Raw genomic sequence first — 288,358 nt, 5'->3', positions numbered from 1 at the left:
CCTCTTCAATAAGTGGTGCTGGGAAAAGTGGACAGCTACATGTAAAAGTATGAGATTAGATCACTCCCTAACACCATATACAAAAATAAGCTCAAAATGGATTAAAGACCTTAATGTAAGGCCAGAAACTATAAAACTCTTAGAGGAAAACATACGCAGGACACTCTATGACATAAATCACAGCAAGGTCCTTTTTGACCCACTTCCTAGAGAAATGGAAATTAAAAAAAAGTAAACAAATGGGACCTAATGAAACTTCAAAGCTTTTGCACAGCAAAGAAAACCATAAACAAGACCAAAAGACAACCCTCAGGATGGGAGAAAATATTTGCAAATGAAGCAACTGACAAAGGATTAATCTCCAAAATTTATAAGCAGCTCATGCAGCTTAATAACAAAAAAGCAAACAACCCAATCCAAAAATGGGCAGAAGACCTAAATAGACATTTCTCCAAAGAAGATATACAGATGGCCAAGAAGCAGATGAAAGGATGCTCAACATCACTAATCATTAGAGAAATGCAAATCAAAACTACAATGAGATATCATCTCACACCAGTCAGAATGGCCATCATCAAAAAATCTAGAAACAATAAATGCTGGAGAAGGTGTGGAGAAAAAGGAACCCTCTTGCACTGTTGGTGGGAATGTACATTGATACAGCCACTGTGGAGAACAGTATGGAGGTTCCTTAAAAAACTAAAAATAGAACTCCCATATGACCCAGCAATCCCACTACTGGGCATATACCCTGAGAAAACCATAATTCAAAAAGAGTCATGTACCAAAACGTTCATTGCAGCTCTATTTACAATAGCCAGGAGATGGAAACAACCTAAGTGTCCATCATCGGATGAATGGATAAAGAAGATGTGGCACATATATACAATGGAATATTACTCAGCCATAAAAAGAAACGAAATTGAGCTATTTGTAATGAGGTGGATAGACCTAGAGTCTGTCATACAGAGTGAAGTAAGTCAGAAAGAGAGAGACAAATACCGTATGCTAACACATATATATGGAATTTAAGGGAAAAAAATGTCATGAAGAACCTTGGAGTAGAACAGGAATAAAGACACAGACCTACTAGAGAATGGACTTGAGGATATGGGGAGGGGGAAGGGTAAGCTGTGACAAAGCGAGAGAGAGTCATGGACATATATACACTACCAAACGTAAGGTAGATAGCTAGTTGGAAGCAGCCGCATAGCACAGGGAGATCAGCTCGGTGCTTTGTGACCGCCTGAAGGGGTGGCATAGGGAGGGTGGGAGGGAGGGAGACGCAAGAGGGAAGAGATATGGGAACATATGTATATGTATAACTGATTCATTTTGTTGTAAAGCACAAGCTAGCACAGCATTGTAAAGCAATTATACTGCAATAAAGGTGTTAAAAGAAAACAGACTTCAAGAAATAGGAAGAACTCACTAACTAGATGGGGGGATCCTTTCACAGTGTACACGTACATCAAATCCTCATGTACATTTTAAATATCTTACAATTGTATTTCTCAATCATACCTCAATAAAAACGAGAGAAATGGCAAGAACGGATTTTCAAGCAAGGGGAATGTAACTACTGACAGAATAGCCCTGTAATTTGCACATAATTCCACTTAAAACATGAAAAGCCAACAGCGGTAGCAACAGGTGTATTCAGTTAATTCAGTGAAATATAAAGAGAAAAACATTCAACCCAGGCATTTGGCACTGTGAAAACGTCGACTATATGTAGTTGACTGATGTATCCATTTTCAATAGCTTGTGTGGCACATCCTGTAGGCACAGACTTAGCCTGTGACTATTGCCTTAAAAGAGGCAAAAATCCGATCAGATATAGTAAAGTGGAGATGGTCACAGTGATCCAGCAACCCCTGTTCTAACTTTACCCATATTAGGACACTCTTACACCGGGTTTTGAATGAGACCCAAATCTATTTACATATTTTCCTAGTCTTCTTTATCACCTCCTTGTGTACCATTGAGCAGTTTTTGAGGAGACAAGCCACTAATACAACGTTGTCAAGGCCCTTCTCGTTTTCTAGTTCAAATCCTTGTTCATGCTGTTTGCTAAGTACTTGTTCCCTGTGACAGCTTTCAGCCAAACAGAACACACTGAATGCTGCATTCCAAACCACTCTGTCCTGCTGGGCTCCAAGTGAAACAAGCTCTTCAAACTCCATCATGTGAACTTTTCACAAGGAACAATCTCCCTCAGACAATTCCATTCAGAGATACTATCCGTGAAACTGGGACTCGGGGAAGGGGTGACATCACAGGCTTCCCCCTCTGGCCAGGGTCATGACCACCAAAGTTGTACTTAAGAGGCTCCCACGTGGTTTGGCACATGGTTTTCTTAATGATCTAACATTTCTCCCAACTTTCCCATAATCTTCCAATTTAAGATCTTCACACTTAGACACAAAATTGGGTACTAGTGTCCAGAAAGCCTGGGATTTCAAGATGTAAAGAACGAGAAACTTGCATCCAAGGTCTCTATTAGGGATAGGAGCGGGAATGTAAGACACACTATATAATATGTGCTGTATGTTGGTTTGGGGCAGTGCATTAGGAATCATAGAAACGCAAAGTATTATATGCAACCAAGAGGCTGGAGAAACAAAAAAAAGGGAAGAAAGGAAGAAAAAAGACAAGAAAAAGGTGAGAAAAGTTAATTTAAACGTCCAAAGCCCAGGTTGGGAGATGAGAGCTTTGACAAAGGCAGGAGGCTTATTGCACTGAGGCGGTTAGCCAGCTTGTCAGAAGTTAGGCGGGAGGGCAAGTACACTGAATCCGGGGTTGAAAGACCTGCTTGGCAGCTCCTGAGGAAGGCTTTGGACTCTCCTAGAAGATCTTTAAGATTAGGAGAGCAGCTCATGGATCCAGGATGGCTTGTATGCCAGGTCTCGCCAGAGTTGGGCCATGTGGAGTCATGGCCTTCCAGGTCCCCCTTTAGTCCAGTGAGTCTATGAACTCATCTCTCTGTTTAACAACCTCCTGATCAACTTATTATATTTGAGAAAGGCAAGTGCCCAAATAAGGAGACATTTGACTGTAATATACGCCTTAAGTATTCAAAAAAAATTTTTTTTAACTTCTTGACCTCCTAAGGAAGACGGAACCAAAAGAGAGAAAGGTAAGCTGCTCTGTGCATATACATTCCCATCTTACAAGTGGCCATGCCACTACCACCAAGTGAGTCTCCTGGTTTGGAATTGTTTCAGGATGGCAGTCCTGATTTCAAGGGGCTCACAGAACTCAGCTGGTCAGACACTAGATAATCTAAATGAGAATATCACAGAAAGAAGGTTATCACTACCGCTGCTTATTGAATTAAATCACAGATCAGAAAGTGCCAGAGCTTGTGCAGACCTTAAAGATCATCTAATACAACTAACTCCTTTATTTCCTATATCAAACAGAAAAAGGGCTGACTTGTTCAAGGTCAGTTATTGGGAAAGTCAAGGCTTAAGCCAGGATCCTGTATGCTTTTGCCACTGAAGCCTGAGACAGTACAATTATATCTACAAATGAGAAAGAACATTAATAACATTTTATATGCTACACTTCTTTGGGGAAGCACATTTAATACCTGATAGAATAAAACCGCCCCTTCGAAGTTTTGTTTTGAGCTTTTCTTCCCACAATATAATTTTATGACAATAATTCTTTCATTTAAAAAAAAAGTATAGTGTAATGTTGAATATTCCTTTTCGACCTACACACGCAGTAATAGAGATTCTTACACACCTCCTAGGAAAGAGACCCTCTTGGGATGAAACTTGGTGGTTTACAATCTAGTGGGGCAAAGACACAAGCTGACAAACACAATGGTAAGTCCGAAGTGGGAACTCTGGGGAGGGCCATTTAATCCCAACTTGGAAGGGCAAGGAAGGTATCCAAAAAATAAAGGTAAAGTCTGAGGTGAGCTTTGAAGGCTGAGTTGGAGTGAAGTAGACAAAAAGGAGTTTAGGGCAGGGCATCAGAGCCCAAGGAAGCAATAAGGTAAAAGGGCCCAGAGGCCAGCGATGATCAAAAGTTCAGGAAACTTTAAGTGGCCCAGTTTTGCTGGTAGCTGGAGTGCGGTGGTGGTGGGAAGGGGTGACATGTTCCCTGAATGCACAACTCTAACAGCTTCCCCCAAACACACACAACAGAGTAAAGAGAGGCTTCATAACAGGACAAGTTTCCTAGCTCCACTTGATCATCAGCATGTTAATTAAACAGCCATACACAGTATGACTAAGGGAGGTCCAGGGAAGTGAACAACGGACTGGAACCTGGTAGGGGCAGCAGTCTTACCAATAAGTCACTGTGGCCCTCCCTAGTGAGGTCAGTTGCCCCATTTGTCAACTGAATAGTTAACCCTGCCCTAGATGATCTTTAAGGTCCCTCTTGGTTCTAAATTTGGGAAGGATCCCACCAAGCACATGCTACTGGAAGAGGTCAGTAAACCTCCTCAAAGCCCCAGGCTGATTAACAACCAATCCTCCCCTGACCTCTACTCCATCATCATTTCACAGAAGGCAAAGTGATCTAAGTGCAATGTTTCCTGACTCTCAGTTCGTAATTTTGATTAGGAAGCAATGGTCTAATGGATAAAATACTCAGCTAGTGGTGAGGAAGTCAGAGCCTTCTCTCGGCCTCCTATGAAAGGACCAAAATAAGTAACTTAATATTGTTTTTCCTCAGTCTTCTCAACTGTGCTCCTAGAAGAAAAATGTATGAAATATGCAAAGTCATGATAAAGATAATATGTACAAATGGGGAGATTCACTTTAAGCCTGCACAGAAAGTTCACCAGCAACGATCAATTTAAAATGAGCCCCTTAGTGCTCGCTTTGGCAGCACATATACTAAAATGAGCCCCTTGAATCAATCATGAATCTCACAATGGGGTCACTGGAGTTTCAGACTTCACTGTGCACCATGATCACCGAGGCCTCCTCCAGATAGGAGGTCACTTCTAGGACCCTTCCACTGAGATTGTAATTCACCTGGAAGGCGCTTCTGAGGCTGCCAGCTTCATAAGCAACTCAGGGGATTCTCAAGGGAGGTGGTCATGGGATTGGCCACACTTTGCAAAATGCTAAACCTAATAGTTAGGAAAACGCACACAGGGGAGAATCATCTAGAAATTAGAGCATGGGCTTCAGGTGCCTTTCCTGGGCAGTAGGTAAACAGAGAAAGGGAGAATAGCTATAACTGGGTCTGGATGAGGGCTTACTCATCCACTCATTAAATAAATATTTATTGTGTGCCCGTGGATCAGGCACTGCTAGGCTCTGGGGATTACAGAAAGAAACAAGACAAATGAGGTCCCTGCCCTCATACTGACATGCCCTCTTACAACTCTCTATACCTACCTGTTAAAATTGCTGCGGTGGCTCAGCCAGTCTTGCAGCCCGAATGCCCCAGTGATTCCCTGGAGGAGGGCTCTCAAAGACAAGCAGCAGAAGAATGATAAGAGGCATGGCTACTTTGTTACTTCAAGACTAGCCCCCAAGAGATTCTGCAGCTGGAACTGAAGGCTTTCTCAGCCTAGAAGCAGTGCAGAACACACACTGAAGGTGCTTCCTACCTGGTATGGTTTGAAGTATGGGAGGGTATAAGTGAGCAAAGGCTTCCCAGAGAAAGCCCCGTCAAGTTAAATATCGCCACAATCCTGGTTAACCAAATGGCAACATCCCCAGTAAAGAGCGTCCAACAGGGATACCCTGGTTATACCCTGCTCCAGTGTGTCAGCGCTGGACAACCAGGCATCCTGCCAGACCAATTTTCCTACAGCACAGATTGGGTGGTGTCACCCCCCTGCCCCAGGACAGAATCTAAAGTACTGAGCCGGGCATTTGAGACCCCCTCTACTTTGGCCCCTGCCTCCCCCTACCCAGCACCTGTGACCCCCTGAACCCAGTTTACTGTTTTCCTCCTTCTCAAACTTTGTTAGATATCCTTCCCCTGCTAGTATCCCCTGTGCCCTCCCTTCCTATTTTTCTGGGCACCGGTTCAAATGCCACCTCCTCCAGAAGCTGTGACCCTCTTGGTAAGGAAGGCCTCTGGCCTCTGAATTCCTCTGCATAGCCTTTCGGTGCTTTGCATACTATCAGAAGTGCTTTCTGGACTACATTAATTTATCTTCCAAGCCAGGATGTGCTCTGTGAGCATAAGGATTGTTTTTGTTTTTTTAACATCCCTTCTTGGGGCCTAGCATGGTGCCTCAGTATGTACTTGTGGAGTGTCTCAATAGCAAGTTTTTATTCTGTTAGGGAATTCACTTTGTTGTATTATTTCAATGCACTTATTCAATTACAAATCTATTGCAAAGGTCACACCAATAAAAACAGAAACAACTCTTTGATGTGAACCTAAGGGCAAGGTATTACTCATCTATTTATACTATTGCTATTTTATGCACTGGTTTAGGGAGAGCCTGGGGAGATTTGCACGTTCTAACTTCCCCCTATCCCTTCCATAACCTCACTTCCACCTCCTCCACCCCCCACCCCACCCAGTCTACCCCTTTCATCACCTCTACTCCACCTCACCCCTATTCAGAAGCACTTTTGCCTTTTAGGTGTCCCTAGGACTTGCACTTCCACACCCTTTCCGTCCTTACCCGGCTTCTCATATTCTTTCAGGCCAGAGGAGGTAGATCTTTCACTACTCCAGCTGCAAGGTGCATCCCTCAGGCAATTTTAGGAACTACAAGTCTGCCCTAACATCCAGAGGGATGATCCTGAGAACTCATGAGCTAAACACACTTATAATTAATACAAGATCTGGGATATTTAGGCAAGTTTCAACTATATAACAATAGTTTCCAACTCAAATCCAGAGATTCTACTGATTAAGTTGATCTATTTTTCTGCTTTTTCTAAAATGTAGTGGATTTTAATGTTTTACTGATTTTTATTTATTGAGAAGGGAGAACATTAATGCTTTAGGTGCCAAGCATTGTGCTAGGTACTTGAAATATGGACTTCATCTTACCCTCACAACGACCTCAGGAGACACACAGTTCCATTTTACAGATGGAAAACTGAGGTCAATAGACATTAAGTGATTTGCCCAAAATCATGCAGTGAATCTGTGGGGCTAGGATTCTACTGTTGATCCTTTTAATATCAAAGCTCATGCTCTTTTAATTATATCATGCTATACCCTTAAGTAAAACCCAGAAATTCATTCTACTTCGGCTTCCACTTCAAAACAGAAATCACCAAAAAGATTTAACTTCAGAAAAAGGAACTTTTTATATCCCTAAGAAAAAGGACCACCACCAGGAATGCCATCTTTGATCTCAGGCTCTCAATTGTTGGCTTAATATTCCTAAAAAGAGCATTAAATTGACTCAATAGCAAGTATTACCTGCCCAACCATCATAGCACTTTACCCCATCACATAATCACCAAAATGACTATTTTAAAAAAGAAAACTCACAGGCTAATATGTACACCTTGCAGTTTCTTTCTAGAAATTAGATGCATGGTACAGTGGAGCAAAAATGGAAAACTCCAGATTTCACAAAAATATCAAGTTTTTCATTTTGATAACATGTAATTGAACTGGCAAACAAAACAAAAACGGTTAAAGCAAACAACCAACCAAACAATAAAGGATAAAAGTATCCTATAACCAAGCAAACACCTGTTAGTCCTTCCCCTTTAAGACTTTTAAATAAGGTCACATTTATTCAGTCAACAAACATTTATTAAGCACCAGCAACTGAGCCAGATGCTAAGAAATATAACTGTGAACAAGATAAACCAAGCTCCCGCTTGACCGGATACTTCTGCATTAAACGGTCTTGCTAACTACTACATTATACTTGTTCTCTGCTAGTATTATATTTTTGGGAAAGTCAGAATCATAACGATGCCTGTCCTGGTATACTTTTAAAGTTTCTTTGTGGCAAACTGATAGAACTCTTTGTTTAACTTAGAGAAGGAAGAGACAGTCTCAAGAACCCTTTTGACGAGCAAGTTGATGGCCGAGCAATATGGTGGCTGGCGACCCACGAGGTGGTTTAGATCAGTTTAGATCATTCGGTTGCGCTTGTGGGTTGGGGAGTCTGTGTCGCCATCACCACACTGGGCCGAGGTGCGCTTGCGGGTCCCCCCACTGTCCAGGTGGAGGGCCACTTCTTCGGAGTCGATGGGGTTCGAGTTGTCCTCGAGGAAGCTACTTCTTCGGTGGCCGTCGCCGGCCACACCGCTGCCTTGAGGCGGGGAGCCGGGCGCTCCAGATTGCACGCTGATGCTGGCCATGGCACCGCTGAGGCCGTGCAGGGCGATGGCCTCGTGGAACGGCTGCAGGTCAACGTCCACCGACGAGCCGGATTCGGTGGCCGCGGCCTGGCTGGGGGCCCCGGCGGGTGGCTTCGGGGGCGCCCTCGGGGTGCGCGGCGGCAGAGTCGCGGGGGGCACCTTGCCACACAGGAAGCTAATCAGATCTTCTCGAAGGATGGTGCTCCGGCCCTTTTTCACCCATTCCAGCACATCTTTGACGCGACGATGGTTGCCAACCTGGACGCCCAGGTCAAAACTTCGTTGGTGGGCATCCCCGCTCTCTTTGTAGAGGCTGGTCACGGCCATGGCCGCACTCTGGAAGGGGTCCCACAAGGAGAGTCCTGGCTGTTGGCACCCCGTATCCTTGTAGAGCTGGGCCACAGCGGTAGCTGAGTTCTGGAAGAGGTGCCACAGCTTCTGCTTCTCGCTCTTGAGCCCCGCCGCCTCAGGGGTCGCCTCCTCCTGCATATCGGGGTGCAACTCCTCTTCCTGCTCTGCCTCGGCCAGGCACTGGCGCTCCCACTTAGAGAACCAGTGCTCCTCGCCCTCGGCCTCGCCCTCCTTCGGCTGCTCCTCCATCCTCCTTCTTCTGGCCGCTCCTCTCCGCTACAGCCGCCTCCTCCTCCGCCTACTCTTGCTCCTCCACCTCCACCTCACCTCCTGCTCCGAGCTCCCCTCCTCCTTCTGCAGCCGCCGCCGGCGCCTCAGCAGCCTCAGCCACCGCCACCTCCTCCGCGTGCGCCGGCGGGCGGGAGAGCGGGCGGCGGGGCTCGGAGGCCAACTGTTCCGGCGCGCGCCGCCCGCGGCCCTGGTGCACGCCCCGCCCCGCCCCGCCCCGCCCCGCCCGGCCCGGCCCGGCCCGGCCCCCGGCTACGGCGCGGAGATAACTCCGCAGCCGCGGGCGCCGCCTCACTGCCCCCTTCCGGCCCTGCGGTCCGCTCCTACGGCCCCCCAACGGCGCCGCGGCCTCCCCGCAGCTGCCGCGGCCGCTCGGTCGCCGCCGCCGCGGCCCCGCAGCTCGGTCCCAACCCCCGCTCCGCCGCGGCTGCCGCTCTGGGAACTCGGAGGGGGGCCGGCTGGAGCGCTGCCTCAACGCGGCGCCTGCCTACCGCTTGGCCCCCTTTTCACACATTTTTGAGACTTGTCGGCTTCATCCAATGAGCTGATCAAATTTTACATCCTATGTTGCCAGAGAGGATTATGGGGCAACTTCATGGTGTCGATCACATCCAGGGCGCCGATCCGGGAAGGCCGGGGGTTAGAGTGGAAAGAGCACGGCCCTCGTGAATAGGCAGGCAGTCTGAATCTCAGCAATGCCCCCCACACAGTAGGTGCCCAGGAAAAGTGTTTTCCGTGGATCGTAGCAGTAATTTTGTAAAGGAAAAAAAAATCACATCAGTCATTTCCCCCCCGGCCCCCCCTCCCCCGCTTTTCGGGCCTCAGTTTCCCCAAGTGCCCAACAAGGTTGTTGGATTAGGTCTCCGGAAAGCACTTCCAGTCGTGATCTAGAACTTTACTGCTGTCCCTGTAAAGCGCCTCTTCCAGGCTAGTTGCATACTTATCAAATTCTAAGAGTTACGGTCAGAAATGGCATTGATTTTTTTCCCCTCATATTCTTTCAAGGTTTTTTGTCATAAAAAAGATATGGGTTGGGGGGTTTTATTTGTGGTTTACTTTCAATTACTGAAAATTCCAGGATGAAGAAGTAAGAGGAAAGAAAACAGGAAAATGAAATCCCAAACGCGGGATTTTCTGCTCCAGTGTAAAATTCAGTGCCTTTTAGGAAAGAAAAAAAAAAAGTTTACCTAATTTACAACACTCCAAAAATTCTAGCTACTTAAAACACCATAAGAATACCAAAATTGAGCTAAAACTGTATGTGATACTGAAGTCTTTTCCTTGGGTTCAGTTACAACCCCTTGTAATGATGCAGTCCTTTTTTCATTGCAGACAATTCCAGATCAAACTGTGTTAAGAAAAATCACTAAGCTAAGAATAACAGCAAAAATAGGAGGAACCAAAGTAATTTTTTTAATTTTAGAAAAAAAGTTTTGCAATTTTTGTTGTAGAATATTTGCTAAGTCTCCAGAAAGCCTTCCAAAGATAAAGGAAGCTAAATCTTCTAGCAAAATATGCTTAATAATTCCCAAATATGAAAATTAGTATATAAAAATGATATAAACATTAAGCTTCATCTTTCTTGAAAGATATACATGTTTCTAAGTTAAATATAAAAGAGAAGAAGAAGAAGAAGAAGAAGAAGAAGAAGAAGAAGAAGAAGAAGAAGAAGAAGAAGAAGAAGGAGAAGAAGAAGGGATTGTGCCCTTTCTCTGCAAACCGGGCTTTTTCACGATTCATTAAACCCTTTTTCCATACGTGTAATTGGACTCTTCTCATTTACATAAACGAGGGATGAGGCAAAAGACCTAAGATCAGCCCAAAAAGGAGGAATACGTTTCTCATTCTCCTATGTTAAAAAAAAAAAAATTGTAGAAGAAAACTCCCAAGAAGGCAGAGCCTTCTCCCCCAACTGCCCTACACACACCCACATATACCAGCCCTGAAACAGTTCATGGTCAAGGAGATAGCAGGTTTGCTAGAGCTTTAAGATTGCCCTGTACATGGTGCCTCACAGTTATTATAAGAGGCACATGCTTTTATTTTATCTTCTCTAAGTAAAAAACTTGGACCGAAATGACCGACAGTAGGACACCATATCTTATTTTCTCCCCTCATTTGTGATTGGGTTAAAAACCAAGAAGAAAGACTGCACTGTCTGAAAGAGAACAACCCTCTGCTTGGGCTTGAGTTGCCTGGCTGGTATCCTCCATTCATTTGGTTTCAGCACCTGATTAATTAGTTAATTAGTACTTAGAGCTGACTAGCCCCGGTCGGCAATTTTCCTGCCCTGCATGGTGAAATGTTGAATCCAGCATTGAAATTTCTGTGTCGCACACCCTAATTATTATCACCCCACTACTTTTTAAACCATTGCACCAAAGTATTATAATAGACAGAGCCAGACAACTGTGTGGGAATATGTTCTTTCTGAGAAATAATGGTAGACTTAATCAATATTTTTCACTGTTGCCCTTAACACATTTAAATAAAACAACTGAACGGGAAAAATTCTAATTCAATTAGCCTCCAACTCCTTCCATAGAGAAAATGATTTTATACGAGAGAGAATTCAGAAAAATCACACCAAAATTTTTTAATGTTTTATCAGTGCCTCGGATTGCAAAGAGTGTGTTTACAAGATAACCTATCTGAGGTTTTTCTCCTATAAACGTCTAAAATGTGAGGAATTTAAAAAAAGAATAGAAAATGGAAACAAAACCAAACCAAAAAAAAGATCATCTTAACTAGCTGTAAGGAAATGATGCTATCTGTGTGTGTTTCGATGGAAGTACTTTTGATGTTTAAAATACTGACACAGTTTAGGAATGAGTTTTCTATAGGAAAAAAATATTCCTTGGCCACTGCCCCATTCTTCCATGAATCTGATGTCATAGCTAAGGTTAAATATCAAGTAGGGAAAATTAGTTTTAGGAAATAAGTTAGGACACAAACCTAGGAGTCTAATTTTTGGCAGTTCTCAATGTACCATTACTAAAAAGGGACCCAGTGTGTCAATGATTTTCAATATTACTGGTAGCTATTTTCACCTGAAGCAATCCTTACATATCAGTATTTGGTTGCCTGTAATTGTAAGAGCTGAATGGCACACAAAACTGGATACACAACGACACAGATCAGTACATGGGTCGGGCTGAAAGCAAAAGTAAACACCAACCTTAGGAAATGAAAGAAGTTAAAAGATAAGTGTTAAGGACCTTATTCTTTTTGGAGAATAAAACAAGATTTAGTAGCTTTCCACTTAATTTAAATGAAAAGAATCACTACCTTACATATTGCAGTGATAATGTAATGGGGAAAGAAAACAAAAAAGTCTTTGTACAAATGACACCTCCTATAGTTGTTGTGAAGAAACTTTTCCCCTTGGTATCTGCTAACAAATTCTAATTAATGCTGCACATTCCTTTACTGAAATCATTTAATGCGTAACAAGGGGGGTAAAAAGAAATGCTGAATACTCGTGATTGCCCTGTTAGAATTATGGGAGTGAAAGCCTGGGGCCCCAAACTTACTGTCTATTAAAGCCAAGCTTTGAAAAAGAAATGCAACCTACAAAAGCTGTCAATCTCCCTTGCCCCTAAAGCCTGGGTTCACATGGATTCAAGTGACAGCCCTCCTCCCCCATGCACAATACATCAATCTGTCTCTCCCACAAGCACCCACAGCCCATTGTGCTGGCCGCAGGTGCCTATTATGGCACCCATGGCTGCCTCCCACAGCTCCGCCCCTGAGAAACAGGAACTGCAGACAATGGAGCCCTGTGGGAAGACAGAGGTGGGTGTTGTTGGGAGGGATAACAGACAGATGGTAAAGGGTGTAGGGTAGTAAGGTAGTTTCAAAACAAATGCCAAACATTCAAAATTATTGCTTTCGTGTGTCTCCCCTTCTGAATTGCCTTTGCTTCAATCACCATCTGCCATAATTGTAAAAACACTTACCTGTTATAATGAATATTTGTCCCCTTTTTGGGTAGCTGTGGAGGGGACAACCTTCAATATTCTACTCCTCCTGTTTAGCTCTCTAGGTTTCTCAAGGTCACAGACTGGGGAGTTTCAGTTAAGCGACACCACAAGACAATATAGGGGAGAGAAATAATATTTATAATTTTTTGCAAGGTTTGTCATTTCCCTCTGAGATTAGTTTTGGGCTCCTTAAAGGGCAAGGGTTATAAAAACCTGTTACTTTGGGTAATATATTTGTGAAATCAAAGTACTATAAGACTTCTTACAAATGTCAAATCAGGCACGTGGAAATTCTTAGGCCATTTCTTTTCTGGCAAGGAGTCACATAAAAGGAGACGAGATGGATTTATAACTTTCTTTTCTTTTAGATGTTGGGGGTAGGAGTTTATTAATTTATTTATTTATTTTTGCTGTGTTGGATCTTCATTTCTGTGCGTAGGGCTTTCTCTAGTTGTAGCAAGCGGGGGCCACTCTTCATCACGGTGCGCGGGCCTCTCACTATCGCGGCCTCTCTTGTTGCGGAGCACAGGCTCCAGACGCGCAGGCTCAGTAGTTGTGGCTCACGGGCCCAGTTGCTCCGCGGCATGTGGGACCCTCCCAGACCAGGGCTCGAACCCGTGTCCCCTGCATTAGCAGGCAGATTCTCAACCACTGCGCCACCAGGGAAGCCCCAAGGTGGATTTAATAATAAAAGTACTGGGGCTTCCCTGGTGGCAAAGTTAAGAATCCGCCTGCCGATGCAGGGGACACGGGGTGGAGCCCTGGTGCAGGAAGATCCCACATGTCGCGGAGCAGCTATGCCTGTGCGCCACAACTACTGAGCCTGCACGCCTCGAGGCCGCGAGCCACAACAAGAGAAGCCACCGCAATGAGAAGCCCGCGCACCACAACTAAGAGTAGCCCCCGCTCACCACAACTAGAGAAAAGCCCGCGGGCAGCAACAAAGACACAAAGCAGCCAAAAATAAAAATAAATTAAATAAATTTATTTTTTAAAAAATGTACTGCACTTTTCTGATGCAGCCTCTTTTCCTATTTCCAAGCATGTTAACAATAAATAAATAAAATTTTTTAAAAAATTACTGAATACCATCACATCGAGCGCCACTATCAGAAAAAGCACATTTTAAAGATTTTATTTCATAAAATGTCACTTGTCTATGGTGTTTTTAACCTTCTGAGTTATGGACTAATTAAGAAGCAATAAATGGAAGAATTAAAATATATTCCCCCAGCACATATGTTCATTCAAGTAATTTGATTTAGTTGCTTTTGCCCTTAATTTATCATCCCAATATACCACCTTATTCCTGTTTACAAGATGATTTGTCATAAATCAAAACCAAGCTAACAATAATTTCATCACTACTACTACTACCTGTCTCAAACAAAAAGCAACCAAGAAAAATCTGGCACAATTGTAAGTCATGGTCAAGAGGATTGGTGACTTGTTGGGATGAGGGTACTGCCAAAATAATGCCAGGGACTAAAACCAGCCAGTTTTCCTGAAGCCAACAAGAGGGTCTTAGTTTGCTGTCAAAAACTACAAACTAGGCTTTAACTAGGGACTGTCAGGGATCCAAGTGAGCTCCTGGCCAGGGAGAGCTTAATTAGCAGAGTTGGTTTGGGTTTTTAAATTACACAAGAAAAACAACCAATACGGTATGAAAGCATACAGTGGTCTAATGTAGCACAAAATTCACTATTCCATTGTGTGTGTGTGTGTAGTGATTTTGCATATTTCATTAACAATTTAAACTTAGATTTTAAACATTATTTTTACGCCCATTACTAGGACATGTTTCTTTTGTTTTCTTCTTATACATCCTTTTAGAGATTTTAATGTATTTATCTCCAAATACAAATATGCATGCTCCCTTTTTTATATAAACAGCAACATACTACATATACTTTTTTTTTAACCTGAGATATCTTGGGATCAGTCCATATCAGAACATTAAGAGCTACTAGGGCATACTTCTTAAATGTGAATAGTTTTGAGTCATATTTGGTATTTGTAAAAGTTAAGACTCTAGTTCAACAATGAAAAAGTATGCCATTTCAATATGAACAAAGCCATTTGGAGGCTACTCTTATTTTTCCTAACAATGATTGAACTAGGCATTCCATTTCAAATGCTCAGAAATTAGTACAGCTCACTCCAATTATCCATCTAAATGGGAGCCAGAGAAAATGTGGAGGAGACAGCCACAGGTAACCATAGATACAACCTTTGTTTGAGATGCTTACACGGAAAAACTTTTAAGATATTTATTGGTAGGGTTTGTGAATTGTTTCTATAGCATCCAAAATGCTCAGAGTTCAAAAGAAATTGTTAAGGTTTCCCACTAGACCCACAGTCCATTAGTCATACTTCTAGTATCTCACAAAAAATGACCTTGCTTAATTGATCTAACTGATTAAAAGATGCCAGGTTTTAGCTGTAAAATTAGTTGACAACACAGTCCCTTTACCTGTGCTCCAACACCAACTTCTTTTACTTCTAGATATCTTCCATGAGGCTCTTGAGTCTATCCATTTAAAAATTAACAGTTTGTTTGTTAAATCCAAGATTTTATTGTCAGACAAACCTCAATTCTAATCCTGTTTCTGGAGCTTGAAAGTGGTGTGATTTAACTTTTCTGATACTAAGTGTTCTCTAAAATAGGGATAATAACAGTACCTACCTCACAGGTTTGTTGTAAAGATTAAATGAGACCATGCATTCACTCTTAAAACAATGCCTAGAAACAACCCAATCCAAAAATGGGCAGAAGACCTAAATAGACATTTCTCCAAAGAAGATATACAGATTGCCAACAAACACATGAAAGGATTCTCAACATCACTAATCATTAGAGAAATGCAAATCAAAACTGCAATGAGGTATCACCTCACACCGGTCAGAATGGCCATCATCAAAAAATCTAGAAACAATAAATGCTGGAGAGGGTGTGGAGAAAAAGAAACCCTCTGGCACTGTTGGTGGGAATGTAAATTGATACAGCCACTATGGAGAACAGTATGGAGGTTCCTTAAAAAACTGAAAATAGAACTACCATACGACCCAGCAATCCCACTACTGGGCATATACCCTGAGAAAACCATAATTCAAAAAGAGTCATGTACCACAATGTTCATTGCAGCTCTGTTTACAGTAGCCAGGACATGGAAGCAACCTAAGTGTCCATCAACAGATGAATGGATAAAGAAGATGTGGCACATATATATGATGGAATATTACTCAGCCATAAAAAGAAATGAAATTGAGTTATTTGTAGTGAGGTGGATGGACCTAGAGTCTGTCATACAGAGTGAAGTAAGTCAGAAAGAGAAAAACAAATACCGTATGCTAAGACATATATATGGAAACTAAAAAAAAGAAGGTTCTGAAGAACCTAGGGGCAGGACAGGAAGAAAGACGCAGATGTAGAGAATGGACTTGAGGACTTGAGGACACGAGGAGGGGGAAGGGTAAGCTGGGACAAAGTGAGAGAGTGGCATGGACATATATACACTACCAAATGTCAAATAGATAGCTAGTGGGAAGCAGCCGCATAGCACAGGGAGATCAGCTCGGTGCTTTGTGAGCACCTAGAGGCATGGGATAGGGAGAGTGGGAGGGAGACGCAAGAGGGAAGAGATATGGGAACATATGTATATGTATAACTGATTCACTTTGTTATAAAGCAGAAACTAACACACCATTGTAAAGCAATTATACACCAATAAAGATGTTAAAAAATAATAAAAAATAAAAATATAGTAATAAAACTGTCCATAAATGGGAGACTGGTTAAATAAACATAGTATACCCCTACAAGGGGATATCGTGCTGTTGTGAAAAAGAATGAAGTAGATCTGTATGTGAAATTTGGAACAATCTCCCAAAAATATTAATATGTGGAAGAAAAGAAGTAGTAAGGAACAAGATAACGTAAAGGGTATACTACTAGTTGTGTGTGTGTGTGTGTGTGTGTGTGTGCATAATCTGAATGGAAACATCCAGAATAATGTTTGACCAAATATCTGGGCACCATGGTCCAGCCAAGTTGACACACATAAAATTAACCATCACAGTGTGCATGTATGCGCAGAGAAGCATATTTAAGGTCAGTGATTACTTAATAATTTAGAAATCAGACGAATATACACTGGATAATATCCACGGTATTTGAAAATGTACCAAATTTACCATCACTTTTGAAAACTAAACTCTAATACCTTTTCCTAATCTGTCTTCTATTCCCTTAGAAAAATTAAAGCACCAATAAACTATCTTTTATCTGTTCCCTCAAAGTAACTTAAATCCCAAATTATACATAAAGCTTTTTTCCTGTTCTGCTCCATCCAGCTAGAGGGGCCTCACTAAAGTGCATGCCTGCAGTCTGGGACCTCGTTCCCTGGAACTGGTATAGATTCTTCAACATCTTCCAAATTCTATTGCTTTAACCCCCAATTTTTCCATCTTTCCAAAGTTCCAACGAGCTAGCAAACCACAGAGAATGTAGTAGCACAAGTTCCACATCCACAAAACTTTGACCAAATGCCATGGTCAAATATACTTGCTGATATTCCTTACAATTAGGCATCATTTCTCAACAACAGCAGAATTTCCACTTATAGTCTAGGTCCAGAGGGTTGTTAACAAATGGAGACGACAGAACGTTACCTCAGTAAAGTGCAAGTATAGCGAGAAAACAGAAGAATTACAAACAAACAAAAAGAAACGAAAAAAACAAGGACAGTTTTTGAAAGAAATGGAGCTGAACAACTCAATATCCACAGGAGAAAATTTGGGGACTTTGCAGTAGGCAAAGATTTCTTAGTACTTAAAAGAAAAAAATTGATTAATTGGACTTCATCAAAATTTACAACTTCTGCTATTGAAAAGTTATTATTAAGAAAATAAAGGGACTTCCCCTGGTGGTCCAGTGGCTAAGACTCCACACTCCCAATGCAGGGGGCCTGGGTTCAATCCCTGGTCAGGGAACTAGATCCCACATGCCGCAACTAAATATCCCGCATTCCGCAACTAAAAGATCCCACATGCCGCAACAAAGACCCCCAGCAGCCAAATAAATAAATAAATATTTAAAAAATAAATTAATTAATTTTAAAAAAAAAAGAAAAAGGCAAGCCACCGACAGGGAGAAAAATTATTTGCAATACATCTGACATGTATTCAGAATATATAAATATCTCCTATCATTCAATAAGAAGACAAACAACTCATTTAAGAAATTGGCAAAATGTGTTTACTATGGTGTTGATAAGTTGTATTCCTTGAATCTGTTTATGAAGTGTGTTAAAACATAAGGGTTATATTTTTATGGCCAACTCAAAAATAAATTTAAAGCTAGAAAATTTTTTAAAAATTGGCAAAATTTTGAACTGACATTTGACAAAAGAAAGTATATGAATGGCTAATGAGCACATGAAAAGATACTGAAGATCATTAGTCATAAAGAAAATGTGAATTAGAACCACAATGATATATCACTATATACCTACTCAAATGGCTAATGTTACAAAGATTGACATCATATGTCGGCAAAGATACGGAGCATAGGATCTCTCATAGAAATTACTGGTGGGAAACCAAAGTGGTTCCAACCACTCTGGAAAACAGTATGGCAGGACATTATATATACTATACATTATAAAATTAAACAGGCGCTAACATATAACCCAGCAATTCCACTTCTTGGTATCAATACCCAAAAGAACTGAAAATATATGTCCAGAAAAGACATATACTCCAAAGTTCTAGCAGCATTATTCATAATAGTCCCAAACTGGAAACAATTCAAATGTGTATCAACTGATAAACAGATAACAAACTATGCAGTTAAAAGGAGCAAACCACTGATAGACCCAACAACATGGATAAATCTCCAAAATATTGTGGTAAGTGAAAGAAGTCAAACACAAAAGAGTACAGTGGCAGAAAGCAAAGCAGTGGATGCTTGAGGTCAGGGGTCTTGGAAGAGCATAAAAGGGCAAAAGGAAATCTTTTAGGGTCACAGAACTGTCTTGTAACTTGATTATGGTGGTGGTTATATGACTTTATACAATTACTAAAATTCATCCAACTATACACTTAAAATGGGTGAATCTTATTGTATCTAAATTGCAGCTCAATAAAGTTGGAAATTCTCTAAAACGGAAAGATTGTATGGTTTCCTCTTCACCAAAGGGCCAACCAGTCCATGCTAGTTGTCCAGAGTCCACTTCGGAGAAATCTGCCAAGTGGGCAATCATATCAGAAAGCTACCACATTTGGGGTACTGGGAATCCATAACCCATGCAGACTACTTCCTTCTTAGAGGATGGCATGTGGAACTTTCCTTTCTTCTAAACTTTAGCCACCTGAGACAGTGCCACTTCCAGTCTCTAGGTCTTTTTTGAGGCTTCCTTCCTCCCATCAGAGTCTGAGCTATATATACTTAAGCTCCTAATTTCCCTTTCCATTTTTCCTTCCACCTCTGTGTTCCCCACATCTCAGTCACAAACCCTTTATAAGCTCTACCCAGGAATACAGCTCCCGTTTTCACTTGTTAGCATGATCCTCTACATTTATAACATTTATACATCTCCCCCCAACCTCATGCTTTTTAATTCCTTTGCCCTCTCCTATTCCTATCACAGTTCAAATCTTCCTCTCTACCACCTCTTTGAGGAGGTGGGAGGAGAGAGACAAAATCTCTTGAAGGATAGCGTGTGTGGCCTAAACCCCCCACAAGTTGTTCTCCCAGGTAACCTAATGGGCTTAAACATTAAACAGTCCTATGAGGCCACCATTACCCTGATACTAAAGCCAGACAAAGATACCACACAGGGCCTCCCTGGTGGCACAGTGGTTAAGAACCTGCCTGCCAATGCAAGGGACACAGATTCAAGCCCTGACCCGGGAAGATCCCACATACCGTGGAGCAACTAAGTCCATGCGCCACAACTACTGAGCCTGCGCTCAAGAGCCCGCAAGCCACAACTACTGAAGCCTGCACGCCTAGAGCCTGTTCTCCACAACAAGAGAAGCCACTGCAATGAGAAGCCCACGCACCACAACAAAGAGTAGCCCCCGCTCACCGCAACTAGAGAAAGCCTGTGCACAGCAACAAAGACCCAACATAGCCAAAAATAAAAATAAAGAAAGAAAGAAATAAGATACCACACAAAAAGAAATTTACAGGCCAATATAACTGATGAACATAGATGCAAAAGATAGCCAAAGCAATCTAGAGAAAGAAAAACGGAGCTGGGGGAATCACACTCTGTGACTTCAGACTATACTACAAAGCTACAGTAATCAAAACAGTGTCATACTGGCACAAAAACAGACACATAGATCAATGGAACAGGATAGAGAGCCCAGAAATAAACCCACACACTTATGGTCAATTAATCTACGACAAAGAAGGAAAGAATATACAATGGAGAAAAGACAGTCTCTTCAATAAGTGATGCTGGGAAAATTGGACAGCTACATGTAAAAGAATGAAATTAGAACACTCCCTAACACCATATACAAAAATAAACTCAAAATGGATTAAAGATCTAAATGTAAGACCGGATACTATAAAACCTCTAATGGAAAACATAGGCAGAACACTCTTTGACATAAATCACAGCAATATTTTTTTGGATCCATCTCCTAGAGTAATGGAAACAAAAGCAAAAATAAATAAATGGGACCTAATTAAACTTAAAAGCTATTGCACAACAAAGGAAACTATAAACAAAATGAAAAGACAACCTACGAAGTGGGAGAAAATATTTGCAAATGATACAACTGACAGTGGCTTCATTTCCAAAACATACAAATAGCTTATACAGCTCAATATCAAAAAAAAAAAGAATGACAAAAATGGGCAGAAGACTTAAATAGACATTTCTCCAAAGAAGACATACAGATGGCCAACAGGCACATGAAAAGATGCTCAACATCGCTAATTATTAGAGAAATGCAAATCAAAACTACAGTGAGGTATCACCTCACACCCATCATCGGAATGGCCATCATCAAATAGTCTACAAATAATAAATGCTGGAGAGGGTGTGGAGGAAAAGGAACCCTCCTACACTTTTGGTGGGCATATAAATTGGTGCAACCACTATGGAGAACAGTATGGAGGTTCCTTAAAAAAACTGAAAATAGAGTTACCATATGATCCAGCAATCCCGCTTCTGAGCATATACCTGGAAAAGATGAAAACTCTAATTTGCAAAGATACATGCACCCCAATGTTCATAGCAGCACTATTTACAATAGCCAAGAGAGGGAAGCAATACAAGTGCCCATCAACAGATGATTGGCTTAGTAAGATGTGGTGTATATAGACATAGATATAGATATTTAGATATATAGATATATTCAATGAAATATTACTCAGCCATAAAAAAGAATGAAATATTGCCATCTTCAATATTTGCAACGTGGACGGACCTACAGATTATCATATTTAGTGAAGTAAGTCAGACAGAGAAAGACAAATACTATATGATATCACTTATATGTGAAATTGAAAAAATAATATAAATGAATTTATTTACAAAACAGAAACAGACCCACAGAGTTAGAGAACGAACTTATGGTTACCAAAGGGGATAGCGGGGGTGGGATAAATTGGGAATCTGGGATTAACAGATACACACTACTATACATAAAATAAACAATAAGGACCTACTGTATAGCACAGGGAACTATACTCAATATCTTGTAATAACCTATAATGGAAAAGAATCTGAAAAAAATGTATGTATATAAGTATGTATAACTCAATCACTTTGCTGTACACCTGGATCATTGTAAATCAACTATACTTCAATTGAAAAGAAAAACATTAAACAATCCAGCCCCAAGAATGTAATTGCAACTTGGAGGAGGAAAATGTCATTGGAGGCTTAGAGAAGTCCAACAAGCTTCTTCACATAGTGACCTCTCCAATCCTGGTGTCCACTTGGGACCAATTAGATGGGACATTCATCCTCACAAGGCTTTACATATGTATCTTTGATGATGCCCCTGGAGGCTTCTGAAGTGCATCGGGAGTTTACTTCAATGAAGTTCACACTAAATGAAGAGAACCCCATTCAATTTTCTGTCTCAAATTACACTCAGCTGTGCTGTTCAACTGAGCACACTAGACAAGGTCAGAAGATGTGCACCCGAAAATAATATGAGGACTGCTTATCAGATTGGCACTGCCAAAGGGTGGGCTTTATTGAGTGACCTTTCATTCATTCCTCACATATTTACTGAGCGCCTATCTAGGTTCTGGAAAGACCCCTGAAAGTGATCATGGGCTGTTGCATCAGCCAGACCTGGGTTCAAACATCTGCTCTCCATGGACCAGCTCTGTGTACTTGGGCAACTTCACCTTGGTCTCTTTATCAGGAAAGGGGGGATGGAAATCCTACCAACTTCATGGGATGCTGGTGGGGATGAAATGTGAGGATGAGAGTGGCTCTCTAACACGGCTGAGCACAGTGTCTGGCACCTAGTAAACGCTCCATAGATATCAGCCCTTGTTAGCCAAGATTCCCGCCCTGCAGCACTGCCTGTGACCATAGGATGTTATAGGCAGAGGGAGCCCAGGATCCCTGCAGAGTCACACTTGGCCACTTTCTAACTGGCCAGCAATCCTGGGGCACAGGTAAGAGAAGCTTGAGGGGAAAGGATGCTCAGAGCCCAATCTCCAGGACCTCTCATCTGCTCTGGGAAGAACTAGGTATCAGCCAAGGATCCTGTGGGCAAGCAGAACACCGAACGGGCCAGGGTTGAGGCACCTGGGCACCAGAAAGCCTGGTTTTTGAACGTAAGTAACAGGGCTGCCGTGAGGATTAACTAAATTAATTTATGTAAAGCACTTAGCACAAGGCCTAGCCACTGGGACATGTTCAGTGAATATCAGCTACTGTTAGAAGAGCCATGGTTCTCATCCCTTAAGGAGCCAGCTAGTATACAAGCCTGCACACTAATGGGTCTCTGACTGGACTTGTAAGGAGTGGCTTACAATTTTGGGATTTGTAGAGCACTAACCAGGCCCCACTGCCTCAAAATCCTTTCCCTGACCCCCAGTGTCACAATGCCACACCATCATAGAATGGGTGGCAAACATGTAGCACTTCTTTTGAGGACTCCTCGTCCTGCATGCAGGACAGACATCACAGATGAGGCACACTGTCCCACCAGCCCAGACAGGACCTCAGATAAGGATTCTTTACACGGTACACTGGGCAGAAATTGCCAAAAGACCTGAGGTGGCCTGGGAGTTCTACTACTTCCCTCTCTGACTTAAAGGTTGTCTCTCATTTCCTTTTTACAAAAATTTATTTTCAGATTTGGTTTTATAATTAATCGTCTGTTTATAATATATTTTATTGAAATTTTTATTGAGAAATTGTAGATTTACATGCAGATGTAAGAGATTATTCAGAGAGATCTTATGTACCTGATACCCAGGCTCCCCCAAGGGTAACATCTTGGTAACTACAGTACAACCAACAGGTTGATATTAGCACGATCTGCTGATCTTATTCACATTTCCCCACTTTCACTTGTACTCATTTGTGTGTGTTGTGTGTGTGTGCGTGCACGCACACGAATGTGAGTGTATTTAGTTCTATATAATTTTACCACATATGTAGTTTCATGTATCTACCACCACAGTCAAGATACTGAGCTGTTCCTTCACCACAAGGATCCTTCCTATAGCCTTTTAATAATCACATGCACCCTCTTCCCAGAGCCTAATCCCTGATAACCACTAATCTCTTTGCCATTTCTATAATTTTATCATTATAAGAATGTTACATAAATGAAATCATAGAGTATGTAACCTTTTGAGATTGGTTCTTTTCACTCAGCATCGTTCCCTGGCAAGTCATACAGGTTGTTGCATGTACCAGTAGTTCATTCATTTTTATTGCTGGGTCGTATTCCATTAAGGGTATCTGAGCTGTTTCCAAGTTTTTTGCTGTTACAAATATAGGTGCTATGGACATTCATGTACAAGTTTTTACATGAACACAAGTCTTCATTTTCTGGAACCAATGGCCAGGAGTGAAATTGCTAGGTCATATGGTAGTTGCATGTTTATTTTTTAAAGAAACCGCCAAACTATTTTCCAGAATGGCTGTACCATTCCACATTTCCACCACATCCCCACCAGCAATGCATGAGTGATCCAGTTTCTCCATATCCTTGCCAGAATTTGATGTTTTCACTATTTTTTATTTTAGTCATTCTGAGAGGTGTGTAGTGATATCCCATTTTGGTTTTAATTTGCATTTTCCTGATAATGATGTTGACCTAATCACGTTGGACATCTTTTATGGGCTTATTTGCCACCTGTATATCCTCCTCGGTAAAATGATTATTCATGTCTTATGTCCAATTTCTGATTGAATTATTTGCTTTTACAGTTGAGTTTTGTGAGTTTCCAGTCCTTTGCCAGATATATGGTTTGAAGATATTTTCTCCCAGACTGTAGACTGTCTTTTCATCCTCTTTGTTTGGGCTTTTGCAGAACAAACGTTCTAATTTTAATGAGGTCCAATTTATGGACTTTTTCTTTTCTGGATGATGCTTTTGGCCCCTAGGATGTCAGATAAGGCAAAGTGATTCTGTCCTCTGTCCTGTATGTAGGACAGCTACCTAAGAGGTTTTGTGGGTTGAGGTCAGCGCCTAGTCGTTACATACCAAGCCTTTGCCAAACATTACTTCATTTAATCTTTCCAACCACCCTATGAGATAGATGCCACTACTGTCTGCATTTTACAGATGAGGAAGCTGAGACACAGAGAGACTTGGGGATTTGCCCAAAGTCCCACAGCTAGGAAGTGGAAAAGCTGGCACAAAATCCTGGTCTGTTTCTGCTTCCGAAGCACCTGATCTTGCGGTCATCCCAAGTTTCCAGCAGGCTACATAAAATTCAACTTCTGGCGTACAGTATGTTTATTTTTTAAAATTTATTTATTTATTTATTTATTTATTTTTGGCTGTGTTGGGTCTTTGTTTCTGTGCGAGGGCTTTCTCTAGTTGTGGCGAGCGGGGGCCGCTCTTCATCGCGGTGTGCAGGCCTCTCACTATCGCGGCCTCTCTTGTTGCGGAGCACAGGCTCCAGATGCGCAGGCTAAGTAGTTGTGGCTCACGGGCCTAGTTGCTCCGCAACATGTGGGATCTTCCCGGACCAGGGCTCGAACCCATGTCCCCTGCATCGGCAGGCAGATTCTCAACCACTGCACCACCAGGGAAGCCCCTACAGTGTGTTTATAAATCTGACTTCAGACATGAGAGTACAATTAGAAACTTTCTTGTTCCAAGTCAAAAAACAGTAAGGACAACAACTGATGCAAAGGCTGAAGCGTTCCCAGCCCCCCAGTCTTTGCTGTGCTTTCCTCCTAGTCCTTTGTCACAGTCCCAACACGACTGAATACCCAGTGTGTGGCCCCGTGCCCTCCAGCCAGCATAAGTCTGGTGGTTTTGGTGGTAGTGGACTTCTGGAGCCCCTGGTAAGTCCATGGACACCAGTCTCTAAGAAGCCCTCTAATCTGGCCCCAAGCTTTATTGAGGTTGTCATTCCTGGGTTCAAATTCCTGCTGCCTCCATGCAGGTAGAGGAGTCCAGGCCCACCAATGGCTCTATGACCTATGGTGCCCCCCCAATCAGTCCCTCCCCTGTGTGCCTCAAAAAGGCCCCTCACCAGCTCAGCTGATCACAGAGAAAGCTGCCTGCCCACATGTGTCTCCTCCCACTTTCTTTACTTCTGATCTGTGGGTTAAGAAGCTAATTTTAAAGTCAGGCTCCTGGGCAAAGGGTCTTCACATTTTTCTGTTTTTGATGCATATACTTTGAATATTTCCAAAGACCTAGTCTACTTCTATGACATTTAATCTTACATCTTTCTCTCCTTCAAAAGCTTCTCTGACACCATGGCCCAAATCTTCTTTTAAAATATTTTCTTGGGGATTTACTTGGTGGTCCAGTGGTTAAAACTCTGAGCTTCCAATGCAGGGGATGCAGGTTCGATCTCTGGTCAGGGAACTAAGATCCCACATGGCGTGCAGTGCAGCCAAAAAATTTTTTTTAATTTTTTAATTAAAAAAATTTTTTTAAATCTTTTCTTGAAACCTATTGGTTTCATTCATTCATTTATTCAACATTTTCTTCTTGAGACCCTACTTTTTTTTTTTTTTTTGCAGTACGCGGGCCTCTCACTGTTGCGGCCTCTCCCGTTGCGGAGCACAGGCTCCGGACGCGCAGGCTCAGCGGCCATGGCTCACGGGCCCAGGCGCTCCGCGGCATGTGGGATCTTCCCAGACCGGGGCACGAACCTGTGTCCCCTGCATCGGCAGGCGGACTCTCAACCACTGCGCCACCAGGGAAGCCCGAGACCCTACTTTTTGCTAAGTACCATGCTAGGCCCTGGGGATAAAACATAGAACAAGACAGAAACAGACCCTGATGTCTTAATGTTTGCATTCTATCTGGGAGAAATTAATATTAAAGAAATTCTTACAGAAATCATTATCAGCTCCAGTCTGTACCCTGGAATTTCCTCCTACGTTCATACTCAAACTTTATGCTTTAGTGAAACTGAATTAATCACCGTTTTATAAACACGCATTGGGCTTTCCCTCCTCACAGCCTTTTTACATGCTCTTCAGTGTGGCGATAATTTGCAACCCCATTTCTAGTAATTCCCACCTACCACAATGTCTGTGCTGTCCTCAAGACCCAAGTGAAATCTCACCTGTTTAGATGACGGTTTCTCCAACGGCCCTGCTATATGGGTCTGCACCCCTCTGTTTGGAAAGTACTGGGCACCACTCATGAAACTACCTACATGCACACTGCTTTATCTTCTAGCTATTTCCATATCCATATTGCCTCACATGAAAGACAGTAGAAGCCCTGAGGGCAGGGTTTACTTCTGACATGTCTTCATGCCCTTTGCACATGTCATGGTGCCTTGAACACAGCAGGCATGAAGTGTTTGCTCAATGGGGAATGGCTTACCTAGAGCTGTTTGTTTAATTTAACAAACACTTGGGTAGCAGTTACTATGCACCAGGCATTGTTCACTTGGGTGGTATTTACCAAGTGTCAGACACTGCTGCAACATCGTGACAGACATCAACGCCCCGGATTCTGACAAAAACCCTAGGCGGTAGGTACTATTAGGAGCCACATTTGACAGATAAGCAAAGTGAGACTCAGGAAGGCTCAACGTCTTGCCCAAGCCTAGGGTACCCCACCTGGTATATATCAGAGCCGGGATTCAGCCTGGCCTTCTAACAAGGCCTGGAATGGTTTGCCCAATGTGGAACCTGTAGCTGCAGAACAGCAAATATGGAATTTATTTATTTATTTTTTGGCCATACCACGCAGCATGTGGAATCTTAGTTCCCCGACCGGGGATCGAACCCGTGCCACCTGCACTGGAAGCACAGAGTCTTAACCACTGGACCACCAGGGAAGTCCCGCAAATATGGACTTTAGATCCAGTTCTTTTTGGCAGTCCATGGTGCCACTTCCACACTTGTTTTCTTCAGAGGAACTAGGCTTCAAAGGGATGCTGGGGCAAACTAAATTAAAGAAAGTGCTGAATTAAACTGAGTTCTTCTGAAGCCTTTCTGAAGGGCAGAACTCCTCCAGCCCTCTATGTCAGTGTCCAACCTTTATTCTCATTATTGCCCTCCCACCCCCAGGAGTCTTTTCAGACATTTTTTTCCAATTGCCCCCTCATGACATTTTAATATTGCAGATACACTGCATATCTGTTTATGGACTGATGTATATCTGTGCCTTATACATTAAAGTGAAAAATTTTTTCATCATCCAAGAACCAATATTCTCCTCTCTTTGGGGACAATGTCGCCTTGTGGTCAATGCATGCTCAATATCGACGAGCATTGAATGTGTGTCTAAGAGGAGAGGATAAGTGAGAATTCTCACCCCTATTTGACCCTGTGGAGCCAAAATTTTCAGGATCACTTCAGTGAAGTAATACACATTTGCGACACTGCTTAGAGCTAAAAACAACTATGACAACGTCCCCAAACAACAATCTCGTGATGGATGTTGGGGAGAATGGATGATTCAATCCCAGTCTCGGGAGCTTAAAAAATACGAATGCCCTGGGTCCCACTCCTGGAGATGCAGATTATATTGGTCTGGGCACTGGAATTTTTAAAAGCTCCTCAGGTATTCCAGTGTACAGGCAAAGTTAAGAACGACTAACTTCCAAGATTTTAATGTGAATAAAAATAACTTTAAAATATTTTTCTAGCTTTATTGAGATATAATTGACATATAACATTGTATAAGTTTAAGGTGTACAATGGGATGATTTGGTATACGCATATTTTGTGAAATGATTACCACAATAAGGTTAGTTAAGACATCCATCACCTCACAGAATTACCTTTTTTTTCCCTTGTCTTTCTCTGTCTGGCTTATTTCACTTAGCATAATGTCCTCAAGGTACATCTAACTTGTCACAAGTGGCAGGACTTCCTTCTTTTTTAATGGCTGAAACACACACACACACACACACACACACACACACACACACACACACACACATACACACTGGAAACAATCTATCAATGGACAATTGACACAAAGACCACAAAGGAACATCTAGAGAAATATGAGAAAATCAAGATTGTATGTTGTTGTGGAAGACAAGGGAAGAAAATTTTGAGGAGGACATGACCAGTAATGTTGAATGCCGCTGAAAAGACAGGTAATTGAAGGCTTGGAAGTTTCCATTAGCTTTAGAAACGAAGAGATCACTGGTGAGAGTGGTTTCTTGATGGTGGTTGGTGGTGTGGGCACAGACAAGACTGTGGTTGATGGAGGACCGGGTGTTAATGACAAAGTGTGGGCAATTTTCTATAAATATTTATTTATTTATTTATTTAATTTGTCTGTGCCAGGTCTTAGTTGCGGCATGAGGACCCTCAGTTGCAGTATGCGGGATCTAGTTCCCCCACCAGGGATGGAACCTGGGCCTCCTGCATGGGGAGCACAGAGTCTTACCCACTGGACCACCAGGGAAGTCCCAAAGTGTGGGAAATGTTTTAAAAGAAGTTTGGCAGTAAAGGTCAAGAGAGATGGGGCAGTGGTCTGGCAAAGAAACATGTGACCAAAGAAGGATATTTTTAAAAGATGGGTGCATGTTTAAATGCTGATCAGAAGAAGCTGATAGAGAGGAAGAGATTTTAGACAGAAGAAGAAAGAGAGGACAATCTGTTGGGCAAGATGCCAGAAAAAGCAGGAGAGAAAGATAGACCATAACAGGAAGATGACAATTCATCCTAACGTGGGAGAAGGATGCAGCCAAGAATATAAATGTGGTGGTGGAGATTCGAAGAGAGTTCTGTCTGATGGCTTCTACTTTCCCTGACAAGAGAGATACGAGTCATCATCTGAGAGTGGAGATGGAGGTGAGTAGTACAGTCAGAGGTTTGAGGAAAGTGTAAAACATCTGAAATAGTTATTGTTCAGAGTGGGCAATGAGTGAATTTCTAGGCTAGGTTTAAAGGACCACTTGAGGTGAGTAATTATGAATTTACAGTGCAATGAATTTACTTTGCTGTGTGACCTTTTCTGGTAGTGCTCAGCAAACCCGGGAAAAGTATTAAAAAAAAAAGTAGATAATTTAATTGAATCCATCCAGGTTTGGAAATTTCCTAGATAGTAGGGTAGGGAGAGTGAGCTTCTCCCCACCCTTCTTCGTCAGGCACAAAATTTAAGGAGGTACTCGTTCCCGGGGTCATGCAAGTGTAGGATTGGCAGCTGACACTGAGCGTCTCCTTACATTTTGGGAGAAAATGAGGTGGGGAAAAAGAGGTGGGGGCTTACTCACCTCACTGTAGGCCCAGCCCTGCGCAAATAAGTTTGGTATATTGGCAATAGGGTCCTGAGGAATACTGACGAGACAATAATTACAGTGATGAACCATATTATGTTAAGATGGATATCCACTAAGATGGATAGAGAGGGAACAAAATGGGAGACAGTAGAGGGACAAGGCCATGGGGGAAAACTGACTGAGTAAATGGAAAAACTACAGAGTTGTAGCCAGGGAGGAATGTCTGAAGTTGTTATCTTAGAGGTAGAGCAAATTTGGGGTCCCAAGACATTCCAATGTGAGATGGGAGACGTGGGTGGCTGAGGTGGAGGTCAGGGAGCTTCAAGATCAAGGTGTTGAACAGGCTGCTCATGCGGCTGTTGACTTCAGCCAGAATGTCTAAGACCTGGGATAGAGGGGAAGAATGGGCCTACGGCCGAAGTCCCTGGTCAATACAGAGCAGTATCTAGGAGACCAAGAGATGACAGCAACAGGAGTTAAAGAACAGTTAAACTAACTGACTGGTGTAAGTCTCAAAAGGAGCAGGGATTTCAGGGGTTTTGTTTGTTTTTCTTGTTTGTTGTTTCTGTTTACAAGAGAGTGGAGGGGCAGTAGGTCGAGACTGGCTTTGGAGAGTGAAGAAGAAACTGGCCTTGCTGTACCAAGAAATGTGGGGACATGCCTTACAGCCAGCTCAAGAAGCAGCTGGGGTTATGGTCTCTTCACTGAAGAACCAGGTCTCACTTAAGGCTGTCATGAAGTGAACTTGTTACACAGGCAATGTGAATTCCAGAGGGCTGGAAGGGGTGGATTGAAGCACGGCAGAAGTAGGTGACTCACAGTAAGTCACAATGAGTCCCATGGAGGATGGTGGGCACCCAGAACTCTTAAGAATTCTATTTTGGCCTGCACGTGACATCCTGAAGCTACCACATGGGACTCAAATTTTATTTTTGTTTTTTCCTTTCTCATGGTCCTCAGGGATAAAATAGCAATCAGTGGTGACAGGGGAAACCTGACTGTGACTTCCATTACCTTCATACCTTTCTTTCAGCCCAGTTGATAACAATAACAATAAAGATAGTAATAATAATTGTAAATTTAGAAAATACTTACTGAATGCCTGCTATTTGCCAGGCACTGTTTTAGGTGCCAGGAACATGACAGACGAAGTTCCCGAACTCACAGAACTTACATTCTATTAGATAGGCCATGAGCAAAGGACAAAAAAGAAGTAAGTATATAAGGCTGGGGAGCTATAAGTGTTAGGAAAAGAAGTTAAGTGGAGTAAGTGCAGAAGGCAGTGATGATGACGTGTGCGAGGAGATGTAGTAGTGAAGGTAGTCAAAGGAGGCTCTTCTGAGCAGAGATCTGAATGACAGTAAGGAGCCATCCACGTGAAGATGGAGGGAAAGAGCATTTCAGATCAAGGGAATAGCAAATGCCAAGGCCCCATGACGGGAAGGAGCCTGGGATGTCTGAAGGTCATCATAGCTGATAACTCCAAGACCCTGAAGCATGTCCTTTTAACTACCTGCTGCTAAGGATGAGACTGAAGGGTCTCTACGGTCTAATTGTGTAAGGACCTGAATCTGCCAGAACTGGTCCAACAGGTGGAGGCTCATGGAAGCAGCAGGCTACCCCCCGGGGGTAACTGAGGAATCCTTGCCACACGCTGGAGTGGGAATGAACTTGCTTGCTAAGTCCAAGGCCATGTTGGTCCCAGATCTATTGCATGATCACAAGTGCTGCTGCCTCTTTCATATCTGAAAACACCTCATCAGAAACTGGGGGTTTGCCTACGACCCTTGGCTTAAGGCTATTATATGAGGTAAGAGCTGGCAGAGGCACCAGCAATGCGGTTGGCAGAAAAGTGGCATGAGATAGAGGACTGAAGTTATTCACAAGAAGATCATATCATGGGATTCGAGCCAGGTGAGGCCAAAGAGCACTCTGGTAAGGCATAAAACATCACAAAAATGTGTTCTTGTCATCTAAACTCTACCGATAGGGGAGCAGATTCTTACAATCTGGCTCCTGCCACGTCTTCAAACCCAAGCTCTAGCCAGTCCCATCTCCTTCGGTGTCCAGCAAGCTCATCAAGGCACTTGGGGTGGTAGTTGGTTGGGAGAACCAGCTGGTTCTGAGAAGGAAATGTACTTCATAACCACCACAGCTATCTTCCTCCACCAACTGAATACAGACACTGCGAAGTTACAATAGAAACCAGAAGTAGGAAGAGCTCAGACCCCCACCACGACTCAGCCAGGGCGCCTACCACTCACATATCCTGCCTTCCTCCTCAGCAGGCTTTGACTTTGAACCAGCAAACAGGTATTCTGTTATGGGGCAGCCACCTTGTTATGCTCAAGGCATACACCAGCCATGCTTGCTTCCTGGTCTTTGCTCACACTGATCTCCCTCCTTGGAATAACCTCCTCTTGCCGTTTACCTTGTTAAATTCTGCCCATCTTTGAGAGTCCAGCTCCAGCTCCAGCTCCTTCAGGAAGACTTCCCAGAATGCTCCTCCATCATCAATCTTGTTCTCCCTCTGACCTCCTGCAGCAGTTAGAATCTGCTCCCAAACAACTCAGCATCTGCAGTTAGTCCCTTGTCATGTATCTCTCCTTAAACGTTTGGATTGGTTAGGCTTATCTCCTTGACTTCTTTATCTTTTGCTGTGATGTCTAGCAAAATACCATGTACATAGTAAATGCTCAACAAATTCTTATTGATGGAAACACATGTTTGAAGGCTAATCATAGGGGAGATCGGTGATGCCGAAGACGGACTTCATCCCCCTCACAATTTTGCCCCTGGCTGCCCTTTAACAAAAGGGCAATGCCACAGACAAAGCTCTCTGGTTACAATCAGATGGCATGCTATATAAGAGACTAGAGATTAAACTGATCTGGTATTGTATAAAGTTTGTAGTCTTAGTAATATCTGATCAATCTCAGAAAACATTTATAATAACCTGCCTACAGCTAAACATGATATGCAATTTTGCTATTAGATGGATAATTTATTTTTATTTTTTTGACTGCGCTACGCGGCATGAGGGATCTTAGTTCCCCGACCAGTGGAAGCGCGGAGTCTTAACCACTGGACCACCAGGGATGTCCCTGGATAGTTTATTTTTATCCTAAAGATCTGGAAACATTTTATGTCCTTACACCATGTACGCTTTCACTTTTACACTTTATGAGTGTCTGCTATATGCCAGGCTCATCTCTGGGCCCTAGGTACAAGAAGGTAAAAGAAACCCAGCTTCTGCCCTCAAGGATCTCAGCAGATCAGAAGCCAGGCATGTAAACAATCATTTAAATACAATGAAATAAGTGCTCTGATAGAGGCCTGGACAGAATTTCACAGAGGGGGTGACAAATGAAAACATATTAAAAGTCCTGTAAGCTCTTGGCCCATAGTGAACTTTAAAATACGATAGCCTCTGTCTGTGTGTGTGTGTGTGTGTGTGTGTCTATGTCTGTGTCTGTGTCTGTCTGTCTGTCTACATCTATCTAGTAGAACACATTTTAGTGATAAAAAAATCTAGGCAGTTTAAACTATTTAAAATAAGTTTTTCTCAACCTAAATGTCCATCGACAGATGAACAGATAAAGAAGATGTGGTATATATTTACAATGAAACACTACTCAGCCATAAAAAAGAATGAAATAATGCCATTTGCAGCAACATGGGTGGACTTGGAGGGCATTATGTTAAGTGAAATAAGTCAGGCACAGAAATACAAATACCATATAATATCACTTATATGTGGAATATAAATATGATACAAATGAACTTATTTACGAAACAGAAACAGATTCACAGACATAGCAAACAAACTTATGATTACCAAAGGAGAAAAGGCAGGGAGGGATAAATTAGGAGTTTGGAATTAGCAGATACACACCTCTATATATAAAATACATAAACAACAAGGTCCTACTGTATAGCACAGGAAACTATATTCAGTATCCTGTAATAAACCATAATGAAAAAGAATATATATATGTATACCTGCATCACTTTGCTGTACATCAGAAATAACACAACACTGTAAATCAACTATACTTCAATTTTTTTAAAAAGCAGCTTTTCTGACTATCCCATCCCATCTTTGGTGAAGTAAATAATAGTTTATTTATTGTCATGAAGCAATTGTAGTGCCCTAGTTGTCAGTCTGATAACTAGTACACTTCAAAGAATAAACTGCAATTGAATTTGCATCCCCAGGAACTGTTTGTTTTCCTGGAAAGAAAGTACTAGAACTTTCTAGTAGGAGTCCACACCTATCTTGGTTCTGCATATGCCCAACTCCTTAAAATGACCCAGAACTTTGTACTGACATGCTTGGAGGGAAAAAAATCCTAATAGTTCCTCAATCACGGACTCCAGGCACCCATGAGAGATTGTGCTCAGGAAGTTTTCCCCATTCAAAATCCCCAGTTGGTCCTCTTCAGAGCTTGTCCTCAAGGCCACTCTAATTCTAGACTGGCCGTTATTTTTATTCTTCTATCAAGGTTCTCCTTTAACATCTTACTCAAGCAGGGGTTACCATTCTTACTTTTTTAAACTTGGAAACATTGAACAGAAAGCTGTTGAACATGCATACAAAGTTCTGGATTTGGGCCAGCCCTGAAGAGAGCTAGTGGTCCAGCCACGTTCGCTTCAGTGATCCCAGCTTCCCTCTCTCATTTTTCCTTCCTACTTTCTATAACCCTCTCCTTCACCACTGTGTCCAAGGCCTCAACCCCGGTGGGTACTATTTTGATTGCATTATCTAATTCAGGAGTGTTTGCACTCTGAAAGGAGCTGGGGGTAGAGGACACCGGAAGAAAATCATCTCCAATGGGGTGCCTGAAAACTCAGGGACACCCCTGCTGTGATCTGATCTGAGGGGCTACTCCAAAGTATTTTCCCACCTCAGATCCCCACAAAGCCCATCCCCAGCCGATCACCCCCCTCAGAAGGCTGAGCCTATTTTCCAAACCACAAATTTTGATTCAAGGTTCAAAGGAGGAGTTCTTTTGCCAGTTCCAGGCATAAACGACAATCTGGGAGACAGTGTTTGGACATAGATATTTGGAACTATGTGAACATTTACATGTTTCTTGGTGATGATGGGGCAAATTTATCTTCAGACTTTAAAATGATCTGAAAAACATCAGGAATAGAGGCAACTTAGTAGTACGATTCTATTGCCCAAATGTGAGGTTCCAAAGGGGAGCAGAGAAAACCATTGGCTTTCCTATTCATAAGGTTCTAGCGAGTGGCTCCTTAAAGCCTCATTTCGTCAAGGGTTGTCTTTTGAAAAGCAACAAATAGTTATTGTTATTATTATATAATTTTAATTGTTCAGTATATGCCAGAATTGTTTTATTATAATGCTATGAGGTGAGTACTATTATTATTCCCCTTTTACACATGAGGAAACCAAGACTCAGAGATGTTACCCTGCCCAAGTCAGAGCCTCATTTCAATGCCAGTGTTTGTTTGGCTCCAACCAGGCTCATAGGCATTCCATCAACCTGGGTCCTCTCTGACTCTAGAGTTGGTGAATTTGCCCTCAGGAAGGTTCCTCCTCTGTCTTGTCTCCCCCTGGCCTGGCAACCCCATCAACAGGCCTCTTACTCTCTTAGCACCTCTTCTACCCATCTGACTGACAATCCCACACCCTTCAGCTCAGAGGTCTTCCTTGTACTCGCCCCAACCCTGGGCTCGCCTGGCTCATTGACAGGCCAACTCTCTGCTGTCCCCTCCTGGCCCAACATAGGACCTGTCCCAGTAGCAGCTGCACTGAAAGGCACCTCGTCCCTTATTTGCAGCCCCAATCCCAGCTTGCCCAGCTGACCCACACTAACCAGCAGGTTGAGAAATAAGAATGATTCATCTGACTATCTTACATTTGATCTTGTCAAAGATTTCCTAGACTCTGACACTGATGCCTGGTTCAGAAGTTACACATGTCTACAACCCATTTCAAGATCACCTGTTCTCTGCATTAATTGATAATTAAGTGTTAAGGTGACAAAGTGACTGGGTAAAGTATTTTGTTCCCATCGCACATTGGAAGCACTGAAAAATTCAAATTACTTTGTCATTAATCTTGAGACTCACTGGAAAACTGAATAGAATATCAAGGAAATTTGTCTTGTGTTTAGATGCCATGCTGAAAGCACTTTTTGACCAGCACACCTAGAAAACACACGGAGAATTGCTCTCACTCAGTCTCTTGTCCTAGGTACAACAGACGATGCTAGGACGACCACTGGATTGCAGGAATACTGACTAGGATGCACTAGGTCCTGCCTAGGAAGCGCTCTAAGGATTTCTTTTCTTTGTATTCAAAATGAAGTCCTCAGTGCAGTCAGTCTTCTTGACAAGGTCAGGGTGTACAACAAGATCTAAGACAGCCAACTTGGCTGAAAGAGATTTCTATTTAAAAGGAACTCTAAAGAGCACTGGACCAGGAGTCAGGGGATCTGGGTTCTAATTCTAGCTTTGCAACTAATTAGAAGTAAAGTTTTCCAAGCGAGAGGAGAAGAGTTAGGAGGATGACAGTGGTCTGCCTAACTATGGAAGTTACAGGGACACCGATTTCTAGTTCACTGTGAAAAAAGGAACATTTGAACAAATCAGAATTGTTCGACAAAGGAAAGGAATCATTCAGGAAGCGGCAAGGTCCCTGTTACTAGAAGAGTTAATGCTGAAGCTGAGTCACTTAGCACAGTGCCTGGCACTTAGTAGAGAGCCAGGAAAAGTTTGTGGTAGGAAGGAAAGAAGAGCGGGAGGGAGGGAGGAAGAGAGGAATGAATCTGTTTCACTTCTTTCTCAATAGGACGTGGTGGGCTATAACTAAGAAAAGCAAGCACACATAAATACTAAGTTTTAAAACTTTTACCACAAAGAAGCCATGATTCTAATGCTGGTACTGTGAAAAGAAGAGTAACAGATGTTAGGGGACAATTGTATTAGATGAGACTGTTTTAGTAGGATATGAACTAATAATGCTCGGCAACATTTATTGAGCACTTACCATATGCCAGGTGCCGTACTAAGACCTATTTATATCCTCCTGTCAAGCCCATGAGGCAGGTTCTCTTAGTTCAGAAGAGGTAAGCAACCTGCTCAAGGCTTGTTAACTAGAAAGAGGCAGGATTGGGAAATGAGCCCCTATGTGTACAGAGCGTAGGGTGTGTGTGTGTGTGTGTGTGTGTGTGTGTGTGACTGTAATGTAGCCTCTAATGTCACCTCTCCACGTTAACATATGGTAATGAATTGTTGTTATCATTATTTATAGTGAAATGATTTACAAATAGGTAGCGCATGCAAAAATTTAAAAATCATAGAGACAGTGAAAAGTAAGTCTAAAATAAATAATCTCCTCCACACTCCTATCCCCCAGCAACCCACCCAGGAGACAACCAATGTTAACAGTTGCTTTTCAAATTTAAAAAATTGTTTATTTTCACAAAACTGTGGTTTGCCGCTGCATCATTTCATAGCCCATGTAACCCTAAGCCATGTTATTATGGATTTCTACTCTAATTTTTAAATTTTTCTGTGTGAAACATCCTTCAAAATTGATCCCACAGTAAGCTGGGACAAAGCGAGAGAGTGGCATGGACATATATACACTACCAAATGTAAAATAGATAGCTAGTGGGAAGCAGCCGCATAGCACAGGGAGATCAGCTGGGTGCTTTGTGACCACCTAGGGGGGTGGGATAGGGAGGGTGGGAGGGAGACGCAAGAGGGAGGGGATATGGGGATATATGTATACATATAGCCGATTCACTTTGTTATAGAGCAGAAAGTAACACAACATTGTAAAGCAACTATACTCCAATAAAGATGTTAAATTTTAAAAAATTGATCCCATAAAAAAAAATTGATCCCACAGAAAACATGATAAAAACAGCTCATAGTGCATTGCAAATGCTAATGCTTTTCAGACATTAATTGTTCGATTTCGCTAATCAAGCTTAGTGATATGGTATATTCTAATTCTCTTACATTTTCTATTTCAATGACGTAACTTCTTTTTACAGTAAGATGGAACATCTGTCTGATGAAAAATGGGCCATTATTATTCATCTTAAGCCATGAAGCATCATTTAACAGCTCTGAACTAATGGTCATTACATCAAATAGGTTTTACTTTAGTCATTATTTCTAATACATGTGAAATTAATACACAGTGTTTGTCATTACTGAGCACTAGAATATAATTCTAGAAGAAGCAATTAATGTCTATCAGAAGTTTCTTGAGATATGATTATCAAATACTCGCCTAATGAATCATTTGCATATCTGAAATATCACCTAAACATCAAGCACCCCTGTGACAGGACAAATTACATTTAACAATGAAAATAAGAGAACAAGAGAGAGATTTCAGATATTAAGTCATACACACTGTCCACTTCCCTGCCAGCTCAGAATTTTTTCTGAGGAGAATTCTTTTTCAAAAGAACTGTTAAACAGCTTCAGGGGAAGGTACTTCTGGGGCTTTTCTAGGAATTCAAACTATCGTTTCTCTTATTTACATTGTTTTTTTAAAAAGGAAAGTAGTTTACAAGACCTGAACCTCTCAATAAAAAAAAATCATGGTTAATTGTGAAATTCAATCTCTATATAGAAAAATGCCATCCATTTCCAAATGTTGCTTGTAAACTCTCTCAGCAAAGGGGCAAAGAAGAATGCACCGTATTTCCCCTGCAGCGCTGTATTGCACGTTCACCTTTAGGAGCATATGCTGCTCTTTTGAAATATGCAGACTCCCCTCTCATTGTACAGGGCCTCTGTGAAAAGACTTGAGGGCTCTACAGAATTAACATATGAATAGGCGAACATACCTCCCAAGAAGCCTCTACACAAGGTGGGGGGGCACAAAAGGAGGAGATCCTTTTATTCATTTTGTAGTTAATGAAGAGTAAGAGGACCCTTTCTGACCAATTTTCTTGGGGACTCAGAATTTAAACTTAAAATGGTGAGTGTAGAAAATACCCATTTAACATTGGATGCTCTATTCTTTCCGCCTTCATAACCAACCCATCATGCTGAAAAAGGCAAATGTGTCATGTCTGAAAAGAGTAATCGCTGCTATCAGTATTAATAATTGAAAGCTGATAAAGTTAATCATCACCATTCTTGCCAACTGGCTGCTCAATTGTCATCACTTTAGCAAAAACGCTCCACCTGTAAGAGGCGGACCTTCAGGATTAGGTTAGGGTCAGTGTTCTAGATGTGGGGATGAGGCCAGGGGCCTGTTAAGACACTGTTTCTGGGGAAGCGAACCTAGGAAATAAGACTGAAACCAGGAGCTCATTTCAAAGGAATAAGGCTAGATTGGGCAGGACTACTGTTAGCAAAGGTCTAAGCGGAGCTCAGGATGCACCTGCTAAGGACATTAGGGTCCCTGATGCTGGGGTCGGCTCTAATATAGGGCTCCATATATCTTTCATACCCAGAAACAAGAGTTAGGTGTCAATTCCTCTGCGTGCCACCTCCCCTGACCTCCATGTCTCGGTTAGGTGCCCTCCTCTATCCTCCCACAAACACCCTGCACTTCTTGCAATATTACATAGAAATGCTTCCCTGTCTACCTCCCCCATTATGTTGTGTAAGCTCCGTGAAGGTCACAACCATGGCCATGCTGTGTTTTGCTGTGTCCAGAGTCTCTAGTACCATGCCAAGTACATAACTGATGCTCAGTAAGTATTTGCTGAATAATGAAAAGTTCAGTTCTAGATGGAAACTAAGTCCATGCCATGGTTAGAGACCTGGGCTCAGGAAACCTGGCAAGTTGTTTCATGGGATGGATGTGTTGATGAGTCCCTGTCTATGGAGCAGTCAATCTGTTGGCTACATTACCACCATTTTGGTTCAGGAGTGATGCTTTCTGCTGGAGCATCACCAGGGTGTCTCCAATTAGAGAGGTTTCACCAAATTCTCAAAACAAATTTTAAGCATAATCCTTTCTTTTTTTTAAAAGAACATATGCTTTACAGAACCTTTAGGAGGTTCTGTAAAGCATATGTTTTGTAAAGCACTGGTAGCCAGGGTGTGATTGGAATTAGAAGGAAGGAAATTAGATAGGAAGCAGGGAGGGTACAGAACCAGATGAGAGTAGAGGAGACTAGGGTGAGAAACAACCTGGGTGCTGAGTGCGGTGGGATGTGGTGGGAATGGAGAGATTCTATGAAACCAAACCAGTAGAGACAGGAGGCCGAAAATTCGATTTAAGATGAGGGTCAGTAAACTATGTCCTGCAGCCCAAATCTAATCCTCGGCCTATTTTTGTACACCCTGGGATTGAAGAATGGTCTTTATGTGATTAAATGGCCTCTCACTGTTGTGGCCTCTCCCGTTGCGGAGCACAGGCTCCGGACGCGCAGGCTCAGAGGCCATGGCTCACGGGCCCAGCCGCTCCGCGGCACGTGGTATCCTCCCAGACCGGGGCACGAACCCGTGTCCCCCGCATCGGCAGGCGGACTCTCAACCATTGCACCACGAGGGAAGCCCCTGCCTTTCTTTCTTGATGAGAAACTTAAAGATATTTAAATATTTTCATGATTTTTCTGGTAGAAAAGGAAAGACTAAAGAACAAAGGTGTAGTAAAGAGTAACGTCGCTGACAAGGTGAGAATCGAGCCCAGAGAACAGAGGAGGGCTGCCCTCAGGAGGACCCAGGAGGGATGAGAAGGGACAGTGCAGGCTTGGGTGGCTGGTGGACTTGAAGTGGGAGAACGCGAGTTCCTGTTGGATGGATGAGGTTTTACCCTGATGGAAGCATTGTGTCCTCTACTGAGTATAAGGAGTGAGGCAGGAATGGATTGGAGAGCAGCAACAGAGGTGGTATGTGGCCCACAACGCCTAAAATATTTGCTACCTGATCCTTTACAGAAACTTTGCCGATCGCTGATTTAAGTGAATACAATCAAGAAAGCAAAAGCAGGAATTCCCTGGAGGTCCAGTGGTTGGGACTCCGGGCTTCCACTGTGGTGGGAGTCAGGGGGAGGTGGCAGGTTCGATCCCTGGACAGGGAACTAAGATCCCACAAGCCACGTAGTGCAGCCAAAAAAAAAAAAGAGAGAGAGAGAGAGCAAAAGCAAACCCATCCCCAAGCACAGATATGCTTATATGCACAAATGCACCTACGCGCACATGCTGCACACACACACACACACACACACACACACACACACACACACGGTAATTTTCTTTATAACTTGACAATACCAAAGGCATTTTGATGCCCCATGAAATTTGTGAAAATGGAAATTAATCACTTGTATTCTCTGGCAATTAAACTAACCATGAATATAATGTTTTGCAAGGTACTATTTCCATATATTTTTTGAAGACTGATTTTTCTCTCTTCAACCTCTCACAGATGGGTATCTTATCCAGCTTCTGCTGTAATCATTCTGCTTGCCCTTGGACCTTTACCTAATTATGAGAATTTTGAATCTCCGGAGAAGAGACTACATAATGTGAATATATTTGAAAGATAATAACTTTGATTTGATCTCATTCAGTAATGTTCTTTGAAATGCAGTCATAGAACGTTTCAGACCTGGAAGGTATTTTAGAGATCATATGGTCCCCAACCCCTTGTTTTACCGAGAGGAAGATGGAGACTAAGTAATTTATCTGAGGTTTAAAATATATCAGGGTCACATAGAGACCCAGAAATCCTGGTTCCAAGCTCTCTCACACTGCTACTTACACACGGGATCCCTTCCCTAAACTCCTACAGGGCAGGACTGTGTCAGTTTCCTCTCTCTCACCAGTGCAGAGCCCCCTGCCTGGCACACAGTTAGTATGTGTTGAATAAATGAATGAATGATAATCACACTAACATTTACTTCGCGCTTACCATGTGCCAGGCACTATGCCAAACACTTCTACATGCATTATCTCACTTGACTCTCATAACAACCCTAGGAGTAGGTTATTTTACTATCTCTGTTTTACAAATGAGGAAAGTAAGGCACAGAGAGGTGAAGTGACTTGCCCAAAGTCACACAGCTAAGAAATGATGGAATTAGGCTTGGAAATTAGGTCTTTCTAACTTCAAAGCCAGTGTTTTTAATCACCGCCCAAATGTGCGGTGAGGACCAATGAAAACATCAATTCTGAAATTATGCTGAAATGCTAAGCCCATGCACTTACACATCAAAATACAATTTCCTAGGCTGCTTTTACTCAGCAAATGAAGCCCAGTGAACAGGTCCCTTGGCTTGTTTTTTCTGGCTCTGCCTTGACTCCCCACACAATCAGCTAATCTCTCAAGTTCCCTAGTTCCCCAAACCCATTACTAGTCCTGCTTCTTATGACACCCCAGGGTGTCTCCAATTATCTCAGAGGGGTTTCACAAAATTCTCAAAACAAATTTTAAACGTAATACTTTTTTTTAAGAACATATGCTTTACAAAACCTTAAGGAGGCTAGACGGGATTTTCTTCAAACAAAACGAAACAAATGAAAATGTGGCCGTAGTTTTTAATATTCCGAGTTTGCGCTGAATGTTAAGGGATGCAGCTCCATCTGCTGGACATCAAACACACTAATAATAATAGTGGTTAAATATTGATAACAGGGCATATTTATAGTAGGTAGCACTGGTCACGGTCTGTTCTAAACAGCTGTTTTTCGAAATAACAAAACATACATGGCTATTGTCAAAAATTTATAAAACGGAAAATTTACCATGGATAATATAAGCATAATCTTGCTTCTCTGGGATACCTACCGCATTAACAGTTTTTCCTTCTGTTTCTATTCATCTGCATCACTTTTTACACAGGTGAGAATGTATATATACAGTGATATATGATCTTTCTATTCCTAAACATTATAAGTGTTTCCTATGTCATTTGGGTACAATAGTTAATAGCTTACACAATATTCTGTTAAGGTTATACAATAATTTACTTCTCCACATGCCCATTGTTGGACATTTAGGTTGACTGACAATTTGGTTATTATAAATTTTGCATAAATTTTGTCCAGACTTCTGCTCTTTGCATACATTTTCTCCAGACTTCTGCTTACTTCCTGGGGAGTGATTGTTATTAACAGTGGAACTATGGGTCAAAGAGTAGGGCTATATTTTACCTCCTGAAACATGTTGCCAAATTGCTTTCCAAAAAGACTGCATCAGTTTCCCCTCCCATTATCAGCGGATGAATGCCCTTCTTAGGGCACCCTATCTAACACAGAGTATTGTCTTTTTTCATCTTTGCTAATTAATAGGTGAAAATTGGTCTCTTGTTGTACCATTAGCATTTTTTATTACTAGTGCAGGTGAACATTTATTCATATGTTTATTAGCCATTCACATGTTCTCTTTTGTGACTTGTTCGTTAATGTCACTTTCCCATTGAGAGCCTTTGTATTTTCTTATTATTTTGTATGTGCTCTTCAGATATTAAAGACATTATTTTTTCCTCTCATATCTATGGCAAATATTTCTCCAAGCATGTTCTTTTATTATACTTGACATGGCTTTTCATTTTATATTGTCAAATATTTTAAGTTTCTTTTATGATTTTTCTCCAACTGTTTTTAAGCTTAGCACATCCTTCTCTATAAAGAAGTGTGATATTCACATTTTTATGGTTTCAATTTTTGATCCACTTTTTATAGTTTCCTTTTTTTATTCACCTGCAAGTAATTTTGATGTGAAATATGAACTATGAGGATATATTTTTAAATATCACCATTTATTGACTTGCTCTTCCCTACTTTACTGAATTGTTAAATTATCACCAGCGGACTTCCCTGGTGGCGCAGTGGTTAAGAATCTGCCTGCCAATGCAGGGGACACAGGTTCAAGCCCTGGTCTGGGAAGGTCCCACGTGCAGCGGAGCAGCTAAGCACGTGCACCACAACTACTGAGCCTGCGCTCTAGAGCCCATGAGCCACAACTACTGAGCCCGCGTGCCACAACTACTGAAGCCCATGTGCCCTAGAGCCTGTACTCCGCAACAAGAGAAGCCACCGCAAAGAGAAGGCCGCACACTGCAACGAGGAGTACGAGCACAGCAACAAGGGCCCAATGCAGCCAAATAAGTAAAATAAAATAATAATTATCACCAGCATATGTTTCACACAGCATTATCCTTAGGCTCTACAGGGAGTTGCAAAGGTTCAAATTTGGCAGTAAACTTTGGAACGGTTTACTTCTGGCTGACAAAAAGATTCTGGAATGTTGAGAGATTGTAGGGAACCATTGAAGGCAGTGGTCCCCAACCTTTTCGGCACCAGGGACCAGTTTTGCAGAAGACAATTTTTCCACAGACTGGGGGTGGGGGGGGATGGTTCAGGAAGTAATGCTAGTGACGGGGAGCGATGGGGAGCGGCAGATGAAACTTCACTCGCTCACCCGCCGCTCACCTCCTGCTGTGCGGCCCGGTTGCTAACAGGACGCGGACTGGTAGCAGCCCACAGCCCGGGGGTTGGGGACCCCTGATTTAAGAGTTTTGAGTAGATAATTAACATGATCATATCTGTGTGATTAAAACAAGTTGACTATCATAAACTAGAGAGTGAGAAAAGAGCAGAGGAAGGGAGAGTTTGGAGACAGCCATGCCACACATTTGAAAGTTCTTTAAATGATTTGTGTTCTTACCTGAGTCTTACAGGGATCCTCCTCCTTGCCTTTTTCTAATATCACCTTTTTAATAACTTTGGTATATACCAGGCACTGAGTTAAGCCCTTTTTATACATTATCTCATTAACTGTCATCAAACCCCAGTTAGGTAGGTATCATCACCCCCTTTTCACAGATGAAGAAACTGAGGTCTAGAGATGCCATATAAGTTGCTCCAAGTCCCCCAGCTAGTGAATTGGAGGAGGCAGGACTCAAACCTAAGGATTTGGGGAAATGTAAATGAATATAAAACACCTAAAACAGTGCCTGGCTTGATAAATGGCAGCTTCTCATCCTCACACCCATCATCAGGTTTTATGAACTTGAAATTCCATATTTAAAAATATGCTGGCATCACATTAACAAAATATTCCAGCAATTATAGGAGGCTTATTCAAGCTTAGCTGGGAACTATTTTGTGCCTCTGACATTTGCGTAAAATGAGCCCCAGCATGGTAGGGAGCCTGGCTTTCTACTCCATCTTCTAGTGTTAGGTGTTTATGTGACCTTGGGCAAGTCACTTGACCACAAAATTTCCTTGTCTGCATAACAACAAGAGAAAGTAATCATTCCCCTCACTGGGTTTTCTGTATAAAATAAAAGCAAATCTGAAATGGTTGGAAAATTTCAAAATTCTGCATGATTTTATAGATTTCCCAATTAACCTATCAAAATTCTTAGGCCATGGAAACGCCTATGAAAACAAACTGCAACAAACCGTGAACGTAGTCTCTTTGTTTCGATTTGTTGTGTTCATATTTTTCATTACGTCAACTTTCAAACACACACAAAAATAGACAGAATGGTATAATAAACCTCCATGACTGGCTTCAATGATTATCATCTCTGACGTGCCTATTTCATAGAGCCTCCCCATATCTTATTTTTCTGTGTATTTTAAAGCAAAACCTAAGACATTATATGAACATGGTTCTTTTATGATGACAAAAATACTGAGGGAATTTTATTTAGTTTTCTCAAATCTTGAGGAGAAAGTTAATTTTAAAATCTGGCAAAATCCAAGCTGGTGGGACGAAGTGAGAGAGTGGCATGGACATATATACACTACCAAATGTAAAATAGATAGCTAGTGGGAAGCAGCCACATAGCACAGGGAGATCAGCTGGGTGCTTTGTGACCACCTAGAGGGGTGGGATAGGGAGGGTGGGAGGGAGGGAGATGCAAGAAGGAAGAGATATGGGAACATATGTATATGTATAACTGATTCACTTTGTTATAAAGCAGAAACTAACACACCATTGTAAAGCAATTATACTCCAATAAAGATGTTAAAATAAATAAATAAAAATAAAGTCTCCCAGAAAATGAATCTCCAATCTAAATAATACATTAATTTGGCAGTCCAGGCCAAGGGCTAGTGAATTCCAATTGTCTGCAGAAGACAAGCAAGTGGGGGGTCCAGCTAGTCTATGCAGAGGGCAGCATTTTCATTTCTATAATAACAGTATTCATAACAGCAAATGTAGAGCTGGTTTAGTACATTAAACCAGTTTGGCTTGCGGGGAATTCTGACCAGAGATTCAACTATTCTTGACAAAGTGAGTGAAGGCAAGAAGACTAATTAAAATTATCCTCTACGAGTTGAAATTTTTTAAAAAAGAAAGAAAAATGAGCTGCACTGCCCACTTGCTAAAAAAGGAAGGAACCAATTTCTCCCTAAACCTGAGTACTTGCAATTTTTCTGATGTGCCTAGTTTACAAAGCTCATTGACATCCACGATCCACAGCATAATGACATAGGTAGGGTAGGCATTTCTGTACCCATTTGTACAAATGAGAAAGTGAGGCCTCTAGGGGTCACACGAGCTGGAGAGTGATGTAGCTAGGGACTAGAGCCCAGTTCTGTTTCCTGTGTCAGGGCTGGCACCCTACATAAACAAGTTTACCAGAAAAAATAATAATTTCTTCACCTTCTATTTCCGATCTCCTTGAGACTTAACAAAGTACCTGTATTTTGATTTTATTTTGTATTTATTTATTCATTTAGGCTGCACTGCGCCGCATGTGGGATCTTAGTTCCCCGACCAGGGATCGAACTTGTGCCCCCTGCAATGGAAGCATGGAGTCTTAACCACTGGACCGCCAGGGAGGTCCCTAAAGTACCTATACTTTGTAGCAGCTCAATAAATATTTCTTGCCTGTCTGACTACTTGCCAAATAATGGGGGTGGGGAATAATTATAGGTAGAAAGAAAAAGGAGAAATTAGAGAATTGACTAAAGGAAGAGGAAATAGCATTAAATAAGTTTAGTCAATAAAGCATAATCTAGGAAAAAATGGAAATACGGAGAAAAACATGTTAAACTGCAATAAGGGTTCGTGAAATATATGTCAGCAAAAAAAAATTGAAGGCCATATACCAAAAAGCTGACAGTGGTGGTAATAACAACTGTAACTACTACCACTTAAATGTCCTAGGCTCCGTGGTAAGCCTACTAACCCTCTGAGGTAAGAAAGTAATATTATTATCCCCATTTAATGGGTGAAGAAAGTGCAGCTCAGAGAGGTTAAGCAACTTGCCCAAGGCTATAGAGCTAATAAGGATAGAGCTAGGATTCCAACCTAGACAGTCTGACTCAATTTTCATTTTTTTATACTTTCTATACTTTGCAAATTTCCTACAATGAGCACATATTACCTTTATTTTTTAATCCTGTAGCATTCATCGTGTATAGAAATAATTTTGTCATTACATCATTAACTATAGTTAATTACTATTTCTATTCATGATTTGTATGTCACCTCAATTAGACTGTTAAGAGCCTGTGTCTCAGGGAGTGTCATGTTTTAATGCATATAATAGCTGCTCGATGAATACTTCTTAAATGAATGGACAATGGAGAGAAAAATGTGGGAGTGTGAGGCAAAACAACCGTCACAGATAAAAGGATTTAGGGAGGTGATGAAAGAGACAGATGAGGAACAGAAAAAGAGGCACAGAAACATAATGATCACGAACAGGAGATATATGTGGGACATAGGTAGAAAGACAAACATATAACAATAAAGCAGGGTAAATAAGAAAGGAAGATTGCTATGAAGAACCCTGTTTTGGTGAACTTGTAAACTAAAATTGGAGCTAAAATGCATTAACAAAGAGAAGCCAGTCACAGGCAAGAAAGGAAATTTTTAAGATATGGTACTTTAAAAAAATTAAATAGAAAAATTGTTTCGAAGTACCCTATGAGAGGGAGAAGTGCTAAAATTGCTTTTCTGGCAAAGCCCGTCCCTTCATCCAACAATTATCCTAAGATACTTGAGATCTCATCTCCATAAATTCAATAGGCAATTGGGGCCACTTTCTCTTTTGAGGCCAGATGCAGAAACAGAAATTACAGTCATTTCCTATATTGCAGAAATTAGCTGGCCAGTTGAAAGCCACCTGCACGCATAATTCACATCATCAGAGGTTGGCATCTAGAAGGCTCACGGCCTTATCCTCTCTGCCACATACTTCACCCACGTAGAGGCCATGCTCAAATAACCAAAGGTGATGTTTAAGTTTGCAGTTGGCTCATGTTATGAGGTGGTGATCTCTTTGTGGTTCCTGTCTCTTGTGAATTAAAAAATAATAATTTTTTCTCATAGTAATACATACACATAGTTAAACATAAAGCAATACTGAGGCATGGCTAACAGCAAACAACAGCAGTTTTCTGCTCCACCATTCCCCATCATCCTCAGAAGAGGCAACACTTTTCTGTGGCTTTAGCTGTTTCTTCTGGTTTACCCATTATATAACTTAAATAATATGCCTAAACAGCTATTTATTTAACAGTTTTAGACGTTATCTATTGCCTTTCTTTTACAATAGTGAAGAACTTAGCTTTCTTATACTTCCCCCCACTCAACCTCATATCCTTAATGTCCCCCAATCCCTCTATCACAATTCTTAGTTAAATCAGTAGCCAAGTTTACATGATTATGACTATATAATTTGTTCACTGCTGAGCAAAGTAGTATATTATCGTTAGTTAGTGTTTAGTTAGCCTTAGCACATTATTGTTAGTCCTCTGATTTTTTTCTCAAGTTAACAACTGCTTCAGTATTTCATTTGAGATTTCTATATTTCCAATGCTATTTTTATCCAGGTGTTCTAACACTTCTGTAACATACCTATCAATACCCATTCCAAACACTCCAACCTGTCTAAAATCTGCTGGTTCCTTATTCCCCCTGAAGATGCCCTCTCACAGCTCCCTGTTCCCCTGCTACAAACTAGGCCAGTTATCTCATGGCCTGCAACATGACTGTCATCCTGGGACTCCTCCTCACAGTTCCCTGGAGTTGGATTCTTTGTTTCCTTGATCTTATATTGCGTATTCCTCTTTCTTGATTTACTCCCTCATTTTAGTAGAGTACAACTTCCAAGAGCTTCCAGAGAAAGAGTTGCTAGGAGGAATTTTTTGAGACCTTGCATACTCTAATATTTAACATGAGCTTGATTGGACTGCTATATGATTTTAAGATGAAAATCATTTTCCATTACAAAATTTGACATTTATGTTCAATTGATTTTCAAAAAGGGTGCCAAGACCCTTCAATGGGAAGGCATCTTTTCAACAAATAGTGCTGGGACGACTGGATATGCACAAGCAGAATAATGAAGTAGGACCCTTAACTCATACCATACACATAAACTCAAAATGGATCAAAGACCTAAATGCAAGGGATAAAACTATAAAACTATTAGAAGAAAACATAAGTATAAATCTTCACAACCTTGGATCAGGCAATGGTTTCATTTGCCCACATGACCAAAGAACAAATACATAAATGGGACTTCATCAAAATTAAGAACTTTTGTGCTTTTAAGGACACTATCAAGAAAGTGAACGACAACCCACAGAATGGGAAGCTATTTGCAAATACACCTCATACAGGACCTGTACCTGGAATACATAAAGAATGTTTATAATTCAATAATAAGAAGATAAATTACCCAATTTAAAAATGGGTAGATGATTTGAATAGACATTTCTCTGAAGAAGATATACAAATGGCCAATAAGCAGATGAAGAGAAGCTCAACATCATTAATTATCATGGAAATTAAGATCAAAACCACGAGACACTACTTCACACCCACTAGGATGGCAATAATCAAAAAAAGAAGAAGAAGAAGAAAAATAACAAGTGTTAGCAAAGATGTAAAGAAATTAGAACTCTCTTACACTGCTGATGGGAAAGTAAAATGGTGCAGCCGCTATGGAAAACATTTTGGCATTTTTTCGATAAGTTAAAGATACAATTATCATGTGACCCAGCAATTCCACTCCTAGGTATATACCCAAGAGAATTAAAAACACATGTCAACACAAAAACATGTACATGAATGTTCATAACAGCATTATTCGTAATAGCCAAAGAGTGGAGCAACCCAAATGTCCACTAACTGATGAAAGGATAAATAAAGTAAGGCATAGCCATACAATGGGATATTATTCAGCCATAAAAAGGAATGAAGCACTAATACATGCTACAATGTGGATTAACCTCAAAAACATTATGCTGAATGAAAGAAGCCAGACAAAAAAGGCCACATATTTTATGATGACATTTACAGGAAATGTTCAGAACAGGGAAACCAGGAGAGAAAAGAAAGCAGATGAGTATTTTCCAGGGGGGACGGGGAAAATGGGAGTAACTGCTAATGGGTATAGAGTTTCTTTTGGGGGTGATGAAAATGTTCTGGAATTAGATGGTGGTGATGGTTGCACAACTCTGTGAATATATGAAAAACCACTGAACTGTATAACTTTAAATGGGTGAACTTTATGGTATGTGAACTGAGTTCATTAAAACTGTCCTTAAAATGTAATATGATATAATATAGGAACATATGGTTAAATGTGATGAATCAACCGTACTTCTCCCATCCTCTCCCTCCCCAAAATCCCATGAACATGGCATTAAGAAGATAAAGAAGATATTAGGTATCTGCCCCTCAAAGAGAGATCTGGAAATCACTGGGACAGTTTGAGCTATCACCAAAGGCAGAGGAAAGGCTAACTGAACAAATGTAAAGGGATTGAATTCAAAAACTTTTTAAAAGTGACATTGCTTCTGTAACAAAAAATACACGTACATTCGCACACAAATGAATGAAACAGAAGAGGGAACAGCCAAAAAGGAGGTTTAACAAACATTGTGAGAACAAATTGCGGCTGGAGAAAAGGTGTTTGATCTGGGAGAGTAAAGGGGGCTACAGCTATAGCGTCTGCAGAGGGGGACAAAGCAAAAAGTAAACTCACCCTTTAGGATCTGAGAGGCTCAGAACATGAAGGCACAGGGTACAGTGGAAAACAGGGATGAAGCACGGGGCTCAAACTAAGAAAAGACACTTAAATGTCAGAATATAAATAGTGGGACCCTCACGCCCTTTTCCCCAACTTCACAGCCTGGCCACTATCCTTGACAAACCTCCACATCCAAGAGACCTGAAATTGATTTTCTGGTGACAAACAAGGAAAGCTACCGACTCGAACAACAGCCCAAGAGAAGGCTGGTATAAGTCCCAGGCTTTACAATGGAGGAAGGAGGGTGGGTGGACTAATTCGGACCTTCAGTCTCCTGCTCCCAGAATGTCAGCACCCAGGTATTTCTTCCACCCCGCCTTCTACTCCTAGGCAAGATATTAGAAGTCTTCTCTGGAAAAAAAGGAATGGGTCCAGAGAAAAGATCCCGAGATACTAACATTTGATGTTTACATAGGCTCACAGTCATCAGGCATTTGAGGAAAATTCACAATGCTAAAGAAAGAATACAAACAACAGAATCAAAGGGATTCTGAGGACACGGACAATGCAGGAAGCAGAAGAAAACTTTAAAACATTATAAGTGGTATGCTCATAGAGTTAAGAGAAGGTATCGTACTCATGCCACAAGTATAGCATCCTTACGACTGGCTTCTTTTACTTAGCATAATATTTTCAAGGTTCAGCCACATCATTCCCTTTTATGACTAATATTCTTCAGTTGATGGACATTGGGTTGTTTCCACTTTTTGGCTATTATAAATAACACTGCTATGAACATTTGTGCACCCTATATTACTTTTATGATCTGAAACATAAGTTTTTTAAAGGATGAATTATAGAGAAAAAATTACATTAGAAACATCACTTCCACTTCTACTCATGGCAAATAATGTGAAATATTACCATGGTTCTAAAAACCAGAGCTATATAAAGATGCACTCTGATTTGTGTCACTCCCCTCAGTCCTTACTAACCCATGCCCATTCCTCCATTCTTTCCACTCTGTTCCCACATACCCCTGTAGGTAACCAGTCTCCTTAGTTTCTCGTTTATCCTTCCTGTTTTTCTTTTTCATAAATGAGCACAAACATATATTGTCTTACATCCTCTTCTTTCTTATATAAGGGTAGCATATTATAGATACTCTTTTGAACTTACTTTTCATTTAACAGTACATCTTTTTTTAACTGAAGGACAATTGATTTACAATGTTTCAGGCGTACAGCAAAGTGATTCAGTTATACATATACATATATACATCTATTATTTTTCAGATTATTTTCCATTATAGGTTATTACAAGATATTACTATATTAGAATATAGTTCCCTGTGCTATACAGTACGTCCTTGTTGTTTATCTATTTTATATACAGTACTGTGTATCTGTTAATCCCAAGTTCCCAATTTATCCCTCCCCGCTCTTTCGCCTTTGGTAACCATAAGTTTGTTTTCTATGTCTATGAGTCTATTTCTGTCTTGTAAATAAATTCATTCGTATCATTTTTTTTAGATTCCACATATAAGTGATATCATGTGATATTTGTCTTTGTCTGACTCACTTCACTTAGTATGATCATCTCTAGGTCCATCCATGTTGCTACAAATGGCAACATTTCATTCTTTTTATGGCTGAGTAATATTCCATTATATATATATGTAATTATATATATTAATGTGTATATTATATATGTATAATATATACATATATGTAATGGAATATTATAATACATACATATCCATGTCCTAGCTATTGTAAACAGTACCACTATGAATACTGGGGTGCATGTATCTTTTCAAATTATGGTTTTCTCCAGATATGTGCCCAGGAGTGGAATTGCTGTATCATATAGTATCTCTATTTTTAGTTTTTAAAGGAACCTGCATACTGTTCTCCATAGTGGTTGCACTAATTTATATGCCCACTAACAGTGTAGGAGGGTTCCTTTTCCTCCACACCCTCTCCGTTTATTATTTTTAGACTTTTTGATGACGGCCATTCTGATGGGTGTGAGGTGATACCTCATTGTAGTTTGATTTGCATTTCTCTAATAGTTAGCAATGTTGAGCATCTTTTCATGTGCCTGTTGACCATCTGTATGTCTTCTTTGGAAAAATGTCTATTTAGGTCTTCTGCCCATTTTTTGATTGGGTTCTTTGTTTTTTTGATATTGAACTGTATAAGCTGTTTGTATATTCTGGAAATTAATCCTTTGTCGGTTGCACCATTTGCAAATGTTTTCTCCCATTCCATAGGTTGTCTTTTCGTTTTGTTTATGGTTTCCTTTGCTGTGCAAAAGCTTTTAAGTTTAATTAGGTCCTATTTGTTTATTTTTGTTTTGATTTCCATTACTCCAGGTTAACAGTACATCTTCAAAATCAACCCATATCAGTGCATACAGAACTTCATTGCTTTTTACAGCAGCATAGTATTCCATTGTGTGGATATAACATAGTGTATCCAACCACTCTCCTTTGAATGAACATCCTTTCATATGTTTATGAAACATATCTCTGTCACTTCTTTAGTAAAATATCTGTTCATGTCTTTTGCTCATCTTATAACTGAAATTTTTTTACTCCTGAGTTTTAAAAGTCCTCTGCATATTCTAGTTGTAAGACCTTTGCTAATATGTGCTTCGCAAATATTTTCTTGCAATCTGTAACTTCTCTTTTTTCTTCATAACAGGGTCTTTTGCAGTGCAAAAGGTTTTAGTTTTGATGAAGTCCAAATTATTAATGTTTTATTTTATAGATTACTCTTTTGGTGTTATGTCTAAGACTCTTCACGTAACCCTATTTTCCAAAGATACTCTCCTATGTTTTCCGTAAAAATGTTTCTAGTTTTATGTTTACACTTAAATCTATAATCCATTTTGAATTAATTTTTTATATGGTGTGAGCTTTAGGTGGAGGTTCATTTTTTTTTATTCACTATGGTTGTCTAATTGTTCAAGAACCAATTGTTGAAATGAATATCCTTCCTTCATTGAATTGCTTTAGATCCTTTGTCAAAAATCAATTACACTAGGTAATGATTTCTTTGATATGGCACCAAAAGTGCAAGCAACAAAGAAAAATAGATAAATTTGGGAGTTCCCTGGTGGCCTAGTGGTTAGGATTCCTGGCTTTCACTGCCAAGGCCTGGGCTCAATCCCTGGTCAGGGAACTAAGATCCCATAAGCCGTGCAGTGTGGCCAAAAAAAAAGAGAGAAAAGACATGGAAAGAAAGGAATGGAAGAAAATATTTGAAAATCATACATCTGATGAGGAACTTATATCCAAAATATATAAAGAACCCTTACAACTCAATAATAAAAAGACAACCTGATTGAAAAATGAGCAAAAGATTTGAGCAGACATTTCTCCAAGGAAGATATACAAATGGCTAATAAACACATGAAAAGATACTCAATATCATTAGTTACTAGGAAAATGGAAGTCAAGACTCCAGTGAGATAACAGTTAATATCCACTAGAATGCTTATAATCCAAAAGATAAACAATAATAAGTGTTGGTGAGGATGTGGAGAAATTGAAACACTCACACATTGCTGGTAGGAAGGTAAAATCGTGCAGCCGCTTCAGAAAACAACTGGCAGTTCCCCAAAAAGTTAGAGTTACCATATGACCCAGAAATTCCACTCCTAAATAAATACCCAAGAGAATTCAAAACATATATCCACACAAAAACTTGTACACAAATATTCCTAGCAGCATTATTCATAATAGCTAAAAGTGGAAACAACACAAATGTCCATCAACTGATAAAGAGGTAAACAAAATGGAATACTATGCAATATTATTCAGCCATAAAAAGGAATGAAGTACTGATACATGCTACAACATGGGTGAACCTTGAAAACATTGTTCTAAGTGAAAGAAGCTAGACACAAAAGACCACATGTGATAAGATTCCATTTAAATGAAATGTCCAGAATAAGCAAATCCATAGAGATAGAATGTAGATTAATCATTACCAGAGTCTGGCGAAAGGGGGAATAAGGATATGGAGAATGACTGCTTATGAGTTCAAGATTTCTTTTTAGGGTGATGAAAATGGTCTAGAATTAGATAATGGTGATGGTTGCACAACTGTACAAATATACTAAAAACCACTGAAGTTTACACTAAAATTTTTAAAACTAAACTTAAAAAATCTACTGGGGGTATTCACATTAGACTATTTCTGGGATTTTGTATTCTGTTCCATTGACTTGTGTCTATTTGTCAACTAATACCACATTGTCTTGCGTATTGTACCTATATAGTAAGTCTTAAAAATAGGAGTAGTGATTCCTCCCACTTTACTCTTTTTTAGCCATTCTAATTCCTTCTCCTTTTCTTACAGTTTTTAGAATAAGCTTGATTATATCTATAAAAATATTGTTGGGATTTTGGTAGGAACTGCATTATACCTATGGATCAATTTGAGAAGAATTGATATTTTTACTATATTGAATCATCCAATCCATGAGCACATTATGTCTCTCCATTTATTTAGTTCTTTGATTTCTTTCACTTGTGTTCTGAAATTTTCAGCATATAGAGCCTGTAATTATTTTATTAGATATATCTAAGTATTCCAATTTTTTGGAGTGATTGTAAATGATATGTATTTTTAATTTTTGTTTCCATGTGCTCTTTGCTAGCATATAGCAATACAATTGACTTTGTGTTGATTGGTATACTGTGACCTTGCTGAACTCACTTATTAATTCTATGAACTTTTTAAAGATTCCTTTCTACATAATCATGTAATCTGAAAACAGAGACAGATTTATTTCTTCCTTTCCAATATGTATGCCTTTTATTTCCTTTTCTTGCCTTATGGAGTTGGCTAGGACTCCCATTACTGTGATGAATAGAGTATGATAAGCAGACATCTTTGCCTTGTTCTGATCTTAGGGGGAAAGTACTCAATTTTTTTGCTGTTAAGTATCATGATAGCTGCAGGATTTTTATAGATGCTCTTTATCAAGTTGAGAAAATTCCTCTCTATATCTAATTTCCTTGGAGTTTTTTTTAAATCATAAATGGGTGTTGAATTTTGTCAAGAGCATTTTCTGCATCAATTGATAAAATCATGCAATTTTTCTCCTTTAACTTGTTGATGATATGCTTGCTTTGACTTTCTAATATTGACTCGGCCTTGTACTCCTGGAATAAACCCCCACTTCATCATGATGTATAATCCTTTTTTATACAAGAATTGCAAGGATTTTTGTCCTGAACTTTTGCATCTAAGATCATGAGATATACTGGTCTGTGGTCTTCCCTTTTTTGTACTTCTTTTGTCTGGTTTTGTTATTAGGGTAATATTGGCTTTGTATAATGAGTTGGCAAGTGTACTGTCCTCTTCCATTTTCTGGAAAAGATTGTAGAGAATTGATGCTAATTTTTCTCAAATGTTTGATAGAATTCTCCAGTTAAATGACTGGGGTCAGGATATTTCCTTATGAATGCTTTTAAATTCTGGATTGAATTTCTTTAATAGTTATGAGACTATTCATATTATCTATATTGTATTGCATGAGTTTGTGTTTTTCAAGGAATTGGTCCAGTTTATCTGTGCTTTTGAATTTATGTCAGTAGAGTTGTTCATAGTATTGCCTTACTATTCTTTAATGGCTGAAGGATCTGTAGTAATATCCCATTTCATTCCTGCTATTGGTAATTTATATCGCCTCTCTTTTTATCTTTTTCAGTCTTTCTAGAGGTTTATCAATTTTATTGATAAATTCAAAGAATTGATTTTTTTTAGTTTGTTTTGTTTTTGTTTCATTGATTTTCTCTATTTTTATCCTATTTTCAATTTCATTAATTTCTACTCTTTATTATTTTCTTTCCTCTACTTGCTTTGGGTGATCTTACTCTTCTTTCTCTAGTGTTTTTTAATGTGGCCACTAACATTATTGATTTGAGGTCCTTCCTCTTTCCAATTTTAAGTATTTAATGCTATAAATTTCTCTCTCACCAACAATTCTGTATAGATCTGTTAATCTTTTTGTTGTTCATTTTGTTATATCGTGGTTTTTTATGAGATTCCTACCTTAATGGCGCCCTCTTCTGTCAGCTTAGCAAAGTCCAGATATTTAATAAGTTTGTGTTTCTGTTTTTGTGATAGGGGAGCTTTTCCTGTGTTCTCTGATTTTATGGTTCTCTTTTGTCATGTTGGCCCTAAATCTTGTTTTTATTCTTCTGCCCTTCACTACTCAATTGACAAAGGGTTCTTCTATGTTGCTTTTTACTCTTATTTTTTCCCCCCAGAAGCTATGTGTTCCAAAGATTGGCCCTTCAAATCACACGTAAGTCTCTTCCCTGTAGTTTATGCTCTGTTCCACTTAGACACTTTATTAAAAATTTAGGGTGAACTTCGTCTTTCTGGTGGTGGTTTTTACATAACTTTAGGCCTTTTAGCTCTCATACTTCTTCTGCTTTCCCCTCAGGTTTTCTCAGTCAGCCTTGCTCACCACAAAGCCTTGTAGGAGGGCAGGTGGAAGGACGAGGGAACATGAAACATAACAGGCTGTAATTTGGTGTTATTTCTTCTTTTACTTAGTTATTTTGAAGTTTAGCTATTCTTTCTCTTTAAATTATGGTGAGGGCATGGTTAGTGTAGTTTTATTTTTTTCTCTTATTGTTCTGTTGCTTTAGAAGAAAATGTTGGGAGTTTGGGACCTAGGTGGCTGCCATTGTTGTCAGCTACCCAGAAGTTCTCTATCATACAAAATTCTAATAATAGATAGATGTTATTTATGCAAGTGACTGCAAGTGTTTCTTTGTATAAAGATGTTTTAATGTATGTAAAACTTGACAGCGTACTAGGGATGATGTGGAAAATCATGTATAATTTTCCCAGGTCTAAACTAATGTTTCTCTCTTTTATCCTGTTTTCAATCTCAATGTTCTGTTTGGAACACAAACCCCTCTTTTTCTCCCAACCACCAGCACTAAATATGAAACACCAAGATTCTAATATGTAAATTATTTCAGTTTTCATCTCCAGAATACCATGAATTTGGAAAGATAAAATATCCAAGAGTTTGTTCAAAGATTCATCTATTTAGATCCCAACCCCTCATCTTCCATGATTGCCTTTGGGGAGACCTTACGTGCTAGTGGTGTGACGGATAAAAGTAGATTTCCTTATGATATTCACTTTTAGATGTGGCCCTTTTAAGACAGTATGCTTTCAAAATAAATGTTCACTAATAAAATTTCTAATTAAGGCTTAGTGGCCAAGTTCTCTCATGTACCTTTTCCAGAAAGTATGACATTAGAATCAATACAGCAGAGTAGTTAAGGTGTGTGATTCTCAGAGCCAGAACGCCTGGATGAATACCTAAGTTTTGCCATTTTCTAGATGTGTGACCAAATTACTGAACACCTTGGTACCTCTGTTTTCTAGTTTCTCATCTAGAAAATAGAGATAATAATAGTACCAAGCTCATAACGTAGTTGGGGGGATTAACTGAGTTAATACATGTAAAACACTTAGAACCGTGCATCACGTAGTAAGTTCGTGTAAGTGTTTGCGATATTCATTATGTAAGTTAGTTTTAACAGTATCTTTAATGGCTATATTAATTATCTACCATTGCATAACAAATTGCCACAATTTCACAGCTTAAAACAACACCCATTTATTATCTCACCATTTCTATAGGTCAGGAGTATCGGCACTGCTTAACCAGGTCCTCTGCTTCAGAGTTTCACCCAAGGCTATAACGAAGGTTTCGAGCTGGGCCTGGTTCTCTTCTGATGGTTGGCTGGAGAAGGATTTGCTCCCAAGCTCACATGGCTGTTAGCAAGATTCATTTCCTTGTGGTCTATGGGACCGAGGGCCTCAGTTTAGCTGGCTATTGGCCAGAGGCCACCCTAACTTCCTTGCTACGTGGGCCTCCTCAACATGGCAACTTGCTTTATCAAAGCCAGCAAAGAGAACAGTCAGCTCGAAAGACAAGTTACAATCTCTTGTAAGCTAATCACAGAAGTGATATCTCATCATCTGTGTCATATCCTAGTAGTTACAAGTAAGTCACTTATGCCAGCCCACACTACCTGGACACAGGGATCACTGGAGGCCATCTGAGAGTCTGTCGACCGCAAGCTCTTAAAAAGAAAATGCAATATAGAAGAGATGTTTCAGAACACTGATTCTGTAATCAGCTTACCCAGATTTAAGTGCTGACTGACCTTGGGCAGGTTACTTCATCCCTGTGAGTCTCAGTTTCTTCATCTTTAGCATGAAGTAATAATAGTACTTGGGAGATACTTTGGGAAGGATGAAATGTGAATATCTATATCTATATATCTTTCTTCCTTTGAACTCAGTGAGTGCTTAATAAATATTAGTTAATATTATTCCAAAGCTAACAGATATTCAGTTTAACCAGCTAGTGTATTCTACACATCACCACTAAACAGTTGATCAGACATGGCTTGAGAAAAATGAACATAAACAAAAGACCATCACAAAATTGTAACTCTCCCCTGTTAATTATGATAATTTTGAAAAGTGTCACTTCTGTATAGACACTCAACTAGGTTATGGTGTTTTTGTGGTGCTTCTATACTCAGAAACAGATTAATAATGACAATCAGAACTCAACTCCACACACCATATATCTCTATATATGACTGGAGCTATACTTCAACTCCAATCCAGCCAAGGTATCTGCTACACATGTATAAATTAAGACTTTTAATTGCATTATCAGTATGTTTTCTTGATTTAACTAAATACAATTCAATATGCCATTATTGAGATCCTTCTACGGACTATTCCCTTTGCTGGTCACTTGGGGACACAGAGCCTGACTTCAAGGAGCTCAGAGTCTCTATGGAGAGAAAAATAAACACAGGGTAATAATACAGAGTGATGCACACTGTGGCAGAAGTTGGCACAGGGTAACATGGAAACAGAGAAGAGGAGGATTAACCCAAATTAGGTGAGTCAGGAAAGGCTTCCTGGACAAGGTGATACCCGACCTGAGGCTTAAAGTGTGGGTAAGAAAGGATATTCTCAACATGGGATGCAAGAAGTGAAATAGAAATGTTCTTTGCTTTCAGTCCCACAGTCCAGTGTGGGAGACAAACTCAAAAAAAGCTAATGAGAACACTGCATGTGATGAAATGCTGTGGGAGCACTAGGAAAGCAGGTTCTGAGTGAGGTGGGGGGCTTCACGGAAAGATTCACAAAGAAGGAGATCGCTGAGCCAGACTTTAAGGATGGGAAATTGTATTGCTATGTGTTTGGTCTTCTTCAGGTTTCCTCCATTGCTACTTCCAGCGTCAGATGGAATTGTCGGTGTTGGGACCATTTTATTTTTTGTTAATCACCCTTCTTCATCCACATGCGACCAAAGAAACACCTAACTAGAAATAAGAACATTAGAACTATCTACCTACATTACACCTTAAGCATAATCTTTTAACTATATGTCAGCATATTAACTGAATAATGGTAGTATTACTATGAATAATCATAATAGCCTAACATTTATATAACACGTTCCAGTTTAGAAACCACGTTTTTTTTGTTTGGTTTTTTTTTTTTTGCGGTACGCGGGCCTCTCACTGTTGTGGCCTCTCCCATTGTGGAGCACAGGCTCTGGACGCGCAGGCCCAGTGGCCATGACTCACGGGCCCAGCCGCTCCGCAGCATGTGGGATCCTCCCGGACCGGGGCACGAACCCGTGTCCCCTGCATCGGCAGGCGGACTCTCAACCACTGCGCCACCAGGGAAGCCCAGAAACCACATTTTATAGTCATTACATTTACAAACTAGTTATATTTCAGACATATACAGAAAAATACAGAAAATGATAAAATAGTCCACCTATAGTCACACCACCCAATTAACTGGATGTTACCATTTTGCCTTATTTCCTTTGGCTGTCTCTTTCTCTCTCTAAGACGTAATGTATTAGAAATACAGCAAAAATTCCTACACCCCATCACTTCTGTACTCATATCTCTCCTTGAGAAATCACTGTTCTGCAGTTGTCATGCATCATCTTTTGTACTTTTCATACATACAAATATAAACATTATATTGTCTCGTGTATTCTTAATTTTTTTTAAATTGCATAGTGCATATTTACCCCTTTGTACCTCATTTTTCCATGCAACATTGTTTTTAAAAGTTAATCATGTTTGGGAGTTCCCTCGGGGTGCAGTGATTAAGAATCATCCTGCCAATGCAACGGACATGGGCTTGAGCCCTGGCCTGGGAAGATCCCACATGCCGTGGAGCAACTAAGCCCATGTGCCACAACCACTGAGCCTGAGCTCTAGAGACCACAAGCCACAGCTACTGAGCCCATGTGCCACAAGTATTGAAGCCTGCGCACCTAGAGCCCGTGCTCCACAACAAGAGAAGCCACGACAGTGAGAAGCCCGCGCACCACAACGAAGAGTAGCCTCGGCTCACCTCAACTAGAGAAAGCCCGTGCACAGCAACAAAGACCCAACACAGCCAAAAATAAAATATATAAATTTATTTTTTTAAAAAAAGAGAGACATGTACCACAGTGTTCATTGCAGCACTATGTACAATAGCCAGGACATGGAAGCAACCTAAGTGTCTATCGACAGATGAATGGATAAAGAAGATGTGGCACATATATACAATGGAATATTACTCAGCCATAAAAAGAAACGAAATTGAGTTATCTGTAGTGAGGTGGATGGACCTAGAGTCTGTCATACAGAGTGAAGTAAGTCAGAAAGAGAAAAACAAATACCGTACGCTAACACATATACACGGAATTTAAAAAAATGGTTCTGAAGAACCTAGGGGCAGGACAGGAATAAAGATGCAGACGTAGAGAATGGACTTGAGGACACGGGGAGGGGGAAGGGTAAGTTGGGACGAAGTGAGAGAGTAGCATGAACATATAGACACTACCAAATGTAAAATAGATAGCTAGTGGGAAGCAGCTGCATAGCACAGGGAGATCATCTCGGGGCTTTGTGACCACCTAGAGAGGTGGGATAGGGAGGGTGGGAGGGAGACGGAAGAGGGAGGGGATATGGGGATATATGTATATGTATAGCTGATTCACTTTGTTATACAGCAGAAACTAACACAACATTGTAAAGCAATTATACTCCAATAAAGATGTTAAAAAAATTTATTCATGTTTATTGACATTGCCCTGGTAGTTGTTCTAGTTCATTCATTTTAACAACTATATAGCATTCCACTATGTGAATAAATCATAGCTTATTTACACATTCCACAAGTGAGGGACAATTAGGTTGTTTCTACTTTTTTTTTTTTTTTTGCGCGGTACGCAGGCCTCTCACTGTTGTGGCCTCTCCCATTGCGGAGCACAGGCTCCGGACGCGCAGGCTCAGCGGCCATGGCTCACGGGCCTAGCCGCTCCGCAGCATGTGGGATCTTCCCGGACCGGGGCACGAACCTGCGTCCCCTGCATCGGCAGGCAGACTCTCAACCACTGCGCCACCAGGGAAGCCCTTTAATTTTACTTTATATTTTGCTATTACAAAGAGTACTGAAGAAAATGCTCTCGTACATGTGTCTTTGTACCCCTGCCTGAGAGTTTCACTAGAGGGGTACTTAGGAACTGTACCTGTCTGATACAATTTTAATATCCAGGATTGCTGGGTCATAGGATATATGCATTTTCAAGTTTACCAGATTTTGCCAAATTGCTCTCCAAAGCACTTGCTCTGTTCTAAGTACTTTACATGTATTAACTCATTGTATCATTACAACAACCATAGGAAGCAAATGTTGTTATACTCCTTTTTCTACAGATGAGGAAATTGAAGCTAAGAGAAGTTAAGTAACTTGTTCAAGGTCACACAGATAGCAAGATGTAGAGTTCGTATTTGAATACAAGCAGTCTAGTTCCAATGCCCACATTTTGAACCACTACACTGTTCTCTCTCCTATTCCAACCCAGTATTGTGTTAATTTGCATTTTTCCCATTACTAGTGAGGTTGAACATCTTCTATACCTTTTTATTTTCAGGAAAACTAAGTACTATGGAAGGAGTGAGTAGGAAAAAAGAAAGCCATGGTCCACCCACAAAGGCAATGAGCTTTCACAGAAGCCAGGCCAGGCCCATGGCCTCCATGACAACATGAGGTTTAGGAGACTACTGCAACTGAAGGACTGATTTGGAAAAGGAACATCTTTTTAAAATTAGTTTTATTTTTATTACAGAAATACACACACACACATTGTTTAAAGAGACAACTAAATCTACAAGACTTGTTAAGAAAAGCAACAATCCTTTCCCCTAGGCATCTGTGGTGCCAGAAAGTAAAGAAGTGTAAAAGAACGACAGGGACATCACAAAAGAACAAAGAAGCCAGTGGGCTCCCAAAGGTGAAATGTGGAATAATTTGTTCATCAAAATAAATAATGATAGTAATACATCACAATGCATTAAATATCCTACTGTATAGCACAGAGAACTGTATTCAATATCCTAAGATAAATCATAATGGAAAATAATATTTTAAAAAAGAATGTATATATATATGTATATATGTATAACTGAATCACTTTGCTGTATAGCAGTAATTAACACAACGTGTAAATCAACTATACTTCAATTTAAAAAATGCATTAAATAAGACCCCATGAGTCCATATGGACATTAATTAACTAATTATCTAGTTAATTATTAGTTAAGAGCTTTTCTTGCTTAGCATAAAATGAAAACTAATAAATCTAGAAGGAATGATGGAGTTAGAAAATCATCGGATGAATGGATAAAGAAGATGTGGCACATATATACAATGGAATATTACTCAGCCATAAAAAGAAACGAAATTGAGCTACTTGTAATGAGGTGGATGGACCTAGAGTCTGTCATACGGAGTGAAGTAAGTCAGAAAGAGAAAGACAAATACCGTATGCTAACACATATGTATGGAATTTAAGAAAAAAAATGTCATGAAGAACCTAGGGGTAAGACAGGAATAAAGACACAGACCTACTAGAGAATGGACTTGAGGATATGGGGAGGGGGAAGGGTAAGCTGTGACAAAGTGAGAGAGTGGCATGGACATATATACACTACCAAACGTAAAATAGATAGCTAGTGGGAAGCAGCCGCATAGCACAGGGAGATCAGCTCGGTGCTTTGTGACCACCTAGAGGGGTGGGATAGGGAGGGTGGGAGGGAGGGAGACGCAAGAGGGAAGAGATATGGGAACATATGTATATGTATAACTGATTCACTTTGTTATACAGCAGAAACTAACACACCATTGTAAAGCAATTATACTCCAATAAAGATGTTTAAAAAAAAAAAGCATAGCGTTTATTTTCCTGCGCCAAGTCAAACAAACAAAAATTATGGTAGATATCAACTTTAAACTTAAAGGAACCTTTTAAAATCTTAAGTACTTCAAGCTTAAATGGAGTAATCAGTAAATACATGTTGATAGAAAAAGACAAAGGACTGACGGCTAAAAAGGGACCTTGGAGACTGTCTTGTCCACCCTCTTCATTTTACCTATGGGAAAGCCAAGGCACAGAGCGGACACATCATTTGACCATGGTGGCAGAACTGAAGTTAAAAATCCAGGTCCCCAGATTTCTCAAACTAGTCCTCATTCAACTGCCATCCCAACGCCTTCCTGCTGACAACTTTTAAAAGTGTAATTTGCAAAAACAGTATCACCGTATCCGTACGAATCAAGGTAGAATGTACTTACATACATACAAACATAGCTACTGACAAAAATGTTATAAGAACATTAAAAGAAAGCTCGGAAAGCAGAGAGGAAACATAAACCACCACAATGCCCGCTGTCCTAATACGGCATATTGGTAATGGTTTACAAGTGGCATAATTTCAACTACTGCAAGCCCCTCACTGACACATTCACTATTCTTATATTCCCTTTTTCCTAAAGTGGTTCATTCTGTCTGTCTTCACTACTAGTTTAAATCTGCACTGCCAGACATTTTGAACATAACTAGACTGTAACTCATATTTTTAAATGGGTCACTTGAAATCCATGCCTTCACATCTTAAGAAAGCATCAAAGCTGGGTGAAGACAGGTAAGAACGTATACTATTAAACACTGTTATAAAGGACCACAGGTCACATCCTAACCCTGTAAGGCTGTGATGTTGATCTACTTTCTCCCTATTGTAGCTGAAGGTTAGGACACTGTTATAATTGCTAAGGATAGATTTTGTTGTAATGCTTTAAGGATTCAGGAGAGCAATTTAAGGCTTTTGAGATATGAGTCATTCATATAGGGATGAAATTATTTTTTTAATAAAACGCATTCATTTTGAAAATAGTAAGATAGTTCTCACTTGAAAGCAAACTCAAATCAAACACTGAACTCACGGAGCGGTACATTTGAACAGTTGGAGTTGTCAAGCATAGCATTTTTACATAAGCACTGTGAGATGTAGTAAACCAAGTGAACCTCTATGGGGAAAAAAAAGTGACTTGTTTTAGAAGTGAACCGCATTTAGAAGGAAAATAAACTTTAGACAAAAGCCTTTACACCTTTGTCTCCATGGAGCTGGACAGGACCTCGAGAGACCACCTAGTGAAGCCACCTGCCCTTCATAGCAATTGTTTCCCTTTTGGTCCCCTCACCTAGGCTCCCAAAACTAATCCCCTCTAAGACAGTTGTTTAGTTGTTTGGCTCCAGTCTATAATGAAAGAATTTCAGGCACCTGACATGTGATGGGAAAGAGCTTTTTGGACAAGAAGGCCTTCCGGGTGCCCTTAAACCACACTGTTCTAGTCCTCCCGGTTTTCTTTGTTATTATCCATCAATGTATTTCTGGCCTGATCTTCAACTCTTGCTAAACATCATCAGAATTTGGAAAGGCACTTTGAGATGTTTGACATGATTTAGAGGCTACCGGAAATCATTTACAGGCCACTCTAAACTATTTCAAAATAGCTATTTCAGTAAGGCTTGTGTAAAGCTTCAAGGTTCTCTCAAATTGCACTACACTGTGCTTAGGAAACTAGGCAGGCAGCAATCAACTTGCAGTGTTTTTCACTGCCTGACAATCAGCTTTGGTTGTTTGTTTATTGATTTGCGTATCGGGTAACTGGCCTTTGTTCAACATTAAATTAAAAACATGTTATAAAGCAATCACACCTATTTCACTCACTAGCACTACATCTGACCTGTGGATCCACCTAATAAAAGAAAAAAAAAGTTGAGCCAGAAAAAAGTCTAAGTAACCAGGTTCTCAAAAGCTGTTTTGAATGAATGGATAATATTAGAGCTTAATTAAATAATGTGTTAACCAAATTCCCTCTCCCCTTATTTTCTAGCCGATTTCTCTTAAGCATAGTTGGCAGGAAAAGGGAAAGATATTTTAAGGAAAAAAATATTCGATTAAACCTCAAAGTTAGCAGAGCTCAGTGATGGGCAGCACAGTGGAGGGAGAGCAAAGCTCTCTAGGTCACGCAGCAGAAGTTTGCAGCGTCAGCCCTGGTTCTGCCCTGCCTTAATCAAAAATCATTTCCAATCTCTGGGTCTCAGTTTCCTCTTCCAAACCCCTTTGAACTTCAGAAGTCTTTGTGCTGAGTAATGTTAAAAGGAAAGCTATTCATTTTCAAACTTCTAGAACATCACTTGTATTAAAAATACATAAAAATAATTTTTTAAAAACCAGTATGGATATGCATGTTAAATGTTAATTTGACTATGTCAGGTGGTATGTTTCTGAGCAATACTTTTTGTGTTTCCAATAGTGAACATAGATTCTTTATTTTTTAAATAAATTTATTTATTTTTGGCTGCATTGGGTTTTTGTTGCTGCCCACGGGCTTTCTCTAGTTGCGGCGAGCGGGGGCTGCTCTTCGTTGCGGTGCGCGGGCTTCTCATTGCGGTGGCTTCTCTTGTCGCAGAGCACGGGCTCTAGGCATACCGGCTTCAGTAGTTGTGGCTCACGGCCTCTAGAGTGCAGGCTCAGTAGCTGTGGCGCACGGGCTTAGTTGCTCCGTGGCATGTAGGATCTTCCCGGACCAGGCCTTGAACCCGTGCCCCCTGTGTTGGCAGGTGGATTCTTAACCACTGCGCCACCAAGGAAGTCTGAGATTCTTTATCTTTTGACGTTTCAGCCTAATCATAATGAATCACAAACTCCGTATTACTTTAGAATACAGTATTAAGTTTGCTTCTCATGAGAGTTCAGCAGGCTTTATCTAGGTAATGCCCAGAGCGTCCCCATGAGGTAGGTGAATGGTGTCTCATTTCTGTAAATCAGCATTTTTCAACTGGAGTTTTGCAGGGAACTTAAGTCCTGATATCCTAAGACATCCACTCTATGTAGTGAATTAACCTTTCTCCTATGCATCTAGAGTGGTACTAGTCACTTCTTCTTGGGAGAATTTGAGAAAATAATCACTCCACTATTTTCTGTGTTTAGTGGTTTTAATGCACAAGGCACCAGTAAGTACTCTCTAGTGAGCAGGATAATTTTTTCAAATAAAAAGGTAAGGGAATTCCCTGACAATCTAGTGGTTAGGACTCCGCACTTCCACTGCAGGGGACACGGGTTCTATCCCTGGTCAGGGAACTAAGATCCGAAAGCTGCGTGACGTGGCCAATAAATAAATAAGTAAATAAAAGGTAAGATTAAACAAGATCAGAGTTCAAAGAGGGTGGCTTACCAAGTCAATGAGCTCCTAAGTAGATGATTGTGGATCACGTGGTTTCTTCCCAGTCCCATCCAGATCCTCATTTGCTGTGCAAGTCTGAATTCTGGATGATGATGATGGTGCAAATAAAAATAATCGCAGCTAAGAACTTCACGTGTATTTACTCCACACAACAACTCTACCATTTTACAGACAAAGAAGCCAAGACCGAGACTTAGACATTTTAGTTAACTTCTTGAAGGTTTCAATCTAATAACTGGTGGAGCTTTGGTCATTTTTGTCTTTCTAAGTTGTCAAATACATGGGAATACATTTGTTTATAATTTTATTTTTTTTGGCTGTGCAGCACAGGGATCAAATGAAGGCCCTTGGCAGTGAATGCACTGAGTCCTAACCACTGGAAAGCCAGGGAATTCCCATTTGTTTATAATATTTATTTATTGTCCTTTCAGTATCTGTGGAATTTGTAGTGTTATAACTTTTCTCATTCGTGTCATTTGTGTCTTCTCTCCTTTTTTCCTGGTAAGTCTGGCTAAAGGTTTATCGATTTTATTGATCTTAAAGAACCAGTAGAATTTGGTTTCATTGACTTTTCCTCTATTGTTCTGGTTTTGATTGTTGTCGTTTCACATTTCATTTATGTCTGCTCCAATCTTTATTATTTCGTTTCCTCTCCTTATGTTGTGTTTAATTTGTTCTTTTTCTAGTTTCGTTTTTTTTTTTTTTTTTTTTTTTTTTTTGCGGTACGCGGGCCTCTCACTGTTGTGGCCTCTCCCATTGTGGAGCACAGGCTCCGGATGCGCAGGCTCAGCAGCCATGGCTCACAGGCCCAGCCGCTCCACGGCATGTGGGATCTTCCCGGACCGGGGCACAAACCTGTGTCCCCTGCATCCGCAGGCGGACTCTCAACCACTGCGCCACCAGGGCAGCCCCCCATGGATTATTTAGAAACATATTACTTACTTCCCAAATACACAGGGCTTTTCAAGATATTTAGTTGTTATTGATGTTTAATTCCATGATTGTCATCAAAGAGTATGGTTTAAATCCTTTTAAATTTATTGGGACTTCTTTTATGGCACAGTATATGTTCTATGTAGGTAAATGTTCCATGGACACTTGAAATAAATATATACTCTGCTGTGGTTGGGTACAGTCTTCTACAAATGCCAATTAAGTCAAGTTGGTTCATAGTGTTGTTTAATTCTTCTACAAGCTTCCAGATTTTCCATCTGATTGCTCTGTCAGTAATTGAGAGAGAAGTATTGAAATTTCCCACCATAATTTTATTTCTCCTTGCCATTCCTTTGGTTTTTCCTCATACATTTTGGAGCTCTGTTTTTTGGCACATAAATGTTTAGATTATTATTTCCTCTTGATGAATCGACTCTTTTATTTTTATGAAACAACTTCATTTACCTGTGGTAATATTCTTTACTCTGAAATCTACTTTGATATTAATATAACCATTCCAGCTTTCATTTGACTAGTGTTATCATGGCATATCTTATTCCATTGTTTTAGTTTTAACCTATTTGTGTCTTTATATTTAAAGTAGGTTTCTTGTAGGCAGAATGTAGCTGGGCCTTGCTTTTTTTTAATCCAACATGACAATCTCTGCCTTTAATCGAAGCATTTAGATCATTTCCATTTAATGTGACCACTGATATGGTTAAGTTTAATTACATCATCTTTTATTAGATTTCTTTATTTTCCCATTTGTATTCTTTTCTCTTTTTCATCTTTTTCTGGCTTATTTTAGATTAACTGAGTATTTTTATGATTATAGTTTATCTCCGCTGTTAGCTTATTACCTATAACTCTTTGTTCTACTGTTTCAGTGATTGTCTTAGGATTTATTGGATACATCTTCAACTTATCACAGTCTACCTGCAATTGATATTATACAACTTCACATATATTATAAGAATCATGGAATAGCATACTTTCATTTCTCCTCTCCTGGCCTTTGTGCTGTTATTGCCATATATCATACTTCTACATATATTATAAGTCCACAGAAATGCTGCCTGTCTACACCTGGGTTCCCTTTGTGCACTGTGGCCTGGAAACTTTCTCAAGGTAGTAAGCTGGGATACTGTAGTGTTCACCTTGTTTCTCATCTCTCAGAATCACTGTTCTTTGTTTTCTGATGTCTTGCATCTTGAGACTACTGTTTCCATTTTTTTTTTCATTGCTTCATGTGGGAGTGTAAATCTGGCCCAGATCGCTCCATCTTGATCAGAAGCTGAAGTCCAGAAGGAGCTTTGTGAGTCTAGCTGGAGAACCTGCTTTGTCTCAGAACAAGAGTGCAATTGGGGAGTTACTTGAAGATTGACAGATATCAAAAAAAATTGTCTCAGCTACAGACAGATGAGTAAACAGGTGTATGAAAAAACTTGAGGGCAATGGCTTAGAGCTGAACATGAAGCAGGTCCCCAAATGACAGGCAGTGTCTGAGAGATACTGGCAAGGATACAGGCCAAAGACTGTGGGAGAGAGATAGGTCAATAATAATTAATGCAAGTGAATGATGACTCCTCAGACCATAATCTCATTGTCATGGATGGACAATGGTTAGCCAACATTCTTGCAGATGTAAACCAGGATTCAGAGAGAGGGTCGGTTGACTAACTTGCAGCCTTCAAGCACAGTTTGGCGAACTGCTGATGATATAATAAAAATAAATTCCTATAGCTTTTTTGTTAAAAACATTTATTCCTATAGCTTTAAAGTAATCAGGATGTTTATGATTATTTTGTCCTCATAACAAATCTGAGAAGAGATAGGTACCATTTCCTTCTGATAAAGGAAATTTGTATATTGGCACCCACAAAATGAAGGCAGACCCAGGGGCCCATACGCAAATCTAAACCTATGCCACCCCACACTTACAGGAAACAGCTCACTGTCTAGGAAACCTAACATACACCAGTCACTATCCTCCAAGTCAACTTCATTTTTTAAAAAAATTTATTTATTTCTTATTTACTTATTTATGGCTGTGTTGGGTCTTCGTTGCTGCGCGTGGTCTTTTCTCTAGCTGTGGCGAGCAGGGGCTACTCTTCTTTGTGGTGCTCGGGCTTCTCATTGTGGTGGCTTCTCTTGTTGCGGAGCACGGGCTCTAGGCACGTGGGCTTCAGTAGTTGTGGCACGTGGGCTCAGTAGTTGTGGCACACGGGCTTAGTTGCTCCGCTGCATGTAGGATTTTCCCGGACCAGGGCTCGAACCCGTGTCCCCTGCATTGGCAGGCGGATTCTTAACCACTGCACCACCAGGGAAGTCCCCCTAGTCAAATTTAGCTAGCTTATCTTACTCAAGAAAACACACTGCTAGCCTTACCAGGAAATCCTTGACTCCTAGCCAATCATGCCCTGTTTCTGCATTGCCTCTCCTAATGCTCTATAAAACTTGCTCTTGCCAAAACCCCTCAGGAAAAGTGCTCCACTGCTTGTGAGGCACCGTACACTCCCAATCCATGGACTGTTTTCCCTCAAATAAAGGACTTTGCACTCATTACTAAATTGTATCATTTTTGTCATTTGATACCCCATTTGACGGATTAACAAATTAAAGTCACAAAATGCTGAAATGACCTACCCACATTAATAGTTAAGCAGAAACTTGATGTGAGGGCCATCTGACTCCACAGCCAAGACTGTAATGACCATCTGTACCACTGCCAAAGCTTTTCTTAAATTTGATTTTTTAATATTTTAAATTTATTTGTATATTTTTTATTTTGAAAAATTTTATATCTATTTTGGGGTTTTTAAAAAATATTTTCTTTCTTTATTTATTTTTGGCCATGCCATGCGGCTTGTGGGATCTTAGTTCCCCAACCAGGGATCGAACCTGGGCCCACAGCAGTGAAAGCACCTAGTCTTAACCACTGGACTGCCAGGGAATTCCCTATTTTTTTGTTTTACATAAAGATACTTTATAGTTGTGGGTCCTGGATGTATATAGGGCAGCATGAGGTAATTTTGTTTACAGGGGTAGATGAACAATTATTTATTCTAGTTCTGTGATAAATGCCATTGGTATTTTGATAGGGATTGCACTGAATCTGTAGATTACCCCGGGTAGTATGGTCATTTTAATGATATTAATTCTTCCAATCCATGAACACAGTACATCTTTCCATCTGTTTGTGTCATCAACTTCTTCAGTCAATGTCTTACAGTTTTCCAAGTATAGGTCTTTTACCTCCTTAGTTAGATTTACTCCTAGGTATTTTATTTGTTTCGATGCAATTATAAATGGGATTGTTTTCTTAATGATACTTCATTGTTAGTATATAGAAACACAACAGATTTCTGCATACTAATTTTCTATCGTGCAACTTTGCCTGATTTATTGATGAGTTTGGGTAGTTTCTTGGTGGTATCTTTAGGATCTTCTATGTATAGTATCCTGTGGTCTCTGGCTGCAGGGCCATGGGGCTGAAGGAGTTGGTGCTGTCCTGCTGGAGGGCAGGACAGGGTATCAAAGGCTGGCTGCAGGGCCCTGTGGGGGGGTGGTTTCAGGGCTAGTGCCAGTGAATTAGTGGGCAGGGCCAGGTTCTGGGCGCCCTGGTGGAGGGGGCCTGGTTCTGGGGTGGCTGGAGGTTTGGGGGTCTTAAGGCAGCCAGCCTGCTGGTGGGTAAGGCTGTGTCTCCACCTGGCCAGCTGCTTGTCCTGAGTTGTCTGAGTACTGGTGCTGACAGGCTGGTAGGTCTCAGTGCTAATAAGCTAGAAGGATTCCAAAATGGTGTTTGCCAGCACCAGTGTCCTTGTGGTAGACCGAGCTCCCCAAACTGGCTGCTGCCAGTGTCTGTGTCCCCAGGGTGAGCTGCAGTTGCCTCCTGCCTCTCTGGGAGGCTCTCCAAGATCAGCAGGCGGGTCTGACCCAGGCTCCTCCCAAATTACTGCTTCTGCCCTGGGTCCTGGAACAGGTGAGATTTTGTGTGAGCCCTTTAAGGGAGGAGCCTCTATTTCCCCCAGCCCTCTGGCCCTCCTGAAACTAAGTCCCCTGGCCTTCAAAGTCAAATGTTCTGGAGGCTTGTCTTCCTGGCACAGCACCCCCAGGCTGGGCAGCCTGATGTGGCACTTGGACACCTTGCTCCTTTGGGAGAACCTCTGCAGTTGTAATTATTCTCCCCTTTGTGGGTTGCCCGCTTGGCCGGGGGTGGGGGGCGGGTATTGGTCTTAACTGTACCACATCTCCTCCCCTCCTACCCAACTCATTGTGGGTCCTTCTTTATATATTTTATTGTACAATATCTTTTCTGCTAGTCTGCAGGTCTTCCTCATCGATAGTTGCTCTGTAAGTAGTTGTAATTTTGGTGTGGCCATGGGAGTTCAGGGTCTTCCTACTCTGCCATCTTGGTCACTCCCTCGTTAGACTTCTTACATTGTGGCTGAGTGATCCCCAAAATGCATCTTTCCTTCAGCCTTCACTAACAGTTTCTACTAGGCCATTTCAGCGTGTGCATGCTGACACATGTTTTAGACTTTTGTTATGTCAGCAGTCTGCTTTCACATACTGTGATTTATAAGAAATATGTATTTGGTTATCCAGATGGCCTAAATATATCTCATATAAATTTGGTCTTTGTCCATGGCTCCTGGCTTACAGGTCCCAAAACCCTTGGAATTTTCCTGCACGACAAGAGCAGTGGGAGCACCTTTTGTCATAATATTTGCTCGCTTGTCCTCTGTTCCTGAAATAGCTTTAGAGCTGTGAAGGTGAAATGGATGTCTTGTTATTCACAACAAGCCCCTTTCTACCACAACTGGGTTTATGTTGATGAGGTGACTTTTGGAAAGCAACTCAGGATGGGAGTTGGTTGTCAGGGGAACCAACCATGTGATTAGAGGGTTAGAACTTTCAGTCACTCCCCCCTACCTCCACCCCTCCCCCAGATCTAAGGAGAGGAGGGGGGCTTGAGATTGAGTTCGATCACCAGCAGCCAATGATTTAATCAACTGTGCCTATGCAATGAAGCCTCCATGATAAAACCCCAAAAGGACAAGGTTCTGAGACCTTCCAGGTTGGTGAACACATGGAGATTTGGGGAGACTGGCATGCTGGGAGAAAGCACGGAAGCTCAGTGCCCTTTCCAAACACCTTGCCTTATGCATCTTTTCCACCTGGCTGTTCCTGAGTTATATCCTTTTATAATAAAGAGATGATCTAGTAAGTAAAACGTTTCTGTGAGTTCTGTGAGCCACTCTAGCAAAGTAATAGAACCCAAGGAGGGGATCATGGGAACCTATGATATATAGAAAGTAGATCAGAAGTACAGGTAACAATCTGGACTTGGTATTGGCATCTGAGGAGGGAGGGCAGACTTGTAGGATTGAACCTTTAATCTCTGGAATCTGACACCATCTCCAGGTAGATAGTGTCACAATTGAACTGAACTGTAGGACACCCAGCTTGTGTCCTACAGCCTGGTGGTGTGGGAACCCTCCCCTGCTCACCACCACCCCCCAACACACACCCACACACACCCACACACACACACACACATGAACTGGGTCCAGACCTTTACATACCAGTTGCTATTTTGATTAACATAACAAACCACCCTGAAACTTAGGAGCTCTAAATAATCCTCATTCTATTTTCTATCATGATTCTATGGGTTTATTGAACTCAGTGGTGAAGTTCTGTTGGCCTGAATTTCTCATGCAGTTGCAGTCACACGATGGCTGGGGTTGGAGTCATCTGGAGGTTTGACTAGGACCCTGATATAACTGGACTGCTCTGTCTTTCCATATGGTCTCAGGGCCTCTCCCCTCCACATGACCTCTCCACATGGTCTCTGCAGAAAGGTAGCTAGACTTTGTACATGTTGGCTCAGGGGTCACAAAAGTGATCATTGTAAGAGAAAGGAAGCAGAAACTGCCAGTAAGTCCTAAAGGCTGGATCTGGCCCCTATCTAACAAACACCACTCACAAAAATTAACTGGAAATGGGTTAAAGACTTAAATGTAAGACCTGAAACCATAAAACCCCCAGAAGAAAACACAGGGACAAGGCTTTTTGACATTGGTCTTTGTAATTATTTTATTGATGTAACACCAAAAACACAAGCAACGAAAGCAAAACTCACCATGTGGGACTATATCAAACTAAAAGCCACTGCCCAGCAAAAGAAACAATCAACAAAATGAAAAGGCAACCTACAGAGTTGGAGAAAATATTTGCAAACCATCTACCTGATAAGGCGTTAATATCCAAAAATATATAAGGAACTCATAAAACTCAACAGCAATAAAACAAATAATCAGATTTAAAAATAGGGAAATAATCTGAATAGACATTTTTCCAAAGAAGGTATACAAATGGCCAACAGGTACATGAAAAGGTGCTCAATATCACTAATCATCAGGGAAATGCAAACCAAAACCACAATGAGATGTCATCTCAAACCTGTCAGAATGGCTACTATAAAAAAGACAAGTCATAACAAATGCTGGCAAGGATGTGGAGAAAAGGGAACCCTTGTACACTATTGGTGAAATGTAAATTAGTACAACCACTTTGGAAAACAGTGTGGAGGTTCCTCAAAAAATTAAAACTAGAAATACCATATGATCCAGCAATCACGCTGGGTATATATCTGAAGGAAATGAAATTACTATCTCAAAGAGGTATCTGTACCCCCATATTCACTGCAGCATTATTTACAACAGCTAACACATAGAAACAACTTAAATGTCCGTTGACAGATGAATGGATAAAGAAACTGTAGTGTGTGTATATGTGTGTGTGTGTGTGTGCATATACACACACAGTGGAATATTATTCAGCAATAAAAAGAAGGAAACCCTGCCATTTGTGACAACATGATGGACCTTGAGGGTGTTACGCTAAGTGAAGTAAGTCAGACAGAGAAACACAGATACTGTATGATCTCACTTATATGTGGAATCTAAAAAGAGGGTAGATTGACAGTTTCCAGAGGCGCAGGGAGGAAGAATGGGCGAAGGTGGTCAGAGGGCACAAACTTCCAGTTATAAGATGAATAATTTCTGGGGATCTAATGTATGGCATGGTGACTAGAGCTAACAATACCGCATTGTATACTTGAAAGTTGCTAAGAGATTAAATCTTAAAAGTTCTCACCACACACACAAAAAAATGTAACTATGTGAGATGATGGCTGTGTTAACTAATCTTATTTTGTGGTAATCATTTCACAATATATGCACATATTAAATCATCACGTTGTACACCTTAAACTTACACAATGTTATACGTCAATTACACACCAATAAAGTTGGAAAAAATAAATGTTGAATATTGAATAAAAAAAAAAGACTGGATCTGGAACTGACACAGTATCCCTTCCACAGCATTCTACTGGTTAGCACCAGCCAGAGGCCAATGTGGCAGGGATTGCACAAGGGTACAAATACCAGATAGTGTGGTTCCTTGAGGGCCACCGTCAGAATCGAGTTACCATAGAGAGCCAAAAAATAACACCACTTACTTCATGATTATTAAAATCCTAATCTTGGGTTTTGTTTTTTATGCCTATATATTGCAATCCAGTGGGCAAACCTGAGTTAGACTATCACATTCACTCAACCAGCAACTAAATTTTCCAAAGAATAAATATAACCATAATTCACAGCTGCTGAGTTAACAGGTTCTATCCCCATTCTAGGCCAAAGAAAGTTCTAAAATAAATTCTTGAAAATTCATTCTCACACATTTTTCAGGACTCCATGTGAGAGTCCACATGTGCTTCAAAAATCAATTTTGAAGTTGTTTGAGGGAATTCCCTGGCAGTCCAGGGGTTGGGACTCCATGCTTTCACTGCAGGGGGCCTGGGTTCGATCCCTGGTCGGGGAACTAAGATCCCAAAGCCAAGTGGCATGGCCAAAAATAAAATAAAAGAAAAATTATAAAAAGAAAAAAATAAAGTTGCTTGATGATCAAAGTGGAATTGACAATGAACCATGGTGGAATGATAAGAAAGATATTTTGGAATAAACTTCTGGAAGTTCATCCAAATGTTAAACCTATCTGATAAAAGATAAGAAGCAAAAGACCCAATGTGAATCAACTTGGTTAAAATTAAAACACAATTTCACCATATTATATGATGCAATCATTGAGGGCTGGTCAGAAGAGACAAGGACTGGCAGGTGGGGTTGGGCAGATTTCACAGGTCAAGTCAGGCAAGACGTGAGGTACTGAGAGGTTAGCTAACTAGGCAGGGGTGAACTCATTATGTTCCGCCTATGGTGATTTTTTTTCTGTTCTCTAAATGTACTAACTTCTGAGTTGACTCAGAACTCTTTCTGCTATGATCTGAATGTTTGTGTCCCCCCAAAATCCACATGTTGAAATCCTACTGCCCAATATGATGGTATCTGGAAGTGAGACCTTTGGGAGATAATTAGGTCATGAGGGTGGAGCTCTCATGGATGGGATTTGTGACCTTATAAGAAGAGACCCCAGGGAGCCTTAGTACCTTCCATCATGTGAGAATACAAGAAGTCTGTGACCTGGAAGAGGGCCCTTACAGAATCATGCTGGCACTCTAATTTTGGACTTCCAGCATCCAGAATTTTAAGGAATAAATTTTTTTTTCTTTATAAGCCACCCAGTCTGTGGTATTAAGTTATAGCAGCCCAAATGGACAAAGACACTTTCCCCAGTGATTTCCTTTGTCTGGAATGCTAACCCCTTGCCCCATCCAGTGACTCAGCTTAATGCCACTGAATTTGAAAACAAATTTGACAAACTCCTAGCAATCACAGTGACATACCATTTTGCACTCACTAATTTGGCCAAAATTGAAAGTTCTGTAAAATTCAAATGATAGCAAGAATTTGAACCAATGGAAACCTTACACACTCTGGTGGGACTATAAGTTGATACAACCACTTTGGGGAAGAATATTAGATTATCATGTAAAAGTTGAACATTTGCATTCCCTGTGATGCAGCCACTCTCTTCCAGGTATATTCCCTAAAGAAACTCTTATACACATGCACCAAGAGGCAGGTACATGGACATTTATAGCAGCATTTGATATAATAGTGGAAAGGTAAAAACAAGTGAAGTGTCCAGTAACAGGAGAAGGGATGACAACATTCTGGTATATTCATATAATAGAGTCCTATACATCAGGGAAAAAAAAGAACTGTAAGTACCCATACCAACATGAATGGAAGTCACAAGCAATTTTGAGTGAATAAGTCACAGAAGAAATGTAAAATATCTTTCCATTTTTATATACTTAAAAATTAAGCAAAACTGGACTTCCCTGGTGGCACAATGGTTAAGACTCCACGCTCCCAATGCAGGGGCCCAGGTTCGATCTCTGGTCAGGGAACTAGATCCCACATGCATGCTGTAACTTAGAGTTCACATGCCACAACTAAGGAGCCTGCTGGCCGCAACTAAGGAGCACACATGCTGCAACTAAGGAGCACGCCTGTCACAACTAAGACCTAGCACAACCAAATAAATTTTTTTAAAAAATTAAGCAAAACTAAGGACACTTACTTCTGGGATAAAACATTAATGAAAATCAAAGGAATAAAAAAAGTCAGGCTCTAAGGGCAGCGAGGCAGGAGTATAGGGACACACTGGGAAACTCAATGGCACTGATGGTGTTCTTAAGTTAATGGGTTCATGAGTATTCATGTTATTATTTTGCTTCATGATTTATATATATGTATACGTATATATATATGTGTGTATGTATATATATATAACCTAGATTCCTTTGTATGTAATTTCCTAATGAAACTTTTTATATTTCCTGTTTATATTCCCAGGTTATTTTCAAAACATCCTGGCTCTCCCACGAACTGGCTTTGGGAACTTGGGCACGCTACTTAGCCATTCTGAGCCTCAGCAGGCTCATCTGTAAGATGAAGATAATGCAATGATAATGCCTACCAAGCTGGCCACCAGGAGGATCGCTGTAGGAATTCCTTGCCTGGTACCTGATAGTGCTAATAAGTACCAGCTCCTCTGAGGAACACTGCATTCAGAGGAGCAAATTCTCCAGCCTGAACCAGTTGTAAAGATTTAGGGAAAGGAGTCAGTCTTCCTTGATTTGGAACTCATATTTTCTCCAGGTGTCCTTCCCACTTCTCCCTCACCCCTGGAGGGAAGAATATCTCTGATCATTAACGCTCTTTTCAAATGAAACTTTAATCTCCAAAGCACTTGTGTTCCTTGCCCACAGGATGGCAGAACAGGCAAAGAACAGTGAAAGGGATACTGATCTGTCAAGATCTCCTCTGGAGGATGCTCAAGACAGAAAGTAATGAATTACCAGTTCATTAATGTCAGTCACCGAATAAAGTGAGACCCGACAGGTAGTTGAGATCAAAACGGCTTCTTGCCTTTATGTGGCAGTAACTAGAGCACATGAACAGGCATATGAGATTTCAAAACCAACAAGACATAATTTCTAGTCCTGCAGATGCTTCCTCCTCCGAGTTCTCACCTGAGGTCTCATGCATATTTACGTAGGTGTTTGTGAAGGCTTTTGAGGGCACACATGTGGACATGTGTCGTGAGTGTGTGCAGGTGAGAACACAAATGCATTCGCACTGGCAGAGAAGTCTTGCGGGTAAACATAGGGGCATAAAGAGGGAAAGCTGATAACAGCCTTCTCACCAGAAATGTTCAGGTCTGCAATGACGCGGTGTGCTGCTAAATGCTGGGAGGAGGGGACTTCCCTGGTGGTCCAGTGGGTAAGACTCCTTGCTCCCAAAGCAGGGGGCCCGGGCTTGACCCCTACTCGGGGAACTAGATCCCACATGCATGCCGCAACTAGGAGTCCGCATGCTGCAGCTAAGAGCCCGCATGCAGCAGCGAAGATCCCATGTGCCACAACTAAGACCTGGAACAGCCTAAATAAATAAATATTTTTAAAAATGCTGGGAGGGGGAAATTTGAAATTCCAGTCAACGCTGGCCTCAGCCTCATCACACCTTAGCAGCAGGTCCTGTGCCACAGAGGTGTGGCTAGGGGCTGCTGTCCTGAGACCAAGCATGTTGGGCCTGCTTTTGACCCACTGATCTTAATTAATGGCTCGGGAACCCCCTGTGGTATTATCCTATTGTTCACACACATGCCACACCAATTCATATTAGCTAGAACTCTTGTGGTTGCAAATGACATAAGCCCAATTCCAATTGGCAAAACAAAAGAGGGACTACAGTTGATGCTTGACCAACGTGGGGTTAGGAGCAGCGATTCTCGATTCTCCCTGCAGTTGAAAACTTTACCGTTGACCCTCCATATCCACAGCTCCACATCCTGGGATTTATTGGGAAAAAAATCCACACGTAAGTAGACCCACGCAGTTCAAGCCTATGTTGTTCAAGGGTCAAGTGTATATGGATGCATATAATCAAGCCACCAAAAAGGCAGGGATGCAGATGGCCTAGGGAACAACTGGAATTGTGACCCTCCTTGGAAAACACTCTCCATCTTTCGTCTATGTTTCTCTTTATGTCAGTTTTATTCTTTCCAGTTAGCTTAGTCCTATCAACAGGGGCCATGGTACAGGCAACTTTGAATTCATATCCAGTGGTGGTAAAGGAACTTCTTAGCCCAAATTGTTTGAAAAAACTTGGTGAAGACCTCTGGTTCGCCTGTCCTGAGCCACATAGCCAACTATAAACCAACCACTATGGCCAGAGATAGAAAATGATTACTGGTCTAGCCTGAGCCACATGCCCACCCTTGTGGCCAATGGGGAGCGATTCTATAATTGCTACCCCTTTTCAGGACCAGGCTGAGGTGGGGAGAAGTGGTTTTCCAAAATAATGGATTTCCCGTTCCAAGCAGATAAAACAACTCATCATGCTCGTGAGAAAAAAGAATGGGTGCAAAGTTCTACGTACATCCATAAGATGGACTCTATTGATTATTTTGTTCACATCTTCTACCTCCTCAATAATTCGGTGTCCATTTCATTTGTCTTGTACTGAGAGTAGTGTATTAAAGTCTCCTTTATTCCTATGCCTCTATCTATGTTTCCTTGTATCTCCTCTACTTTTTGTTCCATAGGTAGATGCTAGATTTGATTGGCAGCCATTCACTTTCCTTTCTTGGGCTCTTCTGCTGCCCTTTCTGGCCCCCATCCTCAAATTTCCTCCAGTCCCTGCTTTCTGCTTTTAATGTCACAGGTATTATCTGCTTGTCTGCTTTGCTCACTCTCTAAAGGTGGACACTACATCCAATAGTAATGGTAAGCGAATAGTAATAGCTAACATTTCTTGATCACTTAAGTGCTAGGTACTGTGCTAAGTGCATTATCTAATGTAATCCTCACTGTAACCCGAGTTCAGAAACTTCTATTATTATTCCCCTTTTACAGATGATGAACCTAAGGCACAGAAACATTAATTTGCCCAAGGGTCACCACGATGGTAAATGGTAGAGCCAGGATTTTAACCCAGTCTGGCTCCAGACTATGCTCTGTAATGTATGTAAATGCACAGAAAAGGAAGTCAAAGGACACACACCGGAACTCAGGCCATTACCTGAGGAGAGCGGAATGGGATGGAGGAGGGGAAGCGGTCAATGGGGTTGGTCATGCTTTGCCCTGTAAATGTTTACATTTGACTGTCTTACAAGGAACTCATTCAGGTATTAGTGGTGTGATTATTTTTTTATTGTGGTAAAAGATACATAACCTAAAATTTACCATTTTAACCCTTTTCGAGTATATAAGTCAGTGGCATTAAATGCATTCACACTGGCATTAAATACACTCACAACAGAACCATCCATCTCCAGAACTTTTCTATCATCCCAAACTGAAACTCGGTACCTATTAAACAATAACTTCACATCCTCCCTTCTGCCCAGGCCCTTTCTATTTCTATGAATTTGACTATTCTAGGTACCTCATGTAAGTGTAACCATACATTATTTGGCCTTTTGTGACTGGCTTATTTCTTAGCGTAACTGTCTGCGAGGTTCATTCATGTTGTAGCACGTCTCAGAATTTAATCCCTTTTAAGGGTGAATAATATTCCATTGTATGTATATACTACATTTTGTTTATCTGTTCATCTGTTGATGGGCATGTGGGTTGTGTCCACCTTTGAGCTCTTGTGAATAATGCTGCCATGAACATGAGTATACATGTAGTTGTGCAATTTTCTAAAACCCTGAAAATCAATACTTACAGAATGATCCCATTCATATTTAGTATGTGGGTGTATGCATCATGCACTTGGTACGTATGTAAATGTGTAGAGAAAGGTCTGCGAGATGCCCATAAAACGTTTGTGTCATTGCCTCTAGAATGGGAAAAGAATGGGGTCGTGAAGGAAAAGACTCTGTAACTTTTTATTCTGTATATTTCTATATTTTTTTATTTTTTATAATAAAAATAGATTAAAGTATTCCTTATGCAATTTTAAAATGCAATGAAAGATGCAGGCATCTTGGCAGGCTATAGGTAAGGAATATTTAGAGCAATTTTCAAGGGGTCAGAAGAACTGAAGGGATAAAGGAAAGCTGAAATACCTTTGTGTGATTTGAAATTTTTATAAGGCACATATATGATTTTTTTAATTAGAAAAAATCGGATGGGAAAAATAAATCGAAGGCACGCGGTGGAACTGCAGTGGTAATTGAGGCCCAGAGGAGGGCAGTAGAAAGCCATGAGGCGGAAACCCCGGAAAAGTTCCTCCCTCTCACCTGGAAAAGGGCCAAGGATTCAAACTTGCCTGAGTGGGAGCTAGGACAAGCTCAGGTACTACCAATTCCAATGGGAATGGTGCTGGCCAGACTCTTGGAGCAAGACAATCAGATAAAAGGGGAGAAATCAGAAAAGTGGCGACGGTTCAGCTCTAGAGAGGTAAGGGGAGAGAAAGCAGGAAGAGGCGTTCTTCACAGAGGATCATCAAACAGGAGCGCAGGAGCAGAGACTTGGGCAGAAGACCTAGAGACATTTCTAGGAGTCTTGGGTACACAGCCCTGTTTAGAAGCACCGGCTGAGTCTTTGGACCCTGCCCTTCTGGGTTTTAAAGTAGACAAGGATAAGGATGGCCCTGCAGGCTGAAGACTCAGAGTTGGGATTAGGGGGAGGCAAGTGTAGGGTCAGATCCTGTCTTTATTTAAAATATTTGCTATTTTAGGGCTTCCCTGGTGGCGCAGTGGTTAAGAATCCGTCTGCCAATGCAGGGGACACAGGTTCGAGCCCTGGTCCAGGAAGATCCCACATGCTGCAGAGCAACTAAGCCCATGTGCCACAACTACTGAGCCTGCGCTCTAGAGCCCACGAGCCACAACTACTGAGCCCACACACCACATCTACTGAAGCCCGCGAGCTCTAGAGCCCGTGCTCTGCAACAAGAGAAGCCACTGCAATGAGAAGCCCGTGCACCGCAGTGAAGTGTAGCCCCTGCTCGCCGCAACTAGAGAAAGCCCGCACACAGCAACGAAGACCCAACACAGCCAAAAATAATAAATAAATTAAAAAATTATATTTGCTATTTTGTACATCATGGACATTTTGTGCATTCATTTTAATTTTTAAAATATTACATGAAAATATTATTTATCTTGATTACTGAGTGTTTGGGCACCCGTTAAATTTTGTGCCAGAGGCAAGTGCCTCTCTGAGCCTCAGCATAGTTCTGGCACAAAGAAACACAATAACAACAAATCTGAAGCAACAAATGGGATTTTAAAGTACATCTATTATGCACAATTTTGATCAAAATTGTACCCCAGAATTTTTGAGTAAAATGAATTTCTAACATGCTAGGCATGTGAGCTTACAAATAAAAGAAAATCATATAAATCTATGTTAAAGCAAAAAAAAGTACAGTATAGCTTTTGTATCTATTGTGAATATGAAGTTAATGATAAATTAATTTCGAAGCTATTTCTGAAATTATCAGCTCTAACATATTGTTTATCATTTATCCATCACTAGGGAAAAAACTGATTTTAAAAAGGGTTGATAGGGGACTTCCCTGGTGGTGCAGTGGTTAAGAATCTGCCTGCCGGTGCAGGGAACACGGGTTCGAGCCCTGGTCCAGGAAGATCCCACATGCTACAGAGTAACTAAACCCGCGCCACAACTACTGAGCCTGTGCTCTAGAGCCCATGAGCCACAACTATTGAGCCCACATGCCACAACTACTGAAGCCCACGCGCCTAGAGCACATGCTCTGCAACAAGAGAAGCCATCGCAATGAGAAGCCCTCGCACTGCAACGAAGAGCAGCCCCTGCTCGCCGGAACTAGAGAAAGCCCGTGCGCAGCAACGAAGACCCAACATAGCCAAAAATTAATTAATTATTTTTTTTAAAAAGGGTTGACCGATATTCTTTTACTTTATAAGCATCAAATTAAGATTATTTGATTCAAAAAGCAATAAAGGGCTTCCCTGGTGGCGCAGTGGTTGAGAGTCCGCCTGCCGATGCAGGGGACGTGGGTTCGTGCCCCGGTCCAGGAAGATCCCACATACCGCGGAGCGGCTGGGCCCGTGAGCCATGGCCGCTGAGCCTGCGCGTCCGGGAGAGAGCCAGACTCCGGAGAGTCTGCAACGGGAGAGGCCACAACAGTGAGAGGCCCGCGTACCGCAAAAAAAAAAAAAAAAAAAAAAAGCAATAAAGTAACTTTAAAAAACAATTTTTTTCCTAGCTTTATTGAGATACAATTGACATATAACATTGTGTAAAAATGGCATTTTCTGATCTTTATACAGTTAAAAGGTATTTGAAGAGCAGGATTATTTAGAGTTTCAGGGTAAAAGTGAATTTTATTTTCCAAAGAATATTTAGTTTTGTTCTATTCCAATGGTCCCAAAAGGATGATTTCGAAGGCTGCTACCCTTACAGGCTTACCCTTTCATCTTTTTTCTATTCATTTTAAAGATGAGGAAACAGACTTAAAGAAAGGCCCTTAGCACACAACCCTTTTATAAGGGTTACCCCGCTTACCCACTCCAACTTTGTTTCCAGCTAGCCCCTCCCCAGAGTCTTCATTTTGGCCACATGGAAATGAAGTTCCCTCAACCACGCTTCACACGTATTGAAGCCTGTGCAATGCAGTGTTCTTTCCCTTCCTATTTGGGTTCAAGGAATTCCTACCCACATTTAAAAACAAATGAATTAAAAACCCCACCTCAGCTCAAGGGTCATCTCCAGGAGTCCCCACTTTGAACAGATACTCCTTTTGTGTGCTCTTGTGGCACTGTACCCTGCGACATCACAGCCTGCAAGTCATTACACAGCTTAGTGATTGGTTATTTACGTGTCTCTCTCTCCCATTAGATTTCAAACTCCTTGAAGGCAGGGACTGTGTCTATTTGAATGCTCGTGCTTAACGCAAAGCACATAGGGTAAAGGGAAAGTCACACAGACACCCAACACATTTTCGTTGAAGGAATTAATCATCCTTGCTACCTCTCTCCCCTTCATGCCCCATGGCCTACCCTTCATCAAGTCCTACCCACCATCAAAATATTCCTCAAATTCGTCAATTTTTCTCCATCTTTATCACTACTACCCTGCTTCAAGCCACCATCCTCTATCACCTGGACCTATGTAACAACCTTCTAATTGTCTCACCTACTTTCTTCTACTCATGCCCCGCCAATCTATTCCCCATACAACAGCCAGGGTGGTTTTTCTAAAATGCAGATCTTACCAGGTTATTCTCTAGCCAGAAAGTCTTCAGTGGTACCCCGTTATTCGTAGAATAAAGTCCAACTTTATGCACGTAGTTTGACCTACAAGGCCCAAACTTCTTTAGTCTCAACTCTTACCTTTTTTGCTATCTCTAACTTGCTGCTCTCCCTTTCACCACAGGGCGTTTGCACATGTGTCTCCTCCACCTAGGACATTCTTATCTTTCTTCTTCTCATAATTCACTGCTATTCATCTTTCAGAACCCAGCCCCAGTATTGCTTCCTCAGGAAAACTTCCTCTGACCCTCCTGATGAAATCAAACCTGTTATTTGTGGCTCTCCTAGCACCTTTATAATATCTATCACTGCTTATTTTCGTTTAATGTCTTTCCCCCACCCCATTAGTCTCTCCCACTGAAAGCCCAGTGGCACATAAGAAGCCCTCAGTAAATATTTCAGAATGACTTACTGGTGATGCAACACAAAACTGAAAGAGCCAGTCCATTTGGGGAAATGCACTGTGTTTTCGCCATTGCCACAGAACCCTGTTACCACGCAGGCCTCTCCAGGGAAATTTCCTGCAAATAGGCTGCCCTTGTTCATATGTGGTGCTGAAACTAGGGCAGGCAGAGGACAGGCTGAACAAAGGGAGACCGGAGCATCTACTAAGCAAAGGTTTCGTCGTTCCCTTGCTTTAGGGGCCTAGGCTTCAGAGCTCTGAGATGAGTCAGCTGCTTGAACAGTATGTACTGGTCCATTCATTATAGAGCCATATATGACTGTTAGGGAAAATTCTTCAAAAAATTGAATGCTGTTATGTAGTATCCCTGATTAACATTTACTTCCCAAGTAGTATTCATCATGATGATTAATTTTTTAACTTAATAAACACATCATCTGCCATAGAAACAGCTTTATCATTAAAGGGAAACATTTTTCTCTTAAGCCAGAAAAAGGGCAAAATGCCCAATCACATCACATCAGATAGTTTCTTCAGTCCTTCCATTCTCCACAGCATCTATTCCAAAACCTTCCCCACTGTCCTCAAACCGCTAACCCTCAACAAAGGATGACTTCCCCTCTTCATTCACTAGGAAAACAGAAGCATTCAGATAGAAATTCTTCAAATCCCTCCCCCCAAGCCTTTTATTCCCATCCCCATGCCCATCCTGCATGGCTCTGTATCCAATTCCGACTTTTTGATCTGCACTTGTACCCACTGGGAGGGTAACTATGGCATTCTTCATTGCTCCCAAAGAGCCTGGCTCTATCATTTATCCTCACTCTTTTCTGTGGCTTCAATATCTTCCCCCATACTAGTTCTTTCCCATCAGCTTTTAATTGAGAAGTTCTTTTCCTTCTCACAAAATGTCCTCCCCAGGTCCACCATCCCCCTCTAGAAAGCACCCTATTTTCCCCCTTTGCAGTCATACTTGAAAGAATTGTCTACACTGGCTGACTCCACTTCCTCAGCTTCAGTTACTCGTCAACCCATTGAAATCTGGCCTCCGTCTCTGCCTTGCCACTGAAACAGTGCTCTTGCCTAAATCACTAGTGACCTTTCTGTTATTAAATCCATTTTAACTTCTTTTCAGTCCTTATCTGTCTCAGATATTTAGCAGTATTTGTCACTGCCACTACTCCCAGTGCCTTGAAAAACTCTCTTACCATGGTTTCTAGGACCTCACACTTTCCTGGTTTTCCTCCCTACCTCTCTGGCACTTCTGGATTTTCTTTGCTAGATCAGGCTCCTTTACTAAATTTCTAAATGTTGGGATTCCTCTGGGTTTGGTCCTGGGCACACTGCCCGCTCTACCTTCTCTCCTTGGGTTGATCTCATCCATTCCTATGGGTTTCAGTTAGCTTCTAGACTGGGTTTCTGACTTAGATACAGGAATTGAATTCAGGCAATTTGTAAACTTGAATGGATAAAAAACATTTTTATTTTCACCAATCTCTAATGAAAATTTAGTATTTCTCCCAATTATGAATGTAAGCAACAAACCACAGTAGTATATAACCTGTGCCTGTGACTTTGTCAGTATTAGAAATCATATCTATTTTCATATATTACAGTTGTTGCAGATACCGCAAAATATTGTTTATGCTTATCATTTCAGTGTACAGTAGTTATTAGATCCACTGCCAGATCTCTTTATTTAGTGAATCAGTAATTACATATATTACTACATCACAATTTTTGTATTTGATAACTCTATTTCAGTATAATCCATTTCCTTTGTAACCCTATACATTTCATTTTGTACGTTTAAAAATATCATTCTGAGATGGGCTCCACAGGCTTCCCCAGACTGCCAATGGCACAAAAAGCATAAAGAAGCCCTGTTCTAGATGCTGATGACTTCCAGCCTAAATCATCTTCTGAACTCTAACTGGTTTCTGGATATGTGTACTTGAATATCTCATGAGAACCTTAAGTTCAACATGACCCAGACTGATCTCATCAACTTCTACTACTCCCATTCTCCTCAAAGCTGCAGCTTCTCCTGTGTCCTCTGTCTCAATGAACAGGGCCAAGAGCTACTCAGTTGTCCAAGCCAGACTTCTGATCTGTCCTCGACTCTTCCCTTTCCTTCACTCTAACAATCAATCAAGAACCAAATCATGTCTATTCAACTGCTTTATTATTTCTAAAAATTCACCCATTTATCTCATCCTCAATACCTCAATTTCGGTAACCATCTTTTCTCTTTCTCCGTAAGTGGTCTCCCCACAAACAGACAGAGCTCCCCTCTAATCCATTCTCTCCAATCATTGTTAAAATGATCTTTCTCTCCCCAAACACTGTGCTTAGTCTTAATACAGCCCACTTCACACTATCTTGTAATTACTTGAATTCTCTACTTGAATATAAATTCCAGGAGCGCAAGAATTTTTATCTTGCTTATTTTAGGATCTGCAGCATTAAGCATGCTGTCTGGCATATAGGAATACTCTATGTTTGTTGAATAAATGAATGATTGGACTGAGCTTCAGCCTGATGGTTAATAGCAGCTCAATAAAAAGGTTGAGGGACTACTCAAAATCTTAATTTTACTAAGAAAAAAATCCTAAAAACTTATACCCCAAGACGATTTAACCTCTATAACACAGAAGACTACGACAAGGCTGCAAGGTGCCTCCTTAACATTTAATAAGGAAAAATAGTTCTTCAATAGCTAGAGCTATCCCAGTTTCTCTACCTTCTCTAAGTACTTCCCTCTGTGCTTAATAATGTCTCAGACTTCTTGATTCAAATCTGATAGAATATTTGATGTAAAGGAGAAATAAATGATTAAAAGTCATTTGATAATATTTGTACACAGAAGCTCATGCCTCCCCATGGTGAGATTATGCTGTCAGAATATGACACAGAATGATAATGTCATAAACCCCTAGAACAAGCTGAACCATATCAAATCCAAGTAGTTTCCTTGGTAGAAGAAGCATTTGAACAAGGCCCTGGACATGAATCTTTTTATTTATGTCCTACTTTTACCCATTTGGACAAATACTTGTTTAAATACAAACCAAAGTGATGAACCGTCTACTACAGGTTATGTGCTTAACCTTAAAACTTAGAAATTATGATCTATTATATTATGCATTCAAGCATTTAATTAGGCAAGCTAGCTGTGTTTAAGAAATCTGCTGTTTCTTGGATGTTACTATTAGTAGGTCTTCAAGAATTTCTAGGACAACACCTAAGAGCTTTACTTCTGTGTAAAAATTCCAAGCAACATAGAAGCATAAAGAGTACAGACATGTTGCCCCCTTTCACTCCCCTTCCCCACCCAATCCACCACCCCCCACCACACCCCCCACCAGCCAAACGAGAAAATGCTATGTGAATGAATGTGGCATGGTACCTAAGACACAGTAGGTTTCAAGAAGGGCTTTTTCTTTTTTTTTTTTTCTTTCTTTTTTTTTTTTTTGCGGTACGCGGGCCTCTCACTGTTGTGGCCTCTCCCGTTGTGGAGCACAGGCTCTGGACGCGCAGGCTCAGCGGCCATGGCTCACGGGCCCAGCCGCTCCACAGCATGTGGGATCTTCCCGGACCGGGGCACGAACCCGCGTCCCCTGCATCGGCAGGCGGACTCTCAACCACTGCACCACCAGGGAAGCCCGAGAAGGGCTTTTTCTTGTCCTATCCCTTTTCCCACCGTACACATTCACATATACATTAACACTCAAGTGCATTCACACATGCAAGACATACACACACACTCAAAAACCTAGGTAATGGGTCGAGCAAGCCATGATGCAGGGGTAACCCAAGTAATTATACTCATTAGCCGGAGATACCTCCCAGATTTGGCTTCTAGACTGTGGCTGGGGACCTGATAGAGGGAAGAAAATAACAGTGGGACACTTATCATGCTTAAAAAAATAATTGAAGAAGAGATTTGACTTTGACCTACAGTGACAAACAGCATCAAAGTGGAAGGAAACTTGGTTACCTGACACATTTTCTGGTGATACAATCTCTTTGACAGGAGCCAAGCACCGTGAATCAATGGAGACCAAACTGGACAATTTTAGGAGACATCTACTCATTATCATAATTGGTGTTATGATCATAGCTTTTGTTTATACCTGTTTTTGCTTTCTCCATTATTACTGTATGAGCGATGATGCCCCCAAAGCAGGAACGTAAGTTTTACACCTTTGAATTAAGAATGCAAGGGGTGTGTGTGTGTGTGTGTGTGTGTGTGTGTGTGTATACATGTAGGAGTTTTCGTTGTTTTTATGGTTAGTTAATGTTAACTTTAGACTTCAAAAGAGCTACCAACATCTTGTGGGTGGATACCTTCACTTAAATGATATCAGCTCAAATTATTTCAAGTACATTACCAACTTTAGCCAAAGCTGTCCCTTATTCAGGGTTCAGCTGAGCCCCAGGCTGCTAATTTCATTATAAATTGAGTCTAGGAAAAGAGGAAATGACTATCTGAATAAGACAGAATGAAAAAGGGGAGAGAGAAGGCACTGGGTCTCTGCATTCCAAAGACAATAAAACATTTTGGATAATCTACCGTTTTAAGATATAATAACATGAAAAATGATTAACTGTGTTCAGTGATCTCAGTCCCTGGCTTTCATATAGGAGGATCAGGCTGGCCCTGATATACTAGTTCCCTAAAAATTTCCCAGTCCAAGGACTGATGACTGAACTATACCAGTGCTCCATTCCTTTGGTTTTAGAGGAATATTGTGAATATAAATATGCATGGAGAGAAAATCTGATGGTGTAAATATGATAGGAAAACAATGAATTTGGTCTAAAGAGTGTTTTTTTTATACGTGAGAAGTTGTGACATTTGTGCCTCAGTTGCATATCAACTTGTGACTTTTTTATAAAAAGTTTAATTTCTGGAATAAATAAAATTATCTCTCTCCCTCTCAACAGTAGACTTGAAACAATTTTGTGTCATTCCATACGCAGACTATATGGTTATGAACTGTGGTTGAAACAGTAAAATTAAGAAAAAGGAAAAGCATTCAACATATGTTCATATCTGTAACCTGAGTCATGGCTTTCACCACACTCCAATTCTTACTGTGTTCAATTTTCCTGCTAGAGCCAAAAAAAGACCAGAAGTCTAAAATGACACAATAGCCTGTGTTTTCTGGTGATAGCAATAGTACTCTTTTGATTTAAATTGTCATACTCCAAATTTTCTATATTTTCAGGGTCAAGAAAGAAGGTGTAATGGCTAAGTCATCCAGGTCATCCAAAATATTATTCGGTGACTCCAAGACAGTTAGTCTGTGCAGTCCAGAAAAACAATCCATGCTGTCCGGTATAGACAAGCTATCTGGGCTCTCAAGTCCAGGAAAGGCATCTGCACCATCCAGCACAGAAAAGTTAATCAGACCTTTGAGTCAAGAGAAGTCATCCCACCAGGAAAAGTCACATAGAAACACAGTCTAGAAAAGGCACGTAAGCAGGCTCATGCCCATTAGCTAGTCAATCAAGTCAGTTCATCCTATCCCAATAAGGCCAACAGGCCACCTTGGCTAGCCAGTCTACAATATCTGGTCAGGCCAACCAAAACTCCTTGTTCACCCTATCCACAAAATCAAAGCTTGCCCAAGCCATCCAGTTTACAGAAACTCACCAAACGCCACAGACATCCTATTCTAAAGAGGTCAGTTAGTGCAGGTAGGGCAGACGTATTATCTAGGCCTCAACCAGTCAAGTCTTGTCTATGCTACAAGGAAAAATGCCTTGTTTGCAGAGCTGCTTCTGAGTTTTTCGTCAATAATATTTCAGAGGCGAAGAAGAAGAATACTCAAAACCCACCTTTTCCACGTGAACTGAAGCCTTTTTCCAAGTCCTTTCATAAGATAGATTCCAGACACAATGCACTCTGTGGCAATGCGAATGACAGTCATATGATGACAGACTACAGTGATGGTGACAGTGACAAGGAGATAACCATTATCTGCAACATAAAATGCAAGGAAGTCATCTATAAAACCACCCATGAAATAATTAAGGGCTCAATAAAAATTAAAACCACCCATGAAGAAGCAAACTTACACCAACTGTTTTATGCTCACCGTCCTTTAAGACCCTGATAGAGGGAAAATCCTCTTGGGATCACTACTGAGGTTAGACCTATCCATCTTAGAGGCAATTTACTTGAAAAATAGTAATTAAATGCATGACATAACAAATGATTTTATTGTAATTATTATTGCATTTTAGAGGCATAAAGCTCTTTTGAGGTATCTTATTTAGATCTGGTCGCTTGGATGGGAACCATAAACACACACACATAAATATAGAAAGGAATTGCAAGATGGGTACCCTGGACTCCTTTTTCCCTTGGATTAGCCCTCAATTGAAGTCTCAACCCAATTAACCTTATTTTTTTCATGTTTACATACAGTCCTCACAGTTTAAGACTGTCTTTCTGTAGTGCCCAGTGCTTGGTGGAAATGGCTCTGTGTGCTTGCTTCTGGCTGCATTGGGGAAACTCCTGACGGTCATTTCTAATACCACTGCCTCCTGTGACTGCTACCAAAGTAAGGGTCCAGCCTCCAGCACCCACACCTGGAGCGCCAAGATGTTAGTCTAAGTGTTCTAGTCTTCATAACTCTCAACAAGGCTTTTCATTCTTTTTGTTATCCTTCAAAATGATTTAAAAAAAAAGAGTTAGCCCTGTTGTGCATTCTCAAAATGTCCCAGTTGGAGGTCTGATACCTACCCATTTTCTTCACATGGTACCTTCCCACTCTGAATTGGCACGGGTGGGAGGCCAGGGAACAACCTTGGAGTTATATTCTCTAACTTCCCCACTGATGAGAGGTTATCCTTTCCTTCTTCCAAGGGCATGGTTAAGAAAAGCAGACAAAGTCCTGAAGTCCCAGCCTATATTCTAGTACAGTGAGGTTACTCCCCTGTAACATATAGCAGGATAAGTTAAATGCCATAGCTAGCATATATTGAGTGTGTACTATTTGCCAGCCATTGTACTGGTCTCCTTATGTCTTGTGAGTCTGAAGGCCACCCTCCCCTCAATTTTGCTGATTTACTAAAAGAACTCACAAGACTCAAAAGCAGGTTATACCCATGGCTAAGGTTTATTAGAGCAAAAATATACAGCCCAAGAGCAACAGGAAAAAGACCTCTATCAGGAGGAAGCTAGAGAGGTTGGACACACGCTTTTGAGTACTTACACATCTGGGGCCACCTAGGACATGCTATCTCTCTAGCAACAAACTAGAGGGACATGTGCAAAATGTCTCTGCCCAGGGAAGCCTCGGCATCTGAGGCTTTTATTGAGAGCTGGTCCCATAGGTATATCATGCTACATGACCAGCCATGGCAAGTGAAACTCAGGATTCCAACAATGAAACCAGATGCACATCGTCAATGCTGATGTTCGTGCAAAGCAATCAGGTGTACAAAACATGATCATCAACCATTAACATAAGAACATTCCCACAGGGTTGGCCAATGGTCAAATCATGGTTCCCGGTCCCCTTGACATACAAGGACCAAACAACCAGACCTGCTGTGTTAACACTTTCCTCATATTTCACGTATTTTATTTAATCCCCAACAGCCCCCTATTATATGGGGAATTATATGAGTCAACCGAGACTCTGTAACGTTTAGTAAGATCACATTTATTAATTGGTTGAATCAAGATATGAATCTATGATTGGCTTATGTTCAAATTTTCATTATGCTGTACTGCCTTCTCACTACCAGTTTCTAGGGTGCCTGTTTATCCACAGATCACCCAATCCATTGGTGTGACCAAAATCCCCACTTGACCTTCAATCAATCCGGGCCATTTTCCTAACCTACCAGGAGCATATAAAGATGTCTTATGTTCATTCAGATCTGACTTCCCCATATCCTCTGCCTCTATTGGTGGTCCCCTGGTGGGATCTGTACCCATAAGGTCATCATAAAATTCACAGATGGCACAAAGTAGCTGCTTAGGTATAAAGGTTTTAAGAGATGGTATATGCATTTAAAAAGCATTGTGAGAGCTACAGACTTGATTTCCTACTGGTATTACCCTTTTTGAAAGGATAAACTTTAAAGGGTTAGAATTGTTCTGGGTTAGGCTGGTCTTTTTAAATTCACAAATAGAAGCAAAAGTTCTGATCAGATTTTTACAGTTTGGTACGAAAAACAGTTCAAACAAAAAAGTAGAACAAGTATAATGAACGCCCATATAAGCATTGCTCAGATTCAACAGTTATCACTACATGGCTAATTCTGTTTCACTCCTATCCATTTCCCTCCCATTTATATCTCTAAAAGATAATAAATTTTAAAAATACATAAACACAATACTATTATCTCATGTAAAAATTAATAACTCCTTAATATAAATTATCCAGTCAGTATTCAAATTTCCCCATTCGTCTCATTTTTTCTATGGTTGGTTGTTCAGGCGATGTTGATCAGTGTTTGACAGCATCTAAGTATTTTTAAATCAAAATTACAATTTCATTGACTAATCTGGCTTCATATTGTAAGATGATTTTGGAGTTAATCTGAGCTATCAGTAGCCTGGAAAATAGCAAAAGTTGAAATTGTACGGTTTTCAGCTTAAATTCAACCCATGTCTTGGGAGGCAAAGCCAAATAATCTAAGCTCTCTTCTCTTTCCCATTTTTAAGCTAGAGACTTGTAATACTTTAAAGGCTGTGAATATTAATAGCTAATAAAAATGACTGCCAGTGACAACCAATGATAATGACATCTTAAGAACAAGTTATCAGCATGAGTATGTACGTTCCTTTTTAAACCACACTTAATTATAGAGTAGGAGTCTACAGAATATTTGAAGCTCATTCAATGTGCAACATTCTAGGTGCATTAGTGGGGCTTTCACACATAAAACCAGTATAAAATACGTAATAAAAATAAGTGCCATGAGTCAGAGAAGAATGTTAGCCAAAAAAAAAAAATTAACCAGTGAAAGTTTGTGCAGGCTAATAATTAAAATAATTAAGTCCTATCACTCCAAAGGACAGTCTTTGGCACTTTTTGGAAATGTCCTGATTTAAGTAAGAGGGCTCCGAATTTCTATTTCCTAGCCTTCTTGCAGCATTGTATTATCTCTCATGGTACCTTTCTCCTTCCTTCTGTCTTGCTCTCTGTTTATTTCCCAGCTCAGCAAGAGTCAGGGCCATATCTCAGTCAGTCTGTGGCTTCCTTACATTTCCCTTCTACAGGGGGCGCTGTGAAGCCAGTTTCAAGCATGGCCCTTCCCTCTCAGACTATCTCCACTCTCTTTCCCTTCAATCCACATTCCTGACGCTCACCTCCAAAACTCATCCCTTCTTGCTGGCTATGGAACTGAAATTAATTATATTTTGTTCCTTATTCAGTACAGCTCTTTCTAAAAACCCATCACTTAAAAAAAAAGTGCTAATTAGAGAAAGAACAAAAAAACGCCTAAGTTAGCAGAAGGAAAGAAATCATAAAGATCAGATCAGAAATAAATGAAAAAGAAATGAAGGAAACTATAGCAAAGATCAATAAAACTAAAAGCTGGTTCTTTGAGAAGATAAACAAAATTGATAAACCATTAGCCAGACTCATCAAGAAAAAAAGGGAGAAGACTCAAATCAATAGAATTAGAAATGAAAAAGGAGAAGTAACAACTGACACTGCAGAAATACAAAGGATCGTGAGAGATTACTACAAGCAACCCTATGCCAATAAAATGGACAACCTGGAAGACATGGACAAATGCTTAGAAATGCACAACCTGCCGAGACTGAAGCAGGAAGAAATAGAAAATATGAACAGACCAATCACAAGCACTGAAATTGAAACTGTGATTAAAAATCTTCCAAAAAACAAAGCCCAGGACCAGATGGCTTCACAGGCAAATTCTATCAAACATTTAGAGAAGAGCTAACACCTATCCTTCTCAAACTCTTCCAAAATATAGCAGAGGGAGGAACACTCCCAAACTCATTCTACGAGGCCACCATCACCCTGATACCAAAACCAGACAAAGATGTCACAAAGAAAGAAAACTACAGGCCAATATCACTGATGAACATAGATGCAAAAATCCTCAACAAAATACTAGCAAACAGAATCCAACAGCACATTAAAGGGATCATACACCATGAGCAAGTGGAGTTCATTCCAGAAATGCAAGGATTCTTCAATATACGCAAATCAATCAACGTGATACACCATATTAACAAATTGAAGGATAAAAACCATATGATCATCTCAACAGATGTAGAAAAAGCTTTCGACAAAATTCAACACCCATTTATGATAAGAACCTTGCAGAAAGCAGGCACAGAGGGAACTCTCCTCAACATAATAAAGGCCATATATGACAAACCCACAGCCAACGTCATCCTCAATGGTGAAAAACTGAAAGCATTTCCACTAAGATCAGGAACAAGACAAGGTTGCCCACTCTCACCACTCTTATTCAACATAGTTTTGGAAGTTTTAGCCACAGCAATCAGAGAAGAAAAAGAAATAAAAGGAATCCAAATCAGAAAAGAAGAAGTAAAGCTGTCACTGTTTGCAGATGACATGATACTATACATAGAGAATCCTAAAGATGCTACCAGAAAACTACTAGAGCTAATCAATGAATTTGGTAAAGTAGCAGGATACAAAATGAATGCAAAAAAATCTCTGGCATTCCTATACACGAATGATGAAAAATCTGAAAGTGAAATTAAGAAAACACTCGCATTTACCACTGCAACAAAAAAAATAAAATATCTAGGAATAAACCTATCTAAGGAGACAAAAGACCTGTATGCAGAAAATTATAAGACACTGATGAAAGAAATTAAAGATGATACAAATAGATGGAGAGATATACCATGTTCTTGGATTGGAAGAATCAACATTGTGAAAATGACTATACTAGCCAAAGCAATCTACAGATTCAGTGCAATCCCTATCAAACTACCACTGGCATTTTTCACAGAACTAGAACAAAAAATTTCACAATTTGTATGGAAACACAAAAGACCCCGAATAGCCAAAGCAATCTTGAGAACAAAAAGTGGAGCTGGAGGAATCAGGCTCCCTGACTTCAGACTATATTACAAAGCTACAGCAATCAAGACAGTATGGTACTGGCACAAAAACGGAAAGGTAGATCAATGGAACAGGATAGAAAGCCCAGAGATAAACCCACGCACATATGGTCACCTTATTTATTTATTTATTTATTTTTGCGGTACGCGGGCCTCTCACTGTTGTGGCCTCTCCCGTTGCGGAGCACAGGCTCCGGACGCGCAGGCTCAGCGGCCATGGCTCACGGGCCCAGCCACTCCACGGCATGTGGGATCTTCCCGGACTGGGGCAAGAACCCGTGTCCCCTGCATCGGCAGGTGGACTCTCTACCACTGTGCCACCAGGGAAGCCCGGTCACCTTATTTTTGATAAAGGAGGCAAGAATATACAAAGGAGAAAAGACAGCCTCTTCAATAAGTGGTGCTGGGAAAACTGGACAGCTACATGTAAAAGAATGAAATTAGAACACTCTCTAACACCATACACAAAAATAAACTCAAAATGGATTAAAGACCTAAATGTAAGGCCAGACACTATCAAACTCTTAGAGGAGTTTTTGACCCACCTCCTAGAGAAATGGAAATAAAAACAAAAATAAACAACTGAGACCTAATGAAACTTCAAAGCTTTTTCACAGCACAGGAAACCATAAACAAGACCAAAAGACAACCCTCAGAATGGGAGAAAATATTTGCAAATGAAGCAACTGACAAAGGATTAATCGCCAAAATTTACAAGCAGCTCATGCATCTCAATAACAAAAAAACAAACAACCCAATCCAAAAATGGGCAGAATACCTAAATAGACACTTATCCAAAGAAGATATACAGATTGCCAACAAACACATGAAAGGATGCTCAACATCATTAATCATTAGAGAAATGCTAATCAAAACTACAGTGAGATATCATTTCACACCGGTCAGAATGGCCATCATCAAAAAGTCTAGAAACAATAAATGCTGGAGAGGGTGTGGAGAAAAGGGAACCCTCCTGCACTGTTGGTGGGAATGTAAATTGATACAGCCTCTATGAAGAACAGTATGGAGGTTCCTCAAAAAACTAAAAACAGAACTACCATATGACCCAGCAATCCCACTACTGGGCATATACCCTGAGAAAACCATAATTCAAAAAGAGTCATGTACCACAATGTTCATTGCAGCTCTATTTACAATAACCAGGACATGGAAGTAACCTAAGTGTCCATCAACAGATGAATGGATAAAGAAGATGTGGACATATATACAATGGAATATTACTCAGCCATAAAAAGAAACGAAACTGAGTTATCTGTAGTGAGGTGGATGGACCTAGAGCCTGTCATACAGAGTGAAGTAAGTCAGAAAGAGAAAAACAAATACCGTATGCTAACATATATATATGGAATCTAAGAAAAAACAAAGAAAAGGTCATGAAGAACCTAGGGGTAAGATGGGAATAAAGACACAGACCTACTAGAGAATGGACTTGAGGATATGGGGAGGGGGAAGGGTAAGCTGTGACAAAGTGAGAGAGTGGCATGGACATATATACACTACCAAATGTAAAATAGATAGCTAGTGGGAAGCAGCCGCATAGCACAGGGAGATCAGCTCGGTGCTTTGTGACCACCTAGAGGGGTGGGATTGGGAAGGTGGGAGTGAGGGAGACGCAAGAGCGAAGAGATATGGGAACATATGTATATGTATAACTGATTCACTTTGTTATAAAGCAGAAACTAACACACCATTGTAAAGCAATTATACTCCAATAAAGATGTTAAAAAACCAGTGCTAAAAGGTCAGATTTCAAACATTTCTCACATATAATACTTTCTACGTGAAATTATATGAGCATGGAAATTAACTCAACATTGTAAATCAACTATACTTCAATAAAACTTAAAAAATTTACAAGTGAAAAAAAATTTATAAAAAGAAATTATATAAGCATGGAGCTGAAAGGATGCTTAGAGATCCTCTCTTCTAGCTCCTGTGGGGAGGGGCAGCTGTGAAGAGCTGAAGGAATGCTCATTCAGCAAGAAGACCACTTTTTTTTTTTTTTTTTTTGTGGTACGCGGGCCTCTCACTGTTGTGGCCTCTCCCGTTGCGGAGCACAGGCTCCGGACGCGCAGGCTCAGCGGCCATGGCTCACGGGCCCAGCAGCTCCGCGGCGTGTGGGATCTTCCCGGACCGGGGCATGAACCCGTGTCCCCTGCATTGGCAGGCAGACTCCCAACCACTGTGCCACCAAGGAAGCCCCAAGAAGACCTCTTTTCACCAGGGTTGAGGAGACATGTGTCGGGATCACAGATTTTTAAGTGGCCACAGAGAAGTGATATACCAGATGTGGGATGTTTATGATGGTGTCAAGCAAGGACTTACTTAAAGTCTTCAGCTTTATCGGTTCTCAAAATCCTGCTGACCCTGCCACTGTGCAATCCCTAAGAATTAGAAGCAGCAAAGGAAGGGAATTAGAAGTAGGAAAGAAGCTTTGTGGGAGCTTCAGTCAAATATCTCCTTAACGGTAACCTATATACAACCCACAATTATTCCTCTGCTGTTGCAACCTTAGAAAACAAGGGCTAATCATGATTAATTAGTTTTGCAATTATTTATATAATGCATAGAAAGGGCCTCTTTGAAATAAGCAAGGGCTAATTATAGCTTACATCTAAGAACTTTCAGGTAGTGCTGCTTGAGAATAATTCTACTTAGAATTATTCCCTTATGTGCCTGAATCAAAATAACATTGAAAAGACTGCTAAAGGAGATGAAGAAATAAATTGCCATAAATCTGTCGTATATAAGTATTTTACTTTAAAAAATAAACTATAGGAACTATACAGTCATTTTTCTCTAAATAGTAGAAATTTGCTGATAATAACAAATTCATATATATCCTCTTTCATCAAACTCTTCCCTTAGTCACCAATTTTCCTAGCAAAGTGGACTATTTTTTAATGTCATATTAAAATTATCAAAAGGCTGGGAATGTAAGTTGGTGCAGCCACTGTGGAAAACAGTATGGAGAGTCCTCAGAAAACTAAAAATAGAATGACCGTATGATCCAGCAATCCCACTCCTGGTCATATACCCAGACAAAACTATAATTCAAAAAGATACATGCACCCTTATGTTCGTAGCACCACTATTCACAATAGCCAAGACATGGAAACAACCTAAATGTCCATCGACAGATGAATGGATAAAGAAGATGTGGTACATATATACAATGGAATATTACTCAGCCGTAAAAAGGAATGAAATAATGTCATTTGCAGCAACATGGATGGGCCTAGAGACTGTCATACTGAGCGAAGTAAGTCAGACAGAGAAAGACAAATACCATATGATATCACTTATATGTGGAATCTAAAATATGACACAAATGAACTTATCTACAAAACAGAAACAAACTCACAGTCATAGAGACCAGATTTGTGGTTGCCAAGGGGGAGGGAGGTGGGTGAGGGACGGAGTGGGAGTTTGGGGTTAGCAGATGGAAGCTATTCTATATAGAATGGATAAACAACAAGGTCCTACTGCATAGCACAGGGAATTATATTCAGTACCTGTGATAAACCATAATGGAAAAGAATATACATATATATATATATGTATAACTGAATCCCTTTGCTGTACAGCTGTAATTAACACAACATAGCAAATCAACTATAATTCAATTTTTAAATTTGTTTTTAAAATTTTAACAAACATATGGTTACCAAATGTGAAAGGAAGAGGGGGGATAAATTAGGAATTTGTGATTAACAGATACAAACTACTACATATACATAAAATAGATAAGCAACAAGGATTTACTGTATAGCACACGGAATTATACCCAATATCTTGTAATAACCTATAATGGAAAAGAATTTGAAAAAATATATATACGACTGAATTTGCTGTACACCTGAAACTAACACAATATTGTAAATCAACTATACTTCAGTTTTTTAAAAATAGAACGTTACTAAGCTACTTACCTTTAATTTCTACATGTTTATATAAATAAATATAAAGGTATTCACAGCAAAGTGAAATAAAATTCTAAGGTACTACAGGACTAATGGCAGATATTCTAAGTTATTAAGAATAAAGGCAGTCAACTCCATATTTGTTCAAAAAAGGAATATATCACTGTTGTGTAAACAAGTCTCTTTTATAAACCTTAGTTTCACTGAAAGAACAGTGATGACAAAGTGGAATTGTCAAAAATAAAGCTTTCTATGCTGATCTCTTGAGGTTACTTACAGGAAAAAATAAGAACATATTACAAAGTCACTTAAAAAATTAAAGCAGTGTGGGGTAAGGTATTTCAGGATCCGTATGCCAATTGCTAGACTCATGGATTGTCAGGAAACCAGTCTGGACTACCATACACTCATTCAAGCCACTTTTTTTCATTACTATTAAATGCACTAAACCATGTAAGTCTAAAATAGAGATTTATCGTGCTCTAGAGCTTTAAACCACTTTTATGTTGTAGCCAGTCTCCCAAAGAACACCTCCCCTATTCATTAACTAGGTACTGGATGCTGGACTGGAGGGAAAAAATATTTTTTCGTGACCATAACATCCCATGGGCCCTATATATATATATATATATATATATATGACAGATTTTGTGGTTTATTTTCTTTCTCTAAAGCTCACATTCTGTGGTACACTTCTGTTCTACCACAGGTAATATGGATCAAGTTTTATTCAGGCATACAAGGCCTCAGAAGGTCTCCCACACAAACATCCACATTGAAACACTTTTGTAAGAAGTACTCAGATAAGAGGAAAAAACAAATCCAGGAGATGCTGCGAGGGATATGAGGTTTACAAGTGATGGAATACCTTGGCATTATGTGTTGAATTGTGCCCCTCCCCCGAATTCCTATGTTGAAGTCCTAACCGCCAGTACTTCAGAAAGTGACTATTTGGAAACAGGGTCACTGCAGATGTAATTAGTAAAGATGAGGACATAGCATACTAGGGTGGGCTCCTGATTCAGTATTACTGGTGTTGTTATAAAAAGGGGAAAGTTGGACCCAGACAAGCAAACAGAGAGAATGCCACATGAAGATGAGAGTTATGCTGCCACAAGCCAAGGAACTACCAGAACTGAGGACAGAGGCCTGGAAAAGATCCTTCCCTGGTGCCTTCAGAGGAGGGCATGGCCCTACTGACAACTCCATCTCAGATGTCTAGCCTATAGAACTGTGAGCTAATAAATCTCTGTTGTTTCAGCCACCCAGTTTTTGGTACTTTGTTATGGCAGCCGTAGGAAACTAATACACTTGGTGAAGTTTGCTATTGCCTTAAAAATGGCTAAGACCAAATAATGGAAAAATAAGAGAGGAGTACTAGGGAGGAAGTGTCCTTTCACACCCCATCCCTTGCACCGCCTCCTCCCCACAGGAAAAGGAGTGACTAATCTGATTGTACAGAGTTAAACTGCATTAGGTCACACATCACTTGTAGGTAAGGTCACTATCTTGAAAGGTGATTCGTGTTTGCTGTGCTCTCTGTACAACCTGTGACTTGATATGTTATGCAGCTCTGGGGTCCTCATTCATTTTGCTGGTTGGGTAAGTGGACTGGAGTCTGATTTAAAACTCTAGTCATCTCTCTCTCTTTCCCTCTCTTCTGTCTTCTCTCTCTCTCTCTCTTCCTTCTGTCTCTGCACATGAATATGCAGGTTGGTGTCAAGATGACAATTCCACTGGAAAGTCAGAGGCCCCCTTCTTTTTTTTTTTTTTTTTTTTTGCAGTACGCGGGCTTCTCACTGTTGTGGCGTCTCCCGTTGCGGAGTACAGGCTCTGGACGCACAGGCTCAGCGGCCATGGCTCACGGGCCCAGCCGCTCCGCGGCATGTGGGATCTTCCCGGACCGGGGCACGAACCTGTGTCCCCTGCATAGGTAGGCAGATTCTCAACCACTGCGCCACCAGGGAATCCCCAGAGGCCCCCTTCTTAAGTCACAAGTTTAAGCTGCATCCACAATCTACCTCTTAACAGCACTCTGTGTTGGGTTACTCGGTCTTGGCCAGCCATTAATGAATAAATCAGTCATTTGTAATCAGTACTTTGTTTCTGATTTGGTTATTGAAGAGGAATGAGTGGTCCCCAAAGCCCTAAACAAATCCTACCCAAGAAAGTAGAGATGACAGTCAAAAGAAAGAGGAGACACCAATTCAACTTCTTTTGAAGAGACTCTTCCAGGAAAGTCATTTTTTGAAATTGTGGCATTTGTCATATACTCATGGTGCTCCAAACACTCTACTGAGTGATGTGCATAAAATTAACATGAGTCAGACTCTGCCCCTAAACAGCTTCTATCCTGTGGAAGAGAAAATCCACCCACTCCCCAAAAAAATCTGTCCTAAAATCAGTCTGGAAGGAAAAAACAAGTCTTCAAAAATAGAGCCAATAAGAGTAAAACATGCAATATTCTAAACATGGACTACTGCTATGGCCACACTGAATCTCTGCTAGTTAGAGATATTTTAGTTTAGGATTTTTACCCACCCTCTAAGGGTAACAGCTACTGACTTACTAGAAAACATTTCACTGTACCAGCTCAAGGGATAAGTGTAAGAGAGGACTTGCGGATAGGTTGCTAGATTTAGCATATAAAACACAGGATATCCATTTACGTTTGAATTTCTCATAAACAATGAGTAATTTGGGGGGCATGCATATGTCAAAGAATATTCATAGTTTATCTGAAATTCAAATTTAATGGGGCCTCCTGTATTTTATCTGGCAACTGCACTCAGGGAGGACAAAAAGAATATATGTGAACAGATTAGATAGTCAATTTGCCCACCGAGACCCAACTTCTTCAGGTTTCATCTGGCATGTTCATAGCTCTGGGAGGGACAGTCATTCACACAATCAGAGTCAACTGTCTTAACCCTGACTGAACCAAAAGTAGACAACTGACATCCTAGAAGCACATGAATTAGTTGGCTGTTAGATTTGGTCTCTTGAGAATTTTCAGTAAGAGACACAGAGACTCTGGTGAGAGGACTATGTGGATGCTTGAATTAAATAACAGAGTCAGGCTGAGAAGGCAGTTAGGTAGAAAGTAGAGATGACAGTCAAAAGAAAGAGGAGACCTCCCTGGCGGTCCAGTGGTTACAACTCCACACTTCCACTGCAGTGGGCACGGGTTTGATCCCTGGTCGGGAAACTAAGATCCCACATGCCAAAAACAAACAAAACAAACAAAAAAAGAAAGAGGAGATAGAAGCATAGAAGAGAGATACTACGTGGTGAGAGAAAGAGCAAGCAACCTCAGTTTCTGCTAGCCAATTCCAGTTTCAAACATTCTGTGGCCTGGCTGTACTTCATAGACCAGATACCTATAATACCATCTGTCATATTCTTATAATAAATTTCCCCTTCTTAAGCTAGCTTGAATGAGTTTCTACTCGCTGACATCACTGATCCTTGAGTAAGGAACGGTATGACCTCTCAGGATAGAACAAGAATGACAAATGGCTTTCATCTCAGGTGACTAGTCTGATCTATTTACATAGCTGTGTACAGGGCTGGACTGCAAAAGGTTATGGGATTACTCCAAATTCACTGACAAAGATGCCAAGATAGACTAGCACTGTCTGCTGTGAAGTGGGAGCAGGAAGTGGCAAAAGACATATCATATATTTGCCATCCCAGCAGTCGAGGAAGAAATTGAAATAAGCGTAGGTCTTCTTATAAAAGATGCCAAAGATCATTGTGGAACTACATTATGGAAATATGAGGTACACAAAATATACAAAATTTCATTACCTATCATCACAGCAGTTTGCTGAACTTTTGCCTTTTCCTATCTCTTCTTCATACTTATGTGATCCTTAATTTCTTTCTATGGAAGGTCACCAATAGAAATAAATATGAATCAACTATTTTCCTGGAAGGCTGCATTTGGACTATGTTAGTATTTAAACAGTTCATGGAAAAATATGTCAAGGCTATAAATAAATTCTCGGTACAGTTGAGATCATGAATATTGTTTATGATCTGGGCCAAGAACAAAAGCCGATTAGGAAAATTAGCATATATTGCCGAGGCAGCTGTGATTTAAACCACAGAAGATACTGACTTTTCCCACTAAATAATATTAACAACTTATATTAACATGGCACTTTTAGAGACTGTCAAAAAGTGAAGTAGTCTCACATCCCTTTATTAAATACAAAATAGCCGATCCCAGGAACTCTGCACGTATTACAAATATGTACACCATCCAGGAAGCACAAAGCCTAAAGTGTAGTGAATCAGGGCAACTATCAAGAGTCCTGTGCTTTAGGGAACACCAGATTTCTGGTAGACCGATAAATAACTGAGGGAGGCAACCCAAAGGAGATAAAGAAGGTAATGACCTTGTAAGTACTTGAAAAAACTGTTCCCTGACAAACTGTAAACAATTGGTCCATAAACTCCACTCTACCCTTTTGTGACTTTTCTATTCCTTTAACCGAATTTCATTTGGACAGCAGTGTCGGGATGGGGAGGGGAGTGGGTCTGCTGGAGACCCACAGTGATTAGACCTGGCTAAAACTTCCTGCGGAAGCCTAAGGGTCACTGGAAACTTGCCTGCCCTGTGGTAACATAAAACAGTCTTTAATGATGGGAGATTGCCCAGCAGTCACGGAATGACACAGAAATAGCCTGATTATTAGAGCTGAGCAGGAGTTGAGACATTACCAGTCATAGTCTTAGTACTGGTCTTCAGGAGAGGAGCTAATTAACTTTTTGTGAAGAATGACAAGACCATTGTTTCTTTGAAGTCCATATTATACCTGGTTGCCTGGGTGATTCTGGACAATCTATATGCACAGATACTCACAGAGAAGGAAGCAGCTTTCCTGCGAGTGCTAATGAAATGTAGCGTAAGTACTTAATTTATGTGATGGGTTTAGTCTTTTTGTCACGGTTGGGTGTTCTCTGTTACCCAGGATTGATTAGGAAGATTCTCATAAGCACAGGTATGGTAGTATATCGTAGGGAAGGTGGAGTAAGGAGGAGGTGTGCAATACTGAAAGGCAGGCCAATTGGAGCAGAAAGGAAACTTGGCCTTCCCCACAATTGTAAAGCAGAAGGTATGAGGCAGAGAAGTTGGCAGTCGCAAGGTGTGATTTGAAAGGCAGAAGGTGAGTGAACCCTCCCTACACACCCATATCCTTTACACTTAAATGCCACCACCATAGACTCATTACTTCGGCTCAGCGTTCCTCATTCCCTGCGGTTCTTTTTAAACACTTAAACATTTTTTAAAGTCCTCAAATCCTTAAATTGAAGAGGCTGATCAGATCTCATTCCTCTGTCATAAGGGAGGACTGCAGAAGAGCACTGGGCTCTTGACACAGAGGCTAGGAAAAGGCAGTGCTAAAAGGAGGCAGGGGAGTTTGAGAAGGTCTAGTAAACACCTGTTGGGATGTCTGCCTTGCTCACCTCAATTGATTTCCTGTTTTGTTGGGAGCTCCCTTTTGAGAAGAGTCTCCTGGTTTGCTGATGGTTTCTGGTGGAGACTGAATGCCTAGTCAAGTGAGGATAAAGACACAGGCTGCCCATCACAGTGTTATCTCATCTGCCTGGCCATGAAGTCTGGGGTGCCCAGAAGTATTCCATCATCGTGTGGAAGGTGTCTATGTGGGATGCAGTCTGAGCAGGATCTGAAGGCATAAGTTAGTTTCCTAAGCAGGTGGTCAGACTCCCTTGGCACCTCCTCCCGCCATATTGCTGCCCCTCCTCAATCCATACCTGTGGCCTCATGGTAAGTTACCTATGACCAAATGATTTAAGGTCAAAAAGAAATACATGAGCCTGGTTTACACAAAACTGCATAGATAAGCTGGCACCATCTTAAAGTGGATGACTGCATCACTACAATCCCACCATGGGGTGCCCTGAAGAGACACTAGGGAAGGCAAATCTTCCCAGTGGACAGAACTTTGAGCAACACATCTGGTTGTCTATTGTGCCCAGGAGAGATGGCCTGAGGTACAGATCTACTCTGACTCACAGGCAGTGACCAATGGGTTGGCCAGGGACTTAGAACAAGTTCCTAACAGCAATCTAAATATTGCCACTTGGAAACCTGAAATTTTATCTACTTAAAAATAGCATATAGGGTTTCCCTGGTGGCGCAGTGGTTGGGAGTCTGCCTGCCGGTGCAGGGGACACGGGTTCGAGCACTGGTCTGGGAGGATCCCACATGCCGCGGAGCAACTGGGCCCGTGAGCCACAACTGCTGAGCCTGCGTGTCTGGAGCCTGTGCTCCGCAACAAGAGAGGCCGCGATAGTGAGAGGCCCGCGCATCGCGATGAGGAGTGGCCCCTGCTTGCTGCAACTAGAGAAAGCCCTCACACAGAAATGAAGACCCAACACAGTCAAAAATAAATAATAAATAAAATTTTAAAAAATAGCATATAAAACTAAGAAGTAATTTAATAAACCATCCAATCCCCTCATTTTCCCATGGGGAAAATAAGGTCCAGAGAATATACGTGATTGGTCCAAAGGGAACCCTAAATAACAGCGAGAATTGACATCTCCTGGATCTCAGTTTAGGTCTCTCTCCATAACAGCACATCCATAATCACTCATTCCTTTGTCAACATTCCTTTAGCTTCAACAATGTGTTAACGCTCTTCCCTGGAAAATAGGCATAAAGATCAATAAGGCATGGTCCCTGCCCTCAAGAAGCTCTTGTGTTTGTTCTGTGTTTTGTGCATATTGGTGCATTATACTTATATCCTGTGACAAGAAATAAGTGAAACCAAAATGGCAAATACTTTTTCAAGTAGGGCAGACTGAATACTTGCCGAAGAGTGCCAAATGGAATTACAAATGCTAGAAAGTGAGCCAGTAAGAACTATATGACTTAAAACAGACACCAACAGAGATATTAATTAATGCAAGGTTGGATTTGATTGTTAAGGGGAGTTTGCATCACTATCACTGCTGGGAAGAGAGCCATTTTTAATGGATTTTGATGGCATCCTGCCTGAGTCTTAGTACCTAAAAGTTGGCTTGGGTGAGATAAAAGTTGAATTAGTTGATCAGGAAGACTGAAGGATGGTACAATCTGCCATTATTTTAAACAGCAGAAAGCGACTGAAATAGGGTGGTTGAGTACCCAAAGGGTTTGTTAATTTTCAGATCTGAGCTTCAAATTCTATTCTTTGATTCCTTAGGAAGCTCCATTCCCTTCCCAATTGACCTTTCTCACAAAAACTAAAAAAGATAGAGACGGTTCACTCCTGTGCATCCTCTTCATCTAAGACTGTTCGACTCACTCTCTCCCCTCTCAGCCTTCGTCCCTGTCTTAGAAGAGGAAGGGTCCCTCCTCCCCTCTCGACCTGAGCCTCCTATTCTCCAGCCCATCCCCTCTTACCTCATTTCACACCCAGCTTCCTCAATCATTATTTCTTTCTGAAATCTTCAGTTTCTCCTTTCTACAGAATCTTTCCCTCTCTGCTTTTTTTTTTTTTTTTTTTTTTTGCGGTATGCGGGCCTCTCACTGTTGTGGCCTCTCCCGTTGCGGAGCACAGGCTCCGGACATGCAGGCTCAGCAGCCATGGCTCACGGGCCCAGCCGCTCTGCGGCATGTGGGATCTTCCCGGATCCGGGCACGAACCCGCGTCCCCTGCATCGGCAGGCGGACTCTCAACCACTGCGCCACCAGGGAAGCTCCCTCTCTGCTTTTAAACATGTATAGGTCTCCTTTAGTTTGGGGAGAAAAAAAAAAAGACGCTTAATCCTGACGGCCCTCTAGCAACGGCCCTCCTAGCAATTGTACAATCCTTTTTCCTTCTTCCACCATCAAGCTTTGCAAATGAATGGATTACATCTATAAACTCCTGCAATCTGGCTTCCAGCCCAACCACCATTGAAACTGCATTCTTAAAGCTCATGCAGGATTTCTGAAGCATTAAATGAAATAGTTCTCCTCAGTTCTGATTTCCCTTGACCAGGGTAAACTTTTTTTTTTTTTTCTGCATTGGGTCTTTGTTGCTGTGCGCGGGCTTTCTCTAGTTGTGCTGAGCAGGGGCTATACTCTTCCTTGCAGTGCGCAGGCTTCTCATTGCGGTGGCTTCTCTTGCTGTGGAGCACGGGCTCTAGGCGCACGGGCTTCAGTAGCTGTGGTGCGTGGGCTTCAGTAGTTGTGGCACGTGGGCTCAGTAGCTATGGCTCATAGACTCTAGAGCGCAGGCTCAGTAGTTGTGGCACACGGGCTTAGTTGCTCTGGGGCATGTGGGATCTTCCCGGACCAAGGCTCGAACCCGTGTTCCCTGCATTGGCAGGCGGATTCTTAACCACTGCGCCACCAGGGCAGCCCCAGGGGTAAACTTTTGAGGTTTAGAGCATCTTATAACAAGGTCTTAAACCACATTTTCCATGCATACTATACCTTTTTATTAGAGCATTCTATTGTTACTTCAACATAGTTAAAACTGAACTCCCAATTTTCTCCATTCATGTTCCCTCTGAATGATTTTCCTATGTACGACTGATGGTGAGCCCTATGAGAGCTGGGATCACATCTCTCATGCACATTACTATAGCTCCAGCACACTGCCTGGATGTAATCAACATTCAATAAACTTTTGTTGAAATGAATAAATGAATAAACCTTTTCTTCCATGCTCTGAGCCTTAATTCCTTAGAGTCATTTTGAATTCACCTCTCTCCTTTGTTCCATAAATTAAATCAGTGATGAAATCTTGCCAATTATGACTTCAAAATGTGGTGGTTAAGGGTATGGATTTGGAGTCAGGTGGACCTGTTTGACTCTTTGCTCTGCTATTGTCAAGCTGTGACATTGGGCAAGTTCCCTAACCTCTCAGTTTCTTCATCTGTAAAATGAGGATAGTAATGGTATCTTATGCGGTTAATGAGAATAAATGAGGTAATGTGTATAAAGTGCTTAGCACAGTGTCTGGCACATTGCAAGTGTTCAATAAATGATAGCTATAAAATTGTCTTTCACTGCTCACCACTGTGAACTCAGGCTCCCCTAGGAAGGTCTATTTACTACTTCATATCTTTGCTGTTTCTCTTGGCTGGAATGCTCTCCTTCCTTTCTGCGCATTCAAAATGCTATTTACTCTTTTTGTTAAGTTTTTTTAAGTAATACATATTCATGGTTTAAAAGTTAACTAGATTAATAAGACTTTTTAAAGCAAAAGAGCAGACCTCTACTCCATCTCTCCCAACTTCTGATCTGTACTAGTAAAGCAACCACTTTCAATAATCTTAGCTGTTTCCTCTAATATTTACTTCCGCATTTCTAAATAATGTACTTATACTGATGTTCTTGATCTTTCCATTTTTAGATAGTACTTACTGCCTTCTTATCATGGAAGCTAAAGATTTAGACCTCTTACAATACCATCCTTTCCAACTTGCTTTCCCTTCATTCTACAAAAGAGTTTTTTAATTTGGTAAAACAGTAAGGCAGTGTTCATTATTATGGCTATGCAAATGTCTTTCAGTTTGGAGCCAAACAGTATTTTATCACAACTCATTTACCTTCTTGAGCAACTTTCAATTTTTCCTGCAGTTAAAAACTGCCTTGGTTTTTGTTAGTTTGTTTGCTTTCTTTTATATGTATCGATTACTAATTCTTCACTAATTTTCTCATACCTGTAAAACATTTCTGAATACCACTCTGCATATCATCAAACACATCAGGTAATCTATTAGCTACTTTAAAAAATTCTTTTCTCTAGATACATCCCTCCTGTACCCCTCCATCTTCCTACTCTCCTCTGGCCTGGCTGATCTTTAGGTGTGCCACATAGCTGTCTACCGCAAACTTTCTTTCATTACCATCTGGAGAATTCCCTTCACTTCTCTTTTACGTTTACCCCTGTTTCTCGATGTCTTCCTCTTTCTTGGTTTACTCTTTCATATGATGGAATGAATATTCCAGGGTTTCCTAGAAGGGAGGTAAAAATTTTAGATCATTTACTACTCCTGCACGTGAACCCATTGCTCCTGTAGGCAGGTCCACTAACCATTTACTGGAATATTTTTGCCTCCACATCTTTGCCATTCTCCTCCTTAGAATGCTCTCCTACTTCCAGTCTGTGTCTCCAAACGCTATTTGTATTTTCAAACTGATTCTTATTTTTACAAAAATAATGCACGTACATAGTTTAAAAGTTAATTATAAGGAAAAAGACAAGGTTGCACACTCTCACCACTCTTATTCAACATAGTTTTGGAAGTTTTAGCCACAGTAATCAGAGAAGAAAAGGAAATAAAAAGAATCCAAATCAGAGAAGAAAAAGTAAAGCTGTCACTGTTTGCAGGTGACATGATACTATACACAGAGAATCCTAAAGATGCTACCAGAAAACTACTAGAGCTAATCAACGAATTTGGTAAAGTAGCAGGATACAAAATTAATGCACAGAAATCACTTGCATTCCTATACACTAATGATGAAAAATCTGAAAGAGAAATTAAGGAAACACTCCCATTTACCACTGCAACAAAAAGACTAAAATACCTAGGAATAAACCTACCTAAGGAGACAAAAGACCTGTATGCAGAAAATTATAAGACACTGATGAAAGAAATTAAAGATGATACAAATAGATGGAGAGATATACCATGTTCTTGGATTGGAAGAATCAACATTGTGAAAATGACTATACTACCCAAAGCAATCTACAGATTCAATGCAAAATGCAATCCCTATCAAACTACCACTGGCATTTTTCACAGAACTAGAACAAAAAATTTCACAATTTGTATGGAAACACAAAAGACCCCAAATAGCCAAAGCAATCTTGAGAAAGAAAAACAGAGCTGGAGGAATCAGGCTCCCGGTCTTCAGACTGTACTACAAAGCTACAGTAATCAAGACAGTATGGTACTGGCACAAAAACAGAAATATAGATCAATGGAACAGGACAGAAAGCCCAGAGATAAACCCACGCACATATGGTCACCTTATTTTTGATAAAGGAGGCAAGAATATACAATGGAGAAAAGACAGCCTCTTCAATAAGTGGTGCTGGGAAAACTGAACAGCTACGTGTAAAAGAATGAAATTAGAACACTCCCTAACACCATACACAAAAAAAATTCAAAATGGATTAAAGACCTAAATGTAAGGCCAGACACTATCAAACTCTTAGAGGAAAACATAGGCAGAACACTCTATGACATAAATCACAGCAAGATCCTTTTTGACCCACCTCCTAGAGAAATGGAAATAAAAACAAAACTAAACAAATGGGACCTAATGAAACTTCAAAGCTTTTGCTTTTCCTTTGCCCAGCAAAGGAAACCATAAACAAGACGAAAAGACAAGGTGAAAAAAAAATGCGAGAAAATATTTGCAAACGAAGCAACTGACAAAGGATTAATCTCCAAAATTTACAAGCAGCTCATGCAGCTCAATAACAAAAAAACAAACAACCCAATCCAAAAATGGGCAGAAGACCTAAATAGACATTTCTCCAAAGAAGACATACAGATTGCCAACAAACATATGAAAGAATGCTCAACATCACTAATCATTAGAGAAATGCAAATCAAAACTACAATGAGGTATCACCTCACACCAGTCAGAATGGCCATCATCAAAAAATCTACAAACAATAAATGCTGGAGAGGGTGTGGAGAAAAGGGAACCCTCTTGCACTGTTGGTGAGAATGTAAATTGATACAGCCACTATGAAGAACAATATGGAGGTTCCTTAAAAAAACAAAAATAGGGCTTCCCTGGTGGCGCAGTGGTTGAGAGTCTGCCTGCCAATGCAGGGGACATGGGTTCGTGCCTCGGTCTGGGAAGATTCCCATGTGCCGCGGAGCGGCTGGGCCCGTGAGCCATGGCCACTGAGCCTGTGCGTCTGGAGCCTGTGCTCCACAACGGGAGAGGCCACAACAGTGAGAGGCCCACGTACCGCAAAAAAAAAACCAAAAAAAAAAAAAAATAGAACTGCCATATGACCCACAATCCCACTCCTGGGCATATACCCTCAGAAAACCATAATTCAAAAAGAGTCATGTACCACAATGTTCATTGCAGCTCTATTTACAATAGCCAGGACATGGAAGCAACCTAAGTGTCCATCGACAGATGAATGGATAAGGAAGATGTGGTGTAGTGAGGTGGATGGACCTAGAGTCTGTCATACAGAGTGAAGTAAGTCAGAAAGAAAAAAACAAATACTGTATGCTAACACATATATATGGAAACTTAAAAAAAAAAATGGTTCTGAAGAACCTAGGGGCAGGACAGGAATAAAGACGAAGACGTAGACAATGGACCTGAGGACACGGGGTGGGGGAAGGGTAAGCTAGGACAAAGCGAGAGAGTGTCATGGACATATATACACTACCAAATGTAAAATAGATAGCTAGTGGGAAGCAGTCGCATAGCACAGGGAGATCAGCTCGGTGCTTTGTGACCACCTAGAGGGGTGGGATAGAGAGGGTGAGAGGGAGACGCAAGAGGGAGGAGATATGGAAATGTATGTATATGTACAGCTGATTCACTTTGTTATACAGCAGAAACTAACACACCATTGTAAAGCAATTATACTCCAATAACGATGTTAAAAAAAAAAAGCAGTTGGTATGAAAAAGGAAAAAAAAAGTTAATTATAAGACTTGTAAAGAGGGACTTCCCTGGTGGCGCAGTGGTTAAGAATCCGCCTGGCAATGCAGGGGATACGGGTTCGATCCCTGGTCTGGGAAGATCCCACATGCCGCAGAGCAACTAAGCCCATGCACCACAACTACTGAGCCTGTGCTCTAGAGCCTACATGCCACAAGTACTGAGCCCTCATGCTACAGCTACTGAAGCCCATGCGCCTAGAGCCCGTGCTCCGCAACAAGAGAAGCCACCACAATGAGAAGCCTGCACCCCGCAATGAAGAGTAGCCCCTGCTCACCACAACTAGAGAAAGCCTGCACGCAGCAACGAAGACCTAACACAGCCAAAAATAAATAAATAAAAATTTAAAAAAAAGACTTGTAAAGAGATAAAATAGAAGTCCGTTATCCCCTTCTTCTCCATTCTCAATTCGTACTCCTAGAGGCAAGCACTATTCATTATTTTAGCTGTTTCTTCTGGTATTTACCACATTATTTCTAAATAAAATAACTACAGTGAGATATTTTGACTTAATGACTTCCTATTTGGGAAGATAAAGATTTAGTCTTCTCATGCCACATCCTCTCCAACCTGTTCTCTATATTCCCGATATAGTTTAGCAGGATGTAGAATTCTGAATCAGAAATCATCTTCTCTGAATCTTGGAGGCCAAAATATATCCGAGTGAGTTCACCGTAGTTCGTAGTGATTGCCTCTTCCCTTCCCCTGAAATAAAATACCCCATCCTTTGAACAATCAGTTCTAGGACCGTGCATGCCTTTGATATGATTACTAGAAGACACCTACTTCCCCTTTTTGAAAAGCAAAATGATATTAGATCATCCACAATCCCCTTGGACTTCTGTTCTCCATGATTACTAACCTCATTTGTCAGTACAGTACCCTCGGTGTAATTAATATGGGCTATTTGGAGCACTATAACAGGGAGCCCTGATCTCATCTGACAAAGTGACATTTAAGTTGAGATCTGAAAGATGAATAGCAAAGGCTGTGAAAGCATTCCCGCAGAGATGGCTGCAAGTGCAAAATCTGTCAGGGGAAAAAGAACGTTGGGAACTCAAGGGATAAAAGGTGGCCAGTGGAGTGTAGCTTGGTGAGTAAGGGGGAGAGAAGGCTCACTGGAGGCTAGAGAGGAAGGCAGCGGTCAGAGAATTCAGAACCTTGTAGTTGAGGTTAAGGCAAGAGTTGGGACTTATCCTAAAAGCAATGAGCAGCTACTGAAAAGTCATAAGCAGGGGAGTGATTTGATCTGATTTGTCTTCCAAAGACCTCTGTGGTTGCAGGGTGGGGAATGAATTGGAGAGGGCCAATAGTTAGGAAGATATGGGTAAAATTGGTTTTACATCAACATTAAGGCCAGCTTTGTAAGGGAGAAAGAAATTTCAAATGGGCAAAAGGTAGTCTTACAAGGTATTTTGGGGGGTTTTGTTTTATTTATTTATTTATTTATGGCTGTGTTGGGTCTTCCGTTGCGGCAAGCAGGGGCTACTCTTCGTTGCGGTGCGCGGGCTTCTCATTGTGGTGGCTTCTACTGCTGCAGAGCACAGACTCTAGGCGTGAGCTTCAGTAGTTGTGGCATGTGGGCTCAGTAGTTGTGGCTCACGGATTCTAGAGCATAGGCTCAGTAGTTGTGGCACACGGGCTTAGTTGCTCCGCGGCACGTGGGATCATCCCGGACCAGACCAGGGCTTGAACCCGTGTCCCCTGTATTGCCAGGCAGATTCTTAACCTCTGCGCCTGGTGGAGACCTTTGAATTTCTTCAACTTGCTGATGGCCGTGATAGAGATGCTGATATAACAGCTTCAAATTTTTTTTTCTTTCTTTTCTTAGTATTAGACGAGGAAGTGACTCTTCCTTCTCATCATTCCCCTCCTGCTAGATCCCTGAATTGCTGATCAACCAATTGATCCCAGAAGCAATTTGCTCCCCTCCTTCCCAAGCATGAACTGATGAATCCGGTGCCCTAGTGGGTGTTCTGCCCATTTCCCATGGTGAGATTTCTGAGGGGTTGAGGTAGAAGGTGGGAAAGAGCAAGGGGGGTGATAGAGAAGAAGGGCTTCCAAGGGGCTTGCACGGAAATAGGGCAGCAGGACTGAAATGGTCAAGGAACATTTTCCCTTCCCTTTCCGAGACAGTACAAATTATATCTAGTCAAGATGGTAATAGGGACAGAAGACTGCTTCCTCTGAACTCCTGCCTGCAGGAGCCTGGGGCTTCTACTGCAGTCAGCTGATGCACCACACGAGTTGGTATTATATACCAAGAGGTCTGACAGTTTAGACAGGAGAAAGTTAGTTTTTGCAGTTCTGTTTATGTAACTGGCCAAATGAAAATGCTGGGTGATGGTCCACTTTTCATAGCCAGTGACAACAGCTTTCTACAACACCTGGGTTTCTTTTGGAAGCTGTGAAGAGGCACTGAAAAGAACAAAAATAATTTCTTCTTATCTAAAAAAAACACCTCACAAAGGAAAGAAATTCTAAAGGATGGGTGTGTGAGAGTAACTCTAACTCAGGTTGAATTTGGATATGGAAATAAATTACCTTGCACAAATTTCATGTTTTGCTGAGCATATTTATGTGGAATTGCAGTTTTATAGTCAAGCAAATTAATCTGGACCCAAGAGTATAGGTGTTGTGATGAAATAAATTAGGAGGACAGAGAGATGGTGAAATTACAATAACAAATGAAAATATGACCAACAATACTGCTATATCTTGGGAGATCCTAAAAGCCTTGCTTTTAAGCTGGGCAACGTGGCAACGGCATGTGAGAAAATACACAATGATGTGTGAGAGAATACTGAAAAACAATTTCCAGTTCTCTAAATTTTTTTTTTTTTTTTTTGATGGTATGCGGGCTTCTCACTGTTGTGGCCTCTTCCATTGCGGAGCACAGGCTCCGGACGCACAGGCCCAGGCCATGGCTCACGGGCCCAGCCGCTCCGCGGCATGCGGGATCCTCCCGGACCGGGGCACGAACCCGTGTCCCCTGCATCAGCAGGCGGACGCTCAACCACTGCGCCACCAGGGAAGCCCAATTTTTTTTTTTTTAAGTTGATCTGTTTGAATCTATAAGCTAAGTACATTTTTTTCCATTCATTTAACAAAATTGAATATGGAAAGATATTACTTATTATTTATTAGTAAGCACTTGCATCCCCAAATGTCTAAACTCATTTTCTATTACCAATTTTATTGATAAGGATGTATTTTATTGATAAGGATTCTAGACTTATACCTAGAACAAATGGCAATACGCTCTTCCACCCCCAAATTCCAGTCAGTGTCTAGAATAGTGCCTGCCACATAGTAGGTGTTCAACAATTAGTGAATTAAATTACGTTAGTCGTTCTGCTCAATAAAAGGAAAGCCAGAAAATATACTTTTTCTATTTGAAAATAAATCTTTGAAAGAGTAGAGAGCAAAACCTTAGATCCATTTTGCCAATAAAATAAAATATCCTAATATCTGACTAACAGACATCTAACATAAATCTTAAAAATCACTAGATACAGCCTTAAGCGTGAGTAAACACAAGGAACCATCATAGGGAAAGAACTGGAAACGCACGGTTTTACTTCTTGGCAATTAGGACAGTTTGGGAACATACCTTAAGTCTCCTGCGTTTGCACTTCGGTGAGGATGGGTACTCGTGGCTCACACTATCAAGTGCAAACTTCTAGGGCGTTTCTGAAGATCCTTTTGGGTTTGAGTTCCTCCGGGCCGTGCCCGCCCACACATGCTGGGCGTCTGCCAAGACGGTGTGTTCTTTTTCTTAGATTGTCCGGCACTTCCTCACCGACCTCTCCCTCCACCCTGGATTTTGCCCACTGCGCTCCTTCTAAAGCCTTCTCATATTGTAAGGTCCAGTTTAACCTCCAGCGCTTTCGAGAACGCTTCCCAGACCCCCTTTTCAGATTTACTAGCGCTCTCAGCACTTGGCACCTCTAGTCTAGCAGCCATTACTTCTAACCTGTTGTTTTGGCACGTGGTTAGCCCTGACCAGAGCGCGACACCTCCCCCCACTCTGGGGAGGTCTTTTAAGAAGTCGCCGTGTCCAGCCCTTAACACAGCCTGGTGCAAAGAAAATGCCCAGGAAAGGTCTGTTGAAATGAATCTAAACCCCAGAGGGGAAAAGGAGAAGCGCTTGCGCCCAGCAGTAAAGGCCCTTCACGACCCAAGGGTAGGCCCGCGGTGTAGCTGGCCCCTGTCCCCAGCGGCACACTGGCAGGAGAAGGTGACACGGTAGTGGCTCGTGGAGATGCCCCTGAACTTCCTTTACTTATTTCTTCTTTACTTTTTCAGAGGAATCTGAACGTTCTGCTCCAACAGCCTCGGGGCACGCCGTAAAGGGCGGTGCAAACCGGGCGACTTGGGTTGGGACGGCCAGTCTCGTGGCAATTCTAGCCTCGGCTTTCATATGTAATGTTTAAAGTTTCGCAAATTCCAGTTCTAAACTAGGAGCCGAGGGTGGAGAGCGTTTCCCGGTGCACAATTTTTCGCGTCCTAGGGAAGGCTCCGGGCATTCGGGGCTTTGCCTCACGTATCCTTTTCACATTTCCCACCGCAGGGAATCTACCGAGCGCTCCTGGCCTCCACTTCCAGCCCGAGCTGAGAACCGCGGTTCGGTCCAGCGGTCCCAGCCGCTTCCTCCTTCAACCCTCTGGGCAAATCCCGTGCGGGCGTGTGGGGGAGCTCCCAGCCCGCAGTACTAGGAGGAATAGGGGCGCGGCGGGACTACAACTCCCAGGCTGCTCTGGGAGAAGCGAGGGGGTGGGGACGAGAGGGAGGAGTTTGGGGAAGGGGGGTTGTCAGGGAAATCCCGCCCCGCTGCACAGCAGCAACGACACAAAGCCTGACTTTACAACCTAATAGAGAAAGTGGAAGTGAGACGGTTTAGGTGGGGAGACAGGACGAGAGAAAGAACCAGAGGAGGGAAAGCCGCGTAGGTGGGAGCGGAGCGAAGCAAGGGTAGTGGGGAGACCCGCGCCTTTCCAGATGAGGAGGGGGCGGCTTTCATAACTAATCCCCCCGCCCGCGCCCCGCCCCGCTCCGCCCCGCCCGCGCTGGGGTCTCTACAGCGCCCTGCCGGTCCCGGCTCCTCGCGCAGACCCCGGCTCCGCCCCGCCGGGAAGCGGGGAGCCCGGCTGTCTGGCGGGTTTGGGGCGGGCCGGCAGGCTGCACCGTGGCTCCCCAGCCCGAGTGCGAGACGAAAGCGCCGGGCGGGCGACGCGGCTGCCGCGGACTGAGGAGGGGCTGCGAGCGAAGCGGCGCGGCGGACGAGTTAGGGCCGGGGCAGGGCAGGCTGTGGCTCCCGCCCAAGCCAGGGGAGTAGTTTCGGGCTGAGGCGAGGTGAGGCGCGGGGCGCCTCGGGAGGGTCCCCGGTGGCCGCGAGCGGGGCGGAAGCACGCGGGCTGGCCGCAGGGAGGGCGGGCTGTGGCTCCGCGCCGGGGAAGAGTGCAGACGGCGGGGTGCCGAACCTGGCGCTGGTGGAGAGATCGGGGCGGCCCCCCTCCCTGCAGGAGGAGCCTAGCGCTCCTCCGCCATCCCTTCCCTGCGCGCTCGGCTCGCTTTCTCCGCGGGCTGCTGCGGGAGCGGCGGGGCGGCGGAGCTGGGGGAACGGCGGGGCCGCCGTCCCCGGGACGGGCGGGGCGGGGGCGGGCGGTGAGTGAGGCGGGCGGGGGCCGCGGGTGCGAGGGCGCCTGGGGGCGGGGGGAGTGAGAAGAGCCGCTGAGGGCGGGCGGGTGGCGGGGCAGCCAGCCTCGCCGTCCGTTTCGCGCCGCCGGCCCACGCCACAGTGTGTGTTGTGGACGGCACCTTCTCAGACAGCCCAGTAGAGCCCAGCTCGGCGCCCGGCAGCCTTCGACGCGATGTTCCGCCGGAGCTTTAACCGTTTTGTAAGTACACTCCCTGCGGCTCCACGCGTGCCGGTTTGCTTGCTCGCCGGCCCCTTCGTCCGGTCCCTCAGAACAATTTTCTGAAGGGATGACTCCATCTCTGGGAGACACCACCACCACCCGTTTTTACATTTTAACTGAAACACGCTGCCCAGGCGGCCAGGGTGGGAAGGCAGGTAGGGCTCTCGGAGCAGCCCCCCACCCCGCCCCCGACCCCGGACAATTTGTCCGGAGCTTCCCGGGGCTGTTACAGACCCTACCTCGGACGGGGGGCCACCCTCGGGCTGGATGGGGAGGGACCCGTGGAGGGACCGACCCAGGGGCCCCTCGGTTTGCCAGTTAGTCGAAGATGGCGTTTTATCATCTGGGAGGTTGCTTTCTTTTGTTTCCTTTGCCACGAGCACATGGAGGTAAACCTAGACCTGTCACCATGGCCCAAAAAGGACCTGGGGGCTGAAGGGTGAGAGGCTGGGGCCGGCCTCAGCCTTGCCCGGGGCTCGGCCGGCTGCTGACCCGAGGCCGGGCAAACTTTGGAGACCCAGCCTAAGCCTCTCACCTTGAGGGTATAATAAAAGCGAGGGTGATCGTCAGGGTGGGTCGGGTGGAGGTGGAGACGCGAGGAGGCTGCGCCGCCGCTGCCGAGCGCCGGGTCGGAAGCCTCGCCGAGCCCCGAACACCCCAGACATTGACCCAGGGGAGAAGGAAGGGAGCTGCGGCTGGACTCCTCCGTCCACGTTGACCCCCTCCCACAACCCCAGAAAAGGGAATTTCATTGCCGAGGGAGTTTGGCACCGGGACAAGCGATTTCTGGCTACTGACTTTTTTGAGTAATCTGTTTACTCCTGGAGGGTACCTTAAGAATGGAGTAAAACCGGGACCATTTACTTCTATGCTGCTATTTGTAGCAAGTTCCTTAATTGCAAGATGAGGTGGCGGGAATAGGATTTTATTTCTGCCAATGATGTGAAAGAAAGGGTTCGTATGTAAATTTTCATTTTTTTGTCCTTAGGAAAAATGGTTGAGCTCTGTGAGCGCCCACCCCCCCCCCTTCCAATGTCTGTTTGAGAACTTGTCGGTTTGGCTCTTTTCCTGCGATTATTCCAAATCGAAGCGTTGCTAGCATTTTTCATGCGTCGGATGAATTGACTCTCATGTTTTTCTGCGCTTGAAACTTTCCCAAATGTACCCTGGCTAAATGAAATAATTGTACATCCCATTTTAGAATGTTATTATCACAATAGTGCTATGTTAATGTTTTTCTAAATGTTCACCTCACCCAGAAGCCGTGTCTTATGAAATTGGAGCAGGTTTACCTGTGGCACAGAGCAGTAGAGGTTGTGCATATCAGGATTTTGAAATCCGTAGGAATTGGATTGTACTGGATGCTTTGCTAAAGCAAGTGACTGAAATTGGTTTCTCACATTTAGCCTGAGAAGGTAAAAGAGCATTGTACTTCATAGTTCTATTTCACATAGATTCTTGTGATCCTGGAGTGTTGTTTGGGGGTGACAAAAAGGGAAAGGTGACAAAGAGGACTAATTGTAATATTTGGGAAAAGAATAATCTTTTCAATGGCTCTCTTATACTGGAAAACAACTGGCCTCTGGTTCATAATAAATTCATTAGCTCAAAATTGAGATCATTTGAAACCAAACAACCCAAGTATCAGTCTAAAAGCCCCCTTTGCTTTTCTTTTGCTTAGCGTGATCTGCGTTTTATGAGTCTAGTAATGAAGCAGTGCTGGCCCAGGAAGCTAGGGCATGCAGCAGAATTTGCAGCAGTTGTTGAGGTGCCAGCCTGCAGGTTTGAGGCTAGTACTTTGCATCCCCGTCCAAGATCTCTGCAGAGAATCACTTACGCTCACACTGAAAAGAGCTTTGACCTCATTGTTTCGGCTGGAATGCCCAGCTGCTCACATTTTCCTGCGCAGCCAGGACTGTGGTTAAGTCTCCAGCATTTGTACCAGTGCAGTAAATTGAAAGCTTCTCAGGAGTTGTATCTGATCCCTAGGCCTAGGCCAAGGAATTAATCTGCAAACCCTTGGACTGAATGTGAAACATGCTATCAAATACCCATTGCTAAAGAATGACTTCAAAAAAAATTTTTGGTCGTGGGGGGCGGCAAATTGTAGCTCCCCTAATCAGTGAGCCAAACACTGTCCTCATCTTTAGCCTGGTAGAGATTGAGGGGCACTCCCATTTACATCACTAGAAGGATACAGTTAAAGATTTAGGTTGGCCTTGGCCTTGCACAGCAATGTACATGTAGTCTAAGTTGTGTGCTTTTATATTTCAGAGATGGGGCTGTGAATTCCTTTCAGAATTGTGTGTTTGTGTGTGTGTGTACCTGTATGTATGTGAAATTGACTTTGAATGTGATGTAAATTACAGTGGTGTTGCTTATAATTCTTGGTCACTGAAAACTAGATATTAAGTGTTAGGACAGGGCTTTACGTTTTAAGCCTGACATGGGGAGTAGTATCAACTTCTATGGCTCAGTAGTGTTTGCTGAATCGTCTAAAAAATGCCAATTATTTCCCCAGGTTCTGCAGTTTCAAGCTAAACGAAGTAGTGATTCATTGTATTTTTTAAAGACATGGCCTTGACGTCTTTGCCATTAAAAATTGTCTTCTTTCCTTTCTGATGAATTAGGACTTTCCTTTTGACAGTTTTGAGGTAGAAAGAAATTGGTGGATTTGGTGTAGGATTTTCGGATTTAGGTATGTAGGGGGTGTCTTAAAAGATTTAAGAGTTGGATGTCTACAAGTACAATAAAAGCACCGCCTGTTCCCAGTCAACATCTCCATTCTCCATAAATACAATAAGTAAATAATAGTTGTTTTGTCTATACAATTTATTTCCTTTAAAAGCATGTGGGGTTTTTTTTAGAATTTTTTTTTTTTTTTTGGCTGCGTTGGGTTTTCATTGCTGCGTGTGGGCTTTCTCTAGTTGCGGCGAGCAGGGGCTATCTTCGTTGTGATGCGCGGGCTTCTCATTGCGGTGGCTTCTCTTGTTGCGGAGCACGGGCTCTAGGCGCACCGGCCTCAGTAGTTGTAGCTTGCGGGCTCTAGAGCACAGACTCAGTAGTTGTGGCGAACGGGCTGGGCTTAGTTGCTCCGCGGCACGTGGGATCTTCCTGGACCAGGGCTCAAACCCGTGTCCCCTGCATTGGCAGGCGGATTCTTGACCACTGCGCCACCAGGGAAGTCCCTAAAAGCATGTTTAATTGGAAGTCTGGGCTAGTTGAGACTTAAGGGTCAGGGACTTTTATGTTATTTTGTCTTTTACCCTTCATAACATTCCTAGTGATTACAATAGCATTTTCACATGGGTTTAAAGGTTTAATGAGAGTCTAAACAATGAGAATTCCCCCCATTTAACTTAGTAAATTATTTCATGCTAATGATTCAAAATAAAACATTCCTCGATAAAGTAGATCAGGGGGCTTGGCCAAGTGGATGCGGTCTAATTAGCTTGTCAGAGAGTGATATTAAACGGATATGAATTTCTAGATCATTGACATACAGAAGCTTAAGTTTTGAGTTGAAATACTGGAAAAAAATTATATCTCAGATTCTAGAAGCTCTTAAACTGCTTTGGTTCCATAAATCATGCAGCATATAGTAATGATATCACATAGAAAATTTTATATCTGTCAAAAGAGGCCCAGGACTGGAAAGAAATTAGACTGCATAAGGTATAATGAAAATTCAAAATAAGACCAAAAATATTCAAAATAGGTAGCCAGTTTACTACTTTGAGTCTGATCTCGGGTGGCCTCGGCCTACAGCGGCTTGAAGCAGGATTTAGGTTCCCCTGCCAGAGACTGAAGTCAGGTCACGGCAGTGAGAGCGCTGAATCCTAGCCACTAGACCACCAGGGCTAGTGGCCAGTGACAAGGACCTGGCCCGTCGGCTTTGTAGAAATGAATTCCCAAAAAGAGACGGAAAGTAGTAAAACAAGTGTTTATTAGGAGGAAAGAGGGCTCAGAGAGAGTCGTGCCCTCGTGGTAGTTTGAATCACTTATATGGGGTGTTTCTTCCAGGTTTCCCTTGGCCAATCATCCTCCTTTGCCTGATTCTTTTTTTTTTTTTAATGAATTTAATTAATTTATTTATTTAGCCACACCGCATGGCATGTGGGATCTTAGTTCCCCAACCAGGGATCAAACCTGTGCCTCCTGCAGTGGAAGCGTGAGTCTAAACCACTTGACCGCCAGGGAAGTCCCATGACTTTGCCTGGTTCTGAGTCCGTATTTGGTTTATCTCAGGGTCCGCCAATGTGTGTGCATGCATCTCTTAGCCAAGATGGATCCCAGCACAGAGGCCTATGGGTGGGTTGACATCACCTAGTGTGCGGTGGCGCCTCCTCCCTTTTGACCTCCAAGGAGCCTTTCTGTGTAGTCAGGAAGGTCTTCTTAATCCGGAGAATGAGGAATGTGTAGTCTCTTTATCTTTTCTCTGGGCAGGGCTCAGCTCCTCTCTGTTCTCGCTATTCTCTTTGTCTGGGAGTATCTGTCCACAGGGGACAAACTCCAGCTGCTCAGTCTGGGGCCCATCTCTCTCCTGCCTCAAGTCCAAGGCAAGGCCAGTCTAGTGAAGCAATATATGAAGGCAATTAATAAAATTCAGGTAATTTTTTTTTTTAGGAGCAAGGTTTTTTGTTTTTTCCTTGAATTATCATTATCAGGGTAATTAGACTTTTTTTCTCTGTTTCACCTTACTGAAATCCTTGGCCTGACTTTGCTGAGCATGGAAAATATTGATGAGTTTATTTTATTGTGTTTAGAAATTTATCTAAATGTATGTATTGCAATATTTTTGCATTTACACAAGCATTACAAATGGCCTGTGTGCATCTTGGCTCCTACCAGGTAGTTCATACGTGGCTGGGTTTAACAGGTGAATTTGTCCCTACTAAAAGCAACCTTTTATTATCATATTATATTGTAATTTCCTTTTAACTTATGTGGTACCTTACATTAGTCTTCCTCCACTGGGAGAGAACCAACCCCTAATGCCCTAGGGAATCCATTGTTTGTAATACTCATCTCCTCTGCGTGCATCTTGAGATGAGGAATTATAGTTGAGAAAGACTGCCCTAGACTGTGAAAGCTGCTGGGGGCAAGGACAGTTGGCACAGTGCCTGGTGCATAGTAGGTGTTTGATAAATATTTGAATGAACAATTTTTATATGTTTCACATAAATAATAGCTTCCAGTTATAGACAGTGATATTTATAGTAAATTCTTCCTTATGAAGAACGATTAAAGAATGAGGAGTTCGGGCTTCCCCGGTGGCGCAGAGGTTGAGGGTCCGCCTGCCGATGCGGGGGACACTGGTTCGTGCCCCGGTCCGGGAAGATCCCACGTGCCGCGGAGCGGCTGGGCCCATGAGCCATGGCCACTGAGCCCGCACATCCGGAGCCTGTGCTCCTCAACGGGAGAGGCCACAACAGTGAGAGGCCCGCGTACCGCAAAAAAAAAAAAAAAAAAAAAAAAAAAGAAGAGAAAAGAATGATGAGTTCTAGTTAATTGGGTGTGATATTGTGATTTATAATAACAAATATATGTATATTTGGTCTTTGTTTCTGGCCCAGAGCTCCTAAAACCCTCTGAATTTCCAACACTGAGAGCAATAAAGGTGTCTTTTATTATGTTAATTAGGTGAATTAGAAAAGCACCTCAAGTTGGGGGCTGGTTACCAGAGGAACCAACCCTTTGATTAGAGGGTTGGAACTTTCAGTCCCACTCCCCTGATTTCTGGGGAAGGGAGAGGGCCTGGCGATTGAGTTTAATCACCAGTGGCCAATGGGTTAGTCAGTCATGCCTATGTAATGAAGCCTCCATAAAACCCCAAAAAGACAGGGTTTGGAGAGCTTCCAGGTTGGTGAACTCGTGGAGATTTTGGGGACAGTGGCACGCCTGGAGAGGGCATGGAAACTCTGCGCCCTTTTCCCATTCCTTGCCCTATGCATCTTCTCTGTTTGGCAGTTCCTTTTATAATGAACCGTTAATCTAGTGAGTAAAATGTTTCTCTGAGTTTTGTGAGCCTCTCTAGCAAAATAATCAAACCAAAGGAGGAAGTTTTGGGAACCTGATCTATAGCCAGTCGGTCAGAAGTACAGGTAACAACCTGGCCTTGAGGCTGGTGTCTGAAACCCCAGGCGGGGGTTGTTGGAACCCCCAGTTTGTAGTCAGTTGGTCAGAAATACAGGTGATCACCTGGCCTTGCTACTGGTATCTGAAGTGGCGGGGAGGGGATGGTTATGGGGGGAGTCTTGTAGGATTGAGTGCTTAACCTGGGGTAGCTGATGCTGCCTCTGGGTAGATAGTGTCAGAATTGAGGTGAATTATGGGACACCCAGCTGGTGTCTGAGAATTGCTTGTTGGTGTAGGGACCACCCCCGACATAGGAACTATGATCAGAACCTAAACATTGGGGTCTACTATATACTGATTACCAATTTTTAAAGTATTAGAATAAGTCTATCTAACGACAAAACTATACTGACCATCTCTTAGATGATTACACCATCTTATGATCTTGGAGAGCATTATTTCATTCAACAAATATTCACTGAGCATCTGTTATGTACTGGGCACTGTGGTGGGCCCTGGGACACATTGGTGAGCCAGACAAACTCCCTGTCTTCCTGAGATTAATGTCATTACATACACGGCTCAGAGGACACGATGACTGCTCCACGCAACTTGAGTTTTTGTGAATTAGTTACTGTTGTGTACTTACTTGTCATTTGCCTTTCTACCAGAAATAAAGTGAGCAATCTCAGATGTTTTCTGGTTGTCTGGATTTCAGATGAAAAGGAATTTGTTGCATTTGACACCTTCAATATGACCTATACATGGCAAACTGCTTTTTTGCCAATAGATGTTAGTTCGATCCTGTGTAAAGTGGGAAACCTATTTAGAAATGAATCACTATTACTTGAAATAAATATTAAATAACCTGAACACAAGTTTTTTCCTTTTTTTTCCTGATAAAGCAACATAAAACTCTGAATATCTTCTAAATACCTTCTATAAGGGTTTACCGTTTGCTCCTTCTGTTTATGATTATTGTTCGTAATTCAAACCTTTAGTGGGTAATACTGAGTGCGTACAAATCAGGTAGCTTCCAGTGCTCTTAGTGAGCTTTTAGCAGAGGTGAGATTTGAGCAGGTAAAGCTGGCCATTTTCATATTGATGGAACTGTCCAAATGAGCAGCTGGGCAGTGGGTTCTGGGAGGTAAAGGATGGCCAGTGGGCCCTGGGAGAACCATAACTAACATCCCTGTGTCTGGATGATGTGCAGAGAACTAGCCCATGAGTGAATTCAAATACTGGTTTGTTGAGTGATGGAAAAAAATCATTAAGGCTGACTGCTTGTCTAACCTGGTTGATCAGTTCTCCCAAAGAGGTGAAAGCGTGGGACACAAAATAAAAACACTTTTTTTTTCCCCTCAAGGTGGTGGGGTTTCCTCTACATCTAGTGCTTTATATGGAATAATCTTTTGCATCTGGAATTCTTGAGATTGGGAGGAATTTTCAGGTTGGGAGGAGTGAGGTTCGAGGCTTCCACAAGTGAAGTAGGTGCTGTTTTCAAGTTTATTTCCGTTCACTTAACACTTACCTTCCTGGCCTGGGATAAAGGTAGATCAGTGGTGATTGTTAAACAAACATTAGCACGACTGCAGCATATGTTAACACTACCGCAGTTTAATGATGAATGAGTAATCAGCACTGCAGATATGGGCGAAGGGTGCCCTGTGCCAGCACACTGGCAGACAACCCCTCAATTACTGCCGTGTATGGAGGGATTGCTGGTTCGGCTGACTTCTTGATTATCTGAGGTTTATAGATAATGTTGGACCGTGGATATCCAGATTTGGGAGGTTAATATGTATTTGTGAAATACAGATTGTCATCAGTTTTTTGCCCCATATTTATTTAATAGAATATGGGAGGATTGGTGAAGACTACCCTGTTCAAGCAGATGCCGTGTATTTTTTTAGACTCCTCCATTATATGCTGTCTTAAAGCATTACGGTGGCTGTATTTTCCTAGTCTCTTTTTCATGTCGATATTGAAAAAATCAGCAGGTTTTTTTGGGGGGGTGGCTGCATCGGGTGTTAGTTGCAATACGCGGTTGGGCAGGGGAGCTTTGTTGCGGCATGCGTTATCTTTTGTTGCACCGCGGGCTCTTCCTTGTGGTGCGCGGGCTTCTCTCTAGTTGTGGTGTGCGGGTTTTTTCTCTCTAGTTGTGGCGCGTGGGTTCCAGAGGGCATAGGCTCTGTAGTTTGCGGCATGAGGACTCTCTTGTTGAGACGCGCAAGCTCAGTAGTTGTGGCTCGCGGGCTTAGTTGCCCCTCGGCATGTGGGATCTTAGTTCCCTGATGACCAGCGATCGAACCTGTGTCCCCTGCATTGGAAGGCAGATTCTTTACCACTGGACCACCAGGAAGGTCCCCCCAGAGGAGTTTTCTTGATAACGATTATGCCTTTAGCACAAACCCAATTCCCCAGATAACAACTGTGTCTGTGTCAAGGGTACCAACCTTGTAAGCAGAGCTTTTTAAGAATAGCAGTCACAGACTTAACTGTTGGCATAGTGATTAAGAATCCACCTGCCAGTGCGGGGGACGCGGGTTTGAGCCCTGGTCTGAGGAGATCCCACATGCTGCGGAGCTACTAATCCCGAGTGCCACAACTACTGAGCCTGTGCTCTAGAGCCCGCAAGCCACAGCTACTGAGCCCGTGTGCCACAACTACTGAACCCCGTGCACAGCAGTGAAGACCCAACACAGCCATAAATAAATAAATTTATTTATTTATTTATTTTTTAAAAAAGAATAGCAGTCAGTCTCAGACCTGCTCTGTTAACTTTTTCCTACATGTTGTTAGGAAATCCTGGTATTTTTCAGTGAATGGAAGTGACTTGTCCTCGGTCATTAAGCTAATCAAGCAGCAGAACTGAGTCTGAGACTCCCAGCAATCACCACCTTTTTTTCATTGCTGCACATACCATGCTTCTGGATTATGGGTCATTCCTTTTCATATTGTTGAATGCATTCACTATTTGTCACTTGCAGCAGAAGAGCAGCCTGCCGGTGGTAAATTGATGCACCCAGTGGGGGAGCCAGGAAGTATTGATGTTTCTGCCAGTTTAGCGTCAACACTTGCTGGTTTCCTCTCTGGAGCATCACAGAGTTCGTGGATTTTCATTTTTTCTGACTTTGGTACTTTCATCACCGCCCCCACTCCTCCTTGTTCCATCCAATAACCCATAGTCCCAACACTCACTTGCATCATTAATTCATCCCATTCTGTACATGGCTAGGTGTTAGCTCATAGGCAGCTGATTTTAAAAGTCCTTTTGGGTAACATAATTCCAAAGAGCGGGCATACTGAAGAGTATTTAGTTAAGGATGATTATATAGGAAAAGTTGCTAAAAGGAAAACAAAATTCTTGGGCTAATGAATGAATTTTATGGAAATATTTATAAATACTGTTTAACTTCAGGATTGTTCTTTGAGTTCTATGGTCATGGAAAACCCCAGAGATATCTCTCTGGTTATTCTTAAGTTTCAGCCTTTTTTTGAAAACTGTTATCAAAAAGGAAAATTAATAATTCTTTTATGTTTTTGGACAAAGAATAAATCAGGAAACCATACTGGAAGATGCAGTAATCCTGCAGATCAACGGGGAGCAGAAGCCAGGAGGGAACTGTCACAAATAAGTAACAGCTGGGTAGAGCAGATTATGTAAGTTACACCTGTTGTGTAAGCAGTTGGGGCTGTTCTTTAAGCTTCACAATTAATGTCGTTTGCAGTAATATGGATTAAGGGATCTATAATATAGTGCACAATTTACTTTGGCTTCTTTTCTGAAAACATCCATATGAATCAAAAGCTCCTTTTGAACACTCCTGCCCTGCTTGGTTGCTATAGAGGTATGTAAGGCACAGCCTTGCTCTCCAGTAGCTTGCAGTCTATTAGAGATAGAAGACCACACACAGGGCCAACCTCCTCACAAGGCAGTAGGTCATCACTGCTCTCTTCTTGAAGGCACACACAGTAAGTGCCGCAGGCATTCAGACGAGGGCACCAAATCTCTGGAAGCAGTGGGTGGAGGAGGAGGGATTTGTAGAGGAGGTAGCATGTGAACGAGGTGGTAGGGAACCCAAGGAATTGAAGTTTATGGGATTCTAGGGATCGGCAACCTCATTACAGGAGGAGGCATTTACCTGAGCAATCAAGCCGAGTTATTGCTTATGGCACTTAGAGCAGGGGAACCAATCAATTTAGAGGACTTAGGTTCCAACTCTAAATGTAGCAGAGAGACAGAAACCTTAATCTTCAATGGCTTATGTTTGCCGTGGTGAAATTTAGACTTTTAGAAAGGGAGCAATGAAAGCAGACGTAAGGTGGCTTTCGTTTCCACAGTAATTGCTATAGGAATCTCCCAGTAGACACTCTTTTCTGAAATCCATAATTCCAGTGGTGGTGGCCCTCAATCTTCTGATTTCGGTACAGGAACTGGGATGGAATAAACATTTGGGGTAATATTTCATGACCCTGTTTCATGTAATATCATATGACTGTTTATTTAGTTGTTCTGCTTACATAATAAGTACACACTTTCAGAAACTTTTACTACATGGGGACAATGCGGTAGTTTATTATCTTGAGTACTGGTGGTCATTGTAAAAAGCCGGGGATCAGGCCTTTGTCCAGGAGCACATTCTTTATAGTAACACTACTGTTTCCCTGTCACTAAACAACATGCCTCTTAATAGACATTCAGACTTGACCTTCATTGTGCCTTACCAGAACATGAATTGCGTCTTATTCCCACATAACCAATTCATCACCACAAGCTGTTGATGCCACTTTGCTTTATCATCATGACTGCCACTCTAGTGCAAGTCATCAGCATCCCTTCTCTTTCATATTTGTTCCTCCTCCAGTCTTCTGTCTTTGAATAAATGACACCATCCTCTACCCAGTAGCTCAAGCTAGAAACCTAGCAGTCATCCTTAATAGCCCCTTTCCCTTTATCTCCTACATCTAATCTCAGCAAATCCAATAGGTTCTGTTTCTGAAAGAGCTCTCAAATCCATCCACTTCTCTGCTTTCCCTACCACCATCCAAGTCCAAGCTACCACTGTCACTTATCCGGACCATTGCAATAGATAATCTCATCTACTCCCGCATGCTCCAGTCCATCCTCCACACAGCATCAGAGGGATCTTTTACAGATTCATATCTGAAAGCCTTCAGTGACTTTCAACTACACTCTGGATAAAGACCTGACCAGTATCAGCTTGCACTCTTCCTCACTTTTTTTCTTTCACTTTTTAAAATTGAGATATAATTCACGTGACAAAAAATTTGCCATTTTAAAGTTTACAGGTAAGTGGTTTTTAGTATATTCATTATGTTGTGCAACCATCACCACAGTCTAATTCCAGGATATTTGCATCACCCCAAAAAGAAACCCTGTACCTATTAGCTGTTAGTCCAATCCCTCTCCTCAGCCCCGGCAACCACCAATCTGCAGATCTGTGGATTTGCCTATTCTGGGCCTTTCATGTAAATCGACTCTATATGCAATATGTGCTCTTTTGTGATTGACTTATTTTCATTTAGCATGTTTTCAGGGTTTATCCGTGTCATAGCATGTGTTAGTACTTCATTCCTTTTTATGACTCAGTAAAAGTCTATAGGTCTTTATGCCATTTATGCCAGTACTGCGCTGTTCTGATTACCATAGTTTTGTAATAAGTTGAAGTCAGAAAGTATGAGGCCTCCAACTTTGTTCTTTTTCAAGATTGTTTTGGCTATCCAGGATCTCCTGAGATTTTTTGTGGATTTTAGGATGGATTTTTCTGTTACTGCAAAAAGTCTTCCTCACTTTTTACCTTACATTTGCCAAAGGACCTTTGTATATACCATTTCCCTTGTCTGGTAAACTTCTCTATTTTAGTCAGTTGCCTGAACTCTTACTCATCTCTCAGGGCTCGGCTTAATTATCACTTCCCCAAGGAAGCTGTCCCGTATCCTTCCCTCAGACAATGGCAGGTTCCCAGGTTCTCATAGCACTATGAACCTTTCTTTTATATTCTTTATCACAGTTGACTTTACATTGGCATATTATATTTTTTTGCTACTTACATAGTATCAAGCTTTCCCCTATGTAGTAAATTCCATGAAGGTAAGAACCATTTTTGCTTATTGCTTATCGCTAATGCTTCAGTGCCTGACATGTAGTATATGCTCAATAAATATTTGCTGACCGAATGAAATTTGATTCCTATCTGTATTTTTAATCTTATTTCCCATTTATAATCATAGAGTTTGAGAGCTTGACTGAGAGGTCAAATTGTTCAGTCTTTAGGCATCACTGTTGTGTTCAGTTAAAAAAAAAAGATCTCTACTCATATTTTAGAAATGAAGTCATTTCCTCTAGCATGCTGTGTTTTGAATACATACAATATAATATCTCTTTCATTATATTTTTAAGTATTTAATGGTCTCTGATGTACTTAATGAATAACTTTATATTTATGAGCATCACTGTTGTACACACATTTACAACATTGACTTTCTTGGAAGTTTGCTATTATACTTTAAAAGTACTCACTTCGGGAATTCCCTGGTGGTCCAATGGTTAGGACTTGACGCTTTCACTGCCAGGGCCCAGGTTCAATCCCTGGTCAGGGAACTAAGATCCCACAAGCCCTGCGCTGAGGCCAAAATAATAATAATAATACATACATACAATAAAAGTACTTCACCATAAATAAGAAATGACGTATTTACTGATTAAAGTGCTTGTTTCATTTTGTAAGTCTTGATAACTTTTTAATCTAGCTATTTTACAAATACTTGTTTTTTAAATTTAAAAAATGGTTATATAGAGGTGTAAGTACTTTCAATGTTACTGTTTTTGTGAGTTTATTGCAGTTTTGCTGGGTACCAGATAGTCAGAAATGATAGTGGTAAGGGTCTCATTTAAGCCCTTAATACATGAAGATGGAAATAATCTTTTTATTTTACACGGATCAAAATTCAAAATGAGTTTTCTTTTTTATCTTTCTTTTTTTCATTTTACCTTCAGTGTAAGCATTTGTGTTCTGTTAGGCTGTGTACAAAAATAACTATTCCATTCAGTGCCTTGAATTACTGATCTATGACTCCATTGATACTCTGCAGGTTTATGGAATTGTTTTAGTTGTAAATTGTCTTTGCCTTCTTACCATTATAATAACAGCTAAAACCAGAGTAGTAAATTCCTGACACTGTTTTAAGTGCTTTATAAGCATTAATTCATTATACACATTTGCTTATTGTATTAGTCAGGGTTCTCCAAAGAAACAACCAACAGGGTCTTTGTGTGTGTGTAAATACCTATATATTTATTATTTTAATATTATTTATATGTAGGGACTTCCCTGGTGGTGCAGTGGTTAAGAATCTGCCTGCCAATGCAGGGGACACAGGTTCGAGCCCTGGTCTGGGAAGATCCCACATGCCGGGAGCAACTAAGCCCGTGTGCCACAACTACTAATGGTTAATATTATTTATTTATTTTTAATTAATTTATTTAATTAATTTATTTTTGGCTGTATTGGGTCTTTGTTGCTGCACGTGGGCTTTCTCTAGTTGCGGCGAGCTTGGGCTACTCTTCGTAGCGGTGCACAGGCTTCTCATTGTGGTGGCTTCTCTTGTTGCGGAGCAGGGCTCTAGGCACGCAGGCTTCAGTAGTTGTGGCACATGGGCTCAGTAGTTGTGTCTCGCGGGCTCTAGAGCTCAGGCTCAGTAGTTGTGGTGCACGGGCTTAGTTGCTCCACGGCATGTGGGATCTTCCCAGACCAGGGCTTGAACCCGTGTTCTCAACCGCTGCACCACCAGGGAAGCCCAGTTAATATTATTTACATGTAAATATTTAAATAAATTTCTTCATATATATATATGTATACACATATTTACACACACACACATACATACACATATAAAGAAACTTGCAAGGAATTGGCTTACAAGGTTTGCAAGGAATTGGCTCACATGATTATGGAGGCTGAGAAGTCCCAAGACCTGGAGTCAGCAAGCTGGAGACCAGGAGACCAATGGTGAAGTTCCAGTCTGAGTGGGACGGCCAGAGAACCTGGAGAGCTGATGGTGTAAGTTCCAGTCCAAAGGCTAGCGTTACGCTTGATACCCAGGAGGAGCCAGTGCTTCAGTTCAAGTCCTGAGGCCAGTTAAACCAGTGTCCCAGCTTAAAGGCCATTAGGCAGGAGGAGTTGCCTCTTACTCCAAGGAAGGGCAGCCTTTCTTCCTTCCTTCCTTTCTTTCTTTCTTTCTTTCTTCCTTCCTTTTTTGGCTGTGTTGGGTCCTTGTTGCTGCACGCAGGCTTTCTCTAGTTGCGTCGAGCAGGGGCTACTCTTTGTTGTGGTGCGCAGGCTTCTCATTGCAGTGGCTTCTCGTTGCGGAGCACGGGTTCTAGGCACATGGGCTCTATAGTGCAGGCTCAGTATTTGTGGCGCACGGGCTTAGTTGCTTCGTGGCATGTGGGATCTTTCCGGACCAGGGATCGAACCTGTGTCCCCTGCACTGGGAGGCGGATTCTTAACCACCGCGCCACCAGGGAAGTCTCGGTCTTTTTGTTTTATTTAGGACTTCAACTGGTTGAATGAGGTCCACTCACATTATTGAGGGCAATTTGCTTTACTCTGTTTACCAATTCAGATGTTAATCTCATCCAGGAATACCCTCACAGACAAACCCAGAACGTCTGACCAAATATCTGGTCAGTATGTGGCACAGTCAAGATGACACATAAAATTAACCATCACACTTATGTCCTAGAATCATGTGAAGATGAATGAACAAATATAAACTGTGTATAGACCAGGAATGGAAGATTTTACCATAAGTAACTGTAGTCTGCTAACCTTACCATCTGTAAAATGAAGGGTTTCGACTGCTACATGGTCTGTAAGGCTCATTGAAGTCCTAGAAGTGGTAAAAGATCTTAGAGACCTTTTAATTGTCCAGCCTCTTCATTTTACAGCTGAAGAAATGTACAGAAAGAGGGCAAATGGCTTGTCCAAGATTATTCAGTGAATGGGAGTTCAGAAATAGGAATTCCAGGCTCAGCTCTGTAACGTATGTCCTCAGTTTCCTCTTTGAACTGCAAGGGCTCCTGGGTCATCAATATTTAAGTTCTCTCCCAGCTTTATAATTTCGTATAAATGTTTAGGCTTCATAGTCTAGCAGTGGAATTTTTTTGACTATTTTCTTTTCTTTTTTTAATTAATTTTTATTGGAGTATAGTTGATTTTTGACCTTTTTTTTTTTTTTTTTTTGGCGGCACACGGGCCTCTCACTGTTGCCTCTCCCGCCGCGGAGCACAGGCTCCGGACGCGCAGGCTCAGCGGCCATGGCTCACAGGCCCAGCCGCTCCGCGGCTTGACTATTTTCTATTGGGTTGTTTATCTCTGTTACTCTTTGGGTCTTCATCTGTCTCTTTTTTTTTTTTTGTAAGGAGGGAGGAAGGAAGGGAGGTCTCCATCTCTTGGTTGCTCATTTGACTATACTCTACCCCGAATTTCATTTCTCCTTTAACAGTAATGAGTGTGAACTAAATTGTCTGTACTTCGGATGGAAATAACGACAGACTTTAATGGGCTTTTAAAAGTGGTTGTAGTTTTCGTTTTACACTGACCTGAGTGATTGGGGGATCAAATGTAGACGCATGTCTCTGTTAGTACTGTGTTCTAGAAATGAACTTAACTCTGATTAACCTCTTAGCTAACAGCTCTAATGGAGGAGAGCGTTTTTGGTGGTACTGAAACACGATGGGCAGGCTTCCTGGGGAGCAGCGGCACTGTCTGTGCCAGTGGCCACCTGACGTTAGTTCCCAAAGACACTCTTACTCATCTCTACTCCTGAACACCGTTAGCTGCACAGTGGTAGATAGAGAGGCAGCACTTGGGTTGGCTGAGTCACAGCTGCTAGGACACAGTAGGGGCAATAAGAAGAAAATTCATATGTACATATTTGAGAACCAGTTTGATGAAAAGTGTCGGTAGAATATATATCCGTGTTTTGAAATGTGAAGCAGTGTAATTAAAATATTGTGCAAATTTAGACGTACTAATCAAACATACTAATGAAGGCAGTTTAATCAAAGTGAAATCAAACCAAAAGACATACTAATGGATTTATAGAATCCATGTTTGGAATTAATATTTTACATAGTCATGAAATTCATGTTGTATCAACAAATGTCTCTTTTGTTCCTAATATATACCTAGCGTTGTGGAAGTTTTTTGAGGTATGGGACTGGAAACTTCTCTGTTATGGTGCCTCCACTAACCAGCACTGTAGCCTTAGGAAAATCACTTCGTTTTCTGTTTTTTTTTTTTTCACTTCGTTTTTAAATACATTGTTTTACAAATGTAATATTCAGTGCATATAGAAGGACACGTGTTAAATATATGCATAATAAAATGACCACTCACGTACCTGCACCCCAACTTCAGAATTAAACCATTACCAGTATAATTCTACCTGTGTGCTCCTTTCTTATCTCATCCCCGTCTCCCCACAACCCTGTAACTATTAACCTTATTTCTGTGAATCATTCTGTTGCTTTAAAAAATAGTTTTAACACATATATATGCAATAGTTTTCTTGAGCTTATAGAAATAGTATACTGGGTTTTTATTCTTATTCAATATTAAATTGCTAAGATTCTTCATAAGGTGTTTTTTTTTTTTTTTTTTTTTTTTTTGGCGGTTCGCGGGCCTCTCACTGTTGTGGCCTCTCCCGCTGTGGAGCACAGGCTCCGGACGCGCAGGCTCAGCGGCCATGGCTCATGGGCCCAGCCGCTCCGTGGCATGTGGGATCCTCCCGGACCGGGGCACGAACCCGTGTCCCCTGCATCGGCAGGCAGACTCTCAACCACTGTGCCACCAGGGAAGCCCACTTCATAAGGTTTTATGTAGCTATAGTTGATTCATTGTCAGTGCTGAATAATATTTTACTTTGGGAATATACTAGAATTTACCCATTCTTCTGTCAATGGACCTATAGGTTATTTGCAGGGTTTTTTTTTTTTTTTCTGTATGACCAGAAAATGTGTCTTTTAGTGTATATTTATAAAAGGGGTTCCCCCCCAGTGCGTGTAGGATACACATATACATATACAAACACACACTCAGGTATATGTATAGGAAAACAAATACACATAATAACTCTTGAAATGTGCAACTTTACAAGAAGAGATTAAATTGTTTTCCAAAGTGGTTCTACCAATATGCACTCCCACTAGCAATGTATGAGTTCTCGTTGCTTCATATACTTGCCCTTGATATTGACTTCTTACATTTTGTTGCTTCTCTGATTACTAATGAGGTTAAACATCTTTGCATACATTTATGGGCCATTTATGTTTCCCCTCTGAAATACTTGTTCATGTCTTTTAACTGTTTTCTGTTGGTTTATCTTTCTCATACTGATTTATAATTATGAGTCCTTTTCATATATTCAGGAGATTAATCCTTTGTTGGTTATATTTTTGCAAATAACTTAATTTGTGGCTTCACATATATTTATATATGTCTTTTGATAAAGAAGTTCTTAGCTTTAATGTAGTCAAATTTTTTGGTTTCTTTATGGTTACTGCTTTATGTGTCTCTTTTTAATTTATTAATTTATTATTTGCCTGCGTTGGGTTTTTGTTGCTGTGTGTGGGCTTTCTCTAGTTGCGGTGAGCGGGGGCTACTCTTTGTTGTGGTGTGCAGGCTTCTTATTGCGGTGGCTTCTCTTACTGTGGAGCACGGGCTCTAGGCGTGTGGGCTTCAGTAGTTGTAGCACGTGGGCTCAGTAGTTGTGGCTCGCAGGCTCTAGAGCGCAGGCTCAGTAGCTGTGGCGCACGGGCTCAGTTGCTCTTTGGCATGTGGGATCTTCCCAGACCAGGGCTCGAACCTGTGTCCCCTGCATTGGCAGGCAGATTCCCAACCACTAGCACCACCAGGGAAGTCCGCTTTATGTGTCTTGATTAAGCAATCCTTCCCTATGCCAAAGTTGGAAAAGTAGTCTCATTATTTTTTCTAAAAGTTTTAAAATTTGGCAAATTATTTTTTGAGCCTCATTTTCCAGAACTTTAAAATGCAGTTGAACTGGGTGTTCTGTAACAACCTTTTATTCTTTGATGCTGTGACCTGAAGAAGACAGGATATGTGTGTATATTTTCAGAGATTGCAGTGTTCTTTTAGTAATCTCTCCTACTGTGAGGTTTTATACTCTCTCCTACTTTACTTCTCTTTCTCTCATTTCCCCAGCCTCTTCCTTCCTGTTTTCTTCAGAAAATAACCAGTTGAATCCTGCAACATCCTAGTTTCTCTGTTGAAGCAGCACTTTTTAATTGAAATTTATTGAGATAATGCAGTTGTAAGAAATAATAGAGATCCTGTGTACCCTTTACCCAGTTTATGGTAACATCTTGCAAAATTGTAGTGTAACGTCACAACCAGGGTACTGACATTGATAACATCCACTGATCTTATTCAGATTTCTCCAGGTATACTTGTACTCATTTGTGTGTATGTGTGTGTATTTATTTCTATGCAGTTTTATCCCATGTGTGTGTTCGTATATCCACCACCACAGGTAAGATGCCGAAGGAAACAGCATTTTTTATAAACAGCATTTTTAAAAGTCTGAATTACTGAATACCTCCAGAGTGTTCTGGAGTACCCAGTTTGGCTGGTGCCCACACAGTTCTAGAGGGCCACCTCAGGTTACATAATCCAGAAGCAAATTGATGAACTGAAACCTTGACCTTAGAGATGAAAGAATCTTTGATCTTTGGGTTTGAGGTCCTGGGAGGCCAGTTGGCATGCCCCAAAACATAATCATCATTTATTTTGAATTGTATGTGCCCATATGAACCTGCATTTGAGACATCCTTGTAAAAGTTGCCCTTGGTCCATCATACCAATAGGAGTCATTCAAATTCCACCAGGTTGTAAGCAACTAAAAACTCGTAGTGGAAAGGAGGAATGGTAATCCTTCTAGGAAAGCAATTAAAAGCTTGCTGAAATATGCATTGGTTTATATCCCCATAAGTAGAAGCTTACATTATTGTCAGGCTGGTGGTCAAGAACATTTGAAGACTGCATTTATGGGAGAGCTACGTATGCTTTAATTCATGTCTACTTCAAAATATTTAAAAATAAACACTCAGCACCTTTTGACCTCTTATGACTGGCCAGGCACTATGCTAAGCAAAGAGGATAGTGTAGTAAATAAAAACAGAAGTGGTTCGTGTCCTTATGGAACTTATAATCTAATTTACAGTTTAAAAATAAGGCAACAGGGACTTCCCTGGTGGCACAGTGGTTAAGAATCCACCTGCCAATGCAGGGGACGTGAGTTCGATCCCTGGTCTGGGATGATCCTACATGCTGCAGAGAAACTAAGCCCGTGCGCCACAACTACTGAGCCTGCACTCTAGAGCCCACGAGCCACAACTACTGAAGCCCACGCGCCTAGAGCCCATGCTCTGCAACAAGAGAAGCCTCCGCTCGCTGCAACTAGAGAAAGCCCACGCACCGCAATGAAGACCCAAAGCAGCCCAAAAAATAAATAAATAAAATTTTAAAAAGAAAATAAGGCAACAAATATTATAATTACTCACTTTCATAAGTTTTGAATAAAATGAATTAGAAACAGAGATAGCAGAAATAAGGTCTGTTTTTGATAGGGTAGCCAGCCAGCTCTGTCAGAGGAGATGGCATATAATCAGATAACTGAAGGAAGGAGGGGCGACTTCTGCAGAGGGGTTTGGGAGTAGATACTGGAACCAGCTTGTTCAAAGGCGCTGAGTTGGGCAAGAGCCAGGCACGTTGGGAAACTGAAAAGGAGGCTAGTGGGGCTGAAGGGCACACTCAGTGGAGGAGGGGGAAGATGGCAATGAATGGAGTATAGGAACTTCTGGGGCGCTGTCTTAGGAGCAATTTGGATCTTGTAATCTGAACTTCTTGAAGCCATGAAGGTGGTTTGAAGATATGGAAGTGTTAATAATGAAGTTGTCTATTTAATCAATTCACAAATATTAGGTACCGTGCCCTGTGTCAGGCACTTCTACTTGCTAGGGATGCACTGGTGAGCAAAACAGACTAATGTCTCTGCCCCCATGGACCTTACATTTTTATGGGGGAGGGTATTGTTAGGGTAAAGGATAAGCTGAGAGCTCCAAAATACAATGGCCAGAAAAAGGTAGATCTTTGTCTTTCTGGCCTGTAATAGCCCGGGGCAAGGAGGCAGCTTCTATTCCATAAGATCATCTAGGGTCCCAGGCTAGCGGGGCAGTTCTGCCTTCCTCAGCATTTGGTTTTCAAGTTCCAGCCAACTAGAGGGAAAGAGGGGTCCAGGGCAAGCTTCTTTAGGAAAATGACCAGGAAGTTTCACACATCACTATTACACATATACCTTTGGCGAAATCTTAGTCACGTGGTCCTCCCTAGTCATAAGGGAGATAGAAAAATGCAGTTTCTAGCTGGAAAGCCAGGTGCTCAGGAAGAAAGGAAGAACAGATTTGGGGGGACAACCAGTAGACAGGGAGACAGACAATAAACAAGATAAATAATTGTAGTATCTTGTATGCTAGTGATGAGTGGTAAAGGGAAAAGAAAGCAGGGAAGGAAGATAGGAAGTATCAGGTGGTAGCGGTTGCAGTTTTTCAATAGAGCAACAAAGGAAGGCCTCATTGGCAAGGTGCCATTTCGGTAAAGCTCTGAATGAAGTCTGTGAGCAAGAAATACCATTCTGAGTTGTTCTGAGGTTACCATAACCTAGGGTAGGCTTTTACATGCCTGAATCTTAGACCTTATCTAAAAGTGTTCAGGTTAGTGGAAAAGGCACCATTATACTACAGTTTCATTTAGAGCAAGCAATACAAGAAAGCCTTAAACAATGAATTGGCGAATTACCATGCTAGGGCCTGGACTCTGAGGCATCTGTCTGAGAGATTTTTTCTTGGCTCTTTGATAGATGGTAAACTTAGCTCCCTAAGAAAGGAGGGACTAAGATCCCTCTGCAACACTCAGTTCAGAGAGTGTTGCACATACTTGTTTTATAGGGTTTGGGGGGTGGCAGGGTAATTTTTTTTCTAAGTGTAGGAATTATTGATGATTTGAGTCTGCTGTAGAACTCTGGTTAATTTCAGTCAGCCATTGCCAGTGCAGTTTTAAGGATGTGGTGACATAAGAATGGAAGTATTTTCATGTCCACGCTTGGTCATCCAAAATCTTGCTTAGTTGCCTTTCCAGTTAGAGAAAGCAGTAGTTTCCAACACTTCATTATTTTCTTTAATTATATTCGAGTGCTGCTTTAAGTTATATGTCAATGTAAAATACATAATAAGCACCTTTTCCTACTTCTGCATCACTTTTTTTGTTTTTAATGACAACCTGTTTGGTTAATGAGACAAAAGAAAAGGATTTTCTGCCTGTTTTTACTCTAATGCCCTTCCCACCTGCAACACCCCTAGATGTGGGTAGATAGATTGTCTCGGGTTTATTTCTATGTTAGTAATCATTATCTTTCATTAGAGAACTTACAGTTTAGGAAAGGAGATAAGATACACAGATACATAACGAAAATACAAGGCAGGAAGTGATAAATGCCATGAGAAAGGTAAAAATAAAATGCTCTTGTAGTTCACAGACTACAGAATGAGTAACCCTGTCAGTCTTTGCTTCCACAATCTTGAAGGGAGACAGTAAGGTTAACTTTGAGCTTAATATATAATGCTGTCAAAAGGAATTTTCTCTTCTTGGAAAAGGGAAGCATTTGATGTGTTATCCTACTATTTTAAGTATTTTTGTGAGTCCAGTCCTTTTCTAGACACAGATAAAATACATTTTTTGCCTGTCATGCTACACCACAGAGAAAAGCTCAAGTCAGACTGGAAAAGCACTGCTAATCACTTCATAGCATTTTATAGTCTTGGAAGTTACCCTTGAATCTTTTCTCCTCTCCCTCCAGCTTACCCAGTCCCTCACCAAATTCCAAAGATTATGCCTCCTGAATATTTTTGGGATCCAGTCTTGCCAAGCTTAATCCATCTCTGCAAAGCAGCTAGACTGATTTTTTTAAAACATAGCATTAGTTTAAGTCAGTTTAATGCTAAGAATCCCTAGTGGTTCCCTTCACAGAGTAAGATTTCGACTCCTTATTGTGCACACCAGGCTCTGCCTGCCTGTGCAATAACATCTCTGACCTTTGCCCCTCGCCTTGTACACTGCAGTCACACTGGCCTTCCCTCAGGGCTCGCCCTCCTCCCGCACACTGCTCCCACTGTGTGGAATCCTCCCCCAAGGGCCCCATTTCTATTCCTTCAGTACTGAACTCAAGCATCCTTAAGGAAACCTTCCGACCCCCGCTGCAGTCAGACCACCCAATCTCAATGGGGTCTCATAGCACCTTGTACTTCTCTTACTTCTTTCTGCAACTGTAATTAATAATGAATCTTGGAGCTAGTTATTAGCTGCCTTCCCCCTAGAACAAAATTTAAAAGGGTATGTGTGCTTTTACTTAGTGCTCTGTGCCCAGGGCCAGTGTCTGGTATAGTGCCGAGTACTGGAATAAATTCTTAAGAAGTACTTGTTGCTAAAGAAAAAGGGCAGAAAATTCCCAAATTATTTAAATTTGGTTTTAGATTTTATTGAGGTGCTTACATTTGATCATAGGTTTTTTAAAGTTGTTGGAATGTTTATAAAAGACAAGTATCAGCATCACCTGGGAGCTGTTAGAAATGCAATGCCCAGGCTTCTGATTCAGACCTACTGTATCAGAAACTGTGGGTGGGACCTGACAATCTGGTGTAACACACCCTCCAGGTGCCGCTGATGCAGAATAATGTTTGAGAACCAGGGTTCTATAAAAATACTGACTGAAGGTTGACTCTGACTAAGTAAGATATGAAGTGCAACTTAATCCTACTTTTGCAATTAGGTACATTGTTTCTAATCAACAGTGGGTGGTAATAAACTACTTTTCAGCTGCCACCCTCCCCCACCCCCTATTTTATCAATTGTCTTCAGATATCAACTGAAATGTAAACAAGGTCTGCTTGATCAATCAACCCAAACCTGGACTTTAGAAATTCCACAGTATTTTTCAACCTTCACCCCTCTGAATCTAACTTTTATGTAGTGCCATCCGATTCCAGGAAATGCTTGTAAAACTGATAATACCCATGATTCTAGTGTTGGAGTGCTTTGCTTTTAATTTTTTTTTTGGCCGCACTGCGTGGCATGTGGGATTTTAGTTCCCCGACCAGGGATCAAACCCATGCCCCCTGCAGTGGAAGCGAGGAGTCTTAACCACTGGACTGCCAGGGAAGTCCCATTAATTTTTTAATGTTTATTATACAGGGTTGAAATGATTTTTGCTAAAGCTTAGGTTGTCATAGTTTCTAGATTTATATCTAATGCATTTTGAAGCATTAGCAGGGTTTAGATGTGCATATTCTTGGCTGTGTTTAGATTTCAGGGCTGTGCTACATCATCAAACTTTTGCTGATGGATTGACTGCATTGTTAAAGGTCACTCATCCCCGATTTTGCCATTGACTTTAAATTTGCTCCATGTTTGACTCAAGGACAGTGTTGACAAACCATTCCCACCTGGTGACTATTAAGTGATCCATAGGAAGTTAATTGCAGGTTTCTTTCTCATGTAACAGATGCCCAAGGCTCATTGATTCTCTTTGTAATATTTGGTTAGAAGCACAGGATTTGAATGGAGAAGGGAGGTAACCAACAAAAGATTTTTTTCAATGTTTTTAAAAACTTTAAATTTTAGAATAGTTTTAGATTTACAGAAAAGTTGCATACATGGTACAGAGTTTTCACATCCCACGTGCAGTTTCCTATATTATTAACATCTTATGCAGTAATGTACATTTGTCACAATTGATGAACCAATATTGATACATTATTATTAACTAAAATCCATACTTAATTATTCAGATTTCCTCAGTTTTCCATTAATGTCATTTTCCTGTTATAGGATCCTAGGCAGGATACCACATCATATTTAGTTATATCTCATTAGATTCCTCTTGGCTGTGACAGTTTCTCAGACTTTCTTTGGTTTAGATGACATTGACAGTTTTGAGGAATACTAGTCGCATATTTTGTAGAATGTCCCTCAATTGGGATTTGTCCATTTTTCTTATGATTAGACTCGCACTTATTGAGTTTTGAGAGGAAGACTGGTGAGGTGAAATGCCATTTTCATTACACCATATCAAGAGTACATTTAAAAAAATTTTTTTTATAGAATTATAGTTGATTTACAATGTTGTGTTTCAGGTGTAAAGAGTACAAATTATTAACATGACATCGTGGTTGGCATTGACCTTGATCACCTGCCTAAAGTAGTGTTTACCTGATTCCTCCACTTTAAAGCTGCTGTTTTTCCTCTTTTCCATACTGTACTCTTTGGAAACAAGTTACTAAGTGTAGCCCAAGAGTTGTGGGGGTTTTGTTTTTTTGGTTTTTTTTGCTACCATGCGGCATGCGGGATCTTAGTTCCCTGACCAAGGATCGAACCCATGCCCCCTGCATTGGGAGTGCAGAGTCTTAGCCACTGGACCGCCAGGGAGATCCCAAGAGTTTGTTTTTTAAATATAGATTCCAGATAACATCTTTCTCGCTGAGTGGGGCCTTCTCCATTATTTTTTGGTGTCTCCTTTTTTAATTTTTACTTTAATCAGGAGACAGGCATATGCAGTTGACATGTTTCAAATGCTTATTTATTTATTTTTAAGAAAAAAACGTTGCCAAGCTTTATTTAGGTTGCAGTGGTTATAGACAACACATCTAACCCTATATCCCACCCCACCGTACTCGGCCCCCTGCACAGGCTCAGCTCCCTTTTCCCTCCAGTCTCACTTCTTGTCCTCCTCCCTTTTGTCCTTCTTGCCCTCCTCCCTCTTGTCCTTCTTGCCATCCTTGGTGGCCTGGGAGGCCAGGGAGCCCATGGCATTTCAAGTGGCCTCGTTGTTGGGATCCACACCTGGGAGGTTCTCCAGGACACTCTGAAGGAACTTGGGGTCCTGCATCACGTCATAATCATCCTCCTCCTTGGCGGGCTCAGGTGTGTCCATGGCTAAACTGGCATCAATGTCAGCTGATTCTGCCTGGCCAAATTCTGCGCCCTGGAGGCACATCTGCATGGCGTAAGCATTCTGTTCTGCCTCAGTCATACTGCTTAGGTCAGGGAGCCCCGTGCGGCCACACTCCTGCTGGCTGATGGTCATCTTCAGCAGGGCATCGTCCGAGTCTTCAGTCCCAGTCGTAGCGCTTCCCACCTCAGCGGCAGAGGCAGCAGCTGCCCACCGCGCCTCCTTCTCCTGCGGCTGCCGCCGCTCTTCCATAGAAACACGCAGGGCCAGGGCCAGCTCACGATCAGCACTGGGATCCACTCCAAATTCAGCCACTGGCACCAAGACCCAGCATGGCACTGCCTTCCCCAGCCAGAATCGGAGAACTGATGAGGGCATCGGCCAAGCTGGGCCCAGGACGCACTGTCACCAGATGAGAACCGCTTCCATCTTTGCCATTCAGTGTGTTTACAACGGCGGTCAGCTTTTCTGTGCTCACCTCCTCTTCCCCCAAATTGATAATGTCAGCATTTACTTTCTCCTTCTTGAGGCGTTTAGCCAGTTTCACCAGATTCTTCTCATTGTCCTCCATGGGGCTTCCCACAAAGGCAATGATTCGTATCTTGTGATTCTTGCCCTGTTGGTGCTTCAGGGCCAGATGGGCCACGCAGATGCCAGTGCAGAAGGTGATCTTGCCCTTCGGTTGGACAGTGTGGAGCTTAGACAGGATGTGGCCGGTGTCAGGGGTGAGTGTGGTCCGCACTTCACAGTCATTGGCCAGTGTGATGAGGCCCACATTGTTCTCAGGGTTGCTGAGGATCTTGGAGTGACAGACTATGTTGACAGCGTCTTGTTGGGCGTGTAGCCGGGTGGGTAAGAAGTCCCCATTCCGCATATACTCACTGTTGTCCACGCAAACCATAGTGCTTTCCAACACCATCTTGCCGCCTTCCACCCTCCCCAACTTCAAATGCTTATTTAAATTATGAAGTATAGGGGCTTTCCTGGTGGCGCAGTGGTTGGGAGTCCGCCTGCCGATGCAGGGGACACGGGTTCGTGCCCTGGTCCGGGAAGATCCCACGTGCCGCGGAGCGGCTGGGCCCGTGAGCCATGGCTGCTGAGCCTGTGCGTCCGGAGCCTGTGCTCCGCAACGGGAGAGGCCACAACAATGAGAGGCCCGCGTACTGGAAAAAAAAAAAAAAAAAATTGTGAAGTATATTTCAGCTGATGAAGGGATTTGAAATTAAAGCGAATATTTGTGCTGGGGAACTTAGGGGAACCTAACGTGGTTTTGCAAATGCTCCTGTGTCTAGCTGTTGCCCACATATACTCTCATTCCTTAGCCTCCAAGCCTCTCTTTGCCTGTAGCTGCTCCTAGAATTTAATTGCCTGCTAGCTAAAACCTCTATGAAAACATTTGGGTAGATAGAGTGGCCCAGGATTTTCTTTTGCTTGGCAAGAACTCACTTGCTAAAATGGTTTTTAATATGTTGGTGCCTCTCTACTGTGCTTCTTTTGCCAGAATAGATGCAGCCCAAAAGATTTGCTTGTCTTCCTAACTCCTTTTTTAATAGCTCATAGCAGTGACTGAGCTATTGATCTGAAGGGATAATAACAACCCTGTATGTGCTTTTTGCAAGTTCTGATATTTTAAGAACTGAGAGCTTTGAAAAAGAACATCGCTTTACTTCACAAACTCAAGGCTTCTTCAAACCAAATAATATACAGCATATGTCATAAAGAAGGTTCATTCCTAGAAATCACCAGATTTAAAGGGAGCAAAGGATGAGGGAGAAGGAATTAAAACAAGTGACAGTACTTGCTCAGAGACTGATGACCAGGGTCAGCTCCACAGGAACACTGTCTCCAGCAGCCCCACTTACTCTTCCTCACCGCATCCCTAATTCATGTTCTTGGCTCCTAAAATACACTTAAAGCACTTCTCAGAAAGATTGAAAGGCACACAGAAAGTAAACAAACTTTTTGGTGAAGTTAACCTTTAGTATATTATTAGTAGTTTTGGATTCTAGGTTGACTCCTCAGTAGGAAAAATAGCAAGCAACATGCCTCATTATAATTGGATATATAAATAACTTAAGATAATACATCTATCATAAGGTAAATAGAAAAATTGGGGGATTTTTTAGCTGCACACATTTATTTATTTATTTATTCTTGGCTATGTTAGGTCTTTGTTGCTGCGCACGGGCTTTCTCTAGTTGCAGCGAGCTGGGGCTGCTCTTCGTTGAGGTGCGTGGGCTTCTCATTGCTGTGGCTTCTCTTGTTGTGGAGCACGGGCTCTAGGCGCACGGGCTCAGTAGTTGTGGCACGCGGGCTCAGCAGTTGTGGCTCGCGGGCTCTAGAGCACATGCTTAGTAGTTGTGGTGCACGGGCTTAGTTGCTCCACAGCATGTGGGATCTTCCCGGACCAGGGCTCAGACCCGTGTCCCCTGCATTGACAGGCAGATCCTTAACCACTGTACCACCAGGGAATTCCCTTAGCTGTGTACATTTATTTATCCAAGTTCTGGCTAATAAGGTCTAAGACCACTCCCTCAAGTTGAGAGATATGCCCCACCCCCCAAAAAACAGTCAAAGAATATTTAGGTTTATACTCTTAATTTGTCAATGTTACTGTCTAATATCTCTTATATATTTGTATCTGTTCAGCACCTGGAAGAATTCAGTACTTATTTTTAGAATTTGTCTTAAACTTTTTTAGTAAACTTTTCATTTTAGGATAATTTCAGATTTATAGGAACTTTGCAGAGATGGTACAAGGAGTTCACATATGCCCCTACACAGTTTCCCTTATTATTAGCTTATATTAGTAATGGTACATTTGTCACAATTAATGAACCAATATTGTTATGTTATTACTAACTGAAGTCCATACTTCATTCACATTTCTTCAGTTTGTCCCTAATGTCCTTTTTTCTGTTCCAGGATCCCATCGAGAATACAATACCATAATTAGTCATCCTGTCTCCTTAGGCTCTTCTTGGATGTGACAGTTTCTCATACTTTCCTTGGTTTTGATGACGTTGACAGTTTTGAGGAGTACCGGTTAGGGATTTTGTAGCAGATCCCTCAGTTAGGATTTGTTTGATGTTTTTCTCAAGATAAGATGTGGATTATGGCTTTTTAGGAGGAAGACTGGAGAAGTGAAGGGCTGTCCTCATCACATCTTATCCACCATGCACAGTATCAACGTGACTTTCTACTGATGTTAACTTGATCACTTGGCTGGGGTAGCATTTGTCAGCTTTCTTCACTGTGAAGTTAGTCTTTTTTAAAACAGATTTTTACTGATTTTTCTACCTCTATGATTCTGGAGAGGAATATGGTTCATTTCATTTATTTATTCAACAGATGTTACTTTGAGTTAAAGAAAACATGGTTTTAGGTAAATTTTAGGGTTTTATTCCCCCCAAGGCCCACTCTTACTAATTGGAGAAATAAACCGTATTTAAGGAATAGCCAATACTTTGTAGTTAACAAAAGTTGGTCAAGGTCAAGTTGTTGGTGTACAGTGTATATTTGTTTAGCTTTTCTGAATATACTGAGTTTTTCAACAAAATTCTGTTTGACCACTGATGAATATTGTTAAATAATTTAAATCACATTCTTCAAGTGTTATGGCATCTCAATTATTCATGATTTATCAGTTATTAGACTTTCTTACCTTCTCTTTTCACTCTTTTATTCAGAAGTAATAGTGGAAATGAGACCCTTTCTATCTTCCCAGCTTTTGTATAAGTACAAAGGATTATATAGATATTAGGGATCAAGCAACCTCCTGCTTATCTACATTCTTTCAAATGCTAGTCACAGTAACAGATGAAGATCAGAAAGCACTAGGAAAGGCTTCCCTGGTGGTGCAGTGTTAATAATCTGCCTGCCAATGCAGGGGACACGGGTTCGAGCCCTGGTCCAGGAAGATCCCACATGCCACAGAGCAGCTAAGCCCGTGTGCCACAACTACTGAGCCTGCGCTCCAGAGCCCGCGAGCCACTACTACTGAGCCCACGTGCCACAACTACTGAAGCCCACGTTCCTAGAGCCCGTGCTCTGCAACAAGAGAAGCCACCGCAATGAGAAGCCCGCGCACTGCAACGAAGAGTAGCCCCCACTCGCTGCAACTAGAGAAAGCCCACGCACAGCAACAAAGACCCAGCGAGCCAAAAATAAATAAATTAAAATAAATAAATTTAAAAAAAAGAAAGTACTAGGAAAAGAAGAGTTTTGCTATCAAAGAATGAGTGTGTCATGCAGCAGATGAGCCTCTAGGATGAATTTGATTAAATCTCCACAGCAGCAAAGTCGCATAATCAGATGGTGTTGCTTGAGGCTTTCTCTTGCTTTGGAGTTGGATAATCTAAATTGTGTAGCCTCTAGTGGATTTTCATTCTGTCATGTATCAAGGAACGTCTGTGCAGATGAAAAGAGGTTTTCTGTTGGGCTGTGTGTGAGCTCAGTGGAAAGGGTTAAAAATTAGGAATGAATGCATTTAACTCAATTTTTCTTCCTAATAACAGACATCTCTACCAGATTTGATGACACTGCAAACATGAAAGGAGTAGAGACATCTGGGTGTTATCATAGGCTCTGCCACTACTTGTAGTTTGGGGGGTAGGTTTTTTTTTTCTTAATAAATTTATTTTTTTATTTGTTTGTTTTTATTTTTGGCTGCGTTGGGTCTCCGTTGATGCACGCAGGCTTTCTCTAGCTGCGGTGAACATGGGCTACTCTTCGTTGCGGTGCGGGGGCTTCTCATTGTGGTGGCTTCTCTTGTTTTGGAGCATGGGCTCTAGGCACACAGGCTTCAGTAGTTGTGGCACACGGGCTCAGTAGTTGTGGTTCGCGGGCTCTTGAGTGCAGGCTCAGTAGTTGTGGTGCACGGGCTTAGTTGCTCCACGGCATGTGGGATCTAACCGGGCCAGGGCTCGAACCCATGTCCCTTGCATTGGCAGGCAGATTCTTAACCACTGCGCCATCAGGGAAGCCCGGGGGTAGTTTTATTATGTGACTTCCCTCGGTGGTCCTCAGATTTTCATCCATATAGTTAAGAGTGGATAGGTCAGAGCACTGCTTATACCCCTCAAGACTATGTAAGTTTGTGGTTCAGAATGGGAAATAAGAGTAGCAATATGGGCTGTCCACCCAATTTCATGGTATGATATGATACAGTACATTAGGAAAAAGATTTCTGGGTAATAGCTATGAGGCATAGAGCTTTTTAAGATATGTATTCTGTATTCTGGATTAGGGAAGTGATGGTAGGTAGAGAAAGTGGAGGTGGGTGAACAGAGATCTCTATACACTGAATTCCATATTCCTCTTCCTTGGTCCTTCCCATGTGACAGGTTCACTCTTTCTCTTTCATTGCCGATCTTCTCTGCTCAGGGCCTTGCCTCATGCTGTCTGATGTTGGGAGGGCTGTGAGGGCCTGCTGACTTCCATGTCTTCACTGCTCTCCAGTGGACAGAGCTGGGGCGGGTCAGCCCCGAACGAGGCTTTGGGCCCCAGCCTGTCCTGAGCTGGAGATAATTTGGGAACCTCTGGCTGCCAGCTCAGCAGATCGGCATGTCTGCTAGTCTCATTCTGACTTTGTGTGCTTACATTTTTTAAGGCTGCTCTTGCTTAGTTCCTTGTAATTAAGACTGGCCTTGTACTTCCATGCCAGAACCCGGGCCCGTCTGTGAAGTCCTTGTCTGGGTATAGTGGTTGGTGCCACAGTTGCTCCAAGGGTAGAAATATGCTTTCTTTTAGCCAGGCCTCTCCGGAACTTGAACGCTGCCTGGACCCATGCCTGTGTTTGGGACTCTGCTGCCCATTGTTGATTTTGTTGATGCTCACTGACCAATTGCTTTTTACCAGATTTACCTGTTACAGTATTATGTCTGCTTTCTCCTTGCTGAGTATCCTGATGTTTGCTCATTGACCACCTATCTGGACCTCTGCCTGTTGCTGCCCACTCTCCTGTGCCAATTATGCTCTCTTGCCTACCTGGATCTCCTCCTAGAGCTCGCTTCTGAGTCCATCTCCAATTCCTTCCCTCCAATATGGAGGTGTCTCTATAGATGACAGGACCTGATCTACCGTACTGCCTGCCTTCAGAAGCTTAATTGTGACAGTCAGTGTTTTCCATTCTGTTTATAAAAATCTGTCACCTTTTAGCTGCCTTAGTTTGTTATTCCCTGATATTATAAACTCACTCCTTGACTTTTTTATTTGATCATTTTTTGGTCTTTCCTTAGAACAAATCTCATGTATCCCCTTTTCAGCCACTTGTTACTTTCACAGGGAGTGGCCTCAAATCATAAATCTTCACATTGGAAGAGACTTTCAAAGACATCTAGTTCAACTTTCCATGTGATGGGTAACTTACCAACTCCCAAAATAACCCATCAATAACATTTTCCACAGCTCTCAACTGGTTTCTTGGGCCCCAAACTATCAATTCATTCATATATTTATTCACTTATTCATTCAGTCAACAGTTACTCAACGTCTACTTTTAGCCAGGCATTCATGTGTGTGTGTGTGTGTGTGTGTGTGTGTGTGTGTGTGTGTGTGTCTCTGTGTCTCTGTGTGTGTGTGTTTGTCACCATTCCTGTCCTTAGAGAGCTGCTACTCCAGGGGGGATAGAGAAATAAACAATCATGATTGCTAGCTAGAGGCATGCAGTGGGTAGGGGAATGGGTCATTTCTTCTGCATGACTGAAGGTTGGTTCATGGAGGGGCTCTTTCTGCTGCTTCAATTAACACCAACTTTCTGGTCCACCACCAGCTTTTCAGCTACTCAATAAAGAGAGAGGAGAGTCTCCTTTCTGCCTCTGTCTATTGTTGACTTGCCCTTGAAATCATCTTTGTAAATGCAAGTCTTCGTTTGTTACTCCCCTGCTAATAGGCTCCCCATTGTCTACCCCGCAAACAGACATCTAGCTCTTTGACACAACTTATGAAGCCCTCAGCCTTCTGGTTCATGCTTGCCTCTCCAGTCCCATACACACCATTTTTCATCAGGCTCTCAGTGCCCCCAAATTTCGTGCAGTTTCCTGGCTACATCGTGCTTACTCACACTTCTCTTGCATATGTTGTTCCTGCTACCTGGAATGACTGCCGGTCTCATCTCCACGGTGAACTCCCGGGGCACTGTGAAAGCCTGATGGAAAATGGTACACAGGGAGGAATAAATCACAACTCTGACCTTCCTTTTCTATTAAGGTGTACTTTGACCTGTTGGCTGCTCTTGCCCCTTATACACCCCCATGCCTGCCACCCGAAGATTGTAAACTACTCTACACCAGGCAGTTATCTCTGTGTCTTCAGCCTTCACGCAGAGACTGGCCCAGAATGGGCAGTCAATAGATATGTGTTGGATGAATGGATGAGTAAAGAAATAAAGACAAGTCTTCTATAGCCTATTTTTCACTTTAGGTCTCCCTTGGAGCACCGAGAATGCTACTTAAAAGACTCTTACCGTTGTTTTGACTGTAGCTCCCTGCCAACCTAGGACCGCGCTCACTGGCTTATCCATGGCTAGACACCTGCCTGCAACTATCACTGAACAGCCTGCCTGCCATACAGGGAGAAAGGCCCTTTGGGGGTTCGGGGAAGGTTGGACAACTCTTCACCTTCTCCCACCTGGCAGCCTCTGCTGCCAGGATAAGCTTCTCGCATGTCTCTTCAAAACTCTAATCAAGAGAAAGAAATTGCACAGAATGAAAATGCTTCTTTCTTGCTCTGGTAAATCAGAACAGTTGTAAAGTGAGGAGAATTAGTACTTGAACAAGTTCCTGTCTTATTAAGCAATACTTTGAATGAGTCATCTACAAACTCAAGCAGTTGGTGAGAACAGTTAGTGGCCATTTATCATTTTAAGTTGATCTGTTTCAAATAAATAGCAAATGGGATATTTTGGTCCTAAATTATACATTTATCCCCTTCTTACAAGAGCCCTTTTTTTTTTTTTTACATAGTTATATCAATGAGCAGTGAAAGACACACAACACTGTCATGAACTTTGTCCTCCTTGTCTTCCTGTTCTTTAATCATGGATCTTGAACTTTCAGTCAAAACTCAGCAGTTTTAGTTCTATTAGATGTAGATCTCTACCTAAAATAGTTGGCCATTTCTGAGATAGTATGCTTTTCTTTAGGTTTATTGAGATACACTTTACATAAAATTCACACTTTTTATGTATGTACAAGTCTATGAATTTTGACAAACTTAATATAGCTTGTGGCCACCACTGAAGTCAAGATAATAGAATTTTCTGCCACCCAGAGTGTTCCCTCGTGCTCCTTTGTAGTCAGTGTCCTCCCTATGTTGCCAACCCCTGGCAACCACTGCTCTGATTTCTGTCTCTATAGTTTTCTCATTTCCAGAACCTCGTATAAGTGAAATCAAAATATGTAGCCTTTGGGACTGCCCTGGTAGGGTGCTGTTCTTCATCTTTATTTGATCTTTAGGCTATCAAAAGAGAGTGAGGGGAAAGGCAACAAATATAGTGAGTGTCTACGTACCAGGCAATGTGTATGTTTATTTAATTTAATCTTAATTGAAAATTGAGATCCAACAAGTCATTTGTACCACTTAAGTCTTTGGAGCTAGTAAATGGCACGGTCAGAACTTAACTGCAGGTTTGTTTGGTAAAAACCCGTGATCAGCCCATTACATTTTTTTTTTTTAACATCTTTATTGGGGTATAATTGCTTTACAATGGTGTGTTAGTTTCTGCTTTATAACAAAGTGAATCAGTCATACATAAACATATGTTCCCATATGTCTTCCCTCTTGCGTCTCCCTCCCTCCCACCCTCCCTATCCCACCCCTCCAGGCTGTCACAAAGCACCGAGCCAATATCCCTGTGCCATGCAGCTGCTTCCCACTAGCTATCTACCTTACTACGTTTGTTAGTGTGTATATGTCCATGACTCTCTCTCGCCCTGTCACAGCTCACCCTTCCCCCTCCCCATATCCTCAAGTCTGTTCTCTAGTAGGTCTGCGTCTTTATTCCTGCCTTACCCCTAGGTTCTTCATGACATTTTTTTTTCTTAAATTCCATATATATGTGTTAGCATACGGTATTTGTCTTTCTCTTTCTGACTTACTTCACTCTGTATGACAGACTCTAGGTCTATCCACCTCATTACAAATAGCTCAATTTCGTTTCTTTTTATGGCTGAGTAATATTCCATTGTATACATGTGCCACATCTTCTTTATCCATTCATCCGATGATGGGCACTTAGGTTGTTTCCATCTCCGGGCTATTGTAAATAGAGCTGCAGTGAACATTTTGGTACATGACTCTTTTTGAATTTTGGTTTTCTCAGGGTATATGCCCAGTAGTGGGATTGCTGGGTCATATGGTAGTTCTATTTGTAGTTTTTTAAGGAACCTCCATACTGTTCTCCATAGTGGCTGAACCAATTCACATTGCCACCAGCAGTGCAAGAGTGTTCCCTTTTCTCCACACCCTCTCCAGCATTTATTGTTTCTAGATTTTTTGATGATGGCCATTCTGACTGGTGTGAGATGATATGTCATTGTAGTTTTGATTTGCATTTCTCTAATGATTAATGATGTTGAGCATTCTTTCATGTGTTTGTTGGCAGTCTGTATATCTTCTTTGGAGAAATGTCTATTTAGGTCTTCTGCCCATTTTTGGATTGGGTTGTTTGTTTTTTTGTTATTGAGCTGCATGAGCTGCTTGTAAATTTTGGCGATTAATCCTTTGTCAGTTGCTTCATTTGCAAATATTTTCTCCCATTCTGAGGGTTGTCTTTTGGTCTTGTTTATGGTTTCCTTTGCTGTGCAAAAGCTTTGAAGTTTCATTAGGTCCCATTTGTTTATTTTTGTTTTTATTTCCATTACTCTAGGAGGTGGGTCAGAAGGGATCTTGCTGTGATTTATGTCATAGAGTGTTCTGTCTATGTTTTCCTCTAAGAATTTGATAGTTTCTGGCCTTACATTTAGGTCTTTAATCCATTTTGAGCTTATTTTTGTGTATGGTGTTAGGGAGTGATCTAATCTCATACTTTTACATGTAGCTGTCCAGTTTTCCCAGCACCACTTATTGAAGAGGCTGTCCTTTCTCCACTGTACATTCCTGCCACCTTTATCAAAGATAAGCTGTCCATATGTGCGTGGGTTTATCTCTGGGTTTTCTATCCTGTTCCATTGATCTATCTTTCTGTTTTTGTGCCAGTACCATACCGTCTTGATAACTGTAGCTCTGTAGTATAGTCTGAAGTCAGGGAGCCTGATTCCTCCAGTTCCTTTTTTCGTTCTCAAGATTGCTTTGGCTATTCGGGGTCTTTTGTGTTTCCATACAAATTGCAAAATTTTTTGCTCTAGTTCTGTGAAAAATGCCAGTGGTAGTTTGATAGGGATTGCATTGAATCTATAGATTGCTTTGGGTAGTAGAGTCATTTTCACAATGTTGATTCTTCCAATCCAAGAACATGGTATATCTCTCCATCTATTTGTATCATCTTTAATTTCTTTCATCAGTGTCTTATAATTTTCTGCATACAGGTCTTTTGTCTCCTTAGGTAGGTTTATTCCTAGATATTTTATTCTTTTTGTTGCAATGGTAAATGGGAGTGTTTTCTTGATTTCTCTTTCAGATTTTTCATCATTAGTATATAGGAATGCCAGAGATTTCTGTACATTAATTTTGTATCCTGCCACTTTACCAAATTCATTGATTAGCTCTAACTACAGGCCAATATCACTGATGAATATAGATGCAAAAATCCTCAACAAAATACTAGCAACCAGAATCCAACAGCACATTAAAAGGATCATACACCATGATCAAGTGGGGTTTATTCCAGGAATGCAAGGATTCTTCAATATATGCAAATCTATCAATGTGATAAACCATATTAACAAATTGAAGGAGAAAAACCATATGATCATCTCAATAGATGCAGAGAAAGCTTTTGACAAAATTCAACACCCATTTATGATAAAAACCCTGCAGAAAGTAGGCATAGAGGGAACTTTCCTCAACATAATAAAGGCCATATATGACAAGCCCACAGCGAACATCATCCTCAATGGTGAAAAACTGAAAGCATTTCCACTAAGATCAGGAACAAGACAAGGTTGCCCACTCTCACCACTCTTATTCAACATAGTTTTGGAAGTTTTAGCCACAGCAATCAGAGAAGAAAAGGAAATAAAAGGAATCCAAATTGGGAAAGAAGAAGTAAAGCTGTCACTGTTTGCAGATGACATGATCCTATACATAGAGAATCCTAAAGATGCTACCAGCCCATTACATTTTAATGCCCCTCTCTGGAAATGAGTGTCTGAATGTGGCAGGGGAGGGGCGGGGCAGGGAACCGGGTTGGGTATGGGGGGCGGGGGGCAGGTCTGCAGGGAGGGTGGAGGAAAGATTGACTGAGATTAGGAAAGGGAGAAACGTTCTACCACCTTTCATTGCCATCTAAAAACCTGAGCTTTTTAGATATCTTGGTTTTCATCTTATCTCTGCCATTTACTTGATTTATAGCACATTTGTCTCTCTGAGACTCATTTTTTTATTTTGTTTTTAATTTGAAATGTAGACAGACTGTTAACTTTGGTTGTTGTGAGGAATAAAGATAATACATGTAAAGTGCCGTGCGCATAGAATGTGTTCAATATAATGGTGTCCATTATTGTCATCATTATTAATTTCCTACCATTAAACATACTTTATAACTGGAAATAATTAATTTGGGTTTGGAAAATGATTTCTTTAGTTGTTTGTTTAATTCTTTTGCCAGAATAGCCTAGAGCAAGTTCCTTTTTATAAGAATGGACTTAGTTTCCTCTATTTTTTACCCTCCTCCTAAGTCAAAACAATACCAGTTTACTAAATCAGTTTGAAATTTGATTTAAAACCTCCTGCTGAATGCTTTGGGCTCTGGAAATGATAGTGTGCATGTGTGTCTGTGTGTGTGATCTGGAAGTGGTTGTCTCAGCCCAGAGGACTGGAGATGCCACTTTCATTTTACAGGAGCAACCAACCATTGATAGCCAGCTTCAGTCCCTTTGCTCATGCAGATCTGATAGTTTCTGAGTCACTGAAACTCTCTTCTCTGACACAAACCACTTCAGGCTGTTTGGAGGTAATGATTCCTTTTTTTGGTAAGGTTATTTTGGTTATCACAAGTAGGGCCCAACAACTTCGGTGTTTCATCAGTCAAGTCAGGAGGTAGCAATGAGAAAAAAGGCTGACTCTGAGAAAGGACATCAGGCCACCATCAGGTGACCTTTCTACTGTCCAGGACCTAAGGAGGGTTTCTGGCTCCAGCTGAAGCAATGCATAGCCTTTTGGGAATTGATTTTCATTATTATTTGATTTCCTAGCAGTACACTTCCAACTAAAAATGCCGTTTGACAGATGAGAGGAAAGGAAAATCAATTGTATTTTGAGAATGTTTGGATAATATCACACCATCCCTTGGTGTTGCTGCAAATCAGAATTGGTGGTCACTAGTCTTTTTTTTTTTAACAACTTTATTGAGGTGGGATTGTTATACAGAATACTGCCCATATTTAATGCATACAATTTGATGGATTTAAACATATCCATACACCCTTGAAACCATCACCACAATCAGGATAATATACATATCCATCACCTCCAAGAAAGTCTCCTGCCCTTATGTTTTTTTGTGTGTGTGTGTGTTAAGAACTCTTGAGATCTACCCTCTTAAGAAATTTTTAAGTGAACAAATACAGTATTTTACATACTACTGTTTTCAAAGCCCCTTGATACCATCTTCTAGTATAATTGACACCTTAAGTAGGGTAGGTCTTATTTCTACTTTATGATGAAAAAATAGGCCTATGGGATGTGTTTTCCCAAAGATCACCTTTGGATATTGTGCCAGTATCCAGAACCCAATTTTGGTTTTTGTCCAGTGTTCTTTGCATAAGACCTCTGGGTCTTAAGCCTGATCTGGCTCATTGACCTGGTAAACCTTCAAAAACCAAATGTTTAATGACCACCTTTGTCCCCACAGTTAGGATCAACAAATGTGATTGATGTCAGCTTCAAAGAGAGTTCATGAAACAAGTAGTTGGTGGAAGATAGTTTTGAGAGGAACTTCTACCCTTCACACGTGTAACTTTCCCTTTCTAGATTGCCTAGACGGAGACTTCCAGTGTCCAAGCAGGAATGTTCAAAGGTTGGTCATTAAACTTTTGGGGTGGTCTTAATTAAAATGTTGGGCAGTGAGGTGAGGCCTAGCCTGGTAGATTTGGTGTGGCCTCTTGAGTAGTTACTTTGTGTTAAACACTTTCCTAATCATTACAGGGGCATAGAGATGAAAGCAAAACAAACAAAAAATAGGATTCTACTCTTTAGGACCTCACAAGCCAGCAGACAAGATGGAAGCATACACAGAGATGCTTCCATTTCTGCTTACTCCAGTCCATCCTTCATTCTGCCAGCAGAGCAGTCTTTTGAAAACACATGCCCTTTCCCTGCTTAAAACTTTCTGGTGGTTCCCTGTTTCTCAGAGGACCAAGTCGAAGCTTCTTATCAGGACATAAAAGGCCTTCTCTGATTTTGCCCAGCTTCTCCCTCTGTACCCACCCCTCTGGCCAGCATCCCAAATCTCAATACCCTGGTGACCTGGATTGGACTGTGTATGAGGCGGGCGCTCCTTTGTGCCCAGGCCCAGTTCTGTCCTATGCATTCTCTCTCATGTCTAGTTTCTCCAGAGGTGCCACTTGAAGGGATGCATGTTTCTTCATTTGTAGTAGGGGGATGATGGGACTTCCCTGGTGGTCCAGTGGTTAAGACTCTGTGCTTCCAATGCAGGGGGCGCAGATTCGATCCCTGGTCAGGGAATTAATATCCCACATGCTGCAGCCAAAAATAAAAAGGACAGTGTAATAGGGGGATGAATATTGGCACCTACATCATGGGCTTACTGTGAGGGTTCAACCAAGTAACGCATGGTGAGGGCTTAGGCTGTGCCTGGCATAGAATATTTGTTCAATAAATGGTAGCTAGGTTTTATTATTATGCAGTAGAAGAAGCAAGGGTGTGAGGGTAAAATCAATATTTCTAGGTGCTCAGAGCACGTCATGATTTTTCATGCCTCTGGGTGTTAACTCATGGTGGGCCCTCTGTCTAAATGCTGTGTTAGTCTGGGTCCTCTGAGAAGGAGAAATTTAGGATTAAACGGCAAGGATTTTATAACCAACCACCTATGTGAGAGAGAAGGGGGGTGGGGGAGGGGGAGATGGGAAGGGTGGGAGTGCCCATGATGCAAGTCCATGATGCACGCCTGACCCCTAGTGAAGAGGAGAGAGAGTAGCTTAGGTGGAAGCTCTCTAGACTGCTATGCAGCTGAAGAAAGTTTCAGAAAAGCCTTTGGGGAGTCCAAAAGTCAGTGATCAGTACAGTCCTGTCCCTGATGTACTGTCATTGGTCAGGTGCAACCCATTGGAAGCGAGCCTTCAGCACAAACACTAGGATGAATTTCTGAGGCAGCAGCTCAATTGTGCTCCCTGTCCTTGGAGGCCTTTCCTCTTCCATTGAACTCCTCCTGCTTGTACTTAAGGGCCAGCTTTAAATGTTTCCTCTTCTGGGAAACTTTTCCTTGAAGGAAATTCTCAGCATGTCAGATGATGGTTCCACTGCCTACAATGATCATCCCCAAATCTCTGCCTAGTTAATTTCTTTTCTTTTTTTTTTTTTTGCGGTACGTGGGCCTCTTACTGTTGTGGCCTCTCCTGTTGCGGAGCACAGGCTCTGGACGCGCAGGCTCAGCGGCCATGGCTCACGGGCCCAGCCGCTCCGCAGCATGTGGCATCTTCCCGGACCAGGGCACGAACCCGTGTCCCCTGCATCGGCAGGCGGACTCTCAGCCACTGCGCCACCAGGGAAGCCCTACCTAGTCAATTTCTAATGCACTTACTTGAACCCCTAGCATCTGAAAAACTACTGGGTGCTCAGGAAATAACTGTTGAATGAATGAATGAGTTGGTAGGACTTGGACAAGCAGATCTAAGGGAGAAGATAGTTGAGGCAGAGTGAACTGCTTGAGCAAAGTCAAGTAAGTATGTCTTGCCCCAAAACTGTCATTTTAGGGTAAGTATATTATGATGCAAAACAGCAGGTATATTATGATGCAGAACAGTGGGGGCAGGAGTTTTTTCCTGGCAATTGAAAATGATTCATATTTGAGAACTTTGTTAAAAACAATGTTTTGAGTATTTCCTGAGAGACTTCTTTCCTGAGAGGAAACAGAGTTGATGGAAATGGAATTTTACTGCTGCCAGGAAAAGTATGATAAAGATCAAATCTCTTACAACTACTACCAGAATAGAGATTTCCATAGAGCAAAGAGATTTAAAGGCCCACCTAATGGCTCATATGTATTTAGTGTTCAGTGCAGCTGAACTATAATTCTGTAATGGAATTTGACCAGTTTTGACAATCCAGTCTGTAACGTATGAATTAGTGAAGACTCATCTTGACATTTGCTGACGCTGCCAGATGTTGGCCATATTTTTGATGGAAAGAAACAGGGAGCTGGCCAGGATCCCAAGTCTCAGTATCACTACCAACCGCCTACCACTGCCACATGTTGCCAGAGGAGATAGACGTGATGAGGATAAGGTCCCACAAAATCACTCATGATCAGCAACTGGAGATTTAACTCCTAATCCCTATGTAATGTTTTACCCTGGTGACCTGGGTTGGACTATGTATGAGCCAGGCCCAGGCCCAGTTCTGTCCTATGCATTCTCCCTCATGTCTTGTTTCTCCAGAGGTGCCACTTGAAGGGGCCCAAGTTTATCTGTAATAGGAGGATGAATATTTGTATCTACGTCATGGGCTTGCTGTGAGGATTCAACCAAGTACTGCATGCTGAGGGCTTAGACTGTGCCTGGCATAGAGTATTTTTTCAATAAATAGTAACTAGGTTTTATTATTAATATGAAGTAGAAAAAGCAAGAGTGTGAGGGTAAAATCTTAATATTTCTAGGTGCATATTATAAAAGTTGGTTGTTCGTGCCTTCGGTGAGTGCCTGCTCTGTGATAAAGCTGCATGGGACTCTAGGCACATGGGGTGCTGTGGCCCATTCTGTAATTAATCTCACACACACAGTTGCTGATATCTAATTCTCCTCTCAAGTGAGGACAGTTCATTTTGACTCGTACATAAGTAAAATCACCTACTCCTCCACTGCTTTCTTCTCTTTCTCATTGGCCCATCTCTCTCACCTTCAAATTTCTATTATATTTCTTCCTAGGTTACATGGAAGAACCTAGGAAGAAATGAACATGGCTGCATGATATAGTCCCCTCCTTTGATTTTTGTTGATCAGGTTGGGAAACTCTTTGACCCAACAGCCCTTGCTTTACAGATCCTTTCTTCCATTTTAGTGGAATAGTTCACTTGGGATATTATGCATTTATTTCTGTCTTTCACTACTGAGTCATTGATTTCACCAAAGAGCTTCTCCTTTGTGTATGTTTATACACATCTCTCTTTACCATATTCCTCCTTTCTGTTACATCAAGAATTACTCCCGTCTCACTTCTTTATCCTATTTGAAAGCCGAAAACAAGAATTGAATTATGACTGATAGGGAATAGAATATTATGATTGATGGATGTGTACCAAAGTAAAGGAAAGCAGTAAGTTTAAAAAGGAAAAGTAGTATTTGAAGTCCCAAAGGATCTCATACTCAGTATGTCCAAATCTGAACTTACTCTCTGTGTCTTCTCTAAGCCTCTGACAGTTAACTCTCAAGATGTTTCTCAAATGGGTTTATTTCCTCCTTACTCCCATTGTCCTTGCCCTGGGCCTCACCCTCTTCATCTTACATCTAGACAACATAACTTCTTTCCTTATCTTCTTGCTGGTTCCCTCTCTTCCCTAGTCTAACTACACAGTGTCACAAAAGGGTGTACTTTTTTTTTCTTTTTTAGCTTTTTGTATTGTAAAATGAGACAAGGATTCAAAACACCAAGCAATCAAATGAGTAGCTTAATACAGTATTACAAGGCAAACATACTTAAAATCTCCATCCAGATCAAGAGCTGGAACATTGTCAGCGATGCCGAAAGTCCCTCTAGGTGCCCTATCCCAATCATAAACCTTCCCTCCTTCCAAAATAACTATGATCCTGACTTTCATTTTTTTACTTTTTAAAAAAATGTTTATTTATTTATTTGGCTGTGTTGGGTCGTAGTTACAGCACGTTGGCTTCCTTCTAGTTGTGGCTTGTGGGCTCCAGAGCACACAGGCTCAGTAGTTGAGGCCTGTGGGCTCTGTAGTTGTGGCACACGGGCTCAGTAGTTGCTGTGCGTGCTTAGTTGCCCTGTGGCATGTGGGATCTTAGTTCTCCAACCAGGGATCGAACCTGTGTCTCCTGCATTGGAAGGCGGATTCTTAACCACTGGACCACCAGGGAAGTCCCTATCCTGACTTTTAAAGTAATTATCTTCTTACATTTTTTAATCAAGAGGGTGCTTTTTAAAAATATCAGTCTTGCCATATCAAGTTAGCTCTAAATTCCCTCACAGGTTTTCTCAGGCCTACCTTTATAGCCTCCTTTCTATGACTACTTCTCTTCTCCCCAGTACCCTGGTTTCTGGCCATACTGGATTATTCACAGGCTCAGATGCCTCTAGGTGTTTGCCAGATACCTCCAGGCACTTGCTCCTGCTTTTCCCTCTTTCTGGAGTTCCATCCATTCCCATTCTCTGATGAAGTCCTAGACCCTGCTCAAATGTGGATTCTTCATTGAAGCTGTCCTAGATCTCTCTTCCCTGACAGCCTGGGTCAGAATGAATCTCTCGCATCCCTGTGCTCTGTGCCCGTTAGAGCTTTCTTTCTTGGGGTTGGTGGTGGGGGGCGGGTTGCGGGATCTTAGTTCGTTGACCAGGGATCAAACCCGTGCCCTGGGCAGTGAAAGCGCTAAGTCCTAACCACTGGACCGCCAGGGAATTCCCTAGAGCATTTTATACATACTTCCATTACTAGTATTTGTCATAGTCTCTGTTACCTAACAGATTGCTTAATGCATAGTAGGTGCCCAATAAATGTTTGTTGAAAGTATGAATCTGTGCAATCATTCTTTAAAGCTTTTTCAGGGTGTCACGTTTTCTTCAGAATTGACACAAATCATATATTTGATCATATGATCAAGGTTGATGTGGACTCTTGCAGATGCTGTTGTTCTGAACGTTACTACGGTTGAAATAAGTTGTTTCGCTGTATAAAGCTAGCACTGCTGTATTTTAATTCCTTGAGTTGTCTTAAAATGCTCAAGTTGTGTCACCCAAACAGGGACCGAAGTATGCTTTATAATAACTTAAGATTCAGATCAGTTTCTACCTATTTATTTATTTATTAAAATAAATCAATACGAGTGATTTATTTTAATTCAGGTTCTCTCTTTCAATTACATTTTATGTAACCAGGATAGATTGACTGAGAAAAATCTGATTGACAGTTATCAGGATTTTTTTTAATTGAAAAGTATTATATGTGGTTAAAACTTATTTTTAAACTATAGAAGATATAAAAAAGTTTACATCCCCGCTTCATTTGCAGCCCTATTCCCCAGAGGTAACCACTGTTAAAGTTCTTGTCTGGGTGTTCAAATTGTTTTTATGTCTGTTGACTCATATACACACTTGTGCATACACACAGGCTCATATGTTTATGCTCATGAATATATATCTTTTTTATGTACACAGTTGGAATCATACAATATATAATATTCTTTAATTTGCTTTTTTACTTGATGTGTGTTAGAGATAATTTCATATTGGTACATCTTGAGCTACTCATATATTTTAACATTTGCACAATAGTCCATTGTTTGGATATTTCACGGTTAAACAGTCCCCTCCTGATGGATATTTGGATAATCCCATTTTGTTTTGTTTACTGTTTTAAACAATGCTGTTAACAAACATCCTTCTATAGTTTTATTTACTCTTGTTTGTAGAATCACACAAGCTATTTTTAAAATAAAAATCAGAGTAATGATATTATTATTGAAAGTTTTTCTATTTTGATAGTTCATAGTTTAAAAATAAAGCCAGTGTAAAAAAAACTTTTGAAACAATAAGAATGAAAACCATCATCACACATTTGAACACACATATCTAAAAGTGTGTGTAAATATTATTTTGAACAATAATAGCTACCATTTAATGATCAACGACACTATCTTATTTAATCCTCACAGCACTATGGGGTAGGTACTGTTGTTCCCAATATATAGATGAAGTAACTGATTAGAGAAAGGTTAAATAACTTATCTGAGGTCCCACAGGTAGTAAGCATGAGAATGGGGACTCTAAAACAGTGTGTACTCAACAATAAAAAGACAAATAGCCCAATTGAAAAATGGTCGAAGGATTGTTTTTTTCCTAATTGAAGTATAGTTGATTTAAAATGTTGTGTTAGTTTCTGGTGTACAGCAAAGTGATTCAGTCAGATATATATATATTATACATATATATTCCTTTTTAAGATTCTTTTTCCATTATAGGTTATTACAAGATATTGAACATAGTTCCCTGTGCTATACAGTAAGACCTTGTTGTTTATCTATTTTACATAAAGTAGTATGTATCTGTTAATCCCAGGCTCCTAATTTATCCCCCAACCCTTTCCCCTTTGGTAATCATAAATTTTTCTCTGTGAGTTGGTTTCTCTTTTGTGAATAAGTTCATTTGTATCATTTTTTTTAGATTACACATATAAGTGATACATGATATTTGTCTTTCTCTGTCTCATTTAGTTAGTATGATAATCTCTAGGTCCATCCATGTTGCTGCAAATGGCATTTCATACTTTTTTATGGCTGAGTAGTATTCCATTGTGTGTATATACCACATCTTCTTTATCCATTCACCTGTCGATGGACATTTAGGTTGCTTCCATGTCTTGGCTATTGTAAATAGTGCTGCAGTGAACATTGGAGTTGCATGTATCTTTTTGAATTATGGTTTTCTCCAGATATATGCCCAGGAGTGGGGTTGCTGGATCATATGGTAGCTCTATTTTTAGTTTTTTGAGGAACCTCCATACTGTTCTCCATAGTGGCTGTACCAATTTACATTCCCACCAACAGTGTAGGAGGGTTCCCTTTTCTCCACACCCTCTCCAGCATTTATTATTGGTAGACTTTTTGATGATGGCCATTCTGACCAGTGTGAGGTGATACCTTGTTGTAGTTTGATTTGCACTTCTCTAATAATTAGCGATGGTGAACATCTTTGCAGCATTTGGGGCAAAAGATCTTAATAGGCATTTCTCCAAAGAAGATATGCAACTGGCCAATAACCACATGAAAAGGTGCTCAATGTCATTAGTTGTTTGGGAAATGCAAATCAAAACTACAATGAGATACTACTTCAGGCCCATTAGTATGACCACTTAAAAAGAAAAAAGGAAAATAACTAGTGTTGGTGCGGATGTGGACAAATTGGGACCCTCATGCATTCTTTGTTGTTTGTCTGTTTTCAGCTGAAAGTTCCATTTTATTTTCCATTTTGATACTAATCCCTTTCAATTTAGCTTCCTCTCATCGATGTACAATAGAAGTGGAACCTTAAAAATAATTACCACCTATTACTAGAATGTTTTATAACTTTTTACTACATCATTCTTATTTAAAACATAAACTTCCTCTTTTTAAAAATATTTTAATTTTATTGGCGTATAGTTGATTTACAATGTTGTGTTAGTTTCAAGTGTACAGCAAAGCCTCATACATTTTTAGTGGGAATGTAAAATGGTGCAACCATTGTGGAAAACAGTTTGCCATTTTCTCAAAAAGTTAATCATGGAATTACCATATGACCCAGGACCTCTACTCCTAGTTATATGCCCGAGAGAAATGAAAACATATTTCTTCAGAAAAACTTGTACACAAATGTCCATAGCAGCATTATTCATAATAGCCAAAAGGTGAAAATAACCCAGATGTCCACCAACTGATGAATGCATAATTAAACAAAAGGTGGTATAGCCATACAATGGAATATTATACATCCACAAAAAGGAACAAAGTATTGATAAATCCTACAACATGGATGAACCTCAAAAACATTTCACTAAATGAAAGAAGTCAGACACAGTATCACACAGTGTATGATTCCATTTATAGAAAAGGCTCAGAATATGCAGAAAGTAAGTTAGTGATTACCAAGGGCTGGGGAGGAGAGGAAATGGGGAGATGGAGGGTGACTGCTAACAGTTTCAGAGTTTCAATTTAGGGGATGAAAATGTTCTGAAACTGAATCATGGCGATAGTTGCCCAACTCCATGAACATATTATAAACTATTGACATGTACACCTTAAATATGTGGATTGATATATATTGTGCAGCACTATAAAATCAGAGAGCCCTTAAAATATTGTTGTTCCTTAAAGGTCTGTCCTTGACTCTGTTTTTGTGAGGTGGTCTCATCCATTGTCATGCCCTCTATGTTGAATTTAGGCAGATGAAGAGCAAATCTCTTCTCCAGACCACTCCTCTCCCCTGACCTATATTTGGGCCTGCCTACTGAAGAGGGCCACTTGCCTTTCCTACAGACACCTCAGAAGTACTAGTGTGTCCCAAACAGCTCATTCCAGTCACAAATCTGATTCTTCTGTATGCCCTGTCCGAGTGGATGCTGTTCCCACTTACTGTCATCCATGAACTTAACCTCCCAGTCCTATTGGTGTTTTCCTCTAACAATTCCATCTACTCTTTTCCATTCTCATGGCAGAAGCTATCTATGGCCCAGGCCCTCAAAAGTTCCTGCCTAGGTGAATGTGGTCACATGTACCCCAGGGTGCTTGGTGCCTGTGCAACCTTGCCTCTCCTTCAGGCCATCCTTCTCCTTAAACGTTTTCCTTCAGCAATAGGGGAGCTCCTTGGAGATCACTCAGTCACTCCTTGCCATCTCCTGCCTTTGCACTTGCTGGCTCCTCTGCTAGATCTTCCCTCTTGTTTCTTAGTCTGTCTAATGCCTCATTTTTGTCAGACTTGCTTCAGGCATTAAATCTAAGAAGTCTTGGTTAACCCCTAACTGGGTTTGAGTTAGACACCCTCCTTGCCCCCTCTTGCCTATAGCTCTTCTGATGTTACATTCACCACACTAGGTTATAATGATCTATTTGAGTGCCTGTCTTCTCTACCAGATTGTGAATTTTTAGAGACTACAGCCATGGGGGAAATCTTTATGTACTTTCTCCATGTCTGTGTGTGAGCAGGGTGAGGGGAGTCCCTCCTGTAGTAATGAAGCCTCCTTCTCAGGGAGCCCTTTGTTCACAATTCTATCTAAAATTGCAATCTCTCCAAACACTTCTTATCTTCCTCCCTTGATACTGCTGTCCGTAGCGTTTATGACTATCTATCATATTGTATATTTTACTTACCCTGTTTATTGTCTGTCTGTCTTCTCCCACTAGAATATAAGCTCCACTAAGGAAGGAATTTTTGTCTGTCGGTTAACTTGTATTCTCACTTCCTAAACCAGTACTAGGTACGTGGTAGGCACCCAGAGAATGTTTGTTGAATGATTGAAAGAATGTTTGCCTCAGTCAGCTGCCTCAGAGAGTATGTTATGAGTGTACTGTCTGGAGCCAGAATGCCTGACTTCGGATCCTACCCATGACTTTTTATCTGTGTGACCAAGGGCAGCTTACATAAGTCTCTGTGCCTGAGTCTCCTTTTCTGTAAAATGGGGCTAAAAGTTGTGTACTGCACGGAGTTGTCATGTAGATTAAAAAAGTAGGTCTGTATAATGTATTACAAGAGTGCCTGGTAATTAGTAAATGTTCAGTAAGGATTAGTTATTATTATTTCTCTCTTGGGAAGTTGGCCTTAGAGATACCTAGTATAGCTACGTGTTTATTTCTGCATTTCCAGAGCCTAGTCTGTTATTGCTTGAAAGTATCAAATAATTCCTTGTGAAGTAAATGTTTGAATGGAATTAAAACAGATTTTTCAACACTATTATTTTGTCTTCATATTAGTGTTTTGGATTTTTAAATAATTATTATAGCAGCTCGTTTAAATTAGATATGTGAATATCTAAAGGAAAACCGTAAACATTTTAGACAGAAATGGGAACTTTTGAACTTTGACCTTTATTAGAGCAGTAAGCCCATTCAGACTTCAGTTTTTGAGGAATATTGTTACTGTTATCAAATTCCAGGCTAGGCTTGGGCTAGTAGATCTGTCTCAGTTGAGACCCTTTTTACCTCCTTGCTTCGTTTTCATCAGCTTCAGAGCCCTCCATCTTTTGCAGCCAGGAAGGAAATTGGTCCAGGCTTGTAAAGACTGACATCTAGTTAGGGTAGGCATCTTAGTCAGTTTCCCGAAATCTGATGCAGAAAGGCAGAAAACTACTCATTTTCGTATCTTGGAAAGTGAAACTGTATGTGTACTAAGCTCCATCTGGCAAAAGTAGTATTTAATATTTGTTCCTTACTCTTTTCAGAAAATGGAGGCGTGGGTGGTGGTGATGGAAATTAACACTTACTGAGTGCCAACTATGGGTCAGGCACTCTCTATATGTTATTTTGTTTAATCCTCATAGGAATATAGTATGGCTCCAATTTACATATAGGGATACTGAGGCATATAGTGGTTAAGTAATTTGCCAAATATGACATACCTTGCTAGTAAGTGGCAGGGCCAGCGTTTTGATCCGAGGTCTTCTTGACGCCCACTGTCTGTATCAGTCACACACTTGGATAAGAGATCATACCATTATTGTTCATCTCAAATGTTGATAATTTGTTCTTTTGGCAAGTTTTGGCTACTTTTCAAAAGTTGGCATACAGTTAAAACAACCTTGAATTTCTTAAAGTTAAGAAACTTGTAGCTTCATTGGTAAGAAGTTAAGTCCTAAAAGTATACTGGAAAGTATATTCAAAGAGCAAATTAAAATTAATAGCTGTAAAACTATAATATTTATCTTACATATACACTGTGACTCATTTTATGTAATATAAACTAGAAAATTATTTTAGATATGTAAAGAATCCTTAACACGATTACATATGCTTCAGTTATTCTAAAATACTTTTTTTCTAATATTTTTTCTTAGAAAACACTTAGGGGAATTTTTTTTTCTTAAGGCTTCAGAATTTTTGGAAATGTTGCATTTTCCGCTAATAAAATTTTTCGAATTTCTCCTCTAACTCCGAAGCATATGACTCAGGCTGCTGTGTGGCCCTGATGAGTGCTATTTTATATGCTTCTCAGGAATGATGCTAACAAATGTGTTTTCCTAAGTGGTAGACTTCATAGATAAAATCATTTTGAAGTTAAAGTCCACAAGTAACATAGAATTTTTCTCCCTGGACAATTCTCTGTGCAGCACACAGTGTAATTACAGCAGACCCAACTCTACTACCAACAACACTGTAATGTCAGTCCTATGTCCTATTTGTCTTCTCCTCTGGAGGGTTTCTGTTCTTATCAAAACAAATCAGAGTGCTGTGTATATTGCTGGTCCTCAAGAATTATTATTTTCTGTGGTAACTGTTTAATTCAGACACAGATGATACAGAAGTTACTCCCCAAGATACCATGTGCCTAAGGCATTTTAAAAACTTGAGTATTTTTCAGTGTGATACTGCTACTCTGGAAGAACTATATACATAGTGGTTTACTTTTACAATGGAGTTAGAGCTAACATTTCTAATATATTAAGAGATTTATGGCCGATGTGCATTTGTATTCTGGCTCTGCTACTTAGCTGGAAGACTGAGTGATTTAGTTATCCTCTCTGTCCTTCAAGTTCCTCGTCTCTAAAGTGGGGATGATAAAACCTACCTCATAGCTTTGCTGTGAGGATTATTATCCGGGATTACATAATCTTGATTTATACATTTATTTAAGATAGTGTAGTATTGGGGTTAAGGATGCAGGCTTGAAAGTCAGCCTGTCAACATGCAAATCTTGGCTCTGTTCCTTTCTAGCCACCTGACCTAGAATAAGTCATATAATCTCTTTGTGGTTCAGTTTCCTCATCTATAAAATGGGAAAACTAGTAGCTACTTACTTCATTGGGCTGTTATCAGGAGTAAATGAGTTAATCCATATGAAATGCTTTGAAAGATACCAGGCACATGGTAAATCTTGAATGGATATTAACCATTATAATTATTCTCATCTCCATTTGTCAGCATGCAGTATCAATGTTCATTTACTGTGCTCACTAAACTGAGACCTCTTTGGGAGACTGGGCACAGTCTTTTTCCTCTTTATATCTTCTGAGCCTGACATAGTAGGTACTAAATTTAAAATATTTGTGGAATGAATGAATTAGTGAGTGAAAGAATACCTTCATGCTTCTCAGATCTACCCTTTCCCCCCTCTCCACTTCCTTTGGAACTATTCTCTTTCTCCCTCCCATGAATCACATGGTTTTTGCAGCTGAACTCACCACGTTTTCTAGAATAAAAGTTTGGAAATACTTGGTCTAAAAACAGAACAATCTTGTTAGATCCAGGCTGTACTACTTATCATAGTCTCATATTCTGCCTCATTAGATGATGCCTCCCCCACTACTTAACTGTGAAGCAAGGGATTACATCTTTTTTCCTCTCTGCTCGCCAGCACCCAAAATAGAGTCTGGGGTATAGCAGGTGCTCGATAAATGATGTATGAATTGAACAAAGAGCCTACGTGGTTCCAAGAGATGAGTTCACTCACTTCATACCTTTATCCCAGATGGAAAGAAAGAGCTGTCCTTTCACACCAGTGACGGTTTCAAGGTTATTAGGAGCTGTGGGATCTGCATCTGATATATTTTGAAGTAACACATTTCGAACCTCAAATTAGGCACACTATATATGAAAGAGAAGAGCTTGAAACAAGACATTTGAACGACTTCTGTTTCGTAAAATTGGATACTGATGCTTTTCTTCAGTGGTGGTTCTTTTCTCCTATCACTTTAAACCTATAAATCTGTTATATTTCTTTTTCTTTCCTGGTCTGTCCCAAGTCCTCAAACAGTAAATTAGATTAGAAATAACTCATTAGAGCTTTGCAGTTATTGGACAAGGAAAGCTGGCATCAGTGGTGCAATTTTACTCTCGCTGCGTCACTCCACCTGGAGCAGCGTGGAAATACCTTCTCTAATTATAGTCATTAAAAGTCTAATGGGGCTTCCCTGGTGGCACAGTGGTTGAGAGTCTGCCTACCCATGCAGGGGACACGGGTTCTTGCCCCAGTCTGGGAGGATCCCACATGCCGCGGCTGGCCGCTGAGCCTGTGCGTCCAGAGCCTGTGCTCCGCTAACGGGAGAGGCCACAACAGTGAGAGGCCCGCATACTGCAAAAAAAAAAAAAAAGTCTAATGAACTCTTCTGTTTTAAAAAAGCCTTTTACGTGTTCTTCTGTTAAGCAGTTTCTTTTCAGTTGTGCCACATATGCTGTTGATAATTGCCATTTATATATACTTCTGGCTTTATACAATTGGTTTCATTTTTCATGTTATTAGACACATAGGTGTTATATGTAAAGTTGTGTAGGTAAAAAGAGGTCATTCTTTATTCAGTCTCTTAAAGATATTCTTCTTTTTACTGTTCTTCCTGTGAGGATTTACTGTGTCTTCCTTCTGGTAACACAGTAAGGCTACAATATTTGCCTGGTTATAGGAATATTTAGCTCTTTCATGTTTGAATTTCTTGTAGCATATGGGTAAATTCAATCCTGGTAGGAAACTCCTTTTTTTTTTTTTTTTTTTTTTTTTTTTTTTGCGGTACGCGGGCCTCTCACCGTTGGGGCCTCTCCCGCCGCAGAGCATAGGCTCCGGACGTGCAGGCCCAGCGGCCATGGCTCATGGGCCCAGCCGCTCCGCGGCATGTGGGATCCTCCCGGTCCGGGGCACGAACCCGCGTCCCCCGCATCGGCAGGCAGACTCTCAACCACTGCGCCACCAGGGAAGCCCGAAAACTCCTTTTTAAAACACATAAAAGCGAATCTTTTGTATTGTAAAAAATAATATACATACACTTAAAAAAATAAACCATTTTGTCTTAACAGGCTTCACACATTATAATTGCTTCTTTTACAAGTGTAATTATCTTAAAGTTTCAGTTCCTAAAATCAAAGTTTAAAAGTGCTCATATCAATGACTGCTAGTGGGTACCACATTTCTTTTTGGGGTGATGAAAATGTTCTAAAACTAGATTGTGGTGGTGTTTGCACAACACCGTGAACATAATAAAAATTATCATATTGTTAAATGAGTGAAATCTATAGTATGTGGATTGTATAGAAATAAAGCTGTTATTTTAAAAAAAGAAAGGTACTCATATCACTATTAAGAAGCTCTGCCACTTACTAGCTGGCTGTGTGGCCTTGAGTAAGTTGTTCTTTCTGTGCCTCGGCTTCCTCATCTGTACATGGTGGGAATAATAGTACCTTCCTAATGGGCTGGTTGTGAGCACAAAATGAGTACATACATGTAAAGATCTTAAAATTGTGCTTTGGACCACAAGACCTCAATGTTATTTCTTTCCTATTGTATGTAGAGCTCAGAAGAAAAGTCTGGGGCTAGAGATAAAAGGAGATAACTCCTTTTTGAAGTCGTCATATAGATGGTAATTAAAGCCATATGTATGGATTAGGTTATCCAAGGAGAGCATGCGAGTGGTGAAGGACAGAGAGCTGGGGGCTGAATCTAGAGAGATACCAGCATCTAGTAATATAATATGGGGCCAGGACAAGCAAATTTGGCAAAGGAAACTCAAAAAGAGTATCCAGAGAGGTAAGAGGAGGTATGATGGAAGCAGAGGAGCAAACAGTCTTCAAGGGGGAGAAGACGGTTACTAGTGTTAGTACTAGTGCGAGGTTAAGTAAGAAACTGTCCATTTGATGTGGCAGGTTAGAGCTGTGGGAGTAGGCAGGAACCAGCTTACAGAGAGAGGGTGGGAAGAGTAAAGAGGGAGGTGAAGAAGTAGACATAGTGAGTGTATTCTTTTGAGAGGAGGCTACTCATTTTTCAGCTGCTGATTATTGAGCTCTTACTATGTGCCAGTCCCTGCTCTAGATTAGTGGTATACCAGGGAACAAAACCAAACAAACAAAAAACACCCAAATCCCTGCCCTAAAAGAGCTTTGCTTTATATAGGGCCTATCTAGAGAAGGAGAGAGATAAGGCTGGAAGAGGATCCATTGTCAAGAAAAGTGTGTTTAAGAAAATAAGGACTTAAACTAAAGATTAAAGCTAAGAAGCCATGGGGAGATGGAGAGTGGTGAGAGTGGAGATGAAGCAGTTCATAATATAAGGGAGATGGAAAATATTGGTGCAGAAAGATGGGAAGATAGAGCTCAGGAACATAGGCGGAGGCTCTTTATCAGTCTGAAACAGGAGAAGAAATCCACTCTTCTGAAACTGGAGGGCGAGACCCGATGCTCACACACAACAGGGCCAGCAGAGGACCCTGATTTTCTAAGGGATGTAGGAGCAAGGTCGCCCACATAGAGAAACGAGTGTGGTAGGGAACTTGAGGAGAGTCATGAGGCTTTGAAATAGAAACTTAGGGTAAGTGGAGAGTGCAACAAACGAGGACAAGTGGGAGGTTTGTGGAGTGGCACTGAGGAATTTGTAATGGCGTGAACTTCACATTAGTGTGATTTTAGCAAAACATTCTTAGCTTTGTTCAAGCAGGAATGAAGACAGCCATTTCTGAGACTGGTCCTGGAATTAGGGCTTTGTAGGTCAATTGTGGCAGGAAGCCTGGTTGGGAAGAAATTGAGGGAGCTGGTGAGAGAATAGTTTCCACGAGTGAACACTTTATAGGAAAAGTGAAGGTAAGGCATTTGAGAAACTGAGAGTAGGATCAAGAGACTAGAGGTTTTAAAGAGCTATTGTAGTAGGAGTGAAAGAGCTGAAAGCCTAAGAGAGAGAGTGCTTTTGTTCTTTGAGCTGTCAGAGATGAAGCAGTAGTTGGTAAATCCTAGTCTGTCACTGTAGAGTAGTTGGCTAAAGTAGAGCAAAGGTGAAGATCCTTAGAGCAAAAGAGTTCTGGGACTTGACAATCTAGGTTTCTGGATCAGTTGTCCGTGTGGATGATGGTATTTCCAATTGCAATGGCAAGCGGTAACATAGGGAACAGAACTGAAAGCTGAAGTTCAAAGTCTTCTGTTGATGTCAGTAAGTGACCAGAGAGCTGTTTGGTAGAGATGATGAAGGCTAGTAAAGGTCACTTGAGATAACAATGTCCAAGAACTATGAAACTGGAGTATGGAGTTGGTTGTCCACATAGACATTAAAAGTTCACAGGATGATGGTAGGGGATGGGATGGAAAGGCCTCCAGTGACCCAAATAAATAAGGGGAAATGTGCAGGAGACATAATGTCCATGATGAGGAGGGGTAAAAGCGTCTGTCTCCAGATCATATGAGCCTAAAAGGAGGAGGGGCTTTTCGTGAAGTTGGATTAATGGAGTGCACAAGCGATGTGGGGGCAAGAGGAGACTGACCCCTAACTGTCTGGGGAAGAATCTTCAGAAGAGAGCTAAGTCTTAGGGAAAGCAGGTGTTTGTAGGGAAGGCTTTCTGATGTTAAGGATGTAGAGAGTTTGGTTAACAAGGATGGCAGATTGTACAGGGCACAGTTTAATCACTGAGTTAGGAGTGAGGGAGGGAAGGGGAACAGTGGCATCATGAATGTGGGGTGGAAGAAAGAAGCACAGGGCAGTATGAGAATAAGGATGAGGGTGGGAAGTTGGATGAGAGTCATGGGTTGAAGTAATTAGATTTTGGGTCCCACCACCCCCCCCCTTTTCTTTTTGTAAAAATCTGCCAGAAATGCCATGTGAATAGTTCAGTGTGTCACAGGTATACCTGGAAATGGCTCCCACCAATTCTTTCCCTCTGCAGATGCTATCTGGGTCTGAGCCTGACTAGAGTTCTAGGTTATGTGCTTCCTACCCCAAACCCCAAAGTTTATTTTAACTAATGTGAGTCTACTTCCTGCAAAATAGAAACTGTAACAATGAACGTGCTGTATTAGAAGTGTAGCCAAAATCCTTAGTTATAATATACTTATTTGATTTTTTCTATTTTGTGTTTTTTTAGCTATATTAAGATATAATTACCATACAACATTGTGTAAGTTTAAGGTGTACAACATAATGATTTGACATATGTATACATTGAGAAATAATTGTCACATTAAAGTTAGTTAACACATCCATCACCTCACATAGTTACTGTTTTAAAATTTTTAAATGTTTATTCCCAGGAGTGAATAAAGGAATTTCTTCCTAGTATTTTATGGTCACCATCAGAGCCCAAATCCTGCTTTCACTATAGTAACTGGGTGGCTGGCTGTTTATTCATCTAAATAAATATATCTACTTATTTATTTATAACGAAAAGAAACAAGATGGCAAAAGTAAACCGTAGGAATGACATGGTGGATTGCATTATGCTGCGGACAACTGCTCAACCCAACCTTACTTAAACATTTACAAAGCCAGTTTTGATTAGCTGTTTAATCCTGATTATCAGATAGACTCCAATCCACTAAACCAAGTCCAGAGGTGATTATTACTGAGATTTATAGCCATTGACACCACAAAATCTTACAATTTACCTGTTTGGAATTTGGGTGTGTGTGTGGATTATTTAAGAAGTAAATCAAGTGTTCACTATGTTGGAAACAAATAGACATTAGTAAAATCGAAACCCTTAAAAAATCTTACTCCAGTTTTTTATATACCAGTTAACAGCTAGAGGTTATCTGTGTTCTTGCAAGAGTCACTATTTCTTAGGGTCAAGAAATGTAAATATAAATGTATAAGCAAACATTAAATATAAATGTATAATCAAACTTTCTTTTGGAGGATCACATTAAAATCAGAAGATTTACAATGAGGTTTACATGATGGATATTCTCACACAACAGTCTGAGCAATCTCTAGAGTGGTCTACAACTTTGCTTTTGCCGAGGGAGTTTCTTTCTTAAGCTTTAATTATTCCCAAAGCAAATCCATTCAAACATATCAAAAACGAATGGGACAGTATTTGGCAAGCATAAGCATGTTTTAACAGTGATTCCAAAGGTTTTTTAAAGAGTTTAGTTGTAATAATGATGAAAACTTAGAAAAGCGGAGAATTAATCAGTGTTCTCTTGCTAAGAACAGTTAGTTGGAAAAGATTGCCTTGGGCCTTAAATAGAGGGAATTATGGATAGAGGCAGTAGTTCCTGAAAGGTGGCTACAATATTGAAATGTCTTTTAGAGTATTTTATCTGTCAACTTGATTGAGCACTCCCTTGTTTAGAAACTCTAACTGATATGGTTTGCACTTAGTCTTAGACCCATCAAGGGTCTGACTATATTCAGACCCCCTCTACAGCTCCCTTCCCCCTACATTCATACACTCACACTTTTCCCTCAGAAATCCCCGACCTGTCCTGATATTACAAAGAAATTACTTTAAACATTTAACATTAAGAAACACATTCATGAAAAAGCAGAAACATTTATGGCGATTTTTCTAAACCTCTTAAAAGCAGAAGCTCTAGAGGGGTTCCTAATTGCATTCTGTCCCACATTGCCCCCGGTCACTAAAATCAAACAAGGGGCCACTGCTGCTGGGACACCAGCTGGAAGCCACATTTTATGAATGGGAAAACGGAGACGTGGAGAGGGGAAACTGACCCTCAGAGTTGGCTTTCTGGGAGAATAAGCCACTGAGTTTAGCACAGGAATGATGCTTATCGCTGGGCCTGGCTCATTGGAGGCTCTTTAAATATTTGTTTCAATAAAAAGAAGGGATGGTCCTTGGGTTTAGAGGATTTGACAAATACCGAAGCCCCAATGCACATACTATTTAATTGGATTTGGAAACAACGGTAGAAGGTAGAGGCCAGCTGTTTCCAGATCTAAACCTATGACCCTCTCTTTGTCCAGAGCCACTCGCTGCTCTGACCATCTTCTTGTCCCCTTTAGTCAGGGTGCTGCCTGCCTGTGTGCACACTTACCCCTCCCTCTGGACGCCCAGCCTCCCCGACATTGCAGGGCCGAGCCTGTGCCTTCTCATAGTTCTGTACATGTAATTTCACATGCTGGTTATTTCTGCCTCCGACCTAGTGCCTAACCCAGAGCCCTCCACTTGCTGATACTCCCCAGATTCCAACCCTCAAGCTGAGTCAGTCCGGTTTAATCAAATGAGTGTGCCATAACCTTTGAGAAGCCATTTGAAGTTGGCTTTAGATCCTTTTTTGCAAGTATTTCGAATGAACTATATTGAAGTCCTGAGTGAAGTCACAAAGAACTGTTCTGTCATAATGTGCTAAGTAAATAGTATCTGGTCAATGTGGCATAGTTCATTTAAGGAAATACTCATGATCATTTGGATTTTGCAAGTGTGCCTCCTTTCTCTTTTTCAGTTTTACGAAGGTTGTATCTTTCTGTTTTTATTCTAGTTAAGAAAATGTGTTGATTTCATTTGTGCCACTGCGTTTCAAGTGTAATAACCCTACAGATGTATTTCAATTATTTGTATTAGGATTATAGTTTTTTACACAGATTTTTTTTTAATCTGTGTTGGAAGCAACTAGTTAGTGGCAGCAAAGGAATTTGCTATTTCACTGTGCTATATGAAAGCAACTAACAGTTTTTGAGTATTTACTGTATGAAGGCACTGCCTCACAACTGCCTTGTAAGTCATCATCAGCGTCATCCTTATTTATACAGATAGGGAAACTGAGACTTAATGTAGTTAAGGAAATTGGCCAAGGTCACTTAGGTGTAGTAAGTGGCAGAACCAGGATTTGAACCCAGACATCTGGCTCCAGAACCAACGCACTCAGCCAGTATTCTCCTCTTCCTCACCATCTCTTGTATGACCACTTTGAAACAACCTGGTAATTGCCAGGGTCTCTGAAAGAAGGCCATTAGAATGGCAAATGTCAGAGTGCCTCTGATTTTTGAGCATCAAAAATATACCCATTAGAAGATATTTATAATACAGTTAAACTTTGAGACACTAGCCTTGATCAAACTTTATTCTCATCTCAGGTCATCACTTAATGATCCCTGGTAATCTCAAATGGCTGTAAATGATACTCTGATTTTGGAGCCATGCTGGTTTAATCAGATGAGTGTGCCATAGCTGTTTGTCCATAATCCTTCCATCACTCCATCCATCCATCCATCCATCCTTCCATCTATCCAGCTATAGAATTCTTCATCTGCTTATAACGTACACTGAGGTGTTGCTTATCTTTATTGAGGAAGCAAGTCCCAAATGTATACTAAGTGAATGAGACAGGGAGCTCCAAGAATCACTGGCTAATCGCCTTGAGGGGAAAGTCAATTTGTAAAGGTTTGTCAGTTTTATGTATCTACAGCCCTTCATATGTTACAGGGTCTCAGATTAGGTTGCTGAATGTGGCATAGTTGAACCTTCAGTTTACTTTTTAGGGAGATTGATGCAGATAATTCCAGTCCAGGAGAGCAGCAGTTGGGGATAAACTGGGATACTTAGAGAGAAAATGAGGAGGGATACCAGCTTGCTGAGAGCAGAGCCTTCTTGCGGGGGAGACTAGTAATAGAAAATGCAGTTAGAATGTGTAGACAAGGTCAGGCTGCGTTAGAGAAGCCCTGAAACCAAGCACAGTGTATAACTGAAAATAAAATTCTCTTTTGTCGTTGTATCCAAATTCTAGCTGTGGAGCATGGCATATGTGACATACACAGTAGGTTTTTTTAATGATTTGGATCATATTCTGGATTAGAAGAGGCCAAAATTACCCAAGGCTTGGACATGTGTTAATCTGGAGCTCTTCCTAGACTAACTAACTCTACCTGGCCCTAGTCAGCCTCTGCATTTCAGCAACTGCTATTCTTCCTTCCTCCTTCTGTTTACTTAGCAGTGTGCTGCAAATGTGTTTCTGTGCTTCCTTCACTTATGTCCTACTTCTTTCTGTCAATCCATGAGATTGTATCTCAGGAACTGAGGTGCAGCCCTAGCTCAGAGGTCAGTGAGAGGTGGAGTACAGGAAAAAGGAGCTAAGTGATTGAGCTTTACTCCAGTCTGCCCCTGCTTGCCAGCTGATGGTCTCCCACAATGGCAAAAGGTGTGAAAGAGTGAAAGAAGGCGGGGAGAGTTGTTGGGTGGCAGGGTGGCAAGGGCAAGATTGGTAACCTTGGAGGGCAGGTAGAGGGTATGGAGCTTAAAACCTGCTCATGCACCCTGGACAAGGCAAGATATGTGGGGGCCTGGTGAGCCATGGGCTCCTCTTCTTTGAGTTATAACCTGAGATTTCCCAGTCCCAGGAACATAGTTAGCTAGGGGAACTAGGAGGAAAGAAGGATATTCCCTAGGGAAATCAGCACTTTAAAAAAAAAAATCGTCTTACTAGGTTTCATTATTTGTCAGCTCCATTGCAAAATGGTCTGTGTATAAAATATTTTTAAACCTCATTAAAAAATTTTTTGCCTTTTCTACTATCAGGGAAGCTAAAAATTTTGGTAAGCGGCAGTTTTTGTGATTGAAATATGCCACTTGTTATGTATTTGAGTTGTTTTTCTACAGAAGCTTTACTGTAGTCTCAGCGTAGGAATAACAAAAACTGAAGGGAGAAAATTCTCTTGCATGTTTTTTGAATATTGATGAAAGGAGAGATTTTCCTTACAGCTGTGCTGCTCTTGAACGTTGAGTTTAATTCTTCTAATTTGGAGTTGCATTTGAACAAATCACTTTCTTCCCCAGCCCATTGTACCGGCAGCCATTTCAACCTACAGCCCTCCTTCCCTAACACACCCCACCCTTTGGGAGGGTCTCTCGGAGCAGGAGGTGTTGCTGTGACCAACTTGATCTTAGTAGGGATTAGACTTAAGTCATGAACTGGCATTTCAAATTTATAAACATTTAGTGGTGTGGGTGAAAACTACCAGGGAAGAAAAAATGAGTCTCATTTTCCACTTGGAGTGGGGTATCTCAATTTTGTGTTGATTTCCCCATAGTGCTCTTTAAGACTGGAAGCTATGATCCAAGAAATAGTGATGCTGATTACATGCTATTGTTTTACTCATTTGTTAGTAAACACTTTGTGCAAGTGTCGTTACTGTTATATCAAATGTGTGTACAAATAAATAGTATCTGTTAATCATTGAGATGTTATTTTTAAAATGCCATTTATTTTCACTTCCAGAAAGCACAGGGGTAATGTTATATTGTTTAAATGTCCTTTGACAGCTTTAGCAGAGCCTGTTTTTTTTGGCCGCACTGTACGGCTTGCGGGATCTTAGTTCCCCGACCAGGGATTGAACCCGGGCCCACAGCAGTGACAGCACTAAGTTCTAACCACTGGACAGCCAGGGAATTCCCTAGCAGAGTCTTTTTTGTGTGGAACTTTCTACAGGTCGGTGATATTCCTCTGCTCTGCTTGCAGAGAAATCAGCGCTGTACAAAATGCGTTGCCCCACTTTATGATTATTAAATGAGATAGACTTGAGAAGAGAACAGCGCGTGCCTGGCTGATTTGAGTTGTGTTTGCCGTGTTCCTAGCCTCTTTCCATAGTGCACACTAGCTGGGTGATGGGCCTTCCTGAAAACCTTTTCAACTTGTCCTTGTATGCTATAGCAGGTTATATTCATGGAAGTCAAAGTAATATAAATCCCACCTGATTTCTTCACAGAAACAATATTACGTTGAGGATTATATTTCTGGACTGATGCCTGAGGTTTTTTTATTTAATAGAAATGACCATAACCACCATTTTTACTCAACTGTTTAATCAACGGGAAATGATTAATCTGAATACTGCTCAAGATAAAATGGTCTGAAGTGTATATAAATCAATTAACAAGGCTTCACAATAACCAGTCGCATTAAATTATGTTTAATGAGTTAGTGTCAGTAGACTATACAAGGTTCTTATTGTCATAATAACTGCCTTGTTTTTGCTGCAACTAATCAGAAGTTTAAAAAATTCACTTTATGCAAAGTCAGGGAACTCATAAAGGATTTCTTTGGTTAAATGTTGACAGGAATGTTTGAGGAGAATTTTCGGGAGACTTGGAGTTAATGGCTTTTCAAAAAGTTGAATTGCGATTTCTTGTTTTGCTTTGCTCATTGTAAATTCCCTGTAGCAGACACAGATTTCGGATAACGGGTTATTGGTCTCTCTTGATTTGAGTTGCCATCGGGAAGCCTTTAGTGAGGCAGTGACAGTTGAGAGATCTGAAGGGTGGTTACCAGAAGGTAAAGAGAAGAGGGAAGAGTATTCCAGTGGAGGGAAGCAATGGAGTAGAAGCCCAGGGGCAGGAAGGCACCTGGAGCTCACCTGGGATGGAAAGAGGACCAATGGGCTGTAACAGAGTAAGCAAGGAGGAGAGTCTTCAGGAGAGGTTGGAGAAGTGGGAGGAGAAGACCTGACTGTGCAAGACCTTGCAGGTCAGAGGAAGGATTTTAGTTTTCAGTTTTAATGTCAGGGGGAAACTTATTAAAGCAGGGACTAGAGGAGCAATATCGTCAGGCTTGTGCTGTATGTGGTTGTTGTGTGGTCATGGCTGGGTCAGCTCTCAATACTACACAGCCCTCATTCTTGGCACTTAGCTGATTTGTGTAAGTACTTGATTAATATCTTGTCTCCCTCACTACACTGCACGCTCCATGAAGGCAAGGACTGTTTCTATTTATTCATCACTCTATCTCCAGTGTCTTGCACATAGTAGGGACTTAATAAATATCATACTAAGCCTTGTGACCTGCTACAAAGCAAGCGTGTTAACTTTTTTTTTTTTTTTCTCTTTTTTTTTTTTTTGCGGTACGCGGGCCTCTCACTGTTGTGGCCTCTCCCGTTGCGGAGCACAGGCTCCGGTCGCGCAGGCTCAGTGGCCATGGCTCATGGGCCCAGCCGCTCCGCAGCATGTGGGATCTTCCCGGATGGGGGCACGAACCCGCGTCCCCTGCATCGGCAGGCGGACTCTCAACCACTACGCCACCAGGAAAGCCCTAACTTTTGTTTTTGAGGTGGAGTTTGCGTAACAGAATTAACCATGTTAAAGTGAATGATTCAGTGGCATTTAGTGCATCACATGGTGTGAAACCATCAACTCTGTCGTGGTCCATAACATTTTCATCACTCCAAAAGGAAGCTCCATACCTGTTAAGTAGCTACTCCCCATCTCTACCCTCTCCCCAGCTCCTGGCAACCACCAATCTCCTTTTTATTTTAATAGATTTACCTATTCTGAATATTTCATATAAATGAAATCCTACAATATGTGACCTTTTGTGTCTAGCTTCTCATTTAACGTAATGTTTTGAGGTTCACCTATGTTGTAGCATATATCAGTACTTCATTCCTTTTTATGGCTGAGTAATATTCTGCAGTATTCCATTTTGTTTACCCATTTATCAGTTGTTGGACATTTGGGTTGTTCCCTCATTTTGGCTATGTAAATAATGCTGCTATGAACATTAATGCACAAGTTTTTGTTTCAACACAGGTTTCCAGTTCTTTTGGGTGTATAAGTAGGAATAAAATTGCTGGCTCATATAGTAATTATTTGCTTAGTTTTCTAGTAAACCACCAAAATGTTTTCCGCCAAGGCTGAGCTATTTTGCATTCCTACCAGTACGAGAATTTCATTTTCTTTCCATCCTCATCAATACTTTTTATTTTCCATATCTGTTTTAAAGCCTAGCCATCTGAGAAGGAGTTCATCTTTAAAATGCATGAATGAACCACCCCTTATTTGCAGTGAACATCTCGTTCTTTGATACCTCATCACATTGATGCTCAACATTATGAAAAATTGTAGTGAAGCTCAAAGGCACACTGGACTGAATTGGATTCTAAATCCACAAAATCTGTGTCCAACATCATTCTGGTACATTGCCTTCTAAGAAAGGCTTGCAAGTATTAGGAGAATCCCACCTTTTCCTCTTGCCATCATTCTTTAGGATCGAAGATGAGGTCTAAAGGACTAACCTGACATTTAAAGAAATTTCTTCCTTCTAGAATATATGTGTTGCTTAAAAGTTCTTCTTTGGAGGTATCTTTTGAGAGTTGTATTGAGAATGATGAGGAAGCCACATGCAGTCTTATGGCAGAATGTTCTCATCACAACTAATTTTCTTTCAGTTTGACACATTTGTACTTTTCTCCTTTGCCTTTTCGTTTTCCTTTTTTCTTCTTTAAAGTTTAGCACCTCCTCCCAGGGAGTAGATGTACCTGCTTGCTTTTGGCCTTGGGCAGAGACTATAGCAAATGGCTCAGAACCAAACAGGGATGTAAGCAGAATATCTTGGAATACTCAGATTATTCCCACCCATCCATAGTCATCAGTCCACCATAGTTGGCCCTCATTAATAATGCTTAAAAATGTAAGTGCACTTTAATTTCCAGCCTTTGAGTGCCATCTCCATTCTTTCAGTTTCTGCCATTTTTCTACCCTTAACTAATGCTGTGATTATTTTCTGATTGTCAACATTTAGAAAGTTTTATATCATATCTGAGTTCACAAAGTAGAGTAAAAATGGACTCAGAAACACATTAACACATTTGCATACATACATGCCTTTAATAATAACATGAAGTAGAGTGAAATGCATTGCAATCAGGAGAATTGAGTCTTTGCAAACATTTAATTATCCAGTACTGGTCATGACTAATCAGCTTGTGTTCCACTGACTCAGTTGCTTAATGCTACAACTGCTATGCTGTTTCATGATTTAGCTGAAAGCATTTTTCCTGTTCAGAGCTTGCCAGGTAATTTTAATGTTGGCTGTAAATTCTTATAATTGTTCTAGATACCCCCTATGTGTGTTTTGGAAATATCCCATTGCTATTTTCAATCATATACTTGAATAGAATCTCAAACTATTGTTTGTCCTATTTGGTAAAAAACAAAACAAAAAAATTGTTTGGTTTTGGGGTGGTATGACCTTAGTGTGAGTAGTGTTTGTTTTTGAGAAGTGATACATTTTGAATGTGTCTGCTTTAATAAAAATTCTTTCAAGTGGTTTTAAATCACTGCATGTGTTTCATTTTATATCAAAACCCTTTTGTACAACTAAAATTTGTAATTCTAAGTGGTTCATTATTTTTTTTTTAATTACACTTGTGGCAGTTAATCCTAACCTGTTTTAATTTGAAGTTGTTTGTACCTTGGGTGCCGGGACATAAATTTCATTCTATTTTAATAGAGGAATAAACTGTTTCCCTTGGGTGACAGGCACATTTGAGAAGGCATTCATTTTTTCCACATCTAAACGTTACCATTAAATAAATTGACACTGTGGTGCTTTAAATGGGCATCCTTAAAGCCCCAAAGAGCCAATGTACCTTCTGGTGTACCAAAATTAGCACCCTGAAGCCTTTCCCTGGTCTTTGTAATTTTTCATAATGTTTCTTTTATTTCTCCCTTCTTGTCTACTTTGAAGCCTATAAATAAATTTCATCCTGAATATATTATCTTCTCATGTGTATTGATTTATAAATTATTCTTTATCCTCAAACAGGTAATCTCTCCCTGACCCTTGAACAGTTGTTTGGTTTTTTGGGTTTTTTTTGTTGTTTGTTTGGTTTGGTTTGTTTGTTTTGGGTTTTGGGGGGGAGGGTTCTTTTTTTGTTTGTTTTTTGGTCCAGGCTGAAACAGGTGGCGAATGATACAGCAACGCAAACCACATTTCAAATTTTATTGCTAGAAGAAGATCTGGCCCCCAATTCCCCTGCAGCCTCTCAGATCAGATAATTTAGTCAAGCTCTCCTCAAGTTACCTATGAAGAAACCAATTCTGGGACTTCCCCCAACACACACCACACACCACACACACACACACACACACACCGATACACACACACACACACACACCACACACACACACACCACACACACACCACACACACACACACACCACACACACACACACACACACACACACACACACACACACACACACACACACACACACACACACACACACACACACACACACACACACACACACACACACACACACACACACACACACACACACACACACACCCCGATCTGTAGTAGAAGGCAATTAGAACAAAGATCTCCTAGTTTCTTGCTTCTCATAATTAAGCCTTAGAAGCAAAAGCACACACCTGGGATCATGGCCAAACACTTAATTTTCCTTATCTATTTTTGGCATACAGGGAGAGAAATTGTCACAAGTTTAACAATTATCTCACCTTATACCCTTAAATGCTTTGCCACTATAGCTGATTGTGGTGAGGTAAGAAGTATATCAGAGTAGCATTGCCCAACCATGTTTTACAGAATCTGATGTCACTGGATCTTCCTTGGGTTGAAAAAGAGTTCTATGGGAGATGCTGACTTACACAAAGATAAAGAGGTTTCTTTACTACAAGACTTCTTAGAGCATTTGTTATATGAATATTTGTTGTGAACAGCCAGCAGGAGGGGTAAGGAACAGCCTTCCCCACTTCTCTAAGGAACCTCATTGTTAACTTGTTCCATGTAGTGCAGTGTTTGAAACAGTGAATGGAGTATTCTGATATTCTTTTTAGTCCATCTTTTTACATGGGATCTTAGTTCCCCCACTGGGGATGGAGCCCATGCCCCCTGCAGTGGAAGTGCAGAGTCTTAACCACTGGACCACCAATGAAGTCCTTGTTAGTCCATCTTTGTGTGGCATTCCTAGTTGGCAGTACTCAAAGGCCAAATATTAAAATTTTGCGAACCAAATCAATTTTATTTACATACAAGCCATTATTTAATATCTATTTCATGTGCTCTTCTTTCTGTGCTCAGTGTTCTGAAGGTTATACATTATACTTCAAACATATCGCTAATTTTTAATGTTTCTTTTAAGCATGTTTTAGGGATAATTACAAACAGATTACCTGTTAAGTTTATAGCAGCACCCAGTGTTTATAGTGTACACCAGCTTCCAATCCAAAGCCTTGGGGGGAAAGAAGTGTGATTTAGAAACAATGTAAATAATTCCAGTACAGTTCCCAAATGACCATGTGCTCTGCCACAAAGGGAGAAATGAATTCCTAATTTTACTCACATGGTGTCAGATCATCAGTTCCAAAGGACTAATGGCATATGTTATGGACAACAGCCTTCAGGGGACTCTTTGAGTGGCCCTCACTTGCTTCCAGACACACCACCCGTCAGCCTTCCTGGCCAACCCTGGTCCTCTTCGTGAACGGTGTTTTCAACACCAAGTGCTCTCTGTCAATGGACCATACTCAACCTGCCCCCTTGGATAAGAGGAGCATCAGAATGGGTATGCCTCTTCTGTAGAGCCAGAAACTTTCTTGCTTTAAATAAAATATGTACACTTGAATTATGTGAGGCCATTGCCTGGTTCTGTGCTAGCCTAGTTCCTGGAGTTTTAATATTCATGTAGTTGGCTACTGTCAGCAAGCCACCTGAATGAATAGTCTTTCAAGTCCTTTAAAGTGATCTCTGGGTGTTTTGTTAATCCTACTATAAGCAGTCTTTTAAGTTACTTGACTTTTTTTTTTTTTTTTTAACTGTTAAGGAAATTGCGGTTCCCCGGGTCTCACATTGAAGAAAATATAGGTATCAATAGTATTTCCCAGGGTCATGTCTTTATTGCTTCTCCTGTTCCCTCCAAGCCTTGCCCTAAAAGCCTTCACCTATAGGGAGGATGCCTTTTTCAAGGCCAGACTTTTCTTTAGGACATAGTAATTTGAGCCAAGAAGTTGGCCACGTTGTGGTTGAATGGAAGGGTAGAAATGTTTCACTGAAGAAGTGGCTACCTTTTGTGAGGCCCCTCCCCCTTGTTTTCTTTGCTTATTCAACTCAGCCATGTTTCACAATGGAAACTTGTTTTTTACCTACCTCTTTTGTTGGGGATATTTTTAAAAAAACAGGTATAGCCTGGATGTGCTATTTAAACTAATCATAACTTGGACATTTTTTTCTAGCTAGTTTGCTTTCTGTGTGATGTTTAACAATTCCGGGGGAAAAAAAATTGGATTCATTGGCTTCAGTGGACATGCTCCAGCATATATTTGAACTGCTAGACCTTTCTAGGAAACTTACTGTCACTTTTGTAATAACGGTGCTATCACTAAAATGGGAGATAAAACTCTGTTCAGGACATCAGACACCTCTTTTACAATATATTTTTTGTTCTAGCCAGAGTTTATCTCTTCTTATACTGTAATAAAAATTCTCTGATGACCTATAAAGATTTTTGGCTGAGAATTCGTCTCTTATATTGAAAAAGACATTTTTCACCCTAATAGCCAGTGGTTCTTTCCCTTGCCATTGTTAGGTATTACTGTTTGCTGGTGAGATAAAATTTTCACTTACCTATGAGATCTCTAAAAAGTAGGAAAATCTTCCAGCCCTAAGGGATTTTGCCACAAAAACCATCTGCTTAGGTCTTATATATATTTCGGTACACATTTTTGAAGCTTCAATGTATGTTATGACCGATACTCTCTTACGGGGCAGGGGAGAGGGGGTTAGTGTATCACAGTGAACATCTAGATTATACCTCTTCCTGTTAATACTGTTTACCTGCTTAGAAGTAAAAGTTCAATTGAACTTCCCATAAAAGTTTGATTTTTAGCCTCACATCTTACATTGGTCCATTTATTATAGGCATGGGTCAGAAAAGAATTTACAAGATGAGGAGGAAATGCTGTGTGGTGTAAGATACTAATGTTTTAAAATGATGATACTTCAAAATCAAAAGTTACAGAGGCAAATCAGGTCTTTGGAGAAGAATAACAAAAAAGATGTCAAATGGCTTAATAATAGAGGCCAGGCCACCAGAGTGCTACTTCAAAGTCTTAAAGGAGCAGACCAAGTCTTCTAGCACTTCCCTTGGACGTACACAAACTTGCCAGCCCCAACTGGCTGTCTTCCCAAGTTCTGGGAAACTTTACAAGAATCACAGGGGTTGGTACAAGTAGCGTGAGAATCTGCAGCGTTTTCTCTGTGATTTCGCTGCCATTGTGTGAGCAAATTTTCGTGTGTCAGTATGGAGAGGGTCCCATCTTTCCCTCCTGCCTCTGAGGTTTGTGATCTGTATTTTATTCTGTTCTTTTTTTCAGCCAGGTTGGGCTTTGAGGTCCTGGGGCCTTCTTTATACTTGCTTTCTATTTGCATGCGTATTTTTATCCATTTCCTGAGGGCTGTGGTGAATGCGTGGCTGGCATGTCAGTCAGCCTCACTGTTGCTCCTATCCTTAGTAGTTATGTATCTCCCTATTTAGATTTTTAAAGTCTGGTAAGTGTTGGGAATGCAAGGTGGTGTGTAGATATGGGTAGTGAAAGTGAAAAGTAACTTCTGAGGCCTTGTAGACGTGTTCAGTTCATCTCCAGTTAAGTTTGCCTTAGGAGAGAGACTTTTACCAAGTAAAGTGGAGTTCCTGAGCCCCAGTCTGAATTTTGAGAGTCTGAGATTACTTTCTATAAATGGAAGAATCTCTGAATCATTAAAAAAAATGATTCCTGTTAGACTCTTGAATCACTAAATGCTTACAGCATTTTTGATCTGTCTACCCTCTATTAGCCATCCTGTGAGAAAGCTGCATTTCTTCTTTAGAGCCACATTTCTGTAGCCCTGAGGTCCTTGGGGGTGATGGCATGGTGGGGAGGGGGGTCACAGTGGGAACACTTAGAATTGATTGTTCCTGGTGAAATTAAACTGCTCAGCGGATCACATTTAGATAATGATAGCCTCACTCTGAGCTTCCAAACATGGCATCGTTCTTATCCAAGTCCTCATGGTCACTGCTTTTTCCTCAGCATTGTGCTTGCTGATTTAGGTGTTTTTTGTGGTGCTTAATATCCATTTCCTATAGGAGTTTCTATTCAATTAAATGTGCTGCCATCGGGTAATGCCTGCCTAGAGACTATCTTCGTGTCTAGGGATGTACTTTGGATATTCAGTTGTGTTTTGATCAGGTGTTTGAGAGTTTCGGTTAATATAACCGTAATTAAGCTTTAAAGGCAAGAAGACAAAATGCCCTGGCTCGGTCTTGCTTCACTACCTCTAGTAAAGAAGAGACAGCTTAATCACTAAAGAAGATGCAGGAAAAGCAAAGTCAGAAAAGTACAGTTTTTAAGGCTCGTTTTAGAGTTATGACTGTAAATTACACATGAAGATTATTCTTCTTGGCTTGTTATAATGGGATAGGCTTAGAAACCTCAGCAATTTGACCACTGAATACATTATGGCAATTTTAACCAGGAAGCTTAATACACCGGAAATGTTGCCTGGCACTGTAGTGCTCTCCTCTCTGCACCCCGCCTTCCAACCTTAGTACAGAAATGCTGAAATTTTGATGAAATGCTCTTTCTTTCAATTTTGAGTTCTTTTGGCCTTTTAAAGACTGATTATAATGTTCAAAAATACTAGTGCTTCAGAGGAGAAAATAGCTTTGGGGCTGGGATGTGGAGAACAGTTTTAAATCATTGCCAAGTGTTCAGATTATTAATAAGGATTTTTTGTTCATTTTTGAGCAAATATAGTCCCTCAGTATCTGCAGGGGATTGATTTCAGGACGCTCTGCAGATGTTTGAGTCCTATAAAATGGCATAGCATTTGCATATAACCTATGCACATCCTCCATATACTTCTCTAAATTACTTATAATACCTAGTATACATCTATTAGGTATACATCTAGAGATGTATACCTAATATACATCTCTAAATTACTTATAATACCTAGTATAATGTAAATGCTATGTAAGTAGTTTTTAGGTGCACGACAAATTCAAGTTTTGCTTTTTGGAATTTCTGGATCTCCCCCCACCCCCAAAATATTTTTGATCTGAAGTTGCTTGAATCCACAGATGTGGAAGAGCTCTCCACCGATAAGGGAGAGCTGTCCTCTTACTTCCTTAGTAACTCACAAAGAGCAGTCTGATGATTAATAAAAGTAATGTAGTGATCATTGGAGATGACATTGATGATTATTTGCTGATAACCCGAGTAGCTTTGCATGTTTTCAGGGCCTGTAATTTTCATTATCATTGATCTGAATAATTGATGGGTATTAGCCACATGCAAAATGAATATTGAAGGAGAATCTCATTTTGTGAGCAGCTTAAAATGGTCAGAGGGGTTGCTATTTGATGGTTATTTGTATATTTTTATCCTTTGAAAAGCCAATTATTTAAACTATTTTAATTAAAAAGTGTAGGATTGTGGCTGGTGTACTAAAAACTTGTAGGATGTTAGTTAAGGTCAATCATTAATTCAAAGAGAGAGGTTCTGTAGCAGTCATTCTCAGCCCTGGCTACAAATCAGAATTGTCACCTGGGGAGCTTTGAGAAAAATTAAATTAAATATTAAATAAAAGACCCAGCCATTGGTATTATGTTTAAAGACAACGTGTGACCAGACTTAAGAACCACTGATCTATGACTAAGTGATAAATTTAAGTCTGCCAACACCTGGAATGGATGGAGAGGTGAGCTCTGTTTCAGAACCTGTGCCAGCTTTCATAATGACAGTCTTGTATTAAGGTCTTAATCTTCCCTCAGTTCTTTTTGAGTCACTGGTCTAGAGGCAATCAAGAAATGAATTATAATTCCAGCAGCTTTCTTTGTTTATGACTAGCGAAAGCATAGGATTTTAAGATGGTACTAGTTGACCATTCTGTTTAATTCTTATGATGCATAGAAGCTTTTACTTTCTATTAAAATGTTTTTATGTGTCATACATTTTCCTTATAATACTGTAAAATCCTTATTGTCCTGACTACCGTACCACTTATGAAATGTGATGCTGGGCAAGCTGCAAAAACTCTCTGTGCTTCCACTTTGGCTGCTGTTTATTTTTTTCTTTGCTGTTATCTGGGGCATGGGTATAATAAGAGTATCTACCTCATAGGGTAGCTGTAAGGATGTCTTGAGATACTGTGTATTAACCACTTAGAACACAAAATCAGTTCTCAGTAAATGTTAGCTGACATTATCGATGATTTTATTTCCCATTGGACCTAGCAAACTATCCATAAATGGTTCCTAAATAACTTAATGAGTTATCAAATCTATGCTGTGACTCTTGTGTAAATAAACTACTTCTTAGAAAGTTTCTCGAAAAATATATTGCCTCAGATTAGCAGATGCAAACTATTATATACAGAATGGATAAACAACAAGGTCCTACTGTATAGTACAGGCAACTATATTCAATATCCTCTGATAAGCCATAATGGAAAAGAATATGAGAAAGAATGTATATATGTGCATAACTGAATCACTTTGCTGTACAGCAGAAATTAACACAACATTGTAAATCAACTATACTTCAGTAAAGTAAATTAAGAAAAAAAAGATGGTACTAGTTGAATAACAGTACCATTTTACTCTGGTTTTTATTGAGAGACTATGTTTTGGTATAAATTACTTTTTAAAAAAACAATATTCAGTTTATAGTATGGAGGTATAATTCAAGAGTACAAAAGGGTGATTTTTATCATGAAGAAGACAATTAAATTGATTTCTCTGTTCATTCATATTGCTATAAATACACTTTTATTTTTCCACCCTTTTAATTGTAGTGTATGCTGTATCATTAAAATAGAATTGTTGCTAGCACATTTCAGTTTTAATAAATGCTGTTCCTAAGAACATTTGCATGGGAAGCACTTCAACACAGGATGGACTCCTAATGAATTAAAATTCATTATGAGGTGGCAGGAATCATACACTCCCACTCCAGACTACACTGTGTGCCATCCAAGTGGGAATTTTGTTTTTTTTAATAATTCGAACTTGGAGTTCCTCTCCCTTGGCTAAGGCACCTACATTATTCAAAATCACAGGAACTAAAACCACTGTTCTAACACTCTGCATTGGCAGCAAGTGTAAAATTACAGTGAATTTACACATGTGTTCAGCTTTGCCATTTTTATGTGAACCAAACAACGTTATATGGTTGCAGCAAATTCTACCAGAAATTGCGGGCTCATCAGATTTTTAGACCAAAACAGGCATTGAAAAGTCATCTATTTCACCCCACCCCACCCCCAGTCCTCAGGCAGCTCCAAACCCAAACCCACCTGAGCTGAGGAGACTTTGCCCTTTTTTGAAAAATCCTCAGGAGTGGACATTTTACAAGTTCTCTTGGGTTCCTATTTCCACATCTAACAATGATCACTGCTGAGATCTCCCATCCCCCTCTCCCCGCTCCCCAAACCTGCACAGCAATTTCAATCCATTTTCTCCAGTTTAATGGAGATAGAGGTCACTTAAGCCTTACTTGAAAGATATCAGAGGTAATATGTGGGGGAAAGTCTTAGTAAAACTGTAAATGCTATGCAAATGCACAGAATTCATAAAAATATCATGTGCCTGAAAAATTGCCTTATGCTTGTTCCTTCCTTTTGTTCTTTGGAATGTTGTTATCTGCCACAGAAGAAAGTTGAAGACAATTCAGAATTGGGGAAGTGCTAGTTCAGTTGGGTTTTAAGTGGCCACTGTTAACTGAGGAGAACTATATTGGCAGTGCAGGAAACATCCTGCTTCGCTGATCTTCTACCTCTTTTCCTCTTCCGTGTTTTCATTTGTTGAATGATCTGAGAACTGGCATGAAAGGTAGCTCTTCCTTATTTACTCCATAGCCACTTCTTGCTTGTGTGGAAAACTAAACAACCATGTGAATATTAAATTAAAGGATTTAAATTGTAGTGTGTATATGGACTTGACAATTTCTGTACTTCAGATTGGTACATAATAGGTTCAGGTCTGTTGTAGAGAGACTACATTGGTACCGTAACTTGCAACAGAAAACTAGGGTAGGGGAAGCAAAATAAAGTATACTTTTAAGCAGGTGTATTCACTTTCAGTTTACTTTTTGCAAAAAGGATATTATGGAAAATTTAGTGCTCTTGTTAGTAAGCTGCGTCAGACCATGTATATTACAGTTGCAAACAAAGTCAGTCCCTGAATCAAAATGTATATAGTTACCATTCTGGTAAAGGTATTGTTTACTGGTTTCCAGGAACTGTTTGAAAATTTACCTGTTAATCACTGACCCTTAGCACGCGAAGGACCTGGTACAATCAGCTGTTCTAATGCCCTGTCTTGGGGCAGGCAGGTAAATAGCTAAGTTGTCCAGCATTGATAACTTACTTTTTCCAGGTTGCCATAGATTGAATGCTCCCTTAGTGCATGCCAGGGTGGATTTCCAGAAGTTATCCTTTATATACAGGCTAAATCTCTCCTACTTCAATTTATCTCAGTTAATTTTCTATTGATTCCCTATGGATTTTGGAGGCAATACCCCACTAAATAATTATTTAATAAGCTTAAAATGAAAATGGTGAGGCAAGAGGTCTTATCTGTATTTTAGGGTAATTCTTGTTCTTTTAATCTGAAAAATTATTTTCCCTATATCTATGTGAGGTACAAAAATTCAGACTGGAATACATCCAAGCATAGACATTTGGAGAACTTTGCAACCTCTAAGTAGTCTTGCTTAAAATGATTATTTTGGGAGTAGAGAGTTATGTCTTTGACCTTTAAATAGATAATTGAAGGGAAATCTTTGTGGCTACATACTTTAAAACATTTTAGGTTGGAAATTATAGTTATCTTTTTTTAAAAAAATAATGGAAATATGTAAGTGGATATTGGTTTTTATCATACTTTTTACTTAAAAAAATGGTTGTCTCAAACATAAAATAGTACCATCAAAAGAGACTATCCCAGATTTATATAAGAAGGTATATTATCCTGATTTAAAATAAGGAAAGTGAAGCCTCAGTGAAATAAAAGGGTGAGGTAAAAATGGAGCTCAACCTTGCGACTTCTAGATTCAATGAACCTCTTTTTTAAAAATATAAAAGGGGCATTAGAGCTGTATTGTGTGAAATGGGACCTTTTTTTTTTTTTTTTTTTTTTGCGGTACGCAGGCCTCTCACTGCTGTGGCCTCTCCCGTTGCGGAGCACAGGCTCCGGACGCGCGCAGGCTCAGCGGCCATGGCTCACGGGCCCAGCCGCTGTACGGCATGCGGGATCCTCCCGAACCGGGGCACGAACCCGTGTCCCCTGCATCGGCAGGTGGACTCTCAACCACTGCGCCACCAGGGAAGCCCTGAAATGGGACTTTTTGACAGTAGGCTCTGAGAGATCACAAAAGAATGTCTTTCCTTGTAAAGCCAAACAATTACAACTTTTCTTTGTAGAAATAGTTGATCATTCCATTAAGAGAGGCAGCCATTCTATTCAATATATTCCTGTGTATTTATAAGCAATTATTTTGTGTTTAGAGCATTCTGCTGTCTAGTAAGGAAATTGACAAAGGTTGTCCTCAATAGTTGTTGTATAATAAAATAAATATTCCCAATCTGACCTTTCCTAAGTTAGTATGTTGCTGTGATAGTGATGGTTGAGACTGTGTGGATGAAAGAAAAATGATTGGCAGTAAAAATACTGTTTCTCTAGGATACTTACTTCAATTTAAACATTTAGAATTGCAATGTTGGCCTCAGAGCAGTTGGCTCAAACAAAACTTCTACTAATAATCTTCACTAAGTCAGCAACTAAGAGCTTAGTGGAGTTTGAATTTCCTAACAAGGTTTTCTCCTCTCCCCCTACTACTCTCTCTCTCTAGACAATAGCCAAACATGTTAAGACAAGAATTCTGAGCTTGGTAGAAGCATGGAGAAATGTGATGAAAAACTGACTTTTCCTCTTTCTCTTGGTCAGTGTGCTGGAGAAGAGAAACGAGTTGGTACACGCACAGTATTTGTTGGCAGTCATCCAGTTTCAGAAACAGAAGCATACATTGCACAAAAATTTTGTGATAATAGAATAGTCTCATCTAAGGTAAGTTGTTTTTTAACTCAATAGATGTTCATATAGTGAGCCAGATAAAACTTATTTTTATATTTGCTGGAAGCTGGTACATTTATATATGTATACCTGGATGTGCACTTATACCAATCATAGACGAACTGTGGTAATTATTCCACCAAAAGGCAGTTTTTTTAAAAGCATCACTTTGTCTTGTTACAGCTGAAAGATCATTTACTTGCCCTCCACTATGATTCACATTGCCTGTTGATTGTATGTATGACTTTAAGTCTTGAAGTGTGCTAAACGTGGAATTATTTACTTGCCCAGAGCTTTCTGAATTGCCCTTAAGTGGACGGACTGGGTTGTAAATAATTTACATTCTTCTGGAGGGTGTTATCTTAGAATGACATTTGTGTCTCTTTCTATTCCATTGCAGAGCTTCTCAAGTACACTCCTGGGTCCTAATGGGTACATTCTGTTCTGTACACTGCTTAAACAGTTAAGGGTTCAGTCACTGTAGCTGTATTACCATTTGAATAATCATCTTACTTTAGCACTGTGTAATACTAAAAGGAGTGGCCTGAAAGTCTGAAGAGCTGTTTAAATCCTGGCCTGATAATTTACTAGCTGTGCGACTTTGGCCAAATTAATCTCTCAGTCTGAATGTCCTCATTAGTGAAATAGAGCTTATGTGATAGCGTTCTTTATAGATCCTAGTATCCAGTAGTCATCATTCTACAAGTATTAGTTTGCTTATCTTTACCTTTGACTGACTAGGTTAGGTGCTAGGTGCTAGATTGCTGGCCCACTGCTGTCTCTTATAGCATGGCACAGATCTTGATAATTTTCCTCACTTCCTAATGTAAGGTAGATCTCACATGTTGCTGATGGTTGGTTCACTGAATGTTGGCAAACACTGAGGACCTGAAACACAAAATTATGCCCTTCCTTTGCAAACTTAACATTTTGGTTTTCAAATGTACATGTGATTTCTTTTTGGGTAGTGATATACAGACACGGGGAGGGGGAAGGGTAAACTGGGACGAAGTGAGAGAGTGGCATGGGCATATATACACTACCAAATGTAAAATAGATAGCTAGTGGGAAGCAGCCTCATAGCACAGGGAGATCAGCTCAGTGCTTTGTGACCATCTAGAGGGGTGGGATAGGGAGGGTGGAAGGGAGACGCAAGAGGGAGGGGATATGGGGATATATGTATAGCTGATTCACTTTGTTATACAGCAGAAACTAACACAGCAATGTAAAGCAATTATACTCCAATAAAGATGTTAAAAAAATACAGACAGATTATGCTTAGCTGGGAGAGTAGCATGTAAAATGCAGACAGAATGAATGAAAACTATATTGCCTAATGAGCAGATCTATTGGGCTATAGAACACTCTGAGTGTATTTGGATAAAATGTCTGTTTCCTGTTAATCTTTATCCTTATGGCAGAAATTTATCCTCAGCTAGAAGTTTCCATACCTGTGCCCAAGATAGTGAATAGTTCTTTCACTGAAAATTGTGACTCACCCTATAGTATTCAAGAAAACAATCAATAGTAGTCCTTTGGCTCAGAATCATAGACTTATAGAACTGAAACATCATAGGAGATCCTCTTGTTCAACTCGCTTATTTTACAGATGGAGAAAGCCAACCCACAGAAATTAAGTTAGTGACATGGTCACGAAGCAGAGTTAGTGATAAAGCCAGGGTCAGAACTGCTTTATAAGGTCTAGTGGCTCTGAATAAAGAGCTGTTTTCACATCGTTTTGCAATTTGGGCTCCTCCCACAGTTTTCTCTCTCCTTTTGTATCAAGTGAAATATAAAATACTTTCTAGGGGATTATTGTTTCCTATAGTGTTTTATGGGGAAGATGGTAAAGTGACAAACCGATAGTAAAGTGACTTTTCACTGAACCTAGTGATAATTGATTTGTTTTAATATACCATGAATTTTTACATATTAAAAGAACGTAGAAGACTCAGTTAATTCTCAACTCTTTTTGTTTAATAGAATATTTAATGGAATAGAATATTTTTCATATTTTGTTTACCTTCAGTTTTGCCAATATGCAAAACAATGCAATAGGATATTTTTTTAAATAGTTGGGAATTCATGAGCAAATATAAATTATTTCTAAACAGATCTGCATATACAGTATATATGTATGTGTTTTAGAAACCAGAATAAAGAAGTGAACATTTCTACATTGATCGACTAACACATCTCTTTTTTCTCTGTATTTTATATTTACAGTTTGTCTAGTTAACTGCTCATTAACTGATCTATTTTTCATAACAGATCTAGAGCAGAAAAAGAGGAATTGACAGTATACTAACTTCACAAAAAGAATGAAATTTTAGTACAATGAATAGTTACAAGAAAACAGCGTATAGTGTAGTGGTAAACAGCTTCACCCTTACAGACAGAAGACCTGGGTTTGAAGTTAAAGTGAGTCATATAACCTTCCTGTGTCCCAATTTTCTTATCTGTAAAATGTGGGTATTAACTACTTAGCTCATAGGATTGTGATTAGACTGAAGTAAAGTAATCCACAGAAAGCATTTAAGCACTGTGCTTGGCATGATGTAGTAACAACTCAGTAGATGGTAGCTGCTATTGTTATTTATGTTTCTGTGATTATTATTATTATTACTGCAGTCCTGAGCAGTACTATTGATTTCCTCAGTCTCCTGTGTTCAAATGTGTGGAGTGATCTCTCTTGAAAAGAGGCCTTCAGTCTGGAGAGAAAAAGAGTTTCATAATTTGACTTTCTCTTCCTCACATTGCCCTTTGGCTGATTGTATTTGCACCAGAATCTTTTAATTGAGGAAATGTGTAATTTATAGAATATGTTAGCTGCCTTCCAACTATGTAGCAAGTGTTGATTTCCTTTCTAAACCATTTAGTAATAAAAATAACTTTCTCTTAATTGGGTGCTTTTTGTTTGTTTGTCTACAAATGACATCAGTAATGTAATATCATTGGGAATAAGTCCTGTTAATACAAGGAACACTGAAAATAAACACTTTGATAAAAATTTGTTTTAATTTACTTATAAAATGAGTGTCCTTTTCTTCTTTTGGAAACACAAACACTTTCTTTAGAAAAACTTGCTCTCTTTGGCCTTCCTACTTTAGAACACTCTGCAGGGACTTTGGGAATCATCAGAATTTTATGGCTGGTACAAAACTTGGAAATCCCCTTCTGTAGCAAAAGGAGCTAGATCTTTAAGATCTTTAGCTTCCATCACATTTCTCTGTTCTACATTTTTTTTTCCTTTAAAAATCCTGAGCCTCATCTTGAAGGCCCCTTCAGTGGGATAAGAATCATCAGGGAGCTCCACCTGACTCTTTGAAGCTATGCCCAAGGTTAAACTTACTCCTATGTGAAAGAATGTCTTAAAGTTTCAAGCCTAAAATTACACTAGCATTTTCCCTCATTTTAAAAGTCAGAACCTTCAGTAGAATTTAATTATTAGACATGTCTTTGCATCTTATCGAACTCCCTGAAGGTGACTTTTTAGCTAAAATCCTAATGCAGTACTGTCTTGGTAACTCCTTTTGCTGTTCTAAATTTATGGTAGGAAGAGTGATACTTTAAAAATGAGAAAGTTCTGGCTGACATTGGTAATGAAAATGGAAGTAGACTGCTGTGATGCTCAAAATTGAATTTAATGCCTACATCAAGGAGAGTTGATAATAAAGTGGATACAGTCATTTAGCAAAGTGAACAGTTATTCAAGCTACAGCTCTGCTTATTTACAACCGGGTGCTTATTTACAAGTAATCTTCAAGTTTAGTGATTTTGTTCCATCACATCCAAATCCCAGTAGTTAGAAAAGTCAGTGCTCCTTCTGCTAGCCCCTTCGCAACTGGTTGTTAACTTTGTTCTTTTCAATAGTTACTACTTCGTTTTTTAGCTGCTCCCCTGTTTTCTCGTGATACACAGAAATATTAGAACAAGTTATTTGGAGCTTTAGCTTCCACATCAGCATTTTTAAGGCTAAATTGGAAAATGTTTGGACTTTGGGTACAAACAAGTAATGTTCTAAAGCCTCCTTTGGTTTAAATTTTTCAATTTAATAGACTTTCAAAACTGAGGTTCATTTCCTACTCCCTCCTTTAAATTAGGAAAGTTATTTATCAAAGTTATATGGTTTTGATTTCAAATTAAATTAGGTGATAGATGTGCGAGGGGGTGACCCACAGTTTTTTCACATCAGAGGCCACATTTGTGTACCAATTATTTAATTCACTGTAGAGAAGATGAAAAATGCATTGCATATACTTGGAAAGCTGGCATTTTTCTGGAGAAACTTTTAAAACATGTTCTGAATGTCACGGTTGCTTTTTAAGTTTATGGTTGCACATTAAGATAGTATAGAAATCCACTTACTGACTTCTCTGAGCAAGAACTGACTTATGACCCAAAAAAATCTCTATTTTCATCATTGTGTATGAAACAAATGCCGTAAACATCTTATTCCTGTGAGTTAACATTGTTTTTGGTTTGTAGCAACTGACTAAGTATGAGAGTCCACTTTTTAGGTAAACAAGGCAATTTGAATGAATAACTTGGTATTAATGTGGCTTTAATTCAATTTCAGTTTTAATTAGAAAACTCTTTTCTTAGTCTACATCTAGACTAAAGTTCATTCTTTATCTCACAAACAGTGGGAAATAAATGAAGCTTTTAGGCAGGGAGAGGTCATGTGAACAGAACCACATTTTGAAAAGGTCATTCTCATTGCTTTGTGGAAAATGGAATGGAAGGGAACAAAAGTGGAGGCAAGGAGTCCATTTAGGAGGCCAGTGCAGTAATCCAGGTAAGAGATGATGGCTTGGACAGCGGTGGTAGCAAATACGGAAAGATGTCCCAGAGATATATAGGAAGCAAAAATGGCAGGACTGGTAAGGAATTTCTTGTAACCGGTGGTTAAAGGTGTCTTCCAAGTATCTGAATAACATGGCTAAGTAGATGTTCTTGTCATTCACTGAAATAGGACATCCTGAAAGAGAACTAGATTTGAGGGACAGAGAGAGCATCATGGATTCAATCTCCTTTTACATGGCTCTGTGCCTTCTTGCACTGGGTTCTTTACCACATAAACTCCCTCTAATCTTTCAAGGCTCAGTTCAGAAGTCACCTGCTCTTTGAAGCCTTCTCAAGCTTCTCTTGGGTAGGAAAAAAATCATAACTTCTACTGTATCCCCATAGCATTTTGCTCATGCTAGTTTTATGACATTTACCACATTAAATTGAGTGAATACATGATTGTCTTTTTGGCTATAACATAAATTCCTTCTGGGTAGAAAAGCCATATCTTGATCTTTAATGTACCTGCTAAAATCTTTGTTATCTGGGCCACTGCCTGGCACACAGTAGGTGCTTGGTGAATTGAACTGAAATGCACTGCACACCAAGTGGGATGACTCTTGTGAGCATAATCTAGTTCTAGTTTTACTAGAAAACTGCATTGAAATAATGTATGCTATATTGCATTTGTATTATAATAAAGAGATGAGAAGTTGAATTTGCTTTTTAGTTAGAGCAGTGGAGGAAATAGCCAAAACACAGGTTTTAATCAAAATTTCTTGTATGCCTTCTACATGCTGAACACTGTTGTAGGCACAGAAGGGAAGTGATCTTATGATGTGTATGATATGCTCCCTGACCTCTTAGCAGTTCATGACCTGATATAGGAAAGAAGAGGGCGTGTTGCAGTAGTTTCCTATAAAGAGAATAACCAGAGTTCCTCAAGGAAACAGTTCATTTAGTGAAACACAGGTAAACAAACAGTGGGGGCCTGGAAGCAGCAACAAAAAATGTTCCCTCTCAATGTGTTAACACCCCACGGAGGATTCTAACAGTCCCTAATGTTTGTTTGTTTAATTAAAAACCCTTTACTTAAGGAACAGAAGGTCAACAAGCTAGAAGCTCAGCTGTTAGCCTGTTGTTGGAGTTTAGTTTGTTGTTTTAGAAAGTTAACCTTCAGTTATCGGGACAGTTAAGTGCTGATCTGAACTACGGCAGCTTCAAAGTGACTGGATCTGTGGTTTTGATCCCTTTTATTTTTGGTCACAAGCTGCCTTGGGAACCTGAAAACTGTGGACTCTCTTCTCCCAAGTGATACACATCCACACACGATTATGCACTTCATTTTGAATGGGCTTCCCTGAGGCACTTCTGTGAACGCTGGGGGAAGAACCTTCTAGGTTAGCGGAACCTTGAGCCCATACACCTTTTAAAGAGAGGTTAGTAGTAAATCCCCATCTGTCGTATCATGCTCTACAACTTTGGCTTTTTCAGTCACCCCACCTAATATAATGGACATTTTCTCACATATGGAGACCATTCAAGTATAAATTTAGATCTTTAGATTAAGAAACATTTCTTGGGCTTCCCTGGTGGCGCAGTGGTTGAGAGTCCGCCTGCCGATGCAGGGGACACGGGTTCGTGCCCCGGTCCGGGAGGATCCCACATGCTGCGGAGCGGCTGGGCCCGTGAGCCGTGGCCGCTGAGCCTGCGTGTCCGGAGCCTGTGCTCCGCAACGGGAGAGGCCGCGGCAGTGAGAGGCCCGCGTACCGCAAAAAAAAAAAAAAAAAAGGAACATTTCTTTCTTTCTGGTTTCTGGTCTTCTTTATTAAGACATCTAGAAAATCCAACTTCTGGTGATTTTAAAATTACCTAGTCCTTGAGCTTAAGGTATCAGTGAGAAAGAAGGTCTTTGTGATTTGACAGTTGGCCCAAGAGTTTTCTCCACCTGCCAGTGTACAATTTAGCGTTGAAACCTTTACCTATTACCAGTTAACAAAGCGCAGGGTGGTGCGTTGTTGATTAAAATGAAAGCCCTCTATGACCCAAGGTTATGTGTACACCTCAGCTGTCACAGAGGTGGGAAGCGGTGATAGGGACAGAATTATACTTGTGATGATGATCAAGATTCCAGAGGTTAGCTCAGCCAAAGGAATTAATTAAATTAGTACATTCACTCATCCAACTAATTTATTGTCTACTTTATGTCAGGCATTGTGCTAGGTGTTGGAGAAAAAGTAATAAAAAGACAGATGAGGTCTGCCCTTATAGATCTCATTGCCTATTGAGGGAGGAACTTTAATTAAATTATGCACACATATAATTATTCACTGAAACGAGTGTTATCAGGGAAGTATAGGATGATATGAGAGCAGATAACAGGGAACATAATTTAGATCGGGTCGGGGAAAGCAAAGCTGTGGGACTAGATGGCCCAATTGGAATGCTCCAAGTGAAAACTTCACTCCTGAAGAGAATGTTTATATACTCTACCTCTAAGTACACGCTTATTCATACGTTTGAGGTTTGGGTTTTAACATGCTTTCAAAGTGTTGTGATAATTTGGAATCATGAGTCATTATTATTAATATTTTTCAAGTTTCCTTTCTAATAATCTTTTTTTTCTTCTCCCCTTACAGTATACACTTTGGAATTTCCTCCCAAAGAATCTGTTTGAACAGTTTAGAAGAATTGCAAATTTTTATTTTCTCATCATTTTCCTTGTACAGGTAAGAGCTCCATTAGAAACTTAATTTCCTTAACCAAGTTTCAATCCATTTCTAACCTTAAAATGCCCTGTAATTAAAAAGTTGTTTCAGGGCTTATTATAATAAGACTTGTTAAAGTACTAATATTATATTTTAAGATACATGTGATTTTACATATTTCTAAAGTAGCTCTTTTACTGGAAAACTCTAGTAAAGCATCTAGACTAGTCTGCATCTCATACCACATGCTCTCTTGCCGCTGGCTTCCTTTATTTTCTTACAGGTGCCACATGCCCTCCTACCATAGAGACTTTCTATACACCCTTCACTGCACCTGGAAGGCCCTCCCTTCCATCTAGTTGACCTCTATTTACTCTTCAAATCTCAGTGTCTCACTTGTTTTAATATCTGGTTTTCACTGTACGCTGCCAGTTCTGTGAGGGCAGGGACTTTTCTCCATCTTGTTTAAAATAAAGCAGCATCTCTACAGCCTGGCTGGTAATAGCACAGAGGCTGACAGAATGGTGCTCAACAGATAGATGGTAAATGAATGGATGTATTTCAGTCAAGGGGTTAGTTCAAGCTGGGATGAAAACTAAGCCTAAATTTAGAACTATTTTCTTAAACTTACAGCTATGTGGATTGCTTTTGTTTTAATGAAAGTTAACATTCACCCTGCTACCGGAATGTGTTTTGTCTGCATTTCTGTCTGAAATGTTTGTAGCATGTAAGTGCTGCATATGAGTTAATGACTTATTTTCATTTTACTTTCAATTTAATTTCTTTACCTAGGTCACAGTAGACACACCAACTAGCCCAGTTACCAGTGGGCTTCCACTTTTCTTTGTTATAACTGTTACAGCCATCAAACAGGTAAATTTCTAGTTTACAATTGTACTTGCATTTCAGTCCTGTCTGATTTGAATTTCATTGTCAAAGGTTCTTTTTCACATTTATATCGGGTGGGTATCCTTGATGAATTTAGTTTATATTTGGTTTTTATTGAAAACACATGAAAATTATTGTAAGGTGCATCTTTAATTTCTTTGCTCCTTTCTTCCTATTTGTGTGTGTGTGTGTGTGTGGCGAGGGGGGAATATAACCCTAAAAGGAGAGTAAGTAGAAGGTGCAGCTCAGTGGGGAAGTGAGAGGTGAATTTTTAATGTGCATTACATTTTTCATTGTGCTATATCTGTCTGAAATATTCCCATTCTTGTGGACTTTTTAAATTGCTGCCTATAGCAAAGAACTCAAGAGCATACTTGAGTTTCTTACTTTAATTTTGTTGTCTTTCCTGATGCTGCTGAAGGGGGTCATGGGTAGAAGAGACTTTTACTCTTGTTTCTTGTCAAAGTTCATACCTGCCACAGTTTATGATAGTGCCTTTGAAAAATTCCAGATGAAATGGAAAATGGAAACAGGAAGCTGGAGGTGAAGGGGTGGGTTAGCAATGTTTATCATGTAATCGGAGAGTCCATAGGACCTGACAGATGGCAAGGATACTTTTAGACAGTACTTACCAAAAGTACTTCAAAAAGTATCCCCCAAAACTTCCAAACTGTTTGCTTAACAATATTGGGAACATGGTTATCTTTCCTCTTGGGTTTATCTGGTCTTCTATCTTGCTTACCAGGAACTGCAAGAATATTTTATCAAGTGTTTGGTTGCTATATAAAGACTTTTGGAATGTTATTTCCTTAGGCTGTTAGGATTATTTTCTTTAACATCATAGAATTGCTGGTTCCAAGAATAGCCTGTATGGTTTTCAAAAGCTCTTGCTGATTCAGTTTACTCCCAGTACTAGTTCATGTTGGGGCCTTTCTTTCCTCACTGACATCACAGAAAGTACCATATGAAGTGATAGCCTAGCATTGCCATAAAGAAGGACAGAAGAGGAATGAACATATAGCAGCTGAGAAAAAAAGGGGAAGGCGATCAAGAGATTTTTCACACAGTTAGATTTGAAAAGGTACACTCATTATTATAAAGAAAGAAAACAAAGTGATGTAAAAAAAGAAGGAGATCATGCTAAAACAAATGAACGCCCTCCATCCGTAGTTCATTTGGCTTAAATTTACTCTAGACCAAAGGAAGCCCAAAGGAAAATGAACTCTGATTACTTCTAACTCTAAAAAATGAACAACAATTTGTATTTTTTTTGGTCACCAAGTCAGTGGAGAAGTTTAACCGTCGTTCTCTAAAACAACAGTTTTAGATAGATACTGTTCCAAAATAATCCTCCTTGTCTTTTCTATTCTCTGTCCCTGGGGAGGAATTATATTTCCTCAGAGATGATCACTCCAGCGGTCTACTATACAAGAACATATTTAAGTGATTCGCTCTATAAGAAAATAAAACTTTTTTCAAATTAAAGAGTAGAAAAAATTAACATTAACTTGAATAAGAGCAGAATTAGAAAAATAAATCATATCCTTCACAATTGAAGAATGCCTGTGTTTTTATTAATACTTACCTATATAATTCAGGAACCTTTTAACGCAATAAAGCTATAAGGGATATTTTGAAAGCATATCTTAGTTTTTGCTGCAAAAATTTACAGTGTTGTCTCTGTAGCATTCTGAGTTGAAATTAATACTGTAAGTATAAATACCTGCTGGTGACTCATAGAGGGGGTTATAGAAATTTATTAACAATTTTACTTCATTATGTGAGCTTGATTATGTCCTTACTTTTATCCTTCTAGGGATATGAGGATTGGCTGAGGCACAGAGCTGACAATGAGGTCAACAAGAGCACTGTTTACATTATTGAAAATGCAAAGCGAGTGAGAAAAGAGAGTGAAAAAATCAAGGTATTAAGTTTTGTAGTTCATTCTTTTTTAAAATTACAGTAAGAACACATCATTTTAAAATGTACAATTCAATGGCATTTCGTACATTCACAGTTCTGTGCAACCATCAATACTGTCTAGTTCCAGAACATTTTCACCACCCGGAAAGGGAAACCCCCATAGCCATTAAGTAGTCATGCTGCATTCCTCCCTCACCCAGGCCCTGGCAACCACTAATCTCCTTTCTGTCTCTGTGGGTTTACGTATTCTAGATATTTCATATAAATGGAATCATACACTATGTGGCCTTTATGTCTGGCTTCTGTCACTTATTGTTATGTTCTTGAGGTTCATTCATGTTGTATCCGTACTTCATTCCTTTTGATGATTGAATAATACTCCATCATATAGCTATACCATATTTTGTCTATCCATTCATCAGTTGATGGACATTTTAGGTTTTTTCTACCTTTTGGCTATTAGGAATATTGGTAGTATGAATATTCATGTACAAGTTTTTGTTTGAACACCTGTTTTCCATTATTTTGGGTATATACGTAGGAGTAGAATTGCTAGGTCATGCGGTGACTCTATGGTTAACGTTTCCATGAACCACCAAACTGTTTTCCACAGCAGCTATATACCATTTTATATTCCACCAGCAACGTATGATAGTTCTAAGGTATTGTTATTTTTTAATATCTCAGGCAATTTAATTTTTTATCCAAATTAATCATTGTTTCATATTACCCAATAAGAGTCCTGTCGATAAAATTTTAGACTTGTCCACATCAAATAATATTTTTTGTTCCCAACAGGTTTTATTTTAATTAATAGTAAGGTTTACTTTTTAGAGCAGTTTTAAGTTCACAGCAAAATTGAACAGAAATTATGGAGTTGACATACACCCCTTTCTCCACACAGGTGCAACCTTCCTCATAATCATTATCCCTCACCAGAGGGGCATATTTGTTATAATCAGTGAACCTCCAGTGGCACATCATTATAACCCAAAGTCCATAGTTTAGATTAGGGTTCACTCTTGGTGTTACATATTCAGTGAGTCTGAACAAACGTATAATGACCTATACACTATAGTATCATACAGAATCATTTCACTGCCCTAACCATCCTTTGTGCTCTGCCTATTCATCCCTCCCTCCAACCCGGGTCACCCTTCTTCTTTCTACTGTGTCCATAGTTTTGCCTTTTTTCATAGTGTCATGTAGTGAAAATCATACAGTATGTAGCTTTTTCAAATTGGCTTCTTTCACTTAGTAATAATGCATTTAAGTTTCCTCCGTCTTTTCATGGCTTGATAGCTCATTTCTTTTTTTTGGTCCAAATTATTATTTTTATTTTTTTAACATCTTTATTGGAGTATAATTGCTTTACAATGGTGTGTTACTTTCTGCTTTATAACAAAGTGAATCAGTTATACATATACATATGTTCCCATATCTCTTCCCTTTTGCGTCTCCCTCTCTCCCACCCTCCCTCCCTATCCTACCCCTCTAGGTGGTCACAAAGCACCGAGTTGATCTCCCTGTGCTATGCGGCTGCTTCCCACTAGCTGATAGCTCATTTCTTTTTGCACTAAATAATATTTCATTGTCTAGATGTACCAGTTTGTTTATCCATTCACTTACTGAAGGACATCTTGGGTGCTTCCATGTTTTGGCAATTACAAATAAAACTGCTGTAAACATCCATGTGCAGGTTTTTGTGTGGACGTAAGATTTCAGTACATTTTGGTAAATGCCAAGTAGTGTGATTACTGGATCATATGGTAAGAGTATGTTTAGTTCATAAGAAGCTTCCAGGCTGTCTCCAACATAGCTACCCACTTCGCATTCCCATAAACAGTGAATGAGAGTTCTGTTACTCCATATCCTGGCCAGCATTCATTGTCAGTGTTCTGGATTTTGGCCGTTCTAATGGGTGTATAGTGGTATCTCATTTTTGTCTTAATTTGCAATTCCCTAATGACATATGGTGTTGAACATATTTTCATATGCTTACTTGCCATTTGAATATCTTCTTTAATGAGGTATCTATTAGGTCTTTGGCCCATTTTTTTTATCAGATTGTTCATTTTCATATTGTTGAGTTTTAATAGTTTTTTTGGTTTTTTTAGTATATTTTGGATAACAATCCTTTATCAGATGGGTCTTTTCCAAATATTTTATCCTAGTCTTAAGGTATTATTTATCTATTTTTATTTTATTGTGTTATTGGGATAAAAAACACATAATAGTAAATTTACCATCTTAACCATTTTTTTAAAATATTTATTTATTTATGGCTGCATTGGGTCTTTGTTGCTGCGCGTGGGCTTCTCATTGTGGTGGCTTCTCTTGCTGTGGAGCACGGGCTCTAGGCGCACGGGCTTCAGTAGTTGTGGCTCACTGGCTTAAGTAGTTGTGGCTCACTGGCTTAAGTAGTTGTGGCTCGTGGGCTCTAGAGCCGCAGGCTCAGTAGTTGTGGCTCACGGGCTTAGGTGCTCCGCGGCATGTGGGATCTTCCTGGACCAGGGCTCGAACCGTGTCCCCTGCACTGGCAGGTGGATTCTTAACCACTGCTCTGGCAGAGAAGCCCTTAACCATTTTTGAGTATACAGTTCAGTAGTGTTAAGTATATTCACATTGTTGTACAGCAAACCTCTAACCCTTGGTACACACTTTTCTATTTTGTTTCTATTACTTGAATTACTTTAGAGAGATACTTCCTGTGAGAGGGAACTATAGTATCTGTCCTTTTGTGACTGGTTTATTTCGCTTAGCATAATGTCTTCAAGGTTCATTTATGTTGTGGCATATGACAGGATTTCCCCTTGTTTAAGGCTATGTAAATACTCCATTGTATGTATATACCACACTTTCTTTATCAGTTAATCTGTTGATGGACGTTTGGCTTCCTTCTACCTCTTGGCCATGTGAATAATGCTGCAGTGAACACAGATATACAAATAACTTTTCAAGATCTTGCTTTGAATTACGTTAGATACATACCCAGAAGTAGAATTTCTGGATCGTATGGTAATTATATTTTTAATTTGTGCAGGAACCTCCATACTGTTTTCCATAATGGATGCACCATTTTATGTTAGCGTCTAGATTACACAAGGGTTTCAACTTCTCCCTGTCCTCTTGAGCACTTGTATTTTTCTGTTCTTTTGGTAATGGGCATCCTGATGGGTATGAAATGATATCTTGTTTTGGTTTGGATTTTCACTTCCCTAATGATAGTGATGTTGAGCATCTTTTCATGTGCTTATTGGCTATTTATATATCTTCTTTGGAGAAATGTCTGTTCAAGTCCTTTGCCCATTTTTTAATCAGGGTATTTGTTTGTTGTTGAGTTGTAGAAGTTCCTTATATATTCTGGATATTAACCCCTCATCAGATATATGATTGGCAAATATTTTCTCCTATTCTGTAAGTTGCCTTTTCACTGTTGATTGTTTACTTTGGTCATGTATTCTCATTTTCTAATTTTGATCTTTGTCCTGTGCTTTTGGTGTCATGTCCAAGAAGTCATTGCCAAGTCCAATGTCCTGAAGCTTTTTCTCCATGTTCTTCTGGGAGTCTAATGGGTTCAGGTCTCACATTTAGGTCTTTCATTCATTTCAAGTTAATTTTTGTATGTGATGTAAGAATCCAACTCTGTTAATACTTTTGCATATAGATACCCATTTTTTCTAAAACCATTTGTTGAAGAGACTGTCCTTTCGCTATTGAATGGTCTTGCCACCCTTGCTGAAAATCATTTGGCCCTATATGCAAGAGTTTATTTCTCGGTTCTCTATTCATTGGCTTATGTATCTGTCTTTATGCCAGTCTTAATTTCTGTTGCTTTGTAGTATGTTTTGAAATCTGAGAATGTGAGACCTCCAAGTTTGTTCTTCCTTTTCAAGATTGTTTTGGCTACTCAGGGTTCCTTGAGATTTCATATGAATTTTAGGATTTTTATTTTCTATTTCTGAAACAAATGCCATTACACTTTGATAGGAAGTCCATTGAGTCGTAGATCACTTTGGATAGTATAGACTTTTTTTTTTTAATTTTTTAAATTTTTGGCTACGTTGGGTCTTTGTTGCTGTGCACCAGCTTTCTCTTTTTACGGCAAGTGGCGGCTACTCTTTGTTATGGTACGCAGGCTTCTCATTACGGAGGCTTCTCTTGTTGCGGAGCACGGGCTCTAGGCACGGGGGCTTCAGGAGTTGTGGTGTGCGGCTCACTAGTTGTGGCACACGGGCTCTAGATCGCAGGCTCAGTAGTTGTGGCGCACGGGCTTAGTTGCTCCACGGCATGTGGGATCTTCCTGGACCAGGGCTCGAACCCGTGTCCCCTGCATTGGCAGGCGGATTCTTAACCACTGCACCACCAGGAAAGCCCATGAAAGGGTGCTGAATTACACCAAATGCCTTTTCTGCATTGACTGAGATGATCATGCAACACATTGTTTATGTGTTGCATTACATTGATTGATCTTCATATATATATCCTTGGGTCCCAATGATAAATCCCATTTGGTCATGGTGTATGATCATTTTAATGTGCTGTTGATTTTGATTTGGTAGTGTTTTCAGATTTTTTGTATCAGTATTCGTTGAGGAAATTGGTCTGTAGTTTTCTTGTACTGTCTTTTTCTGGTGATGGTATCAGGGAAATGCTGGCCTCAGAATAAGTTTGGGGTTGTTCCCCGCGCTTTGATTCCTTAGAAGAATTGGGAAGGATTGTTATTTCTTCTTTAAATGCTTGGTAGAATTCTCCAGTGAAGTCATCTGATCCTGGGCTTTTCTTCTGTTTTTGATTCCTGCTTCAATCTTCTCATTAGTTTTGGATCTACTCAGATTTTTTATTTCTTCGTGATTCAGTTTTAGTAGGTTGTATGTTTCTAGGTATTTATCTATTGGCATATAATTGTAGTAGCCTCTTATAATCCTTTTTATTTCTCTGCCATCAGTTGTGATGTCTTCTCTTTCATTAGCTGTTTGCATCTCTCTTTTTTTCTTAGTCTAGCTAAGGGTTTGTCAATTTTGTTAATCTTCTAATTTTGTTAGTCTTCCAAAGTTGTTTGTCAATTTTGTATTATTTTTAAAAGAATGTTTCTATGTGAATATGGATTAAATTATAGAACCTAATGGAAATCAAATCCTCCAGAAAAAGGGAACAAGATATATGGAACAGAAAGAGAAGAAGGTAGGTGAAAATACCATTCCAGAATGATTCAGTGCTGTGGTATGAATTCATACAAAATGATACTCTCCTCCCTATACGTTTATCAAGTATTATCACTGCTGAATTATTTATTAAATACCCAGAATTCCAGGCATAAGTTGTCCATATCCCCAGCAATAAGTAAATTGTCTTGCATCTTCTTATAGATGGGAGGAAGGCTACAGAGTGGGAGGGTTACCCAAGTTTGACATAAAATGTCTTTCTTCCACTCTTTTTTCTTTTCTCTGTTCTCTGCATCCCAGAGGGAGGACCTTGTGATGAATTAGAGTGGTTAGGATCTGAAGTTTCCAAACCAGTCGTAGAAACTCAGCTTTTTGTTCACATAAGAACCAAAGGCAGCATAAATGATTCATAGCATTAAATCTGTTGCTCGCAGGGCACGAAGTAAAATTGCAAAGCAAGTAAAAGCCTCCCACAACTCTCCTTTTCTCTCCTTTCCTCTTTCTGTTTTTGCTGTCACCCCCCCACTGCCTTAGAAGGACCCCCATCTTCCACCTTTCCTCACCAGGCTACTTCTCCTTGAGGCTGACCTCAACCAGGTATAATCTGAATTACATCAGTTGTTGCTGTTGTGTGAAATGCTCTTTGATTGAGCCCGTTCTGGAGTATTTGTGTGTGGAAAGAGATGCCTATAAACTACAAGTGTCCAAGTGTTTGATTGCTTGGCTGGGGAGTGTGGGGACTCTTGTTAAGCAGGAGAGTGACTTTTTCTGTATCCTCAGTGCATTGGGAATTTTTTGAAGGGTTTTTCAAAGCTAGGGGGTGACTTGATCTTATTTTTTAAGAAAAGACAACTCTGAAGAGTGAGCACAGTAGAGGCACGAGCAAAAGTAGAATGAGGGAAACCTGTTAGGTGGCTACTGCCGTAGTATAAGCAAATGATGATAAGAGCTTGTATTAGAATGATAGTAGAAGAGACAATAACAGTAAAAATAGTTGTTAACATTTATATGTTACATAAATATGCCAGGCACTCCCTTTTACATTCTATTAACTCATTTAATCCTTACTTTACAGCAGTCCTATGAAATAGGTACTTTTGTTATCCCCTCTTTACAAATGATGAAACTGAGGCATAGGGTGGTTAAGAAACTTGTCCACAACCAGTAAGTGGGAAAGCTGGGATTTGAATTGAAGCAAGTCTGGGTATGGCATCCATACTCGTAAGCACAACTTTGTCCCTCCTGTCTCGTGATCAAAATAAATGTATGTATTCAGGATGTTTTTCGGAGGTAATGTGTGGACTTACTGATGTATTCCACGTAAGGAGGGAGAAAAAGAGCAAAATAGAATAAAGATAGCCTCCTTGATTTTGGCCTGAGCAACTAGGTGCATTAAATAGTGCTATTAAACAAAATGCTGGTGCTAGGGGCTTCCCTGGTGGCGCAGTGGTTAAGAATCCACCTGCCAATGCAGGGGACATGGGTTCGAGCCCTGGTCTGGGAAGATCCCACATGCCACAGAGCTACTAAGCCCGTGCGCCACAACTATTGAGCCTGAGCTCTAGAGCCCGCATGCCAAGACTACTGAAGCCTGTGCGCCTAGAGCCTGTGCTCCGCAACAAGAGAAGCCACTGCAATGAGAAGCCTGTGCACCACAAGAAAAAGCAGCCCGCACTCGACGCAACTAAAGTAAGCCCGTGTGCAGCAACGAAGACCCAACACAGCCCAAAATTAATTAATTAATTTTTTTTTAAATGCTGGTGCTATTAAATAAGCTGGAGAAGAATAGGTTTGGGGGAAAAGGTGGGGATGAAGGGAAATCAGGAATTCAGCTTGGGCCCTGTTAATTTTTTTTAATATTTATTTGTTTGTTTGTTTGTCCACGCTGGGTCTTAATTGCGGCACGCAGGATCTTCCTTGTGGCATGCGGGATCTAGTTCCCTGACCAGGGATCGATCCTGGCCCCCCTGCATTGCGAGCACAGAGTCTTAACCACTGGACCACCAGGGAAGTCCCAGGCCATGTTAATTTTGAGATTCCTGTTAGACAGCCAGATGGAATTGTCAGGCCTGGAGCTCAGAGATGTTTTAGGTGGATACAGAAATTTGGATGGAATCACATAAAACATAGAGGAGAGAAACAGGCCTTGAGGAATTCCAATGGAAAAATACAGGTATTTGTAAGGGAAAGAGTATGGGTTTTGGCATTAGAAATATTGGAAGAGTTTCTTCAGGTTTACTGATTATTTCCTTTGTATCCAGTATGCTTATAAGCCCATTGAAGGAAATCCTTACCTCTGATAACATGTTTTTCATTTCTAACTTTTCCAATTGCCTTTTTTTGGGAGTTTCCATATTTATGCCCAAATTCCTCATCTGCACGTGTATGTTGTCTACCTTTTCCAGTAAATAGTTTAATATCTTAATCATAGCTGTTTTTCTATCCCTGTTTCATAATTCCAAAATCTGAATATTTCTTTTTTTAAAAATTTATTTTAGTTATTGATTTTTGGCTGCGTTGGGTCTTTGTTGCTGCACGCAGGCTTTCTCTAGTTGCGGCGAGCGGGGTCTACTATTTGTTGCGGTGCGCGGGCTTCTCATTGTGGTGGCTTCTCTTGTTGTGGAGCACGGGCTCTAGGCATGCGGGCTTCAGTAGTTGTGGCATGTGGGCTCAATAGTTGTGGCTCATTGGCTCTAGAGTGCAGGCTCAGTAGTTGTGGCACACGGGCATAGTTGCTCTGCGGCATGTGGGATCTTCTCGGACCAGGACTTGAACCCGTGTCCCCTGCATTGGCAGGCAGATTCTTAACCACTGCGCCACCAGGGAAGCCCCAAAATCTGAGTATTTCTGAGGCTGGTCCTCCTATTGACACCTTTATCTTTTGATGATAGGTCATTTTTGTCTTGGTTTTGTGCATCTCATTTTTTTTAAATTGAATTTTGGGCAGTGCATGTAAAAGAATGCTGGAGACCGAGGCAGGTAACCTGTATTTGTGGCCTGTAGTGGGCACACCTATTCTGTCAGCCAGCCCATCAGTGTTGGGGGTTGAGTCAGTCTGGTAAGGAGCTGGCTGGCTTTGGATTTTGCTGTAGCTGTTGATGCTTTCAGTACACCACTGGACTTTAAATGCCTGCAGTGCTGGGCTGCCACAGGGTTTTTCTCAGTGTCCCTGTTCCATTCTCTGCTTTCAGCAGGTCCTACATTCCTGAGACACAGTGAATGCCTCTCTCTACGCCCTTTCTTCTCCCCCAGTGGTAGATTGCTCTTTCTTGGGGTTCCTGGTGGGAACAGGCTGGTTTCTTGGTTCTCCTACTCCATCTCAGTATTAGGCAGGTTTTAGGCACCTTTGCCTCAGGGTGGAACTTTCTCAGTACTCTCCTTTTTATCAGTGCTAGGTCCTCAATATGAGGGGGTTTCCTGTCCCATCCCCAGCAGCAGATGGCTTTGCTTCTATCTCCCCACTAGCAGTAGTTACGTTACCCTGAATTGAGACTGTGCCCGGGAGGATTTCTTGCCTTTCTCTTAGGCACAGATGGCTTTTACCTCATATGAGAGAAGGGTCCACAGTTGTAGCATATTTTATGTCTGTTCCTCCACAGCAGTCATTCACAACCTGTATGCCTGTACCAGTGAGGAAGGCTCTTTTAGGCCTCCTGTCCTCGTGCTATCTCATGAGCACTCAGTGGATGCCTGTAGAGAACTGATATGTGCTTATGGTCTCCTCTTTTCTCTCAGGCTTGCAGAGGTTTGAAACTGTCACGTTGGCCCCTACCAAGCCTTTTACAGTTGGTTAAAAATCTAGTTATTTTCTTCCTAGGCACTTTTATGGCAGTCGTCTCTTCCTCCTGTGCTTCGTCAATTGTGAAACAGTTTATTTCTCCTCTCTCTCCTCAGAGGGACTTTTCACCCTTGAAATTCAGTTCATTTGGTTGCCCTGCAACCTCAGCTCTCTGATGAACTCCAAAAAAATATGATTCTGTTGATTATCTGGCTTTTCCTAATATTTATGACAAGGGATAGTGATGTTCTCTTGTGGCTTTGTACATGCTAAGTGGAAACAACTCTAGAGTTGATTGTCTAACTGGACCATGTTGTTCCCTTTCTTTAAAAGTCCTTTCCCAGTCTCCCCTTGCCTTCAGGGTGAGGCCTAAACCCCTGACCCTGACCTGTCAGGACTTTTGTGATCTGGCCCCTGTCCATCTTACCAGCCTTAACTTGCACTCCAGGTGCAGGGATCTTTTCATATCTGAGCGAATCATTGCCAATGTTGTAGAAGAAATTCTGTTTGTGGTTTTTATTTATCAGTGCCTGAGAATCATGTTCCGTTCTTCTAAGATGCTTTAGGATTTTGTTTGTTATTTTTCTTCTGTGTATTTAAGCATAGATTGTGGCTTTGTGTAAGCAACAGAAGTGTTTGTGTATGTGAGGAAGGAAAGATCCAAGAAAATAAAATATTATTTACAAATTAGTTCCATTATTGATACTGTTGCTCTTGGCTACTGATTAAGATTGGCAAAGAAAATAAAATTGTTCCTGAATAGACCTTGAAATCCTCGTCTTCATCTGCCAGATTGTGTGTAGCAATTGGAAGGCAGGTGTGTCATTTGTTAGTTCAGCATTTCACAACCAGTGTGCCAGAGTTGGTGAGCCAGATATTGTGACTGACTCTCTCCTAAAGTGGGTTGTCTTCTGTCACCAGCAGCCTCCTCCCTTTATCTGGAAGTGCTGTACAAAAGGGTTACTTGTCGTTTTCTGTGTGTGCCACGACATGGAAAATGTTGGAATGCACTGGGCTGGATAATTTCTTACATCCTTCTAAAAAAATTTTATGACTATTCATAAGTTGGAAGTAAAGCAGTTGTAGGGTATTAGTAATAATTATAATTAGCAACTACCAGAGGGTGAATATATGCCAGGCACTTTACGAAACACTTTACCCGTATCCTCATTTCATACTCCAGCCAATCCTATGAGGTAGTTGCAATCATCAAAGACACTTAACCTAAGGTCATATAGTTAAGTGGCAGAGCTGGGACATAAAGTCAAGTAGTGAAGATCTGTGTTTTAATCATCATGATTTATTTCCTACATTATTAAGTTATGCGCTAGAAATGGTTCGTGGTTTCTTCTCTCATGTTTTTCCTCTACTTGAGCTTTGGGTACTTGCTCATAGCAGATGAATTGTTGGAAAATGACCTATTTGAAAAAAGTATTTTCAAATGTTATGGGTAACATAAACACCTCTCTAAGCGAGATTTTCTGAGCACTGAAGAGAGAACTATGACCCCAAAATAATAGCTGTTATCACTTGGAAGGCAAAGCATTTTGAAATATTTATCTATGATGCAGAGTGGGAATGTGGCTGACCAGTGTTCATGAAGTGCTCAAGTTAAGATGTGTAGATTTTCTTGATTCATTCATGAAATGATAATGGCCATTCTCTTATCAAACACCAATGCCAGAAACAACAGAGAGCAAAAGGGTCCCTGGATGCTGAAATCATTTGTTAGAGATTAAAGTTCAATACTAAGGTAATCTAAAAGCATCCTAAGTCATTGTAACCTTAAAGAGGATTCTGAATGTTGAGTGATATTCTTTCATGACCTTTCACATGGTATAGGATGCTGAGACAGTCTAAGCCCTAGAGGAGGAGAGGTCTTTTGCTACTGTTTTGACTTTAGTTTGAGGTATAATGAATGCTTTGTTTGGAATTAAGAATATTTATATTTATTTTGCTCTCTATGCTAGGTCGGTGATGTAGTAGAAGTACAGGCAGATGAAACCTTTCCCTGTGATCTTATTCTTCTATCATCCTGCACAATTGATGGAACCTGTTATGTTACTACTGCAAGTCTTGATGGGGAATCCAATTGCAAGGTAATGGAGATTAAACCTTGCCTAAACATTTTGAGCTCAGGATAGTTAATCATACAATACTCCATCCCACTGCCCCCTAATCTTTTATCTTATTTTTTTCCTGTTTGTGTAAGTGTTGTATTTGAAGACAGCTTTTATATAACTGTCTTTGAACTTCTAAGCAAATACTCAACTTTGGGGGAAAGGGTGGTGTTGGGTGAGGAAATCCACACCCCAAATAAAAGCCACCACATTTTTGATAGCACTGTTTGCATTTCATATTGACACTAACCCATTCAATATTTTATTTAGGCTTTTAAAAATGAAAGTAGTCTTAGGCTGAAACTATATAACTATGAAAATAACTTCACCCTAAGGTACTCTAACCTTACAGTTTGATCTGTTTTTATTTTTAAAGTGATGACTATCTTCTTGAAAAAAATGTTTATTCCTGGCATATAGAAAATCTAACCTGGAATGGTTTGATTACTTTTTAAAAATACCTTAGGGTGTAGTTTGACAAATATTTGCTTTATTTCAACTAGGAAGAATTATAAATGTGTTAGAGTAAATTTGTTCAAACTGGGGGATAAGTTATGTCCTTGGTACTTTCCGGCACTGTCAGTTCTTGGCTATCATCCAGAGCTCCACAGAGCGTGAACATGTATCCTCTATATGCTGCCTTTAAGGAAGAATACTAATGTGCTCACCTCTGTGTTGTATCCTTGGGGGCTTTCCTCTGCTTGTTTATTCCATCTGGAGTTGAGGACCAGGACTCAGTATGTGGGAAAGGAACTTAAATGCCTGTTAGATAACTAATTTTTTTCTTCAGGGGCATGGTGATGAACTAGTCCCATTTAAACTACTGAAGAACAAAGTTGTATTTGAGGGAATGTCAAGATAAAAATCGAGAAATCTACCTAAAGATTTCCTAATAGGGAAAAAGTTGTTTAGAGGCAGAAAACTTTCAAGTGGTTTCATTTTCCAATTAAGTTGATCTGATAAATCAGCTAAAAGTACATAGGTCTTCCAAGTCAGGAGACAGTTTCAAATGTAGCTGAGGCAGATCCATAATATTCTCCGAAGACTGTGCGCAACAGCTTTCCCTCAGCATAAGTGCTGCAGTCTTTGAATCTGCGTCAGCCCTTCTTTGATGATTTATAAATGGGTTCATTGGAGCCTGCCTTGAGTTCTGGGTCAATCAAGTAAGTACATAATATACATTAGTAGAATATTCTAACTGTCTGACTAAGGCAAGACACATCATCTCCCTGCTCCTTACGTAAATTGTAGCCACTCAAAGCATTTTCAAGATCATTAATTTTGCTGCTTGTATAATGGAAACTACTGATGAATTTTTTCTTTCTGTTAGCAAAAATGTTAGCATTCTTATGACCAAAAGGGTTATGTTCAATTCTTATGTGTATGTTAACATCACCATACACTATGGTGAGCAAAATAATAGGTCTCAGTTCTATAAATAGGAGAAAAAAATGCATTAAATTTTTCATGGGGTTTTCAGTTAATTATATGCATGCTGCAAATGGAATTCTCTCTGCTGTCAGTATCAAGAAAAGTTTTTAGTTTTCTCATTATCTTTGAAATCCCCTTGTAGCAGAGTTATCGTTCTAATTATTTGTAATATATTTTAAGAATAATACCATCAAGTTTATTTAGTTGGAAATGTGCATCAATATTTGTATCATTCTGCCAAAGCCTCTTAGTAAAAACATACATACAGTGTTCATGAAATCAAGTGGGTATACGATTACACTTTTTTGGGGGGGGGGGCTGTTTTTGCTTTTTCTTCTGCTTACATCTAGACACATTATGCGGTACGTGACACCATTGAACTGTGTACAGCCGAATCCATTGATACCCTCAGAGCAGCAATTGAATGTGAACAGCCTCAACCTGACCTCTACAAGTAAGAATTACCTGGTTTCATTTTACTGCTGTCTGATGGCTTTGCTTCTCTTTGCCGCCAGTATTGCAAAGAAACACCCACCATTTACCAGCCTCCTTGCATTTGTGTTTTTATGAGCTGTTCCTTCCTTCTGGCAGGCAAATGAATCAAATCAGCCTTGTTCACTACCAGCCTAAGATAAATCATTGTGGGCCCAGGCATCTTACTTGTGGTTTTTCTTTTATTATTGTTATTTGTAGACATGGCCGTCCATCACATTTTAAGATTATGTAATCCCGTAAGGCTGATCTATCAAACTCATGCATTAGCCAGAGTTAATTAAAACAAAAATAAACCACTTTATGTGTCATCCAACATTAAAGAGAGAAGGAGATATGGAGCCATGCAATTAGTAGGCACTTTGCCCTTTTTTATGAGGATCATGATGAACTGAGTATTGTATATAGGCTGTTTCTTGTCCAAAGTGAACAGTTAAGTTGAGGGAGCAGTGAAATGGTGTGATTTCCTCTATTTTGCTATAGTTAGGCTTTCTGGAGTCGATTTACTCATTCACAGTCATTGTGGGTTGTCCAAAAATTTGGCATTTGATTTTTAAGACTGGTTACTTTGGTTGATTAGAGCATGGTGTTAATGAGGATAGAATAATATGTTTTATCCCCAAGTGGGCCAATTAATTATATTCTATTCCACCTTTACAGATGGCATCCATCACTCATGCCAGCCATCTGGTTAATGAATGCTGTTGGTCATAATAGGGGAATAAATGGCGGGATGTGGCTTACCACAGTGCCCAGTAGTGGAAAAACAAAGTATTCATCCTACTACATGAATAATACCCCCCCTCCTTCCCATCATTCCTTCTTTCCTTTTTCCCTTCTTCTTCTGTATCTACCTTGATAGTAGGAACTTAGAATCACAAAGCAAAATAGCTGTTCCCTGCCTTTAGGGAACTCACAGTTTGCAAAGGGGATAAAACAATAAAGCTAGGCTTACAGTACAGTGAGATAATGAAGGTGAGTAAAAGGCCCATAGAATCACAGAAAAGGGAGTGACTGATTTTGCCTGAGTTAGACAGTAATATACATCCTTGCATAGTCATAGGGTAACTCCTAAATTTCAGTTACCTTAAATATGAAGGAGATTTTTAGTGAGGGAAGGTTATTCCTAATTTCTCTAGACTAGATTGAGTACCCTTGGTATGTGACTTCAGAATACCTTGTACTTCCACCACCCTAGCGGTCATCACTTACATTGTAATTGCCTGATTGTCTGTTTTAGGGCAAGGAACACATTTTTCTTGCTTATTAGCAAGCATAGTAATGGTGCAATTAATACATGATGAATGAATGAGCAGACCTTCATATTTTGTGTGTTTAGTAATAATCAATTTTTCTGAAAAAATTCTAATGTAAGTTATAAAATACTCATAACATTCTTGTTAAGGAGGATTTAGAGCTTTTTACCCTATTTTTCAGAAATGTAGATTACCATATGCATAGCCATATATCTGATCACTTGGTCAGATCAAGCTCAGTATTCAGATCAGCTGCAAGACAGTTTGGAAATTTCCAAGATGGTAATCAAGTGTTCCCTAATGCGGGTGGTTCTCAAACGGTGATCCCAGGCCAGCAGCATCACCATCGCCTGGGAACTTGTTGGAAATACAGATTCACATTCTTACCTGAACCATAAGCTTGGGGATGGGGCCCAGAAATCTGTGGTTTAAGAAGCCCACCAGTAATTCTGATGCATGCTCAAGTGAAAGAACTACTGAACTAATGGTTTTAAAAGTTGCTTTAGCACCAGAAACCTTTCTTCACATGAATGTGAAATAGAAACCAATTATTTATGTGGAGTATAGATGAGAGGGGTAATGTGTGCATGCACGGTGCCAAGTAGATCTTGAAAATCAATTTAGAATCTTTGTTTACATTCTTATAATCCATAATATTTTTAAAATTAGTTGAAAATGTTACATACCATATTGGTTCAACTTAACTTTTTTTAAAAAGAAAGACAATAGGCGTTCGTAGTTCATTGTCTTATCTCTACTTGCATTTTTTGTATTTTGATTCATTCCCATATTTGGGGCAAATAGATTTTATCTAGATATAGAAACACGTGTGCTTTTATGTTCTTTTTGCAGGTTTGTTGGCCGAATCAGTATCTATAGTAATAGTCTTGAAGCTGTTGCCAGGTTAGTTTATAATTCCTTTAATCTGTCCTTTTGGGGGGAGCAATGTTTCTCTTTTAAGCCCATTAAAATAGTTGAATACTTTCCTCTATAGAAAGGGATGTAAAGGTGAATAACCCTGGAGTAACTAGCCACTAATGGGTCTTAAGTAGCTGACCTTGTGATTGGTAGCAGCTCAGAGTGTGTGTGTCCTGGGAGGGGGGTGGTGTTGGAAGTGATGCTGAGGGTTTCTAAAATTGTAGAGCTCCAGACACTTTGACCAATAATCCCAAATATGTTCTAAGCACTGTATTTATTGTCCTTGGCTGTGCAGTGCCTGACAATATTGGAAGTATATCTGGAGAACAGTGTGTTAAGGGAGAGTAATTTAGGCAGGAGATAAAATGCTGGGAGAATTAGCTGGACTTAAGTAAAATGACAGGTTTAATCATTTATAATGTAACAATTCACGGAACAAGGGGTGTTTTCTTCCCTCTTCTATCATCCAGTTAATTATCTCAACTTTTCCACTTGGCCTTTATAGCCAATACTCAAAAGGAGGTTAAAGAAACACCGGGTGCCCAATGATCCCCCGAAAGGCATGTTTACTCTCTATAAATATGGCAGTGTGTCTTTCCCACCTTGACATTTGCTTTCCCAGCCTTTTACTGTCACCTTTTCTTTCTGTTTCTTGATGTCTGCTGTTCTGTCCCGTTCTTGTCTTGCTGTCTGTGACTCATAATCCTTTTATCTCTATGCATCTCTTTACCTCTGTGTGTTGCTGGCTATTCCTGTACTGTGTGTGCTTCCATCTGTGCTGTACCCTCAAGTAACTTCAGAGGGAAATATCTTTCAGCTGGTCCTGTGTTAGTAAGCATATGATATAAGTAAACAGATACATTCTGAACCTTTTGGAGACAGATGTATGTTAGGGCAAAATATGTCACCAAAGTTGATGGTGCTATTTGTTGGGCTGTTTGGATAAGTTGTGTTCATTTTTTGTTTAGGTCTTTGGGACCTGAAAATCTCTTGTTGAAAGGAGCTACACTAAAAAATACCAAGAAGATATATGGTGAACGTTTTTTAAGATATACTTACTAGAAATATGTCTCTTTTTTTTTGAAATATGTCTTTTAAAGCCTGTGCCTAAATAGTGCGGTTAAAAATTGAACATGGCATTTAATTCCATTTAATCTAAGCCTATTTTTAGGTGTTGGGAATTTATAAGATGGTAAACTAACTTGAAAACTATGACAAACTATGTAGAATTAAAATTATACTATAAATGATATATCAACTGGTGAATAGAAGAGAGTTTAGAATTCCTCCTTTTATAGAGTGAAAGAATTGGTAGATCCAACTGGGTGGGGAGTTGGGTTGGCAATCTCATTGGAAACCTAATTTTCATCATATTGTTATTCCTTAGGAGTTGCTGTTTACACTGGAATGGAAACCAAAATGGCATTGAACTACCAAGGGAAATCTCAGAAACGTTCTGCTGTTGAAAAGTTAGTGTATAACACAATTTCTTTAGTTGTTATTGAACTGAAATTGTTACTTCTCAGTAATTCTAAATAACAACCATAAGCAAAAACAACATAACTTGTAATAGTGCTACCAGTTTGAGTACTTTTTGTGTTCCAGAAACTGCTCAGTGATTTGTATGTCTGATTTGGTTTAATCCTCTGAGCAACTCAGAGTAATTCCTGTTAGCCTGTCCACTTTATAGATAGAGAAATAGTCGTAGAGATGATAAGTGATTTACCTAAGCTCACTTAGCTATTCAAGGGCAGGGTTTAGTTGAAATTTATTCTCTTTTGCTGCTGGATAATGGTTTGGGGTCCTCTTGTTGCTATATGTAAGGAGGTTGTACAACACAGATAATAGTCTCCTGGCAGATATTGAAGTGGTACATGACACACACCTTCAAGCCAGTCGCCACTGGCACAGACCTCACTCTCCTGTTGGCATGGATATCCAGTATATCAGTGATACCCTCTCCATAGCTGTACTTTCAGACTAAAAGAATCCACACTAAGCTTGCAGGTTTCACATTTGCTCCTCTACCCTCTATTCCAAACCTTTAGGATTCAGGGAAATGGAAACAATCTACTCCTTCTATAAGGATGGAGTAGGTAGTGTGTGTATGTGTGTGTGCGCGCGCGCGCGTGTGCGTTCTGTCACTTTATAGGGTCCTTACTAAAGGTGTGTTGAGCCATTGCACTTTGGGTTGGGGCTAGGGCTGGCTTTTCCATTTTACCACTCACGAATAACGCGTTAGCAGTGATAACAGGTTCATCCATACAGGTCTGTGCTATGGTTACACATCGTACACAGGAGAAGCTTTAGAAAACTGAACGGTTTAGTTTATACCTGGTTGATATCTTAAGTAATTAAATGGTTTTTAAATCCATAACATCTTATTTTTCAGATCCATTAATGCCTTCCTGATTGTGTATTTATTTATCTTACTGACCAAAGCTGCAGTATGCACTACTCTAAAGTATGTTTGGCAAAGTACCCCATATAACGATGAACCTTGGTATAACCAAAAGACCCAGAAAGAGCGGGAGACTTTGAAGGTAATTTGTTTTATGCTGAAAATTTTAACCCTAGCACATTGTAACAGAGACACCCTTTATTGAAATGCTGCTCAGATAATGATACCTTTGGTATTTGGGTTTTCTCTTGGTTGTATGGTAGCCCCAAGCATTAACTGTTTAAGAAATGTTAGAACTTTTTGTTTTAACCCTAGGCATCTATCCTTGTTTTTAATTCTTTGGTTAAGAGTTTTAAGCAATTGGGCAAGAAGGTCTGACATGTTAATATATTATGAACTTGTGATATATCATGATAGGAACATAATGGGTGCCTACATTCATATTGAGGGGTGGGAGGAGCAGAGAACTTAAGGAAGTGGAAAGTGTTAAGTCAAGGTACATTCGCTGAAGAATAGTGACAAAATTCAGTGTGTTGTAAATGTTGTTTTCATGTACTGTGAAAATGTTTACCAATGATACAGTGTCGTTGGGAAGAGCAGTGCTTTCAGCGTTGAAATTAAAAGATAGAAAGTTTATATTACACTTGCTTGATGGAACTGTGCATATAATCAGCATGAACTATTTCTTTTGTTTAGGTTTTGAAAATGTTTACCGACTTCCTGTCATTTATGGTTCTGTTCAACTTTATCATTCCTGTCTCCATGTATGTCACAGTAGAAATGCAAAAATTCTTGGGCTCCTTCTTCATATCATGGGATAAGGACTTTTATGATGAAGAAATCAATGAAGGAGCCCTGGTTAACACATCAGACCTTAATGAAGAACTTGGTCAGGTTAGAACTTATTTTTACTTAAAATAAGTTAACATAGTGAACTTATTTCTTGTAGTCTGGATTACCAATGTATGTGACCATTTCACATTTGGAAATGTGATTCAACGAAAATTCCTTTATGCAGGCATGTAACGAAGGCAAGCGATGTTTTCATAACTATAACGTCAATTATTTTGCTGGCATTTTGAAATCAGTGTTTTGAAAGAACACCAATTTATGTATTAAATTTGAACGTTATGGAAATTCTCTTTAAAACTCACCTGGTGGTGTTGCTAGATTATGGGCTATTGCTTTGGAACAGGAAACATGTAGTCTTCATCACCATCTGTAATCATTTAGGGATAGACTATGGGACAGTGGAAATAAAGCTATTTTATAAATGCATTTTGTTCTATAAACAAAATTGACCAGAGTTGTCCTATGGACATTTTCTTTGTACATTTCTGATCAGATGGAATATAGACCTAGAAAGCAGAGTTGTTTATTCCAGTGTAAGAATTTAAATGAAGGGAAAATGTGAGGGCGTGCACTCCTCTAAATGCTTTTTGCTTCATATACCAAGGTAGTCCAGGCTTTGACCTCGCTGCTAACCCAGGTTGTTTTCAAATGCAGTGCAGTCTAGCTGTAATTCTTCAAGTGATGACTTCTTTGGTGCTTTTCTTATCAGTATTGAGAAAAGTTTTTCCCTTTGTCTGAATTTACTGTGTGTCACGTAATGATCTTCACAAGCTGAGGGGATTTTTTGGCTTGCATTTAATTCTCTTGATATTTAGAATGTCAAGACTGTGGAAATATCATTTCTGTGACTGGGAGATGCAAATTCAGTTAATGGAACTGTATGGCTGGAATAGGGCCTCAACACTCGTTTTGAATGGTGGCGATTTGCGCCTGTGCCTGAAAACTCTCCTGAATTCAGTCCCCCTCCACCCCCACTCTGTATTTCTGTTCTTTACACAGCCTTTGACTAAACCAGAGTACCCTCTTGACAACTACAGTCACAAGGGTGAAAGGACTCTCCAGATATCATTATGTTGAAACCTGACTCTAGGACTACAGGATCCCAGACTGTGGCATCTGCATTCCACAGAGATACTGAGTCACTAAGGATAGAATAAGCAATGAATGAACGAATGCTTTTCCCTTAGATATTGTTCCCAGAAGTTTCTTTTGTAGGCCACTTCAGCTGCCACAGCTGACCTTAGCCTTTTTAAACCAGAAGTTTTCATCCAGGGAAAGCTGAGTAGAACTACTGTAGTCCCAACAAAAGGTATCAATCTGCAGCTTTTTTGCATGGGGAAAAAAAAATGAGTTATAAGCCACTTCTGGTGAACTTATCCCTGACAGCTGATTTAGTTGACTAGATCTGCCTATTCTAAATCCAGTGCCTGGCTATATGGATTAAGCTACCCAAGGGTGAACATGGCTAGTCCCAGGCTACTGCAAATAGAACAGCCATCATTCCACATGTGGCACCTAATTCTCACCAGAGACAAGCAGGATATCCAGGCCAGATCTCCACCTCAGCAGATTCCATCTTACCTATGGGAACGTAGTCTTGTTCCTATCATCTAGACTTATTCACACTGCAGAACGTAAAGTAGAGCTTTGGGTAATGATGTAGTCAGTTTAATCAGTGAAAAGAAACTACAGTTTTCATTTCAGCCACCACTTCTTTCCCCCGCCAAAACCTGCTTTTCTGGATGTGACTGTCATTTAGTCACTTATAAGGTAATAACCAGACCACCACTTCAGTTTGTACAGTGCAAAAACAATTTGCCATCATGATCAGCTTACATGTGTAGAAACTACCTAAATGAAAATGCAAAGAAGTCTTGAAATGGTTTCTTAGGACATTTAGCATTTCATGGACCAGTATACACGAAATTAAGTGTAACCAGTTTCCTCCTTGATGAGTCATAATTTAAAATCTGTAGGGCTTTTATGTTACTTAAAAGCAGTGTCAGTTAGTTTCGATCAATACCATTGCAAACACTTGCTTAACCTCTTCCAAAGTGACCCACATTGGTATTAAAAAAAATAGGAAGATATGTTTAGGACAGTGTCGGTCTTTGACTTGAGAAACAAAAAGAGGTAGACTGCTCAGTTCAATTGTAAAAGAATGGGGTCTTTTATGATCAGACATCAGTCCTTTAGACAGCCAAATGGTTTCAACTTTGAAAAAATGGTGGGGATAGCCTCCTCCTTCATATCCCCTCCCAGTCTCGCAGCTATGCCCAGTGGTGTGTCAGAGTATATCCTGTGATTCCAGTAATTCAATCCAGTGGTTATATATTAAACTTCTGTGTTATCTAAGATATGTTCTTGGTACTGGGGTTACTATTATGAAGTAAGCGAGAAACCCTTGAGTTGTTCAACATCTAGTTGGGGAAACACACATATCGTAGCCTAACTATAGCAATGTGACGATAATCAGAAAAATCAGGGAATGTGAAATGATGGAAAGAGTCTAGTACTGTGTGATTTTGGTCAAGTCAACAGCAGTGACAATCTACATCTGTATAACACTTACAAACTTATTTAGTAATCTTTACAGCCTTGTGCAGCAGGTTTGATTATTTAAGGCTAATATTTAATGTACAGAGAGATGACATTTTTCCAAGGTCACAAATTTAGTAGGTGGTGGAGCCACAACTCCAGTCCAAGTTCTTCACTAGGTTAAACAATGTGAAATTTTTTGACCAATTTTGACCTGTAAACTAGGTGATTTCATATGTGTTCAACCTTTATTTTAGGGCTCTTTCTATTCTGAACAACTGTCTCACTTTAGGCTTTCTATCCATAAATTGATGGCTTTGAGCTTGCTGATAGAGAAGGGCCTTTCCTGCAACTGGCTCAAACCTACCACTAAAGAGGAAGAGGCTGTTGAGAGTCAGAGGCAAGCAGTAGCCTCTGACTTGTCGGCCCGCACTCTCCTTTAAATATGAGAATACTTTTTAATAATAGCCAATCCTCTCCTCCCCTTGTTCTGAGTATAGGGCATATATTAGATCAGTGGTTCTCAAAGCATGATCTCAGGACCAGCATCACCTGGGAACTTATTAGAAGTGCACATTATCTAACCCCACCCCAGAGCTACTGAATGAGAAACTCTGGGGATAAAGCCCAGCGATCTGAGTTTTAACAAGCACCCTCCTAGTGAGTGTGATGCAGACTACAGTTTGATAATTACTCTATCAGGGTATAGTTGGTTGGCCTATACCTGTGAGATTAATTGTACACAGATCCATAGTGCACAAAATGTTATATATAGGCAAACACTTTATTTAAATACACTTTACTTTTATTTATTTATTTATTTATTTATTTTTGGCTGCGTTGGGTCTTCGTTGCTGCGCGCAGGCTTTCTCTAGTTGTGGTGAGCAGGGGCTACTCTTCGTTGCGGTGCATGGGCTTCTCGTTGTGGTGGCTTCTCTTGTGGCGGGGCACGGGCTCTAGGCGCACAGGCTTCAGTAGTTGTGGCGCGTGGGCTCAATAGTTGTGGCTCTCAGGCTCTAGGTGCGCAGGTTCAGTGGTTGAGACGCACGGGCTTAGTTGCTCCGCGGCATGTGGGATCTTCCCGGACCAGGGATCGAACCCGTATTCCTTGCGTCGGCAGGCGGATTCTCAACCACTGTGCCACCAGGGAGTCCCTGCACTTTATTTTTTAAAGCTATTACCTTTGTCATCTATAAAAGATTTCGAAATGGGTTAATGCTCATCCAAGTGCAGGAGCCACAACAACACAGGACAACCTTCCGGGGGAAATGAAGGTTAATAATTTTGATCAGAATAAAAAACCGAAAGAATTTCATTTTAACTGGAAAAATCTAAATGATACAGGAATAATACCACTTGGATTAATTTAAAGAGAGAATTCAAACTTGGCTGGCTAACAGGAAAAACAAGAGAAGACTGGAATGCTATATTTGTGCCAGTGCTGCTACCGTGAAATGCTTTGAAAAATAATTAGAAAGCAACTACTGCTGCAGTTCATCTCTTTCTCCCTTACATAATAAAAACCTTAATCTTGTACTTATGCTTATTCCTGTCAGCCCATAATTTTAACTATTTAAGTATAAATTTCCAAAAAGGAGGATAAAATTGTGGGTCTCCAAAAGCCAGATGTTATAAATAGAAGAGATAAAAACTGAGATAAAATGAAAATGCTCACAATGGCTTATTTTACATGGGAAATTTATTTCATAGCCTATTTTTTCCATTATTTATGAAAGTATGCTTATACTTTAGCCTATCATTATAAACTCTGCTCCTTCTTTTAATTTGGAAATTTTTTGGAGGAGTATCTGAAAATATACATAGTACGTGGAAGAAATTTCATTTATATTTTTAATCGTCATTGACTTACTGTGTCTCATTAAGTAACATTATTTCCCCATCTGTCTATATTCTGTAACTCTTATATACATTCTATGCCATAATGCATTTTACTTCAATCCAGTATATTTATAGAAAATTTTACTTTTCAAAGAAAGGTTTTGTTACATCCCAGTTAGTTTAAGTTCCTATTCAATATGTTTTCTCTGTGTGTGTGTGTGTGTGTGTGTGTGCGCGCGCGCACGCGTGCACGCGTATGTCAGTGTGTCAGAGAGAGAGAGAGAGAGAGAGAGAAATAATGGTCAGTAAATTGTTTCCCACTTGGAAAATTGACTTTTCTTATGTTAACTTCTTTATATCAAAACAGGTCGGTGTTAAATTGAAGGGGCCTTAGTTTGATAAAATAACCACATTTTTCCTGCCTATTAATCTCCTACATTTGAGTAAGTCTACCTTAGACATGTGATACTATTTCAGTATCTTTAAAAATACTTCCTCATTTCTCATTCATCTGATAATATTACTTCTGTAATTACCTGACATTTGACAAGTTTTTAGAAAAGGTGATTTCTACGGATATGAGAATATCCTTATAGTTATGCCTTATAGAAAATTAATCACATTGAAGAAAGAAGGCATATGTTTGTGTTCTTGTTTTTAGGTGGATTATGTATTTACTGATAAGACTGGAACACTCACTGAAAATAGCATGGAATTCATTGAATGCTGCATAGATGGGCATAAGTATAAAGGTGTAACTCAGGAGGCTGATGGACTCTCTCAAACTGATGGACCCTTACCGTATTTTGACAAAGCAGATAAGGTGGCATTTTCTGCGTTACCATTTTACCTTGAGAAATCAATTTATATAGGCATGTGTTAGCATAGTAGAAATTAAGGATTTGGGCACGTGACATAGACTTTTGAATAACCATCTGTTTGTTCTTTCAACTTCACCTTTCTTGTTTTATGGACAACTCCGGAATTTGTAAACAAGTAGAATTTATAAGAGAGCATTATGAAAAATGGCATTTGGGTAAAACTTTCGCTTGACTGTGTGATCATAATTTTTGGTGCTTTATCTTTAAAAATATGAGCTGCTCCAAGAATGATGTCAATTGAAATCATTCAAGTCCCAGCAGTGTCTAGGCATGAAATGAACCAGAGTCTCCCTGCACCTGAGCTATTGCCAGATTGTGAATTAGAATTGAATGAGCTCTTTTAGGCCATGGAGATGTCACTGCTTTGGTATTAGGTGGCACTACAGTAACCTGAATGAGTTAACATAGCCCCTAGGGTGTGTTAGCTGAGAACCAGGCATGTTGGTAGGGACCAGAAGAATATGTAGTTCATTTGAGTATTATGAATTTATAAATTTTTGCTACTCAGTTTGCTGGAGGTTATAACATTCTCTCACATTAATAACTTTTCTCTGTTCATTGACTAGTTACCAAGTGTTCACAGTGAAACTAATATCATCATTTTTCTGTTACTGTTCAATAGAATCGAGAAGAGCTCTTTCTGCGTGCCTTGTGTTTATGTCATACTGTAGAAATTAAAACAAATGATGCTGTTGATGGAGTTACAGAATCAGCTGAATTAACCTATATGTCCTCTTCACCAGATGAAATAGCTTTGGTCAAAGGAGCTAAAAGGTAAGCACGTACGTTATGCTAGATGAATAATTTCGAGAGGTACAGTTCTGCCTATAGTTAACAATATGGTATTTTTCTTCAAAATTTGTTAAGAGAGTAGATCTCATATGTTAAATGTTCTTACCACAAACAACAAAAAAGCAAAGGGGACACAAAGAACCTGAGAAATGTTGGGATATGTCTCTATCTTGATTGTGGTGATGGTATCACAGATGTATTCATGTGTCCAAACTCATCAAATTGCACACATTAGGTATTTGCAGTTCTCTATCAGTTATACCTCAGTAATGCTGTTTCAAAACCCAGAAATAGGGCTCCCCTGGTGGCGCAGTGGTTGAGAGTCCGCCTGCCGATGCAGGGGACGCGGGTTAATGCCCCAGTCCGGGAAGATCCCACGTGCCGCGGAGCAGCTGGGCCCGTGAGCCATGGCCACTGAGCCTGCGTGTCCGGAGCCTGTGCTCCACAGCGGGAGAGGCCACAACAGTGAGAGGTCCGCGTACCGCAAAAACAAAAAAAAAACAAAAAAAACCCAGAAATAAGTTGTAGAAAATACATTAACATTTTTGAAGAGTAAAAACAATTAAAGTTCTTGTACTTCTCCTGAGAAAGCGAAATCACAGGAGGACAGGAGTTATTTTGTTCCTTCTCTTACTTGCTTCAATAACCTTATAAGTATCCTTATTCTTTAATAAGGAGCCAAGCTACTTTATCTGAAAGTTTGAAAAAAATTCCCAAATCTAACCAGTTAAGACCAAAAAGAAAATAGCAATGCATAGATGTAACTTGCATTACTATTTATGCATTCCAGCCAGAAGTCCAAATATTCATATTATAGTTCGGAAATCCTATAATAATGGCTACTTTTTGTACAACACATGTTCTTGCTGAAGTGCTCCTAGCAATTTTGATATCATTTGGTAACTGAAAGTCCTGTTTTATCCATGAAGCCCAAGCTAATTAAGTGGATTAAAGTCACCCCATGTGTTAGCTACAGAACTGGAATCACAAATTGCCTCTTTCTTGGTTACAATTTGTGACTGGACATTGACTTGCTCTGTGTTAACATCTCAGTGAGTAAAAGGAAGTACAGTTATAGATTGAGATCTTATGAAAGAGAAGAAAACAATAAACAAGTATGAATAATGCCAGTGCAAGAGGAAATTAATTATTCTTTAAAGATACACAAAGGTCTTTTTTATTGTGTTTCGCAGGTATGGGTTCACGTTTGTAGGAATGCGGAATGGTCATATGAGAGTAGAGAACCAAAGAAAAGAAATAGAAGAGTAAGTAGCGCTGTATGTTTGATGATTGTCACTTCTTAACCCCACAGTCCACCTTAGATGGATTTAGGAAGGGCAGCAGAGGGAACTGATTACATCTCTAAATGTAGGACTCTGCTCTCCCAGTTCAGAGCTTTATGTAAATGTAGTTGGAGTAGGAGAAGACATTTTTCATAGAATGGCAGAAACTAGCATTTGAGGTGTAAATGATTCCAATTTTGTTCACATATGGGTCCAGTAGCCTGAATGAGCGTCTGCCTGGACTTTTCTGAATTTTAGATGCCATTTCAGGTCTCCAACACATGCTGCAAGAAAAATCAGTGAACAGGCATGAAACCTTCTGCTGTCCAGAGCCCAACCAATCATTCTGGGATTGCAAGCCCTGCCAGACATGGCAGCTTTGGAGTCAGAAGCTTTCTCTTGTTCTAGATGCTTGGGTGTGAGCCTCAGGGCAAGTACTCTGATGCAGCCATAGCTCCACATTTCTTTTTTTTTTTTTTTCACTACAGAGACCCCAACAAACAAAACCACCTTGGCTTAATAACGGATTTTAATTAGCCCCTGTGATTAATTTGAATTCTTTATATGAACTTGAAATGTAATTGTCTGACCCCTAGCATCTCGTGAGACCCATCTCAGAAACATGTAACACGTGTAGATGTGCTTAGGGAATATGCCCCTTTGGGAAGGAGTGTTCAAGAGCCAGAGGAACCAGAAGAAGGCTCTTTGGCCTGACTGCCAGGAGCCCCAGGTCATTGTCAAAGTCCAGATTCTAGCCGGTTCACAACAATGCCCCCATGTGGCCAACAACAAATGAGATACTGTGCTACAAGTAGATGTCTTATACATACACATCCCAAAACCAATGACCCGCTCACTCCCATCAAAGAGAAGCTTTGTAGTAAATACTTGTATACAAGTTATTTATTTTCAAGAAATTATTTCCTCACATTTTTTTCTAATAAGTCTTAGAAACTTTCTTCTTCATCCTTTCATCTGGTGAATAGCTTAGCCATTTACACACAAATCTGATCATGTCAATCCACTGTTTATACCCTTCAGTGGATTCCTATTGCCCTTAGGATGAAATCCCAAATCTCTGAAATGGCCCACAATGTTCTCAGGTCCCAGCCCCTGCCTACCTCTCTTGCTACTCCCCTATCAACTAGATCTCAAGCCTTAAATGAACTACTGTAAGTCCCCTCATGGGCCACGTGCTCTCATGTTGCTGTGCCTTTGCACATGCTCTTCTCTGTACTCAGAGTGCCATGATATCCTTTCTTCATCGTGTCACTCCTGCAAAACACAGCTCAGGCACCACCTCTTCCAGGAAGCCTTCCTTCAGATGCCTTCTGTCTGTGCTCCCACATCTCCCCTGTGTGTTCCTTTGTTACAGTATTTGCAAGACTAGGGGGTAGTCATCTCATTACCCTCTATCTCCCTTATCATTTGGTAAGCGCCTTAAGGGAAGATGTGTGTCTCTTCTCCAGCGTCAATCACTGTGCCTGACACATAGTAGGCACTCCGTAGATGATTAAAATACTTGGCAGGGTGAGACTATTTCTAGACCCTCCCCAGATATAGCTTCGCAGGACAGCTCTTTGTTCCTCATTCCTATGCAGTCAGTCTCTCCTTACTATTTTAAGTTATATAATGAGAAGATACAGATAACCCTTAACCAACACTGGTATCCTCTGACAGCATGTTCTAAGCACAGAGAAATTCCAAAGACACAATGGAAGGCACCCGTTGTGCCCACAACTAGCAACCCTTATCCAAAGAGGAGAGCTCTGTTAACTTAAGATGTTTCTGTTGTGTTTTATCTTGGTCTAGGTATTTCACTTTTCTCTTTTTTTTTTTTCTATTAAAGGTATGAACTTCTTCACACTTTAAACTTCGATTCTGTCCGCCGTCGTATGAGTGTGGTTGTGAAAACTCAATCAGGTATGCATTTTTAAAACTTGACTTTTTCCATTTGTAGATTTGTATGTTGATCAACTACTTCAAGAGAGAAAAGCATTTAACGTAGTAGTGTATGATTACCGAAAGTCGTGCAAAGCTTTTGTATAAGCCTTAATGTATTTATACAAGCACATGTTCAGTTTGTCAAATTGTCACTGGCAGAACCCCTGGTATGACAATATATGCATTTTCTTGGAAAATGAACTCTACCCCTCAGTCTTGGATGTCCAGACAGGAACTGAAAGGATGACTTTTTCACAGTTCAGGGTACTAACGAATCACCACCAATGCCTACCTGCAGCAGCCCACTACAACTGGATGGTTTGAGATTACTAGCTGTAGAATCTATGAGTGTAGAGAGTGCTGGTTATCCCTCTCTGACCTTCCTAATTCCCCACTGCTTTACACTTCCTGGAAACAGGTAAGCTAGAGATGACTAAGGGCCTGACTGCTGGGAAAGGGCATGTGATTTTACTCTAGCACCCTGGGCTGTTTGTTTAACACAGTAAAGAAGCTTGCCCTTTGCAGGGGAAACAGTACCATCATTTCAGGGTTCCCCCATGTTCCTGGGAGGAGCCATGGTGACTGGGATGCCTTCTGCTCAGATTCAGCAAGACCCATGGGTACCATTCCTGCTTCGTTTGTGGGCTCTCATATTCCTCTGTGTGTGTGTGTGTGTGTGTCTGTGTGTGTCTGTGTGTGTCTGTCTGTCTCCAGGTGGTTTTCCAAAATATCCTTGATTTATTTTCTAGTAATTTACTTTTTAGTATTAAATCTGTTGAAAATGTCTTAGTATGAGAAGGGGAAGATTTAGACAGACCCTTCAGGGAATATATCCTACCTTATTCATACTTTGTGGTGTGACTGCAAAGTCACGATGCTGATTTCATTATATGTGAATGTGGAATTTGTTTTATGACTTTTAAACACATTGTGGCTATGTGAGAGAAAATTTTTTTAAAAACACCTAACATTTGGAATACTTGCTGTTCTTACCTGTATACATGCACGTCCACGTTCTACTGCAGATGGTAAGATGTCTGAGGAAGTGGTCTATCAAGGGCCTTGACCTCAGAGTTACCCTTTTTTAACTTTTTGAACTTAGCACTTTGCCTTATAAGGTCAGAGTGTCCTTTTTTTTTTTTTTTTTTTTTTGCGGTACGCGGGCCTCTCACTGTTGTGGCCTCTCCCGTTGCGGAGCACAGGCTCCGGGCGCGCAGGCTCAGCGGCCATGGCTCACGGGACCAGCCGCTCCGCGGCATGTGGAATCTTCCCGGACTGGGGCACGAACCCGCGTCCCCTGCATCGGCAGGCAGACTCTCAACCACTGTGCCACCAGGGAAGCCCCAGAGTGTCCTTCTTAATGGTACTGTCTACTTTCCTGGGCGCATGGACTGGTATAAAGCTGTACTTGTACTAGCATTCTACAGAGCTATTCTCCAGTTTCCGGTGAAAACCTTCAAGCTACTGTTTTAAAAGCTAATGTGTATAGTCTTTCAAAATGATTTTATCGTGTTTGAGCTTGAGTTTGGTCCTTGACATCTGTAGATGCCACATGTGAACTTTAGACCATGGTTGACAACATCCTCAAAGAGAATTCAGATGCAGCTCCTTGACACAAGCACCGTCTTCTGTGATTCACTTGAAGGAAGTTTCTTTTAACAGAGGTGCATGTTGTAAACTCTGAGATATTAATTATGTCTGTTGGTCCCAAGAGGTGGTGAATGTTGTCCTGACAGAGTGAAGGTCAAGATGGCTGCTTCCATTTGGATGAACATTCCAAGGCAGGCTCAGGATACACAGCTGCTGGGTGGGAGAGGCCACCTTAATAGTTATGTATTATTAAAATCCTAATTCTAAGTAAGTCAAGTACTCTGATTCTTTATTTTAGGAGACATACTTCTCTTTTGTAAAGGAGCCGACTCAGCAGTTTTCCCCAGGGTGCAAAATCATGAAATTGAGTTAACTAAAGTCCATGTGGAACGTAATGCAATGGTGAGCCTACACCCCCTCCCCCCAGTAGATAGAGAAATGCTAGAGATGACTACGTTTATGGATTGCTATTTAAAGGACTATTGAAATGAATTTTAGCTTATTTTTATGGCCTATTTTTATATTTGGGGATTTTGTAATATTATTTTCCTTATTTTAATATAAAACATCCTGGAGCAAGTTTCTGTTCAGAATTTGCACCCTTTGAAGACTTTTCAAGAACCTTTGTTTTATGTTCTGCTTTTTGTTTGTTTTTTTTCTTAACCCCAAGAGCTATTATTTTGTTATTCCGAACCTAATTGAATGTTAACGCAATGCAATCTGTTCTTTCTTTTTTTTCCCCTTTTTTAACTAAAAAGGAAATTAGTCACAATTTCTCTTTTGTGTGGTAAAGCAAGAGTATTTAAAGAGTGTGTTTTGTTTGTTTGTTTTTATTCATTATTTGGATAACTAGAGATCTCCTACCTTGCTTCTAGGATGGGTATCGGACACTTTGTGTAGCCTTCAAAGAAATTGCTCCAGATGATTATGAAAGAATTAACAGACAGCTCGTAGAGGCAAAAATGGCCTTACAAGACAGAGAAGAAAAAATGGAAAAGGTTTTTGATGAGATTGAGACAAACATGAATTTAATTGGAGCCACTGCAGTGGAAGACAAGTAACTAGAAAATGATATTCTTGTTATTTTAATGACCAGTCATTTAGGGTGGTATCTGTCCAGATTGGTAATTCATTCTCAAGTTTTGAAATCCATGATTCAGCTTTGTCTGTACATGAGATTTTGAACTGTTTGTGGGAATAATTTTTAAGTTAAACATTTGTGACTTAGAAGAATGAATCTGTCATCTCTAAGGCGTTTTGAGTACTTACTAAGCCACCCTTCATTTATGCAGGTATTTATGAAGTAGTCTTACTGTGCGTAGGAAGCTTTGTGCTAGAGACACCATTTGAGTTGGTGCTTGGTAGAATGGGTACAGTTTTGAAAGACAGATGAGTAGAAGGGAAATTCAAGGTTGAGCAAACAACATGAGAGCTCATTCTAACCTGGTTTAACAGACTAGAGCATATTTTTGCATACTTTAAAATAATTTGCCCTAACCATACAGGCTGAGCTCTGCCAGACATGATTATAGGGCTCCAGAATTGATCTGCTTGAAAAAATACGTTTTAGATTCTATTTTAGGAGTTTTCTAGAAGCTATGAATGCAAATTGTGAGGCTTAACCCAAACATGAAGTTATAAACATATATTCATTGGAAGGTATTAAAGTTCTAATAGAATTCATTTAGTCTAATTTCATTGTTATTCTCTGACCAAAAGGAATGCAAAGTATCACTCTTCTTCTACCCTTGCCTTTCAGAATAATGCTTAAAATCTCCTTCAGAATGGTTGGCTTTCCTAAACTTCCAGCTCCTCAGGGATGGGGATTCGCTAACTTTCTTCAATATCTCATTAGACTGTGTCTGGCCCTTTCTGTTTTGAACCATGTTAAGTATTTGTATAGTGAGATAGAAAACATAAACTTTCCAAACCTCATTGTTTGAAATGTACTTTAATAAGTAAAACTATGCCAGAAAGAGTATGCTTAGAAATGGTAGAGGATATATAAGAAAAACAACTGTTAAAACATGTCAGGACTCCAGAATTGCTATGAATTATAAGGACATTCTCTTTAACAAGCCTTCTTGTAGAATCTGTGTCAGGAATTTTCAAAGATAACAATGTTTCCTTTGTGTTTCCAGGCTACAAGATCAAGCCGCTGAGACCATTGAAGCCCTGCACGCAGCAGGTCTGAAAGTCTGGGTGCTTACTGGGGACAAGATGGAGACAGCCAAATCTACCTGCTATGCCTGCCGCCTTTTTCAAACCAGCACCGAGCTCTTGGAGCTGACCACCAAAACCATCCAAGAAAGCGAACGGAAAGAAGATCGATTACATGAGTTGTTGATTGAATATCGTAAAAAGTTGCTGCATGAATTTCCTAAAAGTACTAGAAGCCTTAAAAAGTAAGAACGTACATCAATTCGTTATATTTAGACATTGGTACAGATGTAAATCACAGCTGCTTATGCAGAAGGCTCCGTTTTCTGTAATTTATCAGTCTTTGTTTGCAGGTGCTTTATCCTTGTAAGTTAGAACCTTTCCTGAGGACTTGGCTAATGGCCCATTTGAGATTATTTGGCACTTTCTACCTCTTCTTTCATTTAAAAGAAAACCCTGCCCTCCTCATGCTTTAGAAAAGTGGTTCATTTTCTAAATACTTAGGGTCTGGGTACTTATCATTGGTACTCTGTCCTGGTCCATGTTAAGAAAAAATATTCCTTTTCATGGTCTCTCAAATTGAATGTAATAAAATCAGTCTCTAAAACAGTTTCCATGCAGGTCGAAGTCCTGGAGGCATTTTCTGTGTGAATTTTCATGCCCCAGTGCTCCAAAGGAGACCAAATACTTGATAGCATGGCCACTCGACTGCTTTCAACAAGCTGCTTAGGAAGAACCTGTAGAATCTAAGGTTCTCAAGGAAAGCCACTGATCCACAATAATTCAATACCCAGAGTTACATTTTCCTATACTTGACATTGACCAAGGCCTAGCTTTGTCTAAACCCATTACTGGAATTTACCTTGGCCGTAAGCAAATCAGTTTCCTCTTCTGGAATGCCACAGGATGTGTCTGCAGTAAATCCAAAGACCCGTAGATAATATTATTTCACATTTCTTAAGTGCCCTCTTTGTTCCAGGAACAACATTAAGCACTTTAAATTATTCTTATTTAATCTTCACAGCAACCCAGTAACACAATCTTATTTTCTTCTTGTTAGAAATAGGGAAACTAAGGCTCAGAGAGATGAAGTGATTTATTCGAGATAACACAGCTAATAAGGTGTAGAGCAAGTCTACCCAATTCCAGAGCCCATGCTTTTAACAACTATGCTCTATCTGTGTCCTCATCACTAGTGTTTAAACAGACTTTAAAAATGAATAGCCCACATTCATGAGGCTATGGCCAATTTTAAAACAGCTGTTGTTCTTCTGTTACTTGGACATCAGTGAGAGTAAACAGGTTTTTATTAATTGCCTATGATAAATGTTTCCTTCCTTTAACCAAATGGTACTTATAAAGGCAGTCCAGATTACATGTGTTTTACTTGCATTTATCTTAGTCTGCTCGGGCTACCATAACGAAATACAAGAGACCAGGTGGCTTAAACAATAGAAACTTATTTCTCACATTTCTGGAGACCAGAAGTATGGGATCAGGGTGCCAACATGGCCGAGTTCTGGTGAGGTCCCCCTTCCTGGCTTGCAGAATGCTGCCCTCTTGCTGTGTCCTTACTTGGCAGAGAGAGAGGAAGCTCTGGTGTCTCTTCCTCTTTTTATAAGGATATTAATCCCATCATCCCATCATAAGGGCCCCACTCTCATGACTTCATCTAAACTTATCTCCCAAAGGCCCCATTTCCAAATATCATCACATTGAGGGTTAGGGCTTCAACATGGGACTTCAGGGGGGACACAATTCAGTCCATAGCACCATTTGGGAGCCCTTGGGCACTTTTGTAAAAGCCAGGGCTTATAGAAAACTGAACTCACCATCTCAACATTCCCTCTTCCTGACTCATCTGGAGTTGGGTACACTCTTTCCCCAAGTTACACAAGCATCAGACACAGGATCCCTTTTGCCAGCTTCTGCTCCTTTGTCCCTTCCACTTCAAATCAGCCACCAAGCCTTACCCATGTCCCCACTCTCTCCACTGGCGCTCCCCATCAGATTCCTAGTAACTCGTGCCTCAGAGCACGTAAGCCCCTCTGCCAGATGAGTGGTCCTTAGGTATAAAGTACTGCCCATGTCACAGCCCTGCTCAGAAACCTTTAGTGGATCTCTATTACCCACAGAATCAGGTCGTACCAAAGGCCCCAGGTGACCTTTTCAGTTTATTTTCTTAGTGCACCACACATACATTCCCTCTTTTCTTCACCTCTTTCTGTCCTGTCTTTTAAGTTCCATTTCAGATATCATACCTCACAAAGAAACCATTGTTCTTTCCTGGTGTGTATTTATTGTCCCAATCACTGGATATTAACCTTTTTAAAAACATTTTTACTTTATATTGGAGTATAGTTGATTAACAATGTTGTGTTAGTTTCAGGTGTACAACAAAGTGATTCAGTTATACATATACATGTATCCATTCTTTTCACATATTAACCATTTAGTATCATGTTTGGTTGGGTATATTCTCTCATGTGTGCTTCTGTTACCCCAAGGAGATTTTCTATTCTCCAAAGAAAGATTAGTTAATAATCCTTTCCATTCTTCTGTATGGCCTAGTTAGAGACCAAATATTACTTGATTGATTATTGAGCTACTGTTTTCTGCTCATTGTCAGCTCTGTGAATAGGGGAGCAAAGGAGAATGCATGATTGATATCTCTAATTAGTGAATAAAACATGCTCATAATATCATGAAGCAGAATATGAAAGGAAGGAAGGAAGAGGCATATTAGGCTCTCACTATTCATAGTCCATAGAACAGCAGCTCCATTATCACCAGAAGCTTGTTAGAAATGCAAAATCTCATATCCCACCCCAAAACTACTGAATCAGAATGTGTACTTTAACAAGATTCCCAGGAATTTTAACAAGATTCCTTTAAACATTAAGCTTTGAGGAGCATAAAATCAGACAAATGAATCTATTGTATAACGATGAGATCCTGCTATGTTTAATACATCTACTGCAGCGGTTCTCAAATGGCACCCAAGATTTCCTGAGCAGAAATTGATTAATCGGTGTTTTTTTTGTTAATTGCAAAAAAAAAAAAAAATTAAAATGTTAATTGGTAGAATTTTCTCAATTGTAAGTTTTCCCCCATATGTTTTTCTTAAATACTTGGCACCTGTTATATATATATACTTTTTAAAATAAATTTATTTATATTTTATTTTTGGCTGCGTTGGGTCTTTGTTGCTGCTCGCAGGCTTTCTCTAGTTGTGAACGGGGCTACTCTTGGTTGCGGTGTGCGGGCTTCTCATTGCGGTGGCTCCTCTTGTTGCAGAGCAGGGCTCTAGGCGTGCGGGCTCAGTAGTTGCAGCACACGGGCTTAGTTGCTCCACGGCATGTGGAATCTTCCCGGACCAGGGCTTGAACCCGTGTCCCCTGCATTGGCAGGCGGATTCCTAACCACTGAGCCACCAGGGAAGTCCAGCACCTGTTATATTTGTCTTTCCTGGCAACTAATACTACTTCATCCTGGCTATACAGGAGAATCACCTATGGAGTCTTTTAAAACCTGCCTATACGTAACCAAGCCCTGCCCAAGATACCCTGATTTAATTTGTCTGTGGGTAAACCTAAGACATGGGCTTTTTTTCAAGCTGCCCAGATGACTCTCATGGGAAGGCTATGGTTGAAAACCACTAGTCTAGTATAAAATGATACTTATTTAAGGAACATATATCATTATTGTATGCTATTCTTTAATGAACACTATGTCTTTTTAGTAGTCCATCATATTTGAGAAGCCAGGTCTATGGATAGGTTTTGTCATTCGGGCAAAGATATTAAGAATATCTTCTGTGATTTGTATACCCCAAAGCCATTTTGTCTTTTCCCTGCATTGTTAAGCAGTTTTCAGATTGACTGATGATTTGTCTTCATATCAGAGTTTGATGGAACTGTAATTTCCAAAATTCACCTTGAGTTTCTTATATGGAGACTGGCTGCTAGAAGTCCATTATTTTTATATTTAGAACTTAGTGCCATCTATATGGGCAGCTTGAGTCTCAAAGATGTGATAGAAAGTCTCTGTTGTGTCATTAATAGGGTCGGTTGCTTCTTTAGAATTTACACGTCCAGGAACCAGATTGATGATAACCCTCCTCTGAGTGGTTTTTTAAAGTTCCTAAATAGCAATGTATAGTAGCTTCAAATATAGCATTGTTTTTCTTTTTCAGAGCATGGACAGAACATCAGGAATATGGATTAATCATTGATGGCTCCACGTTGTCTCTCATATTAAATTCTAGTCAAGACTCTGGTTCTAACAATTACAAAAGCATTTTCCTACAAATTTGTATGAAGTGCACTGCAGTGCTCTGCTGTCGGATGGCACCGTTACAGAAAGCCCAGGTAACTGAATGTTAGTTAATGTTCCATTCTGGGTACTTCTGTACGCATATGTGCAAATGTTCACTTTTAATTTTCTTCAAAGAGCCCTGAGTACCTTATTATATTTTCCCTGGATTCTTCCTCTACCTGGTCCAACTCAGAAGTCTTCCCACCGATTTGAATTAAACCTGTGCTTCACCTTTTTGTCTCCTCAAGCTGGCTGTCTAATTCCTCACCTTGCAGACTTCTCTAATGAGTGCTTGGTGCCTGCTGCCTTCATCCCACTGCTCCTGGCTCCACTATTCCATTAGCCCCATGCATTCTTTCTTCTCACCTTACTCTGCTGCATCTCCTGGAGGAGAGCAGTGACCTCCTTGCTGAACCCGTTGTGTTGTCTTTCGTTTTCTCCTCATTTCTCCACTGCAGTTGACACTGCCAATTATGTCCTCCTTTAAACTCTCCTCCCTTGGTTTCTGTGATGGTCCACGGTCCTTTTTTTTTTCCCTTCTTGGCAACCTAGTGTCTTTCTATTTTGTTTCATCCTGTGTCTTCTCCCTAATTGTCAGTTTTTTGGGGGGGCTATGTCTTCCCTCGGCTCTTCACTTACATCCTATCTCTCTGGATAAGCACATCCATTTCTATGACTTCCATTGATGATATATCTCTCGTCCTGACTTTTCCTTTTTGTTAAGTCTCATATTTCTAGCTGCCTGCTAGACGGCTCTATATGGATTCCCCACTGTAACATTAAATTCTAGTATCCAAGACAGATATTATAATTTTCTCCTTCAGGCCAGTTTGTTTTATCCCTTATCTTTATTATTCCTGTTACCAGTGACATTTTTCTTTGGCTCCCTAAGTCTCCAAACTGCCTTTGATCCTTTTCTTCTCACTCACTCCATATATAGTCACCATGTCCTACTGATCCTACCTTTTGTCATAGCTCTCATTGTGGTGCCACCTTGTTAAACCTTTTATCTCCATCTTAGTGCAAGCAAGACCTTAGGACTTTACACACAGGCTATTTGATTTAATCTTCTCATTAGTCTCCTTGCTTTCACCCTTCCCCATTCCATCTCTTTCCCCATACTCCCAAATTAATCTTGTTAAAACAGTACTTCCCCCATCATATATTCTCTCTCAGAACCTTTCAGTAGTTTCCTAGTCCCTTAGGATGAAGGGCAGATGACTCAATATGGTACTCGAGGCCACCCCTGTCGACCCTTTCAATGTGTCCGTACATATTTTGTGTCCACCACCACTCTCACGTCCAGCGAGAATCATCCACTCCTGTTGGTTGTTCCCCCTTTGTGTCCCTTCCACGTGCCATGCTCACACCAACTTCTAAAGCTTCCCTCATATAATTTCCTCATCTGGAATTCCCTCTGAATTCCTCTTGGCCTAACAAAAGTTTTACTCCTAATAAAACCCAATGCAGGGGCAACCTCGGGTGTCTTGTCTTTTCCAGCTCCTCTTGCTCGCATTGATCTACTTCACCTTGCTTCCTTGTACTCACTGAGTCTCGGGAACCTTAGAATCTCAGGTACACACCTTTTCACTTCTGCGTACACTGTATTCTTTTATATGTGTTGGTCTTGCTTCTTCCCGTCCCTCAGCTGCTTGCTCTAGACCTAGCGGATGGCGCTGTGTCTTTGCCTTCTCCTTCACACACCCTGCCCCCTACCTCGCACATGCATGCACGCATGCGCAAGCACACAGCCCATCCTAATTTAGGGCATTGTCTGCCTTCTTCTCACTTTCAATTTCCATCACAATCAGGTGCTCTTCTTTTCGTCAACCATAAGAGCCTTGGTTAGCCCCAGCTGGGGAAGCAGATCCTATCAGAACAGTATACATAGAAATCTGTCCCTTTAGTCAAAGGCAATACCTCTTTCCCTTTTTTTTCCTCCCATATTCATTGTCTGCTGCTCAAATTGCTCACCTGGGTTCTAACTTCTCCACTGCCCAGGACAGTATCTGAATTCCTAACACTGTGCTGCTTCTCTCACCCAGACTATGGAGCCCCCTGTGGTTCAGTCCTTAGTCTGTTTTATTTCCCTCACTATCATCACCTCTTCCAGGATATCACCTACTCATCTGTCATGGCCACATAGGTGATTTTCATTTTTATATATTTATTTGATTGATTGATTGATTTTTGGGGGGCTGCATTGGGTCTTAGTTGCTGCACACGGGATCTTCGTTGAGGCATGCAGGATCTTTCCTTGCGGCGTGCGGGTTTTCTCTCTCTTGTTGAGGCGTGCGAGCTCAGTAATTGTGGCGTGCGGGCTTAATTGCCCCGCGGCATATGGGATCTTAGTTCCCTGACCAGGGATCAAACCCACGTCCCCTGCATTGGAAGGCGGATTCTTTACCACTGGACCACCAGGGAAGTCCCCACATAGGTGATTTTCAAGTCACTTCTCCAATCCCAATCTTTGGAGTTCTACTTTACTTCTCCAGTTGCTTACTGAGCACATGTTCTTGGGTGTGTCATTGTCACCTCAGCTCAGCCTTCTCTAGAGCCCAAATTGTCATTTTCCTTGTCTTTTTTTTTTTTTGGCTGCGTTGGGTCTCCATTGCTGCACGCGGGCTTCTCATTGCGGTGGCTTCTCTTGTTGCGGAGCACAGGCTCTAGGTCCACGGGCTCAGTAGTTGTGGCTTGTGGGCTCTGGAGCACAGGCTCAGTAGCTGTGTAGCACGGGCTTAGCTGCTCCACAGCATGTGGGATCTTCCCAGACCAGGGCTCGAACCCTTGTACCCTGCATTGGCAGGCAGATTCTTAACCACTGCGCCACCAGGGAAGTCCCTTTACATCTATTACTGAGCTCACTATACTTCTAGGTCTTTAGATTCAAAACCTTGACGTCCCCCATGCTTTACCCTTCCGTGTGGTCTCAGTCACCAAATTCTGTCCATTTTCTAGTACACTGTCTTTTCCATGTCTTTCTTTCCATTACTTTCCAGGTCCAGGACTTAAACAGCTCATTGAACTCCATGTGGACTAACTTCTCTCTTTGCCTGCAGTCTGGCCTTTTCTTCCCATTTCTCCTGCACCCTGTTGCCACTTTCATAATATTGCTCCCTGTTGATGTGGCCCCATATATACCTATCCATGTCCCCTGTACAAAAACTCATTGGTCTGGTCAAACCAGATCTGTTTTCTAAGCATATACTGTACTTAACTGGCTGTGTGCCTTAGAACATGCTATGCTCTTCCCTTTCCGTGGGATACTGCTCCAACCCCCTTTTCCCCATCCATGCACATCTTACCAGTCTTTTATGATTTAGATCAAACCACCCTTCCTTCCATAAAATCATTTCTGATCATTCTGGCATGTAGTGTCCTCTCCCTTCTCTGACATCACGGGCCTTCTTATGTGGACAACTTAGATGACAGTGTTATATATTCCCTTGCATAGGTATTGTGTGTTGTTATCTTGTATCGTTAATCTGATTATCTGATATTATTGTATCCATTCCCCATTATATGCTTCTTGAGGTATGAAACCAAGCGGTATATCCTTTCTGGATATTTGCACTTTGCTTTTGCACATTGTATTGCATGTAGTTATAGTTGATCAATAAATAGTTTTTGGTAAATTGATTTCTTTTTTGTGAAGCTATCTAGAGATTGAAGAGAAGTTCTTAATCCAGGTGACCTGGGACTCAGTAAAAAAAAACTCCCATGTTTATCTACCTAGATCTTTCATGGTTTTATGGTCCATGACAATATATCCTTTTATCTTTCCACAAGGACAAGCTTTCATCTTTTTAAATCTATGTTTTCATGCAGAAGCTGTCACCCTTGATAATTTTATTGCCTTCCCTGGCTGCATTTTTCTTCCTTGTAGTTTAAATCATTACTGCATACAGTATAACAAGTGCAATTAGTTTAACCAGTATTGTAGCCCATTAAACACAAGTTTACTTTTGTGGATGACTCACTTACAGATTATTTCTGACACTCTTATAAAGTTTTTAAAAAGAACCAAGTTGAGGTGAAGGATTGGGAGAAAGCCGGCATTTCATAGTAACATCATTTTTGTGTCAAATGGATTGGATGTAGGGGTTTTGGGTTATGTTGTTTTATACAACTAAAACCTGACTGAATTTTGTTTAAAGAAAAGACTGCAGGATGGTTTTGCCTCGTATAAATTTTTTTAATCAGTTATCTGAAAATGGATTTTATTTATGTTACCTGGTGAAAGCCATTGTGGGTACAAAATTTTTGCAAGGCATTATTTAACTACTGAATTACATAAGCTTTTTAAAAGCTGCTAGATTCCAAGGGGTTTTGAGGGTTGATACATAAAGCAGTCATTATCTAAAACATACGGTGGGAGGACAGCGGCTTACCCAATACTCTTCCCACAAGTAACTCTGCCAGGAGAACATTTCTTTTATTCAATACTTACCATGAACACAGCATTGAGCTGCACTGTGCCATCGACACATCTTTAAGAGACACTCAGGGAATAATGACAGCCTTTATACACATATCTCGGGCATCTTTATGCAAAGCTCATCACCTTAAGGCGCCCCCTTTTGAAATGCAGCTACCTGTATGAGAGATCATATCATATCATATTGGGCACTGGGTGATTTAGTAAAGTTTAGTCGGCAGCTAGATGGAAATAAGGGTTGGCATGCACCGAGGGGAGGTGGGAGTGTCAGCAGGGAGGAGAGAGGGAGCGGTAACCAAAAACATTGTCCTCTCACTGCCCACTTTTGTCCTGGTGGCCCCATGCATGTCTCCCCAAATAGGCTCTCTGGTCTCCACTTTCTCTCATTCAATACGTGATCTGAAAGGACACAGGAAGCAATGACAAAAGAGGGAAGCGTGCTGACCTCTAATATAGGTATGAGGCATGGTTTTTGACAGTTCATACATTCGCAAAACCAGAAACAAGTGGGCGCCGGTATTACATTTTGAAAAGCTGTGTTCTTCTGCCCCTGAGAATTCAAGACTGGTTGTACTTATATGCACAAGCTACCTTTCTGTTTGAAGGCCTCCATTTACAAGTGTGAATGAGGCAAATACCCACAATGTAGTACAATCTCACATTCTGCTTTGACCTTTTCTATACCTCTTTTGTATTTAATGTTTAGATTGTGAGAATGGTGAAGAATTTAAAAGGCAGCCCAATAACACTGTCGATAGGTGATGGTGCCAATGATGTTAGTATGATCTTGGAATCCCATGTGGGCATAGGTAAGAAACATCTAATGAGATGGCAGCTGTAAGGTATCAGTATTGCTTTTAGGTAGAGTGGTCTTATTATTCTAGAGATTGTTTTGGTTGCTCATCTTGAATCCGAATTTGGGAATGATCATTGTTTATCAAAAGAAGGTCCTCATCGGATCGTGGAATATGTCCATGCCAAAGTCCTACCCATGGTGGGAATGTAGCAGTACAAAGTTGGAGGATATTATTATATTAGCCAAGTAAAGTGAATTTCCCAAACCTACTAGCCATGCAGTTGATCATTTAGCTCTCACTTTTGACAGCATGCATGAAATTTTATTGATTTTTCGCCCCTGGCCAGATCGCCTGCTTATGTTGCTGCACTATATCTTTTGAGATCTGTAACTGTTTGGGACTGAGAGACGATAATTGGCTGGCTGATTCTCCACATGGCAATATCTCTGCATGGCGGTTTGGGCTGTAGTGGTGAATTTACATGTCGGCATGCAACAACAGCTTCTCTAAAACCTGCACCCTTTCTTCCCCTGTCAGGCTGCTGGGAGGCAATCCTAACACCCCAGCAAGTGGTTTTTTGGTGGGCGAGAAATAATGGAAATAGTATCTTGGGGATTATTGTACCACAGTTTGGATTCCCAAATTCTTTCCATTTGCAAGTAACCCTACTTAGTGTGGAACTCTAGTTCAACTCATTGGTTATTGACTGTGGAAATGGCCTAAAGCTGCTTGAGCTCATGGAGTACTAGGACTGCTACTCAGCCTTGCAGGACATTTGGTCTTGTCTAAAACGTCCATAGCACATTTGGTCCATGCAGAAGGTCCTTGAAATTTGGTCCTGTCCAAAACCATTTGGCATGGACCAAACATGCTCGTGGACATTTTGGACCGGACCAGATTTCAAAGACCTTTTGGCATGGACCAGCTGTCTTATAGTCCAAATGTCTTGACGTTTTGGACAGGACCAAATTTCAAGGATCTTTGGTGTGAACCAACTGCCTTATGAACATTTTGGACCGGAGCAAGTGTTTGCCAACCACTACTCAGTATCATTCAATATAAGGACTTAACCATCTCATTATCACTCTTCAGTTTTGAGCTCTTAGACCATAATCCCCAGGTCTCTGAGTTGCTTTAGTATGGCATCTAGTCTGGTGCCATGCATGATTAATCACTTACTAAATAAGTACCTTTAAAATAATTTTCAGATTTAACTATTTCCTCAGGATAATTTTTGCCTTATAACGATTAAAATAATGATTCTATTAATTATTTTATGTTTTGTTATAAATAGGTAATTGTCAATTAAACATAATTTTACTTTTTATTGGTAAGTCTCACTGTCACTGTTGAAAGCACTTTTTGCTTAAGAAAGCAAATCTAAACTATTCAACTGAACTATACATGTAAGCAAGTAAAAAATACGAAAGTAACAAGTCAGGTGGTTACTTATTCTATAAAAATACTCACCCTATAGAGATTTTTCTTTTTTTAGGTATCAAAGGCAAAGAAGGTCGCCAAGCAGCCAGAAATAGTGATTATTCTGTCCCAAAGTTTAAACATTTAAAGAAACTGCTGTTGGCTCACGGACACCTATATTATGTGAGAATAGCACACCTTGTACAGTATTTCTTCTATAAGGTATGTGATGAAATACTTGTGATTTAACTTATGACTATTTAACCCAGCATTGGCTCAGCTTGGTTGTAGGTATCTTTTCCTTCTTTTTTCATGTTTCTTTTACTGTCTTAGTACTGAAATTTGTGGTCAGCAAAACAGAGGCAGTCTATTTAACGAATCAGAAACCAGAAATTCCTTTTAATGCAAGAGATTTGAGATGAAAATTTTTAAGTCAACTTTCTTAAAGTATAGTTTAAATACAGTACAATGTACCCATTAAATGTTTACAGTTCAATTTTGACAAATGTATGCATCCATGTGGCTACCACCCGAACCAAATATAGACGATTTCTATCACCCCAGAAAGTTTACTTGTGCTCCTTTCCAGTCTTCTCCACCCCTGCACCAAACAACGACTAATCTGATTTACATTACTCTGTGATATATAGTAACGTATATGGCGTATAGCACATAAATTTAGATATAATTTATGCAACATACGCATTAGGTTTGCCTGTTTTAGACATGTACCAGAACTTGATCTCCTGTCCTGTGTTCTATTCTATATAGTTTTTAAAAGTTTTTTTCACTTTTTGTTTTGAGATAATTTCATACTTTTTAAAAGTTGCAAAATTAGTGAAATCTCATATACTCTTTGCCCAGCTTTGCCAACTGTTAACACCTTAGATAACACACAACATAGTTACCAAGATCAGTAAATTGATGTTAATTGGCACATTATTAACTAGTCTATATACTGTACTGGAATTTTGCTAATGGTCCCACAGATTTTCTTTTTGTGGTCCATTTCAGGCTCATGCTTGCGTTTAAGGATCATGATCTCCTTAGTCTTCTTTAACCTAGAATAGTTCCTGTCTTTTTTGTCCTAATGATCTTAACATGTTTGAAGAGTGCTGGCCAGTTAGTTTGTAGAATGTCCCTCAATTTGGGTTTGTCTAATGTTTGCCTATCATTAGACTCAGGTTTTGCATTTGGGCACAATTACCACAGAAGCGCTATTGCAACCTGCTGAATGCATCATATCCGGAGGCACATGTTGTCAGTATGTCTCATGATAATGTCAACTTTGATAAGCTGGTTCAGATGGTGTTCTCAGGGTCTCAAGACCCTGAGACCCCTCATTTTTGCTCTGTGTAGTTTCACTTGAAAAGAGCATTCTCCTGTTAAAGTAGATATTTTATTCTATGTTGAAATTCATTACTATCATTGTTCATTCTGTTACTCAAATTGTCACAGATTTGGTGCCTGTTTCCTTTCACCATGTCCCCATCATTTTTAAATTTTTATTTTATTGTGATAACCCTTAACATGAGCTCTATGCACTTAACAGATTATTAAGTATATGGTACAGTATTGTTAAGTACAACAGATCTCTAGTACTTACTCGTCTTGCACAACTAAAACTGTATACCCATTGAGTAGCAACTCTCCGTTCCTCCCTCCTCACCCCTTCCCCCTCCCCCGGCCCTAACCTTTTTTGAAGTCTTGTTTATTTTCTGGTACCACATGATGTTCTAGGCTCCTCTTGTATTTTTCTTGCAATTCAATGGCAAGATGCATTCAGACTTTTCTGCAAGGATCACTTATTCCTTTCCATTATTTGCAAATGGTATTTAGAAATCAAGATCTGGGTGCTAGTCGTGCTCATCGCTACTGAGCTGAAGTTGTTGGGCTGAAATTAAAGGTATCTGTATAAACTCAATACTTGAACTCAGTTTATACAGATACCTTTGATTAAATCCGGCAGCACAAGGTTCATTGTAACCTTTCCCTTTTCCATTTAGTAACTCCTTTCTTCAGTGGTGAGAAACCTGGTTCTCATCCTCATAGTGTTTATTTATTTGCTAAGTCCTCAAGTACACTTAAAGTAGTTCCAGAATTGCTACCCATACTCCTGTGAGAAACAAATCTAACTTGAGAAATATATTTGTGAGCACTTGTTTTTGTCTTTAGTCTTAGAGAATGTAGTCAAAACACTGTTTCCAAAGTTACTTTTTTTTTCCTTTTCCACCATTTCAGTGTGGTTATGTTATTTATATAGTTAAGGTTTGTGGGGCCTTGGACTCAGTAACTTAACAGCCCCACGTGGGGATGGATGGTTATTCTCTCTTACCTCCCCTTAGTAGGAGAGCCTGTGAAGATTTGCCATACAGATCTGCCTAGCAATCTGATCCTATTCCAGAAGCTTGGTTTCCCTCTTTAAGATTTTGGCCTGCAATTCAAGCAACTGCCACCAGATGGAAGGAATACTCTGTTAAGAAGAACAAAACAAGCATTAAAATAGCTAATATTTACCAGTGGTCAGTAATTTACATATCCTGGTTCCCAATTTAGGGGATTATTTATGTAGATGCCCTCTGTCTTCATTAGGATCTCTATGCCCATTATCATCTTAGTTACTGACTTAGCAATATTCCTTTTTAAGTGCTGCCTTTTGTCCCAAGATGATTTCTGATACCTTTGACCGTCTTTGGCTGCCTTCCTCTTATCTTGCCATTGCATCTTCAAATTGTTGCCCGCCCCTGGAGTACTGCAGTGACAGGTCTTCCTGCTTTCTATTTCTCCATTCACTCCTCCTTGCATAATTCAGCCAGGTTAATGTTTAGAAAATACCACTTTTCAACTTGTCCTCCAGAAACTCCACTCTCCATTGTCTTAAGAGTTAGTCTGGCTTTTAAGGCACTCCACAGTCTGACCCTGCCCTACCTTATATGTTTAAAATACATATGGCCTTACCTTGGTTCCTGCTATCACCGTATCCTATTCATCTGTAACACCTAGTTCAAAGTCTAACTTCTTTATTCATTCAATCAACAAATATGTTTGAATGTGTTGCCATGTGCCAAGCATCGTTTCAGGCGCTTGAGAATTCATAATGGAATAAGACAGGCAAAGTCCCTGTTTTCATGGAACTGTTATTCTAATGGGAGGGTCAGACCTCCCCTTCCCACAAAACACCCCCATAATCCACACCAAGCACTGCCTCTTCCAACCTCAGAACACTTCTTTTATGTACATAAATTATGACTCTAGAAAGGCTACAGACAGTATTTTGCATTCTGCCAGAACTGTTACATACGAATGAGTGTTGCCCTTCCAGGTGCTAACCTTGGGAGCTCCGATACTCTGGTGCTGTAGGACTTATTCAAAATACATGTAGCAGTTTTCTGTAGAAATGTCCTCCAGAGCCTGCAGTATATATTTACCTAAATATCCTCAGCTGCGGCAGTTGTTCATGCTTTAAGGATCCATTGGATTTTTAAAACGGCCTCAAGTCTCCCAGCCTGGTAAATTAGCCAAGTGAGAATGTGTGAGAGAAGGAAAGAGACTGGTTTTTTGACATGGCTCAAAAATGGGCTATTGGGCGTGAGCCATGGCCGCTGAGCCTGTGCGTCTGGAGCCTGTGCTCCGCATCAGGAGAGGCCACAACAGTGAGAGGCTCGTGTACCGCAAAAAAAAAAAGAAAAAAAAAAAAGGGCTATTGGGGACTTCCCTGCTGGTGCAGTGGTTAAGAATATCTGCCTACAAGAGGGAAGAGATATGGGAACATATGTATATGTATAACTGATTCACTTTGTTATAAAGCAGAAACTAACACACCATTGTAAAGCAATTATACCCCAATAAAGATGTTAAAAAAAAAAAAAAGAATATCTGCCTAGCAATGCAGGGGACATGGGTTCAAGCCCTGGTCCGGGAAGATCCCACATGTCGTGGAGCAGCTAAGTCCGTGCGCCGCAACTACTGAGCCTGCGCTCCAGAGCCCACAAGCCACAACTACTGAGCCCACGTGCCACAACTACTGAAGCCTGCGCACCCTAGAGCCCGTGCTCCACAACAAGAGAAGCCACTGCAATGAGAAGGCCGTGGACCGCAACAAAGAGTAGCCCCCGCTCACCGTATCTAGAGAAAGCCCGTGCGCAGCAATGAAGACCCAACGCAGCCAAAAATAAATAAATTTATTTATTTAAAAAAATATAGAGCTATTGAAGGTGCTGCCCTAAGAGAAATCCAGAGACACCATGAACAAGTGACAGCAGCGCTGAAATACAGTCACAGCCTATATTGAAGGACAGCACTCATTTGAAAATATTAGTTCTGGTGGTTTTGCCTGAAGATGTTAATTTTAGTATTTATCTTCTTACCTAGTGGCTTTTTCTGCCTTATGAATTCTTAGCTTGTATTTTTTTAGTATGTTTGTTTTTAGTGTTCTCCCAGTTAAATCCCTTAGAAGTAAGAAGTTTTGTTTTTTGTATCACCCACAGCGTCATCTTTACATATAGTAGGTGATCAATAATAACAGTTAATTGTTTGATGAGGCAGTAACAAAGGCAGTAAAGCATTAGTTGATACTTGTTCGTGTCAATATACACTATAATTTCCTGACTACTTATTGGCATTAACTGACTTTTAAATATAGACTTACAGCTTTATGTCAGTCTACTTTGTGATGATTTTGCAAACCCACTTGGCGTTTAAGGTACAGTACCATTAAGTGTTCATATTATATGAGCTCATTTCTTCCCTACAAGAATAGCAAGAGGGTCTCATAAAGTAAGTGAGGTCCTCTTCTGCCTTGGTAGGGCAAAAGTTGGTATTAATATGTATGTAATTATTTGTTTTGAATTGTTTCCTTACAACTCTGGAGTAGAAGTTTATTGCATTGTGACATTAGAAGGACTTAGGACTGCCTGTAGACTATCTGGAGTAGAGTTTCCTGTTTTACTTTAGAAAGTTGATCAAGTGAAAAGCATTAACCCTTTTCTTCATTTTTTTTTTTTTCCAGAACCTTTGTTTCATTTTGCCACAATTTTTGTACCAGTTCTTCTGTGGATTCTCACAACAGGTTTGTTTCCCTAGGTATTTCTTGTAATGTAGTTTTCTTGTTTGTTTTTTGTTGTTGTTGTTTTTTGTTTAAATTTATTTTATTGAAGTATAGTTGATTTTCAAGGTTGTGTTAGTTTCTGGTGTAGAGCAAGGTGATTCAGCAATACATACATATAATAGTTTTCACAGAAATGTTAGGGTTTTTTTAAAATTATTTTTTATTGTATTTTATTTTAATTTATTTTTTATGTCAATCCCACTCTCCCAATTCATACCACCACCACCACCACCCCCCACCACCACCACCACGACTTTCCCCCCTTGGTGTCCATACGTTAGTTCTCTGCATCTGTGTCTCTATTTCTGCCTTGCAAACTGGTCCATCCGTACCATTTCTCTAGATTCCACATATATGCATTAATATATGATATTTGTTTTTCTCTTTCTGACTTACTTCACTCTGTATGACAGCCTCTAGGTCCATCCACGTCTCTACAAATGACCCAATTTCGTTCCTTTTTATGGCTGAGTAATACTCCATTGTATATATGTACCACATCTTCTTTATCCATTTGTCTGTCGATGGGCATTTACATTGCTTCCATGACCTGATTATTGTAAATAGAGCTGCAGTGAACATTGGGGTGCATGTGTCTTTTTGAATTATGGTTTTCTCTGGGTATATGCCCAGTACTGGGATTGCTGGGTTGTATGGTAATTCTATTTTTAGTTTTTTAAGGAACCTCCATACTGTTCTCCATAGTGGCTGTATCAATTTACATTCCCACCAACAGTGCAAGAGGGTTCTCTTTTCTCCACACCTTCTCTAGCATTTGTTGTTTGTAGGTTTTCTGATGATGCCCATTCTAACCGGTATGAGGTGGTACCTGATTATAGTTTTGATTTGCATTTCTCTAATAATTAGTGATGTTGAGCAGCTTTTCAAGTGCTTCTTGGCCATCTGTATGTCTTCTTTGGAGAAATGTCTATTTAGGTCTTCTGCCCATTGTTTGGTTGGGTTGTTTGTTTTTTTAATATTGAGCTGCATGAGCTGTTTATGTATTTTGGAGATTAATCCTTTGTCAGTTGATTCGTTTGGAAATATTTTCTCCCATTCTGAGGGTTGTCTTTTCGTCTTGTTTGTAGTTTCCTTTGCTGTGCAAAAGGTTTTAAGTTTCATTAGGTCCCATTTGTTTATTTGTATTATTATTTCCATTACTCTAGGAGGTGGATCAAAAAAGATCTTGCTGTGATTTACGTCAAAGAGTGTTCTTCCTGTGTTTTCCTCTAATAGTTTTACAATGTCCGGTCTTACATTTAGGTCTTGAATCCATTTTGAGTTTATTTTTGTGTAAGGTGTTAGGGAGTGTTCTAGTTTCATTCTTTTACATGTAGCTGTCCAGTTTTCCCAGCACCACTTATTGAAGAGACTGTCTTTTCTCCATTGTATATCCTTGCCTCCTTTTTCATAGATTAGTTGACCATAGGTGCGTGAGTTTATCTCTGGGCTTTCTATCCTGTTCCATTGATCTCTATTTCTGTTTTTGTGCCAGTGCCATATTGTCTTGATTACTGTAGCTTTTTTTTATATATAAATTTAATTTAATTTATTTTATTTTTTATTTTATTTTTGGCTGTGTTGGGCCTTCGTTGCTGCGTGCGGGCTTTCTCTGTTGTGGTGAGCGGGGGCTACTCTTTGTTGTGGTGCACAGGCTTCTCATTGTGATGGCTTCTCTTATTGTGGAGCACAGGCTCTAGGCGCACAGGCTTCAGTAGTTGTGGCTCTCAGGCTCTAGAGTGCAGGCTTAGTAGTTGGGGTGGATGGGCTTAGTTGCTCTGCGGCATGTGGGATCTTCCCAGACCAGGCCTCGAACCCATGTTCCCTGCACTGACAGGCAGATTCGTAACCACTGCACCACCAGGGAAGGCCCTGATTACTATAGCTTTGTAGTAGAGTCTGAAGTCAGGGAGTCTGATTCCTCCAGCTCTGTTTTTTTCCGTCAAGACTGCTTTGGCTGTTTGGGGTCTTTTGTGTCTCCATACAAATTTTAAGATTTTTTCTTCCAGTTCTGTAGAAAATGCCACTGGTAATTTGATAGGGATTGCATTGGATCTGTAGATTGCTTTGAGTAGTATAGTCATTTTCACAATGTTGATCCTTCCAATCCAAGAACATGATGTGTCTCTCCATCTGTTTGTGTCGTCTTTGATTTCTTTCAACAGTGTCTTATAGTTTTCTGAGTACAGGTCTTTTACCTCCTTAGGTAGGTTTCCTCCTCAGTATTTTATTCTTTTTGTTGCAATGGTGAATGGGATTGGTTCCTTAATTTCTCTTTGTGATCTTTCATTTTTAGTGTATAGGAATGCAAGAGATTTCTGTGCATCAACTTTGTATCCTGCAACTTTATGAAATTCATTGATTAGCTCTAGTAGTTTTCTGGTAGCATCTTTAGGATTCTCTATGTATAGTATCATGTCATCTGCAAACAGTGACAGTTTTACTTCTTTTCCAATTTGTATTCCTTTTTTTTCTTTTTCTTCTCTGATTGCCGTGGCTAGGACTTCCAAAACTATGTTGAATAATAGTGGCGAGAGTGGACATCCTTGTCTTGTTCCTGATCTTAGAGGAAATGCTTTCGGTTTTTCACCATTGAGAATGATGTTTGCTGTGTTTGTCATATATGGCCTTTATTATGTTGAGGTAGGTTCCCTCTGTTTCCACTTTGTGGAGAGTTTTTATCATAAATGGGTGTTGAATTTTCTCAAAAGCTTTTTCTGCATCTGTTGAGATGATCATATGGTTTTTATTCTTCAGTTTGTTAATATGGTGTATCACACTGATTGGTTTGCATGTACTGAAGAATCCTTGCATCCCTGGGATAAATCCCACTTGTTCATGGTGTATGATCCTTTTAATGTGTTGTTGGATTCTGTTTGCTAGTATTTTGTTGAGGATTTCTGCATCTGTATTCATCAGTGATATTGGTCTGTAATTTTCTTGTTTTGTAGTATTTTTGTCTGGTTTTGGTATCAGGGTGATGGTGGCCTCATAGAACGAGTTTGGGAGTGTTCCCTCCTCTTCAATTTTTTGGAAGAGTTTGAGAAGGATGGGTGTTAGCTCTTCTCTAAATATTTGATAGAATTCACCTGTGAAGCCATCTGGTCCTGGACTTTTGTTTGTTGGAAGATGTTTAATCACAGTTTCAATTTCATTACTTGTGATTGGTCTGCTCATATTTTCTGTTTCTCACTGCTTCACTCTTGGAAGGTTATGCCGTTCTAAGAATTTGTCCATTTCTTCCAGGTTGTCCATTTTATTGGCATAGAGCTGCTTGTAGTAGTCTCTCATGATGCTTTGTATTTCTGCAGTGTCTGCTGTAACTTCTCCTTTTTCATTTCTAATTTTATTGACTTGAGTCCTCTCCCTCTTTTTCTTGATGAGTCTGGCTAAAGGTTTATCAATTTTGTTTATCTTCTCAAAGAACCCACTTTCAGTTTTATTGCTCTTTGCTATTGTTTTCTTTGTTTCTATTTCATTTATTTCTGCTGTGATCTTTATGATTTCTTTACTTCTACTAACTTTGGGTTTTGTTTGTTCTTCTTTCTCTAGTCCTTTTAGGTGTAGGGTTAGATTGTTCATTTGAGATTTTTCTTGTTTCTTGAGGTAGGATCTTACTGCTATAAACTTCCCTCTTGGAACTGCTTTTGCTGCATCCCATAAGTTTTGGATCGTCGTGTTTTCATTGTCATTTGTCTCTAGGTATTTTTTGATTCCCTCTTTGATTTCTCCAGTGCTCTCTTGGTTATTTAGTAACGTATTGTTTAGCCTCCATGTGTTTGTGTTTTTTACGGTTTTTTCACTGTAATTGATTTCTAATCTCATAGTGTTGTGGTCAGAAAAGATACTTGATATGATTTCAGTTTCCTTAAATTTACCAAGACTTGATTTGTGACCAAGATGTGATCTGTCCTGGAGAATGTTCCGTGTGCACTTGAGAAGAAAGTGTAATCTGCTGTTTTTGGATGGAATGTCCTATAAATATTAATTAAATCTATCAGGTCTCTTGTGTCATTTAAAGGTTGTGTTTCCTTATTAATTTTCTGTCTTTTGATTTCCATTTGCATGGAATACCTTTTCCCATCCCTTCACTTTCAGTCTGTATGTGTCCCTAGGTCTGAACTGGGTCTCTTGTAGACACCATATATATGGGTCTTGTTTTTGTATCCATTCCGCAAGCCTGTGTCTTTTGGTTGGAGCATTTAATCCATTCACATTTAAGGTAATTATCGATATGTATGTTCCTATTACCATTTCCTTAATTGTTATGGGTTTGTTTTTGTAGGTCCTTTTCTTCTCTTGTGTTTCCCACTTAGAGAAGTTCCTTTAGCATTTGTTGTAGAACTGGTTTGGTGGTGCTGAATTCTCCTAGCTTTTGCTTGTCTGTAAAGCTTTTGATTTCTCCATCAAATCTGAATGAGATCCTTGCCAGGTAGAGTAATCTTGGCTGTAGGTTCTTCCCTTTCATCACTTCAAATATATCGTGCCACTCCCTTCTGGCTTGTAGAGTTTCTGCTGAGAAATCAGCTGTTAACCTTATAGGAGTTCCCTTGTATGTTATTTGTCATTTTTCCCTTGTTGCTTTCAATAATTTTTCTTTGTCTTTAATTTTTGTCAGTTTCATTACTGTGTGTCTCGGTGTGTTTCTCCTTGGGTTTATCCTGCTGGGACTCTCTGCACTTCCTGGACTTGGGTGGCGATTTCCTTTCCCATGTTAGGGAAGTTTTTGACTATAATCGCTTCAAATATCTTCTTGGGTCCTTTCTCTCTCTCTTCTCCTTCTGGGACACCTATAATGCGAATGTTGTTGCGTTTAATGTTGTCCCAGAGGTCTCTTAGGCTGTCTTCATGTCTTTTCATTCTTTTCTCTTTATTCTGTTCTGCAGCATTGAATTCCACCATTCTGTCTTCCAGGTCACTTATCCGTTCTTCTGCCTCAGTTATTCTGCTGTTGATTCCTTCTAGTGTATTTTTCTTTTCAATTATTGTATTGTTCATCTCTGTTTCTTTGTTCTTTAATTCTTCTAGGTGTTTGTTCTTTAATTCTTCTAGGTCTTTTTTAAAGATTTCTTGCATCTTCTCAATCTTTGCCTCCATTCTTTTTCCGAGGTCTTGGATTATCTTCACTATCAGTATTCTGAATTCTTTTTCTGTAAGGTTGCCTATCTCCACTTCATTTAGTTGTTTTTCTGGGGGTTTATCTTGTTCCTTTATCTGGTACATAGTCCTCTGCCTTTTCATTTTGTCTGTCTTTCTGTGAATGTGGTTTTAATTCCACAGCCTGCAGAAATGTAGTTCTTCTAGCTTCTGCTGTCTGCCGTCTGGTGGATGAGGCTATCTAAGAGGCTTGTGCAAGCTTCCTGATGGGAGGGACTGGTGGTGGGTAGAGCTGGGTGTTGTTCTGGTGGGCAGAGCTCAGTAAAACTTTAATCTGCTTGTCTGCTGATGGGTGGGGCTGTGTTCCCTCCCTGTTTGGTTGTTTAGCCTGGGGCAACCCAGCACTGGATCCTACCAGGCTCTTTGCTCTTTGGTGGGGCTAATGGCGGACTCTGGGAAGGCTCACACCAAGGAGTGCTTCCCAGAACTTCTGCTGCCAGTGTCCCACGGTGAGCCACAGCTGTGATTCCAGTGCTCTTGCAAGAGGGAGTGAGCACGCGTCCTTCCAGTTCGCCATCTTGAACCAATCTCTGTAATGTAGTTTATATTTGCTATTAATTACCTTTTATGTATTGGATTGTAGAAATTAGAGAGGTATGCCCAACGTAAAAGGATTTTTTTTTTCTTAGTTCAACAGTTGATCTGCTTGGCCTGGTTTTTGACAATAGCAAAATTTTATATCTGTGCTTTAGTAATGGTCTTATTGTTATTTTCTTTTTGAAAGTTATTTGGTACGTCCTGTTGGAATTGAGATCCTTTAAAAAGTATTTTTTATTTTTGTTAGTGTACACAATGTTTTCCAATAATCCTAAAATATTATAGTTTATTATTTCATCAAATAAAATCTCATACCTTTGCATTTTCTCAGGTTGATTCTCTAGAAAAACATTGATGTTTAAGCTAGCAAAGAAGCTGTGATTCCTGGATAATGCCTTGGATTAGTTAAGCAATTCTACACTTTTAGCCCTCTGTAGTTTTCTGAACATTTTTCACATATAGAATATGCTATATGTTAACTTGATACATAAGTGGGGGATGGGCAGGCATATTTGTAGGTTTGTTTTAACAGCTGAACTGTATTTTGCATTGCTTCTAGTGGAAGTATAGCTATGTAAAGGAGCTATAATGCTCAACGACTCAGAAATTTTGTACTTAATCTATGAGCAATTCAGTGATTTTTACCAAGCTGAGCTGCTGGTAACATCATCACAGCTATTAGAGACTGATTTTCTCAATTTCAAGGCATGTTCCATTCCTCATGATAGGAAGTGATTTTTTCCTAATTTCTTGGCAGTATTTTTAAGAGAATGTATTCTTCTCAATGGGAAGCGACTCTATTTATTTGTTTGTTTGTTTGGCTGCACCGGGTCTTAGTTGTGGCATGCAGGATCTTTAGTTGCAGCATGTGAACTCTTAGTTGCGGCATGTGGGATCTAGTTCCCTGACCAGGGATCAAACCCGGGCCCCCTGCATTGGGAGCATGGAGTCTTAGCCACTGGACCACCAGGGAAGTCCCTGCTTTCTTTCTCTTGAACTTGCTTCTTTGCCATTTGGTATGCTGTCTCTTATATCAGTGCCATGTCATCAGCCCCATGATGCCAGTTAAGCCGATCACTTTATGAATTAATCATCTACCAGCTGTAGAAAGTACCATCAGCCTTCTTGTATTCAAAGCTAGCAGTATTGGTAACAGAGAGTTTTATAAACTCTGATGAATCTACTTTTCTTGAACGTTCAGATTACTGTTGATCAAAATGTTTGTAATTCCTCACTTCCTTGGAAGATGAATGCAAGTTTAAAGGGACATTTTCAAATTTTGTAGCAAAGTGATAAAGGGAAGTTGGCTTTTTAAACCATGTTTACTAAGCACAAGTTGTGTGAAGAAAGAAAGGACTTATTCCCTATAAAACCCTGGGCTGTTGGGGGTTTGGGAGTCTGCTTAGGTTCCCATAGGACTTGATGCTTGCCTTTGTCAGTTGCTCAACGGGTACATTCATTCATCTAACAAATACTTCTTGAGTGCCTACTGTGTGCCAGGCTAAGTGCCGGGGATATAACAGTGATCAAAACTCTTTACCGCATGGAGCTTGTGGGTACAGTGAGTGATAGGGGGAGAGACAGACAGCAATCAGACAAACACATTATGTTGGGTACTGATACATGCTCTGAAGGAGAACAAAAAGCATAATAAATGGATAGAATGTGGCTGGGGAAGAGAGCTGCTGTTTTAGACAAACTGACCTGGAAAGTTCTCTCTGATGAGGTGACATTTGGGCAGAGATCTAGAGGAGATGAGGGAAAGGACTAGGCAGACATCTTAGAAAAAGTGTACCACGTAAAAGGAAGGTCTCTCTGAGGTAGTGATGTATTGTACATATCTTTAGTTTTCACTTTGGCCTTGTGCTGAATGTAGAGACCTTTATTGCAAATATTTGTGGAATACATACAGGTAGTCAGCCTTTTTCACTTCAGGTCTACTTCAGGTGTTCTCTGCAACCCTGGTACTTGGAGAGTGAGCTATGGAGAATGTAGAAATGGGACCAGGATGCAGATTATTTAAGCAAAAAGCAGCTCTTTGTTTACCAAAGCCTAGGTTAGTAGTGGACTTTCTTCTGCATGAAAAGATACCCTTATAACAGGTATAACAAGAAACAGTATTATCAACTAAACCTGTTTTGTTTTGTTGTTATAAATTTATTTTATTTTTGGCTGCATTGGGTCTTCATTGCTATGTGCGGGCTTTCTCTAGTTGCCACAAGCGGGGGCTACTCTACTGCGGTGTGCGGCCTTCTCATTGCAGTGGCTTCTCTTGTTGTGGAGCACGGGCTCTAGGCGTGTGGGCTTCAGTAGTTGTGGCTTGCAGGCTCAGTAGTTGTGGCTTGCAGGCTCTAGAGCACAGGCTCAGTAGTTGTGGCGCACGGGCTTAGTTGCTCCACAGCACGTGGGATCTTCCCGGACCAGGGCTCGAACCTGTGTCCCCTGCATTGGCAGACGGATTCTTAACCACTGGGCCACCAGGGAAGTCCAGTTTGTGTCACATTTAAATGCATTTTATTAATCAAAAAACATTTTATATATGTGAAAAATACATGTGAATATGGGATATTATTTATTCAGGTCACAGATGATGGTTGCATGACAACATCTAGCACTGTGTAGAAAATACTGAACTCAATAAGTACTAGCATCAAAACAAGATTCATTATAAAAACCTTAATATTTTTTTCAATAAAGGAATATTTACAATATCAGATCAGTCCCTTACAACTATGTTTTAGCTTCCAGTCTCTAGTCATTCATTCATCCAATATTTATTGAATGCTTTCTGCATGCCAAGTTCTGTTCTAGGAGTTCCAGATTGTCAAAGCCAGTAAAACACTTGTAGTTGATCACATTAGGTTCATTACTCAATGCAACAAGAAAGAGTGTACACCATGAGGAACAGTAGGGCCTCTTAGGAAGCGAGTGTTAGAAAAGTCTTGTAAGATTTGGGCTTGAGTTAGGTGATTTGTGGAAGGGTTTAAGGAGTAGGGCCTTGCTGGGTGCTGTTAGCAGATGGGGGTAATTTTATGAGTAAGCATGTTAGTAAATCTTATCCAGGAAGCCAACATGTCATTGGTCAAGAGGCAATAGTCACCCAAATCAGCCAGAATGTAGATGTTGGTCATTATTGTGATTTGGACAATATTTATATTCTGTCTGTGTTCTGTCTGTGTTCAAATGTTCAAATGTGATTACAGATATCGAGGTCACACAGTGGCCTTGTGTGATGTTGCTGTTCTGCGAAATTGTTCATGTTCTACAGAGTGCCGGTGCGTAGCTGTGAGTGCTGGGCCAGCTCTTGAATGTCAGGGGCTGCTTTGCTTTTTCTCAAGCTATAGCTATCAATAAATAAATAAAAATCCCTGCCCACATAGAGCTTAAATTCTAGTGTGAAGAGAGAGACAGTAAACATAATAAATTTATCATGTAAGTTAAAAGGTGATTAGTACTGTGGGGACGTGCACAGGATTGGGGGGAATGTGTTCAAGAGAGAGGAAGTGGCAAGGTAAATCAAGGTTGGTCTCACTGAGAAGGTAACAGACAGGTAAGAAGCTGGATCGAGGAGTAGGACTTTATATCCCCACCATTGTAGGAGCTTCTTTACTTTCAGAGATAAAGGAATCGACTGGAGAGTTTGAACAAAACAATGATTTGATTTGACTTATTTTCCAGTAGAGCTACTTGGGCCATTGTGTTGAGACTAGACTGCAGGTCAAGGGGAGAAGAAGCCGGGAGACCAATTAAAGGCTTGCAGAGTGGTCACAGTGGAGGGGCTAAGAAGTGATGTGGTTCTGAATGTATCTGAAAGTGGAGCTAGTAAACGGTGCTTAATAGATTGGATGTGGCTTGTGAAAAAGAGAAGAGTGAAGGATGAATCCAAGATTTCGGTTCTGGTTGATCAAAACGATTTTGTTGCCCTTTCCTGAGATGAGGAAGACTTCAGGAGGAGCAGGTTTGAGGTGAGGGCAGGTCAGGAATTCAGTCTTGGATGTAAGTTTGAAATATGCTAGACACCCAGGAGGAGATATCAAGTGGGCAGTTGGATATATGGGACAGGTTTAGGCTAGATATGGGAATTTTCAGTGAATGGGTTATATTAAAACCACAAGACTAAATGAGATCACCTAGAGAGCGAGCATAAATAAAGTTCCAAACACCGAGTGCTGGAACACTCCAACACAGAGGGCTCAGGGAGAAGATGAGCCTGAGAAGGAATGGCGAGTGAGGTAGGAAGAGAATCACTCATTTCAAAAGATTTCTTGAGTACCAGGCACCAGCGTAGATACTGGGGTTGCAAACATTGTGGGGCCACTCACTGAGGTAGGGGACATGGGAGGAAGCAGATTTAAAGGGAAGGTTAATGAGTTTGGTTTTAGACATTTTGAATTGCAGGTTGTCCTGTGGGACAACCAGCAGGAAGTTGGAAATTTTGGTCTGGAGCCTAGGGAATTCAGGACCAGAAAGAGTCATGACCATGTGAATATATTTAGCTTTTATTTTTTTGAATATTTATTTAATCCTTAGTAAATGGCCACATTCAATATCATAAATATACTCTGGAGAAGGTGATAGTGATATTTAAAACCATGTAAAATATTAACCCAAAAAACTGTGACACAGGCTGGCCACTGCTTATATTTAGTTTCCCTAAGGGGTTCCTGTCTTATACTTAATTGGTCTTCATTTGCTGAAAATCTTTTGAAAAGTTCTTAGTTAATATCCATTAGAAATAGAGCTTATCAGCCACATAGCACAGGGAGATCAGCTCGCTGCTTTGCGACTACCTAGAGGGATGGGATAGCGAGGTTGGAGGGAGACACAAGAGGGAGGAGGTATGGGGATATATGTATATGTATAGCTGATTCACTTTGTTATAAAGCAGAAACTAACACACCATTGTAAAGCAATTATACTCCAATAAAGATGTTAAAAAAAAGAGTTTCTCCTTTACACATACTTATATATAAATTTACTTGGACTAATTAATAAAAAGAAAAGCATATATATTTAAAAAAAGAAATAGAGCTTATAGCTTGTAAACATTCTGAATAAGATCGTATTTTAAAAGGGAGGGTATTTTAATATGCCTATGTTTTAATATGTTAGTTTCTTTTCTATAGTGGTCAGTTAGAGTGACCTTATTTACAAAACCTCCTTTGCTGTCACAAAAGGTGTGAAAGGAAACTGTCTTGTTTTAGCTTGTGAGTTTTTCTAAACACTTAAATATCCTCTTGCAGATGATTGTTACATTACCTTTCTCTTCTGTGGTTTGTCATTACAGCCACTGTATGATGCCGCTTACCTTACAATGTACAATATCTGCTTCACATCCTTGCCCATCCTGGCCTACAGTCTACTGGAACAGCACATCAACATTGACACTCTGACCTCAGATCCCCGATTATATATGTAAGTTGAACATATGTAAGTTAACCCCCCGCCCCAGACTTTCAAAATTGTGGATTTCATTTTATCTACAGGTAGGAAGGACACAGAACTGCCCTCCTGGTTTGATTACATGGTTCTGTTCTGCATTTTTAGCTACTTAAACCAAACCATCCAGCTGGAAAATGATGTATTTCCTAGGTATTGATATATGTCCTGTAGTTGAATGGGTATGAATTATTTAGTTCAAAATCAGTAATTCCTAAAACTTTGCCCACATTGTCATAGAGTTCTAGAGTCTTGGATGGAGACACAATAGTTTAACTACCTGCCACCCCCCACCTCCCCCAAGAAGGGCCACACAAAGATCTCTTCCAGTTTAGAATATTGATCCCTCCCTGTAATGGATTGAACTGATGATGTTATGTTAGGCTTTCTCTTGTAAACTGCCCCTGAAATATAGCCTCCAGAGTGCTTTGTTAGCTGCATTCTAAAATGGCATTGTTGTAAAACAATTAAGTCATCAAGCCATTGTATTCATTTTGTGTTAGTTGGAAATAGATGCTTTTCTCTATGGGTGGGGGACTTGGCACTAGCCCCAGTTGCTTAACCTTTGATTAAATTAGATTTTTATAAGTGAAGCTTACAGCTAAAGATAAAGATATTAATTTACAGCAGGTTGTAAGCGTTGCTAAATAGTGGGTAGCAAGTGCAATAGAGAGACTTGGGTGTGATTCATTGGTGCGAAGTGAAGGTGCACAAATTTAAAGGATGACTTTAACCAGTATGACTCATGAAACTCACATCTAGGAATTGTTAGACTTAACCAGGTTTATAAAATTAGTTGTCATTTTAAAGGTATTTATTATAAAAAGTTTAAAACATGCAAAGAGTGTAGCAAAAATACTATTTATATAGTGAACTTCCCTGTCCTTACCACTCAGCTTCAACAATTATCAATTCAGGGCCAATCCTGCTTCATTAATAACCTTGTCTTATCTATCAAGGACTTATTTTGAAGCAAATATCAAACTATATAAAATAGTTATTTCAGCATGTATCTTTTACATGTACTGTTATAACAGTACACTATCATACCTAAAAATTTAACAAGTCATATCATCAAATATCCAGTCAGTGCTCAAATGTTTCCAGTTGACTCAATTTCTTTTTATGGCATGCTTGTTTGAAACAGTATATAAGGCCCATATACTTCAGTTGGTTAATATGCTTCTTGAGACTCTCTTAATCTGTAGGTTAACTTGGCAAGTTATTTGTTAACGAAACCAGATAATTTATCTTGTAGCATTTCCCCCAATCTAGAGTTTGCTGATTGCCTCCTCATGGCGGTAACATATTCTGCTTTTCCCTGTATTTCTTGCAAAGTGTATTGTTAGATCTAAAGGGGAATCGTAGAAATCTTGGTAGAAATCTTGCAGAGCATCAGCTCTCACACCTTCTTTTTTTTAAAAGAATGAGGACCCAGGGCCCAGAAATGACTTGCCTAAGGACACAGCGTGTAACAAGAGGCCAGAGCAAGATCAGATTTCTATCCTCCTGATGACCGGCCCTGTGCTCTTTTCCACAGGCTGGTGGTTTTCAAAGATTGAGTAGCAGTGTTCTGTTTTCAGACAACAACTAAAGCGAAGACCAGTAGTGCAGTTACTCTGGTTGAAGAGGGCTTTGGGTGGCAGTGAGCAGAATGCCTCCCGTTCAGTCCCACCAAGAGCTCTAGCTAATCGCCTGCACTCTGATCCCAGCTCTGCCACTGACTCTGTGGCCTTGCTCAGGTTACTTGACTGAGATGGGCCTCAGTTTCCTCTTCAGTAACAATAGATCCAATCACAATGTTTTGGGGGAGGATTAAATGAGTGACTACATGTAAAAACTTACAGTGGTGCCTGGCACATAGTAAGTTTTCAATAGATGGTAGCTATTAATCTTATTATTCTAATACCCTTCTCCACATAACTTCAGGGCTATGCTGAGCAATTTCTTTTTGTTTGTTTGGTTTTGGGTTTTTTTGGTTGGTTTTTTTGTGTGTGTGTGTGGTACGCAGGCCTCTCACTGTTGTGGCCTCTCCTGTTGTGGAGCACAGGCTCCGGACGCGCAGGCTCAGCAGCCATGGCTCACGGGCCCAGCCGCTCCGCGGCATGTGGGATCTTCCCGGACCGGGGCACAAACCCGTGTCACCTGCATCGGCAGGTGGACTCTCCACCACTGCGCCACCAGGGAAGCCCCGAGCACTTTCATACATTAAGAATGTTGAAAACTTGAAGCAAGCCGTTGAGTACAAATTATTAAGGGTTTCCATGAAGTTTTAGTTACCGCATGCAGGTGTAGGTCATGAATTTTTAAGCAATGTTGCATAGAGGGCATACTTGCCACATACGATGGAGAAATGAAAGCCATAGCATACCTATCACCCAGCCCAAAATGCAGCTTCCTGCCTGCCCGCTCTGATGAGACTGTGCTCTCAGCCTGTCACTGTATTGGAGATTGCTCTGTTACTCTGAGCATTCCTTTGTAAATGTGAAGCTCTAGTCTTCATATGTGTCTCTCTCTGCATTTGTACCACTTAATGTTACTTGTGGCCTTGTGTAGCATATTAATATCACCTTCGGGGACTTAGTGACACAGGAGTTTACCAAAAGTTTTGATGTGAAATGTGACATAATTGGATCTTTTCATATTTTTTGAGAGAAATTTGAAAAGTAAACTGTAGTTCTTTTCTAGAGGGTAGAGGCATAGTCTGTTTCTTATACAACTTTAAAAGGCAAAAGAAAGGTCCTGGTACACCTACTGTCTCCCATTGTATGGAGGTGCTCAGGCCTGTGCTGCTGGTCAACCGCTCCCCCCCCCCCAATCTTCACTCCCTCGTGTTGCCCCTCACGTTGGCTATCATATTCTGAGTTAACAACAGGTTCATCATTCACCTGAGCGCAGCTAGAAAACCTCAACTATAACCCAACACACCATGACTCCCCTTCCTTTCTTCCCATGGCATGTAATGTAAATCCAGTGACTGGCTGGAAAGACAGGAACCACTTCCTGCCTCAGCCCAAGTCAGTGACTCTCAAAAGCCTCATTGGCTGGCAGTTGCTGGGCCCTCCTTGCAAGGATCTTTAAGGGAGGTGCCTTCCCTGTGGCTCCCAGTTGCCTTGGGAACACGACTTACTGGCTGTGGGGAGAGCTTGTTTCTGGGAAGCAGCTATACCTCTTTCCCCCTGCAATTTTCCCAAGGCAAACAGCAGCGTATTGCTTTATGCATCCCCCTACATTGCTGATTTCTGTGTGCACCTGGAAATCCTAGTACGCAAAAGTTGCATAATTGCTATTTTTTCAGGAAACCCTACAGCACTCCATACCAACTGAACAAGGATCAGTTGTATTTACATCACAAAGGTCTTTCTTATTCATTACAGCCCAGTGACATTCTTGGTAGTATTGGCAACAGGTGTGCTATTTCAGTGATTACATACCTTTTGATAAATGTTAAGAGGAATTTGAAATAGAAGCTAAAAGAATTCCATGCACAGACCCATCTTCTTTTTGCCCCATTAGAGTTGTTAGCCTTCTTCAACATTCTGACTTGTACCCAGAAGACTGCTATTTTGGACAGATGTTAAACTTTTGATCTGGCCACCTGCCATTTATCAAAGCATGGCTGTACAGCTTCAAACATGTTATTTGACTCAATTTTTAAAATATAAAGGCTACCCCAAGACCTAAGAAAGGTTAAATTCCCAGGCAGAAATCTTGATTAAACAAAATATTTTAACAATCATAGTTGCAAAGCCATGGTAGCTTGGTTGAGAGCATGTGATTTAAAGTCACATCAGTCTAGGATTGTATACTAGCTCTGTCCCTTACTAACTGAGTGAACTCTGGCATACTGCTGTACTAGTGGTTCCCAAACTTTACTGCACATTACAATTACCTGGGGAGTTTTTAAATTATCCTGGTTGCCCAGGTTACACCTCATGCCAGTTAAATCAGAATGAGGGTGGGAGCCAGACATCAATGTTTCTAAAGATCCCCTGGTGAATCTAATGTGCATCAAAGTTTGGAAACCATTATGATACACCTTTGTGAGGCTCATTATTTGTAAATGGTAGTGATAAGAGCCTATCTCATGTGGGTTTTGTGTATACAAAAATGGACGATGTAAAACTCTTAACCCACTTTTATAAGCGTATAATAAGTACTCAGTAAATGAGATCTAATTATTATTGATGATATTATTATTGTCAGTGGCCAGAATTTTAACTTAGAAGCACTTTGACAGTTTACTGCAACACCTCAGACAGGAGGTGATTGCACAAAGACAAACCTGCAGCTCGGTCTGGGCTTTTATCAAAAGCTTACCAGTCCCTCAGGGATAGCTCCCTTCATTCTAATAGGGTCAAACCCCATGCGCACCTTTGGCGTTTCACTGTATCTTTAAATTAACAGCCTACAGAGATTCATTAACTTGTGTTTCTTCCCATTTCTCAATAGGAAAATTTCTGGAAATGCCATGCTACAGTTGGGCCCCTTCTTATATTGGACATTTCTGGCTGCATTTGAAGGAACAGTGTTCTTCTTTGGGACTTATTTTCTTTTTCAGACTTCATCCTTAGAAGAAAATGCAAAGGTAAAAAAGAAAAACATCATTACATCTTTTAGTATTACAAGCATGGCTTAATTTTTTTCCATAGGCACTGGATCTATCATACACATACTCTAGCTGTAATCATTTTGCAAATTATTTTTCTAAAGGTATGGTATTTAGTTCTCACAGTGTCCTTAGAACAATAGAAGTGTTGAAGTGAGAAATCACTTCCTGCATGCACGGCTAACTAGACAGCTTATGTGCAAACCTCTGGAAGCTTAACTTGGCTGTAATTTTACTAGATGAACAGAGTTCTTGGGATTTCAGACTTTAGACCCATACACTTTGATGTGAGCAAGGCTTTTCCTGTTTTAAAAGAAGTGTCTGTCCCTACTCAGTTCTTACTCATAGTGGCCTTCCATGCTTAGAGTGGAAGGGGGTAGCTGCCGTATGTTTGCAGTATTTGCCCAATAATTAGGGAATTCCCTTCTCTTCCTCCTTCCTTTCCACATGGGAGCATAGTGTTTTCCAGAAAGGCTACACAGATCCTGCCAGTATCTTCCCAGCCAGCGACTACATAGGTCAGCATCTGCATTGGGGTGATTTTGCCCTGGCTGTGCTCTAGGAGAGAATTGCCAATGGGGTGAGGTCTTCCAGCAGCCACACAGTGGAAAATCAAACCCACCACCTTGCTTGCTGCTTTCACTATGTTCTTTGCTATTTCTGGGCTTCCTCTTTTATGGTCATTCATTGGTTATAATCATATGAAGCAAAGCAAAGGTTCAAAAAGACTTTATGAGTACACTGACTATGTCTAGAGCCGAGACAGTCAACATCTGTTACAGAAGTGATAGGCTCAGTGAATTTGAATGATACTTTGAAATTAGGTACTACAATTAGAACCTCTCTAATTTGGACTAACAGAAATCAGTTTAGTATGAATCCATTAAAATTATTAATCACTGAGTAACTGCTGAGGAAATACAGATCTAGTACTTTAGAGTAGACACATGTAGCATTTGCCAGGGAGACGGCCCTACTAAATCTCTCTGTGCATCCTCGGGCCAGTCCCTTCAGTTTTCCAAGTCACCTTTACCCAACAGTAAGAAGAAGAAATTCGATTTTATGATTTCTCAGGTCCCTTCAGCTTTATGACTGATTCTGTAACTCCAACTTTTTATTTTGTATTTATTTGCCACATAAATTGTATAGAGCTGACTGTACCCTCCTGCAATTCTATTGACATGGTTCATTTGCTCAGCAAAGTCTACTGGTGGTGCATGGGGAGCCTCAACCCACCCTGTGTCCAAGTCATCACTCATTTTGAGTTCATGAAGTCCAAATGAATTAGATTTTATTGTATATTGTTTGCTAAAATTACAATAAGTATAAGGACTACTATCAGCAATTAAATATAACACCATGTACGATTTGATCAAATCCTTTTTTTGCTATTAACCTTAATTTTTGTTTTTATTTTTTTAAAACCTTTTACATTTCATTTTCTGTTTTAATGTTATGCATTCAGATCTTGACAGCGTTTGGTAAGCATATGTGCCATTCATTGCCATCGTTTGGGTTTATATACATGGTATCTGCTTTTCTTTGATGTGCACATTCTGACAACTCTAATATTTACAGCCACAAAATTAGACTCTATTTTATTTGTTTTTTATTGAGACATAATTGACATATAACATTATATTAGTTTCAGGTATATAACATAAGGATTCGATATTTCTATGTACTGAATGGTCACCAAAGTAAGTCTAGTTACCCTCTGTCATCATATACTCTATTTTTAAAATGTGAGTTCATTTGTCTGCAAATTAGTCTTTATTTATACATAGAGATCTTTAGATCTATATTATAGGAAAAGCCTATATCAAACTCTTTAGATACAGGAGCCATCCAAATGACTTGTTTTTATGAACGTTACTGTTAGTGGAATAGGGTTTTTCCTGCCTGTATCACACCAGTGTGTTCCCTGTTTTATGCTTCATGGAATCACGAAATAAACCCTACCAACCACACATGTGGTATAGCTCTCCAAGAAAATTTAGGCTCACAGTAAAAGCCAGCATTTTGGCCTGATCTTTTGAGCAGATATTTCCCTAAACAATTTATACAAAAATCTTTGGCAATTACACTCAAGATTAAACTTGGCTGTTTATTTTTTTTAAGCAAGCTTGTATATTCATGGTACACGTAATTGTTGAATGTTTTTCAGGTATATGGAAACTGGACTTTTGGAACCATTGTTTTTACAGTCTTAGTATTCACCGTAACTCTGAAGGTTAGATTTTTATTTATTCAAATATATTTAACACCATTTTTATAATACTTTCTGGTCTTATATCTTTTTTGTCTTCTAATCTTTATTTTTACTGCGAGTTGTTATTCAAGTCTGAATGCTTACTAAAGTTATGTGTGATATTAGAGATTTGGACATTTATATACTATTTGTGATCCATTTTTTCCAGTATATTGCCTATCCTCTTTTTTTTAATACGCCATACTTATATTGGAAATCTGTTCCTTCTTTCCTGCTATTTTTGAGATGTTAAGTGGTATATAAATGGGCTGTGTGTATGTGTGTGTTTCCATGTTAAGTACTTGAATATTTTTTAAGTTATATATCTGTTTAAGAATGCCAGTCCTTAAAGGAATTTGGGTACTTAAGACAGTTGAATATAGGTGTCCATGAGCAAGATATGTGTGCGAAAGAGCTTGGTAGTGATGACGTTTTGTATAATGTATTCATCACTGAAATTTACCCGTATTTGTGATGAAATGCATAAGAATATACAGCAGGTAACATACAACAAAGGCAGTTTTGACAAAATCATTGGCATTAACCTGCAGCCATGTAATAATGCTGCGTTCTGAATACTACCCTTGAGGTTCATGAGTTGGGACTCCCTTATAGTTGAAGGTATAATTAAAATTATTTTGATCATTCCAGTAATAAACACCTCACATGGGGTTCAGGAATGAGTACCTTTAAATGAATTCCAGTATGCCCAGTGGCCAGAATTAGAATTCAGAAGTATAAATGACAAAGGACCTCTAATCATTTCCCCTCTGAATTTTTATACCTGCTTCATTTCTCGTACCGAATACAACTAACATGTTTGCATTATTCATCTACTATTTCAGTAATATTTTAGGACTGCAAAAGAAAATGTTACAATTCATCTCAGTTTAGCCACTTACTATCTGGATGTCCTTGGGCAAGTGACCTCGTTTCTCAGTACTTACATTTCCTCTTCTATAAAATGGAGATAAAAGTACCACCCACCTCTCTTAGGATTTTTTTTGTGAGAAGTCAATTAGTGAATACATATAAAGCAGTTAGAATGGGGTCTGGCACATAGAATGTGCTCAGTACAATAGATGCTAGTTGTTATTTACTATTATGTCTCATAGGATCATAATTTGAAAGGGAATCCTCCCCACCCTTTTTTACCCCTGGCCTTGCACATGGCCCCAGGGCTTCCAAGCACCCTTCATAGCTAAAGTTGGCCTTGCTGCAGCAACTTTCACCTGTCCCTCAATATCCATCCACTCCCTCTTCTCTGCATGGGTATTACTGTGGCATGTTCCCTAGCAGCCAGAGGCTGGAAATTCAAGACAATGTTATCAGTATCCTGTTTATAAGTGAGCAACTGTTAACAGATTGCTGAGGAGCAGGGTGTCACAGCAAGTAACAAAACAAACACCACCTCCTCTTCAGAAATTAAATGCCCTGGATATTAGGCCATGTGGCCCAGAAATTTTAAGCAAGCAGAGTGGACCATACTTTTTATTTTTAGATTGCATTTGAAAATCCCAGGTGCCACAATCTGAAGAAACAAGCAGCCCTGGAAGAAACATGAGAGGATTAAAATCTAAGGCAACTGAAAATGTTATTAATTTAATGGAGTAGATACCGACTTTGCAATTGAAAAATTGCACACTACATAGACCCCACAGTCCATGGCTCCATGATGCCTGACGTGTAGAGCTAGTTGCCTTTGCATTTAGTAACCCTCATCTGTTGTGTTTGAGCTCTCACGACTCCTTTGTGTAGTTTGTCTTCTCTTCCTAGCTACTCTCTCCCTCTCCTCCTGCTTTTCAGTATGCCTGCCTCCACCAGCCAGGCCTTCTCCTTTTGCCGTCAGCTCCCTGACCGCCACCACTTAAAGACGCGGGGCTCCAGTCTCTGGGATGTTACCATTACCTCATTCCTTGCCCTTCCTTCAGTAGTGAGGCATCTGCAGCTGTACTTGCTTGACCACACCTCCATGCCTGTACTCCTAGAGTCTAAATGCCTGAGGGCAGAGCTCTTTGAAAAGTCTGGGTTCTGTTCTTCTAGTGCCATTCTCTTCTGGTTGCCTGGCCCAAGCTAGATCCTCCCACAGGTATCATATTGTGTATAAGTTGTCAAATACCATCAGATACGGCCTGGTACAGTTTGTACTCATCATGAAATCTCTTGTGTTGTATCCTTTCAGCTCGCCTTGGATACTCGTTTCTGGACATGGATAAACCACTTTGTGATTTGGGGTTCTTTAGCATTTTATGTATTTTTCTCATTCTTCTGGGGAGGAATTATATGGTAAGCTACTGTACGTGTGTAATACGTAAATAACAAAATACATATATAGGTACATTGTATATGCAAACATTAATTATACTTTTAAAGTTTTGATTATATAAGATGGCAAGTCTTCAATATTAATGGACTGGAAGTTACTTCTAGCCAGTAATGCTGCTATTTCAGGTAAGATTTCAAATGCAAGTATATAGACTGCACCAGTTACTCAAAAGACCTCCCTTCTGGTAGCCCCTGTCCAAATCTTCCGACCTGAAGGTGTGTAAACATCTCTCTGTGAAACGAAACTAATTTCTAGCATGACCTCCCATGTGATTTCCAGTAGAAATACTCATCCTATGAAGTTTCTACACAATATAGTGGCCAATAGATACAGTATTATCCATTTGGACCCTGTTCTCTCTTTATGGTATATTACTCTCCTTCTTGTCACTACAGATGTGCTCAAGAGATAGAATATATATCACTTAATACTCAGAGGGTTATATTTGAAATCACCGTCCCATTGTTTTGGGGGAGGTAAAGGTAGACTCTCTAGCTTGGATTTAAAGTTCATTCTGTTCATCTTGGTTCAGTAGATGTTTATTCAGAATCTGTTTTGTGTGAGGCACTCTATGGGATACAGAAATGAATAGCCTGTACCCCTGCCTCAAGGAGACTAGAGTCCAGTGAGGGGCACATAAGCTGTGATTGGGAGAGTTATAAGGAATGAAAATAAGTTAGATTTTCATCTCCTTTCCTTACTCCCAGAGGCCTATATTTTGTTTTTTAATATCACAGTTTTCATTAATTGGTGACTTCCCCTGACAAGGATGCCAGCAGCAGAGACCAGGACTAGAGTAAGCCATAGGGTAAGATTCTAGGAGTACATATTTTCACTGGTTTGAGCAAAATCATACGTACAAAACAGTCCATATTATCACAGAGATGTGGGGATCATGTTTATGTCCCTTGAGACTTAATTAGAAGAAACTCTTACTGTTTTGGAAAGCTTTTTAAAATAAAAGCCTGAAGAAATAAAAATACGGACAACCTAATCACTTATGGAAATAGCAGCTTCAGAAAGTATAATTACAGCATTTATTTGACACCTATATAAATAATTATTGAAGCAGTGAAGCTGAAGGAAGTCTGTTTTCTTTAATAATATACAAATGAATCAAAGTTGATTAACCAAATACACAATACACAATTGTAAGGTCATAATTCTGTCTAGGAACCTGTGTAATCAGTATCTGAACTAATTATGCAAAATTTCCACAAGAATGAAATGTTTCTAGCAAACTAAAGTTTCTCACTCTTTCCAGACTATTCCTTATTAATTAACATAAATCCTTTAAATGATTTAAGATATTGTCACACCTGTTTCTATTCATTAGAGATGGTTACTAAAAATGAAATGTTAATAAATCTGTTTTATTTTGTTGCCTATAGTGCTATCCTTAAGTAGACCTGTGTGAGTTGAGCTACTACATGAATATAAAATTTATATTATAAAGCAACCAAGAAAATGTGACTAGAAACTGTAATACTTCAGCTGAATGCTGATTGCAGCTAATCTCCAGACATGCTCAGCCCTGAGGCATTGTGACTCACCCCTCTTTGGGGATGGGCAGTGAGAATGATGATTTCTGATCCCCAAACCCCATCCAGGAATAATAATTTTTGTTTTTTACTGCTCCTCTGCAAAACTCCATAGATGCCATCAAAATCAAAAAGAAAAATGTGGAGCTTTTAATCACAGAGAGGGTACTGTGCAAAAGAATACCCTGTGACGACTAGGTGTCAATTGTCTGCTGGACCCTTATTGTGCCTCAGTTAACTGCCTAGAAGATTAGTCAGGGTGCCCTTCTGAATTAGAGTGGGAATAGAGCTCTGTAGAAATCTTTTCTTTATGGTAGGAACCCTAGAAAACTTGTTTAGCCTGGACCTCATAAGTTTCTCCACCTCACTATTGTGCTCACAATCTATTCCACATATATTCCACAGTCTAGTCCTCAGCTGTGTAGAGCCACGAGCTTGATTTTATCATGTTACATGAGAGTGCACAAACATGAATGTGTAAATGAGAAACCAGTTTATCTTCAGTGAGCACTATTTGTGATCTACTCAATGGCACCAACCACTTATCTACCTAAGGCTCCTCATCCAAGGACAGTCTGATGTATACCCCAACCTTGAGCAGCTGCTTTGCACTTCCTGCCCCTCAGCTTCAGACAACGTTCATCCTAGCCTAGTGAGGCTCTCTGTGGTTCAGCTCCGGCAGGGAAGGGAAACTGGCTGGACTTCTCAGTGGTCGCCTAACAGTTCAGTGGAAGACTGAACCCTGCAGAATGAGGCGTTCTCCTGGATTTCTGGACCCCAAGGCTTAATGTGTGATTAGCAATATTCTTCTGTCAACCTACTTGGCACACACTCGTACTCAATATATATTTGTGGATGAGAATGGTAGATTCCTCCCATTCGAGAGAGAAAATCTCTACAGTGCTTGTTATGTTTACATAGGGGTTTTGTGGGCGGGGGGTGGGGAGTGGTAATAAAAATGTCTTTTAAATTTCCAAATGTAGACCAGAAATCCTTTCTTATATTAAAAAAACAGCCAAGGAAGTAAAATGTTTGTTAGCATAAAAATTAATCATCATTTCTCATGAATATCTCTGAAGCTCCAGCATTTTCTTTTTTTTTATTATTTTATTTTATTTTATTTATTTTTGGCTGCATTAGGTCTTCGTTGCTGCTGCGCGGGCTTTCTCTAGTTGTGGCGAGCGGGGGCTACTCTTCGTTGCGGCGCGTGGACTTCCCATTGCGGTGGCTTCTCTTGTCACGGAGCACGGGCTCTAGGCGCGTGGGCTTCAGTAGTTGTGGCGTGCGGGCTCAGGAGTTGTGGCTCACGGGCTCTAGAGTGCAGGCTCAGTAGTTGTGGTGCACAGGCTTAGTTGCTCTGCAGCATGTGGGATCTTCCCGGACCAGGGCTCAAACCCTTGTCCCCTGCATTGGCAGGCGGATTCTTAACCACTGCACCACCAGGGAAGCCCTCCAGCATTTTCTAATGCAAATAAATGTTCTCCAGTTGGCAGCTTTAAAATTGATCGCTTAGTTGTTTTCAAGCCAAATGCATTTTAGCATCTTTTTTCCCCTTTGATTATCATTCCTTTCCTTTCTAAACATTTAGTAAATGAAATCGGTTTACTACTTCTGGGTCGTCCTAAAGAAAATTATTTTTATTAATGTACGTAACAAGGATTCCTTTTAAATACAAAAGTTTCAGTTACACTACTGTTTCATATAACAGGAACTGATTTGTTTTTCCATTATGTATTTTCTTTCCACTCTAGGCCTTTTCTCAAACAACAGAGAATGTATTTTGTATTTGCTCAAATGCTGTCTTCTGTATCCACATGGTTGGCCATAGTTCTTCTAATATTTATCAGCCTTTTCCCTGAGATTCTCCTGATAGTATTAAAGAATGTAAGAAGAAGAAGTGCCAGGGTAAGAACTAAGTTTATATTACCACCTGATTTTTGGAAGGGGCTTCAATATCTGCCGTGAACTAAAAACTTTATTTAGAGAATTGCATTAGTTACAGCATGTTAAACCCCTCCTTACAGGTTCATCACTTAATTTCCTCTTCTGCATAAAAAGTATAGTAAAAAACTTCGTTATCCAATGCAGGTGGTAAGTAGATTCCTTAATAGTGTTCTATGTGACCTTTAGCAATCCATATGGAGTATCTCATATGCTCCATATGGAATTTTAAACAGAAAAAAATGATTTTTTTTTAATTTAACCTAGAATTTTCACACTGGGAATTTCCACACCAACATTCCAGCTTTAACCTTAGAAATTTCCCCATGGGTTGTTTGCAGATTTTTTTTTTTAGTTGATAATCCCAATTTGCCTCTTTCAAACCTTTCCCCTTCCTTTAATTATAGTGCTGCTTAATCTCTGTGTTGCTTCTAGCCCTGTCTGTCCAGCAGTATATTTGAACCAAAGAGAATTCCTTGGATGTGGTTTCTACATCCTTCCCCTCTTGAACACACTTGTAAAAATTCGAGATTGTTTTATGAGTGTGTTTTTATTTTTGCTGCTTATATGGTAAATTTTTTGCGGGAATGAGAAGTTATTACCCTCTGTCAGCCTAATCGCTTGGCCCTGCATTGTCTGATATCTTTTGAGCCTTTCTGAAAAAGCCTTTAAACTGAAAGGGATAGATTAGCCTTGAAAATAAAACTTCTGGCAAATTTTGACCAACATGTTAATTAAATATGTCATATTCCTACCAACACTAGCTCATTTTGCCAAACAAAACCCTGTTTCGATCGTATTGACACCAATTAGATCTTGTAGCCCCTCCAAGGCAATATTTTCAAGAAGTAGACTAAGCTATATCTACCTGATCTATTTCATTAAATTTGCCAACCATTTTAGCCACAAAACTGGCTTGCCTTGATTTTTTTTTTTTTTTTTCCTATTGATTGATTCCAGTGGCTGGCATCATGCAGAATAGGGAACTAAAATGATTATAGTGGGAAAATCTTCAGTGATTAGATGTATAAGAGAGGAGCTTCAGCCCCACTCAAAAGCAGTAGATTATCAGTGGCATAAGCCACATTGATTCTTGCTATACACGGCCCAATCACTATATAGTTAGGTGGTCAGAACTGGCCTTAACTCCCTGCTTCTGCATGCCTTATGGGTGGAACTGCACACAGTAACGTTAACCTAAGACTGCCTTAATCTCTCTCTAATCCTTCCGGTAGACCCCCCACTAACTCCCTCCAGCCTGGTGTTTAGTCTTAGAATGGAAAAGTGGCATTTACTTGTCTGATTATACCTTTAATACCAGTTGAACAGGGATAAAACAGGTTCCTCCCAGAATGGCTCAAGTGGCAATTTGCATGAAGCCAAACAGAAAATGTCACAGTAAGAAATCTTTTGGTGCCTTGTTGTAATAGAGATTTGTCTAGGAAGGATCTCCTTATTTGGGAGTACACTTTGAGGAGTTCCTCGATGTTTTTCTTATTTGGGGTAATGGAGCTCATGCTAAATAATGGCTCACACCCAGCTTCATGCTGTAAAGATGAGACAAAAATCTCAGAAATCAAAACCTTCAAACATATCATCTTATTCTCTTCCTTAAGCCCTTTAAAAAAAAAATTAGACACTAGCTGGAGGTGACTTTTTTTTTTTGGTACGCGGGCCTCTCACTGTTGTGGCCTCTCCCGTTGCGGAGCACAGGCTCCGGACGCGCAGGCTCAGCGGCCATGGCTCACGGGCCCAGCCGCTCCGCGGCATGTGGGATCTTCCCGGACCGGGGCACGAACCCGTGTCCCCTGCATCGGCAGGTGGACTCTCAACCACTGCGCCACCACGGAAGCCCTGGAGGTGACTTTTATATAAATTAAATGGCTACTAAATATTTTAAATGTTTTTATATAAGTTAAATGGAGAGATGCTACAAGGTAGTCACAGATAAAGACTTAGAACATTTTCTTTCCGCACAAACAGCAGATTCCAAACTTCTGTTGAACGAAAGCATGGAGTTCTGGGACTGCGGCCCTTTTTACTTAGCAGTGTAGAATGTTTCCAGGGTTTAGCATGAGATTTGTTTGCCATGGATTATGTCCATGATAGGAGGAATTCCAGTGTCTGTACTGTAGCTTGGCATGCTGATATGCTAGAACAACCAGGAGAATTTCCATAATCACCTTCATTCGTTCACTCATTCATTCATTTATTCCTATCGTCATTGAACCAGTGAACATGTGTTGAACCACCTACTGATGAACATCTCTCTTTACATCCAGAGTCTGAAAGGCTAGATGGTTTTTCAGACTCTATGGGATTGTGAGACTTGCAGATGAGACAAAACATTGTGGGCACTCAGCAGCACTGCCTTTTTTTTTTTTCTTTTTTCTTTTTTTCCCCTTGTGAGAAAATGCAAGAGCAAAGTAGTGCATATGAATGCATAAAGGCCAACTGAAACATGGCAGCTATGACTACTCTGATAAGTCACATCTGTTTACACAAGGCTCTAGTTGGCCACATCAAAGAGGCAGAGGCCACTTCTAAGATAAAGGAGAAAAGAGTATTTTAATGACCAACAGTCTGGCATCCTGGGTGACTTCCTACTTTGTTCAATATCCCTTGCTAAGACATTGGCCTCATTGTAAAGAAACGCAAAGGACTCTTTTACACCGGGTCAGCCTCATACCTGACTGAATCCCTAATGGGGATTAGCTCGCGTGTGTCCCGAGCTAGAGGTAGAAGATCCCCCTGACTTCATCCAGTAAGCTAGGGATCCTTCGCATGTAGAGCCAGAAATGCCTGTGGTAAGTAGACTGCCAGTGCTATCCTCCTGTGAGTCTAGGCGGCTGCTTTAAGAAGGGGACTCAGCAGTGGATAGAGAAAATGTCTACGGCATTTGAGAAAGAAGCTAAACCATTTACATCCAACAATTATAGAAGCAGCCTTCTGTTGAATTCTATTCAGTTCAGCACACATTGCCCGAGGGTCGACTGTAAGCTAGCTGCTGTACTAGGTGGTAATCATTCAGAGGAGAAGCAGATGTAGCTCCCTCTCACAAGGAGCTCTCACTCTAGTTGAGTTATAGAGGGGACTTATTTGGAACACTTCTGTAAGCAGGTATAAACAGAACAGTAGATTCAATACTATGGCTTGTTGTAACACAGCTGGGCTATTTCAAGGTCCAAGTCACTACCTCCAGAAGCCTCCACCACAGCTGCGTTCTGTCATGATATTAGCATTAGAAAGAATTCTCTCTTCGAAAATAGGTTCCCCCACTCATTTAACTCAGGGGTAAATATTTTCACACCCTTATTTTCAGCAATGTAGTTAATTCTTGAGCTAAAGTCCCATCATTAAGGATCATAGGACTTTTCTTTAGCTTATGAACTGACAAAGCCTCATCGCCATGCTGCTGACAAGCGTATGATGAAACTATCATGGAGCACTGAACAGTGGTACAGCAGATAACACTTTAAAGGAAATTTAAAGTTTAGGATTTTGGTATTTCAAAAAGCTGTGTCCCCTCTTAAGCACATTTCTTGGGCTGTCTCTTAATCAGTGAAATACACCTGGACCTTCTGGCCAACTGGTAAATACCAGTTCCCATTTCCAGCAGAGGAATTTTCCACATATCTTTACGTAAAGTTTTCCCGTGTAAACCACCATGATCTAAAGGAGGCTTGACTTTGCCTAGTAGACATGGAAACACTATAATCTAATGAGAATGGACCCAGCAACATGGCCATACCTTGCATGTGAGGTCTGCACAAACAAGAGGAAACATTCCATTACGCAGGGAGCTCTTTCAGAGTGGAAGACAGGAAAAGGAAGAATGTCAGGTGTCTGAGCAAAATTCCCAGAGAAAGCACTTTGGAGAATACAATTTATCCTTATAATAACAATGGTGACAATGACGATTACTGTTGCAATCCTGACAGTGTCACATAGAACCAAGAGTTCTAAGGGTAACAGTCCTGTCATCTAAATTAGACAAATATAAAGTTGAATCCTAACATCGTGGCTGTTGAGGTGGACCTTTATGCATTGGCCTCTGACAAACTGCTACTTGAGCCAGAGTCAAAGCTCTCTAGATGACTGCAAAGGAATGTGGAAATTTCATACTGTTTTAATTATCTCCCATCCTTCTCACCCTCCCCCAACCAGTTGCTAGCTGTACCAGTTTTTTTATTGCTTTAATCTTTCCATGCTCTCTGCTGCCTTCTGTACTTTCATATTTCTTTTGTTTTCCTTTATAAAGTAACCTATTAACCCCTAAAATGTCTACTTCTTAGAAATACTTTTATCTCTGACCGTTGGGAACAAGGTTTTGAGCACACCAAAATGTGTTTCAGTTACAGTCTTAAATAGATGGGCTTGTATTTTAAACACAGGGTGGGTGATTTGGTATCATGTTAATCTTGTTGCAAGGTTTTTGCCCACAAAATAGAAGACAGAGCAATTTAAAATTTTTTTCTCAGAAACGAAATATTTATTTCTCTAGCTTTATCAATTGGTAATTTGCATGTTACCAACATGTCACCAACTGTATTTAAGGTAAAATGTGAACAGGAAAAAATGTAGTTATGTTAAAATATATATGAATAAATAAAAATATTTGCCTTTAGAAGTATAAATGTTTATTAGACTCTGTTAGATATATGTGTTACTTTAGCTGGTTTCTTTTTGTAAGCGTATTTCCATTAGCTGCTAAGGAGATAATATGGGTAATCTTGATTAGCAGAATCATTAAGCTCATCCACATAGTTGACCACTCATCTTCTGTTTTGCTTGAGCAATACCAAAACCAAGTCTATAAATTAGCCTATAGCTTCAGGCACAGAATAAGAAAAAATAAAACTAGCCTCTTAGGTTTTCTGATTAAACTGTAAGTTATCGATTTTTACTTTTTCTAAGTGTTTTAAAGGAAAAATTCATAGCTCTTCAGCCAACGCTTTTAAAGAGTCTCTATAGGAGAAAAGGGGGAAACTGATCAAATTACGTTAGAATAAAGGAAGTTAAAGATTGGTTCAGAGGTAAACGGCACTGAAGTGTGGTTTCGCCAACAGTTTTTCCATTATGTTAGTTTTGATTAGGTTTTTAACCTGGAACTGCCCAAGGGCAGTCAGTCCCTTCATATTCCATCTATGCAATTGGATAGGGGAGACAGTTACTTCAGTATAGACTGGTGATGGACCCTCAGCCTAGCTCTCTGACCAGTGGATTTTGAACAGTGTAAGCTACTGAGTTAATGATTAGAGATGAGCTTTATTTCAATGAGAAACATATTTTTAAATTACTTTATTCAAAATAGTCAATTTTCCCATTAAGAAAAAAAATTTTAATTGCTATACAGAGAAATAGTAGTTTGCTCATATAATAGACTATTCCTAACTCTAGCTCTACTTTTACTTCAGAAAGTAACGTCTTCAAAACTAACGTCATTTCAACTTCGAATTCTCAAGGTTTCTTTTTAAATGTCTTACATTTCAGAGAATATTTACTTTTTTTTTTCTTTTTGGTTTCTGCATTTCTCTTTTTTCTACTGCAATTTTCCACCTTTTGTGCAATTGTGAACAAGGTAACGAAACGCCTCCCTTCCTCAGGAACATCTACTATCTTCATGCTTTCTCAAACTTCCAGCAATCACAGTTTCTCTTGGAGTGAATAAGGTGATTTCCTTTCTTAATGTACCAACTTGCTTGCATTCTCATTTGCTTGACATCATTTTCTGATTCTTTATGAAAAATTCTCATGACTCATCTTTACATCTTCTATTGATACTTAAGAATATTTTGTCATTTTCCTTTAATCATTTGTTCACCTTCTCAAATTGTCACACTGGAGAGAAAGTGATTTTCAAAAACTTGGACTGTAGGTCTGTAGTCCCATTGGTTCCTGGTGGCAGTAGAAGCCACAGTGTGTTACAGCTAGTCTGTTCACTAAGACAGGAATGTTTTGCACAAATTTCTCTTTGTTCAGTACACTCACAGTACCGGCACAACTCTCAGAGGTGTTCACCAAAAGGATGGTAAGGTTTACTAATCGAACCATACTGACTTCATCAACCACATAACTTAACCAGTGTCATTTCAAAAACCCAAGTTTGCCACGTACTACTAATGTCTGTATTCTTCTACCATGAAAACAATTCAACTGGAGTTGGAGACTTTCTTAGGTCTTTAAATGTATTCATTTAAATGTTACGCATTTGCTGTAGTGTAATCATTTGTACTTTTGGCCAGAGGAGTAGTCTGTAGGAAATTATTTTTTTCTTCCTACATTTTTATCACCAGGTGGGTTAACCAATCTTCAAATGCTTTAAGTATCTTTACCTCACTATTACAGAGAAATCTGAGCTGTAAAAAGGCATCTGACTCATTATCCACCAGACCTTCAGTCAGACCTCTTCTTTTACGAACATTCTCAGACGAATCTAATATATTGTAACAGGTACCTAGTGTTAAACAAGCGGGCTGGCTTTAAAGAAACAGATTAACAGCATTATAAAGAAAAAATGAAAATATCACTCTCTAAATTTTCTCTGCTGTTGGTGTGGTGAACTTTATACTATTCTTTGCAAAAATATAAAGATGCATTACTTGGAATATGGAGGAATACATATTTTAAATTTGCCCAAATAAAATTTTAGGCATTTTCCAGAACTGAAGGGCAATACAGTATATTTAATTTATAAGGGGCATGTTGTCATGGCATCACGTGAAAACGCTTGTTAATACTGATTAGGAAATATAATTTTGATTTTAAGAGATGATTTGGAAAAACTGAAAATAAATATTCCAAAATTGCATCTGTATAATATCAAGTCAGTTTTAGCACTGCATGTTCTTTTGGGAATTATGTGAAAATAATTCAATGTGTTTGTACTTCCATGTGCTGTGTCTGTGTTTCCAGGTATATATTTAATGTCCTTGTAAATGTCTGATCCCCAAGTATATGTTAATGAACCAATCTACTGTAATCACTTTTTGTAGTGTCAAGTTTTATTCAAGCTAAATGTTTCAACTTTCAGAGGTAAAACCTTTCCTAGCCATTCAGGGGGATGCTAGCCTAATCATATAGAATGCTTCATAATTTTTCCAAAAGTGAGTAAATTAATTTTATAACATTGTTTCATTTACCCCCCCAAAAAAAAGATTTGGAAGGAATTGATATGCCATGGGAGGAATCCTTGAACTCAGAATGACTCCTCTACGTGTACTCTGTTTCCCACTGCAGGGGCCTCTGTCACCCTAGACCTTTAAAGGTCTTTTATCCATCCATGGGAATGTAGAATAATTCATGAATGAGGTTTACAAGCTTGTCAGCTTGGAAACAACTCTATATGGCTTAGGGCAGGGCTGTCTTTCATGCCCACATAAAAATTAATGATCATCATGAATGACAGTTGCAGGTCAGTTTGCTGTGATGCTAACAATTGTGAGTCCACCTCATAGGCCCATTTTTTCATCATCTGTCAACTTCCCTACCCTCCAGCAAAGAATAAAAATTGAGCTAATGGATTGAATCCATTGGTTCTTCTATCTCCTACTGTTCATCACAGTCTGCATCTGCAGTGTTATTTTGGAAGCCAATTCATTTTGTCTCAGTCTACATACATCCTTTTACCCATTTGGAGTGACTCACCTGCTTATGTTGTCCCTCAGTAATGAATCTGCTTCCCAGTAGCCTTCAAAGTCTTTGACTATTTTGTTCCAGATAGCCTTGTCCTAAGCTGTGTGATGCATTTTAGCTATACTGTTTCCAGTGAATTTTGTATCCCCCTGGATTGCTTGCCTTAGCTTGGTCTGTGGTTTGGGAGACTAGGCTGGGTAGCAGACACTGCTACTGCTTTTGGCCTCTCCAGGGCCTTAACTCCTACAATGCCTAACACAACTGAGGAAATTTTTTTCAAAAAACGATTGTTTTATTTTTAATGTAGTTATTTCTTCTAGGAATATATTTTCATGTGACATTATTTCTTCTCCAAGGAAAATATTTGGCAATTAGTTTAGCCACCGAGTTTGTCCCTTGGTTGATAAGGGAACTGCCTGACTCCTTTTATAAGTTCTCGATGTGAATGGCAACCTTATTTTGGTTAGGGTCACCCTGACCCTGCTACCTGGAGAAATAATATGAGAAAATGGAACATCAAAAGGAATGGAAGGTATTCTAAAGAACTTCTAGTCCAAGTATGGCAAGGAAGGTGCACCTAAAGGGGGAGAAAATAGTACACCCCTTAAGGCCCTCCACTACTCAGGTTTTAAAAAGTTGGATTTTTGAGTGGAGAATCAAGGGTCAGGTTGACTCCCTTGACGTAGGACTTCCACTTCTCCACATAGCTGATTTATACTCACTGATCAGTTGCCCTATCATGCCCCATCCTGATCATAGCATGTGATAGTGTTTAGAGGACAAAGAAGAATCTACAGATTTCTTAGGGAGATTTCTGTGGTTTCTTTTCTAAAAAGATGATGAATAAGAAAAACAGGAGTCAGTTGACTCATAGATACATGATCTACCAAAAAGAAAATTAACTTCAATATTATAGAGAGGAAACATGTTTCTTTAAGTAAAGGAAAAGTACTTTCATAACAGTCTTTCAAAACAATGTATCTTCAGACTTTGTCATAATTAACAACCAAAAAACAGTTGATGCATTCATTCAACATGTCCTGAGCATCTGCTGTGCGCCAGACACTGGGCTAGGTGCTAGAGATAGAAAGTTAAATAAAATGTCCCTGTTTTCATGTCCCTTCTGTCCCTCACAGACTAGAAGGGATCTTAGTGAGCTAAGCCTCTGCTGTCCTAGTGGTAAAAGTTCTTAAAAGAACCCTGGAGCAATCCAAAAGCAAAAAGCAAGTCTGAATCTATTCAGCTGACAAATGAATAAAGGATTCAAAATTGGTTATTGTGTCACTTTTTCTTTCCCTGCATGTGAATAAAACTTGGCAGCTTTGTTAAAACAATTGATTCATTCTCATAACAAAATTTACTACTTGATTTATTTTTGAAAATGCTGAACAGGTGGTTTTACATTATTATTAAGATAAAACTTTTAACTCTGTGTATTTTGAATCTTTCAGAATCCGAATCTTGAACTGCCTATGTTATTGTCCTACAAGCATATTGACAGTGGTTACAGCTAAAAGAAAGCATGAAGAAGCAACTACAAAAAGTTATCATCTCAGGATACTTGATATGCAACAAACTAAACCACTATCTTATGTCTAAGGTTCAGAGTAAATGTCCACTAAGATACCAAATGACTCTCTTAAGCATTTACAGTTATTGTAAGTAGCCGTTATGGCCAAAGCTCTAAGTTATGAATTATATGAAGGTTGAAAGCAAGAATATTTAGAATTTCTGGCTTTAGATAGAATAAAATAACTACCAAATGGGTGCCCTTTTAACCCATGAACTCTGAATGGATCTAAATACAATAGTATAAAGTAGAAGTCATGCAATGGGAATGAATAGATTTTGCTAATATTACTTTTTTTGCCTGGCAGAAGAAATAGGCAATTTAGATCACATTTCTTGTTCCTGCTGAATGATAATGTTAAATTATTTTTTTCAACATGTGAAAGGAATACTTGAAAATATAAGAGGACTAAATCAGTGCATCAGATAGTAGTTAATCCTTTCTGTTCACCCACATGCTAATTTTGTCTTGATAGAATATCCTTGCCAAAAAATAACTTGAAAGGTGGAAAGAATGTTAACCCTGGGTATTTTTGCAAAAATCAAAAGAAATTATTTATTTTTGTTCTTCTGGATTACACTTAATGAGTGTAAGGCTACTAGATTTGAAAAGAAAGCATTTCCAATCAGGAGCTCCTCAAAATAGTTAAGATATAATAGATTTTTCCAATATTAGTTTTACTGGGATCTGAGGCAAGATGGGCAGAACCACAGTTACATAAAAATAAAGGCCATTCTGAACATCAGTCTTTTATCATTTTTTTGTGGAGAGGAAGGAAGAATAGCTTAATTTCAAACTGTTAATGGTTTTTATTTGAAAGAGGTTGCATCTGTGCATATATGCAGCACTTTTTTTTTTTTTAACTTGCCGATTTGGGAGGAGGAAGGGTCCCTGGCACAACTCTGAACATGAATGTTGTCTCTCTCAGCAAACTTGGCTAGAGTAATGGTCTAACTCTAAACCACGAGATTCACCTTGGTAAAGTCCTTGACTTACTGGACTAGAGGGAGGTTTTAACCTCCTAAGGAGTTCACCTAAAACATATAAATGTGGTGTGTCTTTATTAAATGTTAAAATTAAACACACGCTTTTTTTGGGTATAAGTGACTACATTTGACTACTAGATTGAAATGGTCTTTTAAAAGGTATTTTCTTACCAGTTTCCATTCTTGGTTGTCTTCCTGGCATGCCTGTACTATTAGTGTTTCTATTGTACCTTGATTTGGAGAAGTAAGTATTAGATTCAATCTATACCAGTGTATTTATAAAGTCCATATGGCACATTTGATTCTTCCATTTATATTTTGTGTTAATGTTTAGGTGTAATTTTTCTTAAATTTTAGAAAGGACATAATTTCAGTTGTCAGAAACCATTCCATCATTACTGACCCTTTTTCATTATTTCATTTGTTCTCATATATCAGTATTATTTTTGAGTATTTTGTTAGGTGGCGTCACACCTTCCTAAGTGTGCTGTGTTCTAGTAGCCTAGTATTTGGGGCAGTCTGCTGAAAACCAAGTCAATATATTCTTTACCTATTCCAAAGAGCTAAAAAATCAGACCCAGGAAAGTTTTCGATGTTTTGTTGTTGTTCTTGTTTTTATAGTTGTTGCTGTATTGTTATTGTTGTTTTACATAAGAATTATAAGGACTGTGAATACAAAGAGCCGACCTTAATTAGAGAGGCTTGTTTAATGCAGACCATGGAGATTTGACATGATCAGAATATCTAGGGTAGTGGAAATATAACTGGTGGCATGTGAAATTCCTTGCATCCTGGAAGAAAGACAAGGGGGATTTAGAGTTGTGTCTAATAAGCTACACATTACACTGCAGCTCAGATTCATGATGGCAGTGATGTGTAATATCATGGCCTAGATCCTTGAGAGGGACCTGACTTTATTTTTTGAAAGATATTTATTTTATTAGTGAGCAAAACAATTGGTTAGCGTGGGGTTAGCAGATGGAATAACTTGAAGTAAGCCATCCAGTATTCCTATCACTACAATCTAACCACCTTATTTTGTGTCAGAGAAAGGGGTAAAATGTAATAATAGGATCATATACCCATCATTTGAATAATTTCGAACCACAAAACGTCCTTGTAGTTTTCACAGCTGTCCTCCACTGTTTGAGGATGTTACCTACGAAACGGAAAACATAAATTCCATATCTACCACATTTACACCAGCAGCAGTATAAAATACAAGCCTAAATTTGCAAAATCCATAATAATTTAGTGATGGAATTTTTTTAATAACATGCAGTATATAAATGTAGATTTTATGCAAGTGTTGACAAAATCATTTTTCAGCTTGCAAAATGGGACTGCAATATTACATTTTTCACTTCAGCAATTTTTTACATCGTTTTTGCTTTCTATAATGAATGTGAATGCCATCTTTTACGAATGCAACTTGCCTTTTTCATTACAGAAATTTTGTTTGATGTAATCAATAAACTTTGATATGATATGATTGATATTTTTAGCCTCTTTTTTGGGAAGGTCTGTCTGACGTAAAAGTAATATGGAAGCAATTTGGTGATGGGCAATACGTTTCTAATTTCCTCTTTGCCTGTACAATTCACAAATGACTGACCATTTCTGCATACGTTCAACTAGCACTTGAGGGCAATACCTAATTTGGGGAGTTTCCGATATTTGTGGGAGTTTTGAATAAGTCTGTATCTGGTTGCTGCATACGTAAAAGTCCAGCCAAATCAGCAAATACGTATTGAAAGTCTGCTGTGTGCTTGGCAGTGCTCACTCATTGGAGGTTGTACGATATATGGTCCCTGTCTGCATCCCATTGAAATCATTTGATTCTTAAGTGCCCAGAGATACAGAGATTTTACAGTAGTGTGTGTTTACGCCAAAGGTGTGTGTGTTTACACCAAAGGTGTGTGCGTACACCTTTCTGTCCCTTGCTCCCCTTCCCCTACACCTCTCTCCCCCTCTCCCCATCCCCCTTCCTTCCCTGTGTCGTTGCTCAGCCTGCATCTAAGGCCTTGTGAAAGTCCTTTTCCTTGAAAAACCCTGCCCTCCTTGACTTCTAAGAAACTAAAGTCTCCACTGTAGCTGGTTTCATTACGTTTTTACACTTCAGTCTCTATATTTTTGTAGTCTTTTAATCCTGTTAGTCTTTGACCTACATTTAGAGCATTTCCTCTTTTTTTGTTGTTGTAAAGTGGGAAATGTGCTATATTTGGAGGTAAGACCTGAGTTAAGTTTCAGCTTTGCCACTTGGAGCCATTCCCCTCTCAGTCCTCTTCTCGCCTATAAAATGATGTCTTGGGGGTGAAGGGTGATCAAATGAGGTAAAATATCATAATTGCTTTGTAAAATGTCATTTGCTAGTCAGCTGAATGCATTGCTATTTTTCTGTTAAGGGGTTTTGTTGTTGCTTTGACATTTTCAATGAATAGTTGTCATTTACCAAATTTTCATAGATATGTCTTAGATTCTTTCTACCTTC

General features: G+C 40.4%; 3 protein-coding genes, 1 non-coding gene and 1 pseudogene across 11 annotated transcripts; 2 read left to right on the top strand and 3 right to left on the bottom strand.

Annotated features, from left to right (window-relative positions):
- Positions 1 to 7,296: 7,296 nt before the first annotated feature.
- Positions 7,297 to 9,092, bottom strand: HAPSTR2 (HUWE1 associated protein modifying stress responses 2). Its single transcript, XM_030844659.2, has one exon. It carries the CDS (start codon positions 8,868 to 8,870, stop codon positions 8,040 to 8,042), a length of 831 nt encoding a protein of 276 aa, XP_030700519.1. The 5' UTR covers positions 8,871 to 9,092; the 3' UTR covers positions 7,297 to 8,039.
- Positions 9,093 to 88,406: 79,314 nt separating this feature from the next.
- CXHXorf66 (chromosome X CXorf66 homolog) lies at positions 88,407 to 91,562 on the top strand. Its single transcript, XM_030844672.1, is given in 4 exon segments — positions 88,407 to 88,533; positions 89,474 to 89,630; positions 90,672 to 90,898; positions 90,901 to 91,562. Coding segments are annotated over 4 exon segments (1,134 nt in total). The 5' UTR covers positions 88,407 to 88,445.
- A 26,766-nt stretch (positions 91,563 to 118,328) lies between these two features.
- Positions 118,329 to 287,350, top strand: ATP11C (ATPase phospholipid transporting 11C). 8 transcript variants are annotated; one of them, XM_060292565.2, is made up of 31 exons: positions 118,329 to 118,504; positions 118,978 to 119,049; positions 193,925 to 194,044; positions 201,478 to 201,567; positions 202,339 to 202,419; positions 204,251 to 204,358; positions 215,271 to 215,399; positions 217,202 to 217,305; positions 219,452 to 219,502; positions 220,486 to 220,550; positions 220,905 to 220,986; positions 221,910 to 222,060; positions 222,615 to 222,812; positions 227,809 to 227,970; positions 228,651 to 228,802; positions 230,014 to 230,085; positions 231,953 to 232,026; positions 233,936 to 234,039; positions 234,513 to 234,694; positions 235,779 to 236,042; positions 239,993 to 240,167; positions 245,259 to 245,361; positions 246,845 to 246,990; positions 251,777 to 251,836; positions 262,857 to 262,984; positions 267,461 to 267,596; positions 269,785 to 269,850; positions 272,051 to 272,154; positions 275,487 to 275,640; positions 282,025 to 282,129; positions 284,763 to 287,350. In XM_060292565.2, the coding sequence occupies exons 2-30, from the start codon at positions 119,023 to 119,025 to the stop codon at positions 282,124 to 282,126; spliced, it is 3,390 nt and encodes a 1,129-aa protein (XP_060148548.1). In that variant the 5' UTR covers positions 118,329 to 118,504; positions 118,978 to 119,022; the 3' UTR covers positions 282,127 to 282,129; positions 284,763 to 287,350. The 8 variants fall into 8 exon arrangements, with proteins under 8 accessions (XP_060148548.1, XP_030700511.1, XP_060148549.1 ...); XM_030844651.3 differs by lacking the exon at positions 118,329 to 118,504 and having other exon boundaries at positions 118,880 to 119,049; XM_060292566.2 differs by lacking the exons at positions 118,329 to 118,504; positions 282,025 to 282,129 and adding an exon at positions 281,258 to 281,348 and having other exon boundaries at positions 118,880 to 119,049.
- On the bottom strand, positions 144,019 to 145,174 carry LOC115846165 (26S proteasome non-ATPase regulatory subunit 4 pseudogene; annotated as a pseudogene).
- Positions 211,460 to 211,532, bottom strand: TRNAA-CGC (transfer RNA alanine (anticodon CGC)). The gene has a single exon. It is a non-coding gene; the product is annotated as a tRNA-Ala (tRNA).
- Positions 287,351 to 288,358: the final 1,008 nt, after the last annotated feature.

Source organism: Globicephala melas, chromosome X (genome assembly GCF_963455315.2).
Source record: "Globicephala melas chromosome X, mGloMel1.2, whole genome shotgun sequence".
Lineage (NCBI taxonomy): Eukaryota > Metazoa > Chordata > Mammalia > Artiodactyla > Delphinidae > Globicephala > Globicephala melas.
This window is presented reverse-complemented; position numbering and strand designations above follow the sequence as displayed.

Bases quoted from the DNA above. Each gene is read 5' to 3' on its own strand.
- HAPSTR2 (XM_030844659.2), bottom strand. From the start codon at position 8,870: ATGGAGGAGCAGCCGAAGGAGGGCGAGGCCGAGGGCGAGGAGCACTGG.
- ATP11C (XM_060292565.2), top strand. From the start codon at position 119,023: ATGTTCCGCCGGAGCTTTAACCGTTTT. The intron at 228,803-230,013 runs GTAAGCACGTAC...TGTGTTTCGCAG, and splicing joins TTGGTCAAAGGAGCTAAAAG to GTATGGGTTCACGTTTGTAG. The intron at 230,086-231,952 runs GTAAGTAGCGCT...TTTCTATTAAAG, and splicing joins CAAAGAAAAGAAATAGAAGA to GTATGAACTTCTTCACACTT.